At 42.6% G+C, this 243,793-nt stretch overlaps 2 protein-coding genes and 1 pseudogene across 5 annotated transcripts; 1 reads left to right on the top strand and 2 right to left on the bottom strand.

Annotated features, from left to right (window-relative positions):
- Positions 1-3,925: 3,925 nt before the first annotated feature.
- si:ch73-206d17.1 (tyrosine-protein kinase STYK1) lies at positions 3,926-87,432 on the top strand. The gene is made up of 10 exons (XM_063033159.1): positions 3,926-3,976; positions 23,035-23,100; positions 25,039-25,179; positions 30,158-30,391; positions 42,501-42,682; positions 49,237-49,320; positions 56,685-56,902; positions 57,271-57,311; positions 57,802-57,898; positions 86,341-87,432. Exons 2-10 carry the CDS (start codon positions 23,061-23,063, stop codon positions 86,510-86,512), a joined length of 1,209 nt encoding a protein of 402 aa, XP_062889229.1. The 5' UTR covers positions 3,926-3,976; positions 23,035-23,060; the 3' UTR covers positions 86,513-87,432.
- Positions 17,650-18,591, bottom strand: LOC134337853 (sin3 histone deacetylase corepressor complex component SDS3-like; annotated as a pseudogene).
- A 31,836-nt stretch (positions 87,433-119,268) lies between the features above and the next one.
- On the bottom strand, positions 119,269-228,451 carry tmem269 (transmembrane protein 269). Of its 4 annotated transcripts, none has more exons than XM_063033043.1 (8): positions 228,344-228,432; positions 203,910-203,957; positions 187,171-187,285; positions 176,026-176,173; positions 174,857-174,954; positions 165,645-165,788; positions 157,188-157,388; positions 119,269-119,728 (listed from the first exon to the last, which is right to left on the bottom strand). In XM_063033043.1, the coding sequence occupies exons 4-8, from the start codon at positions 176,058-176,060 to the stop codon at positions 119,619-119,621; spliced, it is 588 nt and encodes a 195-aa protein (XP_062889113.1). In that variant the 5' UTR covers positions 176,061-176,173; positions 187,171-187,285; positions 203,910-203,957; positions 228,344-228,432; the 3' UTR covers positions 119,269-119,618. The 4 variants fall into 4 exon arrangements, with proteins under 4 accessions (XP_062889113.1, XP_062889112.1, XP_062889110.1 ...); XM_063033042.1 differs by having other exon boundaries at positions 203,910-203,960; positions 228,344-228,415; XM_063033040.1 differs by lacking the exon at positions 187,171-187,285 and having other exon boundaries at positions 203,910-203,960; positions 228,344-228,451.
- Between the last annotated feature and the right edge of the window lie 15,342 nt (positions 228,452-243,793).

The following is a 243,793-nucleotide window of genomic DNA, read 5'->3' as shown; positions in this document are numbered from 1 at the left end:
TGGTGTGTCTGTCCTGTCTGTCTGTAGTGCCTTGGAATGGTTGATCAAATGCACAAATGGTGTGAAACTTCCTCCCTTTCAAACTGCAGTCATGGGTTCCATTCTATGAGGATCTCTGATTATGACATATTTGCATGCCATCGTAATCAGTTTACCCCAGTATCATTGTTAATAAAACATGCCAATCTCAGATCCCGAGTAGAAGATCTAAAACTGAATTATCTATGGCAATTTTACCCTCATATCCGAATCTTTTTCCAATAACATCTCAGGAGGAGGCAGTTTGGTCATCATATACATACATCACTTCCAACAACGTGAAACCAAGCACCGTGGCTGACAACAAGGCTTCACTCCTAATGAGCTCAATGTTCACTTTGACAGTCAACGCATGAAGGCAGCTTCGCAAATTCCCCCAGTCCCCAGTGACTTGTGATTTCAGTCTCTGAAGCTGATGTGAAAGTATCAGTCAGGCAGATAGCAGGCAGGGATGAGTTGTACTGTAGAACTGGGCCAAAATTGAAAAGGGTGTTAGATACAGGATTGATGGTTTTAAATTTGAATGCACACAGTCTATGGAATAAGGTAGATGATCTTGTAGGGCAGTTAGAGATTGGCAGCAATAACATTTTGGGCATCACTGAGTCATGGATGAAAGGAGATTATAGTTGGGAGTTGAAATTCCAAGAAGACACATTTTATCAAAAGGACAGGTGGTTAGGTGAGGAGTGGTGTGGCTCTGTTGGTTAAAAAAAAATGAAATCAAGTCATTAGAAGGAGGTGACATTGGATCGGATGATGTAGAATCCTTGTGGATAGAATTAAGAAAGTACAAGGGTAAAAAGACCCTGATAGAAATTATATACAGGCCTCCAAAGAGCAGCCAGAATAGGGACTACAAACTACATTTGGAGATGAATAGAAAGGGCTTGTCAAAAGGGCAATATTGCCAAGGCCATGGAGATTTCAATATGCAGGTAGATTGGGAAAATCAGGTTGATGCTGGATCCCAAGGGAGAGAATTTGTAGAATGCCTATGAGTTAGCTTTTTAGGGGTAGCTTGTGTTTGAGCCCACTAGGGGATCAGCTGTTCTGGATTGAGTATTGTGCAATGAACTGGATTTGATTAGGGAGCTTAAGGTAAAAGAGGTCAGGAGACAGTGATCATAATATGATAGACACCCTGCAATTTGAGAGGAAGAAGCTAAAGTATCAGTATTACAGTGGAATAAAGAGAAGTACAAAGACATGAGAGAGGAGCTGGTCAAAGTTGACTGGAAGGGAACATCAGCATGGATGAGCAGAGCAGCAATGGCTGGAGTTTCTGGGAGCAATTTGGAAGGCACAGGGTAGGTACATCCCAAAAAAGCTGTAGTATTCTAAATTCAGGATAACACAATTGTAGCTGACAAGGGAAGTCAAAGCCACCATAAAAACAAAAGAGAGGAGATATAATAGAGCAAAAATTAGTGGGAAGTTACAGAATTAGGAAACTTTTAAAAGCCAACAGGAAGCAACTAAAAAGTCATAAGGGGGGAAAAGATGAAATATAAGGTACACTAGCCAACAATATCAAAGAGGATGCTAAAAGTTTCTTTGCAGATATATAAAGAGAAGTAAGAGTAGATAATGGACCAGTAGAAAGTGACACTGGAGAGGTAGTAATGGGGAACAAGGAAATGGTGGGTGAACATCAGTTTTCACTTTGGAAGACATGAGCAGTTTGCCAGAAGTTCAAGAGTGCTAAGGGGCAGAAGTGAGTGTAGTTGTTATTACTAGGCAGAAGGTGATTTAGAAGCTGAAATGTCTGAAGGTGGATAAGTCACCTGGATAAGCTGGACTACACCCCATGGTTCTGTAAGAGGCAGTTGAAGAGATTGTGGAGGAATTAGTAATGATCTTTCAAGAATCACTTGATTCTGGAATGGTTCTGAAGGACTGGAAATATGCAAATTTCACTCCACTCTTCAAGAAGGGTGGAAGGCAGAAGAAATTAAAGTATAGGCCAGGTAGCCTGACTTTATTGGTTGGGAAGATGTTGTAGTTGATTGTTAACCCTGTTAACACTCAACCCTGGAAAATCTGGACAGCAAAGATGCATACATCAGGATGCTCTTTATTGACTACAGCTCGGCATCGAACCAAGAGCATTTCCTTGTGCAACTGGATCCTCGATTTCATCACTTGCAAACCCTAGTGAGTTTGGATTGGAAACAACATCTCCTCCACAATCATCATCGGCACAGGTGTACCACGAGGCCGTGTGCTTAGTCCACTGCTGTACTTGCCTTATACTCATCTCTGTAAGGCTAAGTACAGCTCTAATACCATATTTAAGTTTGCGTATAATACCACTGTCATTGGCTGAATCAGAGGTGGTGCTGAATCAGCACATAGGAGATTGATTGAAAGTCTTTCACTCAGTGTCAGGAATGCCAATGCCATGATTATTGACTTTAGGAGGAGGAAACTGGAGGTCCATAAGCCAGTCCTAATCGGGCACTGAGGTGGAGAGGGTCAGAAACTTTAAAATTCCCGTGTTATTATTTCAGAGGAGCTGTGCTGGGTCCATGGTTTCTGTGAAGAAAGCACAGCAGTGCTTCTACTTCCCTAGAAGTGTGTGAAGATTCAAACGTGACATCTAAAACTTTGACACACTCCTATGTGATGGAGAGTATATTGACTGGTTTAATCACAGCCTGGTATGGAAACACAAGTGCCCCTGCACAGAAAAGTAGTGGATATGGCCCTGTCCATCATGGTTTAAGCCCTCCCCACCATGGAGCGCTGTCACAGGAAAGCATCATCCATCATCAGAGATCCCCACCATCCAGGCCATACACTTTTCACGCTGCTGCCATCTGGAAAAAGATACAGGAGCCTCAGGACCCACATCACGAGGTTCAGGAACAGTTATTATCCCTTCAACCAACAGGCTCTTGAACCAATGGGGATAACTTCACTCAACTTCACTCACCCCATTACTGAACTGTTCCCACAAACCATGGACTCACTTTCAAAAACTCGTTACCTCATATTATTAGTATTTATTGCTTATTTATTATTAGTATGATTATTTTGTTTCTTTTTATATTTGCACAGTTTGTTGTCTTTTGCACATTGGTTATTTGTCCATTTTGTTGGGTGTGGTCTTTTATTGATTCAATTATGTTTCTTGTATTTACTGTCATTGCCCTGAAGACAATGAATCTCAGCATTGTATATGGTGAAGTATACGTATTTCGATATAAATTTACTTTGAACCAGCTGCCGTCAGGAACAATCCCATTTTCTCACTTTGCCCTCTAATTTCCCAGTGCCCTGCATTCTCTTACTTGTCCACCATCTCCTTTTTGATTTTGCTTTTAGCCATTAACCTACCCTCAGAGGTATTTTACAGTCAACAACTAACCCACTGAATTTAATTACTTATGTGGTACTAACGTTAAACTATGTGGACCATTGAAGACCTTACAGTGGTGAAAGTTGATTGTGGGGAGCGTGGTTAAGTTCCATGCTTCAACCTCTGTCTTGTCACCTCGGCTGTGTGGTTGGAAGAATTTCTGCCGCACCTGTGCTGATTTTATTTTTTCTTGCGACAGTTCAGGAAGGGTTATAAAGATGGTGCAGTTCCAGTAGAGTCAAGAGCAGAGGCATTTCCTGAAATCTGTGACAATTAGTAGCTCGAGCACAAACCGGTGGCTCCGACACGAGTTTCCAGGGTTTCTTTTGTCCCAGAATAAAATCAGATACAGGGTGGGATCTTCTGTAGGAAGCTATTATTTCGGAAGTTCAGGGAATAGACTGATGGAGTTATCTTGCTGGAATCTTGTGTTTTTCTGACAGCTTCACTATATGTCTTTATCAAGAGTGTGATCTTCAAGCAAAGAAGTTAGCTGGTTACTACCTGTATTCCTCTGTCAGCTGATGGATCAGTGTTTCTCCATGGTGAACACCCTGTTTGCGGACTTAAAATGTGAGTTGGTTGAATCCTGGTGGGCAGATTGGATCTACAGCAGATTGTAACACAGGTGGATCGGGTAGTTAAGGAAGCTTATGGGGTGTTAGTATTCATAAGTGGAGGGATTGAGTTCAAGAGTCGCGATGTAATGATGCAGCTCTATAAAACTCTGGTTAGGTCACACTTGGAGTACTGTGTCCAGTTCTGGTCGCCTCACTATAGGAAGGATGTGGAAGCATTGGAAAGGGTACAGAGGAGATTTACCAGGATGCTGCCTGGTTTAGAGAGTATGGATTATGATCAGAGATTAAGAGAGCTAGGTCTTTACTCTTTGGAGAGAAGGAGGATGAGAGGAGACATGATAGTGGTGTACAAGATAATAAGAGGAATAGATAGAGTGGATAGCCAGCACCTCTTCCCCAGGGCACCACTGCTCAGTACAAAAGGACATGGCTTTAAGGTAAGGGGTGGGAAGTTCAAGGGGGATATTAGAGGAAAGTTTTTTACTCAGAGAGTGGTTGGTGCGTGGAATGCACTGCCTGAGTCAGTGGTGGAGGCAGATACGCTCGTGAAGTTTAAGAGACGACTAGACAGGTATATGGAGGAATTTAAGGTGGAGGGTTATATGGGAGCCAGGGTTTAAGAGTCGGCAGAACAATGTGGGCCGAAGGGCTTGTACTGTGCTGTACTATTCTCTGTTCTGTGTAACTGCTTCACAACTGATAAAACTTTCTTACAGAATGTTGGAAAGACCCAGTTTCTCTTTGCACAGATGCTGCCCGAGGGCTTGTTTGCTTCTTGTGTGTTCTGCATTCATTTCAGCTTTCTTGTACCTGTCCATTTTTCAGATTCATGTGTCTACTTGGTCTGATCACCATCAGTTTACCTATAACAGGTGCAACTGGGAGATGTAACTATTGCACAGCGGAGGCAAAACTCTGTCTTCATTCAGAATGCCCTCCGTTATGTTGTGTTTCACCCTCCCCTTGTCTTTCTCCCTCTCTCCCCCCCCCACCTTTTAAATCTACTCCTAATCTTTTTTTCCACATTCCTGCTGAGGAGTCATGACCTGAAACGTTGACTGTACTCTTTTCAACAGAGTCTGCCTGGCCTGCTGTGTTTCTGCAGCATTTTGTGGGTGTTGTTTGGATTTCCAGCATCTGCAGGGTTTCTCTTGTTTGAACTAAATATTAGGCACTAGACTCTAGAATACTACAGCACAGTACAGGCCCTTTGGTCCTCAATGTTGTGCCGACCCATATATTCCGAAAAAAAGTACTAAACCCACATTACCCCATAACCCTCTATTTCTCTTTCATCCATGTACCTGTCCAAGAGACTCTCAAATACCCTAATGTTTTAGCCTCCGCCACCATCCCTGGCAAGTCATTCCAGGCACCCACAACCCTCTGTGTGGAAAAAAAAACAAACAAATAGACAACTTACCCCTGATATCTCCCCTAAACTTCCCTCCCTTAACTTTGTACATATGCCCTCTGGTGTTTGCTGTTCGTGCCCAGGGAAACAGGTACTGGCTATCCACCCTAAGCAAATACTTTGCTTACCACATTTTTTTTCTGGCAAACAATCATTGCAAGTAATAGTCTGTAACTTTGGACTTGGAGGCAACGCGGTGACATTTGTGAGGTAAGGCGAGGTGGCGGGCCCATTGCCAATAGTGTGAAAGGTTGGGCACAGGCCGAACTGAAGCCACAGGGTCCAGACCTCAGAGTGTGTCGATGCTACTGAACACAAAGTTCAGGCAGAGATTTACAGGTCGAATTGAGGTGGCTAAGTTCAGCCCATCCAAGCAGCAGAACCCATTTTTTTCTGGGCAGAGATTTGCAGACCAAATCAAGGCGGTGAAGTCCAGCATTTTGAAATGGCAGAACCCAGTGTTCAGATGGAGATTCAAACACCAGGCCAGATTGAAAAGATCAGGATGTGGAGACGCAAGGTGAGGTACTGGCCAGTTCAGATCGCCACTCGAAGCAGCAGAACCCAGTGTTCAGATGGAGATTCAAGCACCAGGCCAGATTGAAAAGGTCAGGATGTCGAGGCCCAAAGCAAAGTGGGGGCCAATTCACACCGCCGCTCTATGGCATTTACTCGACGCTGTGCTGAACTCTCTTGTGGACTTCAGGCCAGAAACACTGTGTGCTTGCGGTTACAGTTTGCATGATTTTTTTTCTTTGCATATTGGGTGTTCGTTTTTATTGGGTTTTTATTCTGTGCCTTTCACCCACCTTCTTGACACAGGTAAAGAGAGAGATGGAATGTCTGCATTTGCCTGGAATAATGCAGCTTCAGAAACTCTCAAGCAGCTTGGCCCCATCCAGGACAAAGCAGTCTGCTTGCTTTCCACCCGCACTGACCCGCTAAACATTCATTCCCCCTCCACCAGCTCCCAGTAGCTACAGTGTCTATCATCTGCAAAATGCATTGTTACTGCCCAGGTTGCCCCGAACCCATGAGGGTTTGTACAAACACCTCTGCTTACAGGCCCCCCTCTAAACTCTGCAGCATCCTGACTTTCGATACTGCATCATTTTTTATTATCCTTGATTTAAATGTCAGTGCTCCCTATCAGCAGTGAAACATAGAAAACCTGCAGCACAATACAGGCCCTTTGGCCCACAAAGCTGTGCCGAACATGTCCTTACCTTAGAAATTACCCAGGGTTACCCATAGCCCTCATTTTTCTAAGCTCCATGTAGCCATCCAGGAGTCTCTTAAAAGACCCTATCGTTTCTGCCTCCACCGCCGTCACCAGCAGCCCATTCCACGCACTCACCACCTCTCTGCTTAACAAAAATCTTACCCCTGACATCCCCTCCGTACCTACTTCCAAGCACCTTAAAACTGTGCCCTCCCGTGTTAGCCATTTCAGCCCTGGGAAAAAGCCTCTGACTATCCACACAATCAATGCCTCTCATCATCTTGTACACCTCTATCAGGCCACCTCTCATCCTCCGTCGCTCCAAGGAGAAAAGGCTGAGTTCACTCAACCTATTCTCATAAGGCATGTTCCCCAATCCAGGCAACACCCTTGTAAATCTCCCCTGCACCCTTTCTATGGTTTCCACATCCTTCCTGTAGTGAGGCAACCAGAATTAAGTACAGTACTTCAAGTGGGGTCTGACCAGGGTCCTATATAGCTGCAACATCACCTCTCGGCTCCTAAACTCAATCCCACGATTGATGAAGGCCAATACACCGTATGCCTTCTTAACCACAGAATCAACCTGCTTATCAGCTTTGAGCGTCCTATGGACTTGGACTCCAAGATTCCTCTGATCCTCCACACTGCCAAGAGTCTTACCATTAATACTATATTCTGCCATCATATTTTACCTACCAAATTGAACCACCTCACAGTTATCTGGGTTGAACTCCATCTGCCACTTCTCAGCCCAGTTTTGCATCCTATCGATGTCCCGCTGTAAACTCTGACAGCCCTCCACACTATCCACAACACCCCCAACCTTTGTGTCATCAGCAAATTTACTAACCCATCCCTCCACTTCCTCATCCAGGTTATTTATAAAAATCACAAAGAGTAGGGGTTCCAGAACAGATCCCTGAGGCACACCACTGGTCATTTCTTAAATTAAGGTGGGCAATGTGCACTGGCCTGTCAGGAATGCTCAAATCCTGGAAATTAATAAAAAAGAAAATCTATCTCAGTATATGTGGAAGCTTTAGAGAGGGTACAAAGGAGATGCTGCCTGGATTAGAGAACATCTTAGGAGAAAAGGTTGAGTGAACAAGAGACAACTGGATAGAACTATATATATGATTGAGAGGCATAGATAGGGGGTTATAATAAATGTCTTTTCCCCAGAGCAGCAATGATCAATGGGTAATTATTAATATCACATGTACCTAGATACAGTGAAACTCTTGTTTTACATACTGTTTATGCAAATCAGATTATTGAAAATTGCATAAGGTAAAATAATAATGCAGAATAAAGCATAACAGCTATAGAGAAAGGGCAGTGCCGGTAAATAAGAATGTGTGATATGTTTCGTAACTGCAGAAACTAATCAAAAGAAAGGTACACAAACTCGAGATTGTTTGTCTATTTAGTTTTTCTTCAAGTCAGCTGCTCACATATGACGTATGCCATTCATGTACTTTTGCATATAAACTCATAATGAATTATGTAAACATAGAATGCTTAAACAATATATTTGCGATATTACTCAAAGGATACTGAAATAGTTATGCACCACACTCCTCCCTGCTTAGTTTTGTACCCCACCTCAATATAGAAGATATCTCAACTCAAATATGTCTATATATTAGAGGAGATGATAGCTAGGAGCTCCAGGGAGGTGGTCACCTCTAGGTTACAGGAAGCAGGTGAATGGGTGGCAGTCAGAAGAAGAAAGGGAAGTAGGCAGCCAGTACAGAATGTCCCTGTGGCCATTCTCCTTAATAACGAGTATAACATTTTGGGATATTGTTTGGTGGGGATGGGGCAACCTACCAGGGGAAATGCACAGCCTCTGGCACTCTGGAAGAGAAGGGGGACAGAGGAGGAATGCAGTGGTGATAGGAGATTCCATAGTCAGAAGAGCAGATGGGAGAGTCTAGATGGATAGAGAGACGCAGATGGTATGTTGCCTCCCAGCTGCCAGGGTCAGGGACATCTCAGATCCTGTCCACAACTTTCTGAAGGGGAGAGTGAGCAGCTAGAAGGCTTGACACATATTGGTACCAATGACATAGGAAGGAAAAGAGAGGAGTTTCTGTAGAGAGAATTTAGATAGGTAGAAAGCAGAAAAGCAAAACCACCACGGTAGCAAACTGGATTTCTGCCCATGCTATGCGCCACTGAGGGCAATAGGATGATTTGGCAGATGAATTGGTTCAGGGGCCAGGGTTTCAGACTTATGAATCATTGGACCTCTTCTGGGAAAGGAATAACGTATACAAAAGGGACGGGCTACACCTGGACTCAAGGGAGACCAATATCCTTGCGGACAGGTTTGCTAAAGGTATTGGGAAGGGCTTAAACTAATTTGACAGGGGGATGGGAACTGGAGTGATGGGGCTGAGGACAGGGATATTGTTTTACCGGCAGAGGTCATGTATAGTGAGACTGTTAGGAAGGACAGGCAAATGATAGGGCAAAATTGCAGTCAGTGGATGGGCTTCAGTGTAAAAGGGGGACAAATACAGGACTGAAGGTGATATACATGCAGTAGACAAAATACGGTAGATGATCTTGTGGAGCAATTCGAGATTGGCATGTATGACATGGGTATTACGGGGTCACAGTTGAAAAACGATTGTAGTTGAAAGCTTTATATCCAAAGGTACACAATCTTTTGAAGAGGCAGGTAGATTGGGAAAATCAAGTTGATGCTGGATCCCAAGGTATCATTGTGGAATGCCTCTGAGAAAGCTTTTTGGAGCAACTTGTGGTTGAGTCCACTAGGGGATTGGCCATGCTGGCTTGGGTGTTGTGTAATGAACCAGATATTATTAGGAAGCTTAAGGTAAAGGAACTTTTAGGAAACAGTGATCATAATATAATAGAATTCACCCTGCAATTTGAGAGGGAGAAGATAAAGTCGGATGTATTACAGTGGAGTAAAGGGGCATGGGAGAGGAGCCAGCCAAAGTTGTTTGGAAGGAGACACTAGCAGGAATGATGGTAGAGCAGAAATAGCTGGAATTTTCGGGAGCAATTCAGAAGGCACAGGATAGATACATCCCAAAGAAGAGGAAGTATTTTAAAAGCACGATGACGCAACCATGGTTGGCAAGGGAAGTCAAACCTAAGATGACAGAAAAGAGAGGGCATATAATAAAGCAAAAATTAGTGGGAAGTTGGAAGATTTGGAAATTTTGAAAAACCAACAGAGGGCAACTAAAATAACTGGGGGAGGGAATAAAATATGAATGTAGCTAGCCAATAATATCAAAAATGAAAATATTAAATATCAGAAGTTTTTTTCAGATATATAAAGAAGATGTTGGACTTGTGAAAATGATGCTGGAGAAGTAGTCATGGGGACAAGGAAACAGCAGATGAACTGAATAAGTATTTTGCATCTGTCTTCACTGTGGAAGACACTAGTAGTATACTAGAAGTTCGAGACTGACAAGAGTCTGAAATGGGTGCAGTTGCTATTACTAGGGAGATGATGCTTGGGAAACTGAAAGATCTGAAGGTAGGTGTGTCACTAGAACCTGATGGACTACACCCCCCAGGTTTCTAAAAGAGGTAGCTGAAGAGATGTGGAGGGATTATCAATGATCTTTCAAGAATCAGTAAATTTTGGCATGATTCTGGAGGAATGGAAAATTACAAATGTCACTCCACTCTTCAAGAAGGGAAGGAGGCAGAAGAAAGGAAAGTATAGGCCAGTTAGCCTGACCTCAGTAGTTGGGAAGGTGTTGAAATCAATTGTTAAGGATGTAGTTCTGGAGTACTGGGAGGCACATAATAAAAAAGACCGAAGTAGCATGATTTCCTCGAGAAAATCTTGCCTGACAAATCTGTGAAATTCTTTGAAAAAAATAACAAGCAGGAAAGACAAAGGAGAATTGGATCTAAGTTGTGTACTTAGATTTTCAGAAGGCCTTTGACACAGTACCTCATATAAGGCTGCTAAACAAGGTAAGAGCCCAGGGTATTATAGAAAAGATACCAGCATGGATAGAGCATTGGCTAATTGACAGGAGGCAAAGACTGAGAATAAAGGGATCCTTTTCAAATTGGCTGCCGGTGACTAGTGGTGTTCCACAAGGGTCTGATACAAAGATAAGGTGAGGACCAGGTAGTGTTGAGGAAGCAGAGAGGCTGCAGAAGGACTTGGATTAGGGAAAAGGGCAAAGAGGTGGCAGAGTCTGGAAGTGCAAGATCATGTGCTTTGGTAGATGGAATAAAAGCATAGACTAGGTTCTAAATGGGGAGAAAATGCAAAAATCCAAGGTGAAAGGGGATTTGGGAGCCCTAAAGATTAACCTGCAGAGTGAATCATGGTGAAGAAGGCATAAGCAATGTTAGCATTTATTTCAAGAGGATTAGAGTATAAAAGCAAGGACGTAATGCTGAGACTGTATAAGGTACCTCAGAGTATTGTGAGCAGTTTTGGGCCTCTTATTTAAGAAAGGATGATATTGGAGAGGATTCAGAGGAGGTTCACGAGTATGATTCCAGGAATGAAAGAGCTATCATATGAGTAGTGATTAAAGTTCTAGGCCCATACTTGCTGGGAGTTAAAGAATAAGGGGGGATCTCATTGAAATGTATTAAATGTTGGAGGGCCAAGGTAGACTGGATGTGAAGAGGATGTTTCCTTTGGTGGGGGAGTCTAGGACCAGAGAGCACATCCTCATAATAGAGGGATGTCCATTTTGAACAGAAACGAGGAGGAATTTTATTTAGCCAGATGATGCTGAATCTGTGGAATTTGTTGCCACAGACAACTGCAGAGGCCATGTCACTGGTTGTGTTTAAGGTGAACATTGATAGGTTCTCTATTAGTCAGGTTGTGAAAGGTTATGGGGAGAAGGAAGGAGAATGGGATTGAGGGGGAAATGGGTCAGGCATGATGAAGTGGCAGAGCAGACTTAAGGAGAATTAGGCCCAAATAGCCTAACTCTGTTCCTACGTCTTATGATCTTATAGTCTTGTATATAATTGTGTAGAAGAATGGTCCTCTTCTGATCTTAAACTTTCCAAGTGCCCACTTCTGATCACCTCTGTAGTCCCTCACTAGGGCTGCTTGTGCAGAGGTGAAACATCAAACCTTCTTGTTTGAATTGCCTTCAATTTATCTCAGCTGATTATCCTGCATACTCATTCTGACGTAGGGTTTGAAGAGATCCAAGTGTAAACACAAAGGACAATATGCAAACGGCATAGCTGCTGAGCTCTCGGTTGTGGAGTGTGCTGCAATGCGATCTGAGGTGATAAGTTCAAGGGACAGGACAAGTAGCTATGTTTGGCAGGAACTTATAGTAATTGACAAATCCTAAAAAAGATCCACAGCTCTGATGTGTGCTTTGGCCGTGGGGCATCCACCACTGCTTGGAATTAGCACACTTGTGTAAATCTTGTGCATCAATGGTGTGACCACAGTAAGTGATGCTTGGTTTAAAGAATTCACACTTGTTGTGTCGTACTCTGAGTCCACACTATTCTAAGCTTTTTAACACTGTCCTGAGATTTTGGAAATGTTCCATGTCATCCTCATTAATAACAATGATCTCATCCAGGTAGCACTGAGTGCCTGGGCAGCCTTGCAGCTCCTGGTCCATAGATTTCTGCCGGAGTGCAGGTGCAGATGCTACTCCAAAAATATCCCTCTTCTATTGATAAAGCCCTTTGTGAGTGTTTATAGCAAGATACACTTTAGATTCTTCTTCCATCTCCATCTATAGGTAGACCTCAGTTACGTGCACTTTGCTGAAGTGTTCTGCTCTAGAAAGGTTTGTAAAGATATAGAACCATAGAACATTACAGCACAGAAACAGGCCTTTTGGCCCTTCTTGGCTGTGCCGAACCATTTTTCTGCCTAGTCCCACTGACCTGCACCTGGTCCATATCCCTCCATACACCTCCCATCCATGTACCTGTCCAAGTTTTTCTTAAATGTTAAAAGTGAGCCCGCATTTACCACTTCATCTGGCAGCTCATTCCACACTCCCACCACTCTCTGTGTGAAGAAGCCCCCACTAATGTTCCCTTTAAACTTTCCCCCTTCACCCTTAACCCATGTCCTCTGGTTTTTTTCTCCCCTTGCCTCAGTGGAAAAAGCCTGCTTGCATTCACTCTATCTATACTTACCATAATTTTATATACCTCTGTCAAATCTCCCCTCATTCTTCTACGTTCCAGAGAATAAAGTCCTGACCTATTCAACCTTTCTCTGTTTCTCAAGTCCCAGCAACATCCTTGTAAGCCTTCTCTGCACTCTTTCAACCTTATTAATATCCTTCCTGTAATTTAGTGACCAAAACTGTACACAATACTCCAAATTCGGCCTTACCAATGCTTTATACAACCTCACCATAACATTCCAACTCTTCTACTCAATACTTTGATTTATAAAGGTCAATGTACCAAAAGCTCTCTTTGCAACCCTATCTACCTGTGACACCACTTTTAGGGAATTTTGTATCTGTATTCCCTGATCCCTCTGTTCTACTGCACTCCTCAGTATCCTACCATTTACCTTGTATGTTCTACCTTGGATGTTCTACCTTGGTTTGTCCTTCCAAAATGCAATACCTCACACTTGTCTGTAATAAACTCCATCTGCCATTTTTCAGCTCATTTTTCCAGCTGCTCCAAATCGCTCTGCAAGCTTTGAAAACCTTCCTCACTGTCCACTACACCTCCAATCTTTGTATCGTCAGCAAATTTGCTGATCCAATTTACCACATTATCATTCAGATCATTGATATAGATGACAAATAACAATGGACCCAACACTGATCCCTGTGGCACACCACTGGTCACAGGCCTCACTCCCACTAAAATTATCTTATCTTCAGTAGAAGCTCCTGGTTGAATATGTGCAGGCTTCAGTTCAGGATCTCTAAAGTGCCATTCAAGCTTATTTTGTGGAATTACTGAAACAGCTGAGCCACTGTCCAGTGCAATTTTAATGAGTTTGCCACTCAGTTCTGGTGTAAGCCATATTGCTTGTCTCTTGTTAGTTTTCACATTGGCTATTTAGTCTGTGTCATTCTCATCATCAGATTTTTCATCAATAGCATGCAGATTAGTGTTGTCTTTGAAACTGCAACTTGACCTTTACTCTTTACTGTGCAGCCCATTTATATAAGTCTGTCTGACATGCTTTTTGTATGTGTCCTACTTTGTTGCATTTTCTACAAGTTTCCCCTTTAACCCTGCATTGGTCTGGCGTATGTGGTCCCTAGCAAAATGGTAACAGAATTTGTTCAAGTCGGTAGGTTTTTTTTAATATTGTAATTTTATTCATGTTCACTCTCACTCCTAGTTGCAACTCAGTTGCGCCTCTGGCTGCTGTTTCCATTGAAGCAGCGATATTGAACTGCTATTTTAAATGTGAGTTGTTCATAGTTAAGAGCCATTTCTGAATGCTCTCTTGTAAAATTCCACAAACTAAACGATCCATCAATGCATCTTTAAACCCATCACTGAACTAACAATCCTCGGACAGTTTCTTCAGCCTCAAAAGCTGAAATAGACTCTCCTTTTTAATTCCGCTTATGAAACCTGAAGCATTCTGCAGTCAACAGTGGTTTCGGTTCTAAATGCTCGTGCTTATTTTCACAATATCAGCAAAGCTTACTTCAGCTGGTTTGGTTGGAGCAGTCAAACTTTGAAACAGACTGTATGTTTTTCCACCTATTGCACTCAGTAAAACTGGCACTCGTTTCTTTTGGTTATTCTGTTTGCTTTAAAATACTGCTCAATTCATTAAGTGTATATCATCCACTTATCTGCTGTGCGTTTTAATGTGTCTATCTTTCTAAATGTAGACAACCATTTCTGCTTTTTAAAAAATTTATTATCATTATCATCCAGTGTTCCCTGTTTATAAACCCATGCCATTTTGCTTGTTCATTTTGTCAATTTTCTGCCTTTTTAAATTCGAATATCTCTCTCCCCTTAAGAAACAGGTGCTGCACTTCAATAGGTAGGTAGTCATCTCCAGTTCATGTTAAAACGTCACCATCACCGCTATTATGTTTTGTAACTCCAGAAGCTAACTGAAGGAAAAACACAGGAGCCCATGATATTTGGTCGTCTCAGTGTTTCTTTAGTGAGACGCTCGTCTATGACGTAGTGGTGTAATGGTGCATGCTGTTCAGATACTCCTTACAAATTGAATGTATTTACAATATTACTCAAATATGACTAAAATATTAAACTTGCTGCAATGCGCACGTTCATAATGATTATGAGGTCAAGAGTCCATCTTATCATACAACAAACTGATAACGGTGGGATAGTCCTTCAGCCTGTTGGTACGTGCTTTCAGGCTTGTTTTCGGGCTTTTGTATGGGAAAGGGCAGAGAATGTTTAGTGAGTGTGATTTCTGAGTGTGCTAGCTGATTCTTCTAAGGTGAATGAGGGAAGTTTAGGTGAGATGTCAAAGGTAGGGATTTTTACACTGAATTGTTGGTGCCTGAAATGCACTTCTGGGGGTGGTGATAGAGATTGATATGGTGGGGACATTTGAGAGAGTCTTAGCTACACACATGGACGTAAGAAAAAAGGGGAGGATTATGGGCTATGTCGGAGGGAAGGTTCTGCTGTACAGCTGTGTTCTGTGGAGTCTGTGAAATTGAATGAGAGTTTTGGCTCACCCTCTGTCATCCTCTGCACCCTGACCAGGATAAATATGAGGAGAGATCCATTTTCACTGACTACTGTCTTGGCCAACATTATGCCATGGAAGGGAGCAGTAACATCCCATGTGCTGGTGAAGCAGTGACAATTTGCTGGTAGCAGATAAAACTACTAACTACTTTATTAGTCGCACTTTTTATGGAAAATTATCACTGCAGTGAATTGCCTGGAACTTCCCTTTTGGAGTTGAGCTTTTGAACCCCCGGTACAACCTGATATTTTTGCGTTACGAGCTATCGAAGGTGCAGGAGAGCTGCAGTGAAGTCAGGTAGCAGGGCCTGGGCCCGAAAGAGAGGAACAAGCCAAAGTAAGGCCATTGATGGAGCGACAGAGCCAGTTTGAAGCAGCAGAACTGAGTTGAGGTAGTGGGGCCTGGGCCTGAGAGGGGAGGAATAAGCCAATGCTTGACTGATGTAAGCACTGGGCCAAATTGGAAAGACCAGGTATGAGCTGAATTGAAATGGTGGGTCCCAGGCCCAAGAGGCAGGGCCCAGGTCTGAGTGTGAGGAACAACTTGATGTTTGGCAGATTTAAGCACTGGGCCAGAAACAAGAGTGTTTAGTTCACTTCTTAGCAAGGTTTACTCATCTCTGCACTGAATTGAGACTGTTGCCTGCAACTAACAGGACCCTGGATCAGCTGTGACTGGCTTCATGGCTATGAGCTCACTTTCATGAACTTCAGTTCTGAATGTTGTTTGCTTCCTTTTATTATTTGCATAATTTTTTTCTCTACACATTTTCTGTTTGACAGTTTTTAATGAGCCCTATTAGGTTTCTTTGTTCTCTAGCTGTCTGTAAGAAGATTCATCTCAAGGTTGAATAATGTATACATGCTTTGATAACAAGTGTATTTTGAACTTTGTCTTCCTGTTTCTTACTCCCTCTAGTAGTGCTGCACTTTCTCTGAGGTTGCAAGAGAGTTGTGTGTCACCGAAGGTAAAGCGGAGATGATTTGGGTGATGTGGCTACTGGAGATGAACAACAAGCAGATTTTACAATTTCAGATTTCTGATGCAGTAGTTCTGAGTGTGACGTGCTGAAAGGTTATTGGTTTGGACATGGTTGGACATAGTCATTGAGAAGAGTATTAGATTAGATTATTATCTGAGTATTAGATTATGAGGACACTCAGTCCTCGTTTATTGTCATTTAGAAATGCATGTATTAAAAAATGATACAAGATTCCTCTAGAATGATATCACAAGAAAACACAGAACAAACCAAGACTAAAACTGACAAAACCACATAATTGTAACATATAGTTACAATAGTGCAAAGCAATACCATAATTTGATAAAGAGCAGACCATGGGCATGGTAAAAAAAAAAAGTCTCAAAGTCCCGACAGACTCATCATCTCACGCAGGCGGCAGAAGGGAGAAACTCTCCCTGCCATGAACCTCCAAGCACCACCAACTTTTACAGCTTGGGGCGCCAGAGTTTGGAATTCAATTCCAGTGCATTTCTGAGGAGTCTGTATGTCCTACCTGTGGAAATTTGTAGGTTTTAGCCGGGTGCTCCAATTTCCTCCCTGTTGTGTATGTGGCCTGGTTACACAACAACGCTATTAATAAAAGTGCTGGAGACGGGAGCTAAGTTTCATGGTTCTTTACTGGCAGAATCCAAACTTGGCACACATGTACAGATCAATATGCGCCTGATAGCACATGCTGAATATGTGCCTAATAGCGCATTCAACGATGTGTTACTAAAACATAAAGTAAGCCCTTATTATACTGTAGGCTATACGGTACACTTCTCCCCTTTTATTAGTGTACTAACAGTTTTTTTAACTGGGGCACTATGCTAAACAAATATGTTTGCCCTTAACATATAAACACCTACCATTTGTTTACTTAGTAACTTAATAATATCAAATTATGACAAAGTAAAGTAATAATATCAATTTATAATGAGCCTTTTTTTTACTTTTGGTCTAAGACCTGTTTATAACTCAAGTCTCTTGGGAGGGGGGGGGTCTTCTCTAGATTGTCCGGCACTGAAGCAAATAGGTCTTCGCTATATTGACTGGAATAAATTAAACAATCCACAAAATGGCAGGTTCCAGCCATAAAGAGTGGTCACCTCCATCTTGCAAAGATGTCGAAAGCAAAGTGAAATCCGTGAAAAGGTGAATGTTACTCTTAAAAATATGTACAATCATCAAAACTGAGATGGCATTGGAAAGTGTCTTCAAATAGTGTGTTCTTCAGTCTGTCAATAAACTTGTTTGTTTTAATACCGATTTCCATATAAAAGTCATGAAAAGTTGACCTCTGAGCATAGGGAGTTGAGAAGATGTGAGCCTCCAACTTGCTAAGAGTTCGAGGCAGCAGATCGCCTCCATATAATAAAGACTCCTCTATGCAGTTGTCCTAGGTATATATGCATCTTTGTGCTATCACTTGTCTTCCTTACCCATATCTCATCTGTTCCAACTGAGCTAATTACACAGCCAATCTTCGTATTCTCCTTAGATTCCAAATAGATAGCCTGACCTTTATGATACCACCTCTTATCATAATATAATTTTCCTTCTTCTATTCATGCTTCATATCTTTGTGCTGGTGATTCAGCAGGAGTGCTGGGAAGATACTCAGGAGAAGATGGAGATGCTGGTCTTTTTGGAGATTTAAGCTTATTGAGAGTTCATAGATCTTCCATTATCTGTTCATCTTTTACCAAGTAATTTATCTGCGCAGTTGCAGGTTTTTGTCTTTTGTCTGTAATTGGAACAGGGTCATTAGGTCTCCTCCTTAGTTTCCTAGTCATTATTGGCTTTATCTCCATAGAATCTCCTGTGAGTCCCGTTGTTAGCCTCTCATTCTCAATCATCTTTTTCTTTTCTAACTCAATCTTTTTATCTTCAAATTCCTTCACTGCTGCTTTCTTTTCTTTAATATAATTCCTTTCTACTTGTTCTGTCTCCAGTTGCAGAAAAAGCTCTGCATTTAGTATTGTTTTCTTGTATTGTTGATTTACTTTCTTCATCCTTTTCTGATACTCCTGCAAAGTGCCTTCCTGTAACTGCTGTAGCTGTCTTTTGAGAGATGTCAATTTCTCCTGGTACATCTGCTCTTTTACTTCCAGGTAGTCTTCATCATCCTGCTAATTGGCAATATCTGTCTCCCTTGCATCCTCTGTATCTTCATCCAAGTCACAGCCATGGATACTGCATTCGTCCTCATCGTCGACACTATCTAGCTCCTCCTCATCATTGTAATAGTTGACAATAGGTGAGAGGAGAGCTGTGGACATCTACCCTGCCGAGCTGCCCTCCTTTGTTAACGCATTTAGTGCCTTGATAGTGTACCAATCCATCTGGATTTTCCTGAGCCATTCACATCCTAGCAATGGTGGTCCTCCATTTTTCAGTACATAGAGGTTCAGCTGCTGTGTTTTGTCTCTGTAGGTCACTGTCACTTTAATTTTACCTTTGGGACACACTTTCAGTCCTGTGTAAGTCTTTAGCAGTAGTTTAGTTCGTTTCAGAGATATGTGAGAAAACAGTCGTTTGTAGTCATGCACAGAGATCACTGTTAAAGCTGAGCCTGTGTCCAACTCCATTTTCAGTCTGACGCCTGCCACTTGAGTGATCCTTATTACTCTTCGATCATCTGTCTCTTTCACGCTGTGAAGTTGCAGACAAGATAATTCACTTTCGGCTGAGTCATTTTAATCCGAACTGCTTTCTTCCATGTTGTGTACATTGTTGTGTTTTCCTTTCTGGGATTTCTTGTTTCTTTGTATTTTGCCCTTTTTCTGCTGTTGACTAGCTTTGCATACTCTGCCAATGTGGCCCTGTTTGCCACAGTTTCTGCATTCTTTGTCTTTAAACCAACAGTCTTCAGGGTCATGTGACATGTTCCCACAACTCTAACATTTCCTTCCGTCATTTCTGTTCAGTGACATTTTATTTGTGACATATTCCAGAGATTTTTGTTGTATCTCAGAAGCACCCTGTTCTGCTGTTTCCGTTGATATTGTAATGTTCAGCGCCTTCTCTAATGTAAGGTCCCTTTCACACAGGAGCTTCTTCTGTGTGGTTTCACAGTACATGCCACACACTAACCTGTCCCTCAATGCGTCCGATAGACCAGCTCCAAATTGACAACGTTCTGATAATTTGCACAATTCAACATAATATTCAGAAATGCTTTCATTTTTGCTCTGACTCAGTTTATGGAATTTAAATCTTTCAGCAATGACCAGTGGTTTGGGGTTTAAATGCTGTTGGAGAGTGTCTACTATTTGCTTGAACGTTTTGTCAGCTGGCTTTTCAGGGGTTAACAAGCTCCATAGCAGCCTGTGTTTTTTTGCTCCCATAACACTGCGTGAGACGCTGGCTTTCTTTTCATCTTTAACACAGTTAGCATCACAATACAACTCCACTATTTCAATGCAAGTTAGTGCCACTATCAAATGCTGTAATGGTTCCAATCATTGCCATCTTTGTTATGTTAATTAAGCCCTGTTCTCCCCTTATTTTCCTTTTTGACTCACGTGTCCTTTTTACTAGCACCATGAACACACTCCATCTAGATGTGTGTGTCGCTCCTTTTTATCTCCCTTCTGGGGCAGGCAGACCCTCAGTCCCTGGGGGTCAGTGCCGGCTGTGGTCTCAGCTGGACATACTGCGACTCTGACTGTGTCTCTTGGTCTCTCGGCATTTCCGACCCTGGCTGTGCTCCCGTTCCCTTCCAGACTCACAGCCTTGCTCTGCCTCCTCCCCACTCTCCCTGGCTTGTTCCTTGCACTCTTCTTCCGAGTGTCGTTATCAGCTAAGACACGGTGTTCTGATAAGATGTAGGTTCATTAACCTCGTTGCCAATTTGTTGTGTATGTGGCCTGGTTAAACAATAATATTATTAATAAAAATGCTGGAGACGGGAGCTAATGGCTCTTTACTGGCAGAATCTGAACCCGGCACACACGTACAGATCAATACGCACCTAGTAGCACATTCAGTGATGTGGTACTAAAACATAAAGTAGTCTCTATTATACTGGAGGCTATGCAGTACACTCCCACAGTCCAAAGATGTACAGGATAGATGAACTGGTCATTGTGAATTGTCCCATGATTAGGGTAGAGTTAAATTGGGGCTGCTGGGGCAATGCATCCCACAGGCTGGAAGGGCTGTAACTCTAAGTGACTGAATAAAGAGCGATCATACATGGAACGAGCTGCCAGAGGAAGTGGTTGAAGCAGGTACATTTAAAAGGCATTTGGGCAGGTTAATGGATAGGAATGGTTTAGAGCAGGGGTTCCCAACCTGGGATCCACAGATCCCTCGGTTAGTGGTATAAAAATGGTAATAACATTAAAAAAAAAGTTGGGAACCCCTGGTTTAGAAGGATATGGGTCAAACGCAGATGAGAAGGACCAAAGTGCTTGTTTCCGTGCTGCATGACTCTGACTAATTCATTGCTTTGAAATGGGTAAACGGTGCTTCCTACAGCTGGAGCACAAGAAAGAGGCAAAAGGTATTATGCAAATATAGATTACTACTGCTTAACAACACACATAAAATGCCGGGGGAACTCAGCAGGCCAGGCAGCATCTATGGAAAAGAGCAAACAGTGGATATTTCGGGCCAAAACCCTTGAGCATTTTGTGTGTGTTGCTTGGATTTTCTGCATCTGCAGATTTTCTCTTGTTTGTGATTGGATTGCTACTGTTGAATGTTAATTTGCTTTTTGTGTCCACATTTGTGTCAGGCAGCCTTTCAAGACCATGGTGTACAATATTGAAAAACTGAAAAGCTCAGCTGAGCAATGCCCTGAGAAGGAGCCGCAGCCAGTGTTGTAGATGCAACGGAAAGGAACCTTTTGGTCATTGTCTCCACCACTTGCACGAACTAATTCCTTGAAAGTTGTTACTCTGTGTCTTTTAGGCATTTACTTTGGACATTGTCCAAGCCTGCCCTTGTTCAGACTGAACACCTATCAGTAGGTGTGCATGAATTTAAATTATTACATAAGTGAGATTTATTTGTTTTGAGTTACTAATTCTGTACAAATTTTTGCAGTGTCACTTATCTAACAATAGCTCAGGCCCTAAATAAAAATAATCTACAATAGTGTTCAGAGTCCTCGAGTCATGGCTGAATCTCATTGAAACTATTCCTCAGCTTTCAACCAGCACTTTTAATTTAATGGCCGTCTGCCTCTCTTTAAAGTTTATTGGACATCTCTGCTGTATTTTTAATAAAAAGAAAGATTTTGAAAACTTAAGCAATTTTAATATTACAGTGCCAAGGTAAATAACCAAAAGGTTATTTGATATTTCAAAAGTAGTTGATTATTAATGGGTATTTTATTGTATGCACTATTGTTTAAAAACTTCTGAATGTAATTTAACAGTATGACTGAGTCAGTGTATTCAGTTGATCAAAGAGGAGTGGGTTGTTTTTATCACCCAGTATTGTTTCAAACCCCACCCATGAGATTTGTTTTTCAAATCAGATACTAGATTGCTACAGAGTACACACGTCTTGCTGGGTTCTCTTCCGTGATCCAGAGTGTTGGCTGTTGATTACAAAAAAAAAACCATAACCGATATGTTTGTAGTGTTTGCTTGGTCTATATTGTGATTAAACTCTGTCCCTGCCACACCTGTCCTTGGAGAAGAGAGCAGAAAGGAAACTACGACAGGTGTGATGGTCACCTGTATCCTTCACCTCCACCTCTGCAAGCTTGTTTTGACAATCTGCTCCCTCATTAGATGCAAAGTCTGAGCATCTACTCTCCTGTGATGTGGAGACAACCCACCATCCTGTCGTCTTCATGAACACTTTTGTCTTCTTGATGGCCAGTGTCTTTCTGCACTAATCAGCCCATTGGGTCTCCTTGGCCATTTAGGACCGAAATAAGGAGAAATGTCTTTACACAGTATATGGAGAGTAGAATTCTCTGCCTGCAGAGACTTCATAATTTGTCACATCCAAACCTGAAGTCAATAGATTTCTGAATATCAAAGCGAGCCAGGCATTACATGGGCTATTGAGGTCGGTCAACCATGATCCTGTCAAATGTCAAAGCAATCTCTGATCCTGCTCCTACATCTTACCAAACCTTTAAATTCCTCTTCTCTACTGAATTCTTTAATCTTTTTTACTTTTTATTACCTACAGGACCAATCTTTCACTTAACCCCAATGCTTCCTCCCTGCATCTGTCAGTTTGATATTCTTTTGCTTTCATTTCAGAGGTTTTTAAATAGTGGGGCAATTAAACTTGCAGCAGAAGAGGTCATGAAAATAAGGCAGACCGCTAGAAGCTTCTAAATATTTGGATAGTATCCCTGACATAGTAACGATTATATCAGTGATCTCGAGAGGAAGAAGTGAACGATATTAAAAGGAAAGGTAGATGCCAAAGTAGACTGGATGATTGCTCACTCAATTCTGCTCATAGAGAACAAAGGACTGGACATGCAGAGGAATGTCAGTCGCATGAACATGTGAGAACTTAATTTGAAACAACAAAGGAAACTGATTTAAAATTTGGTATGACGTTTCCAAGGGTGTTTGGCACATGTGTGATGCTATGGAGAGGATCAGCAGTGGCAGCCTTGGACATCGGGATGTATAAATGCTATTTTGGATGCCACCATAGAGCTTAACGTTACTTCTCTCTTTGTATAATTTCAGTGGGGAACACTTCTAGAACCACATTTAATGATATTTGCATCTTTTCAGGTTTTGTCATTGTGTGATTCATTCTAATGACCCTCCACTGCAACTTCAGTACCTCAAATCGATGTAGTAAGTACCCTACTTAATTTTGCATTTCCTTTTCTGTAATTGCACACATTCACATGCTGATTCCAGTCTCACCCTAGTGAGGAAACAGTGGGCTGCTGGGCTGTTGGAACTGTCTGCTGGTGAAATGTCCTTGCCTGTAGCTGCAGTAAGATGGAAGAACGCAGCAACTTAAGGAAACAGCAGGTGGGGGCTACTCAGCCCCTCAAGCCTAGCCCACCGTTCAATGTGATCACAGCTGCTCTATCCCAGGCCTCATCTCCTCTTTTTTTCCCCAGTTCCTCTCTTACCTGATCTCACAAAAAGCTGTTTACTTCCTCTTTGAATGTGTGACCCTCTCACCGAGGCTCGTACACTAACTTAGCTTGTTAGCAAACTCTGCTAATAGCCACGAGACTCAGGTGAGAAGGCCACCTTTCATAAACAATGTATGTCCAGGGTCGGTATGATTTGGGGTTCAACCAAACAGGAGCATCATTCCAATTAAAGGAACCTTGATTTGAGCAAGTGCTGTGCAAATACTGTCCATACACAGTTATCAATAGCCCAGAAACGACAGATAATGCACCAGCATAAAATTATAAAGAAACTATATTTACAAAATTTTTAACTTTATCAAACAGTTAGTAGAGAAAGAGAAAAAAAGATGAAAGGGCCCATTCCAGTTAAACCAGTCTAAATGTGCACATAAACATTGGAGCTCGTTTCTGAAGTAGTCAGGATGATTTGCTTTGATTCCTTGCACTGAACCCACGTTCTGCATGAAAATACCAGTCACAGTTCGAACTTCCCTTGAAGTCAGTCTCGAATGAACTGGCAAACACAGGAGTATTGCCGCTCCCTCCTCTGAACCACTCGTCTGCACAGGGCACTTTTTACAATGGGGTCTCTCCTTTGAACAGCTCTTGGCGGCACCTTCTCTTGTGCCGTGCTCCACCGCTCCCGCTGAAAAGACCTCAAACCAGACCAGTGTCCTTCAGAAAACTCTTCCCGGCCAGCTCTCCAGAACTTTCTCTCACATCCCACAACCCTGACTGGCTGACACAACATTCCAAAGTTGGACAAGGTGGCTCCTTATCTTTAGCCATAGCCTACACACTCTTACCAGCAGGACACACTGATTTACAGAAAACTCAAATAAAATATTTCACAGCATAGCAGTATAAATCTTAACCAGGGTATTGCAAATGCTTTACTGACCCAATCTCCAGAATCTTTTAGGATGGGGAGATTTATTATGCTATGTGAGAAGTTTTAAATGAATGATCCTTAATCTTTTAATGATACTTTTCTGTGAACCAGAGGGTTGTGGGATGTAAGAGAAAGTTTCTCCCACTAGTGAAACATCTCATATCCCATATGGACCTTGTGTTTCAAAACTGATGTAAAAGATTATGTGGCACTATTTAAAATATTCCAGTTTCTTTCTCCTACTCTGCCCAATGATTAGCTCTTCTCAAACACCATTATAAACAATTATTCAGTTGTCATATTGTTTCCATGGGAACTTTGCTTTGGAAATTTGTCTTTTACTTACCTTAATATAATGACACTGCCTCATTAGTTGAGAAGTACTGAGTCATAAGATGTTATGGTTGGGAACCACCTTTTTGATTCTGAATTAGCAAGTATTTACAATTCTCACCTCCCGGCAATAACTTTTTTAAGCAGCTTTCACATTGAGAGTTCAGATCTGCAAACTAATTAATAATATTCATGGAAGTGTAAATTCAATTTTGTACTGTTGTTCTCTGGCTCTGTAGCTCAGCGGGTCTCACTGTCTGCAGAGACAAAAGGAGTAATTTGAGATCGTGCATCGGTCAGAGACATCATTCAGGTCTACAAGTTGTTTTCTGTTTGTTTTTATTTTGAATTTCCGGCACTTGTGTTTTTATTCTGATTTCAGACATGCAGTTGACATTTCTTTTATTCCTGTCTCAGATATGAACGGTGTTAACAATGGGGTTATCGTCATCCCAGTGATCCTTGGGATTTCATCTGTGGTTCTGATCTCTGTAATCATATGGAAGACTTGTAAAATGAAGAAGGAGAGGGACCATGCCCCAGTTATCCTTCTGCAAGGTGTGTGTATCTATTACTTTATAGATTAATGATAAATATTCAACCAATGTAGACATCTCCCCTGAGGTTCTGTTGATCTATCAATCTGACCTCAGTGCCATGCAGGTCAGTGGTGGCAAAGGAGAGGAGGAATAAAGTATGACTATGACTCTGAATGATTGCAGGTGTGCAAAGAATTGATGGGCTGGCACATTGGTCCATCAACAAGAGCTGTGGCCTCAGTTTACACATTCTCCCTGTGATTGTGTGGGTTTCCACAGGTTGGTCTGGTTCCCTCCCACATCTAAAGACATGCAGGTTGGTAGGTTTATTGGATGCTATAAATTGTTCCTGGTGTGCAGAATAGTGGTAGAATCTAGAGCGGTTTCTGGGAATGTAGGGAAGATCAGAGATCAGTGTAAGTGGATAGTCAATAGAGTGAACACTGTGGACCATCTGTGCTGTATCACCCTTTGACTGACTCAGTAATGAATGGGAAATTGTATGATTTTGGAATCTTACAATATGAGCTTACAAAGGATCTTCAATCTCACAATAGATATGCCAACGAGTGGAATGGTGCCACAGCAACAACCTGGCACTCAATGTCAGTAAGACGAAAGAGCTGATTGTGGACTTCAAGAAGGGTAAGATGGAGGAACGCATACCAATCCTCGTAGAGGGATCAGAAGTGGAGAGAGTGGGCAGTTTCAAGTTCCTGGGTGTCAAGATCTCTGAGGATCTAACCTGGTCCCAACATATCAATGTAGTGATACAGAAGGCAAGACAGCAGCTATACTTTATTATGAGTTTGAAGAAATTTGGCATGTCAACAAATACACTCAAAAACTTCTACAGTTGTACTGTGGAGAGCATTCTGACAGGCTGCATCACTGTCTGGTATGGAGGGGCTACTGCACTGGACTGAAAGAAGCTGCAGAGGGTTGTAAATCTAGTCAACTCCATCTTGGGCACTAGCCTGCAAAGTACCCAGGACATCTGCAAGGAGCAGTGTCTCAGAAAGGCAGCGTCCATTATTAAGGACCTCCAGCATCCAGGGCATGCCCTTTCCTCACTATTACTATCAGGTTGGAGATACAGAAGCCTGAAGGCACACACTCAGCAATTCAGGAACAGCTTCTTCCCCTCTGCCATACGATTCCCAAATGAACATTGAACCCTTGGACACAACCTCACTTTTTTAATATATAGTATTGTAAAGGTGTGCTACACACCGCGCTAGAATAACCACACGGAGTCGGTGAGTTAGAGTTGCGATGAAAGAGATTTATTCAAACTTTGCGTCCTGCTTTTAAAGCCTTCCCATTCCCGCCCTCCCTGGGGCGGGATTGCTGTGGGGAATGCATATTCCCAGACCCTTTCCGTGCGTGGGATTTTCCCCCTGCTGGTGAAGATGGCCTGGCGCCCTTTCTGGTGCTGGCCCTCTGCCTACGCGCGTTGTTGTGAGCCGGTTCGTGTGCGCTAGAAAGTGGGTCACCACATAACCCCCCCCAGAACCGGCGATACCTCCCCCAATGTCCACAGTCTGGATCGGCCTCTGTTTGGGAGGTCTGCCCCTGCGCCGCGGTGCCTGAGCCTGGACCGGCTGTGCCAAGTCCACATGGGCCGGTTTGAGTCGGTCCACCGTGAAAACCTCCTCTCTCCCCCCAATGTCCAGCACGAACGTGGACCCGTTGTTCCCGATCACCTTAAACGGCCCCTCGTAGGGCCACTGTAGCAGTGCCAGGTGTCCGCTCTGTCGTACAAAAAGAAACTTATAGTTCTGCAGGTTTTTGAGTACGCAGGTCGTAACTCGTTGGAGGTAAAACGCTGATCTCCGCTACGGTGTCGACCAAAAATCGGCGTCCCGACTGCTTGTCCCAGACGTACAGGAGGCTGTCCTGATGGCCAGCCGCCGTAGCTATCGGCAACAGCTGGGCCTTGGCGTTTCCTGGGAATTTGCAGGGTGGTCTACAGCGGTGGGCCTCTGTGCCCCACCGCTGGTGGTAGAAGCACCATTGTTCGTTGGGCTACTCACTCCCGTTGCTGGGTTTTGTAGGCTCTGCTGCCGGGCCTGGTCTGGTCTGCCATTGGGCACGCGGCTTGGTGATCTGTGCGACGGATGCCCCTCTCTCCTTGGCATTCCACAGCACATCTGCCCAGGCCGCCACCTCCCGGGGGTTGCTGAAATCTGCGTTGGACAGCAGCAGGCATATGTCCTCAGGCAGTTGCTCTAGGAACGCCTGCTCAAACATGAGGCAGGGTTTGTGTCCTTCAGCCAGGGCCAGCATCTAGTTCATTAATGCTGACGGCGGCCTGTCTCCCAAACCATCCAGGTGCATTAAGTGGCGTGCTCGTTTGCGCCGTGAGAGTCCAAAAGTCCTTATGAGCAGGGCTTTGAATGCTGTGTATTTACCGTTCTCCGGGGGTGACTGTATAAACTCCTCAACTTGTGCAGCTGTCTCCTGGTCGAGTGAGCTCAGCACGTAGTAGTAGCGAGTGGACTCCGAGGTTATCTGCCGAATGTGGAATTGTGCTTCTGCCTGTTCCAACCACAGACGGAGTTTCCGCGGCCAAAAGCTTGGCAGTTGTAATGAAACTGCGTGAACAGATGCGGCGTCGGTCGTCTCTGGCCCAAATATCGTTTGGGCCGTCGGGGTCACCAAATGTAGCGGTGTGCTACACACAGCGCTAAAATAATCACACCGAGTCGGTGAGTTAGAATTGCGATGAAAGAGATTTATTCAAACTTCGCGGCCTGCTTTTAAAGCCTTCCCATTCCCGCCCTCCCTGGGGCGGGATTGCTGTGGGGAATGCATATTCCCAGACCCTTTCCGCGCGCGGGATTTTCCCCCCACTGGTGAAGATGGCCCGGCGCCCTTTCTGGTGCCGGCCCTCTGCCTACGCGCGCTGTTGTGAGCCGGTTCGTGTGTGCTAGAAAGTGGGTTGCCACAGTATTTCTGTTTTTTGCACTTTTTAAAATCTATTAAATATACGTATACTGTAAATTGATTTACTTATAAATATTTTAAAAAATAATAAATGTTATTATTATTTTTTTCTCTCTGCTAGATTAAGTATTGCATTGAACTGCTGCTGCTAAGTTAACAAATTTCATGTCACATGCTGGTGATAATAAACCTAATTCTGGTTCTGAGATACTGCTTAAATGTGTCTCAGTATCTGCCTCCAACACCCTCCTGTGCAGTGTGATCCAGACTTCAGCTGTTAAATATATGAATAAATTCTTCCTTGGCTCCTCTCTAAACCCCTTACACCTTACCTTAAAGCTAAGCCCCCTAACTTCAGACATGTCTACAACGTGGAAAAGTTTTAAAAAAATCTTTATTCCTTTCATCCTTTCACAATTTTGTGCATCCCTACCAGGTCTTCTCTCAGCCTCCTCTGCTCAAAGGAAAACAAACCTGGTCTCTCATCATAACAAAGTAATTCTATCCCAGGCAATGCCCTGCTCAGTCTCCTCTGCTGCCTCGCCAGTGTAATTTCTATGGTGTGGCAACCAAACTTGCACAAAGTTCTAATCAATAGAACATTGATTAGCCATGTTCTAATCAATATTTCATGAAGTTTTATCAATACCTCCATGTCCTTATACTCAGTATCTTGGCTAATGGAGGCAAACTCTCCATATGCTTTATTCACCACCTTGTTTACCTGAGCTGTCACCTTCAGAGATCTCTGGACTTGTACACCATGGTCTCTTATTGTTTCTGTGTATTCCCCGGGGTCTTGCTGTTCATAGTGCATGTTCTATATTTGATATACCACCACCACCACCAGCACCATCAAACAATATTACCTCAAACTTCCATCTTCCATCGCCTTGTCCAGTTTGCCAGCTGGTCATTATCAATCAGCACCTTATGACTACAGCCGTCACCATCAATGACACTACAATTTTTTGTCAGATCCAGACGTACTTCTGTATTCATTGATGTATGTAACAAACAGCAAGGATCCCAGCACCAATCCCTGTAGTACACCAGAGGTCACAGACTTATCTCTGCTGCCTTTCTTGACTAAAGATAGCACGTTTACTGCCATTCAGCTATCTGGCTCCTTGTCTACGGCCAGTGGAGATTGAAACTTTGTGATTACTGAAGCCAGAGTAACATTGGCTCTCCCCCCGAAGTGTGATATAGAACAGGGGAGTCCAGCCAACCCCTCTCCTCTCTTCTTAACTAACCAGTTAGTAGTTGATGCCACTAAAATCCAAACCCTCTTATCAGTGTGGATAGCATCAATATTACGCTCTAATCTTTGTATGCCTGAAGGTGTTGAAGGTTGTGGTCCTGGTTTTGAAGACATTGAGCTTGCATGGGTATTTGCTATTTCTGCATTGGAAATGTGAGCTGTGGCAGTACCATTCCCCGAGCCAGTTGATAACAGATGAGAGGCATACGCTTTTGCACATGATTCAGGGCACTCCGTGCCTTGAAGGTGTGATCTTTCAGATGTGACTTTAAGCTGAGGCTCCATGAAGGCCCTTGTTCCATGGCACAACGTCACACAAGAGTTGTGATATTCTTTTGGTTTAATGAAAGTTCAGAGCTCCAGCCAGTGTTACCATCCATATGAAGCCTGTATCACATTTGGTGTTACCAGTGGGCAGACCATAAATCAGACGTGAGCACTTGTATGGTAACACTGTCTCCCAGAGAAATGAAAGGGGTTTCATGGTCACAGCTGTTGCAACATGGTATTGGAAATTTACATTTCGGATGCTTTTGATCTTCTCTTCCAAAGCAGGTTGTGAAATCGTTTGTGATCATCATTGGGAGTATTACTCATTGTACATACTGACAAATAACTTGCATTGGTTATTTCATGTCTGCGTTGTTGGTAGTTGAAGCAATCTAAAGTCTTCATCTGTTCCCACGAAGTGTTACTATATAATCCTCATTGTGATATCTGTGTTGTTTCTCTTTTATGATCACAACCTATAAATGTGGATTTTGAACTTGATTTTTTTCTCCAGACAAATCTGAATCTGGATATCAGAAGGAGAATGAAAATGGATTAATATCAAATGCAATCGAACGGATTCTGGCAACCAAGGATCCCTGTCTAAAGCGGTGGGAAATATCACCAGAGCACGTACTTGGCAATTTGGAATATACGCAGAGTGGGAGTTATGGACCAATTTATACAGCCAATATCCGCTCTCCAGATGGAACTGGAGAAGTGAGAGCTGTGTTAAAGTCTCTTCATGGTAAGTAAAAAAAATCTTCCTTCACATTTTGTGTTCCTTCCCCTTTTGTGGTGATTTAATCTTAGTGGTGTTCAAGTGTGAAAATGGCTAGAGAAGTCAACTTTCTACAATTTAAAAATGCTCTCTTTGGAGATCTTAACTGTGTTTTGTTAGTTGAAATAAAGGACCATCGTTATTTTAGCCGTAACTCAACATCTGGCACTCAGTTGGTAACTCACTACCTCTACTGAATATTTGGAAGATTCAGGTTTGGTTCCATACATTCACATTTTCATACTCACATGGTCCATTTCAAGAGATTAACCAACAGTTAGAGGGAAAAGAAAGGACTCACACAACTAAATTACATCTGTTTCAAGTATTAACCCGAAAGGACTGTCCACTAGATGTTATTCAGAGGCCATTCCTTGAGCTTGTTTGGAAAATGTAGTTCTGTAGTTATGCAATTTATCACAATTGTTGGTTTGATCAATTCCTCTTCAATCCTTGTGACTGTAATTTAATTCAAGAGGGCTGGAGTTGGCTTCACAAGACCATAAGATATAGAAGCAGAAGTAGGCCATTCTGCCCATCGAGTCTGCTCTGCCATTCAATCATGGGCTGATTCAATTCTTCCAGTCATCCCCACCCCCCTGCCTTCTCCCCATACCTTCTGATGCCCTGGCTAATCAAGAAGCTCACCAGTGCTTCATAAAGTCTCAGCGTTACATCCTTGCTTTTATATTCTCATCCTCTTGAAATGAATGCTAACATCCCATTTGCCTTCTTCATACTCAACCTGCAAATTACCCTTTAGGGAACCTTGCACAAGGACTCACAAGTCCCTTTGTGCCTTAGTTTTTTTGTATCTTCTTTCCATTTTGAAAATAGTTAACCCTTTATTTTTGTTCTATCAAAACGCATGACTGCACACTTCCAACACTGTATTCCATCTGCTATTTCTTTGCCCCTTCTCCCAATATGTCCAAGTCCTTCTGTAGCCACTCTACTTCCTCAAAACTACCAGCCCCTCTGCTTATATTCATATTGTCTGCAAACTTTGGGATGTATACTATCTGGTTCAGGTGACTTATCCACCTTCAGACCTTTCAGTTTCCCAAGAACCTTTTCTCTACTAATGGTAACTTTACACATGTCATGAGCCCTGACCCTGGAACTTCTACCATATTACTAGTATCTTCCGCAGTGAAGACTGATATAAAATACTTAGTCAGTTCATCTGTTATTTCCTTGTCCCCCGTTACTGCTTCTCCAGCATTGTTTTACAGCAATCCGATATCCACTCTCACCTCTCATTTATACTTTATGTATCTGAAGAAACTTTTGGCATCCTCTTTAATATTGCCAGCTAGCTTACTTTCATATTCCATCTTTATCTTAATGACTATTTAGTTGCCTTCTGCTATTTTTTAAAAGCTTCCCAATCCTCTAACTTCCCACTAATTTTTGCTGTATTATATGCCCTCTCTTTGGCTTTTATGTTGGCTTTGACTTCTCTTGTTAGCCATGGTTGTGTCATCTTGCCTTTAGGATACTTCTTCTTTGGGATGTAAATATCCTATACCTTCTGAATTGCCTCCAGAAACTCCTGCCGTTGCTGCTCTGCTGTCTTCCCTGCCAGTGTTCTTTTCCAATCAAGTTTGGCCAACTCCTCTCTCATGCCTCTGTAATTCCCTTTACTCTGTAATATTGATACATCTGACTTCTATTTCTCTTCCCAACATTCAGCGTGAATTCGATCATATTATGACCACTTTCCTTAAGGGTTGTTTCACCTTAAGTTCTCTAATCAATTCCGGTTCATAGCACAACACCCGATCCAGAATAGCTGAACCACAAGCTGCTCTAAAACACCCTCTCATTGGCACTCTAGAAATTCCCCCTCCTAGAATCCAGCACCAACCTGATTTTCCCAATCTACCTGCATATTGAAATCCCCCATGACTATTGTAACATTGCCCTTTTGACATGCATTTTGTATCTTGTAATTTGTAGACCACATCCTTACTCCTGTTTGGGGGTCTGTATACAACTCCCATCTGGTTAGTTTTACCCTTGTAGTTCCTTAGCTCTACCACAATGATTCAACATCTTCTGACCCTATGTCACCTCTATCTAATGATATGATTTCATTTTTTTTTACCAACAGAGCCATGCCGTCCCCTCTGCCTACAGTACCTGCCTGTCCTTCCAATACAATGTGTGTCCTTGGACATTAAGCTCCTAGCTGTAAACTTCTTTCTGCCATGATTCAGTATTGCCTACAACATCACACTTGTCAATCTGTAACTGTGCTACAGTTCATCTGCCTTATTCCATACTCTGCACATACTCAAATATAACGCCTTCAAGTTCTGAATTCACCCTTTCCGATTTTGTTGGCCTTTTATGTTGCAACTCATCCTGTTGACTGCAACTTTGCCCCATCAACAGCCACTCGTCACTACGCATTGCCTCTGTTTGTAAACCAACTACCTCATCTTCAGCACTATCATCTGCCTTTCCTACGATACTACTTACATTGAAATATACACAGCTGAGGTCACTAGTCACACTATGCTCAACCTTTTGATTCCTAACCACAAAATAATCTGCAGATGCTGGGGTCAAAGCAACTCTGCCCCCTCCCCCAGCTGCCTATCACCTCCCTCATGGTTCAGCTTCCTTCTACTACTTGTGTTTCCCCCTATTCCTCCTTCACCTTTCCTACCTTTCCCTCCCTGCCTCCCCTCCCCCACCCCTTTATCTTTCCCCTTACTGGTTTTTCACCTGGAACCTACCAGCCTTCTCCTTCCCACCCTCCCCCCACCTTCTTTATAGGGCCTCTGCCCCTTCCCTCTTCAGTCCTGACGAAGGGTTCCGGCCCGAAACGTCGACTGATCGTTTCCACGGATGCTGCCCGACCTGCTGAGCTCCTCCAGCGTGTTGTGAGTTTTGATTCCTAACTTTATCTGAGGTCCAACCAACATCTGCCTCCACAACCTCTCCACTAACTGTTCTGGCAATCTGGTTTCCATCCCCCTGCAACTCTAGTTCAAACCTCACCTTCCCCGCAGGATTATTTCCTGCACAATCGTTGATGGTAAAGCTGATCAGTATCTACATGAGGTGATCGGAACCAGATTTGTATTCACTGCTTTTGATCAGATGAAGTCCAATTAATTGCAGTGTGATCTTCACAACATGGAATATTGCAAGAGCCACCAGCACTTCCATTTAGTCGTATATGTAAAATGTTTAGATCTGTTTTAAAGATAGAAACATAGAAAACCTTCAGCACAATACAGACTCTTTGGCCCACAATGCTGTGCTGAACATGTACTTTAGAAATTACCTAGGGTTACCTATAGCCTTCTGTTTTACTAAGCTCCGTGTATCTATCCAGGATATTCATGGAGACAGCAACGGGTTTTCTATTCACACAGCCAAGGCAGTTCTTTCACCTAGGAAAATTGTATCCAAATTGTACTACTTAGGATTTTAGAGGTTTAAGGCATAGAAGGAGGCCATTTGGTCCATCTTGTCATGCTGGCCAAAGTAGACCTGATTATCCAATCTCAACACCTGTGCTGTAGACTACAACTTGTGATGTGCTCACCCAGGTATGTTTTGTGTTCTGAGGGTGCCTGCCTTACTCAACCAGCCTTTCTCAGGCATGGATGCAGGGAAATAGATCCTCTACTCAACTACTCAGCATTGCCCACTACTTGAACGATTCGATTTAAAATCAGATTTTTATTTACAAGCTAAAAAACATTCAATAATGGATATAGGCTGTTTCTTAGTAAATTCTGTCTTACTAATCACAAAATGTTTCTAATGATTGTCAGAGCCTCCCTAAACTTGTAAATCTGTGAATTTCAGTCTGGGATCTATGTGTTCAGAAAAATAAAATCCAATTTGAATCATTTGGCTTCAACATGAAATCAGTCTGTTCTATTTCGAATTCTGAATCTATTGCAAAGGACTTTAGATGGAAATACTGTCTTTCTTTCATTTAAAACGTACTGTAGATGTAAGAAGGATTAAAATTTGAATATTCACTCTTCAATGGTAACACAAGGAAAGGGATTGTTGTCTATGCAAATCATGTCACTAAAGTTTTTGGGTTGTGTAACGTTCAGTTGTATTGGCTTGTATATGTCTAGAGGAAATCCCACCCAGCACCTGCCTCAATGGGGTCGGTTGCCACCCGAATCAATCACAAACATCAATCATCAGCACACCCAGTAAATTTTAACAAATACACTTTATAGATATTACTAATTCTATGACATTAATATCTATAAATTCGATACAGAAAAGGAAGTAATGAAAAAAAAGGCGCCAACACTTACCAAAGTCCAAGTTCTTCGTGCGCAACCGTTGGAGCTCAATTGATTCCTGACGACCACCCGGATCCTGTCGACTCATGGCTCGGGACCACCCGGAGTGATCGACCGGAGCCTCCCCGTCTCTCCTCCGTCCTCCCCGTCTCTCCTCCGTCCTCCCCGTCTCTCCTCCGACTCCCCCCCAAAAACCCCGTCCGCCGTCCTCCCCGTCTCTCCTCGGACTCCCCCCCCCCACAAAAACCCCGTCCACCGTCCTCCCCGTCTCTCCTCTGACTCCCCACCAAAACCCCGTCCACAGTCATATAATACAGCATTGTATCTGAAAACAAAACGATACATGACCACCCATTGGCTAATAGCACCCTGCTATCTCTAATAACCCAAGCAACTGTCTAGTTAGAGACTTTCTCAGCATTCCCCAGTATAACATAACAAAGAAGCCATTTTAAATTTAACAAGAAAGAAGGACCCCGTACACTCTCCCCCCACCAATAAAAGTCATGCCTTCATGACGTTAACAGAGTTCACCAATGCACCTTGTAAAACACAAAACCCAACCCGGGTGCATAAAGCAGTGACATAACTTTCCAGGGCAGTAGAGATCACACCCTGCTCTCCCGGCGCTATATAAGTGAGTCTTTCCGGGGGATGCCTACTCCTCTGAAGTCTCTGGACTTCCTCTGCTGACTCTCCCTGTTCAGACACCCCAGGTGACCCCCCGGGCCTATCTGTCGGACCCTCCCCCTCACTGGGACCCCTCAGCACCTGTGAGCCCTCTGCCTCAGGTTCTAGTTCCACCCTCTCCTCCCCCAGTCCCGGCTGTAATACAGGCGGCTCTGCAACACCCTCCCCCAATTCCGGCTGTAATACAGGCGGCTCTGCAACACCCTCCCCCAATTCCGGCTGTAATACAGGCGGCTCTGCAACACCCTCTCCTCCCCCAATTCTGGCTGTAATACAGGCGGCTCTGCAACACCCTCGGTTCCCCTAACTCAGCGATGGAAGGGCCAGGAGCCTCTTCTCCCATAACACCTTCGCCACTGTAGTCGCTTTCTGATCCTTAGTAGGAAAAGCCTGCGCATATCTAGTGTAGTGATCCGTGATGACCAAGTCATTCGTGGTGTTGCTGGTGTCTGGCTCAATAGACAGGAAATCCATACACACCAGGTCCATGGGTCCCGCACTCTGCAAATGGGATAACGGGGCCGCCTGCACAGGCAAGGTCTCCCTCCTGATGCAACAACTACAGGCCTTCCACCTCCCCCCCCATCCGGGGCCAGTAAAACCGGTCCTTGAGTAATCCATAGGTCTTCTCTAGCCCCTAAGTGCCTGGAATCATCATGTAGAGCCTGGAGCACAGTCTTCCGATACTTCTCAGGCATGACCAGCTGCCAGCGCCGGGGGTGGTCCGGAGGCGACGTGACCCGGTACAGGACGTGGTTCTTCAGCTTCAACCGAGGCCACTCCTTCAGTAGTAGGGGAACGGAGGCATGTTTCGCCTTCTCCACCTGCCCCATATCACCCTGGCTAACCGCGTACCAGACAGTGCCAATGCTCGGGTCATCACGCTGAGCCGCCTCTACTTCCTGGGGGCTCAACTCTGGCAGCTGCCTGTTCCTCAGAGCAGTCACATTACAGTAAACGGTGTAAGCACGTCATTGTCAATTGTCAACCCCCAATTGATCCACTGCCCGATCCGTCCCCATCTTACTTCCCCGTCACTCCCAACTTGACACATGGCCTTCACTCCCTGGGCAGGGACACTCTTCCACTCCTCGACCATGCCCGACGAGACAGGGCATCTGCATCGATGTTCCGACTCCCCGGCCGGTACTTCAGGCTGAACTCATAGGCAGACAAGGCTGCTAACTGCCGGTGCCCAGTAGCGTCCAACTTTGCCGAGGTCAGGATATAAGTGAGGGGGTTGTTGTCAGTTCTCACCTCAAACTGGGCCCCGTATAGATAGTCACTCAACTTGTCCACCACCACTCATTTCAACGCCAAGAACTCCAGCTTGTGAGTGGGATAGTTTCTCTCAGATGGCGACAAGCTCTGGCTGACAAACACCACTGGTCTCAATCCATTGCCCTGTTCCTGTTACAGGACAGCCCCCAGACCCTCATGACTGGCATCAGTGTGCTTCCGGGAATCAGCAAAAGCCAACACCGGAGCCTGTGTCAGCACCCTTTTTAGAGATTGGAACGCCTCTTCACATTGAGCATCCCATCTCGATCCAAAAGGCTCCCCTGAGTTCAAGTATCCTTCTACCTCCGGCCCTCGGTCTCCCTTCCTCTTCCTCCCCACAGGTGGATAGCCACACAGCAGCTGGTTCAATGGGTGACTCATTTTTACATATCCTTTCACGAATCACCGGTAATATCCGCAAAACCCCAAAAACGAGCGTAAGGTGCTCACCTTCTGAGGTCTCGGCCAGGTGGTGACTGCGGCCATCTTACTCGGATCAATGGCCACTCCATTTCGCGAGATTATGTGCCCGACATAACTGACCGACGTTTTACAGAACTGACATTTATCCAGGGAAAGTTTTAATCCTTCCTCCTTCAGCAGACTCAGCACCTTCAGCAGCCGCTCCTCATGTTCCTCCAACGTAGATCCAAACACTATCAGGTCGTCCAGGTACACCAACACCTCCAGCAGGTTCATGTCCCCCACTGTCCTCTCCATGAGCCTCTGGAAGGTGGCTGGGGCCCCTGAGATGCCTTGGGGCATTCGTTCGAACTAGAAAAATCCCAGGGGGCAGATAAAGGCCGTCTTCTCTTTATCGGTCTCACTCATCGGAATCTGGTAATACCTGCTCCGCAAATCCAATACACTAAACCACTGCACCCCACTTAAACAGGCCAATGCGTCTTCCACCCTGGGGACTGTATACTGGTTGGGGACAGTGTGGCGGTTCAGGATCCTGTAGTCCATGCACATGCATACCTTCCCATTTTTCTTCCTTGCCACTACTATGGGGGACGCATAGGGGATCCGGTACTCTGCGATAATCCCTGCGTCTTTCAACTGCCGCACATCTTCCACATCCTCTGGGGCCAGCTGCAGCGACCTTTCTCTAAACGGGGTGTCATTTGTCACCCAGATAGTGTGCCGAATGCTCTTGGAACATCCCACATCAAACTCACCCTGAGAAAAGACATCCCCTTGCTTCAGCGTCTTCTCCACCAGCCTGCTCTTATACTCCAGCAGTACAGGGGAGTCTTCAAAATTAAAGGCCTCCTTGGTCAGCCCCCCCGTTCTCCAATAATTTTCCTCCAGTGGGTCTCACGGGGGCGCTGGACATCACCGCCACCGGGAACAAGTGCGCGAGGGGCATCCCGCGCTTAAAGGTGATCTCCCACTCCGTTATGTTCCTTACCATCACTCCCATCTGCCGTGCCTGTACAGCTGAGGGCCTCTGCAATTCAGGTCTCACCAGCGCCCCAGCCGGGAATCGGGACTCCCCTTCCAGGTCGTCTGGGGCGTCTACTAGCAGGGCCTCGCCCGCCAGTACTCCGGGGAATCTAGGGGTCCCCATCACTAATGCCACCTCCCCTGGCCCTATCACCTTAGGCCTCGCCTGACTGCACCATACCGTCCCTCGTTTACAGTCAGGATCCAGCCCCTGGGGGTCACCCACTCCTTCGTACACCACTGGAAACATTGGGTCACAGGGTCTCCAGAAAGTTCTCCCCCACCTTCTTACAGGCTCCCAGGAGCCGTCGCACCAGAGGGGAGTTAGTCCCCACTAGCAGGGCAGCGCCACCGGTTTCCACCGGTTCCGGACAGACCAACACCAGCGTCTCAAAGGCTTCCGACACTCCCACATCGCCCCCTGAGAATTCCAGTCTCACTGACAAGTACCCATCGTACCAGCACTGATACCCCAAATCTCCAGCGCATTAAACGGGGTTACTGGCAAATGCTTCAGATATTTGTTGTAGAACGACCGGTACAGTAAGGTAACCTGCGACCCAGTGTCAAGGATGGCTTTTGCGAAGATTCCCTCTATCCGTAGGGACACGCTGGAACGGGGTCCCACCAGTCCATCCGGAATAAGGGCTTGTACTTTCTGGGGTTCCATAGCTGTTTTCTGGAAACGTGTTCCTCCCAAGACTCCTGTCCGTTCCCTCACTGAGCCTCTCCTAAGTTTCCCGACACCTCTCCCTTCTTAGCGGCCTGGGGGCCCTCCCCCCTCGGAGCATCTCGTCTCTTACAATCTCCTGCAAGTGACCCGCTTCCCCACAGCTGTAGCACATCCCGGCCACTCACATTCCCGCCGGAAGTGCCCCTCCTTTCCACAGGTATAGCACCTGCTACCCGCCGCCTCTCTCCTCCCGGTACACCCCCCCCCCCCCCGGGGACCCCTTGGATTTCTCTGATCTCACCCCGGCTGCCACCTCCTGAACTGCTGAAGACCATCCCCGGGGGTCCAAGCCCCCTGGTCGGCCCGAAGCACTCTCCTCCGCTCGTACCTCTCTAATCAGCTGCCCGAATGATGGAGGAGGGCGCCTCTTATATGAGTGCCGGATACTCTAAGCCACCCTGTCATCCTCCCGGGAACCGTTACATATCTGGCTCATCCTCCACTTCATCCGCCCTCACTACCCCTTGGCGCCGCAGCCCCGTAAGCTTCCCTTCCAGCCGGAAAATGTATTCTGAGAGCTGTTCCCCTCTTCCCTGCCCCATTTTTTTGAAACTCCACTAAAAGTCGCCAGGGATCTCCTGACAGTCCAAACACTTCCTCCAAAGCATTCAAACACTCCGACAGGGAAGCTGAAGGGCGTTCCGCTGTCAAATCGCGGACCACACGGACCGTCCTGCCCCTTAAGCTTTCCACCAATCGCTGTCTCTTTTCCTCATCCGAAACTGGCCACCCCTCTAACAACTGGGACGTATTCTCAATCCAGGCCTCATATTCATCCTCCCCTTCCGGGGTGGGCCTGGCTCCCGAGAAAATTCTCAGCTTCGGGCGGAGCCCCTCAACCCTACTCACCAGGGAGGTAATGGCAGCCGCTAATTCGGAGGTCTCAGCCCTAACTGGGGGACGGGGCCTGGCCAAGCCTTCCCACTCCACGCCTCCACCCCTGGCTACTGGCACCTCTCCTGGGGCCTCATCTAGCTCCTCCTCCAGCACCTCCTCACTTCCGTCCTCTGGGAGGGTGTGGAGACCCCACGGCCCCGTCTCCCCCTGGACGTGGACTGTCGCTGGTAGTTCCAAAGTCATGACGTTGGCACTCGTCCGCACCAACATCCAGCTGGCCTCCAGTTCTTTCCCACACCTTCTAGCTACAAGTTCTACCTGCCCGATACCTTTAATCAAACTCAACCCTCGCACCAGTACCTCTACTGGAATGCGATAATCGACCCTGCTTACCACACATGCATGATTCACCGGTACATCCTCTAATTCACACCAAGTTACAATCTTATCTCGATCCATCTTCGCACCACTTAACGCGATGACTATACAGCTTTACCAAAAATCCAGATCCGGACAGTAGCCCCCACTTGTAACGTTCAGTTATTTTGGCTCGTATATGGGAAATCCTGCCCAGCACCTGCTTCAACACTCCCCTCAGGGTCAGTCGCAGCCCGAATCAATCACAAACATCAATCATCAGCCAGCACACCCAGTAAATTTTAACAAGTACACTTTATAGATATTACTAATTTCATGATATTAATATAAATTTGTTACAGAGAGGAAAGTAATGAAAAAAAAGGCGCCAACACTTATCAAAGTCCAAGTTCTTCGCGTGCTACCGTTGGAGCTCAATCGATTCCCAACGACCACCCGGATCCTGTCGATTCACTGCTCGGGACCACCTGAAGTGATCGACCAGAGCCTTTCCGCACATCCGCGGTCCTCCACGTCTCTCCTCCGTCCTCCCCGTCTCTCCTCCGTCCTCCCCGTCTCTCCTCCGACTCCCCGTCTCTCCTCCGACTCCCCGTCTCTCCTCCGACTCCCCGTCTCTCCGCCGTCCTCCCCGTCTCTCCTCTGACTCCCCACCAAAACCCTGTCCACCGTCCTCCCCGTCCCCCCTCCGACTCCCCGCCAAAAACCCCGTCCCCCCTCCGACTCCCCGTCTCTCCTCCAACTCCCCCCCCCCAAAAACCCCATCCACCGTCCTCCCCGTCCTCCCTCCGACTCCCCGCCAAAAACCTCGTCTCTCCTCCGTCCTCCCTGTCTCTCCTCCGACTCCCCGCCAAAACCCCGTCCACCATCCTCCCCATCCCCCCTCCGACTCCCCGCCAAACACCCCGTCCCCCCTCCGACTCCCCGTCTCTCCCTCCGACTCCCCACTAAAAACCCCGTCCACCGTCCTCCCCGTCTCTCTTCCGACTCCCCGCCAAAACCCCGTCCACCATCCTCCTCGTCTCTGCTCTGACTCCCCCCAACAACCCCGTCCACCGTTCTCCCCGTCTCTCCTCCAACTCCCCCCAAAAACCCCGTCCACCGTCCTCCCCGTCTCTCCTCCGACTCCCCGCCAAAACCCCGTCCACCATCCTCCCCGTCCCCCCTCCGACTCCCCCCCCAAAAACCCCGTCCACCGTCCTCCCTGTCTCTCCTCCGACTCCCCCCCAAAAACCCCGTCCACCGTCCTCCCTGTCTCTCCTCCGACTCCCCGTCTCCTTTGACTCCCCCCCAAATACCCTGCACGTCCGCCGTCCTACCTGTCTCTCCTCCGACTCCCCGTCTCTGCTCCAACTCCCAGCCAAAACCCCGTCCACAGTCATATGATACAGCACTGTATCCGAAAACAAAACGATACGTGACCACCCATTGGTTATTAGCACCCTGCTATCTCTAACAACCCAAGCAACTGTCTAGTTAGAGACTTTCTCAGCATTCCTCAGTATAACATAACAAAGAAGCCATTTTAGATTTAACAGAAAAAAAAGAGCCCGTACAGTAACGACTGACTAATTTCAGAGGCACGGTTGACCCATTGTTAGTTCCTCAGAGGTATGGTCCAGACATTTTCTAAAGCCTTGGTGAGCAGGTAGCTTGAGAGATATGGTAGAAACAATATCCCCAGTAGAATCCTCATACAGAGACACTGAGCTCAGTTGTCCCATGTGTCTGTGGGATCCCTTTAGTTCCACATTTTGGTTTTCTCTTCCTTGAATGGTTGGTGATGGAGATTAAATCTCTATCAGCCTGTCCTCAATCACTCAGCTGAGTTTTGTCAGTAGAGGGAGCTTTATCCACACTTAATCCACAGAATTTGTTTTCCTGGCTGCTTGGAGAAAGACAGTGGAGCAGTGTAAAATAATTAAACATTTTAGATGGCAGTGAATTTGACCCTTTCCCCATTGCATGAACAGGCTGTACATCTGTCCTAACTGGGTAGGAGTCCTGTGAAGCTTGAATCAGTCACGAAGCCTGATGAAGGTGAGTAGCAGGTGGGAGAATAGTGAATCTCCGTTTAAGCTGGATATCTCCTCTCGATCTCACCTGAAAGTCCACCGGCTCAGACAAGACCCTTCCAGTTGGGGTTATCTGGAAACTAGAGAAACCTGAAAAGCCGGGTATACTTAAATGTCTTTTAGTACTCCAGAGGCACCAGTCCTTAAATTGAGATTTGGAAAGGGCTCCTAACCCAGAAAATTTTACTTCTGACATGGGTAGATAAAGTGAGGACATGATGCTTATAAGGTCTTGGAATTCTGATTAAACTTTTCTACCAGAATTCTAAGTCTTTAAGGCCTTTGACAAAGGTTGTTCAGAGCTGTTTTCTAATGTGCACACTCTGTGCTTTTGATTGCCTCAGATAATGCAGGTGCAAACGAACTGAGTGACTTCCTGGAGCTGGTGAAGTTCCACACAAAGATCTGTCATCATGAGTGCATTGTGAAGCTGCTGGGATGTCAAACTGAGAGAATGCCCCTGTGCTTGTTCCTGGAGTTCATGAGTGGGGGCAATCTATTGCACACCTTGTGGAAACTTCGTGAGGTCTGTAAATAAATTATTTTGTCTTTGATTTTGGGAAGAAGCAAATTTTAAAGGTTCACTTATTGAATGTGTTTCACTTGTCGTGAGAGATCCATTACCATGTATTATTAGGTTGTACTCCAATTGTTGTATAATTCCCAAGAGGAAAGTCACTAAGATCCACCAGTATGAAATACCACTGCCAGAATAGCAGTAACACCACGGCCAGTGGAGCACTCGGTGGGATTTCTCAGGAGTCGATCAGGAGTGACTCCCCAATCTCCCAGCTCTAACATTGCTCACATCAAGTTTGTAGTGGATACTTTTCCATCACCGGATTGGTGCAGCTTCAGCAATGGAGTTCCTTCTGGATAAAACTGCACTCCGTTCACCACCTTACCCACCCCCTTCCTCAGTAAGTGAACAGTGGCTGAAGTCCACAGAACCTGCCACTGTGATTTGCTGCTGTTTCTTCAACAACAGCTCCCAAACCAACAGCTTCCTACCACTGGGCGTTTAAAAAAAGACACTGTGTCCCAGATACACTGTTGATGCTCCATCAGCACTGTCAAATATTGCAAGGCCAATATAGAGTGGATGTGGAGAGGATCTTTTCTATAGTGGGGGAGTCCAGCACCAGAAGGTCCAGCCTCAAAGTAGAAGTATGTTACTTTAGGACAGAAATTAATTGGAATTTCTTTAGCCAGAGGATGGTGAATCTGTGGAATTCATTCCATGGATGGGTGTGGAGACCAAATCACTGAGTATATTTAAAGTGGAGGTTGATAGAAGGAGAATGAGAGGAGACATGATAGAGGTGTACAAGATAATAAGAGGAATAGATAGAGTGGATAGCCAGTGCCTCTTCCCCAGGGCACCACTGCTCAATACAAGAGGACATGGCTTTAAGGTAAGGGGTGGGAAGTTCAAGGGGGATATTAGAGGAAGGTTTTTTACTCAGAGAGTGGTTGGTGCATGGAATGCACTGCCTGAGTCAGTGGTGGAGGCAGATACACTAGTGAAGTTTAAGAGACTACTAGACAGCTATATGGAGGAATCTAAGCTGGGGGCTTATATGGGAGGCAGGCTTTGAGGGTCGGCACAACATTGTGGGCCGAAGGGCCTGTACTGTGCTGTACTATTCTATGTTCTATGATAGGTTCTTGATTAGGCAGGGCATCCAAGGTTACAGGTGGAAGGCAGGAAAATGGGGATAAGAGCAACAATAAATCAGCAATGATAGAGTGACAGAGCAGACTCAATGGGCTGAATGGCCTTATTCTGCTCTTATATTTTATGGTCATATAGTTCCAATTGTCCATGCAAGCAGATGTTTACAATATGGGCAGTGAATTGCAAAGAAGAGATCCAAATCTTCTCATATTAATTTTCATAATTAATGAATAAATCAAATTGTGATAATCGCAAAAAGGTCATAAGACTTTGAGCAGTGCATTTGAATTGGCGAATCAGAGATCGGGAGAGAGAGGATAAGAGAGCTTCAGTGCTTCACAGGAGCTTCAGTATCTGAACAGTGGCCAGTCAGAGAACAGAGAACATTACTGAGTGCAACTTAAAGTTAAGCAGGGGCCAGCGGAACACGGTATGCAATGAATGACAAACGAGGGACAAATGGAGTAGCCGTTCTTGGAGTGCAGGTTTTGAGGTTTAGCTCTTTAAGGCTTCAGCGAGGAGGGGCTTAAGTGAGAGAAGGCAAGAAGCAGCAGGCAGTTTTTCTTTGTTTATTTATTGTTTTCTTCTTTGTAGTTGTACAGTTAGAGCTGTGGGGATGCCAGGCAGGACCCTGGAAAGCTCCTCTTGAGGGATGTGGGAAGGCAGAGAGACCTCCAGTGTCCCTGACGACCTGCAAGCAGTGCATCCGGCGGCAGCTTCTAACATGCAGCATTAAGCAGTTGGAGCTGGAACTGGATGAACTCCAGATCATTTGGGAAGCTGAGGGGCTGATGGACAGGAAAACAGGTATTACACACAAGGTGCAGGACACAGGAAACTGGGTGACAGGAAGGGGAAAGGGGTTAAACAACCAACGCAGACTAACCCTGTGGCCACTCCCCTCAACAACAGTTATAACGCTTGGATACTGTTGGGGAAAATTGACCGAGCAGAAGGAAGTCACAATGGTTGGGTCCCTGGCGCTGCATCTAGCTGTGTAGCTCAGAAGAGAAGGGGAGAGAAGAGGTGAGCTGTGGTGATGGGGGCTTCATTAGTTAAGGGAATGGAAAGGAGGTACTGTGGACAAGAATGAGATTCCTGGATGGGATGTTGTCTCCTGGGTTCCAGGGTTCAGGACATCTTGGAATGAATCCTCAGCCTTCTTAACTGGGATGGTGAGCAGCCTGAGGTCGTGATCCACTTTGGTACCAATGACACAAGGATGAGATTCAACAGGGTGAGTAGAGGGAGTTGGGTGCTAAGTTAAAGAACAGGACATCCAGAGTTTGCCTGACACTGGCCCCTTAGGCCTGAGTCGACGTAGTAGTAGTATATTTAGAGTTGTGATCTCAGGATTGCTACCCGACCCACGTACTAGTGAGGCCAGAAAAAGGAGCATCATACACGGCTAAGGAGTTGATGTAGGAGGAAGGGCTTCGGAATTTTGGATCATTTGGTTGTCTTCCAGGGAAGGTGGGAGCTGTGCAGAAGAGACGGGTTGCACCTAAACTGGAGGGTGACTAATATATTACTGGGAAGGTTTGCTGGTGCTGTGTGGGAGGCTTTAAATTAAAGTTTCAGGGGGATGAAAACCAGAGTGCCAGAACAGATAGAGTGATTGTAGACATGTTGTTAAGAATCATCCAAAGTTAGAAGCAAAAGGTCGAGCAAGGTGGGACTAATGTTCTGAGTTGTGTATATTGCAATGTAAGTATTGTAGGAAAGACAGATGAGCTCAGGACGTGGTTCAACACATGGAATTATGATATTGTAGACTTGCTTGCAGGAGGGGCAGGACTGGTAGCATAAACACTGGGGTTCTGTTGTTTAAGGTCAGCTGGAGTGGAGTGGGAGAGTTTAAAGAGGAAGGGGTGGTGTTACTAGTCGGGAAAATGTTACAGCAATGCTTAGTCAGGATAGACTGGAGAATTTGTCCAGTGAAACTTTATGGGTGGAACTGAGGAATAAAAAAAGGCATAATCACCTTAATAGGATTATATTATAGACCACCCAACAGTCCATGGGAGTTAGAGGAACAAATCTGTAGAGAGATCACAGACTGTTGCAAGAAGCATAAGGTTGTTATGGTTGTGATTTTAACTTTCCACGTATTGTCTGGGACTCCCACACTGTAAAAGGACTAAATGGGATAGAGTTTGTCAAATGTGTTCAGGAAAGTTTCAGACCATAGTTCAGTACATAAAAGTCCCAACGAGAGAGTGTGTAATATTTGATCTTCTCTTAGGGAATATGGCAGGACAGGTGGCAGAAGTTAATGAGGGGAGCGCTTTGCATCTAGTGATCACAATGCTATTAGTTTGAAGGTAATTATGGAAAAGGAGAGGTCCAGTCCACAGGTTGAGATTCTACATTGGAGAAAGGTTAACTTTGATGTTATCAGATGGTAAGTGTGGATTGGGACAGGCTGTTTTCTGACAAAGATGTACTTGGTAAGTGGAAGGCATTCAACAGTGAAATTTTGAGCATACAAAGCTTGTATGTGCCTGCCAGAATAAAAGGTAAAGATAAAAGGTTTAGGGAACCTCGGATTTAGATAGATATTGAGGCTCTGTTTTTTAAAACAGGTTGAGTTGAGAGTTAAAGGGCAAAAGTTTAGGGCTAACATGAGGGGGAACTTCTTTACTCAGAGAGTGGTAGCTGTGTGGAACGAGCTTCCAGCAGAAGTGGTTGAGGCAGGTTCGATGTTGTCGTTTAAAGTTAAACTGGACAGCTATATGGACAGGAAAGGATTGGTGGGTTATGGGCTGAGTGCAGGTCGGTGGGACTAGGTGAGAGTAAGAGTTCGGCATGGACTAGAAGGGCCGAGATGGCCTGTTTCAGTGCTGTAATTGTTATATGGTTATAGGTATAGGTTGGTAGGAACAAATGAGAATACTTGAGAATAAGAAATGTAAGGGAACACAAGGAAGAAATCAGGAGAGCTAAAAGAAGGCATGAGGTTGCTTTAGCAGACAAGGTGAAGGAGAATCCTAGGGGCTTCTACAGATGTGTTAAAAGCAAAAGGTTTGCTAGAGACAGAATTGGTCCTCTGGAAGATCAGAATGGTAATCGATATGTGGAGCCAAAAGAAATGGGGGAGACCTTGAATGGATGTTTTGCATCTGTATTTACTCAGGCAGGACACAGAGTCTATAGAAGTGAGGCAAAGTAGCAGAGACCCTGACAGATTAGAGGCGGCGATGTTTGCTGTCTTGAGGCAAGTCAGGGTGGACAACAGGTCCACAAAGTGTTCTTTGGACCCTGTGGGAGGCAAGTGCAGTAATCACAGGGGCTGTAGCAGAGATATTTAAATCATTATTAGCAACAGGTGAGGTACCCAAGGATTTGAGTCAGTTAATGTTGTTCCATTGTTTAAGAAAGGTTCTAAAAATAAACCAGGAAATTATAGACCAGTGACCGTGACATCAGTCGTGGGGAAGTTTTTGGAAGATATTCTAAGAAACCTGTTATGAGTATTTGGATAGACAAGGGCTGATTAGGGATAGTCAGCATGGCTTTATGCTTAGTAGTTCATAACTAACCAATCTTAGTCTTTCATGGCTGTTACCAGGAAACCCGATGAAGGCAAAGCACTGAATATTGTCTACATAGACTTGCGGGACCTCGTCAAGTGCCTTGCTCTTGGGAGGTTAGTCAGGAAGGTTCAGTTGCTTGGCATTCAAGATGAGGTATCAAATTGGAATAGACGTTGGCTTTGTGGGAGGAGCCAGAGAGTGGTAGTAGATGGTTGTCTCTCTGACTGGAGGCCTGTGACTAGTGGAGTGCCACAGTGATCATTGTTGTATATAATCTATATCAACAATCTGGATGATAATGTGGTTAACTGGATCAACAAATTTGTGAATACTGTACTCCAATATTGAGGGTGTAGCGAACAGCAAGGAAGGCTATCAAAGCTTACAGTGGGATCTGGTCCAGATGGAAAAATGGCAGATGGAGTTTAGTGCAGACCAATGTGAGGTGTTGCAATTTGGGAAGACCACCCATGGTAGGTCTTACACAGTGAGCAGTAGGGCACTAAGGAGTGTGGTAGAACAAAGTGATTTGGAAACACAGGTCCATAATTAATTGAAGATGGTGTCACAGGTAGATAGGCTTGTTAAGATAGCTTTTGGCACATTGGCCTTTGTGTATTGAATACAGGAGTTGGGCTGCTGAAGCTGTAGAAGGCCTAATTTGGTGTATTGTGTGCCATTTAGGACACCTATTACAGAAAAGATGTAAATAACATTGAAAGAGTACAGAGAAAATTTACAAGGATGCTGCTAGGACTGGAGACTTGAGTTGTAAGGAAAGATTAGATTGAGTAGATTAGAACTTTATTCCCTAGAACATTAAAGATTGAGAGGAGATTTGATAGAGGTATACAAAATTATGAGACGTATGGATAGCGTAAATGCAAGCAGGCTTTATTCACTGAGATTAGGTGGGACTACAACATGGGCTAAGGGTGAAAGGTGAAATGTTTTAAGAGCAACATGTGAGTGTGAGAATGTGGAACGAGCTGCCAACACAAGTGGTGGATGTGATTTCGATTTCAATGTTCGAGAGGTTTGGATAGGTACGTGGATGGGATGGGTTTGGAGGGCTATGGTGCAGGTGCAGGTCGATAGGACTAGGTAGTTTAAATGTTTCGTCAAGCACAGGATGGACTGAAGAACCCGTTTCTATCCTGCACTTTTCTATGACTATAATTCACTGACTGCATCCCAGCTAATGTCCAACATGGCTCATTGGATCCTGAAATGCCTGAATAATCTGAGCCATGAATTCACCTTAGAAACTGCTGATGGTATTCCCTGGCCATGCTGTCTCCAGCTATGACTGTGCATGATTTGTTAAGAGAGTTGAGAGCTGGACTGGACATCGTGGCAGAGTGAAGTAGCTACCCGAAGATCACAGATCCACCACCGATGAAATTGGCTTTGATTGAGGTTGGGGTTAGTGCATCGTTTTCCCATGTGACACTGAGATTTCCCATAGGTACCACTGACGGTTTGTTTACAGATCTTTGGGTTATATCAGCAGGAGTGATGGGAGTAAATATGCCTTCTCAATCCTATTTGTCAGAATGCTTTCCATTTGAATCCTGTGGTACGTTTCATCAGAATGGGAAGAATTGGCCACAGGAGTTTGAATAGGTCACAGACTACCCTTCAGTGATGGGCTGTTTACAGGGCACTAAGTAGGGCTGTCTTGTGTTGACTGAGAATGCTAGGATCCTACAATGGTCTGTAAAGTGATCCAGCACAAACTAGGAGATCTTGGTTTGTGCGGAAAGGCTCAGCAAAGTTTTAGAAGTTTGTGGTTTGAGCAGAATTTGTTTGGAGTATAATAGCTATTATTTTAAAATACTGTTTCCTTTCACCCCACAACTGCAGAGTGAAGCTCAAGATGGAGGAAGGGAATTTAACCTCACCAAACGAAGTGCTTATAGCATCGCAGAGCAAGTAGCATGTGGACTGGTAGGTTTAACTTGGCTTCTGACTGCATCACTTCTTCTGTGGATGGTTGCTGCTGAAACAAGCTAAAACTATGCTTAATGGAATATAGAAGAGTATGGTACAGGAACAGGCCATTTGGCCCACAATGTTGTGCCAAACCAGCAAAAAAGCAAATCAAAAACATGCAAACACTAATCCCACTTACTCACACCATGCCCATATCCCTCCACCCTCCTTACATCAATGTGCCTATGCAAACATCTCTTAAAAGCCTCTAATGCACTTGTCTCTACCACTAGACCAGGCAGCACATCCCTGGCATCCACAACTCTCTGAATAAACAAAACGTAACTCTCACATCCTCCTTGAACCTATCCCTCTCACTTTTAATGCATGCTGTCTGGTATTAGACATTACAACCCTGGGAAACAGAGATTCTCTTTTCACTCTATCGATGCCTCTCATAACCTTGTTAACCTCTGTCAGAACTCCTCTCAGCCTCCAATGCTCTAGAGTAAACAACTCAAGTTTATCCAGCCTCTTGTGATAACACCTGCCCTCTAAACGAGGCAGCATCCTGGTAAACCTCTTCTGCACTCTCTTCAAAGCCTCAACATCCATCCTATAGTGGGGCGACCAGAACAGTATGCAGTACTGTGGATGTGGTCTAACCAGAGTTTTACAAAGTTGGAACAATGTCAGTATGAATGATACCTGGACGGCTGGGTGTACTGAAGGGAATCCAACTTGTTAATTGGGAATTGTTAGATCATGTTGTAGTTTTGGTTTTATGGCTTGAGTCAGAATGTAGCCTAAGCTGTGACAAGGTTCGTTCATCTTAAGGATGCAATATACATTGCTTATTAGACCAGTACTTCTAATGCCTATAAAAAGTATTCACCCCCCATGGAAGTTTTCATGTTTATTTGGCTTTTTTAACACTGATTCCAAGAATCAGGTTTGGAAACAGCACCAAATGTTTATCATTGGTAGGCATTTTGCATCGAGTGCCCACGGTATCATAGGAGTTAGTGTAACACTATTACAGTGCCAGGGAGGCAGGTTCAGTTCCTGCTGCCGCCCGTAAGAGTCCATATTTTCTCCCCTTGACTGCATGGGTTTTGTCTGGGTCCGCTGGTTTCCTCCCACAGTCCACAGCTGTACTGCCCAGAGCTTTAATCGGTCACATGGGTGTAAATGGGTGACGCTGGCTTGTTGGACTGGAGTGGCCCGATACTGTGCTTTATTACTAAATAAGAAAATTAAAGAATCAACATAAGAATGAGGCAAGCACATGCTGCATCCATGGTATTCACCTGCAGGTTGAAGGTGTTTGCCCCCTCACAGTACCGGAGATTAGGGTCCCATTAGAACCTTAACTTGGCAATTCAGTGTTGACAGCCAAACATTGTTGAAGTTCTGTGTTTTAATCTCTTGAATATGATAGGGCAATAGTTGATGTGAGCTGATTGTTGGCTAGGCCCAACTCAGCTGCTTTTTAGATGGAAAAGGTTTAATCATAAACTTCCTGAATTAATGAATCCCAGAAGTTATCGGTAGTGGACCACACACACTTGCTCACTTAATGCCTGCAGAAGCAATTTGCGAAGAGAAGCCAGCTTCCATCAAGGCCAGGGCCACCACTGTGCGGTGAGGGGAAGTGCCAGGTATGATCAAAAGGCCATTGACCACCAGCTAAGCTGTGGTTCCACTTGTCAAAAAGCTGGAATTTTCTAATACTTGGAAGAATTTGAAAACTATTCAAGCCATTTTTCTAATAAAAAGAAAGTAAAATTTGAGAAGAAATAATCCTTGCAGCCGTGCAGCAATAAAATGAACGCCTTGTGCTGTGCCTAACTTTTGAGATTGTTCCCTAAGAGTGTCGGGGAATTACAGAGCTCGGTATTTCTTTGTTTGCAGTAACAGGGTGCAGTTGCCAAAGCTGCCACAAGTTGTCAGCACATCTGGGACTTCCTCATGGGCACAGAAATACCTGTTATTTTGAAGTGCTAGATTAATGAATCTGAGGCCAAGCCCTTTGGTTGGATACAGTTTTACAATACTTATACACAAAGTGGCTGACACTTCCCAGATCAGTCAAAGGCATCGTGCTCTCTTGCCATGTTTTAGAAAACGCCTTTTGCTCAGGAGATGATTCAACGGGTCATGGCTTCCTGTGTTAGCTGGTTTCTTGGTCTAAGGGTTGATTCATGAGTTCTCAGCAATACCTATCACTTCCAGTTTATAAGCATTTTACCAGGACTTGGTGGGTTTGAGTTTTAAGAAAGCCTGTGTTGGGTTTCTGTAATTTTCTGATTGTAAAGGTTTTTCTGGGGGTCAATAGTCATAGTCATACTTTATTGATCCTGGGGGAAATTTATGGTACAGTTGCACCATAAATAATTAAATAGTAATAAAACCATAAATAGTTAAATAGTAGTATGTAAATATGTAGATTATGCCAGGAAATAAGTCCATGACCAGCCTCACACATAAAAGTTGCTGGTGAACGCAGCAGGCCAGGCAGCATCTCTAGGAAGAGGTGCAGTCGACGTTTCAGGCCAAGACCCATGACCAGCCTATTGGCTCAGGGTGTCTGACCCTTCAAGGGAGGAGTTGTAAAGTTTGATGGCCACAGGCAGGAATGACTTCCTATGACGCTCTGTGTTGCATCTCGGTGGAATGAGTCTCTGGCTGAATGTACTCCTGTGCCCACACAGTACATTATGTAGTGGATGGGAGACATTGTCCAAGATGTCATGCAACTTAGACAGCATCCTCTTTTCAGACACCGCCATCAGAGAGTCCAGTTCCATCCCCACAACATCACTGGCCTTACGAATGAGTTTGTTGATTCTGTTGGTGTCTGCTACCCTCAGCCTGCTGCCCCAGCACACAACAGCAAACATGATCGCACTGGCCACCACAGACTTGTAGAACATCCTCAGCATTGTCAAGAATGGCAAGGAATTTTAATTCTTAACAATTGCTCATTTTAAAGTTTAAACAAAGATGCAGACATTTGAAACTAAGTGAAGAGCTGAGGTGCAAAGCAGAGATTCAGTGAAATGCAAAGGTGAGGAAGGCAGAGAAGAAATGGTGCCTCTGAAAAATTCATCACTTTCATAATCAAGCTGAGAAATTTCTTGAATAAGAATAAACCGGTCAATGGTTGCACAATTACATCGCATGGTAATGTGCCAATGAAAAGTGAGGAAGATGATATATTGTTTTGTAACGGCTGTACCACTTTCTGCCAGTGAGTGGGGATGAACTACCACATACTGTGAAAAATACATGAGTTTGTTTATTTAAAAAAAGTACAAATTATGATTAGACTATGACTTTAGTCTTACATTAATTCATCTAATATCCTATTTTTAAAGAAAAGTATAAAGAAGACAGTGGATTCCAACAGCTGGGACATTTTCCCTGAAGCGAGGGTGGCTGAGCGGTGACTTTAGGGGTGTATAAGATCATTGGGAAAGAAGTAAGGTGAATGGTGAGTGAAATTACTGGGCTTAGATTTAAGATGAGAAGAGAAAGATTTTAAAGGGACTGGAGGGGCAACTTCTTCCCACAGGGAGTGGTGGGTTAATGGATTGAGCTGGTTGAGAGGGTACAATGAGATATGATACAAACAGGGAAGTGGGGCTTGCTTGGATAGATAACTTTGTTAGCCTGGATGCAGTGGGCTGAAAGGCCTGTTTCTATGTTGTATAAATCTATGACGCTGAGGATGAGACTCAGTGACTGTGTTCACAAGGAAGCCTTGTTTAAATTTTAGTTTTGTTGCTTTCAAATGTAATTAGCTAAAGATACAATAAAATTTTAATACGTGTCAATTTGCAAATAATGAGGATAGAATTGTCTTTAGTGTTAGTGGGAAATCGGTGATAAGTTGTCATAGAATTGCAGTGACTGTACAGAAGTCCTTTGACCTACATAGTTCCTGGCAGAGCAATCTCATCAGTCTCATTCCTCTGCCCATTCCTCTGCCCTCTGGCCTTAGTCCTGCAATTACCATTTGCAATTACCACTCCTACAGGCTGATCCAGATTGTAGTTACACTCCATTTAAACAAAAATCACAGCCTTTATCCAAAACTTTTATTTTTCCTTGGACTATTACTGAATAAGAATAATTCTGGGGAAGTGCTTTCTCTCCGCTGTTTAAAAGGTTCATATCCTCTTTGAGTTTAGGTGGCCAAAATAAGGAAATGTGTAAAGTGATGCACATTGGCAGAAATCATAGAGAAAGGCAACATGGATGGCAGGACCCTAAAAGCTGTGCAAGAGCGGAGGGAGCTGGGCCTATCTCTGAATTTGGGACATCTATTTCTAGCCTCACTAGTGCTTTTTAATGGGCTTAATGCAAGTTCTCCACATTTTCATTATTTGCCTCTATTTGAGTCCCAAACTTCCACCTGACTTACTTATCACATTCCCGATAGGCCCTGATATACTCTAGGATCTGTGCCCAAGTACACCCATCCCCCTTGGTTCTTACAGATGAACGGTTATGCCATTTATGTTGCCCCTTTCTTTGGTAGAAAGCATAGTGTATAACCTCCACACATTTCTTTTAAAAAATTGTCTCTTGCCCATTCAGCCAATTTGTCTGTCTTCCTGAAGGATTTAACGAGTGCAAAACCTTTAGTGCGTGAAGAGGTGTCAATATGTACAGTACCGATTGATTGCATTACCTGTTTAAAGGCACCGCCACATCATCAGTTCAATGTGCATCTTTCAAAATAGGTCTAGATTCAAGATTGTTTAACGTTATTTCCTGTACTCACGTAAAGGAGATTACTCTGGATCCAAAGCAGCACAAAAAAGCATAAAAGAGAAAGAACATAATAACAATAACAACACACAATCAATATAAATACACAAGAGAGCTTATATACATTGATTGTATGTCCATAAACTGACACTAAGTTGTACAGAAGGTGACTGATGGGAAATAATAGAGTAATGGTGGAGTTGGTGGGTGGAAGTGTTGATCAGCCTTGTTGCTTGGGGAAAGTTACTGTTTTTGAGTCTGGTGGTCCTGGCGTGGATGCTACGTAGCCTCCTCCCTGGTGGGAGTGGGACGTGAGCAGGGTGTATGGGATCTTTCATGATGTTACTGGCCCTTCAGCGACACTTTTCTGTATCTATGTCCTTGATGACAGGCTGGTGCTGGTGATGCACTGGACCGTTTCGACTGCCCATTGTAGAGTTTTCCTGTGTACAACAGTGCAGTTTCTGTACCAAGGATACTCTCTACCGTGCACCTGTAGAATGACGTGAGTATCGATGTCCAAATTCCAGCTCTCTTCAGCCTCCTCAGAAAATAGAGTTGAGGCGTTGGTGAGCTTTCTTGACTGAGTAGGGTGTGTTCAGGGTCCATGAGAGATTGTGTGTGATGTGCACTCCCAGGAGTTTGAAACTTCTTGCAATTCCACTGCTGTACCACGAACGTAAAGGGAGGTGTGATCTCTTTCGAAGTCGATAACCATTTCCTTTGTCTTGTTGATTTTAAGGAAGAGGCTACTGGTCTAGCACCAGGCCTCGAGCTCTTACACCTTCTCTCTGTAGGCTGTCTCATCGTTGTTGCTGATGAGCCCTACCACAGTCGTGTCATTGGAGAACTTAATGATGTTCAGTTCACAGGAATCCAGCCTGGAAGTGTTCTCCAGAAGCATCATTTAGCTGTCAGCCATCACTCAGTCAGTGGTAATATTTTTGCCACTCACTCAGAGGGTTCGAGGCTTCAATTCCCACACCAGAGATTTGAGTACACTGTGCACTCTACAGCACCATACTAGTATTGTACAGTCAAATTGCAGATTTCATTAGATGGGTGTTTACTATGCAGAAGGAGGTGCTTTTTTTGGTGAAATGGTCAGCCAGTTCTTTGACCAGTTACCTCACCAATACTTGTGGTTCCCTGCTGGGTGCAAGTGGGCTCCTTTGACATCTCAGGTGACCACCCCTCCAAAATATGCAACAGGTTTTGAGAACTTTTGAATGTCCTTGGAAATGTCAGTGTTAAATGGATGGGTTGATGGGTGGTACAGCTTGTTTGGTCAGAAGGGCCTTTTCCAAGCTGTGTCTCTAAATAAAATAAAATAAATATTCCTTTTCTCACTATGAATGGAAAGGTGAAAATTGAGGGTGTACTCGAGCAGAGTAACAGCAGCAGAGTAAACCAGAGCTTGCATAATGTTCTGGTGAAAGACCTTTGAGCTGTTTCAGTCCGTACTGAAGTTGCCTGACCTGCTCCCTGCCTGGCTCCAGCAGAAAGTCTCATGCTAATTTTTATCTCTTACACTTTGCATCATATGTGAGTGTCAGTGAACTTGATCCAAAGTGTTTGGTGTTAATGTCTTGCAGTGTTTTAAATTAAAAGTGTTATAATTTGAGATTACTATAATTATCTCTACCCATTTTTAATATTTATATACGTATCTTGCTGTGTGATGTCACCCTCTAACCCTTCTTCTAAATGGAACTATATTATCTGTTTTGTCATCAAAATGCAGTGCTTTCTGATCTCCTGAACTGCGTTGTAGGGTTTTTCCATTACCTTCTGTACTAATGTATGCCAAATCCACTACTTGGGCAATTTTATCAATGTAGTTCTTGATTTTCATGAATTTCATGATTCCAAACGTTAGCAGACAATGGTCAGTAGTGCACAGAAAACCATCACAGGAATGCATTGAAAGTTGAAAGTCAATGGAATGTTGTCCTCTTTTTCAAGGTAGTTGAGATATAAAAACAGGGAAGTGTTCTACTGTACTAGGCACAGGCTGTAAAATGTTACAATTAGGTTTCTGAACCCCCACACCGACCGTTTTTCAGGAAGGTTATAATTTATTTGGAGAAAGTTCACTGGATGATCCTGATCTGGAGGGATCATCCTTCCTAGAAAGGTTTGACAAACTGGGATCCTACTCACTGAAGTTTTAAGAACCAGAAGCAATCTTGTTGAAATCTGCATTTGTATAAAGAAAATGTAAATTTTATATGTTGTCTTCTGAAAACATGTATTGTTTGGGCAGGAGTTCTGTTTAAGCTATTGTGACTCAGTGGTGTGCAAGGATTGATGACAGACAATTTTTAAATCACTGGTGGCGCTTAAGCTAGTTTCAGAATTAGCTAGCATGCAAGTTTTTGAGACAAAGCTTTTTTTTATTATCTTTGATGTTGTGATTGCCATTATCTCATAGAAATATTTGGGCTATGAGCTGGTCATTGGCAGAGATGGAATCCACAGATTAAATATTAATCAGGTTCCGAGCAGAATCACAGTTCCAATTTTACTTAAACCCTGTTGAATAAGACCTCAAAATTGCATCTAAAATTGTATTCAGACTGTGTATCCCTTTGGAACAGGAATATCTGAATACAAAGCACCACCTAATCCATGGGGATGTTGCTGCCAGGAACATTTTGATCCACAGCGATCTCACTGTTAAGCTAACTGGCCTGAGCCTGGCCTTTGATGTTTACAAAACTAGAACTCTGTCATCCCACAAAGCAGCCCAGGTTCCCATTAAATGGCTTGCACCGGAGCGAATCATGAAGCTGCCAATCACAGAAAAGAGTGACACGTGAGTAGAAGAATGCTTCTCAGCTGGAATGGAAGAGAGGGTTCAGTGGGTGCAGAACATCCTGTGATGGGTTATGGGTGCACAGTGGGGAAATGGGCACAATAAAGATTCTGAATACAAGTTGGTCATCGTTGTGTATGTTCAAAGAATCATTCCTTTTGGACTTGTCGCCATTGGTAGAATGATTCATGAGCAGGTGCAATGAGGGAGGGAACTGGGCTCGAGATGTACCAGTAGTGTGTCACAGAATGTTATATTAGCTGGTTTAAGTTTCTAATTCTTTCATGTATTAACTAGTTAATTGAAGAAAGTGAACCTGTTTCTATGTGAATGGTGAACAATTGTACTTAGACTTCTTCTTTTTGCAGGTGGTCATTTGGGATTCTTGTCTATGAAATAATCACTCTGGGTATGTTACAGTACAACCTAATTAGCTTCATGTATTCTAAATTCCTTATTCTCCTTTTAATGCTTATTCTGTTTTGTGATTTTTAACCAATGGATCTTAACCCCTTGTTACTATACAGTTTAAAGGACTCCTCCCTCTAAGTACTTGGAAATGTAGCAATTGCAAATGGTGTTCCTGTCTCCATTATTTCTCTGAGATGAAATATCTGTAGAGTTAGAATGCTGGTTTGAGGCTGGCTTCTTACTGCCGGAGAAAAGCAATAGGCAAATGAAAAAGTCGTTATTTTTATATTAATTTTAATCCTATTATCTTTAATCTTTTCAGTTAGAAACATGTAAGGTTGTGTTGACGACAGACTTTTGTCACTGCTTGTTTCAAGTGATACATTGTTGATTCAAAGTGCTGTATCATCACAGAAGTAGATAGTCACACACTATTGACCATCCACCGAATTGTCGGTACCTGATGCTCTGATCATTTTCCTTTTCAGGTTCTCCTCCGTATCCTGAGTTTCAGCCTCTAGAAGTTTTTACAAAACTGCAGAGAAATTACAGAATGCCCAAGCCATCTACCAGCAGCAATGCTCTGTGAGTACATTATCATTTACCAAATGAATCATGAACTTTGAAGTATTTTTATAATGTGTGCTCAGGTCATCTGTGTGGCGAATAGACTGTTTAGGTGTTTGAGCCCTTTCTCAACATTAACGCCTTTAGATTAAAAAGAACTGTTAATCTCACTCAGTTATTTCATTTGAAACCCAGTATTTCACTTTGGACAAGAGAGAATTTCAAATATACTTCTGTACAAAAAAAAATGCTTCTTGATTTGGAACCAAAAAGACCAGCTCTTCTGTTACGATGATGTCCTTTTGTTCTTTGGTGCAGAGCAGAGGAGGTGGTCAGCTCATGGTCTGTGATAGACTGACCACTGAATAACTCTGTCCAATTTCCAGCTGACTGCAGAGCAGAGGCAGGGTCCAGAATGGGTTGCGTGTTTTGGCCAGTAGATAAAATAATGCCTCCCAGTCTCCTGGCAAACTGGTTGAATGGGTTTTGGAGGCAGAGGATGTGAAGGGTCTCTCCAGATACAATGGGACAGATATGCATGAGTGAGCAGTTGCGATGGTGTCCAGCACAGTAGTACTGCAGACTCTCTTAATGGAATTTGGAGCAGGAACTTCTGTTTCCCTGAGCCCCACAATCTAATGATTTTGCAAAACAAAGAGAGATTGTTCAGTTTATCACAGCTCTGCCAGAGAGAACTATTCAATTCATCTCACAGCTTGACTGAGCAGGCTCTCGGAAACTAATTTGCTCTCCATTCAATTAAAACTCCTGCTAGTGACAGAGTGGTACATTGCAAAAATTACACTTGAAGGTTAAGCATGAATCGTTAGCTACAGTCCAAAATGAAACATGTGGTGTAATAAGACATGCATAATTTAGATTTGTTCTCTGATGATAGACTTGGCTGGTGGCTTAGTGGCGTTAGTGCCGGACTTCGGGATGAAAGGTCCCGAGCTCGAATCCAGCCTGCTCCTCTGCACACTTTCCATCCGTGCTGGGTTACGAGCTGGTGATCTCTTTGGAAACTCACCCAGCAGAAGGCAATGGCAAACTACTGCTGTAACTTGCCTTGTATGCGGTTCCCCACTACGTCAGAGAGGCATGGAGGGAAATCGTCCGCTAACCGGTGAAACTCCGGATGTGATGTACCTTTCCTTTTTTTTCTCTGATGGGAATTGCAGGAAGAACTGCTCATCCTAAGGAGATTACAAACCCTTGCTCTGCTGGGATCCTTGCTGCCCCTCGTGGGCGGGCATATGCAGACTATTAACCCACAATAAGGTACAAGTGCTGGGCACCATTCTGCCATCAACAACGGGAATTCTGCGGATGCTGGAACTTCAAGCAACACACATCAAAGCTGCTGGTGAACGCAGCAGGCCAGGCAGCATCTCTGGGAAGAGGTACAGTCGACGTTTCAGGCCGAGACCCTTCATCAGGACTAACTGAAGGAAGAGCTAGTAAGAGATTTGAAAGTGGGAGGGGGAGATCCAAAATGATAGGAGAAGACAGGAAGGGGAGGGATGGAGCCAAGAGCTGGACAGGTGATAGGCAAAAGGGATATGAGACGATCATGGGACAGGAGGTCCGGGAAGAAAGACGGTGGGGGGGACCCAGAGGATGGGCAAGGGGTATATTCAGAGGGACAGTGGGAGAAAAAAGAGAGTGAGAGAAAGAATGTGTGTATAAAAATAAGTAACAGATGCGTTACGAGGGGGAGGTGGGGCATTAGCAGAAGTTAGAGAAGTCGATGTTCATGCCATCAGGTTGGAGGCTACCCAGACGGAATATAAGGTGTTGTTCCTCCAACCTGAGTGTGGCTTCATCTTTACAGTAGAGGAGGCCATGGAGAGACATATGGGAATGGGATGTGGAATTAAAATGTGTAGCCACTGGGAGATCCTGCTTTCTCTGGCAGACAGAGCGTAGGTGTTCAGCAAAGCGATCTCCCAGTCTGCGTCGGGTCTCGCCAATATATAGAAGGCTACGTCGGGAGCACCGGACACAGTATATCACCCCAGCTGACTCACAGGTGAAGTGTCACCTCTCCTGGAAGGACTGTCTGGGGCCCTGAATGGTGGTAAGGGAGGAAGTGTAAGGGCACATGTAGCACTTGTTCCGCTTACAAGGATAAGTGCCAGGAGGGAGATCAGTGGGGAGGGATGGGGGGGACATGAATGGACAAGGGAGTCGCGTAGGGAGCGATCCCTGCGGAAAGCAGAGTTGGGGGGGAGGGAAAGATGTGCTTAGTGGTGGGATCCCGTTGGAGGTGGCGGAAGTTACAGAGAATAATATGTTGGACCCGGAGGCTGGTGGGGTGGTAGGTGAGGACCAGGGGAACCCTATTCCTAGTGGGGTGGCGGGAGGATGGAGTGAGAGCAGATGTACGTGAAATGGGGGAGATGCGTTTGAGACCAGAGTTGATAGTGGAGGAAGGGAAGCCCCTTTCTTTAAAAAAGGAGGACATCTCCCTCGTCCTGGAATGAAAAGCCTCATCCTGAGAGCAGATGCGGCGGAGACTGAGGAATTGCGAGGAGGGGATGGCATTTTTGCAAGAGACGGTGAGAAGAGGAATCGTCCAGATAGCTGTGAGCGTCAGTAGGCTTATAGTAGACATCAGTGGATAAGCTGTCTCCAGAGACAGAGACAGAAAGATCTAGAAAGGGGAAGGAGGTGTCGGAAATGGACCAGGTAAACTTGAGGGCAGGGTGAAAGTTGGAGGCAAAGTTAATAAAGTCAACGAGCTCAGCATGCGTGCAGGAAGCAGCGCCAATGCAGTCGTCGATGTAGCGAAGGAAAAGTGGGGGACAGATACCAGAATAGGCACGGAACATAGATTGTTCCACAAAGCCAACAAAAAGGCAGGCATAGCTAGGACCCATACGGGTGCCCATAGCTACACCTTTAGTTTGGAGGAAGTGGGAGGAGCCAAAGGAGAAATTATTGAGAGTAAGGATTAATTCTGCTAGACGGAGCAGAGTGGTGGTAGAGGGGAACTGATTAGGTCTGGAATCCAAAAGGAAGCGGAGAGCTTTGAGACCTTCCTGATGGGGGATGGAAGTATATAGGGATTGGACATCCATGGTGAAAATAAAGTGGTGGGGGCCAGGGAACTTAAAATCATCGAAAAGTTTAAGAGCGTGAGAAGTGTCACGAACATAGGTAGGAAGGGATTGAACAAGGGGGGATAAAACCGTGTCGAGGTATGCAGAAACCAGTTCGGTGGGGCAGGAGCAAGCTGAGACAATAGGTCTGCCAGGACAGGCAGGTTTGTGGATCTTGGGTAGGAGGTAGAAACGGGAAGTGCGGGGTGTGGGAACTATAAGGTTGGTAGCAGTGGATGGGAGATCCCCTGAGCGGATAAAGTCGGTGATGGTGTGGGAGACAATGGCCTGGTGCTCCTCAGTGGGGTCACGATCGAGGGGTAAATAAAAGGAGGTATCCGCGAGTTGTCATTCTGCCATCCTCCACTTGTGTCATCACATGGAAAGTCTTTAATTTTCTTCTCTGTGTGAGTCTCCCTTTTCAATCAAGCAAGAAGTCATTTTCAGAGATTTTGTGCTTTTGGCTTTTTACTCAGTCCTTCTGTTCTGACTCAGCATCTCCAAGCCACAGTTAGACAAAGTCCTGGAGAAGAATCTTACTAAGTTTTTGCTGTATTAAAATTAAAATAGTTTCTATTTTCTTTTAATTCATCACTTTTAAAGTTTTAATAATGGTTTTTCCTTCTCTCAAATATCTCACTAATGTTGCAGGTTAATCCATTCAGGTGCTAGTTGGCTTCAAGAAGGCCTGGGTGGTGGACCAGTGAGGGGTTTATGGAAATGGACTAGCCAATTTCAGGGGAGCTAGGACTTGAAAATGATGTAGTCTTACCCACAGCCATTCCTCCCTTCCCAAGCAGTTGTAGTGGGAAACTTTCTGCTGATGAATATGTCTGCACTGGTCTGCTGTTACTTGACTCCATTTACCATCGTCCCAGTGACTGATGAAAAAAGACTCTTCTATTTCCTTGTGACTCTGTTTACCTTGTCTGTTGTCATTTTCTTCTGTATGAAGGGAGGGGGCTGCTGTGCTGCTCTGTGGATGGACTGGGAACTATCTTTCTGTCCATTTAGCCAGTTCCATTTGGCATCGTCCTCGCTAATGCAAATTACCCATCAATAGCCAGTGTCCTCTGGCACCTTCTTTGAATGGCCATGTGTCACATGTTTTTTTCCTCCCTCTCTCTCTCCCCCCGAAAAGACACTCTGGATGTCAGAACACCACTTGACAGAAGAGAAAACCTCAGCCAAGAGTACACAGGTCCTTGCTTTCAGAGCAAGGCTTGCATTTATACACCATGTTTCTTGACTTTGAGGTGTCCCAGAGTGCTTTGTACCCAACTAATTACTACTGAAGGACTGTAGAGTGCTAATATAGTTGGGAATTCAGAATTATTCTCCAATGGTAGCAAGAAAAATGCTACAACTGACAATGTCTTCATTTGCTTTTTTTTTGGTGTTGGGTTTTAGCTATTGCAAATAATTTAGTTGCAAACTCTTTAAGAAAAAATGCAATAATAATTAAATTCCATTGAAATAATATGCTTCAATGTTTAGCTTTTCTCTTTTCCATGTCTTGCCACTTTGGCAATCCCTGCAGTTGTGACTCCATCCACTTTCCCCAACAGCTTCCTTTGGTCTCCATCTCCCTGTCAGTTTGGTTACCCTGGCTGTAGGATTAATGACTGTCATGTATTGTGACTTTTCTAAATTGCTACTCATGATACAGCTATATAGCTAGGAAACAAGCCCTTCAGCCTGCTGTAAAGGGAACAGCCAACCTAGCAACTGGCACATCATTTGGAATGGGTTGGAAACACATGCTGTCATGGGGAATAGTCATAGTTATACTTTATTGATCCCGGGGGAAATTGGTTTTCGTTACAGTTGCACCATACATTATTAAATAGTAATATGTAAATTATGCCAGGAAATAAGTCCAGGACCAGCCTATTGGCTCAGGGTGTCTGACCCTCCAAGGGAGGAGTTGTAAAGTTTAATGGCCACAGGCGGGAATGACTTCCTATGACGCTCTGTGTTGCATCTCGGTGGAATGAGTCTCTGGCTGAATGTACTCCTGTGCCCAACCAGTACATTATGTAGTGGACGGGAGACATTGTCCAAGATGGCATGCAACTTGGACAGCATCCTCTTTTCAGACACCACCGTCAGAGAGTCCAGTTCCATCCCCACAACATCACAGGCCTTACAAATGAGTTTGTTGATTCTATTGGTGTCTGCTGCCCCAGCATACAACAGCAAACATGATCGCACTGGCCACCACAGACTCGTAGAACATCCTCAGCATCGTCCGACAGATGTTAAAGGACCTCAGTCTCCTCAGGAAATAGAGACGGCTCTGACCCTTCTTGTAGACAGCCTCAGTGTTCTTTGACCAGTCCAGTTTATTGTCAATTCATATCCCCAGGTATTTGTAATCCTCCTCCATGTCCACACTGACCCCCTGGATGGAAACAGGGGTCACTGGTACCTTAGCTCTCCTCAGGTCTACCACCAGCTCCTTAGTCTTTTTCACATTAAGCTGCAGATAATTCTGCTCACACCATGTGACAAAGTTTCCTACCGTAGCCCTGTACTCAGCCTCATCTCCCTTGCTGATGCATCCAACTATGGCAGAGTCATCAGAAAACTTCTGAAGATGACAAGACTCTGTTTAGTAGTTGAAGTCCGAGGTGTAAATGGTGAAGAGAAAGGGAGACAAGACAGTCCCCTGTGGAGGCCCAGTGCTGCTGATCACTCTGTCGGATACACAGTGTTGCAAGCACACGTACTGTGGTCTGCCAGTCAGGTAATCAAGAATCCATGACACCAGGAAAGCATCCACCTGCATCGCTGTCGGCTTCTCCCCCAGCAGAGCAGGGTGGATGGAGTTGAATGCACTGGAGAAGTCAAAAAACGTGACCCTCACAGTGCTCGCTGGCTTGTCCAGATGGGCGTAGACACAGTTCAGCAGGTAGACGATGGGATCCTCAACTCCTAGTCGGGGCTGGTAGGCGAACTGGAGGAGATCTAAGTGTGGCCTGACCATAGGCTGGAGAAGTTCCAGAACAGGCTTCTCCAGGGTCTTCATGATGTGGGAGGTCAATGCCACCAGTCTGTAGTCATTGAGGCCGCTGGGGTGCGGCGTCTTCGGCAAAGGGACGAGGCAGGACGTCTTCCACAGTACAGGAACCCTCCGGAGCCTCAGGCTCATGTTGAAGACATGGCGAAGTACTCCACATAGCTGAGGGGCACAGGCTTTGAGCACCCTGGTACTGACACCATCCGGTCCTGCAGCCTTGCTTGGGTTGAGACGTTTCAGCTGTCTTCTCACCTGTTCAGCTGTGAAGCCCACCGTGGTGGTTTCGTGTGGGGAAGGGGTATAGTCATGAGAGCAGGGTGGGGGAGTGTGAGGAGGGGTAGGAGGGGAGAGTGGAATATGTGTTGGTTGGGGGCCGACAACAGATAACTCATGTGGGGGATGGGCAGGGGCCACAATGTCAAATCTGTTAAAGAACAAGTTAAGTTCATTGGCCCTGTCCACACTGCCTTTAGCTCCTCTGCTGCTAGTTTGCCGGAACCCAGTGATGGTCCTCATCCCACTCCAGACCTCTTTCATGTTGTTCTGCAGGAGTTTCCACTCAAGCTTCCTCCTGTACCTGTCTTTAGCCTCCCTGATCCTGGCTTTCAGGTCCCTCTGTATTGCCCTCAGCTCCTCCCTATTTCCATCTCTAACCACCCTCTTTTTAGCGTTCAGGATGTCCTTAATGTCCTTTGTCACCCATGGCTTGTTATTTGAATAACAAAGGACAGTTCTTGTCGGAACATTGCAGTCCACACAGAAGTTGATGTAATCAGTGATGCACTCTGTGAGCCCATCAATATCCTCTCCATGTGGCTCACGGAGTGCCTGCCAGTCTGTCACTTCAGAACAACCCTGGAGCGCCTCATAAGCGTCCTCCGACCATTTCCTCACTGTCCTCGAGGTTGCAGGTTTACTCTTCACCAGAGGCACGTAGCAGGGTTTCAGATGCACCAGGTTGTGATCTGACCTGCTCAGTGAGGGGAGGGGAGAGGAGCTGTATGCATCCTTAATGTTAGTGTACATCAAATCCAGAGTCCTCTCCCCTCTGGTTGTATGGCTCACATACTGCGTGAAGTTGGGCAGTGTTCTAGCCATGGAAACATGGTTGAAGTCACCCGAGATGGTAATGAGGGCACTCGGGTGCTGGGTTTGTAATCTGGCTATGACGGTGTAAGTGATGTTACACGCCAACGTCGAGTTGGCAGAGGGAGGGATGTACACAACAACCACAATTGCAACACACATCAATGTTGCTGGTGAACGCAGCAGGCCAGGCAGCATCTCTAGGATGAGGTACAGTCGACGTTTCAGGCTGAGACCCTTCATCGGGACTGAACCACAATTGCATGCGAGATTTCCCTTAGCAAATAATATGGCCGGAGTCCAACAGCAAAAAATTCAATATCCGGGCTACAAACACGTTCCTTGATCATAATATGCCCAGGATTGCACCATCTGTTGTTTACCAGAACCTCAAGCCCCCCTCCTTTACGCTTACTGCTCTCAGTGTAATTCCGGTCAGCTCGAACGGTCTGGAAGCCCTCTATGGAAACGCTTTGATCGGTTCTGTCCTCGTTCAGCCACATTCCAGTAAAGCACATGACACTGCTCTCCCGAAGTGTTCTCTGACTCCTGACAAGCACCGTCAATTCATCCATTTTATTACACATTGCCCATGATGAGAGAGGGGAGACATGGCTTATAACTTCTCTTTTCCATAAGCCTCCGTTATCTCGACCTGGTCCTCTTCCCTCGCCTTTTTGATCCCCCTCTGCACCCTCTGTGTGTTTTCCTCCAGATTTCAGCTGGGGTGTCCGCTGCTCTGTTTGCTAAACCAGCGGGCATGAGCGCAATCAGCTGGTACCTGGAATAAACAATGCGGCCATCCTGCTGCCACGCTAACGAGACGTGTCCGAATGTAACTATTTCCAGCGCTAAAAAAACAAATAAAACTCTCTCCACCAGCATGTTAGAGAGGGTGCAGCTTCAACGTGTTACCGCAAGTTAAAAAGTTTAAAAAATAAGAATCTTGATGGAGCAACTGTAACAGGCTGCATACATGAATGTGCAATCTCCACACAGATGACTGGAGGCCAGGACCGCAGCCAGCTCTCTGGCCTTGAGAGGCACTGCCTTTCCTACACTGCTACACTGTGCTTATCAGGCTTAGTCCCCTGTGGGTCTGATGGTGGAACAAGGTAATGGGATCATGTAAATAAAATGTGGAAAGAGGAATTTCCTTCTTCCAGGTATTGCATTGTAACGCTACATTGGGTTTCAATGCAGAACTGAAGGATCTTACAATCCACACTCATTCATTCATCTTTCATTAACTTCCTCATTCTGTAAAGGTAGTATTCAACTTGCCTTTTACTGCTCTTTTGAGGTATACAATAGCTACCTTCCCTGGATGGGTGTCAGCTAGAGATGAAAGGTACCAGCTTCATGCCTGGATCGTTAACCTCAGCAAACAGTAAGAATATTGCATGCATGTTTAAAGTACTAAATGGTGGAAATACCCAGCAGGCTAGGCAACATCTGCAGGAGAAACATTGACTTAAAACTTTGATCTATTTTCCCTTTCCGCAGATGCTGTCTGACCAGCTGAGTGTTTACAGTATTTGTTTTTAGTTTCGTATTCCAACTCACCAATATTTTTTAGCTTTTGATTTCATTGACTAATGCATAAAATGCCCACACCACTCTGCTGACTCCTGATTTTTGTCTGTATTTGCAGGGAGAGTGTGTGGGTATCACTCTTCTTACCCTAGAGTGTACGCAGAACTTAACATACTAACTGATGTCGATATTGCAATCTGGATACGTCTAAAGAAATATCAGGATTTTACGCCCAGATTTAGTGAGGAAGGCATAACCTATTTAAAAATGAAACATTTCGAAAATGAAGTGCAACAATAAGTGATGTTAACATCACTGCATGCAAACAGCTTGATGCAATACAGACTTGCATTTGACTTCGAATAAGCGAAGTCCTCTCTAAGGAGACTCTGTACACCCTTCTGTAGAATGTGTGAGTTTTCTCCGGGTGCTCCGGATTCCTCCCACAGTCCAAAGACATACCTTCTTTATTGTTCTTTATAACTTGTCCTGTGATTGGATTAGGGCTAAATCAGTGTCGTCAGGAGTTGCTGGGTGAGTCAGAAGAGCCTATTCAGTGCTGTATCTCTAAACGGGGCATGCCTCAGTAACCTTGCAACAATTTCAGAGCTTCAAAGTTCAAAGTAACTTTGATAATAAAGGTACATGTACGTCACTATATACAACTCCGAGATTCATTTCCCTGCGGGCATCCTGAGCAAGTCTATAGAATAGTAACAATAGCAGGATCAATAACAGATCAACCAGAGTGCAGAAGACAACAAACTGAGCAAGTGCAAATATATAAATAGCAATAAATAATGAGAACATGGGATAACAAGATAGAGTCCTTAAAATGAGATCTTTGGTTGTGGGACCATCTCAATGAATGGGCAGAAGAGTGTAGTTATCCCCTTTGTTCAAGAGCCTGATGGTTGTGGGGTAGTAACTGTTCTTAAACCTGGTGATGCAAGTCCTGAGGCCTTCTACCTGATGGCAGGAGCGAGAGGAGAGCGTGACCTGGGTGCTGGGCATCTCTGATGATGGATGCTTCTTTCCTATGACAGTTTTTCATAAAGGTGTGCTCAATAGTTGGGGAGGGCTTTACCCATGATGGACTGGCCGAATCCATGACCTTTTCTGTTCAAAGATGTTGGTGTTTCTATACCAGGCTGAGATGTAACCAGTCAATGAACTCTTCACCTCGCATCTATAGAATACATCTAAGAGAGACATTTAGGGAGCTGGCCGATAAAATTCAGTTATAAAAGCGGCTAATGCTGGATTTACTCAGCAAGTCGAGCAGCATTTGTGGAAGGAGAAGGAGTTCAAGATTCAGGTCAGTGACCCTTTATCAGAATAGAATTATTTTCAAAGGGCATTTTGTGTCAGATTCCCAGCATTTGCAATATGTTACCTTTTATATGGAAAGACAGGCTTAATTTGATGTGCCTCCAGCTACAGATGAAACTCTGCATTGGATAAAGCAGAAAGAGATTTCACAAATGTTTGACACTAATTTAGATCATAAGATATAGGAGTGGAATTAGGCCATTTGGCCCATCGAGTCTACTCTGTCATTCCAGCATGGCTGATTTATTATTCCTCCACTGCCCTCATAGCACGTGTACAAATCTAGGTAGGGAGTTAAACATTTTCTCAAAAATCACCTGAGCTGGAAGCTTACTTCCAGGTATTTAATGAGAAAACTTTGTGAAAATGCGGAAAGTTAAAGTAAAACATGTATGAAATTCAATACAGAATTGTCTCGGGGCTGAATATTCTAGTATTAATTATTCTCATGGTCAAGGTAATAGACACGTAACATTCTGTAGCCGTGCCGCAGGGTAGAGTGAACTTGTGGTGTAGCGATAGCTTAATAGTGTTGAATAATAAACATAACACTTACTTCAAACTACATCTACTAAATGTTTACCGAGATTATGAAAGCTTAAGGCTCACGGATATTGCTGTTTCAAGGGGAAATAGAGTGGATAGAGGTGGATGTCTTTCTACCATGTTTGCTCCAAGTCACAATCCAAATTAACTTGCGATGGAAATGATGTAAAAACAGTTTCAAAATGAACTCCATACACCACAAGCAGCCTCTAGAGGCAGAGTACTCCCTGCCTGACATCATGATGTCATTCTTAATTCTGATCATTTCATCACATCTTTGCAGTAAGACTAGTCTATGAAACTATCCATTATTTTGCCAGAGTCTTTAACCATTCTCGCTTCGAAAATGTTGTCCTTGATGATATTCTTGCTCGTGGTATTGTCTGATGAGCAGATAGTTAAGATGGTGCTCACCCAGAAATACAATTGGGTGAGGTGTCTCTTAAGTGAATTATGCCGCCATGATATATCCTCCAGCTCACTGCAGCCCCTCACAGTCAAGAAAGGGACGGAGTTCACAAAGGTAACTTTGGACTGGGAGAAGTACCTCTTTGTGATGCACTGCAGTTCCTCTGCATTCACTTGTGTTACATACTTCATGGATGTCTTGTGACTGTCTTACGAGGATGATGTAATGGTCTTGCAGAGGTCACATGATGTAATTTTACCACCAGTGAGGTCACATGATGACCTGTTCTCGACAGGTATATAAAAGGGAGACCCCTGGTGACGCAGTTAGGTTTTCAGTTTAGTTTTGTGTTAGATACTCCGTTTTGCTGCGTATTCGGCTGATGACGCAGTTTTGTTTTAAAGTGGAGTTCTACTTTCTATTGTAAGTAGTATTGGAGAGTGAAGACATTACCAAAATACAGGAATTCGCCGAGTTGAGTGAAGCTGATATCATTTGGTGGTTTTGGAGAGGATCAACCTTTATTGAATCTTCGTTCAAGTAAAAGTGACCTGCAACTGAGATATTCCCTGCTAAAGTAGGAAGGATAGTGCAGTGTCTATTTGCCAGAGGAAAAGGTCAGTTCCTTTAAAGCATTTTATTTCCATCCTTGTGAATCCTGTGGACAAGGCAGGTTCCGGCTAAAATCAGCAGTAATGTGACGTTTTCGAGGATTTCTTTACTTCAGGAAAGTGTCTCCTAATTGACTGTGTAAATCTCTTGGACTTTTGAATTTACCACTTTAAGAACTGTTTTCGCATTTACCCTTCTATGAGCTGTTCCAGAGTTGCCATATAGCAGTTAACTTCCGGTTAAATTAGTTGTTTGAATATTTTTTTCGCTATTGTTGATCAGAGTTTAATAAATGTTTGTTCGTTTTTATAAAACCTATATTCATTGTTGCTGGTCACGTGACACTGGTCTCCAAACAAGGAGGATTCTAACCCTTGCCCGGTTCAGCTGCTCTGTGCTGAGAGGTTGCTTAACAATGTGCCAACCAATGCAAAGCTGGTATTTGGCTACTCCTCCAATCTTCACTTTCATATCGAGACTACTCTCACAGGTCTGAAATGACTTGGGCGCCCATTCTACAGGATATCAGTCTAAATGCACTGACAGTGGGCTGATGAGCACTACTGGGGCAGACTTCACCTATTATGACCCAACCCAGGTCCAATCATCGGTTGTAAGGTTCATCGTGTGACCATTTCACTGTTCACATACCTTATGTGCACAGATAGTGTCTCTGCCAAACAATAGCAGAATCTCAGGAGAGTTGAAATTGCGGGGGAGGGGGGGAATCTTGTGAACGATTGTGTGCTGGTTCGGGAGTTGGGATTTCATCCCTGTTGTTGGGAATGTGGTCGCAGTCAATGACAGTTGGCAGAGATAAGTGGACGTCCCTTCCCATTGTCTCCATGACAAATCCACCGGCTCTGCTTCCAGTAACTTCTGATGTTCCAGAACATGTCTATAGAGTGTCTGGGGAAGTAGGCACATCTGGTGGATGCTTAGCTGGTTCCCTGCCATGCTCTGCTGTGGTGTGTTGGAACCAGTAGCCCAAGGTGCTGGCCCTGGATTTACAGCTGTGTCTGGGTCTAATTCTTCTGAAGGGTCAATAGGTTCTTGGCTCACTCTCCTGAAGCCCACTGGTGCTTGCTGTCCATTCATGTTCTGCAATGTCACTACCTCTCCAATTCCCCTTGCTACACTCCCCAGATTCTCCCCCACTCTCCAGATGACTGTCTTGTCCACATTTGGACTGACGGCCTCAGGGCTTCTCTGGCCAGAGTCAGCACCTCACTGGTACTATTGTCCAGTGGTGATTGATCACCACAGCCTGGTGCAGAGAGTGAGGGCTCTGCAATTGGTTCTGCTATAGTTTCTGTTGAAAGGTGAGCCACTGATGCACGTGGTGCACTGCTCAGCCCTGTGTGCTCTTATTAAGTGGTGAACACCCAAGTGTTTCCAAGTTGGGTGACTTCAGGCACTTTTCAATTTGAACCTTAAATGCAGGTGGTGGATGAAGCAGAAGGCAAGTTGTGAGTAACACAGTCGATGGTTCCTGCTTCTCAGGTGCTGACCGGTAGATCCTTTTAATAGGACAATGTTCAGGGTCACCCGTCTTGTAAAGACACTGCATCGGAAGCAAGCAAGGGGAAGCTACTTCTTGTATTTTATCCCTAGTACAACCATGGTCAATACATACACAAATGTAAAAGACAACTGCCTAACTGGCAGCCCACTTCCAAATAGTGCGGACACCTCACTCGGTACAGGATATCATGTAAACAGACAGGTGAGCCCGGATCGTCATACCACTACTGTCTGCAAGAACAAGAGACTGCGAATTGCCACTTAGAATGTTCGAACCCTGCACCAAGCTGGTAAGCTAGAAAACGTAAAATTAGAAATGAAGAGGCTAGAAGTCAGCATCCTAGGCCTAAGTGAAATAAGATGGAAGGGTACTGGAGTACTCTAGTCAGACGACTACAAGATGATATACTGTGGTGGAGATAAACATGAAAAGGGCGTTGCAATCATCTTAGACAAAGAAACATCCAGGAGCCTGCGAGGATACTGGCATACCTCAGACAGAATGATGCTAATCAAGCTAAAAGGAAAACAAAACAACATCTCTATCATCCACAATGGAAAGCTCAGAGGAAGAAACTGATGCCTTCTACCACTCCCAAGACAAAGCACTAGAAGAGTGCAAATCACAAGAAGCCATCATAGTCATGGGCGACTTCAATGCAAAAGTTGGTGAGGGAAGGGAAGACCATATTGTTGGAGACCAGGGATTGGGAGAAAGAAATGAAAGAGGAGAAAAGCTTATATCATGGTGTAAAACAATCAGACAATCACCAACACTTGGTTTAAACAACATCCAAGAAGGAAATGGACATGGAGAAGCCCAGATGGGAACAACAAAAATCAAATCGACTACATAACAATCAATAACAGATTCAAAAACTCGATAACTCAATCTAAAAGCTACCCTGGAGCAGACTGTGGAAGCGACCACATACCAATCATTTGCAAAATGAAAATAAGAATGAGAAAATTAAAGAAACCAAAAAGATTAGAACCACTGGACTATCAACAACTACAAAACAACCCTCATCTGAAAACAGAATACACAATCAAGGTGAAAAACGGTTTTCAATTGCTGCAGGATAAAGGAGGCAAATCTTTCTGGGACATACTGAAGGAATCCATGGTTGTAGCTGCAAAAGAAACCATCCCATGAAAAGAACAGAAAAGTAAGAAGAAATGGATAACTGAAGATATAATACAATTGATGCAACAAAAACAGACCATCAAACTAAGAGACAGCAAAGAATACAAACAACTTGATAAGACAATAAAAAGAAAATGCAGAGAAGCTAAAGACAGATGGCTAAATGAGAAATGTTCAGAAATAGAAAGGCTACAAACTCATAACCCTGGAACAAAGTTGATGCACAATAAGATTAAAGAACTAACGGGGAAATTACCTTGCTCAGCAAGTGGATGCATCAAGGCGAAAGATGGCAGCTTAATTATGAACAAAGAGGAAATCCTAAACAGATGGACAGAATATATAAAAGAACTTTTTGAAGACCAAAGAGGAGAAAAACTGAACATAAAGAAGAATCTTGAAGGACCTAGCATTCTAAAATCAGAAATTCGAGCAGCCATAAATAAAACAAAACATAACAGAGCAACTGGTCCAGACAACATCGCTGTTGAAATGACACTGGCCTTAGAAGATTCTGGAATAGAGAAAATAGCTGAAATAGCAAATGAAATCTGATCGTGGGGAGATACCTGATGATTTAAGTAAATCAGTGTTCATCACACTTCCAAAGAAAGAGGGAGCAACAGAATGTGAGTTACATCTTACAATAAGCCTGATGAGCCACGTGGCAAAAATTATTCTCAGAGTAATCATGATGAGTCAAGACGCTGTATAAAACCAGAAATCAGTAAAGAAAAATGCGGCTTTGTGGAAAACTGAAATGCAATTTTCATGCTACGGATGGTCTGTGAATGAGCCATCCAGGTACAAAAAGACATCTTTCATTGACTATACAAAAGCTTTTGACACTGTCAGACAGCAAGATCTTCTGGAAGTGCTTCAAGATCTTGACATAGATGGGAAAGATATACGTTTCTAAAGAAACTTATACTGGGACTAGACAGCATCCATCAGAATAGAAGGAGAAATGAGTGAGTATGTGAATATCATAAGAGGAGTCAGGCAAGGTTGTGTCTTTTCGCCAGACTTATTCAACCTGTTCAGTGAAAATATCTTGAAAAGTATCAAAGACATCAAAGGATTCACAATTGGAGGCCATAATATAGATAACATCAGATATGCTGATGACATCGTACTAATAGCTGACTCAGAAACAAAACTTCAAGAACTACTCACTATAGTGGCAACAGAAAGTAATCGCAGAGGCCTCTCCATCAACACCAAGAAGACAGAAAGCATGGTCATCTCCAGAAAGACAAACATCCCACAATGTGTGATCAAGATCAGAAATACAAACATCAAACAAGTCAACAAATTCAAATATCTTGGCAGCCTAATATCAAGTAATGGCAGGTGCGACACAGATATCAAATATAGAATAGCAATGGCGAAAGAAGCTTTCCAAAAAATGAAGACCATATTAACAGACAGAAAGATGAGCACGTACACTAAAAACAGAATACTGCAGTGCTACATTTATTCTATCCTGACTTATGGAAGTGAATGCTGGACCATTTCCCCAGCAATGGGAAAAGAGACTAGAAGCAGCTGAATTATGGTTCTACAGGAGAATGTTAAAAATAGCATGGACCACACAGACATCAAATGAAGAAGTTCTCAGAAGAGCCCAAGCAGTTTGATCACTCATACCAACAATAAGAGAAAGACAACATCATGCGGAAAGATGAACTAGAAAGACTCATACTCTCTGGAAAGACTGAGGGGAGTAAACCTAGAGGAAGGCCTTGGCATATGTACATCAAAAGCATAGCCAGGTGGCTACACATCGAGGAAATAGAAGTCATCCAAAAAATGAAGGATAGATCTATATGGCAAAACATGGTCACCAAATTCCGCATCGGATTTGGTACCTAGACAGACATACAGACCTTAAATGAGGGTTTATTTTTCTTTGAATTTGAATCTTGAGGCAAAGGATACAAGTTCAGGAAGAAAACTGGAAAAAAAAATGGAAAAAAAGCTGGTTTTTATCTTTGTCTGCTGTTTGATTTCATCCTCTGTTGAGCAACCATGTTGTATCAGAGGGCTTAAACCAATGGTGTCCTTCCTCCTTCCCTTTCTCCCATGGTCCACTCTCCCACCAGATTCCTTTGTTTTCACCTATCATCTCCCAGCTTCTCACTTCATCCCCATCTCCATCCACCTACCTTCCCCTTACCTGGTGTTACCTATAGCTGTATTCATTCCCTTCCATCCACCACCTTATCCTGACTTCTTCCCTCTTCCTTTCCAGCGCTGATCAAGGGTCTCAGCCCAAAACACTGACTCTTCATTCCTGTCCACAGATACTGCCTGACCTGTTGAGCTCCTCCAGCATTTCGCGTGTGTTACAAAAGATTGCTGTCGTGCAAACTTGAAGGTGTGAATGGCTTCCTATGTTATAAGAGACAATATAAAGTCTCAGGCGGTTAATAAATAATTTTAAGTTCGTGCTTTTCTTGTAAAGTTGTGCTACCAAATACTTCAACATTATTTTTATATGTTTTTGGAGACTATTAATTACTTAACAGTCTGTAAGATTGCAACAATTGCATTGCATTCAGTGAAAATGGTTGTTCTTTAGCTCCTGTTATTTGCTGATGGGTAAAAAATTATAAAAATGTGTAAGAAAAATACTGCTTCTGCCTCCATTGTTACATGTTTTCCCCATAAAGAACAGATCATTCAAGTTATTTGAAGCTGAAATCATTTGAGAAGACCTTGTATGTTACCTTTTGACAGGTGGAATCTTGCCAACTTCGTGTTGTGGAGTGATTATGCTGACTAGGATGACAGGGAATAAATAATGACAAAATTGGCAATGAACAAGATCAGCACTTCAGTTTAACTAAAAACCAAAAATATATTTGTAGAATTCAGTATGCTTTGTCTATTGTGCTTTATTTTCCAAAGATAGGTTATTCTGAATGGTAGGGGCTAAGGACCTTGTTCGGGAGTAGTTTAGCATAGTTACTGAACCCATAAGTGAAAATACATTATTAGAGTGAAGCAGTCACTGGAGCGGCTCATGGCTAATGAGGTCAGTGGATATACAGCTGTCACATTGTTGAGCTCAAGCTCATCTCATAGCCTAATGTGCTTTGTGGCTAACAAAGGATAATCATTGTGCTGTACGATGGCATACTACAGTTGCAAGGGATACTAATATACTCAGAAACTTGGTAATTGTAGTGTTCCTCAGCAACAGCAAAATATAAATATTTACATCAGATTATTATTGGAGCCCTGGAATAGAAATTTTTTCATACTGGTCTTCCTAAATCAAATTATTGAGTACAGCAATTGGGTTATTGTGTTGAAATTGTATAAGACTTAGTTTGAGACCTAATTTGGAGTATTGTGTGCAGTTTTGTTCATGCACCTACAGAAAAGATGTCAATAAGGTTAAAAGAGTACCAAGAAAATTTACAAGGATATTGCCAGGACTTGAGGACCTGAGTTATGGGGAAAGCTTAAATAAGTTTCAACTTATTTGTAATGCAGATAAGATTTGTTATACAGCAGTATTCCAGCAGCCAAGGGCTGACTTCACAAACATAAAAAAATCTGCAGATGCTGGAAATCCAAGGAACACACACAAAATGCTGGAGGAACTCAGCAGGCCAGGCAGCATCTATGGAAAATGGTATAGTCAATGCTTCAGGCCGAGACCCTTCAGCAGGACTTCAATCAGCTCTGCCAGATCACTGCTGGATATGATCCTACTTCATTTCCCCTTCTAGCGTTACATAACAAATCGATTTTGACTGTTGATCAATGCAGTGCATTGCTGGTGAACACATCTTGCATTAAATTACTGATGACTCGAGTTGTTAACATCTGACTGGTCCTATTAATCACATTCTGTATTGTGGGTACAATTTAAAAGTCTTTTTGTCTTGTCACTCTTGTATCTAATAATGAGTCTTGACACTGTTTCCAAACTCCAGCTATTTTAGGATTATACATTTTGACGTACTCTGCGTTCATGAGACCAGCCGTGTTAGATTCTACAGTGACCCGCCACGTTGATGCTCTCATTAAGTCGGGATTCTGGCGTTATTGATTGCTGTGGCCACCCTTTTCCTGAAAATCTTCAAACCAGATCTTTGTGGACTTGACATTGGCTGCAACAGAGGCATGAAGGTGACAGAGATAGCTCCCTGCCCCAGCATCACCCCTACAGTGGATGCTGCAGAGTGGGAGTAACTAAGTATTTGGGATAAAACTTGTCAATAACCGCGAGTAACTTGTTGCCAACATAACTGTACAAAAATGCAAATGCAGACAATCTTCTCTGATCAAAAGTGGAAAATATAATCTCTCTAGCAACACACACAAAATGCTGGTGGAACGCAGCAGGCCAGGCAGCATCTATAGGAAGAAGTACAGTCGACGTTTTGGGTCGAGACCCTTCATCAGGACTAATGGAAAAAAGAGATAGTAAGAGATTTGGGAGGGGGAGACCCGAAATGATAGGAGAAGACAGGAGGGGGAGGGATGAAGCCAAGAGCCTATACTTCTTCCTATAGATGCTGTGTAGTCTGCTGCGTTCCACCAGCATTTTGTGTGTGTTGCTTGAATTTCCAGCATTTGTAGATTTTGTCGTGTTTGCGAATATAATCTCTCTGATGTTGACACCCAAAACAGTTCATATTGCCTTGTGTCATGGAAGAGGCTATTTTACCTCACTGAGTCTCTTCTGGTGCTCAGAGCAATCTCCTCTTCCACTAGTTTTCCCTAAAACTCATTTGAAAGAAAGATTAGCTTTATTTACAGAGAACCTTACCTGGCTTTCATCTCCTAAGTTACAGAGAAAGGTTGAACAAGTTGGGCCTTTATTCTTTGGAGCGTAGAAGGTTGAGGGGGAACTTGATAGAGTTATTTAATATTATGAGGGGGATTGATAGAGTTGACGTGGATAGGCTTTTTCCATTGAGAATGGGGGAGATTCAAACAAGAGGACATGAGTTGAGAGTTAAAGGGCAAAAGTTTAGGGGGCAACATGAGGGGGATCTTCTTTACTCAGAGAGTGGTAGCTGTGTGGAACGAGCTTCCAGCAGAAGTGGTTGAGGCAGGTTCGATGTTGTCATTTAAAGTTAAATTGGACAGGAAAGGAATGGAGGGTTATGGGCTGAGTGCAGGTCGGTGGGACTAGGTGAGAGTAAGAGTTCGGCACGGACTAGAAGGGCCAAGATGGCCTGTTTCCATGCTGTAATTGTTATATGGTTATGGTTATTTCAAAAGTACAAAGTAACTTTATTATCAATATACTTATATCACCATATACTATTTTGAGGTTCATTTTGCAGGCATTCACAATAGAACAGAAAAATACAGTACAGTCAATGAAAAACCACACACAAAGACTGACAAACCAGAAAATAGGCAAAATAAGACAAACTGAAAATATCAAAAAAAACTAAACAAATAATACTGAGAACATAAGTTGAGGAGTACTTGGAAGTAAGTGGAATCAGTTCAGACTAGAGTGAACTTGTTCGTGCTGTTTCACGAGCTGATGGTTGTAGGGTAATCACTGTTCCTGAATGTGGTGATGTGGGACCTACAGCTTCCTTCCCAAAGGCAGCAGCAAGAGGACAGCATGTCCTGATAGTTGGAGCGTTTGATGGATGCTGCTTTCCTGTGGCAGTGTCCTTTATAGATGTACTCAGTGCTGGAGAGGGCTTTGCTTGTGATGGACTGGGCTGTATCTACTTCCTTTTGTAGGCTTTCCCATTGCTTTGGCATTGGCATTTCTGTATAGTGATGCAACCAGTCAACATACTATTCACTATACATCTATGGAAATTGGTCAAAGTTTTAGATGATATGCTGAATCTGTGCAAACTTTGAAGAACGTTGAAGTGGTGTCATGCCTTTTCCATAATGGCACTTATGGTCTAGTCTCAGGACCGATCTTCTGATTCGTAATGACAAGGAATTTAAAGTCAAACAACAGGAATTCTGCAGATGCTGGAAATTCAAGCAACACACATCAAAGTTGCTGGTGAACACAGCAGGCCAGGCAGCATCTGTAGGAAGAGGTGCAGTCGACGTTTTAGGCCGAGACCCTTCGTCAGGACTAACTGAAGGAAGAGTGAGTAAGGGATTTGAAAGTTGGAGGGGGAGGGGGAGATCCAAAATGATAGGAGAAGACAGGAGGGGGAGGGATGGAGCCAAGAGCTGGACAGGTGATTGGCAAAAGGGATATGAGAGGATCATGGGACAGGAGGTCCGGGGAGAAAGACAAGTGGGGAGGGGGAACCCAGAGGATAGGCAAGGGGTATAGTCAGAGGGACAGAGGGAGAAAAAGGAGAGTGAGAGAAAGAATGTGTGTATAAAAATAAATAATGGATGGGGTACGAGGGGGAGGTGGGGCATTAGCAGAAGTTAGAGAAAGAATGTGTTACTTATTTTTATGCACACATTCTTTCTCTCACTCTCCTTTTTCTCCCTCTGTCCCTCTGAATATACCCCTTGCCCATCCTCTTTCTTCCCGGACCTCCTGTCCCATGATCCTCTCATATCCCTTTTGCCTATCACCTGTCCAGCTCTTGGCTCCATTCCTCCCCCTCCTGTCTTCTCCTATCATTTTGGATCTCCCCCTCCCCCTCCCACTTTCAAATCTCTTACTAACTCTTCCTTCAGTTAGTCCTGACGAAGGGTCTCGGTCTGAAACGTCGGCTGTACCTCTTCCTACAGGAATTTAAAGTTGCTGACCCTCTCCACCTTCAATCCCCTAATGAGGACTGGCTCATGGATCTCCATTTTCTTCCTACTGTAGTCAATAATCATCTGTTTGGTGTGCTGACTGAGTGAGAGGTGGTTGTTGTGGCACCATCCAACCAGATTTTCAATCTCCCTCCTCTATGCTGATTCAGCACCATCTCTGATTTGGCCAACAATAGTGCTGTCGTCAGCAACCTTCAACAATAGTGCTGTCGTCAGCAAACTTCAACATGGCGTTGGAGCTGTACTTTGCCTCACAATCGTAGGTACGGTATAATGCGGGTAGAGCAGGGGGTAAGCACACAACCTTCTGGTGCACCTGTGCTGATGGTGATTGTGGAGGAGATACTGCCGGTCCATACTAACTGGGGTCTACAAGTGAAGAAATCAAGGATTCAGTTCAGTTCAAGGAGTTATCAAGGAGTCTTCAGGCTTGGGAATTAGTGTCAAGGGTATGAAAGTGCTGAATGCTGAGCTGTAGTCAATGAAAAACATCCTGATGTATGCATCTTCACTATCCAGATCTTCAGAGCCAAGTGAAAAGCCAATGAAATGGCATCTGCTATTGAACTGTTGTGATGGTATGCAAATTGTAGCAGATCCAAGTCACTCCTTGCGCAGGAGTTGATCTGCTTCAAGTTTAAGTTTGTCATCTGACTGTACATGTATACAAGCAAATGAAACAACATTCCTCTAGACCACCTACAAAGCATATACCACACAGCACAAAAACAAAATATTACCACAGATAAATTAATGAGATATGATTTAAAGTGCATGTAGTGTGCAGTAAACGGCTCGCTGTACTAGTGAGGAAACCTCGTTGGTTGCAGGGTATTCTTCAGTCTCTCAACCTGGAGAAGAAGCTGTTACACAGTCTGACAGTCCTAGGACTGATGTTCCTCTACCACCTCCTTGACAATAGTGGGTGAAAGAGATTGTGGGATGGGTGGTAGGGATCCTCAGCAATGTTTCTGGCCCTTCATCTGCAATGCTCCCAGTAAATGTCACGGGGGGGAAATAGTAATGGGGACAAGCAAATGGCACATTAACTGAATAAGTGCTTTGCATCAGTCTTCACCGGAAAACATTAGCAGTATGGTAGAAATTCTAGAGTGTCAGGGGGCAGAAGTGTTAGAAGTTGCCATTACGAGAGAGAAGGTTCTTGGGAAATAGAAAGGTCTGGAAGCAGATAAGTCAGCTGGACCAGATAGTTGACACCCTAGGGTTCTGAAAGAGGCTAAAGAGATTGTGGAGGCATTAGTAATGATCTTTCAAGAATCAAGGGATTCTGGAGTCTGGAAAATTGCCAATGTAACTCCACTCTTCCAGAAGGGGGAGAGGCAGAAGAAAGGAAATTACATGCTAGTTAGTCTGACCTCAGTGGTTGGGAAGATGTTGGAGTTGATAGTTAAGAATGTGGTTTCGGGGTACTTGAGGTACATGATAAAATAGACCGTAGTCAGTGCGGTTTTCTCAAGGGAAAATCTTGCCTGACAAATCTGTTGGAATATTTTGAAGAAATAACAAGCAGGATGGATAAAGGAGAATTAGTTGATGTTATGTACTTGGGCTTTCAGAAGGCCTTTGACAAGGTGTCACACAGAGGCTGCTTAACACGTTAAGAGCCCATGGCATTACAGGAAAGATACTAGCATGGATAGAGCATTGGCTGATTGGCAGGAGCCAAAGAGTGAGAATAGAGGGAGCCTTATCTAGTTCACTGTCGGTGACTGGTGTGTTCATCAGGGGTCTATATTGGGACTGCTTTTTCTGTTATATATCAATGATTTGGATGATGGAATTGATGACATTGTTGCAAAGTTTGTAGACAATACAAAGTCAGATGGAGGGGCAGGTAGTTTTGAGGAAGTAGAGAGGCTACAGAAGAACTTAAACATTAGGAGAGTAGACAAAGAAGTGAAAGTATATGGTCATGCACTTTGCTAGAAGAAATAAAAGGGTAGTTTATTCTGTAAGTGAAGAGAAAACATTGGTGAGGCCTCACTTGGAGCATTGTAAGCAGTTTTGGGTCCCTTAGAAAGGATGTGCTGACACTGGAGAGGCTTCAAAGGAAATCATGAAAATGATTCCAGGATTGTACAGCTTGTCTAATGATGAGCATGTGATGGCTCTGGGCCTGTATTCACTAGAATTCAGAAGAATAAGGGGTGACCTAATTGAAACCTATTGAACAGTGAAAGGTCTTGATAGAGTGGACGTGGAGAGAATGTTTCCTGTGGTGGGAGAGTCTCAGACCAGAGGACACAGTCTCAGAATAGAGGTTCGTCCTTTTAGAACAGAAATGAGGAAGAATTTCTTCAGCCAGAGAGTAGTGAATCTGTGGCCCCATTCCACAGCCTTCTCCCTGTAACCTTTGATGCTGTTGCAATCAAGAACTTATCAATCTCTGCTTTAAATACACCCAGCGACCTGGCCTCCATAGCTACATGTCGTCCTTGCCAGCTGCTCCTTCCAATTTATTTTGGCCAGCTCCTCTCTCATACCATTGTAATTTCCTTTACTCCACTGAAATATTGCTATGTCATACTTAACTTTCTTTCTATCAAATTTCAAGTTGATCTCAATCATATTGTGATCACTGGTTCCTAAGGGCTCTTAGAGGTTAAATATAACCTCTGAATATTTAAGACAGAGGTTGAGAGATTCTTCATTGGTCAAGGCATGAATAGATACAGGGAGAAGGCAGGAGATTTGGGCTGAAGGGAAAAATGGATCAGCCATGATAAAATGGCAGAGCAAACTCGATGGGTCAAATGGCCTAGTTTTGCTCCTATATCTTGTGGTCTAATCAATGTAGCAGCTCCCCTTCATCTTTGATCTCCACCTCTGTCACATCAGAAGTATTGATACCCTGATATATTGAGTTGCCAATTCTGCCCGTCCCTTAAAATTTTTTTCCACGATTGCTATATTTCAATCGCATGTATCGGTCAATGTCACAAATTCATCTGTTGATAGAGGAACAAGTGCAAAAGCCAGAAAGTAAAACCAAGCTGTATAAAACACTACTGAGCACAGATAATGCATTGGGTATGGTGCCTTGAAAACATACTCAGCCTCCACAACAATGTTCACATGGTACTGTCTCATTTTTTAAATTTAAAATATATATAAGTAGGTTTTCTGAGCTAATCTACAAAACATGACAAATCAAAAGAAAAGTTCCAAAACCCCTCAAGCATTTGCTAAATTAACAGCCAAAATTGTGAAGCTGAAAAAGTATTCATCCCCTTTATAAATACTGCGCTAACTTTCCTCAGCTGCATATTATCTTACCAACTCACCCAGTTTGTTGATGTAGAAAATTGGGGGATAGTCTGTTTTCAATGAATTCATAAGAATAATTGCCCCTTCTCTCTGTAGGCACCAACAATATGGTATATTTTCAACAGACCAAACCAAAATGAAGACAAAAGAGCATTTAAAACAAGTCCAGGAAAGCGTAAATCTGGAGAAGGGTACAAGACAATTTTAAAACCACTGAACATACCTCTGAGTTCAGTGCAGTTCATCATGAAATGCTGGAAAAGAATATGAAACCAGAGCCACACTGTCTTGGTCAGGGTACCAGAGTAGAATGAGGCCACTATGAGAGAGGCTCATAGTAGTAAGAGTGGCTACTATGACACCAGCAGCTACTAAGTGAGCTGCACAAGTCAGTGGCTGCAACTGGACATGTATCATGGCTCCACAATCTCTAAGCCTTGCATAAAAAAGTTATTTCTGGAAGATTGTCAAGGAAGAAGCCCTGGCTTAAAAAAAATCATGTCCTTGCCTGTTAATACTCTGCAAAGCGTCACTTAGGAGATATTGTAAAGGGGTGGATAAAGGTCTTGTGGTCAGATGAGTCTAAAGTGGAACTTTTCTGTAAAGCATGGTGAGGTAGCATCATGCTATGGGGATGCTTTTCAGTCGCAGGGACAGGAAATCTGGTCACGATTAATGGAAAGATGAACGCTGCTAAATACAGAGAGATCCTGGACAAGAACTTACTAGCCTCTGCCAGAAAGCTTAAACTGGGGTGGGAGTTCGTCTTTCAGCAGGACAACAACCCAAAGTACACTGCCAGAGCAACCATGGAATATCTTCAAATGAAGAAAATTAATGTCCCACTTAGAGTCCTGACTTTAAACCGATCGAGCGTTTCTGGTAAGGCTTCAAGATTGCTGTTCACTGCTGCTCCCCCACTAACCTGGCACAGCTTGAGCAATTTTGCAAGGATGAATGGGCAAATCTTGCTCCATCACATTGTGTAAGGTTAATAGAGACTTATCCAAAATGATTACTGACTGTAATAGCTGCGAGAGGTGGTTCAACTAAGTACTGAGCAAAGGGGGTTTAATACCTTTGAACAGCTGACATTTCAGTTTTTGAATTTTTAGTTCTTCAAGCTGTATAATTTTCCCTGTTCTTTGGGCTCTACTGTGAAAAAAAGGAGCATGTGATCCACAAATAAGAATTCTCATGAAATTGATCAAAATCCTTGGTTTAATACTTATTTATGTGACCAAAGGGTTGGTGGCTGAATACTTTTACAAGGCACTGTATAGTTCTGGGCATCGCATTTAAGGAAGGTTATGAAGACTTTGGAGAGAATGCAGAAGGTGATTCTCTGGAGTGGCTAGTCAAAGTGGAAAGGATCACACTGGAGTGGAGATGTGTAAGAAGGAATTAACTTGAACTATTTGAATTCGTATAGCTTGGGAGCACCGGACTCTGGCCAATTTATTGACCTTCTGCTGAGGTATCTGAGTTGTAGAATGTCTCCTGGCAGGAAAGAGAATTGCAGAGGAAGGTCATTGAGAGGATTTATTGGAATCAGTCATAAAGGGGTGAACTTGAGATGGAGGGAGAATAGTTTAGTAGGATTTGGAAAGTGGATTCTTGTTGCTGTGTGTGTTTAGGGAGATGATCATTGTAGGAATGGGAAGGATCATATGCTGGGATTGGAAAGCAGTCCATTGGAGATTTGGTAGGAGAATCACTATGAAGGTTCCAGGTGGGTGTGGAGGGACATAGATGATTGTTAAGAGGTTTCAGAAATGGTTTTGGGGTTGGGAGGGTTAGTTCTTAGAATTGAAGAACATTCAAAGATATGATCATGGAAAAAAGTTTGGTGTAAAGTGGGGAAGTTGCAGGACAGGGAAATGAAGTCATATCTGCAAGCATACAGCACCTATAGAGAGTATTCACACAACCCCCCCCCCACCGCCGAAATTTTCATGGTTAATTGTTTTACAACATTGAATCACAGTGGATTTAATTTGGCTTTTTGTGATGTTGCTCAACAGAAAGACTATTTTGTGTCAAGGTGAAAGCAGATCTTTCATAAAATGACCTAAATTGCTTACAAATATAAAACACAAAATAATTCACCCCCCCCCCTTAATATGACCCACCAAATCATGACTGGTGCAGCCAATTGGTTTTAAAAGTCATATAAATAGTTAAATAGAGATCACTGTGTACAGTCAAGGTGCTTCAATTGATTGTAGTAAAAATACACCTGTATCCGGAAGGTTTAACTGCTGGTGAGTCAGTAATCTGTCAAAAAGTGCACCATGAAGACAAAAGAACACTCCACATGACTCTGCGAAAAGGTTATTGAAAAGCAGAAGCCAGGAGATGGATATAAGAGAATTTCCAAGTCACTAAATATCTCTTGGAGAACTGGGTAGTTAATCATCAAGAAATGAAAAGAATATGGCAAAGCTGTAACTCTGCTGAGAGTAAGCTGTCCTCAAAAACTGAGTGACCGTGCAAGAAGGAGTGAGGGAGGGAAGGTACCAAGAGACCTAAGACAACTCTGGAGCAGATGCAAGCTTCAGTGGCTGAGATAGGAGAGAATGCACATACAACAACTGTTGCCCAGGTGCTTCACCATCACAGCTTTATGGGAGAGTGGCAAAGGGAAAACCATTGTTGGAAAATACTCTCATGAAATCTCAGCTAGAGTTTGCCAGAAGGCATGTGGGAGACTCTGAAGTCTGCTGGAAGAAGGTTCTATGGGTCTAATGAAACCAAAATTGAGCTTTGTGGCTATCAGACTTCATGCTATGTTTAGTGTAAGCCAAACACTGTGAATGATCAAAAACATATATCCTACCGTGAAGCATAGTGGTGGCTGCATCCAGCTGTGGGGATGCTTCACTGCAGCAGGCCCTGTAAGGCTTGTGAAGGTAGGGTGCAAAATGAATGCAGCAAAATACAGGGAAATCCTGAAGGAAAACCTGATGCAGTCTGCAAGAGAACTGCGACTTGGGTTCTGGCAAGACAATGACCCCAAGCATAAAGCCAAAGCTACACAGGAATGGCTTAAAAACAACAAAGTTAATGTCCTGGAGTGGCCAAGTTGGAGTCCAGACCTCGATCCAATTGAGAATTCATGGCTGAACTTGAAAAGGGCTGTTCACTCAGGATCCCCATGCAATCTGTCAGAGCTTAAGCAGTTTTGTAAAGAAGATTGGGGAAAAATTGCAGTGTCCAGATGTGCAAAACTGATAGATGCCTATCCACACAGACTCAAGACTGTAATTGCTGCTAAAGCTACATATACTAAATACTGACTTGAATCACAATCAATGAGTTTGTGTTTTATATTTGGAATTAACTTAGATCAGTTTGTAGAGATCTGTTTTCACTTTGACACAAAAGTGTCTTTTTCTGTTGATCAGTGTCAAAAACAAGGCCAAATTAAATCCAGGGTGATTCAGTGTTGTAAAACAATAAAACAAAAACTTCCAAAGGGGGTGAATACTTTTTATAGGCACTGTATGTACAAGTGCAGTGAAAAAAGCTTACTTGCAGCAGAACATTAGATACAGACCATTGACAAGCAAAGCATAAATTATGGAACATCTTTACTAGAAAGAACACAATTAAAACAAAAATGGAGTCCATCATCGTGCAAAGTGGTCATCGTGTTTGAAAGAGCCAGAACAAATTTGATAGCTGGAATGGCCTCCATTTTCAGTTTTTCAGTTAAACAAAAGCAAAGCAGGAACAATATGCAGACAATTTTGCTCCATTCAGTTGGAATAAGAGAGGAAATAGTACAAATAAATAAGTCTGAAAAGCATCTTAACAAAATGTTCACATCAATCGCTAAGTGATTGGTAGAGGAGTTACTGCACCAGTGCTCAGTTGTAGTGATATGTCTACTCAGAACAAATTTGATGCCACAAGGAGAGGGGAAGATTATTATGATGTTATTATCATAACTTTTGTTTGAAGCAGAAATCTGCAATAGTGGCTTCAATAATGTTTCGCCCCCAGATTTTCTGTTCCTGTTTGCTGCTCCCTCTAGTGTTAGTATCAATTTTAAGGGTATAAATATGATCCTGGAAAATTACAAGTTGTAACTGTTTCTTTCTATTTCCCTTCTAGATATGACTTGATGAAACAATGCTGGCAGTGGAAAGCGTATGATCGTCCAAACTGGTCAGAGCTGATCAATAAACTGAATTCCTTGATGAATACAGCTGATGGAGCTGAATTGCTGCAGGTAGCTGACAGCCTGGACCTGGACGAATACAAACATACTGCTGGGGTTTTCTAATGAGAAGGATGTGCAAATGCAGCTGGACTAGGACCATTTCAGAACTGGAAGTGGTTGGAGCTATGTGCTCATTACAGACCATGAGTGTTAATCTCAGTGGCAGTATACTGTCTGCATGTGGAATTGGGAATTGCACTCTGGAGGCCAGAACCAAAACATGTGAATGGTTTGGATTATGCAATGATTAATCCAATACTGAGTTGTGACTGCAGACTTGGAGGAACTTTCTAAAGATGAGAATACCAAGCAACAAAAGGTTACATTGTTGTCGGTGAAATTCAGTGATTGCTTGAATCTAAATACAAAGCCACTTACAAATCCAGCGCTCTATTCATCTGAGCCTGATTCTTTTTTTCTTGTGATCATTGTCATTTATTAAATCAACCAGCTAGAGCTATACACTAGCAAAATTCACAGAACATGGCAGTATGTACTAATTGTAAAGAAAATGACACCAGTAAAGTTTCATGAGCTATTATGCTAAAGTTATAATAGTTGTGTAAGTTATAATTATTACATCATCAGAGAAATGAACTTTATCCTTTGAAGAAAACAGAATCAAATTCTATGCCAAGATTTGTCTCCAGTTTATTTCACTAGTAATATACCTGCAACTAGTAACTACCTGCAACTAGTTTTTCATTTCAATGATAGGTGTTTGGGCTATCTGTACTAACCTAAAATGTTAACACACATTAGACTCTGATAGAAAATTGGTTACACTTGGAGACAATACAACTCAGGGATAAGATCCTATGCATCGGTGATGAAAACAACCAGGGAGAATGAAGAGTCCTTAAAGTTGAATCTCAGTTGCTATGCCCCAATCTTGTCTTTTGAGTTACTGATTTAAAAAAGATGAAGTGAAACGTGCATATCATATTAGTCAAGTAACACCCTTTGGTCAATGGAGAGTTAAACACCTACAGACTTTCCACAGTGTTGTTTCTACAAAGTGATCTGTTTCTTTTATTTCTTTCAATGAAACTACATGTTAATTAAAAAATAAATCTTCATCTTATTGAGTAAATTCTAGTTCATTATACAGAACATTTAATATACCATTAAAGTACGTTATACAGGCCAACAAGTGAAAAGGATGAATTCTGGGCTATTTCAAAGTGGCTGATGTTAGGTAGGTTGAACCTTGAAGTACTGCTTGGGGCACAGAAAGTCTCCTCCATGGGGTCGTTCTGTTGCATTGCCCATAAACCGATCAGATCAGGCATTTTTATAAAAAGAAAGCAAAGCTTCCAAGGTTAGGGAGAGCTGGGTGCTGGGGTTTGGAAGGTGTCATGAATAAAGGAAGCCAGAACTGATCTCAAAATGCTGCTTCTGCCGTTCCACGTTGATGAGAATGTCCCATTATGATTGTATTAGAGGGCAGACATAAGTTAACCAGATCTAAATTTCTTTTCTGCAAGTTTATTTAGATGTATTTCTTTGTAATATAGGAACTTGTAATCTCCCAAGTGTTTCAGTCAAAGCTGCCCACCACAATCCCACCTCTCTGAAGAAAATTCACCTAGCATTGCAGTGCAAAGTTGAGATGATTGCAGAATTTCTCAAACATTCAGTGAAAGCCTGCATTACAAGTAGAGTGGTTGAAGCAGATAAGAAACTGATCATCCCTATTAGAAACCTACAGCGGACAGTTTCGTGTGCAGGAACAGGTTAATCAGTGCAGTGTATTGTTTAAATATCACTGAAAGTGTAGAGTTAATACCTAAAAGGTAGATGTTACCATGCCTTGCCCTTCAGATATTAACTCTAGCACTTTCAGTGATACTTAAGGCCTGTATTCTGAACTCACTGCTTGTGACAACCACACGTCCCCTTCTAGAATATTCCTCTTGTTAGACATGATGCACATTGTTAATTCCAGCATCCTATATCTCCCTCAAGATACCTGTATGTAAGAGAGCATAATGCTAAAAGTTCACATGACAAACATTGCTGTGATTGACCAGTAAGAGGAAAATGGTTTTTTTACCTACCATAAATAGATACTTTATTGATCCCAAAGGAAATTACAGTGTCACAGTAGCATTACAAGTACACAGATGTACAAATTTACAAATATTAGAAGAGAAGTAAGAAAGAATAAAAAGACAAGTTACCTCAAATAGTCTAACGTGAGGAGGTCATCACTAGCCCGGCTATCGGTTGACTCATTATAGAGCCTAACGGCCAGGGGTAAGAATGACCTCTTTGCAGCAGTGCAGTTCTCTTAGTCTATTACTAAAAGTGCTCCTCTGGTCAGTCAAGGTGGCATGCAGAGATGAGAAACATTGTCCAGAATTGCCAGGGATTTTCCAGAGGGTCTTTGTTCTACCACAGGCTCCAGTGTGTCCAGTTTGACTCCTATGACAGAGCCAGCCTTTCTAATCAGTTTATTAAGCCTATAGGCATCACCCATATTGATGACATTGCCCCAGCACACCACCACATAGAATATTGTACTGGTGACAACAGACTGATAGAATATGTGAAGGAGAGGCCTGTATACTCCAAGGGACCTCAGTCTCCTCAGGAAGTAAAGGCGACTCTGACCCTTCTTGTACACAGCCTCTTTGTTGGTGCTCTGCTCAAGTCTGTTATTTAGGTACACCCCCAGTAACTGTAGGTCTGCACCACATCCACGTCCTCACTATCAATAGTACCAGGGAGCAGTGCACCACTATCTCCTTTGTCTTGCTGATATTGAGCTGCAGATGATTCAGCTTGCACCATTTGACAAAGTCCTCCACCAGGGTCCTGTATTCATCCTCCCTTTATACACCCAACTATTACTGAGTCATCAGAGATTTTCTACAGATGACATGACTCAATGTTGTATCTAAAGTCTGAGATATACAGGGTAAACAGGAAGGGTGCCAATAGAGTGATGTCTACTAGAACACCGATTGCTGAAAATTCACCTTTTACAGACTATTGGAGGCAGAGCGCGCCAAACAGTTGTTCTCCTTGCATGGCTATCTCTCCTGGGAGATCAACATCCTTGTTTTCTTTTTAAAGAATGCAGCAAATGCCTGATCAAGTTCACATAGCACTTGCTAATACAACTGTGAAGGACAATAGGGAGCTTGCTGAAATGGCTGATAGTTTACACTCAGCCAGGCAGCGGGGCATAATTCCTCCACTTTTCCCTGCCTTAATAAGCCTGGTCAGTGAAGCCTCCAACTTAAGCATGCGAAACAGACAACGGCGGGCCTTTGTTTTTACCACACTCGCTTTGGTACGAATGCTAGGAAGTGAAGACCACCTTGCAGTTTCACCAATGCCAGCTCATTGGGACATCAGAGCTCTGTGAATACCATGGGTTCCAGTTGTCAGGGCATCTACCGTTCATTACAAACACCCTTTCAGGGCGATGCTTCCTGTGAGACACGGGTGCTCAACTGAGTGTAGTGACAGCATCGTTTATTGTTGAGAAGGCAAAGAGCGACAAAACCTCACTGGAGGCTGCCAATGGCAGCAGGATCCAGAATTACGGGACTCAACGGGTGACACTCTGCTTCAGTGGGCGACGTTACACATGGGACTTCATCGTGACTGAAGTGGCTAGACCTCTGATCAGTGCTGATTTCATGTGTGCCCAAGGACTGTTGGTTGATCGTAAGAATTGTCGGCTTGTGGATATCAAGGACTTTGAGTCATTACCTGCTCCCCCAGTAAGTTTCCCAAAATGACTTTGTCAAGTTCCAATATCACCATGTGTGAGCTTACTCAACTGCTGGGCAAAGTTCCAACCCTCCAAGCCTACATTCCCTACAACTGTCACAAAACATGGGGTCAAGTACCAATCTCCCACAACTGGCCCACCAGTCCATGCCCGCACGTGTCGACTGGACCCAGAAAAACCGGCAGCTGTAAAGTCTGAGTTTGCCATCATGGAAGGATTTGGCATTGTACAACTGTCAAATAACCCCTCCATATGGTCCCTAAGTCTGATAATGGTTACCGCCCATGTGGCGATTATCAACGTCTGAACGAGGCCACCATCTCTGATCATTACCAGGTCCCACACCTCCAGACTTTTTCGCACCTTTAGCTGGAAAGTTAATATTTTTCAAAGTCAGTCCTGTTAGGGGTTACCATCAGGTGCCTGTGTGCTTGGAGGACATTCCCAAAACGGTTGTGATAATCCTATTTGGCCTCTTTGAGTTTCTGCACATGCCCTTTGGGCTGAAAAATGCAGCACAGAGTTTCAATGACTGATGGACTCTGAATTAAAAAACTTAAGTTTTCTTTTTGTTGACCTGAGTGACATACTTGTTGCCAGTGCATCCAAATCTGAACAATCTTCAAGCGCTTAAGCCATCACAGCTTGATATTAATCCTGCTATATGCCAGTTTGGGTTGTCAACCATTGACTTTCTCGGCCATTGTATCTCCACAGAAGGTGCAAAACCCCTCCCTTCCAAAGTAGCCGCTATTTTGGACTTCCTATTGCCCTGCACTACTAAAAAGCTACAAGAATTTTTAGGTATGGTGAATTTCTATCACTGCTTCATTCCACGAGCTGCTGAACTAATGCTCCCCCTGTATTGTGTGGCTAAAAGCAATACCCCTGATCAAGTGCTTGACTAGTCAGCAGACATGACAGGGGGATTTGATGATACTAAACGAGCTCATTCTAATGTGACCCTACTGCTGCACCCACTCCCAATGTATCTATAGCTATTACTACTGATGCTTCAGACTATGCTGTGGGTGCTGTGCATGAACAGCTGGTTGGAGGCATTTGGTAGCCGGTCGCCTCCTTCAGCCGGCAGCTCCATCCCCTGAAAAGTAGTTCAGGACATTTGACCCTAAGCTTCTTGGTCCCCATCTAGCTACCTTCTGTTTTTTTTTTGTTTTGTTTTGAGAAGGTTGCCATTTCACTGCGTTCGTTTACCACAAACCCTTAGCGCACACTTTGGCCAAAATATCAGATGCTTTGTCTGCATGGCAGTAACGACACCTGGCCTACATATTACAGTTCACAACTGATATACAACATATCAAGGGGAAGAAGAACGCCGTGGCTGATTGCCTCTCACGGCCAGCTGTTGAAGAACGCCGTGGCTGATTGCCTCTCACGGCCAGCTGTTGAAAAACGCCGTGGCTGATTGTCTCTCCGGGCCAGCTGTTGAAGAACGCCGTGGCTGATTGTCTCTCCGGGCCAGCTGTTGAAGAACGCCATGGCTGATTGTCTCTCCGGGCCAGCTGTTGAAGAACGCCGTAGCTGATTGTCTCTCAGGGCCAGCTGTTGAAAAACGCCGTGGCTGATTGCCTCTCACGGCCAGCTGTTGAAGAACGCCGTGGCTGATTGTCTCTCAGGGACAGCTGTTGGAGAACGCCGTGGCTGATTGCCTCTCACGGCCAGCTGTTGAAGAACGCCGTGGCTGATTGTCTCTCAGGGACAGCTGTTGAAGAACGCCGTGGCTGATTGCCTCTCACGGCCAGCTGTTGAAGAACGCCGTGGCTGATTGCCTCTCACGGCCAGCTGTTGAAGAACGCCGTGGCTGATTGTCTCTCAGGGCCACCTGTTGAAGAACGCCGTGGCTGATTGTCTCTCAGGGCCAGCTGTTGAAGAACGCCGTGGCTGATTGTCTCTCAAGGCCAGCTGTTGAAGAACGCCGTGGCTGATTGCCTCTCACGGCCAGCTGTTGAAGAACGCCGTGGCTGATTGTCTCTCAGGGCCAGCTGTTGAAGAACGCCGTGGCTGATTGTCTCTCAGGGCCAGCTGTTGAAGAACGCCGTGGCTGATTGCCTCTCACGGCCAGCTGTTGAAGAACGCCGTGGCTGATTGTCTCTCACGGCCAGCTGTTGAAGAACGCCGTGGCTGATTGTCTCTCCGGGCCAGCTGTTGAAGAACGCCGTGGCTGATTGCCTCTCACGGCCAGCTGTTGAAGAACGCCGTGGCTGATTGCCTCTCACGGCCAGCTGTTGAAGAACGCCGTGGCTGATTGTCTCTCAGGGCCAGCTGTTGAAGAACGCCGTGGCTGATTGTCTCTCAGGGCCAGCTGATGAAGAACGCCGTAGCTGATTGCCTCTCACGGCCAGCTGTTGAAGAACGCCGTGGCTGATTGTCTCTCACGGCCAGCTGTTGAAAAACGCCGTGGCTGATTGTCTCTCACGGCCAGCTGTTGAAGAACGCCGTGGCTGATTGCCTCTCACGGCCAGCTGTTGAAGAACGCCGTGGCTGATTGTCTCTCCGGGCCAGCTGTTGAAGAACGCCGTGGCTGATTGTCTCTCACGGCCAGCTGTTGAAGAACGCCGTGGCTGATTGTCTCTCAGGGCCAGCTGTTGAAGAACGCCGTGGCTGATTGCCTCTCACGGCCAGCTGTTGAAGAACGCCGTGGCTGATTGCCTCTCACGGCCAGCTGTTGAAGAACGCCGTGGCTGATTGTCTCTCAGGGCCAGCTGTTGAAGAACGCCGTGGCTGATTGTCTCTCCGGGCCAGCTGTTGAAGAACGCCGTGGCTGATTGCCTCTCACGGCCAGCTGTTGAAGAACGCCGTGGCTGATTGCCTCTCACGGCCAGCTGTTGAAGAACGCCGTGGCTGATTGTCTCTCAGGGCCAGCTGTTGAAGAACGCCGTGGCTGATTGTCTCTCAGGGCCAGCTGATGAAGAACGCCGTAGCTGATTGCCTCTCACGGCCAGCTGTTGAAGAACGCCGTGGCTGATTGTCTCTCACGGCCAGCTGTTGAAAAACGCCGTGGCTGATTGTCTCTCACGGCCAGCTGTTGAAGAACGCCGTGGCTGATTGCCTCTCACGGCCAGCTGTTGAAGAACGCCGTGGCTGATTGTCTCTCCGGGCCAGCTGTTGAAGAACGCCGTGGCTGATTGTCTCTCACGGCCAGCTGTTGAAGAACGCCGTGGCTGATTGTCTCTCAGGGCCAGCTGTTGAAGAACGTCGTGGCTGATTGTCTCTCAGGGCCAGCTGTTGAAGAACGCCGTGGCTGATTGCCTCTCACGGCCAGCTGTTGAAGAACACCGTGGCTGATTGTTTCTCAGGGTCAGCTGTTGAAGAACGCCGTGGCTGATTGTCTCTCAGGGCCAGCTGTTGAAGAACGCCGTGGCTGATTGCCTCTCACGGCCAGCTGTTGAAGAACGTCGTGGCTGATTGTCTCTCAGGGCCAGCTGTTGAAGAACGCCGTGGCTGATTGCCTCTCACGGCCAGCTGTTGAAGAACGCCGTGACTGATTGCCTCTCACGGCCAGCTGTTGAAGAACGCCGTGGCTGATTGTCTCTCAGGGCCAGCTGTTGAAGAACGCCGTGGCTGATTGTCTCTCCGGGCCAGCTGTTGAAGAACGCCGTGGCTGATTGCCTCTCACGGCCAGCTGTTGAAGAACGCCGTGGCTGATTGCCTCTCACGGCCAGCTGTTGAAGAACGCCGTGGCTGATTGCCTCTCACGGCCAGCTGTTGAAGAACGCCGTGGCTGATTGTCTCTCAGGGCCAGCTGTTGAAGAACGTCGTGGCTGATTGTCTCTCAGGGCCAGCTGTTGAAGAACGCCGTGGCTGATTGCCTCTCACGGCCAGCTGTTGAAGAAGTGCCTCTCACGGCCAGCTGTTGAAGAACGCCGTGGCTGATTGCCTCTCACGGCCAGCTGTTGAAGAACGCCGTGGCTGATTGTCTCTCAGGGCCAGCTGTTGAAGAACGCCGTGGCTGATTGCCTCTCACGGCCAGCTGTTGAAGAACGCCGTGGCTGATTGCCTCTCACGGCCAGCTGTTGAAGAACGCCGTGGCTGATTGCCTCTCACGGCCAGCTGTTGAAGAACGCCGTGGCTGATTGTCTCTCAGGGCCAGCTGTTGAAGAACGTCGTGGCTGATTGTCTCTCAGGGCCAGCTGTTGAAGAACGCCGTGGCTGATTGCCTCTCACGGCCAGCTGTTGAAGAACGCCGTGGCTGATTGCCTCTCACGGCCAGCTGTTGAAGAACGCCGTGGCTGATTGCCTCTCACGGCCAGCTGTTGAAGAACGCCGTGGCTGATTGCCTCTCACGGCCAGCTGTTGAAGAATGTCGTGGCTGATTGCCTCTCACGGCCAGCTGTTGAAGAACGCTGTGGCTGATTGTCTCTCAGGGCCAGCTGTTGAAGCTGAACACATAGGGTTGACCATGCCAGCATGGTAGTCGACCAGGCTACTCACCCAGAGGTCCAGGCTTACTGAACAGCTGTCATGGGCCCGCAGTTGGCTGACATTAAGTTTGGGAAAGTTGTAGCTTCTTTCCTGTGTGATGTCTCAACCGGTTGCCCTTGCCCCCTAGTGCCTGCCCACTGGAGGCGGACTGTTTTTAACTCTATACGTGGCCTCTCATAACTGGGCTGGGAAGCCTCACAGAAATTGGTCTCACTAATGCTTGTGTGGCACGGCCTTAGAAAGGATGTGTGTGATTGGTGTGCAGCCTGTGGTGAGTGCTAATGGGCAAAAATAGACTGTCATATCCAGACCCCATTAGCACCTTCTGAGCTCCCTGAGCGATGGTTTGACAATGTTAACGTGGATCTTGTTGGTTCTCTTCAACCCTCCTGTGGTTTCACGCACCTCCTTGCCATGATGGACTGTACCACCAGGTGTCCAGAGGTCGTCCCTCTGGCATCGACAACAGATGCAGACATGGCTCGGGCGTACATCGGCCCCTGGGTTGCCTGGTTTGGCACCCCATCTGATCACAATCTCTAATCCATATCAGACCTCTGGGCTGCAATGGCCCAGAATCTTGACATTACGACTACATCACACCACGGCATGTCACCCACAGTCCAATGGCCTATGCGAGTGGTTTCACCATTCCTTAAAGATTGCTCTGACAGCTTCATTGACCAATGAGTGTTGAAATGATCATTTCCTGTGGGTCTTGCTGGGCTCAGAACTGCTCCAAAAGAGGACATGCAGTCATTTGCAGCTGAACTGGTATATGGGCAGTTGTTATGCGTGCCAGCTGATTTTATTCCTGACTGCCAGATCAGCCTCTCAACTCTGTTCCACCCTTCTCAGTAAATTCAATTCATTTGCACCTATTCCTACCTCCTACATGACGTACAGCATTCTTGGGTTCCTGTTGACCTACATTCCACCTCATTTGTTTTCATCTGTTAAGATGCACACCGACATCCCCTTATGATGACCCATTCCACGTTTTGGAATGGAGAGAAAAGACTTTTCTCATAGATAAGAGGGGTACACATGAACATATTTTGGTAGTTTGCCTTAAACCAGCTCACCAAGTTTTGGAGGGTTCTGCTACCGGCATGGCACCTGCCATCACGACATGAGCATGAGCATGTCGACACCTTCTGTTCCCCCATCTATGGAATATAGGACCTGAGCCGGGCAGCTCATCCGAGCTCTAGACAGGCTCACAATGCCGGTTTTCATGAATTCTTGGGGGGCCTGAGTAGGGTAATGTAATTGATGGAAACATATAGAATTCACAACCACTGACATTGAGTTGGGGTTCTCTTTAAGAGGCAGATCTAACATGATTATGTAATTATATACTTTATGTGCTTTATGTTCAGTTTTTTGGAGTTCAATAAATGAACCGTTATATTTTTCTTAACCATAAAATGTCTCACATTGGTTTATTGCCAAAACCCATAATAGTTGTCGAGCTCTCCTTCATGTCCTCATATCCCCACAGCTCTTGTGTACCTGATGCCCCTTTGATCACTGTTCCGTCTCTCTCACTGCCTCCACCTAACCACCTACCAACTCAGTCCTTTCTTCTTGCTCATCCAATATCAATCCCACGTACCCTGCTAGTCCTTCTGGAGTTGAATACCCCACGGTTGTATATTCTTCTTACTGACCTCAGTTTTAGCATTTCTAACTACTGCTAAGAAATAACACAAGAAGGAAAATCACTGGTGAGAACAGTCAGTACGTGCCTTATCTATAACTGTGCTGTTCAATAATTTCAAAGTCAATTAAGTAATACAGGGATTGAACTTGGATCTCCAACATTGTGAGGTTGTGGCTGTACTAGCTGTGGAACAGTGCTGCCTAAGTGGAATCTTCCAAAATTTCCGAGATCCTGGAAAAGTCCCAGTAAATTGGAAATTTTGTAAATGTAATGCTGTCAAAGGAAAGGACACTGGAACTAAAGATCAGTCAGCACAACATAAGGGGAAACGGTTAGGATTCATTATTAATGAAGCAGTAATGGGACACTTAAAATACAAATCTGGCAGAATTAATATCGGCTTTATGAATGAAAAATTGTGTTTGAGAAATTTATGAGGTATTTGAGGATGTACAGTAATTAGTTGGGGAATTAACCTAAAGAGAATTTAATGTTACAACATAAACTTTTGCTGCACAAGGACTCTTTGTAGGATTGCTATTAGTTGCATATTGAAAAGGACAATCTATACTACAAAGTAAACTTGGGTATCCAAGATGTATCCTGGATGTCCTATTTGTTTTCTGATCAACCTACAAAGACCAGATCATGGCCAGGAAAATACAATGACCTGGAGGCAAGCAGCTTTGCTGGTTCCCTGATGTCTTCAGTAAGAGAAGTAAAGTTAAATTGAGTGAGAGGAAGAGCAGGGGGTGGAGGGAATGAAGGGATAGAAAGGTTAGGAGGAGACTGAAATGGGTGGAAGGAGTTCTACATTGAACAAGGCATCACATATTTAAATGGGGTACTATATCTCTAGACAACATTAGGATGAGAATCTGAACATGTAGCTCACAAATAGCACCCTTAAGTCACCAAACAATTGCAAGTCTATATTTGCACTTCTTCCTGCACATATGCTAAGCTCATTGACTTCATTAACTTTGCCTCCAACTTTCACCCTGCCCTCAAGTTTACCTCGTCCATTTCTGACACCTCCCTCCCCTTTCTAGATCTTTCTGTCTCTATCTCTGGAGACAGCTTATCTACTGACGTCTACTATAAGCCTACGGACTCTCACAGCTATCTGGACTATTCCTCTTCTCACCCTGTCTCTCGCAAAAATGCCATCCCCTTCTCGCAATTCCTCCATCTCCACCACATCTGCTCTCAGGATGAAGCTTTTCATTCCAGGACGAAGGAGATGTCCTTTTTTAAAGAAAGGGGCTTCCCTTCCTCCACCATCAACTCTGCTCTCAAACGCATCTCCCCCATTTCACACACATCTGCTCTCACTCCATCCTCCCGCCACCCCACTAAGAATAGGGTTCCCCTTGTCCTCACCTACCACCCCACCAGCCTCCGAGTCCAACATATAATTCTCCGTAACTTCCGCCACCTCCAACGGGATCTCACTACTAAGCACATCTTTCCCTCCCCTCTCTCTCTCTGCTTTCCGCAGGGATTGCTCCCTAGGTGACTCCCTTGTCCATTCGTCCCCCCCATCCCTCCCCACCGATCTCCCTCCGGGCACTTATCCTTGTAAGCGGAACAAGTGCTACACATGCCCTTACACTTCCTCCCTTACCACCATTCAGGGCCCCAGACAGTCCTTCCAGATGAGGCGACACTTCACCTGTGAGTTGGCTGGGGTAATATACTGCATCCGGTGCTCCCGATGTGGCCTTCTATATATTGGCGAGACCCGACGCAGACTGGGAGATCGTTTCGCTGAACACCTACGCTCTGTCCACCAGAGAAAGCAGGATCTCCCAGTGGCCACATATTTTAATTCCACATCCCATTCCCATTCTGATATGTCTATCCACGGCCTCCTCTACTGTAAAGATGAAGCCACACTCAGGTTGGAGAACAACACCTTATATTCCATCTGGGTAGCCTCCAACCTGATGGCATGAAAATTGAATTCTCAAACTTCCGCTAATGCCCCACCTCCCCCTCGTACCCCATCCGTTATTTATTTATTTATATACACACATTCTTTCTCTCTCTCTCTCCTTTTTCTCCCTCTGTCCCTCTCACTATACCCCTTGCCCATCCTCTGGGTTTTTTCCGCCCCTCCCCCTTTTCCTTCTCCCTGGGCCTCCTGTCCCATAATCCTCTCATAATCCCTTTTGCCAATCAACTATCCAGCTCTTTGCTCCATCCCTCCCCCTCCTGTCTTCTCCTATCATTTTGGATCTCCCCCTCCCCCTCCCACTTTCAAATCTCTTACTAACTCTTCATTCAGTTAGTCCTGACGAAGAGTCTCAGCCCGAAACGTTGACTGTACCTCTTCCTAGAGATGCTGCCTGGCCTGCTGCATTCACCAGCAACTTTGATGTGTGTTGCAAACAATTGCAAGCACTGCTTGTTTGCCACTGATTATCATCTTAACTAGAATTTATCTCTTGATTGAGCATCTTAACAAGTACTTCCAGTAACCACTGGAATTGTTCATTTGAGACAAACCAAGCCTACTTTTAAGAATTACTTACAACATCCTTTGTTATTGGAAGTATAAAGGTGGCAAAACTATTTTCAGGGTAATATATCACATGAACAGTGAACTGGTTCACAGAGATTGACAGACAAAAGGACAATATGAGGAGTGTAAAGTTTTGGAATTCTCTGGCCTAAAGTGCTATGGGCGATGAGTCATAAATATACAGTATGAGGAGGTACAAACAGATCATTTTCAAGTTTGCAAGTTGAGTGATTTCAGGATCTAGATTGGCGGCCTCACCTATTTAGAGTATATTAATGTCTTAAAACACCAGGACTGAGAGATTTTCGACGGAAGTCTCTATAAAAGAGAGCTACCACTTAGTGGAGCGGTCATCATGGGCGTGATCGTGGTCTGAGGCAGAGTAGGAAGGTTTTGGTTCAAACAAGGCATCGGAGAGAACAGGCAGAGTATAGGTAAGTTCGGTCCTTATTTCTTATTCAACTCCAGAGAGAATAGGGTGTACAGTATGTCTACAGAGCCAGCGTTCTGCTCTGGGTGTCAGGCTTGGGATTTCCAGGAGACTCCCAACCTCCCCGATGGCCACATCTGCACCAGGTGCATCGCGATGCAGCTTAGCGACCATGTGAGGGAACTGGAGCTGCAGCTTGATGACCATTAGATTGTTAAGGAAAGTGAGGCAGTGATAGACAGGAGCTGCAGGGAGGTGGTCACCCCAAGAAACAGATAAATGGGTGACTGTCAGGAGAGGGAAGGGAGAATGTCAGATAGTGGAGAGCACCCCTGTGGCCATCCCCCTCAACAATAAGAACTCCATTTTGAGTACTGTTGGGGGGAAAGACCCTCAGTCTGGCCCTGTGGCTCTGAAGGGGAGGGAACAGACTAGGGGAGGAGCAGTAGTAGGGGACTCTATGGTCAGGGGGACAGATAGGTGATTCTGTGGATGCAAAAAGGAAACACAGATGGTACTTTGCCTCCCAAGTGCCAGGGTCTGAGATGTTTCTGGATGCATCCACAATATCCTGAATAGGGAGGATGAGCAGTCAGAGGTTGTGGTACATATTGGTACCAATGACAAAGGAAGAAAAAGAGAGAAGGTCCTGAAAAAAGAATATATGGAGTTAGGAAGGAAGCTGAGAAGCAGGACCTCAAGGGTAGTAATCTTGGGATTGCTGCCTGTTCGATGTAACAGTAAGGATAGGAATAGAATGAGGTGGCAGATAAATGTGTGGGTGAAGAATTGGAGCAGGGGGCAGGAATTCAGATCTCTTTTACTAATATGGCAGGGGAAGGGGAACCAGTATGACAGAGCTGAGGATGAGCCGGCAGGCTGACAAGTAGGTATAGATGAAACATGAATGTAGGGACAAACCAATGAGGGGGTACAAATGCAGACAGAGAAAATAGTTAAATTGTACCATAGAGGCAAAATTCAAAAGGGCGAAGAATATAGGACTGAAGGTACATTTAAATGCATGTAGCATTCTGAATAAGGTGGGCAAACTCGTGGCACAATTAGAGATTGATCGGTATGACATTGTGGGCATCACTGAGTTGTGGCTGAAAGAAGGTCATAGTTGGGAGTTGGACATCAAAGGATATACTTTGTATCCAAAGTTCAGACAAGGCACAGGTGGTGGTGTGGTTCTGTTGGCAAGAGATGGAATTACATCTTTAGAAAGATATGACGTAGGGTAGAGAATGCTGAATCTTTCTGGGTGAAGTTAAGAAACTGAAAGCGTAAAAAAAACATTATGAGAATCATATACAGGCCTCCAAATAGTAGCCAAGGTGTGGGGTTGAGATTGCAAAAGGAACTGAAAGGGCATGTAATAAGGGTAATGACACAATTGTAATGGGAGGACATCAATATGCAAGGGAATTGGGAAAATCAGGGTGGTGTTGAAACGCAGGGAGTTTGTTGAATGCCTACAAGATGGCTTTTTAGAGCAGCTTGTGCTTGAGCCTACTCTGGAAAAGACTATCTTAGATTGGGTGTTGTGTAATAACCCAGATCTCATTAGAGAGCTTAATGTTAAGGGACCCCTTGGAGACAGTGATCATAATACGATTGAATTCAAACTGCATTCTGAGAGGAAGAAGAAAGTCACATGTATCTGTATCGCAATGGAATAAAGGGAATTACAGAAGCATGAGAGAGGAACTTACCCAGGTAGATTGAGGAGAATACTGGTGGGGATGGCGGCAGAGCAGAGTTGGCTGAAATATCTGGGAGTAGATCACAAGGCGCAGTATAGTTATGTCCCGCAGAGGAAGAAGTTCTCAAATGGCAGGGGTAGGCAACCGTGGCTGACAAAGGAAGTTAAGGGCCTGCATAAAAGCCAAGAAAAGGGCATATAATATAGCAAACTAAGAGGGAGTAGGAAGATTGGAAAGATTTTAAAATCCAACAAAAGGCAACTAAAAAAGCTATTTAAACATGAAATATGAAGGCAGACTAGTCAATAATATAAAGCAGGTTACCAGAAGTTTTTTCCGGATATATAAAGAGTAAAAGCGAGGTGAGAGTTGATATTGGACCACTGGAAAATGATGCTGGTGAGATAGTAATGAGGGACAAAGAAATAGCAGATGAACTTAATGGGTACCTTGCATCAGCCTTCACTGTGGAAAACACTAGCAGCTTGCCAATGGTCGGTGAGTGTCAGGGAGCATTTGAGTGCCATTGCTATTACAAAGGAAAAGGTGCTATGCAAACTCAAAGGTCTTAAGGTGGATAAGTCACCTGGGCCAGATGGACTACATCCCAGAGCTGTGAAGGAGATTGCTGAAGAGATAACGGATGCATTGGTCACTGTCTTTCAAGAGTCACTTGATTCTGGCATGGTCCTGGAAGACTGGAAGATTGCAAAGGTCACTCCACTCTTTAAGAAGGGAGAAGGGCAAAAGAAAGGAAATTATAGGCCAGTTAGTCTAACCTCAGTGGTCAGGAAATTGTTGGAGTCTATTATTAAGGATGAGGTTTAGAGGTACTTGGAGACTAATGATAAAATAGATCAAAGTCAGCATGGTTTCTGTAAAGGGAAATCTTGCCTAACAAATCTGTTAAGAGTTTTTCGAGGAATTAACAAGCAGGGTGGACAAAGGAGAGGCTGTGGATGTCATTTATTTGGATTTTCAGAAGATGTTTGATAAGGTTGCCTAACAAGATAAAGTCCTATGGTATTACAGGAAAGATAATGGCATGGATAGCAGAATGGCTGACAGGCAGGAGGCAGCGAATTGGAATAAAAGGAGCCTTTTCTGGCTGGTTGCCAGTGACTTGTGGTGTTCCTCAGGGGCCAGTATTGGGACTGCTTCTTGATTTAGATAATGGAATTGATGGCTTTGTGGCAAAGTTTGCGGATGATACAAAGATAAGCAGAGGGGTAAATAGTGCTGAGGAAGCAATGCAATGGCAGCAGGACTTAGACAAATTGGAAGAATGGGCAAAGAAGTGGCAGATGGAATACAGTGTTGGGAAACGTATGATAATGCATTTTGGTAAAAGGAACAATGGACTATTATGTAGATGAGGAGAACGTTGAAACACTAGAGGTGCAAAGGGACTTAGGAGACCTCATGCAAGGCTCCCAGAAGGTTAATTTACAGGCTCAGTTTGTGGTAAAGAAGGCAAATGCAATATTGGTATTTATTTCAAGGGGAATAGAATATTAAAGCAAGGAGATAATGCTGAGCCTTTATAAGACACTAGTGAGGCCTCACTTGGAGTATTGTCAACAGTTTTGGGCCCTATATCTCAGAAAGACTGTACTGTATTGTCATTGGAGAGAGTCCGAGGAGGTTCACAATATTGATTCCGAGAATGAATAGTTAACATATGAGGAGCATTTAGTAGCTTTGTGCCTGTACACTGAAATTTAGAAGAATATGGGGCGATCTCATTAAATGCTACTGAATGTTGTAAGGACTAGGTAGGATGGATGTGGAGAAGATGGTGGGCGTATCCCGAACTAGAGGGCACAACTTCAAAATTGAGTAGCGTCCCTTTAAAACAGAGGTAAGCAAGAATTTTTTTTTTTGCCAGAGAGTGGCAAATCTGTGAAATGCTGTGCAGTAGAGGTTAAGTCTGTTTAAAGCGGACGTTGATAGTTTCTTGATTGGTCAGGGCATCAAAGGATATGGCAAGAAGGCAGTTGTATGGTGTTGAGTGAGATTCAGAATCAGCCATGATGGAATGGCAGAGCAGACTTGATGGACTGAGTGGCCTGATTCTGCTCCTATGTCTTAAGCTCTAAATATTTAAATTGTGTCAGGCCATTAAATAATGAGATCTAGGGATGCTGGTTCAAGAAAAAGAGAATTCTAGAACCAGTAAGTTGGAAGGTAATTGGAATGTTGGCCTTTACTACAAATGAGAATGACTGCTAAAGTAGGTAAGTTTTACTACGTTAATAGAGAATTTTGGTAAGACCACACCTGGAGATTTGCATATACTAAAGGAAAATCATGCTTGCTTTCTAGGCAGTGCAGCAAAAATTCATTAGATTAATTCTAGAAATGAAGCATTTATCTTGTCAAATCAAATCAAGTTAATTGTCATTCAAACCATGCTTGGATACAGCTGAATGAGCCAGATGTCCAAGAGGCCAGAGGGCCAAGGTGCAAAAGCATACACACGCATTCAAAATAACAAGACAAGAAAAAAAAATATAGTGACGTAAGAAAACACATTTTCACTCCAATACCCTGAGAAAAAAGTTCTGCAAATTGATGGTTCCCAGCAAACCAGCCTGTAATTCCACCAATCCAAGATTGGAGAGCAGAACTGATGGGACAGGCCACCCTCAACCAAGCCCAGACGCCAACCACAATGCAAGCCTGAAATCATAAGAGTTGTCCAAAACAGTCACTCATGGTTTCTCTACACACCACCTTCGCACAAACTTGAAGGCACCGACTTCAGTGTCTCCAAGTAGCAGGCAGCAGCATGGTCAGTACCTAGGTCAGCTCTTCTGAAGTCAATCCAGCTTCTCATAGAAACATGGAAAACCTACAGCACAATACAGGCCCTTCGGCCCACAAAGCTGTGCCGAACATGTCCTTACCTTAGAACTACCTAGGTATACCCATAGCCCTCTACTTTTCTAAGCTCCATGCACCTGTCCAGGAGTCTCTTAAAAGACCCTATCGTTTCCCCCTCCACCACCGCCGCCAGCAGCCCATTCCACACACTCACTACTCTCTGCGTAAAAAACTTACCCCTGACATCTCCTCTATACCTACTTCCAAGCACCTTAAAACTATGCCCTCTCGTGCTAGCCATTTCAGCCGCGGGATAAAGCCTCTGACTATCCACACGATCAATGCCTCTCATTATCTTATACACCTCTATCAGGTCACCTCTCATCCTCCATCGCTCCAAGGAGAAAAGGCCGAGTTCACTCAACCTATTCTCATAAGGCATGCTCCCCAATCCAGGCAACATCCTTGTAAATCTCCTCTGTACCTTTTCTATGGTTTCCACATCCTTCCTGTAGTGAGGCAACCAGAATTGAGCACAGTACTTCAAGTGGGGTCTGACCAGGGTCCTATATAGCTGCAACATTACCTCTTGGCTCTTAAACTTGATCCCACGATTGAGGAAGGCCAATTCACCTTGTGCCTTCTTAACCACAGAGTCAACCTGCATAGCAGCTTTGAGCGTTCTATGGACTTGGAACCCAAGATCCCTCTGATCCTCCACACTGCAAAGAGTCTTGCCATTAATGCTATATTCTGCAATCATATTTGACCTACCAAAATGAACCACCTCACACTTATCTGGGTTGAGCTCCATTTCTCACTTCTCAAAGTCCCACTGTAACCTTTGACAGCCCTCCACACTACCCACAGCACCTCCAAACTTTGTGTCATCAGCAAATTTACTAACCCATCCCTCCACTTCTTCATCCAGGTCATTTATAAAAATCAGAAAGAGTACGGATCCCAGAACAGATCCCTGAGGCACACCACTGGTCACCAGCCTCCATACAGAATATGACCCGTCTACAACCACTCTTTGCCTTCTGTGGGCAAACCAGTTCTGGATCCACAAAGCAATGTCCCCTTGGATCCCATGCCTTTTTCAATAAGCCTTGCATGGGGTACCTTATCAAATGCCTTGCTAAAATCCATATACACTACATCTACTGCTCTACCTTCATTAACATGCTTAGCCACATCCTCAAAAAATTCAATCATGCTCGTAAGGCACGACCTGCCTTTGAGAAAGCCATGCTGACTATTCCTAATCATATTATGGCTCTCCAAATGTTCATAAATCCTGCCTCTCAGGATCTTCTCCATCAACTTACCAACCACTGAAGTAAGTCTCACTGGCTTATAATTTCCTGGGCTATCTCTACTCCCTTTCTTGAATAAGGGAACAACATCCACTACCCTCCAATCCTCTGGAACCTCTCCCATCCTCGTTGATGATGCAAAGATCATCGCCAGAGACTCAGCAATCTCCTCCCTCGCTTCCCGCAGTAGTCTGGGGTACATCTCGTCCAGTCCCAGTGACTTATCCAGTTTAATGCTTTCCAAAAGCTCCAGCACATCCTCTTCCTTAATATCTACATGGTCAAGCTTTTCAGTCCGCTGTAAGTCATCCCTACAATCGCCAAGATCCTTTTCTATAGTGAATATTGAAGCAAAGTATTCATTAAGTACCTCAGCTATCTCCTCCGGTTCCATACACACTTTTCCACTGCCACACTTGATTGGTCCTGTTCTCTCACTTCTTATCCTCTTGCTCTTATCATTGGAACATATCTACGCAGAACCCCATGCAAATATCCCCTGAACATTTGCCACATTTCTTCCCTACGTTTCCCTGTTTCCAATTTATGCTTCCAAGTTCCTGCCTGACAGCCTCATATTTCCCCTTACTCCAATTAAATGTTTCTCTAACTTGTCTGTTCCTATCCTTCTCCAATGCTATGGTACAGGAGATAGAATTGTGATCACTATCTCCAAAATGCTCCCCCATTGAGAGACCTGACACCTGACCAGGTTCATTTCCCAATACTAGATTAAGTAAAGCCTCTCCTCTTGTAGGCTTATCTACATATTGTGTCAAGAAACCTTCCTGAACACACCTAATAAACTCCACCCCATCTAAACCCCTCACTCTAGGGAGATGCCAATCAATATTTGGGAAATTAAAATCTCCCAGCACAACAACCCTGTTATTATTACACCTTTCCGGAATCTGTCTCCCTATTTATTCCTCAATGTTCTTGTTACTATTGGGTGGTCTATGAAAAACACCCAGTAGAGTTATTGACCCCTTCCTATTCCTAACTTCCACCCACAGAAACTCTGTAGACAACCCCTCCTTGACTTCCTCCTTTTCTGCAGCCGTGAAACTATCTCTGATCAGCAGTGCCACGCCCCCACCTCTTTTGCCTCCCTCCCTGTCCTTTCTGAAACATCTAAAGCCTGGCACTTGAAGTAGCTATTCCTGTCCCTGCACCATCCAAGTCTCTGTAATGGCCACAACATCATAGCTCCAAGTGCTGATCCACACTCTCTCATTTGCTTTATTCATAATACTCCTCGCATTAAAATGGACATATCTCAAACCATCGGTCTGAGCGTGTCTCTTCTCTATCACCTGCCCATCCTCCCTTTCACACTGTCTCCTGCAACCCGATGGCCCGACTCGACTCTCCCAGCCTGACAGTCTAACTGGACTCTCCCGGCCGGACACGATCTCCCTGGCCCAATGGCCTGACTCGAGCTCCCCGGCTCGATGGCCTGTCTTGCCCTCTCTGAACTGCTGGCCGCCTCTTATGACACTCTCTCAGCTACTCTGAACCACGAATAGCTCACAGATGTGATGGATCTGCTGTACACGTAGTTATTGGAGTCAATAATATCTTACTATGTATAAAAACACATTTAACAAAGAAAAGAGCACCTTTGGCTGGCTCCTGAGAGGCCTCTGTGAGTATACATGCCACCATATTACTTAAAATAAAGTTTGAATAAATTGTGCCTATTAAGAGTTTAGAAAAATGAGAGGCAATCAAATTGAAATACATCTCAATAGAAGCTTAAGTGTATAAATAACAGTATGTATTCAAGGATAGGTACATTGAGAACTACTGGGTTAATGACTTAAAACTAAGCTGAAACAATTTCTTTTCTCTGAGAATTCCTGATGTAAAGTTTTGGAATTCTCCAGCCTAATGTGCTGTTGATGATAAGTTGTTAGGGGAACAGACAGATTGTTCTGTGGGCGAGAACAAGACTCCTAGATGGTTTATTGCCTTCCAGAAGCCAGGGTCCGAAATATCTTAGTTCAGGTCCACAGCATTCTTAAGTGGGAGGGTGAACAGCCAGAGGTTGTGGTTAATGTACGTACCAATGACATGAGTAGGTCAAGTGATGAGGTTCTGCATAGGGAGTTCTAACTGTTAAGTTAAAAGGCAGGATGTCCATGGTTGTGAACTCAGGACTGTTACCATGCCACGTACTAGTGAGGCCAGAACTAGGAAGATTATACAGTTTAATATGTGGTTAAGGAGTTGGTGTATGAGGGAGGGCAGAAGGTTTTTGAATCATTGGGCTCTCTTCCAGGGAAGGTGGGACCTGTATAGATGGGACAGTTCGCACCTGAATTGGGGGAGGACTAATATCCTATTGAGAAGGTTTATTAATGCTGCACATTGGGGTTTAAACTAGAGTTGCAAGGGGTTGGTAACCAGAGTGTCAGAACAGCTAGTGGAGAGGTTGTGGAGGCAGATGTTGGTAAGACCTCAAAGTTAGGAAACTAAAGGTTGAGCATGGTGCAGCTAGTGTCCTGAGCTGTGTATAGTTCAGTGTAAGAGGTATGGTAGGAAAGGTGGATGATAGTGCTGAAGATGAGATAGCTGGTTTATAAAAAGATGCAATTTGTCATGAGAAGAAGCTGTTGATAGGGCAAAATTGTAGTCAATGGATGAGTCGCAATGTAAAAGGCAGACAAAACTGAAAAGGGTGAATGCAGGACTTAAGCTGTTATATTTGAATGTGTACAGAATACAGAATAAAGTAGATGAACTTGTTGCAGTTACAGATTGACATACATGGTATTGTAGATGGCACCACTGAATCAAGTCTGAAAGAAGATTATAGCTGGGAGCTTAATATCCAAGGATAGGAATTACATCGAAATGCCAGGCAGGAAGACAAAGGGGGTGATGTTGGTAAAAAAAAATGAAATCAATTCATTAGAAAGAGGTGGGATAGGGTTGGGAGGTGTTGAATCATTGTGGCTAGAGCTAAGGAAATGCAAGGGTAAAAAGATTGATGGGAGTTGTATACTGACCCCACCAAACAGTAGTAAAGATGTGGTCTAAAGATAATGGGATATTGACAATGCATGCCAAAAGGGCAATGTTACAATAGTCATTTGGGATTTCAATATGCAGGTAGATTGTGAAAATCAGGGTGTGCTGAATTCCAGAGGGGGGATTTCTAGAGTGCCTAGAAAATGGCGTTTTAGAGCAGCTTGTGGTTAAGCCCACTAGGGGATTACCTATTCTGTATTTGGTGTTGTACAACGAACCGGAATTGATTAGAGAACTTAAGGTAAGCAAACCCTTAAGGGCGAGTGATCATAATATGACCGAATTTACCCTGAAATATGAGGAGAAGCTGAAGTCAGATGTATTAATATTACAGTGGAGTAAAGGAATTACAGAGGCAAGAGAGAAGAGTTGGCTAGAATTGATCGGAAAAGAAAACTGGGAGGGATGATGGCAGAGCAGCAGTGGCTGGAATTTCTGGAAGCAATTTGGAAGGCACAGGTTATATACATCCCAAAGAGGAAGAAGTATTCGAAAGGCAAGATGACACAGCCGTGGCTAATAAGTGAAGTCAAATACACAAAAGCCAGAGAGGGCATATAATAGAGCAAAAATTAGTGGGAAGTTAGAGGATTGGGAAGCTTTTAAAAACAAACAGAAGGAAACTAAAAAATGTCATTAAGAAAGTAACGATGGAATAGGAAAGTAAGCTAGCTAGTAATATTAAAGATGATACCAAAAGTTTCTTCAGATATGTAAATGTAAAACAGAGGCAAGAGTGGAAAATTATGCTGGAGAGGTAGTAATGGGGGGACAAGGAAATGGCAGACAAACTGAGTAAGTATTTGCTTTTTCCAATATTTTTATTATTAATTTTACATAGAATACAGAATATATCAATACATTATACTAAATCGCATATAAAGACTCCTTACCCTATATTCATACAGATTAATTAATTTGTACTATTGAAATATAGTGATTTTATTATATAAAAAAATCTAACCCACTACCAAGACCAAAGCTGATTCGTAAAGTAAAAAAGGAAAAAAAAAATACTAGTCATCATCTGTGCTTTAACAGCAAATCAAAGGTTTTGAAAATCATTCAAAAAAGGTCCCCACAATCTTTGAAAGTTTTGGTTAGATTCAGAGATTGAACATCGAATCTCTAAATTTAAACATGACATCACATCACATAACCATTGAGCATGAATAGGAGGGGCCGCATCTTTCCATTTAACCAAGAGCGTCTTTCTGGCCGTAAGAGACATAAAAGCCAAAATGTGCAAGTCAGATGACTCCAAAATAATATCCTTTCCTCCAATAATACCAAATAAAGCCGTCAAAGGATTAGGCTTAAAGTTTACTTTGAAAAGTATCGAGAAAGTTTGAAATACTTCTTTCCAATATTTTCCAAGACTCGGGCATGTTCAAAACATATGAATGAGTGAAGCTTCTCCATTATTACATTTATCACAATACGGAGATATATCTAAATAAAAACGAGATAACTCATCCTTGGTCATGTGGGCCCTACGGACCACTTTAAATTGTAGGAGAGAGCGGTGGGCACATAACGATGAAGTGTTAACCAATTTAAAAATTTGATTCCAAGTTTCCTCAGAGATTGAAGTCTGTAAATCTTGTTCCCAAAGATTTTTAATTTTATCTAAAGGAACACTTCTCATTCCCAACAGCATATTATAAATATTAGATATAGATCCATTATAAAAAGGTTTCAAATTAAAAATTACATCTAATAGATTCTTATCAGGACTTTTAGGAAATGTACTTATTTGAGACTGTAAAAAATCTCTTATTTGTAGGTATCGAAAAAAAGAGTTTTGGGTAAACTATATTTAGTTGACAGTTGTTCAAACGAAAAGAGACTTTCCTCTACAAACAAGTCCTGAAAGCATTTAATACCTAATCTATCCCATTCTTTAAAGCCACATCAATAATAGAGGGCTTAAAAAAAAAATTAGAAAAAATGGGACTCGAAAGAGAAAATCTCAAAAAGCCAAAGTATTTTCGGAATTGTATCCAAATTCGCACAGTGTGTTTAACTACCAGATCATCAGTTAACTTACTCAGAGACAAAGGAAATGAGGATCCAAGAAGAGAAATAATAGAAAATTTATTGACAGAGTTAGCTTCTAAAAAACCCACATTGGGCAATCCTCACGATTAATGTAATATAACCAAAATGTAAGATTTCTTATATTAACTGCCCAATAATAAAATCTAAAGTTTGGTAAGCCTAATCCTCCATTCTTTTTATCTTTCTGAAGATGAATTTTATTTAATCTAGAACACTTATTCTTCCATATATAAGAAGATATAATAGAGTCAAGAGAATCAAAGAAAGATTTAGGAATAAAAACAGGCAACCTGAAAAAGAATATATAAATTTAGGTAATATATTCACTTTAATAGAGTTAATTCGGCCAATCAGTGATAACGAAAGAGGCGAACAATTTGTTAGTATCTTTTTTATGTGAGGATAAGAAAACCTTCTCTAAACAGATGTTTATAGTTTTTAGTAATTGTTACACCTAAGTAGGTAAATTGGTTTCTTACAATTTTAAAGGGAAGGTTAGAATTTGATGGTTAAAGAATTAGAAGGTTAAAGGGAAAGTTGACAAGGGTAAAGCGGTGGATGTTGTCTATATGGACTTCAGTAAGGCCTTTGACAAGATTCCACACGGAAGGTTAGTTAGGAAGGTTCAATCGTTAGGCATTAATACCGAAGTAGTAAAATGGATTCAGCAGTGGCTAGCTAGGAGATGCCAGAGAGTAGTGGTGGATAACTGTGTGTCAGATTGGAGGAGCGTATATAGTGGTGTGCCTCAGGGATCTGTATTGGGTCCAATGTTGTTTGTCATATATATTAATGATCTGGATGATGGGGTGGTAAATTGGATTAGTAAGTATGCAGATGATACTAAGATAGGTGGCGTTGTGGATATTGAAGTAGGTTTTCAAAGCTTGCAGAGAGATTTAGGTCAGTTAGTAGAGTGGGCTGAAAGATGGCAGATGGAGTTTAATGCTGATAAATGTGAGGTGCTACATTTTGTAGGACTAATTAAAATAGGACATAAATGGTAAATGGTAAGGCATTGAAGAATGTTGTAGAACAGAGGGATCTAGGAATAATGGTGCATAGTTCCCTGAAGGTGGAATCTCATGTGGATAGGGTGGTGAAGAAAGCTTTTGGTATGCTGGCCTTTATTAATCAGAGTATTGAGTATAGGAGTTGGGATGTAATGTTGAAATTGTATAAGGCATTGGTAAGGCCAGATTTGGAGTATTGTGTACAGTTCTGGTCACCGAATTATAGGAAAGATGTTAATAAAATTGAGAGAGTACAGAGGAGGTTTACTAAAATGTTGCCTGGGTTTCATCTCCTAAGTTACAGAGAAAGGTTGTACAAGTTAGGTCTTTATTCTTTGGAGTGTAGAAGGTTGAGGGGGGACTTGATAGAGGTGTTTAAAATTATGAGGGGGATTGACAGAGTTGACGTGGATAGGCTTTTTCCATTGAGAATGGGAGAGATTCAAACGAGAGGACATGAGTTGAAAGTTAAAGGGCAAAAGTTTAGGGGTAACATGAGGGGGAACTTATTTACTCAGAGAGTGGTAACTGTGTGGAACGAGCTTCCAGTAGAAGTGGCTGAGGCAGGTTTGAAGTTGTCATTTAAGGTTAAATTGGATAGATATATGGACAGGAAAGGAATGGAGGGTTATGGGCTGAGTGCAGGTCGGTGGGACTAGACGAGAGTAAGAGTTCGGCAAGGAGGAGAAGGGCCGAGATGGCCTGTTTCCGTGCTGTAATTGTTATATGGTTATATATGGTTAATTTGTTGGTATCAAATTATCCAAAGAAAAAAGTTCACTTTTATGTAGGTTTAATTTATAACCTGAGAACTGGCTAAAACAGGAGAGTAAAGAAAGTGCATGGGGTAACAAAGTCTCAACATTAGCAATAAATAGCAGCAGATCATCAGCGTACAGCGAGACTTTGTGAATAGTGTCTCTCCTTAAAGTACTAATATCATTAGATTGTCGAAAGGCAATGGCTAAAGATTCTAAGGCCAGATCAAAAAGCAAAGGGCTCAACGGACAGCCTTGTCTAGTGCCACGTTGAAGCTTAAACGGTTTGGAATTATGAGAATTAGTGATAACCCTAGCGGAAGGAGCTAAATAAAGGAATTTAATCCATTGAATGAAAACGGGTCCAAAATTGAATTTTTCTGAAGTTTTAAATAAATAATTCCATTCAACTCTGTCGAAAGCTTTCTCAGCATCTAGGGATACCACACATTCCGATATCATGTTAGAAGGAGAAAAACTAACATTTAATAACCGATGAATATTAAAGTGAGAATATTGATTTTTGATAAATCCAGTTTGGTTATCAGAAATGACAGATGGTAAAATATTTTCAATCCTATGGGTCAAAACTTCAGATAGGATCTTAGTATCAACATTAAGTAAAGAAATTGGTCAATAAGAAGAGCATTCAGTTGGATCCTTATTCTTTTTAAGGATAAGCAAAAAGGAAGCCTCATAAAAAGATTGAGCGGGTCTGCCCGACTTGAATGAATCTGAAAAAACTGAACATAAATGAGGTATAAGCAGTGAGGAAAAGATCTTGTAAAACTCTCCAGAAAATCCATCTGGACCTGGAGCTTTCCTCAAATGTAATGAGCGCACAGCCTCAACAATTTTCTCAAAAGAAATAGGTTGTTCCAACAACTTTGTTGTTGGCAGAAATTGTAGGAATGTTTAGTTGGTCTAAAAAATTGTTCATTACAGTGTTATCCTTAGAAGATTCAGAACTATAGAGTTTAGAATAAAATTCTCTAAAAGTATCATTTATTTCTAAATAATCAGTTGTCCTATCACCATTAGCTTTGCATACTTCTTTAATCTGCTGTTTAGCTATAAAGATTTTAATTTGATCAGCCAATAGTTTACCTGTTTTATCTCCATGAATATAAAATTGACTTTTATCTTTTAGGAGTTGGGTTTCAATTGGATAGGTTAAAAGGATGTCATATTTAGTTTTAGTTTCAACACGTCTTTTATATAAGACAGGTTCTGGAGCCAAGGCACACTCTTGGTCTAATTGTTTCAGCTGATTAGCTAAATCACTTCTCTCTTTATTAACTTTTTTCTTAATACTTGCAGTATAAGAAATAATTTGTCCTCTAATATATGCCTTAAAGGCATCCCATCTGATACGACTATAAGTCTCCTCTAATGTATCCTCTTCCAAAAAAAGTAATTTGTCTCTCCATAGACTTTAAAAAATCTTTATCAGATAACAAAGTTAAATTAAATCGCCAAAACCTATTTGTTTGAAGAAGACCAGGGAGATTTAAAGATAGGAGCACAGGAGCGTGATCTGAGACAGCAACCTCTTTATATTCACAGGATTGAACTGATGGAATCATTTGGCTATCAATAAAAAAAAATAATCAATCCTGGAATATGTATGATGGACATAAGGGAAAAATGAATATTCCTTGTCTACTGGATGAAAAAAACGCCAAGCATCAACGATACCACATTTCATTAAAAAAGATTTAATAAACCAGCTGATTTATTTGGTATCATTAGCTTAGAAGATGAACAATCTAAAGCTGGATCTGAGCAACAATTAAAGTCTCCACCCATCACCAATGAGTACACACTTAGATCTGGAAAAAATGAAAAAAAAAACGCTCAGGGAAACCTGGATCATCTATATTCGGAGCATACACATTGGCAAATACCATTAGCTTGTTACTTAGTTTCCCTGATACTATAACAAAACGCCCATTAGTATCAGAAATTACTTTATGTTGAACAAAGGGAACTTTATTATCTGTAAGAATCAAAACCTCTCTGGCTTTGGCCTGAAACGAGGTATGGAAATTATATTCTCTCCATTGATTAAAAAAGCGTGAATTGTCACACTTATGTACATGGGTTTCTTGAAGAAAAACAATTGGTAGCTTAAGTTTTTTAATATAGGCAAAAATCTTATTTCTTTTCACGGGGTGATTTAGCCCTTTCACGTTAAAACTAAGTAACTTAAGACTTTGATCCTTTTTAAAACTATTTATAAGAAAGGTTAAAGTAGCAATCAGAGAAATGTATATTAAACCCAAATAATATACCTTGAGATATATTAACTAAGCAACAGAATTGACTAGATTCCCAAATCAGCTTCAGGAAAAAAGAACTTCCCATCCCTCTCCCTCCACCCAAAGACAGAAAATCGGTCAAAGAACAACCGCTATCTACCCCCACTGAAAATATCCCCTCCAAAGAATTCAAAGTTATTTACTGTTCCAACCAAGACCAAATAATATACAGTAAAAAACAAGCTTAGACAGGTTTATCAAACAGAAAGAGCAATTATTCATACTGAAAAATATTAGTCATTTTTTAAATATATAGTATATCTGTTTTTGCAAGATTTTTAATCTATTCAATAGTCACTTTTTGAGCCTAAAAATTCTTGCACCTGCTCCTTCGTACAAAACCATTTAAATGATCCATCTTCCATTGTGATTCTCAGTCAAGCCGGAAAATGAAGAGAAGGTTTAAAATTTTGGCTCTATAGCTCTGCCATAACTTCTTTAAACTTAACACGTTCTGCCATAACTTCTGATGAAAAATCTTCAACAATATGAATCATCTGACCTTGCTAGTCAATCATACCTTTTCCACGTGCATCACGAATCAGACGGTCCTTTATTTAAAATTCATGGAAACATATAATGACGGATCTTGGTTTTGATTTTGAAGTCGATCTGTAGATAGGCGATCTGTGAGCACAATCAATCAAAGGCAGAGACTTCATAATATCAGGGAATAATTCCATCAAAAGGTTTGCAAAGAATTCTTTAGGATTATCTCATTCCTTTTGTTCTTTAAGTCCCAAGATTCGTAAGTTGTTTCTCCTACTCCTGTTTTCCAAATCAATTATCTTCTGTCTCAGTATTTCATTGGACTTGGATTGTATTTTATACAGCTTTTGCAAATCATCCATTCTCTCGTCCAGTATAGTAATAACCTCTTCATGTTCCTTTATCTTCTTATCATGCTTGGTTAGAATTGCTTGAATATCGTCTAATTTCGTACCTATTTGTTTAATTTCAGCACTGATTTGTTGCAAATCAGCCAACGCTTCTTTTCTGAACTGCTGAAACTCCTCAGTAAGCTTTCGAATAGCTTCCAAAGTTGCTTTGGTAGTCTTAGTAATATAATAACCCGTCTAACAGTAGTATTTCAAAAGGTTGGAGACAAAAGTAAGTAAGTTAGGAGCACCAGCAGAGAACTGTTACTCCATCAGCAGCCAGCAGGCAAATCCTCCTGAGTAAGTATTTTGCATCAGTCTTCACTGTGGCAGATACTTGGGAGACTGAGAGGTCTAAGGTAGGTAAGTTACCTGAATCAGATAGTGTACACCCCAGGGTTCTGAAAGAGGTGGCTGAAGAGATTGTGGAGGCATTAGTAAGGATTTTTCAATTATCACTAGATTCTGGAATGGTTCCAGAAGACTGAAAAATTGCAAATGTTACTCCACTCTTCAAGAAGGAAGAGAGGCAGAAGAAAGGAAACTATAGGCCAGCTAGTCTGGTGATGTTGGAGTGAATTATGAAGGATGAGGCCTCAGGGTACTTAGAGGCATATGTAGACAGCATGGTTTCCTCAAGGGAAAATATTGTCTGACAAATCTGTTGGAATTCTTTGAAGAAATAACAAGCAGGATAAACAAAGGAGAAGCAGTTGATGTTGTGTACTTGGATTTTCAAGTCTTTGACAAGGTGCCATACTTGAGGCTGCCAAACAAACTACATGTCCATGATATTACAGGTAAAATTTTATCATGGATGAAGCAGTGGGATACTGGCAGCAGTCAAAGAGTAGGAATAAAGGGAGCCTTTTCTGGTTACCTGCTGGTGACTAGTGGTGTGCATGTGTATTGGAACCAATTCTTTTTATGATACATGTCAATGATTTGGATGATGGAATTGATGGCTTTGCTGCAAAATTTGCAGATGATATAAAAATACATGAAGGGGCAGGTGGATTTGAGGAAGTAGGGAGACAACAGAAGGACTTAGATAAGTTAGGAGAATAAGCAAGAAAATGGCAGATGGAATACAGCGTTGGGAGGTGTATGGTCATGCACTTTGCTGGAACAAAATTTAAGGGTTGACTATTTTCTAAATGGAGATAAAATGGAGAGGCACAAAGTGACTTGGGAGTCATTGTGCAGGATTCCCTAAGAGTTAATTTGTAGGTTGAGTCTGTGGTGAGGAAGGCAAATGCAATGTTAGCATTCATTTCAGGAGGACTTGAATGAAGGATGTTGAGACTTTATAAAGCACTGTAGAAGTAGTTTTGGACACCTTATCTTAGAAAGGATGTGCTGAAACTGGACAGATGGCTCTGGGCCTGTATTCATTGGAATTTAGAAGAATGAGGAGTAACCTCATAGAAACCTATCAAATGGTGAAAATGGAGAGGATGTTTCCTTTGATTGGAGAGTCTAAGACCAGAGGACACAGCCTCAGAATAGAAGTCCATCCTTTCAGAATGGTGATGAGGAGGAATTTCTTTAGCCAGAGAGAGGTGAATATGTGGAATTCTTTGCCTCAGGCAGATATGGAGAGCAAGTATTTATGTATGTTTAAGGCAGAGGTTGATAGATTCTTGAATGAGAGCAAAATTGGATCAGCCATGATGAAATGGTACAGCAGACTCAATGGGCCAAATGGACTAATTCTGCTCCTATATCTTATGGTCTTATAAATATAAACAGAATTTCTTCGGAAATTTTTAAAAAGGTAGTCTCACCTAGCCTCAGTGGGAAAAGCCTGCTTTCATTTACCCTATCTATACCCCACATAATTTTGTATACCGCTATCAAATTTCCCCTCATTCTCCTGTGCTCAAGGGAATAACACCCTAATATATTCAACCCTTCTCTATAACTCAGGTCCTCAAGTCCCAGCATCATCCTTGTACATTTTCTCTGTACTCTTTCAATCTTATTGATATCTTTCTTCTAAATAGGTAACCAGACTGCACAGAATACTCCAAATTAGGTCTCACCCACATCTTGTATAACTTCAACGTAACAACCTAACTGCTGTATTCAATACTTCAATTTATTGAGGCCAATGTGCCAAAAGCTCTCTTTGTGACTCTTATCTACCTGTGACAGAACTTTCAAGGAATTATGGATCTATAAATTCGTATTCCCTATGTTCCACTGCACTCCTCAGTACCTTGCCATTCATTGTGTAAGTCTTTCACTAGTTTGTCCTCCCAAAGTACAACACCTCACATTTGTCTGCATTAAATTGAAAATGAAAATCTGTCATTTCAGCATATTTTTCCAGCTGGCCCAGATCCTGCTGCAGTTTTGATAGCCATCTTCACTTGTCCATTATGCCTCCAATCTTGGTGTCATTCACAATTTTTCTGATCAGTTTACAATATTATCATCCAGGTAATTGATATAGATAACGAACAACGACGGATCCAGCACTGATCCCTGTGACACACCACTAGTGACAGGCCTCCAGTCAGAGGGGCAATTAGCTACTACAAATCTTTGGCTTTTCCCACAAAGCCAATGTCCAATCCAATTTACTACCTCAATCTGAATGCCAAGTGACTGAAGCTTCTTAACTGGCCTCCAATGTGGGACCTTGTCAAATGTCTTGCTAAAGTACATGGAATACTGTATATAACATTAGTTTATATATTTTGGGAAGGATTTAAATGCATTTCAAGCACAGAGCATTACTCAACTACTATGTGGAGAAAGTGGGTTACCTTATGAAGAAAGGTTGGACAGGCTGTGTATCAGATCTTGTGTTAACTATCATCTGCTTATGCTGCAGTGGAGCTCCTGTATGACTTTGCCCTGGCTAAAGATTACTTATATCAGTACTTCATGCAGATAAGTACCATAATTAAACTATTCCCTGCAAAATGCTAGCATTTGTGTTGGTGGTTGTGAATGTCTAAAACATTAAGTCATTGATATAGAAGTTTTCTGACCTCTTGATTCATCTCCACTAGGATGTTTATGACATGCTCAAAAACAGTTGTGGTCATTCCTTTCCTCGATTTGTACACTGAGTGAGTTGTTGGGTAATAATGTGGTAATCATAGTTGGCTGAGATACTCCCAATTATAGTGGTAGAGTTTCTAGGTGCAATAAGCAAAAATGATTTAAGTTAGTTGTGTATTAGAATTTCAGTATATGCTTTCCAACACCATTCATTCTTTTTTCTCCCAGAGTTTACCAATCTTCTGGAAGCCCAAAAAGGTGACTTGAAATGGAATTTCTGATGGGAATGAAGGGAATTGTATCATGTGGCTTGTGTTATGAGTATAAAGGAATAGAGAACTCTTGTAACATATCAGTACTCTGGGATCCTTCATTCTTTGATTCACTTAAGGAGTGTGGCAGAGAAATTTAAAAAGTTAGCCAAGGAACAAAGATCATACAGCATAGTGTGGAGTTAAAAATGAGAGAAAGAAAGACTATTAAACACCTCAAAGGTTTTAGTCCATTGGCAAATACATTTTAATACTTATTAGATAAAACTTAGTCCATATCTGACCTGCCCAGAGAAAGATTTAAAAGATGATGATCCACTTAATTAATAACTTGGGCTTATTTGAACTACTAGTTCTCATGGCAAGTAAAACTGAATGACTTGTTCACTTTACTTAAATTAAAATTTTTAAGTGATGAAAATACATTTCTGAATATGTGATTAATGACTTCTTGGGTGCATTAAAATATATAATGTGTGATTTAAATTTAAATACTAAGATTTTTTTCAAGTTCATAATTGAAACTGGGATGTTACATTCTGGCAACACACACGAAATACTGGTGGAATGCAGCAGGCCAGACAGCATCCATAGGAAGAAGCACAGTCAACATTTTGGGCCAAGACCCTTAGTCAGGACTATCTGAAAGAAGAGATAGTACGAGATTTGAAAGTGACTTCAAATCCCACTTTCAAATCTCTTACTATCTCTTCTTTCAGTTAGTCCTGATGGGGTCTCGGTCCGAAACGTTGACTGTGCTTCTTCCTATGGATGTTGTCTGGCATGCTGCGTTCCGCCAGTATCTTGTGTGTGTTGCTTGAATTTCCAGCAGCTGCAGATTTTCTCATGTTTGCGATGTTACATTCTGCTTGTTTTTTGGGGACCTATGAAAAAAATCTGAGATTATGTTTTACTGTAAATGAAATAAATTATAAGTGGGATGCAAAATATAAATACTTCCATATTGTTCAGAAAAATTAAAGAGACATGGAAACTCAGTCTGTCAGCTAGGTTAAAATAGGTCAATCCCTCACATTTCAAGTACAATATTGTCTTTATGTGATTTCATTTAAAAGAACCGATCTTGAATCTGGTTGCTAAACGATAGCACCAAGCCTGTCCATATAAAGAGGGCAGCGCAGAATTAATATTCACAGTTCCACAGAGTACAAGGGAAAAGAGTATAGGAGAAACACCAAATCAGGTAGTACATGCAGGTCAGTTGCAGTGGACAGCAAAACAACATCATCAGACCTAGAAAAGAGAAGAAAAAGTTTTAAATATTTTAACTTGCATTTGTTTCTATGTGCACTTTCCATACTGCAAAGCACTTACTTAAGCCAAATTGATTTTAATTTGACTTTAGGGTCAAATTTGACTGAATTTAACTTCTTTAAGATGGTTAGTTTATTAACACATATGGAATTATATATGGTGACTTAGTGTGTTGCAAAGAACTTACTTCCAGATTCTCAAAGTTTACCTAATCTTCCCACTGTTTACTTTCAGCTTTAACCTATTACCTCGTCTCACCCAGCCTCAATGGGAAAAGCCTGCTTTCATTTACCCTATTTATACACCTCACAATTTTATATACCTCTATCAAAGCAGTAACATGTTTGAAAATTATGTGCTAAATTTCTGGTGTATTACATTATGTGAACATACATGCTATTTGCTAGTTTTCAAATTCTTATGCTTGTAATCACAAAGCCGATAGCCTATGTGAGATACAGTTCACACTGAAGTTATATCAAAGAAATAAAGATACAACTTTAGCAAAGAAATAGCAGATGAACTTAACAAGTACTTTGCTTCAGTCTTTACTGTAGAAAAAAAAAATTGTATGCCAGAGGTCCGTGTCAGGGAGCATGAATGAGTGTCATTCCTATTAGAAAGGAAAATGTGCTAGACATAAGAACATAAGTAACAGACGCAGGCCCATCAAGCCTGCTCTGCCATTCAATAGATCATGGCTGATCTGACCATAACCCTTAATTCTCCTACTATGCAAAAATTTATACAACCTTGTCTTAAATATATTTACTGAGGTAGCCTCCACTGCTTCATTGGGCAGAGAATTCCACAGATTCACCACTCTTTGGGAAAAGCATTTCTTCCTTATCTCCATCCTAAATTTACTCCCCCAAATCATTCAGTTTGTCTCCTAGACAAACTGAAAGGTCTTAATGTGGACAAGTCAACTGGACCAGATGGACTACATTCCAGAGTGCTGAAGATATAATGGATGCATTGGTCATGGCTGGAAAATTACAAATGTCACTCCACTCTTTAAGAAAGGAGGAAGACAAAAGAGAGGAAATTATCGACCAGCCTAACCACAGTGGTCAGGAAGGCTGACAGGCAGGAAGCAGTGAGTGGAAATAAAGGGAGCCTTTTCTGGTTGGCTGCCAGTGACTAGTGGTGTTTCTCAGGGGTAGTATTGGGACCACTAATTTTCACATTATTTGTCACTGACTTAGATAGTGAAATTGATGGCTTTGTGGCAAAGTTTGCTGATGATACAAATATAGGTGCAGCAGGTAGGTAGTGCTGTGGATGTAATGTGATTGCAGCAGGACTTCGACAAATTGGAAGAACAGGCAAAAAAGTGGCAGATGGAATACAGTGTCGGGAAATGTATGCTAATGCATTTTGGTAAAAGGAACAATAGTGCAGACTATTATCTAAATGGGGAGAAAATTCAAACATCAGAGATGCAAAGGGACTTAGGAATCCTTGTGCAAGACTCCCAGAAGGTTAATTCACACGTTGACTCTGTGGTAAAGAAGGCAAATGCAATGTTGGCATTCATTTCAAGGGGAACAGAATATGAAAACAAGGAGATAATGCTGAGGCTTTATAAGACACTGATCAGGTTGCAATTGGAGTATTGTCAAGTTTTGGGCCCCATATCTGAGAAAGGGTGTGTTGTCATTGGAAAGAGTCCAGAGGAGGATCACGATGTTGATTCCGGAAATGAAAGGGTTAACAGATGAGGAGCATTTAGCAGCTTTCGGCCTGTACTCACTGGAATTTAAATGAATGTGTGGAGATTTCATTGAAACCTACCGAATATTGAAAGAACTAGATAAAGTGGATGTGGAGAGGATGTTCCCTCTGGTGGGGGTATCCAGAACTAGTGGGCACAGCCTAAAAATTGAGGGATGACCTTTTAGAACAGAAGAAAGGAGTAACTTTTTTAGTTAAAAATAGGTGAATCTGTGGAAATCTCTGCCACAGACTGCAATGGAGGCCAATTCATGAGTATATTCAAAGTGGAAGTTGATTGTTCCTTGATTAGTTGGGGCATCAAGGGATATGGTGGGAGGGCAGGTGAATGGGTTGAATGAGACCCGGGATCAGCCATGATGAAATGGCAGAGTGGACACGATGGACTGAATGGCCTATTTCTGCTCCTATGTCTTATGGTCTTACATCAAAAAAGTTATAATACACTTTGTAGTTAGTATTTATGATGTACTTTTAAGCTTCTGATTATGAATCTAACTATTAGTGTATTATTTCTGAGGTTCTGTATGACATATTTTTGAATATTTGCCAATCAAATCAGCATTAAGTAATAACTGTCTTTTTTTGGTTTTGAGTAGCAAGGAGGTGACTGTTATAGAACTGTATGTATACATTTTCATATTTTCTTGTGACTTAGAAGTTCATTCAGTTCATTGAGTTCATGCTGACTGACAGACTAATTCTATTCCTTCACTAGTTTTACCTGTGAGCTATTCTCTCCACATTCCCTTCAAATATCTACAGATTTTACTACCAGGAATTGATCATTTGTATTTCCTTGGGATGTGGATGGAAATTGGCACACCCAGTGGAAACCCACGCAGTCACAGGTAGAATTCACAGAGACATTTACATATCATAGATTAAAAACACATACAAACATATTTCATAGAACAATGGAATCAGATCAACAGAGATGATGTAAGAAATAAGAATCATGCATGCTTTTTAGTACTGTTTGTGCAAAATATCCAGAGGTCTGTACTATAGAATATTTCTCTCTAAATCACACCAATTTTTAAGTGTAAACAGTATTTCCATACTTGATACATATAGAACACATTGCACTAGTTTGTTACTTTCTTTGTTCTGACTTTGGGAAACTTGACTGAGCCACTTCAGAATTATTTGCAGAGTTCATTCACTACTTAAGACAATGGGGAGCATTTTTCCTGGTATTTCTCTGCTAAGGCACTCAATCTATCAGATTTGTGCCAGAACTGATAGCAGAACTAAGTTGCAAAGAGCTTTCTCTCAGATTCTCCAGAGGTACCTTAACTTACCTGGTCCTCTCTGATGAACAACGTACTTTCAAGATCAGAATTTACAAGACTGTAATCACCAAGATATTTGACATCCTGTAGGAAAACCTTTAGCCTGCTTTCTCTTGCCTGGATTTCTGTCTAGAGGTTGATAAAGCCAGGCTGAATCTTACCTTGCTTAACATAAAATCATTCTAACCATGGGGGACCTGTCATATCTCTCATGTGGTGTTCATTACTGCACCTGAGCAGTCTTGCACACAATTTAGAAATAAATTACTAGATCTTTTCATTTCAATGGATAACAGGCTGCACCTCAGGTGTTGGGATTTGCTATAATTCCTGGCTTCTCACAACTGGAGGTAGCCATTAACAGCAATCATTTTCCCCATAAGGGATCACACTAAAAAATCAGATCTTTTTCATCAACTGGAATAGTAACTATTGCTTCAATGCAGCCTTTTGTGTACTTAACAGAAAAATTTACTAAAGTGCTTGTGATGTTTTCTGGAAGCAAGTGATTATTTCATACTGAAAGGACAAAACAGCTTAACATCTTTAACAGTTAATACTGCTTAGAAGGACAAATACCAAGAGGGTAGAACCGAAAACATGTGTAGTTAGGATGATGCCAAGAGAAAATTTATACCTGGAGCCAGGGAAAGTGGGAAATAAACGAGTACTTTTCTATTGGTATTCACCAAAATGGACATGCAGGATAGTGAAATTAATCTGGGGTATGTTAACATTCTAAGGCATATGTTATCACGAAGAGGATATATTGTTCTCTTGAAGAACATTAATTTTATTTTATTTAGTAACATTGCATGGAGTAGACCCTTCCAGCCACACCACCCCAAACAACCTCACAACCCTAACTTAATCATGGGGCAATTTACAATGACCAGTTAACCAACTTGGTCCATCTTTAGTCTATGGAAGGAAACCAAAGTACCTGGGGAAAACCAATGCATTCCATGCGGACGACGTACAAAGATTTCTCACAGAATGGCGCCAGCATTGTACTCCAAACTCTGGAATGTCCTCAGTTGCAATAGTGGTGCCCTAAGGCGGGGAAGACTCCAGGTCCTGGTGGGATCTATCCCAAGTCATCAAGAGAGGTAAGAGAAGAGATTGCTGGGGTCTTGACAGACATTTTTATATCTTCTCTAGTCACAGGCAAGATGCCAGAGGATTGGAGAATAGCCAGTTTAAGAAGGCCTCAGAAGTAACAGAGCTTTGACCAATGACCAATCTGGACATTGGAAGTTTGAGAAGGGATTTCACTTAGGTCCATTACCCGAGTAGAAAAAGGGAGCAGCAGATCGCAGCAGTGTACTAGAGCTTTGAACAGCGACCAATCCAGATATCAGAAGTTTGAGAGGAGGGGATCTCACTTGGGTCCACTGCCCAGGTAGAAAAAGGGAGCAGCAGATCGTGGCAGCGTAATTAGAGCTTTGACCATCGATCAATCCGGAAATCGGAAGTTTGAGAGGAGGGGATTTCACTCAGGTCCACTGCCTGAGTAGAAAAAGGGACAAATGGGTCACAAAATAGAGTTTTGACCAGCGTCCAATTTGTGTTTGAGATTGATTAGCAACAGCAAATTAAAGCAAGGCAGGGGGAAGTGCAACAAACATTGTCTGAGTGGACAGAGTCAGACTGGTGATCTTGAGGCTTTCGTTCTTCAAGGTTTCAGTCAGAGAAAGCAAAGAAAAGCTCTAGGTTAAGTTTTTTTTCCTTCCCTTCTTATATCTGTTCAGCTAGGACAGTAGAGATGCCAGGCAGGATAGTGGAAAGCTCCCCTTGAGGGATGTGGGGAGGCAGGGAGACCCCCAGTGTCCTTGACGATTACAACTATGTGAACTGCATCCAGCTGCAGCTTCTAACAATCTGCATTCAGGAGGTGGAGGTGGAACTGGATGAACTCTGGATCATTCAGGAGGTGGAAGGGGTGATAGATAGGACATGTAGAGATGAAGTTACACCAATGGTGCAGGACACAGGAGACTGGGTGACTGTAAGAAGAGCAAAGGGGTTAAGGAGCCAGTGCAGTGTACCCCTGTGGCCACCCCCTCAGCAACAGATGTATCACTTTAGATACTATTGGGGGGGGGGGTCGACCTAACAGAGGAAAGTCACAGTGGTCAGGCCTCTGGCATTGAGTCTGGCTCTGTGACTCAGATGGGAAGGGGGGAGAAGAGGCGTGATGTAGTGATAGGGCCTAGGACATCCGGGATTGAGCCCTCAACATTCCTAATTGGGAAAGTGAACAGCCAGAGGTCATAGTCCATGTAGGTACCACTGACATGGGAAGGACGCGTGATGAGTTTCTGCATAGGGAATTAGGTGCTAAGTTAAAGGGCAGGAGCTCCAGGGTTGTAATCTCAGGAATGCTACTCATGCCAAGTTCTAGTGAGGCCAGAACTAGGAAGATTATACAATTTAATATGTGGCTAAAGAGTTGGTGTAGGAGTGATGGCATAAGATTTTTGGATCATTTGGCTCTTTTCCAGGGAAGGTTGGCCTGAGGTTGGGTGGGACTACAACCAGAGGTCATGGCTAAAGAGAGAAAAATGGAAAATTTAAGGGGAACATGAGGGAAACTTCTTCACTCAGAGGGTTGTGAGAATGTGGAATGAGCTGCCAGCACATGTAGTCCATGCAAGCTCAATTTCAACATTGAAGATAAGTCTAGATAGGTACATGGATAGGAGTGATATGGAGAGCTATGGTCCAGGTGCAAATTGTTGGGAGCAGGCAGCTTAAATGGATTTGGCATGGACTAGATGGGCCAAAGGGCCTGTTTCTCTCCACAACAATAGGGGTGATCAGTCTTATATTACTGTAAGGCAGCTCATTTAGAAATATATGGGCTTATTTGGGATAGTTAGCATGGCTTCAGGCTGGGCAGGTCATGTCTTACGGACTTGATTCAGTTTTTGTGAGGAGGTGACAAAGATGATTGATGAGGGCAGGGAGTAAATATTGTCTACATGAATTTTAATATTCAACAAGATCCTTCATTCAACCAAAATTATCTGATTTCTTTTTCTCTTTCCATGTGTACCGTAATTCAGTAACGGAAAGTTTACCCACAACAGTGAAGCCATTAATTCCTGCAGAAAGGAATTACAACACCCCAATTCCAAGAACCAATCCAGTAATTGGTTTGTTGTATTCACTCTATTGCATGTTTATTCATCCTTAGACGAAGAGGTCTAGTTTCATCAGTGTATTATATACATTTGAAGTCAGAAGTTTACATACACCTCAGCCAAATACATTTAAACTCAGTTTTTCACAATTCGTTCGTCTAGTGATCTCAGTCGCTAGTTCGAGCCTCAGCTGTGGCAGCGTGTTTGTATCCTTGAGCAAGGCACTTAATCACACATTGCTCTAGTGTCTGTGCGAGGAGTGGCGCCCCACACAGACTTCCAATCTGCGCCTTGTAAGGCATGAAAATGCCCGACGCAGGCCTCTCATGGCCTGAGTCGACGTTCCCTCCCTTTTCACAATTCCTGACATTTAATCCTAGAAAACATGCCCTGTCTTAGGTCAGTTAGGATCATTACTTTATTTTAAAAATGTGAAATGCCAGAATAATAGTAGAGAGAATGATTTATTTCAGCTTTTGTTTCTTTCATCACTTTTCCAGTGGGTCAGAAGTTTACATACACTTTGTTAGTATTTGGTAGCATTGCCTTTAAATTGTTTAACTTGGGTCAAACGTTTTGAGTAGTCTTCCACTAGCCTCTCATGGTAAGTTGCTGGAATTTTTTCCATTCCTCCAGACAGAACTGTTGTAACTGAGTCAGGTTTGTAGGCCTCTTTGCTCGCACATGCTTTTCAGTTCTGCCCACAAATTTTCTATCAGATTGAGGTCAGAAAATGATGTCAAGTCTGGTTCATATTTGGGAGTAATTTCCAAACGCCTGAAGGTACCACGTTCATCTGTACAAACAATAGTACGCAAGTATAAACATCCTGGGACCACGCAGCCATCATACCGCTCAGGAAGGAGACGCATTCTGTCTCCGAGAGATGAACGTACTTTGGCGCAAAAAGTGCAAATCAATCCAAGACCAACAGCAAAGGACCTTGTGAAGATGCTGGAGGACACAGGTAGACAAGTATCTATATCCACAGTAAAACGAGTCCTACATCGACATAACCTGAAAGGCTGCTCAGCAAGGAAGAAGCCACTGCTCCAAAACTGCCATGAAAAAGCCAGATTACAGTTTGAAAGTGCACATGGGGACAAAGATCTTACTTTTTGGAGAAATGTCTTCTGGTCTGATGAAACAACAATTGAACTGTTTGGCCATAATGACCATCGTTATGTTTGGAGGAAAAAAGGTGGGGCTTGTAGGCTGAAGAACACCATCCCAACTATGAAGCATAGAGGTGGCAGCATCATGTTGTGGGGGTGCTTTTCTGCAGGAGGGACTGGTGCACTTCACAAAATAGATGGCATCATGAGGAAGGAAAATTATGTGGATATATTGAAGCAACATCTCAAGACATCAGCCAGGAAGTTAAAGCTCGGTCTCAAATGGGTCTTCCAAATGGACACTGACCCCAAGCATACCTCCAAAGTTGTGGCAAAATTGCCTAAGGATAACAAAGTCAAGGTATTGGAGTGGCCATCACAAAGCCCTGACCACAATCCGATAGAAAATTTGTGGGCAGAACTGTAAAAGCATGTGCGAACAAGGAGACCTACAAACCTGGCTCAGTCTGGAAGAATGGAAGAAAATTCCAGCAACTTATTGTGAGAAGCTTGTGGAAGGCTACCTAAAACGTTTGACCCAAGTTAAGCAATTTAAAGGCAATGCTACCAAATACTAACAAAGTGTATGCAAACTTCTGACCCACTGGGAAAGTGATGAAAGAAATAGTCATAGTCGTAGTCATACTTTATTGATCCCAGGGGAAATTGGTTTTCATTACAGTTGCACCATAAATAAATGTAATAAAACCATAAATAGTTAAATAGTAATATGTAAATTATTTATGCAGGAAATAAGTCCAGGACCTGCCTATTGGCTCAGGGTGTCTGACCCTCCAAGGGAGGAGTTGTAAAGTTTGATGGCCACAGGCAGGAATGACTTCCTATGATGCTCTGTGCTGCATCTCGGTGGAATGAGTCTCTGGCTGAATGTACTCCTGTGCCCCCCCAGTACATTATGTAGTGGATGGGAGACATTGTCCAAGATGGCATGCAACTTGGACAGAGTCCTCTTTTCAGACACCACCGTCAGAGAGTCCAGTTCCATCCCTACAACATCACTGGCCTTACGAATGAGTTTGTCGATTCTGTTGCTGTCTGCTACCCTCAGCCTGTTGCCCCAGCACACAACAGCAAACATGATAGCACTGGCCACCACAGACTCGTAGAACATCCTCAGCATCATCCGGCAGATGTTAAAGGACCTCAGTCTCCTCAGGAAATAGAGATGGCTCTGACCCTTCTTGTAGACAGCCTCAGGGTTCTTTGACCAGTCCAGTTTATTGCCAATTCATATCCCCAGGTATTTGTAATCCTCCACCATATCCACACTGACCCCCTGGATGGAAACAGGGGTCATCGCTACCTTAGCTCTCCTCAGGTCTACCACCAGCTCCTTAGTCTTTTTCACATTAAGCTGCAGATAATTCTGCTCACACCATGTGACAAAGTTTCCTACTGTAGCCCTGTACTCAGCCTCATCTCCCTTGCTGATGCACCCAACTATGGCAGAGTCATCAGAAAACTTCTGAAGATGACAAGACTCTGTGCAGTAGTTGAAGTCCGAGGTGTACATGGTGAAGAGAAAGGGAGACAAGACAGTCCCCTGTGGAGCCCCAGTGCTGCTGATCACTCTGTCGGACGCACAGTGTTGCAAGCACACGTACTGTGGTATGCCAGTCAGGTAATTAAGAATCCACGACACCAGGAAAACATCCAACTGCATCACTGTCAGCTTCTCCCCCAGCAGAGCAGGGTGGATGGTGTTGAACGCACTGGAGAAGTCAAAAAAATGACCCTCACAGTGCTCGCTGGCTTGTCCAGGTGGGTGTAGACACGGTTCAGTAGGTAGATGATGGCATCCTCAACTCCTAGTCGGGGTTGGTAGGCGAACTGGAGGGGATCTAAGTGTGGCCTGACCATAGGCCGGAGCAGCTCCAGAACAAGTCTCTCCAGGGTCTTCATGATATGGGAGGTCAATGCCACCGGTTCGGCACAGGGATGAGGCAGGACGTCTTCCACAGCACAGGAACCCTCTGGAGCCTCAGGTTCAGGTTGAAGACATGGCGAAGTATTCCACATACCTGAGGGGCACAGGCTTTGAGCACCCTGGTACTGACACCATCCAGTCCTGCAGCCTTGCTTGGGTTGAGACGTTTCAGCTGTCTTCTCACCTGTTCAGCTGTGAAACCCACTGCGGTGGTTTCATGTGGGGAAGGGGTATAATCATGAGAGCAGGGTGGGGACTGTGAGGAGGGGTAGGAGGGGAGAGTGGAATATGTGTTGGTTGGGGGCCAACAACAGATGAATCATGTGGGGGATGGGCAGGGGCCACAATGTCAAATCTGTTAAAATAAAAGCTGAAATAAATCATTCTCTCTGCTATTATTCTGACATTTCACATTCTTAAAATAGAGATCCTAACTGACCTAAGACAGGGAATATTTTCTCGGATTAAATGTCAGGAATTGTGGAAAACTGAGTTTAAATGTATTTGGCTAAGGTATATGTAAACTTCTGAATTCAACTGTAACTGCAATGCCTTTATTTTCCTACTCAAAACCTCTTGAAATAATGGACAAAACACATGCTTTTTTAATTGCCTGCAAGCTAACTTTCCAGGTCGCTCTGAACATTAAAACCTTTCAACCTCTTAACATTTAAACTTATCTTGCTTTCTATTTTTTCTACCAAAGTGGACAACCTCCCATTTCCCACTCAAGATATTTTACAACAATAAATTTGCATGTGCAGAAATGCAACATTCATTTTATTCATTTGAAGTGCGCATGCGCCGGTCGTGCATGCAGCCTGTTACAGACGTTCCGATCAGTATTCTTACATTTTTCTTCTTATTTTTAACTTACGTTATTTTTTGTTTTTTTTTTCCTTGGTAACACGTTGAAGCTGCACCCTCTCTAAAATGCTCATAGAGAGAGTTTTATTTGGGTTTTTAGTGCTGGAAATAGTTACATTCCAACACGTCTCATTAGCAGGGCAGAAGCATGGTCACATTGTTTATTCCAGGGATCAGCTGCTTGAGCTAATGCCGGCCGGTTTAGCGAGCACAGCAGTAGACACCCCTGCTGAAATCTGGAGGAAAACACACAGAGGATGCAGAGGGGGATCACAAAGTCGAGGAAAGAGGACCGGGTCGAGGCAACAGAGACTTATGGAGAAGAGGAGTTCGGTGGGTAATAAAGTGGATGAGTTCACGGTGCTAGCCAGGCATCAGAGAACATTTTGGGAGAGCAGTGTTATGTGTTTCACTGGAACGGGGCTGCACGAGGACATATCCGATCAAAACTTTTCCATGGATGGCTTCCAGACCATTCGGGCTGACCAGAAGTGCACTGAGAGCGGTAAGCGTAAAGGAGTTGAGTGCTTACTGTTCTGGTTAACAACAGATAGTGCAATCCGGGTCATATTACGATCGAGGAACGTGTTTGTAGACCGGATATTGAACTTTTTACTGTTGGACTTCGGCCATATTCCACTGAGATACAACACTGGGCGTCACGGGAGGTCGTTCCTGCCTGTGGCCATCAAACTTGCAGCTCCTCCCGTAGAGGGTCAGACACCCTGAGCCAATAGACTGGTCTTGGACTTATTTTCTATTTGGCATAGTTTGCATTTTGTTGTTTGATTGTTCGTGGTTTTTGTATTGCTATATTTATGCTCTATTCTTGGTTGGTGCGGCTGTAACGAAACCCAATTTCCCTCGGGATCAATAAAGTATACCTATCTATCTATCTTCATCTCTTCCATATAATCAATACTGTGGATTAGATTTTCTTGATGGGAATTCTTGCCATAATCTCCAAAGTGATGAAATGGAATTACCCAAATATATTTTCTGTTCAAGGTATTAATCCAGAAATTAGATATGGCATACTTAAGAGACTTCTTCAGTGAATTATGAGTTAATAAAGCAGTGCAACGTCTGCCTTCCTACGATACCAATGGAAGTATAATACAAACTGCTGCCCTTGTCCCTCTTGCTGATAGAGGCTTTAGAAGGTATAGTGCATTTTGTAGATGATACAAACTGAAGCTGCGATGTGCTGGCAGTGTTTAGCATGATAGACGAGGTGCCAATCAGGTTAGCTGCCTTGTCCTGAATGATTCTGAGCTTCTTGAGTGCTGTTGCAGCTACACTAATCCAGGCATCAACATTATGTTATTGTACTCTGGAATATTAGATGCTGGAGAGGAAATGAGCTATCAGGAAGTCATCTTGGTGGATATCAGGTTTCTGATTTGGAGCCATATTTATGAAGAAGACATGAGGTTGCCTTGGCAGTCAAAGTGAAGGATAATCCAAAGAGCTTTTACAAGTATATTAAGAGCAAAAGGATTGTAAGGGATAAAATTGGTCCTCTTGAAGATCAGAGTGGTCGGCTTTGTGCGGAACCAAAGGAAATGGGGGAGATCTTAAATAGGTTTTTTGCGTCCGTATTTACTAAGGAAGCTGGCATGAAATCTATGGAATTGAGGGAATCAAGTAGTGAGACCATGGAAACTGTACAGATTAAAAAGGAGGAGGTGCTTGCTGTCTTGAGGAAAATTAAAGTGGCTAAATCCCCGGGACCTGACAGAGTGTTCCCTCGGACCTTGAAGGAGACTAGTGTTGAAATTGCGGGGGCCCTGGCAGAAATATTTAAAATGTCGCTGTCTATGGGTGAAGTGCCGGAGAATTGGAGAGTGGCTCATGTTGTTCCGTTGTTTAAAAAAGGATCAAAAAGTAATCCGGGAAATTATAGGCCGGTAAGTTTAACGTCGGTAGTAGGTAAGTTATTGGAGGGAGTACTAAGAGACAGAATCTACAAGCATTTGGATAGACAGGGGCTTATTAGGGAGAGTCAACATGGCTTTGTGCGTGGTAGGTCATGTTTGACCAATCTGTTGGAGTTTTTCGAGGAGGTTACCAGGAAAGTGGATGAAGGGAAGGCAGTGGATATTGTCTACATGGACTTCAGTAAGGCCTTTGACAAGGTCCCGCATGGGAGGTTAGTTAGGAAAATTCAGTCGCTAGGTATACATGGACAGGTGGTAAATTGGATTAGACATTGGCTCGATGGAAGAAGCCAGAGAGTGGTGGTAGAGAATTGCTTCTCTGAGTGGAGGCCTGTGACTAGTGGTGTGCCACAGGGATCAGTGCTGGGTCCATTGTTATATGTCATCTATATCAATGATCTGGATGATAATGTGGTAAATTGGATCAGCAAGTTTGCTGATGATAAAGATTGGAGGTGTAGTAGACAGTGAGGAAGGTTTTCAGAGCCTGCAGAGGGACTTGGACCATCTAGAAAAATGGGCTGAAAAATGGCAGATGGAGTTTAATACTGACAAGTGTGAGGTATTGCACGTTGGAAGGACAAACCAATGTAGAACATACAGGGTTAATGGTAAGGCACTGAGGAGTGCAGTGGAACAGAGGGATCTGGGAATACAGATACAAAATTCCCTAAAAGTGGCGTCACAGGTAGATAGGGTCGTAAAGAGAGCTTTTGGTACATTGGCCTTTATTAATCAAAGTATTGAGTATAAGAGCTGGAATGTTATGATGAGGTTGTATAAGGCATTGGTGAGGCCGAATCTGGAGTATTGTGTTCAGTTTTGGTCACCAAATTACAGGAAGGATATAAATAAGGTTGAAAGAGTGCAGACAAGGTTTACAAGGATGTTGCCAGGACTTGAGAAACTCAGTTACAGAGAAAGGTTGAATAGGTTAGGACTTTATTCCCTGGAGCATAGAAGAATGAGGGGAGATTTGATAGAGGTATATAAAATTATGATGGGTATAGATAGAGTGAATGCAAGCAGGCTTTTTCCACTGAGGCAAGGGGAGAAAAAAACCAGAGGACATGGGTTAAGGGTGAGGGGGGAAAAGTTTAAAGGGAACATTAGAGGGGGGCTTCTTCACACAGAGAGTGATGGGGGTATGGAATGAGCTGCCAGACGAGGTGGTAAATGCGGGTTCTTTTGTAACATTTAAGAATAAATTGGATAGATATATGGATGGGAGGTGTATGGAGGGATATGGTCCGTGTGCAGGTCATTGGGACTAGGCAGAAAATGGTTCGGCACAGCCAAGAAGGGCCAAAAGGCCTGTTTCTGTGCTGTAGTTTCTATGGTTTCTATGGGTCTATGGGCTGGTCCAGTTTTGGTCAATGGTGACTTCAAGGGTATCAATGGTGAGCCAATATACAATAATAATGCCATGTTAAGAGTAGGTGATTAATCTGCTTCTTATTACTGATGGCCATTGCTGGATATTTGCATGACATAAATGTTACTTGCCACTTATCAGCCTATGCCTGAATGTTGTCTGAGTAATGCCTCACACAGATTTGGTGAGGAACTGAGGAATTCAACACTGTACAATCATTAGTGAACAGCACCACTTAAGCTGCAAGGAGATCATTTATGAAACTGAAGATGATTTGGTTGCTAAAGCTTGAATTATATGAAGCCTGCAGTGATATGCTTGAGTTGGTTTCTTTAATTCTAAAAATCAGCCGCATCTTCCTTTTACAAAGAATTACTCCACGTTAGGAATGACTTTCCCTAGGTGCACATTGATGTTTTTTGCTTGATAAGGCAATGTCTGATCAAGTGCAGTAAGGACAAGGCAGTCATTTTCACAACAGCTCAACCCACCTCTTCTACCCAATCAACACACGTAAAAGTTGCTGCAGGCCAGGCAGCATCTCTAGGAAGGGGTACAGTCGACATTTTGGGCTGAGACCCTTTGGCAGGACTAACTGAAAGAACGGCTAGTAAGAGATTTGAAAGTTGGAGGGGGAGGGGGAGATCCAAAATGATAGGAGAAGACAGGAGGAGGAGGGATGGAGCCAAGAGCTGGACAGGTGATTGGCAAAGGGGATATGAGAGGATCATGGGGCGGGAGGCCCAGGGAGAAAGAAAGGGAGAGGGGGGAAGCCCAGAGGATGGGCAAGGAATATAGTGAGAGGGACAGAAGCAGCAAAAGGAGAGAGAGAAAGAGAGAAAGAATATATATATGTATGTATATGTAAAAAAAATAATAAATAAATAATGGATGGGGTACAAGGGGGAGGTGGGGCATTAACAGAAGTTAGAGAAGTCAGTGTTCATGCCATCAGGTTGGAGGCTACCCAGACGAAATATAAAGTGTTGTTCCTCCAACCTGAGTGTGGCTTCATCTTGATAGTAGAGGAGGCCATGGATAGACATATCAGAATGGGAATGGGATGTGGAATTAAAATTTGTGGCCACTGGGAGATCCTGCTTTCTCTGGTGGACAGACACATCACCTGTGAGTCAGCTGAGGTGATATACTGTGGCCGGTGCTCCCGGTGCAGCCTTCTATATATTGGCGAGACCCGACACGGACTGGGAGACCGTTTCACTGAACACTTGCGCTCTGTCCGCCAGAGAAAGCAGGATCTCCCAGTGACCACACATTTTAATTGCACGTCCCATTCCAATTCTGATATGTCTATCCATGGCCTCCTCTAATATCAGGATGAAGCCATACTCAGGTTGGAGGAACACCTTATATTCCGTCTGGGTAGCCTCCAACCTGATGGCATGAACACTGACTGCTCTGACTTCTGTTAATGCCCCACCTCCCCCTCATACCCCATCCGTTATTTTCTATATATATATATATTTTTTCTATATCTCTCCTTTTTCTCCCTCTGTCCCTCTCACTATACTCCTCGCCCATCCTCTGGGCTTCCCCCCCCTTTCTTTCTCCCTAGGCCTCCCGTCCCATGATCCTCTCATATCCCTTTTGCCAACCAACTGTTCAACTCTTGGCTCCATCCCTCCCCCTCCTGTCTTCTCCTACCATTTTGGATCTTCCCCTCCCACTTTCAAATCCCTTACTAGCTCATCTTTCAGTTAGTCTTGATGAAGGGTCTCGGCCTGAAACGTCGACTGTACCTCTTCCTAGAGATGCTGCCTGGCCTGCCGCATTTACCAGCAACTTTTATGTGTTGCTTGAAATTCCAGCATCTGCAGATTTCCTCGTGTTTGTGTCTTCTACCCAATGTTTGGATTAAGGCTATATATAATGAGTTCTAGAAACGTGATCCTGATGAAATCTAAGTTGAATATAGATAAGCCAGTTATTGGTGACTAAGTATTGTTTGAAAATACTGATGATAGTATTCTTTAACACTGAGATCTTACCAAACAGACTGGATGTTAGTTAGCTAGATTGGATTTGCCTTGTTTTTTTATGGACAGGCATAACTTGGCAATTCTTGCATGGTAGGTTAAATGCCAGCTTTGCAATATTATTAGAAATGTGGTTAGTTCTGGAGTGTATTGTATAATAGCTGTGCTGTTGTCTAGCCCAACAGACCTTTCAATTCCCAGTGCTTCCAGCTACTGCTTGATAGCACGTAGATTTATCAAATGGGCACAAGTCCAGTTTCTAGTGCAGATCTTAAAAGTTGTGATAGATCATTCTGGCCTTCTGGCATTATACAGTTACAAGAGCTTTATATTTACTTTTTTATATTTACATGTTTGGCCCTGCATGATCTTTTCTAATTCACAAGGTGCCAGACACACTCATTTTTTTTGAGCAGCTTTTAAAAAGGTATACGTGAAAGCAATATTTAATGCAGATAACAAAATTTCTGTTGCCTTAACGTCATAGTTAAAGAGAGAAAAAAATTGCCATAGCCATAGAGTTACACAGCACAGGAACAGTTCCTTTGAGCCACCAAGTGGCCATGCCAACCATCAAGTACCTAGTTGTACTAATCTCATTTATCAGTACTTGGTCCATTGCCTACCATGCTTTAGGAAATCAAGTGCTCAGTGAAATGCTTTTAGATGTTATGATTACCTGCTTTCTCCACATTCTTAGGCAATGCTTTCCAGATTGCAATAAACATCTGGGTTAAAAAAATCTTCCTTGTGTACCGCCGGAGTATAAGAGCAGGCTGGTGGAGAAGATGCTGAAGCAAGGGGATGTCTTTTCTCAGGGTGAGTTTGATGTGGGATGTTCCAAGAGCACTCGGCACACTATCCGGGTGACAACTGACACCCCGTTTAGAGAAAGGTCGCGGCAGTTGGCCCCAGCAGATGTGGAAGATGTGCGGCAGTTGAAGGATGCAGGAGTCCCAGAGCCCCTATGCTTCCCCCATAGTGGTGGCAAGGAAGAAAAATGGGAAGGTACGCATGTGCGTGGACTACAGAACCCTGAACCGGTGCACTGTCCCTGACCAGTATACGGTCCCAAGGGTGGAAGGCGCATTGGCCTGTTTAAGTGGGGCGCAGTGGTTTAGTGTATTGGATTTGCGGAGTGGGTATTACCAGATTCCGATGAGTGAGGCCGATAAAAAGAAGATGGCCTTTATCTGCCCCCTGGGATTTTTCCAGTTCGAACGAATGCCCCAAGGCATATCGGGGGCCCCAGCCACCTTCCAGCGGCTCATGGAGAGGACAGTGGGGGATATGAACCTGCTGGTGTACCTGGACGACCTGATAGTGTTTGGATCTTGTCATGTGTGAAGCCAAGCAGAGCTGCAGAACGGATGATGCTAATGACAAAGATAACGAAAGACAATGGAGAAACATTCAAAATGCTAACAAGAGAGAAGAGAGAGATTAACGAGAAAGAGACACAATTCAGATGTTGGCGTCTGCCACAGATCGCTTGCTTTGAACCTGAACTGTTTGAAGTTTGATGGACAGGTGATACCCCATCAGGGGGATAAAAATAGCGGGTTTGCGAAGGCACGATACACACGCCAGAGACCCTGGAAAAAGCAGTGTGCCCCACAAGTTGGTGCGAGTTCGGAGGACCGATTTGCGGGAATCGGTCAGAGGCTCACAGGGTGTAAAGGTACGATCGGTGGGAACCTGGTGTGTGTCCGCCCTTGCCTGGGTGCTGGGTTCACCACGGAAGAACAATCGCATCCGGTACGGAGGGGTCACAGTCGGTGACCCCAGCTGGATCAGAAGGCATTGAAAGGTTTGCCTGAAACCAACTGCATCTCTCACTCTCTCTTCTCCCCCCCCCCAACGGTACAACAACAACGATTACTTCCAACTGCACTAGACTGCTTCACCTTAAGACTGATCATTTTACCCCTAGACTGCCATCGAGCTTGGTTGATTCCTATTACCCTATTTCTGTGTATATGTGTATACTATCATTGCTAACCTGTTACATTTATATCCTTGCAGTTAGTGTACCGTATTACTTATTTCTTTAATAAAACTGTATTAGTTCCTAGTAATCACAGACTCCAACGAGTGTTCCATTTCGGCTGGTTTAGCAACCCAGTTACGGGGTATGTAACATAAGTGGGGGCTCGTCCAGGATTTTAAACGCCAAAATTGGGACTGGGTAAATTGATTGGGTTAAATTCCCAAAGAAAAAAGAAGGGGCAAACAGCAGAAATGGAGGTTGAAGAATTTCTAAAGGCACCAACCTTGGAAGCATTAGAGGATGCCAAGAAATCAGACTTGGCGACTGTTGCAAAACGGTTGAATCTTTTTAAGGGGAAGCAGACAATGAGGAGAGCGGTGATGCACAGAGCTATCATTGAGCATTATGCATCTAAAGGTGTGTTTCCCCACAGGGAGCTGGAGGTGGTGTCTATGAGCAAACCTGGTGGGGAGGTGGTGCAGCTGCAGATGGAAAAAATAAGGCTTGAGCATGAGTTCCGAGTGAAGCAGTTAGAACGAGAAGAGAAGCAGCTAGAATGGGGAGAGAGAGAGAAGCAGAAGGAAAGGGAGTTTGAGCTGGAGAGGTTAAGGATAGCGCTCGAGAGGGGCCAAATGCCAGACCAAGGTGGAGGGTTCAGGGCGACCCAGGAGGTTAGGTTGGTTCCCCCATTTGAGGATGCCAATGTTGATCGGTACTTTCTACATTTCGAAAAAGTCGCTGCAAGTCAGGACTGGCTGAGGGATAAGTGGGCTGTTTTACTTCAGAGTGTGCTTAAGGGGAAGGCTCAGCAAGCTTACTCAGCATTGTCAGCAGAAGATGCCCAGAGGTATGATGTGGTGAAAGAGGCTATACTCAGGATTTATGAGTTGGTCCTGGAGGCATACCGGCAAAGGTTCTGGAATGTGAGGAAGCACGTATTTAGAGTTTGCCCGTGAGATGCAGATGTATTGTAAGCGTTGGTGCGCCTCGAAAGGGGTCACTGGAGATTATGAGAAACTGCTACAGCTAATACTGATTGAGCAATTTAAGGATTGTGTCCCTGAAGGTATGAGGCGCTATCTAGATGAGAAAGAGGCAGAAACCTTAGCCACAACTGCTAAGTTAGCGGATGAGTACGCGTTAACACACAAAGCAAAGTTTACCCTGAGTAAGAGCTACCAGAAGGGTAGCCGAGAGGGCAGAGAAAGTCCGCCGGCAAAGCCAGAGAGTAAGCTGGGGACTAGTGAGAAGGATAAGCAAGACGGGAAGCAGTTTGGTAGGAAGTCTCCTGGGGTCGTATGCTATAATTGTGGGACAGCCGGTCACATTGCGTCCAAGTGTTTTGCCCCAAAGAAGGAGACGGGGAAAGGAAAAACGATGACTCCGACTGGCTGTATTGAGCCGGCAAACAAACCGCTAGGGGAGAAGAGGTCTGATAGAGTTCAGGAAGGGCGCGAGAAGTTTACTTCGGCCGGATTGGTGTCGGTGAGGAGGGGTCAACCCCAGTTCCAGTAGGGATCTGGAGAGACACTGGGGCTTGTCAGTCATTGATCTTAAGGAGGGTGTTAGAATTTAGTGCAGAGACCGAGACTGGGGAGGTCAGTGTGATAAAAGGCATTGGGAAAGGGACTGAAGCAGTACCTTTGCACCAGATATACCTGAAAAGTGACTTGGTCTCTGGACCGGTCACGATAGGGGTGAAGCCCGAATTACAGATGGAAGACGTGGAGGTCTTACTCGGTAATGACCTTGCAGGTGGAGATGTGTACCGAGCAGTAAAGCTGATGAGCAAGCCTCCCAGGACTGAGGACCTGCCCATGGACTCACAGGTTTATCCCGTTTGCGCAGTAACTCGACACATGTCCAGAAAGGCTGCCGAAGCGAATGTGGATTTAGCTGAGACGTTTTTGCCAGCCTTGTACCAGGAGGGGTTAGAAAGTGAGAAGAAGGAGCATAGTAGAGCGGAAGGAAGTGAGGGAGTTGAGGTAGATTTATCATTACCGAGGAAGGAATTTATACAGGCACAGGAATGAGACGAGGAGCTGATGGTTTTGATGGAGACAGCTCTCTCTGAAGCAGAAATAAAAAGGGAACCAGTGGGCTATTATGTGAAGGAGGGAGTACTGATGAGGAAGTGGAGACCAAGTACCGTGCCCCGACAACAAGTGTTTCAAGAGGGCGATAGGGTCTTAGTTCTGTTTCCAGTGGTAACCAACCCCCTCCAAGTGAGATTCCACGGTCCGTACAAAGTGATTATAAAGATAGACTCTTTGAATTATGTTACTGAAACGCCGGACAGACGTAAGCCGACACAATTAGTGCATATTAATATGTTAAAAGCTTACCACCATAAGAGAGCAGATCTAGTCGGTGTTATCACAAAAATAAATGAGGCTGGGGTGCCAAATAATAAGGGGAAAACCCATCTTGAAAAGATAAATATGGTGCCGACCAGATTGGAGAACTCTATTGTTTTGGCCAACTTTGCTAACAAGGTCTCTCACTTAACCCCTGAACAGAGCAAGCTGCTGATAAAGCTAATTAACCGGCATGCAGATGTATGTCTGGATGTCCCGAGGTGATGCAAGGGGACAGTACATGTTGTTATTGTTACATCAGATCAGCATATTAAGCAACACCCCTATAGGATGAACTTGGAGAAGGGCAAGCTAGTGGAGAAAGAAATTGAACACATGCTAGCCACAGGTATTATTAGGCCATCCAAATTGGAACTGGCCTCTCCCTGTGTGGTTGTCCCGAAACCCGATGGGAGCATACGATTCTGTACAGATTACAGAAAGGTGAACGCCATCACAAAAACTGATGCTTATCCCATCCCAGAGGTAGACGATTGCATCGATAAAGTGGGGAGAGCTATGTACATCATAAAGATCGATTTGCTGAAAGGGTACTGGTGTGTTCCTTTAACCGACCGGGCTAGAGAAATCTCAGCATTTGTCACTCCATCCGGGTTATACGAGTATAATGTTTTACTTTTGGCATGAAGGTCCCCAGAGACCTTCCAAGGGATGATTAATTCAGTGATAAAAGGGTTAAAGAACGCAGAAGCGTATATTGACAATTTAGTGGTCTGGAGTGACATGTGGGAGGAGCACATTGTGGCAGTAGAGGAACTGTTTAAACAGCTGTCTGAAGCCAACCTGACAGTGAACCTTACGAAAAGTGAGTTCGGCCACGCTAAGATCACATACCTGGGGTATGTGGTAGGACAGGGGCAGCTGGCACCGATGCAGGCTAAGGTGCAGGCTATCTCTGAAGTTCCCATCCCGATGGACAAGAGGGCCCTGAGAAGGTTTTTGGGGATGGTGGGGTACTGTCGGAAGTTTTGCAAAAACTTTGCGGATATTACCCTCCCTCTTACTAAGCTCTTGCCGAAGAATGAGAAGTTTGAGTGGAACGACCTTTGTCAACAAGCCTTAGAGAGTCTGAAGGCGATTCTGTGTCACCACCCTGTATTGAATTTGCCTGACTTTTCAAAACGATTCTCCCTAGCAACAGATGCTAGCAACGAAGCGGCAGGGACAGTGCTGTTGCAGACAGACAAGGAAGGAATTGAACACCCGATGGCTTATCTTTCTAAGAAGTTTAATGTCCATCAGAGAAATTATTCCACTGTGGAGAAGGAATTACTGGCAATCATTCTGGCATTACAATATTTTGAGGTTTATATTTGTCTGGTACGGAAACCACTGATAGTTTACACTGATCACAATCCATTAGTGCTTTTGGCCACAATGAAGGATAAAAACAAACGCTTGTTAAGTTGGAGCCTGGTATTACAGGAATTTGATATAAAGATAAAACATATAAAAGGAACCGACAATGTGATTGCTGATTGTCTGTCCAGGTGTTAAAACTTAAAGTTCTCTGTATTAGCCGAATTGCTGATGACTACCGGTATATTAGTGTGTATCGTATAATGTGCATTCATACCCAAAATTTTTGCCTCGGTAAAAATCCTTTTAAGGGTGGAGGTGTCACGTGCAAAGCCAAGCAGAGCTGCAGAACGGATGATGCTAATGAGAGGATAACAAAACACAATGGAGAAACATTCAAAGTGCTAATAAGAGAGAAGAGAGAGATTAACGAGAAAGAGACACAATTCAGATGTTGGCGTCTGCCACAGACCGTTTGCTTTGAACCTGAACTGTTTGAAGTTTGATGGACAGGTGATACCCTATCAGGGGGATAAAAATAGTGGGTTTGCTAAGGCACGACACACACGCCACGAGACCCTGGAATGAGCAGTGTGCCCCACAAGTTGGTGGGAGTTTGGAGGACTGGTTCGCGGGAATCGGTCAGAGGCTCACAGGGTGTAAGGGTACGATCGGTGGGAACCTGGTGTGTGTCCGCCCTTGCCTGGGTGCCGGGTTCACCACGGAAGAACGATCGCATCCAGAATGGAGGGGTCACAGTCGGTGTCCCCAGCTGGATCAGAAGGCATCGAAAGCTTTGCCTGAAACCAACTGTATCTCTCATTCTCCTCCCAACGGTACAACAACAGCGATTACTTCCAACTGCACTAGATTGAACTGAACTCTGCTTCACCTTAAGACTGATCATTTTACCCCTAGACTGCCATCAAGCTTGGTTGATTCCTATTACCCTATTTCTGTGTATATGTGTATACTATCATTGCTAACCTGTTACATTTATATCCTTGCGGTTAGTGTACTGTATTACTTATTTCTTTAAAAAAACTTCATTAGTTCCTAGTAATCACAGACTCCAACGAGTGTTCCATTTCTGCTGGTTTGGCAACCCAATTACAGGGTACGTAACAATCTACGTTGGAGGAGCATGAGGAGCAGCTGCTGAAGGTGCTGAGTCTGCTGAAGGAGGAAGGGTTAAAACTTTCCCTGGATAAATGTCAGTTCTGTAAGACGTCGGTCAGCTATGTCAGGCACATAATCTCGCAAAATGGAGTGGGCACTGATCCGGCTAAGATAGCCGCAGTAACCACCTGGCCGAGACCCCAGAAGGTGAGCGCCTTATGCTCGTTTTTGGGGTTTTGTGGGTATTACTGGCGATTCGTGAAAGGATACGCGAAAATGAGTCACTCATTGAACCAGCTGTTGTGTGGTTATCCACCTGTGGGGGAGAAAAGGAAAGGAGACCGAGGGCCGGAGGTAGGATACTTGAATCCGGGGGAGCCTTTTGGATCGAGATGGGATGCTCAATGTGAAGAGGCGTTTCAATCTCTAAAAAGGGTGCTGACACAGGCTCCGGTGTTGGATTTGCTGATTCCCGGAAGCACACTGATGCCAGTCATGAGGGTCTGGGGGCTGTCCTGTAACAGGAACAGGGCAACAGATTGAGACCAGTGGTGTTTGTCAGCCAGAGCTTGTCGCCATCTGAGAGAAACTATCCCACTCACAAGCTGGAGTTCTTGGCGTTGAAATGAGTGGTGGTGGACAAGTTGAGTGACTATCTATACGGGGCCCAGTTTGAGGTGAGAACTGACAACAACCCCCTCACTTATATCCTGACCTCGGCAAAGTTGGACGCTACTGGGCACCGGCAGTTAGCAGCCTTGTCTGCCTATGAGTTCAGCCTGAAGTACCGGCCGGGGAGTCGGAGGAGAGACGGGAGGACAGCGGACATGCGAAAGGCTCTGGTCGATCACTCCGGGTGGTCCTGAGCCGTGAGTCGACAGGATCCTGGTGGTCATCAGGAATTTATTGAGCTCCAACGGTTGCGCACGAAGATCTTGGACTCTGATAAGCCTGGCGCTTTTTTTTCCATTACCTCCTTTTCTGTATCGAATTTATATTAATTTCATAGACTTAGTAATACCTATAAAGTGTACTTGGTAAAACGTACTGGGTGTGCTGGCTGATGATTGATGTTTGGGATTGATTCGGGCGGCAGTGGTGCAGCAACCGACTCAGTGGAAAGCGTTCAGGCAGGTGCTGAGCGGGATTTCCCCTAGACATATATGAGCCAATATAACTGAGCGTTACACTTGGATACCCTTTAAAACTCTTTGCCTTCAGTATAAATCTATGCCCTCTAGACCTAGACCTCTCTACCACAGGTATTATCAACCTTGCCTATAACTCTTATAATTTTGATACTTCTATAATTATCCTCAGCTTGAAGGAAACAAACCCAGCCTATTCAGTCTCTCCTCATAATTGAAACATTCCATTGCATTTAAGATCTTGGTGAATCCCCTCTGCACTGCCTGCAATGCATTCACACCAGAACTGTACTCTCCATGTTCTTATACTTGTTGGATTAGGGTCTAAAGAGCCATTTAAAATTTAAAATGTTATTTTCACAGCAGTTTAACTTTCTTGATGCCTGCTTATATGTTTTTATAACCAGCAGTTAGACTTCCAGTAATTTGTAACATGTCATTTCTTTGTCTATAAGAATGAAATGACATGGTAGTGTAAATCAAATAGTACTTGTTCGCACACTGCCCTTATCTAACTGGTTTAAAACTGTAAAGGTGAAGAGAAATTATTAACGGTAGTGCTCTGAGGTGTGAATGCTAGGGTCCTGAGGTGTGCAGTAGAACAAAGGGACTTGGATCCATAATATACAACCATCATTCCCTGAAAGTAACATCACAGGTAGATAGAGTCACAGTAGGTCAATAGTGTTCATAATCAGGGCAATGAATACAGGAATTGGGATGTTATGTTGAAGTTGGTGGTGAGGCCAAATTTGATGTATTGTGTACAGTTCTGGCCATTACTTACAAAAACGGTATCAGTATGATGGAAAGAGTGTGGAGAACATTTACAAGGAGTTGAGGGTCTGATTTAAAGGGAAAGGTCGAATAGGTTAAGACTTTATTCCTTGGAGTGAGGAAGATGAGGGGAGATCTTAAGAGATTCAAGATTCAGGATTACTTAATATCATTCCCAGTATACAAGTGTAAAGAAGAACGAAATAATTGTTACACTGGATCTGATGAAACACAAAAAAAAACACAAGGTAAGGAACACAATAATAAAAAATACAATATAAATACATAAGATAGTTTATATACATTGATTTATGTCCATAAGATAACAATAGGCACAGGAACGTGCACATGAGGTGATTCTGACAGGAAATAATAAAGTAGTGGTGGTGGGCGTGTGGAGGTGTTGATCAGCTTTACCAATTGGAGAAAGTAACAGTTTTTGAGTCTGGTGGTCCAGGTGTGGATGGTACGTAGCCTCCTCCCTGATGGGAGTGGGACGAACAGTCCATGAGCAGAGTGGGTGGGATCCTTCATGATGCTGTGGCCCTTTTCCGGCACCTTTCTGTATGTATTATGAGCATAGATAGAGTTAATGCATGCGGGGTTTTTCCCCCTTCAGGTTGGATAAGAATAGAACTAGGGTGAAAGGTGAAATATTCCAAGGGGAATCTGAGGAGGACTTCTCTCAGAGGGTGGTCTGAGTGTTGTATGAGCTGCAGTGGAAGTGGTAGAGGTACAGTAAGTTCAAATGTAACACGTAAGAGGGTAGGTATATTGTAGGGAAGTGTTCAGAGGGATATGATCCAGATGCAGGTAGATAGGATTAGGCAGGAATCAGGATGGACTAAATGGGCCAAGGGGCTTGTTTCTGTGCTGTAATATTCTATGACTTGAGTATATATCACCTACTTCCTTTTCTCTTTCATAACCTTCCACTGCAATCATACATACTGTAATTTTAGTTTTAGCAGTTTTCCAATTCCACTATTCTCACTTTGCACAGGCCATCAAATTAGGTCCAGACAATAAATTTATTATTTGGATCTATAATATTAATTATTTCTTCTTTTACAGATGCTGCTCATTATTCCAAAGATTTTCTGTGTTTACTTAGAAACATAGAAAATAGGTGCAGGAGTAGGCCATTCGGCCCTTTGAGCCTGCACCGCCATTCAGTATGATCATGGCTGATCATCCAACTCAGAACACTGTACCTGCCTTCTCTCCATATCCCCTGATCCCTTTAGCCACAAGGGCCACATCTAACTCGCTCTTAAATATAGCCAATGAACTGGCCTCAACTGTTTCCTGTGGCAGAGAATTCCACAGATTCACCACTCTCTGTGTGAAGAAGTTTTTCCTCATCTCGGTCCTAAAAGGCTTCCCCTGTACCCTCAAACTGTGACCCCTCGTTCTGGACTTCCCCAACATTGGGAACAATCTTCCTGCATCTAGCCTGTCCAATCCCTTTAGGATTTTATACGTTTCAATAAGATCCCCCCTCAATCTTCTAAATTCCAATGAGTATAAGCTTAGTTCATCCAGTCTTTCATCATATGAAAGTTCTGCCATCCCAGGAATCAATCTGGTGAACCTTCTTGGTAAGAATGTCTTTCCTCAGATTAGGGGACCAAAACTGCACACAATACTCCAGGTGTGGTCTCACCAAGGCCTTGTACAACTGCAGTAGTACCTCCCTGTTCCTGTACTCGAATCCTCTTGCTATAAATGCCAGCATACCATTCGCCTTTTTCACCGCCTGCTGTACCTGCATGCCCACTTTCAATGACTGGTGTATAATGACACCCAGGTCTCGTTGCACCTCCCCTTTTCCTAATCGGCCACCATTCAGATAATAATCTGTTTTCCTGTTTTTGCCACCAAAGTGGATAACCTCACATTTATCCACATTAAATTGTATCTGCCATGAATTTGCCCACTCACCTAACCTATCTAAGTCACCCTGCATCCTCTTAGCATCCTCCTCACAGCTAACACTGCCGCCCAGCTTTGTGTCATCCGCAAACTTGGAGATGCTGCATTTAATTCCCTCATCCAAGTCATTAATATATATTGTAAACAACTGGGGTCCCAGCACTGAGCCTCGCGGTACCCCACTAGTCACTGCCTGCCATTCTGAAAAGGTCCTGTTTATTCCCACTCTTTGCTTCCTGTCTGCTAACCAATTCTCTATCCACATCAATACTTTACCCCCAATACCGTGTGCTTTAAGTTTGCACAGTAATCTCCTATGTGGGACCTTGTCAAAAGCCTTTTGAAAATCCAAATATACCACATCCACTATCCACTCTATCACACTCCCCTATCCACTCTTCTAGATACATCCTCAAAAGATTCTATGAGATTCGTCAGACATGATTTTCCTTTCACAAATCCATGCAGACTTTGTCCGATGATTTTACCACTTTCCAAATGTGCTGTTATCACACCTTTGATAACTGACTCTAGCATTGTCCCCACAACCGATGTTAGGCTAACCGGTCTATAATTCCCCAGTTTCTCTCTCCCTCCTTTTTTAAAAAGCGGGGTTACATTAGCTACCCTCCAATCCTCAGGAACTAGTCCAGAATCTAAAGAGTTTTGAAAAATTATCACTAATGCATCCACTATTTCTTGGGCTACTTCCTTAAGCACTGTGGGATGCAGACCATCTGGCCCTGGGGATTTACCTGCCTTTACTCCCTTCAATTTACCTAACACCACTTCCCTACTAACATGTATTTCCCTCAGTTCCTCCATCTCACTGGACCCTCTGTCCCCTACTATTTCCGGAAGATTATTTATGTCCTTAGTGAAGACAGAATCAAAGTAGTTATTCAATTGGTCTGCCATGTCCTTGTTCCCCATAATCAATTCATCTGTTTCTGTCTGTAGGGGACCTACATTTGTCTTAACCAATCTTTTTCTTTTCACATACATTTTCACATATTTCACATACATACAACCAGCAAACTGAATACCAGCCTCAACATTTCCTGAACTAACAATAACTAATTCTTACACGATCTGAGTTTGTATGTATTTAATAACAAGTCTCAGTTTGTCCTGTAAGCAAACCATTATTCATTTAAAGAATGTAAAGACGGGTAAAGAATAGCCTGGAGTGATGCCAGAGCTCATAACCATTCTTTGGAAATTTTTGGCAGCTGGCAAAGCCTCACCTCCATCTACAAAATGCTAAACAGTTACTCACCTGGGCTACACTAATAGTACCTCTCAAATGTGACAAGTGCTAGCCAAGGGAAAGGTCAATGGGACCCTACAAGAAGGTGTTCCACTCAAATTACACATCTGATTTGGAAATACCCTGCATGTCCGTGCTTACTGCTGGATCTAGATCTAGACATTTTCTAGCCAACAGCACTAGCCCTACCAGTGTATCTGCATGAAAAGAAAGGGTTAGATCCTATTTCAAAGATTAAGTCTTGCTCCTCCATGATTTAAAAGGCTCAGTCCTACCTCCTGCTGCTGCTAGGTAATCTGGCAGCGAAGGTAGATTGATCTTCCTTTTATTATTTTCAGGGGCTCCTGGGGGCTCCAACCCCAAGTATCCAATGTTAGAATGGCCTGCAGTGCTGTTTGTACACAATGGATTATATGGGCACAATAATTTGCATGTCATGCACATCACAATATTGTTCCACTGAGACCTTATACTAAATAGTGCAAATGCTGCTTTTTTTTCCATTCATGAAGTCATTGACTGAACATGAAAATGCTAAATGTAATATTTTTATTTCCTTTTATTCTCAATCGAATTTTATTCAGTCCATAAAGTAGTGAGGGAAGAAGGCCCACAAAGGAGTGGTGGCTGTGCATAAATTGAGCAGAAAGTTGCAAGGAATTGAGAGGTGACTGCAATGGTGAGAGGAGGAACTACCCGCAAAAGCACATCACCTCTCCAAAACCAGCAGAATTGCAGTTGACATCATAAATCAAAAAGTGATGGAAAGCAGGGTAGGTGGCTGACTGGTAAGTAGGCCATATGAGGATTTCCATTACATTTATAGGGAGGGGAAAGGGGCTTGTATGCTATTTTTGTTGTTGCTTATTTCCTGTTTTTGTTGTTTCCTGTCAGATGTGAGATTTCAGGATACCTGATGACACAATCTATGGGAAGTGCACTGAACTTCAGCACCTGACTGACCGGGTCAAGGAGTTAGCGGTACTCAGCATCATTTGAGAGGCTGAAAATATTATTGACAAGATTTTTGAAGAGGTGGTCAACATCCAGGTCCTTGAAGCAGAGTTTTAAATTGGAGTTGAGCAAATTATGAGGGTATTGGGCAGGAACTAGGAATCATTAATTGGGAACCCCTTTTCTCTGACAAGTCCACATCAGACATATGGAGAGTGTTTAAAATCCACTGCACAGGGTACAGGAAAGGAATGTTCCTGTTAGAAGGGATAGAAAGATGAGAAAACCTTGGATGTCCAGAGAAGTGATAAATTTAGTCAAGAAGAAAAAGGGAAAGTATGTATTCAGAAGTTAGGATTAAACAAAGCGTATAGACAGTATAAAGAAGCTAGAAAATAACTAAAGAAGGAAATTACGGAAGCCAGGAGGGGCCATGAAAAGCCCTTGGCAAGTAGGATTAAGGTGAATCCCAAGGCATTCTATACGTACATCAAGAGTAAGAGGGTAACTAGGGAGATGGGGGATCTACTCAAGGATAAATGAGGGAATATTTGTTTGGATGCGGAGAAGGTGAGCGAAGTATTGTAGAGGAATATCTGGAGAAAAATCTTAGAGATAGGATATATCAGTATTTGGAAACCTATGGTCTAATTAGGCAGAGCCAGTATGGCTTTGTGCAGGCCAGATTGTGCTTTACCAGCTTGATTGAAATTATTGACAAAGTGATGAGAGGGATCGAAGAGGGTAGGGCAGTGGATGTTGTCTTCAGGGATTTTAATGAGGCATTTGACAAGTCCCTCATGAGAGGCTAATCCAGAAGATTAAGAAGCACGGGGTCTGCGGTGAATTGGCTGTTCAGATTCAGAACTGGCTTGTGCATAGAAGACAGAGGATAGTGGCTGAAGGGACTTACTTGAGTTGGAGGTCTGTAATTAGTGGAGTTCCGTAGGATCTGTGCTGGGACCTCTGTTGTTTGCGATGTTTGTTGTTGTTTGTATGTAAATGACCTGGATGAAAATGCAGATGTTAGTAAATTTGGGGATGATACCAAGATTGCTGGAGTTGTGGATAGTGAAGAAGACTGGCAAAGGATACAGCACGATATAGATCAGTTACAGATATAGGCAGATGGAGTTCAATCCAGATAAATGCAAGGTGTTGCACCTCGGTAGGGCAAATGCAAGGAGATAGTACATTGTTAAGGACAATTCCTTTAACAGTGTTGCTGCGCAGAGAGATCTTGGGGTCCAAGTTCATAGCTCCTTGAAAAGGCTACACAGGCCAAAAAGGTGGTTAAAGCGGCTTATGGAGTGCTTGCTTTTAGTAGTTGAGGCATTGAGCTCAGAAGTCAGGAGGTTATGTTACAACTTTATAAAAACTCTGGTTAGGCCACATTTGGAGTATTACATACAATTCTGGTCCCCTCCCCTCGCCCCACTACAGGAAGGATGCTGATGCTTTGGAGGTTTATAAGGATGCTGCCTGGTTTAGAAGACATGTGCTATCATGAGAGGCTGGATAAACTTGGGTTGTTTTCTTTGGTGCATTGCAGCTGAGGGGAAATCTGATAGAGGTGTTCAAGATTATGAGAAGCATAGATAGAGTGGACAGAGAGTATCTGTTTCCCAGGGGTGAAATGTCAAAGGATATGTGTTGAAGGTGAGAGGGGATAGGTTCATGGGGGGTGTGAGGCCTAGGTTTTTTTTTTACTCAGAGAGTCACTTATGGCTGGAATGCACTGCCTGGTATGGTGGTAGAGATAAAAACATTAAAGGCTTTTAAGAAATATTTGTATAGGCACGTGAATGTAAGGAAGATGAAGGGATAGGGACATGGTATAGGTAGGAGAGGTCATTCTTCGGGTGTTTTTTGACTTTCTTTTTAGCTGGTTTGTCACAGCACTGTGGGCAAAATGGTTTGTTCCTCTGCTGTACTGTTTTATGTTTTGTTTTTGTTGTTGCCCTGTTTGCTGTTGTTGTTCTGCTATATATTGTGGGTATGCTATGTAAGCGCCGGATTGTGCAGCAACACTTGCAGCACATCTTTGAGTGTGTTGGTTGTTAACACAAATGACATATTTTACTGTATATGTATATTTATTTATTTAGCAATACAGTGCAGAGTAGACCCTTCTGGCCCTTCGAGATGTGCTACCTGGCAACCCCCCCCACCCCCAACAAACCTGACTAACCCTAACCTAATCACGGGACAATTTACAATGACCAATTAACTTACCCGGTATGTCTTTGGACTCTGGGGGACAACTGGAGGACCCAGGACATTCTACAGGAAGGAAATACAGAGATTCCTTACAGAACAATGCTGGAATTGAACTCTGAAGTCCAGAATGGCATGAGCTGTAATAGCATCACACAAGCCACTACCCTACCATGTCACAAATAAATCTGAATCTGAAATAGTAACACAATAGTGAGTGGAATAGACAGACACTACTGCAGGTGATATGAATTCAGGATTGTATGTAGTCTTTCTGGATCAAGGATGTCACAGAACAGCTGCAGATCATTGTAAAGCAGTGAGAAGTCATGGTTTATACAGGGTACTAAGAATGTAGTTAAGGTTAGTGTACCGTATAGCCTACATTATAATAAGGGACTACTTTATGTTTTAGTAACACATCGCTGTATGCGCTATTAGGCGCGTATTGATCTGTTGTGTGCGTCAAGTTTGGACTCTACCAGTAAAGAACCATGAAAATTTGTTCCCATCTCCAGCGTTTTTATTAATAACATAGTTGTGTAAACTGGCTACATACACAACAGTTAGGGATAAGGTCCCAAAAGCTGAATTTCGCAAGCTAGGCACAGGATGCTTAAAGTTGTAATTTCTGAGTCCAAGCTTGAACCCGCTAGAAGTTGAAGGATTCAGAAGATGGCCTGCCCTAGAGTTAGAGGACCGTGTCTGTGGGGGGGGGGGGAGGAGGAATGGGGCTTGTTTTGCTGTTGTTGATTTATGTGTTCTGTGTTGTTCTGCTGAGCATTGTGGGCATGCTATGCTGGCGCTGAAATGTGTGGCGATACTTGCAGGCTGCCTCCAGCACAACCTCAGGTGCGTTGTTTGTTCATGCAAATGTTGCATTTCACTGTATGTTTCAATGTACTTATGCTTAATAAACTTGATTCTTGAATGCATGGCTGAAGATATTTTGGAGGAGGGAGGGTTTTAGATTTCTGCATCACTGGAGTTATTTCTTGGATAAATTTGATGTATTCCACCTGAACTGGAATGGGTCCAATGTCCTCATGGGGTTATATGCTAGAATTGATGGGAAGGGCTTAGACTAATTTTACTGGGAAATGGGATACCAAGTAGGCATACAAATGTGGGTAGTGGAGTCCAAAATTTTCAATATTTATGGGCAAGTCTCTAGGTACAGGAGAAAAATGCAAAGCTGATGAACTGAGGCATATGATATTGTTGCTATGTTGACAAAATAATTGAATGATCAGTAAGACTGAAAATTTAACACTTCAGTGCATTTACTCTACAAACAAGGCAGAGGATAATGTGAAAAAGAAGTGGCACTATAATATCAATCAAGCAGTTTACTGCTGCTTTAAGTAGGAAAGATAAATAAAGCTTCTTTGATAAAGGCTACATGGATGGAACTAAGAAACAAAAGTGCGAGCAGTTAATGACTGGAGTTTTACTAACAGTCAACAAGAACTAGAGGGGCAGATAGAAGAAACTCACAGACAAGTGTAAAAATATGAGGTAATAACAGAGGATTTTCAATTTCTCCAATATTAACTGAGATCACTTTAGAGTGAAATCCTCAGAAGGGGAGGAATTTTTAAAGCACATTTCGAGATTTTTCTACCCAGAAACTAGTTGGAAAAAGAATGGTTCTCTATATGGTGTTTGTAACTAAGCAAATGAAGGGCATATCAGTGGGAAATCAACATGCAGATAGTGACACTACTCAGCATGTTTCAAAATTCTGATGGACAAGGATAAGAATAGATTGGACGCTTAGTTCCTAAAGGCTACTTCAGTACAATTAGAGACAATCTGGCAAAAGTGGACACAGCAGCTACTTGCAGTTAAGGCTACAGGAATCAGTGGGAGGCTTACAAACATGAAATAGCAGCAGTTGAGATCCAATACACACGCAAAATGGTAAAAGTATGCGCAACAAGTGTAATGAACCTGGATGCCAAGGGACATTGAGGTTGGATTTTTTAAAAATTATATATGGTAGATTTAGAGAACTGTTGAAGCATAGAACCATAGAATGCAAAGAAGCAATTAGAAGTGCTCAGAATCCCAAGTGAAGGAATTTGTGGAATGTCTACATGATGGCTTTTTAGAGCAGCTTATGGGTGAGCTCACTAGGAAAAAGGCAATTCTGCATTGGCTGTTATGTAATGAACCAGATTTAATTAGGCAGCCTAAGGTAAAGGAACCCTTAGAAGGCAGTGCTCAGAATATTACAGAGTTCACCCTGCAGTTTGAGAGGGAGAAACTAAATTAGATGTATCAATATTACAGTGGAGTAAAGCAAAGTGGTTGTTGTGATGCATCTAGACTGGTAGTATAGTGGGTAGTGCTTGTCGCTCTCAATTTCAGTTCCCATTATTGGCTAGCAGTTCTGTGAAAAGGAGAGCTGAACGTGTAAGTCTGTCCCTGCCAGTACATAGCTTCTCCAAGAACAAGTCTTGTGTAGAACCTCCTCACTAGTGACACACAGAAGCTGAACTTCTTTCGGACTCGGGCTGAACTACAGAGGATGGGAAGGAGGCCTGGCCCCTGCACATGTTGCATGCAGATCCACTGGTATGTGGACACGCCCTGGTGCTCATGAATCAGATCGCCAGCTATGGGTAAATAGCCCCACTGTTTTGCGGGCAGCCTCGGGAGAGTCGAAGTCTACAGACGTAAACCCAGACAGCAAATCCAGAGTGGAGCCCCTAAGGCAGCTGGACGTCATTGAACGCCCTTCCAGCAGCTCCTGCTGGCAAGCTGGTGCCACACATATTGCTTCATAATCTTTCCTTTGGACTACACTGGTGAGGCCGAGAGGAGGTTCTTGATGACTGGATAGCTCAGGATCTCCATACTTTCCGCCCAGGCTTGTGATGATGGTCATCAACACCCATTGTTCTTCGAGACAGATGGATGCCAACCAACCAAAGGGAACTTCAGAGGAATGAAAGAGAAGCTGGCCAACTCTGATTGGAAGAGGATGCTAACAGAAATGACAGCAGAATAGCAATGGCTGGAGTTTCTGAGAGTAATTTGAAAGGCGTGGGATCAGTTCATCCCAAAGAAGAAGATGCATTCCAAAGAGAGGATGAGGCAACTGTAACTTCCCTTAAGTCAAAGTTAGCAGAAAAGCAAAAAAGAGAGGGCATATAATAGATCAAAAATTAGCAGGCAGCTAGAGGATTGGAAAACTTTTAAAAACCAACAGAAGACAACTAACAAAGCAATAAGGAGAGAGAAGATAAAATGTGAAGGTAAGCTAGGCAATAATACAGAACAGGATACCAAATGTTACTTTTTTTCTGATATATAAAGATTTAAACAGAGACAAAGTGGATACTGGATCACTGCAACATGATGCTGGACAGGAAATAATGGGAGGACAAGGAAATGATAGATGAACTGAGTATTTTGCATCAGTCTTCACTGTGGATGACCATCAGCAGTATGCCAGAAATTCTACAGTGTCAGGGGGAAGAAGTGAGGGCAGTCACTATTGCTAAAGGGAAGCTGAAAGGTCTGATGATAGATAAGTCACCTGGGTCTGATGGACTACACCCCAGGATTCTGAAAGAGGTAGCTGAAAGAAATTGTGGAGGCATTTGTACAGATTGTTCAAGAATCATTAGATTCTGGATTGGTTCTGGAGGACTTGAAGATAACAAATGTCATGCCACTCTTTAAGGAGGGAAGGAGGGAGAGAGGTAAAAGACAGGAAATTATAGGCCCTTCGGGTAGACGTCAGTGATTGGCATGATGATAAGAGTCCATTATTAAGAATGTAGTTTTATTGTACCTGGAGGCACATGATAAAATAAGCCGAAGCCAGTGTGGTTTTCTGAAGGGGAAACATTGCTTGACAAATCTATTGGGAGCTTGTTGAGGAAATAATAGGCAGAACAGTCACAAGAGTGACCATGGATGTTGCTAACTTAGATTTTCAGGCGGCCTTTGATAAGCTGCCGCACATAAAGCTATTAAACAAGAGCCCATGGTATTACAGGAAAGATACTAGCATGTGTAGAAGATTGGCTGATTGGCAGGAGGCAGAGCGGGAATAAAGAGGACTTTTTCTGGTTGGCTGCCGGTGACTATTGGTGTTCCTCAGGGGCTAATATTGAAACCACTTCTTTTTACATTATACACCAATGATTTGGATGATGGAACTAATGGTTTTGTGACCAAGTGTGGACAATACAAAGATAGGTGGAGAGACAATGCAGTGTTGAGGAAGCAGGAAGTTTGCAGAAGGACTTGGACAGATTAGGAGAACGGGCTAAGAACTGACAAATAGAATGCAGTGTAGGGAAGTGTATGGTCTTGTAATTTGATAGAAGGAATGAACGTGTAGACTATTTTCTAAATGAAGAGCAAATTCAGAAACTGGGGGTACCAAAGGTCTTTGGAACGCTAGAGCAGGACTTCCTAAAACTTAATTTGCAGGTTGAGTTGTAGTAAGTAAAGCCAATGCAATGTGAGCATTCATTTCATGAGGACTAGAAAATAAAAGCAAGGATGTAACAGAGGCTTTATAAAGAATTTATAAAGTCTGCATTTAGAATATTGTTAGCAGATTTGGGCCCCTTATCTAAGAAAGGATGTTGCTAGCATTGGAAAGGGGACAGAGGAAGTTCACAAAAATGGTCCTAGGAATGAAAAGGTTAACCAGATGTACAGCGTTTGATGGCTCTGGGCCCATACTTGCTGAATGGAGAGTGTGGGGGTGAATCTCATTGAAACCTATAGAATATTAGAAGGCCTAAATAGAGTGGACATGGAGAGGACATTTCCAGCAGTGGAAGAGTCTAGAATCAGAAGGCACAACCTCAGAATACAAGTATGTCCCTTTAGAACAGGGATGAGGAGGAATTTCTTTAGCAGATCTTTGGAATTCATTGCCACAGACAGCTGTGGAGGCCAAGTTATTGGGTATATTTAAAATGGGCGTTGATAGGTTCTTGATTAGGAAGGCTTCAATGTTTATGGGGAGAAGGCAAGAGAATTCGATAAAGGGGTAATAAACCAGCCATGATCAAGTGGTGGAGTAGACTGGATGGGTCAAATAGCTTAAGTCTGCTCTGATGTCTTATTGGTAAAGGGGATAAAATACCACTGGCAGCCAAGACTAAGGAAAATCCCCAAAGCTTTTATTTGTCTGAGGGCATAAGAGAAACCAGGGAAAGAGTACTGCTCACTGTGAACTAATGTAGCAGTCTGTGCATGGAGATTAAGCATGTAAATGAGGTCTTAAATGAATAGTGACACTAGTCATTGCAGCGGAGAATACACGGAACTCCAGAACAAATATCCTGGAAAAGGAGGTATTTTATGTTCCAGTAGGTTTAAAGATGGGCAATATTTCACTTAACCCATGCCATCTTTCTACCTCTACACCTCTATCTTAGAGGTCTGATGTGTAAACATCCACCATATCTTCAAAAGGCGGGAGGAGAAGATGGCGGCGCGCCTGCATGTGCGCAGCCTTCCGGTGAAAAATGATATCGTATCTGTTAAATAAGGGCCGTGGACAATTCTGATTTGATGGAGAATGGACGTGAAAGCTTAGAGGAACATCTGGAGAAATTTCTGAAACGCCCATTCACTGCTGTCGTTACTGTGTGGTTGGGAATCTTTTGGAGGGTAGGCCTCAAGATCCCCAGCCTTGCCTGCTTTTGGCGACCGAGAAGGAGGTCCAATCGTTCGGACAGAGATGCCGCTCAGTACTTGGTGTCGGAGAGCTGATCAGAGCACGAAGTTTTCGGATGATTCAGAGTCGGATTGTGGTCCGCATGGCAGGGAGAGTTTTTCTTCCTTCTCCTGTCTGCGTGAGATGTGGGACATTTGAGAAACTTTGAACTTTACTGTGCTCATGGACTTCTTCATCAAGTTATGGTATTGTTGCACTGTTGTAACTATATGTTATAATTATGTGGTTTTGTCATTTTTTTCAGTCTTGGTCTGTCCTGTGTTTTGTGATATCACACCGGAGGAAATAATGTATCATTTCTTAATAAAAGAGGACTACGTGTCTTCATAATCTAAAAAAATATCAAGTTCCACGGTGAACCAAGAGCTCAACCCCATTACGGCATCAGTCTGTGCCATCAAAACGCTTGGTGATCAAGCGATTTCTAAATTTTCCTTTAACCACTGGGAAGGTCAAAGCCTTGAAATCTAAGCCTAACTTTACAAGTGAATGGGGATATCTAAGGTGCTAGTATACATTAAACATTCGTTATTGAAACATAGTTTAAGCCTGTTAGTAAAAATCAGAGAACAGCACTGAGAAGTTGGGTCACTGGAGCATCACAATGGGCCCCAGCTGGAGGAACCCAAGAGATTAGATCATTAATAGGGAAAGCATGAGGTACTGGAATGGGATGGGGCATGGTTTAGTGAAGAACATCTGCATTGGAATATCAGGGAACATGAGTCAATGATAACAGTGGATAGGGTGGGAGGGGAGGATCTGTAAGAAATTATGGAACAGAACAAATTATAAAAATATACATGGACAGCTTGGGAATGTGCTTTAGGTGAAATATGCCAGTGGGGATAGACCTCTGGAAGCCAAGGCCAGAAGTCAGGAAAGTCTGCAATTATGGGTCAGGAGGAATAGTGATTCAATAGTATGATGTGAAATTGATGGTGGCAGTAGAGAGATATCCTGTTCATGCACTGCAAGAAACTTTTCACCGGTAGCTGGCCAGCTTGCTCCTCTGGGGCTGCCTTAAAATTACAACATGGGCTGACATGTAAAATTTATGATAATGGAGGCTACTTCTCTGACAATAACATTATAAATCTCTTCATATTGCAAAATTACTTAAATGCTGGGCAGTTTTACAAAAAATTATAACATACAAGTAAAAATCTATACTCACACCTTGAATAAAGCCTCACAGTTAAGAGTTTTACACACCTCCAATGTAAACCACCTTTTTCCAAAGCTGTGTTTCTAAGATCTTGTCATGGGGATAATTGCCTTGGTCAGTCATGAAGAGGATCATCACCACTGCAGCAACGTAGAGGAAGAAGCAATTCCCTTTGGTCAAGACAAATGTGGAGGATAGGATAGCTGAAGCATAGGGACATGGTAAGCCACGATAGACAAATGGAATTCCTAAAAGGCAAAATTAGCAAGATGTTAATATAATTTTGGAATTCACATCTGAAGGGTAGTATCATTAGAGATATATAAAATAATGAGGTACATAGATTGGGTGAATGCGTTTTCTTTGCTTTTGGTTAGGGAAATCAAAAACTAGACAGCAGAGGTTTAAGGTAAGAGATTGGATTAGGGTTTAAGTGTCGTTTTCTTGTTGCTTAACTTTCTTAATGCTTTCTTTTCTGTTTGTATAATCCCTATTTGTCTGTAGGTAATTAGTGGATTTCCAGTAATGTGTAGCATTGTTAGTTTTGTAGTTCTATAGTTTACTTGTAAGCCAGAGTTATCATGGTTACACACAGTAAAGTCATGGTCCAGCATGTAAATACCATTATGAAAAAAGCACAGCAGTCCCTCTACTTCCTTAGAAGTTTGTGAAGATTTGCCCTGACATTTAAAACTTTGACAAACCTCTATCGATGTGTGGTGGAGAATATACTGATTGGTTGTATCATGGCATGGTATGGAAACACCAATGCCCTTGAATGGAAAATCCTACAAAAAGTAGTGGATTTGGTCCACTCCATCATGGGTAAAGCCCTCCCCACAATTGAGCACATCTACATGAGGCCCTGTTGCAGCAAAGCAACAATCATCATTAAGGACCCCACTATCCAGGCCATGCTCTCTTCTTGCTGTTGCCATCAGGAAGGTACAGGAGCCTCAGAGCCCACATCACCAGGTTCAGGAACAGTTATTTACCTCTCAACCACCAGGCTCTTGAACCAGTGTGGATAATTTCACTGGCCCCATCACTGAACTGTTCCCACAAATTATGGACTCATTTTCAGGGACTCTTCATCTCATGTTCTCGATATTTATTGCTTATTTATTTACTTACTTATTTATTCTTTTGTATTGCACAGTTTATTGTCTTTTGCTCACTGGTTGTTTGTTCGTCCTGTTGGGTGCAGTCTTTAATTGATTCTATTAAGTTTCTTGGATTTCCTGTGTATGCCCGCTAGAAAATGAATCTCAAGGTTGTATATGGTAACATATATGTAATTTTGATAATACATTTGCTTTATCAAGACTGTCTTTGTTGTCTCACAAGGTGTTCTTATAGTGAAGATTCACTTATCTATTCAACTTGAACCAGCTTTCAGCACAAAGAAAGACTATGAGGTGTTAGAATGAGTTAGTTACAGTTAGAGTTCATTACCTTAAACACAGTAATTCTGAAGATGCTGAAAATCCAGAGTAATACACACAAAATGCTTGAAGAACTGGTCCTGATGAAGGGTCTCAGCCTGAAACATTAACTCTTTATTCCTTTCTAAAGTTCCTCCAGCATCTTGAGAGAGCTACATATTTTCTGTTGTGCTTTACAGTTATTTCTTCGTTAAGAAAATCTAATCAAACAGCTGTAACAGCTATGCCTCATTTTTGACTTCCAAAGAACCTTCTAGATAATATCTCCAGATCTAACCAAACGTGAAAGATTGAGTAAGAACCTGAGAATAACTTTTTCACCAAGAGGTTCACATAGATAGGAAAGGCTTAGAGCAGTGGTACGCCATAGACCAATACTATTATGCAAGGGGTCTGTGGTCCCCAGGTTGGGAACCCCTGGCTTAAAGAAATATGGACCAAACATGGGCAAATAAGATTAGCAAGGAATCTTGGCTGGTGCAGACCAGATGGCCCCTTACCAAGATCACTCTGATGGCTTCTAATGTGATGGGTATGCACTTTGCAAGTCGGGCTGGTGGGGGTGGGGGGGGGTTGGAGCTTTTTTGTCAAGCTCAGTCTTCTAACACAGCAGGTGTCTCTTCCTGGCGTCAGAGTAGTGTTTTTCAGTAAGTTAAACTTTCAACCAGTATTCCTTGCTCAGTGTCCTGTTATAAACAAGTGAACCTTATTTGCCCATTATTTAATCAAGAGAAAATAATGGGGTCTGCTTCGGCTTAATTAAACAATGTATTTACCTGGCCTGATGAATGTAACTGAAAAACATCACATGTGGGTGAGGTCATCAAGCAGTAAAAACAATAAAAACATAGAGAGCAGTCAGGCCTGTTAGGAATGGTCCAGGACTAACACGAAGGATGACAGAAAGATGAAGTGACTGGAATCCATTCCTTTACCTTCAATTTCTGCGGCGGATGGCTCGTTTGTCTGCAACTCGTTGGTGTGTCTTTTTAGCTAATAGGAATTGTACCTGTGTTTTGGAAATCCTTTGTATTTTAGAAATTCTTTGTAATTTGGTAATCTTTTTTAAGAAAGAAATCCTTTGAGTGTTAAATGCATTTTAAGAATTGTACCTAAATTTAAATGTGTTTCACTAAGTATAAATAAACTGTGTTTAAACTACTTTGTTAACTAGAAGTATCTTCTCCTTGGCAGGGAGAGGGGACCCACCACTCAAACAGTGGGTATTTTTTAACCTTGCCTTGGAGGATAAACAGGGAAGTGATCTAGCCTTCAATGAGTAGGTAGATACAGTATACCATCCCTTTTGTAAGAGTACCCGTAGATATCTATATCAGATAGGGCTTAAGATCAAACCCAATAACAAACCCAATACCGTCACATTAAGAATTCATACTATAAAAAGGTCTTTTTCATGGTTTTTAAATGACTATGGTGATCATAAATAATTCATAAGAATTGTAGAAGTTATGACTCTATATATCTAAGTTAATAAAATTAATCAAATATATTAATATTGATTAACATTGACAAAGAACAGTACAGCACAGAAACAGGCCTTTTGGCTTTAGGTTTGATTTGACAGCATACTCGGCAAGGAGACATCTGCCTCACAAGATTCATATCCCGATAGTCCTTGCATGTTCAAGTACCTACAGTGGCATGCAAAAGTTTGGGCACGCCTGGTCAAAATTTCTGTTACTGTGAATAGCTAAGCTAGTAAAAGATGACCTGATTTCCAAAAGGCATAAGGTTAAAGATGACACATTTCTTTAATATTTTAAGCAAGATTACTTTTGTTTTTCCATCTTTTACAGTTTCAAAATAACAAAAAAGGAAAAGGGCTCGAAGCAAAAGTTTGGACACCCTGCATGGTCAGTACTTAGTAACACCCCCTTTGGCAAATATCACAGCTTGTAAACGCTTTCTGTAGCCAGCTAAGAGTCTTTCAATTCTTGTTTGGGGGAGTTTCGTCCATTCTTCCTTGAAAAAGGCTTCTAGTTCTGTGAGATTCTTGGGCCGTCTTCCATGCACTGCTCTTTTGAGGTCTATCCACAGATTCTCAATGATGTTTAGGTTGGGGGACTGTGAGGGCCATGGCAACACCTTCAGCTTGCGCCTCTTGAGGTAGTCCATTGTGGATTTTGAGGTGTGTTTAGGATCATTATCCTGTTGTAGAAGCCATCCTCTTTTCATCTTCAGCTTTTTTTTTACAGATGGTGTGATGTTTGCTTCCAGAATTTGCTGGTATTTAATTGAATTCATTCTTCCCTCTACCAGTCAAATGTTCCCTGTGCCACTGGCTACAACACAAGCCTAAAGCATGATCGATCCACCCCCATGCTTGACAGTTGGAGAGGGGTTCTTTTCATAAAATTCTGCACCCTTTTTTCTCCAAACATACCTTTGCTCATTGCAGCCAAAAAGTTCTATTTTAACTTCATCAGTCCACAGGAATTTTGTTTCCAAAATGCACCAGGCTTGTTTAGATGTTCCTTTGCAAACTTCTGATGCTGAATTTTGTGGTGAGGATGCAGGAAAGATTTTCTTCTGATGACTTTTCCATGAAGGTCATATTTGTGCAGGTGTGGCTGCACAGTAGAACAGTGCACCACCACTCCAGAGTCTGCTAAATCTTCCTGAGGGTCTTTTGCAGTCAAAAACGGAGGTTTTGATTTGCCTTTCTAGCAATCCTACTAGCAGTTCTCTCGGAAAGTTTTCTTGGTCTTCCAGACCTCAACTTGACCTCCACCGTTCCCGTTAACTGCCATTTCTTAATTACATTACGAACTGAGGAAACAGCTACCTGAAAACGCTTTGCTATCTTCTTCTAGCCTTCTCCTGCTTTGTGGGCATCATTTAAATTTTCAGAGTGCTGGGCAGTTGCTTAGAGAAGCCCATGGCTGCTGATTGTTGGGACAAGGTTTGAGGAGTCAGGGTATTTATAAAGCTTTGACATTTGCATCACCTGGCCTTTCCTATTGATGATTGTGAACAAGCCATAGTCCTAACAATTTAATTAAAGTCTGAGACTTTGGTAAAAGTTATCTGAGAGCTCAAATCTCTTGGGGTGCCAAAACATCTACATGGTGCTCCTTTCCTTTTATCCTTTTTTTCGGGAGAGTTTCAACTAATTTGCAAGGGGGAAGGGACCCAAAGCGATACAGCAGTGAAAGAAGTGCATGGAGTAAAGCCAGATCTAACATACAGAGAGGCTTTGAGGAAAGAGAAGCAGAATAAAGAGTGTAAAGGTAGTAAGGTAGAAGGGCTGAAGTGTGTGTACCTCAATGCAAGAAGCATCAGGAACAAAGGTGATGAACTGAGAGCTTGGATACATGCATGGAATTATGATGTAGTGGCCATTACAGAGACTTGGCTGGCACCAGGGCAGGAATGGATTCTCAATATTCCTGGATTTCAGTGCTTTAAAAGGGATAGAGATGGGGGAAAAAGGGGAGGAGGGGTGGCATTACTGGTCAGGGATACTATTACAGCTACAGAAAGGGTGGGTAATGTAGCAGGACCTCTTTTGAGTCAGTATGGGTGGAAGTCAGGAACAGGAAGGGAGCAGTTACTCTACTGGGGGTATTCTGTAGGCCCCCGGTAGCAGCAGAGATACAGAGGAGCAGATTGGGAGGCAGATTTTGGAAAGGTGCAAAAATAACAGGGTTGTTATCATGGGTGACTTTTACTTCCCTAATATTGATTGGCACCTGATTAGTTCCAAAGGTTTAGATGGGGGAGAGTTTGTTAAGTGTGTCCAGGATGGATTCCTGTCACAGTATGTGGACAGGCTGACTAGGGGGAATGCCATACTAGATCTAGTACTAGGTAATGAACCGGGTCAGGTCACAGATCTCTCAGTGGGTGAGCATCTGGGGGACTGTGACCACCAGTCTCTGGCCTTTAGCATTATCATGGAAAAGGATAGAATTAGAGAGGACAGAAAATTTTTAATTGGGGAAGGTCAAATTATGAGGCTATAAGGCTAGAACTTGTAAGTGTGAATTGGGATGATGTTTTTGCAGGGGAATGTACGATGCACATGTGGTCAATGTTTAGAGATCTCTTTATCTCTTAGGGATAAATTTGTCCCGGTGACAAAGATAAAGAATGGTAGGGTGAAGGAACCATGGGTGACAAGTGAGGTGGAAAATCTAGTCAGGTGGAAGAAGGCAGCATACATGAGGTTTAGGAAGCAAAGGTCAGATGGGTCTATTGAGGAATATAGGGAAGCAAGAAAGGAGCTTAAGAAGGGGCTGAGAAGAGCAAGAAGGGGGCATGAGAAGGCCTTGGCAAGTCAGATAAAGGAAAACCCTAAGGCATTCTTCAATTATGTGAAGAACAAAAGGATGACAGGAGTGAAGATAGGACCGATTAAAGATAAAGGTGGGAAGATGTGCCTGGAAGCTGTGGAAGTGAGCAAGGTCCTCAATGAATACTTCTCTTCGGTATTCACCGATGAGAGGGAACTTGATGATGGTGAGGACAATATGAGTGGGATTGATGTTCTGGAGTATGTTGATATTAAGGGAGAGGAGGTGTTGGAGTAGTTAAAATACATTAGAATGGATAAGTCCCTGGGGCCTGATGAAATATTCCCCAGGCTGTTCCATGAGGTGAGGGAAGAGATTGCTGAGCCTCTGGCTAGGATCTTTATGCCCTCATTGTCCACTGGAATGGTACCGGAGGATTGGAGGGAGGCGAATGTTGTCCCCTTGTTCAAAAAAGGTAGTAAGGACAGTCCGGGTAATTATAGACCAGTGAGCCTTACGTCTGTGGTGGGAAAGCTGTTGGAAAAGATTCTTAGAGATAGGATCTATAGGTATTTAGAGAATCATGGTCTGATCAGGGACAGTCAGCATGGCTTTGTGAAGGGCAGATCGTGTCTAACAAGCCTGATAGAGATCTTTGAGAAGGTGACCAGGCATATAGATGAGGGTAGTGCAGTGGATGTGATCTATATGGATTTTAGTAAGGCATTTGACAAGGTTCCACATGGTAGGCTTATTCAGAAAGTTAGAAGGCATGGGATCCAGGGAAGTTTGGCCAGGTGGTTTCAGAATTGGCTTGCTTGCAAAAGGCAGAGGGTGGTGATGGAGGGAGTACATTCACATTGGAGGATTGTGACTAGTAGTGTTCCACAAGGATCTGTTCTGGGACCTCTACTTTTCGTGATTTTTATTAATGACCTGGATGTGGAGGTAGAAGGGTGGGTTGGCAAGTTTGCAGATGACACAAAGGTTGGTGGTGTTGTAGATAGAGTAGAGGATTGTCGAAGATTGCAGAGAGACATTGATAGGATGCAGAAGTGGTCTAAGAAGTGGCGGATGGAGTTCAACCCGGAGAAATGTGAGGTGGTACACTTTGGAAAGACAAACTCCAAGGTAGAGTACAAAGTAAATAGCAGGATACTTGGTAGTGTGGAGGAGCAGAGGGATCTGGGGGTTCATGTCCACAGATCCCTGAAAGTTGCCTCACAGGTAGATAGGGTAGTTAAGAAAGCTTATGGGGTGTTAGCTTTCATAAGTCGAGGGATAGAGTTTAAGAGTTGCGATGTAATGATGCAGCTCTATAAAACTCTGGTTAGGCCACACTTGGAGTACTGTGTCCAGTTATGTCACCTCACTATAGGAAGGATGTGGAAGCATTGGAAAGGGTACAGAGGAGAATTACCAGGATGCTGCCCGATTTACAGAGTTTGCATTATGATCAGAGATTAAGGGAGCTAGGGCTTTACTCTTTGGAAAGAAGGAGGGGGTGAGAGGAGACATGATAGAGGTGTACAAGATAATAAGAGGAATAGATAGAGTGGATAGCCAGCCCCTCTTCCCCAGGGCACCACTGCTCAATACAAGAGAACATGGCTTTAAGGTAAGGGGTGGGAAGTTCAAGGGGGATATTAGAGGAAGGTTTTTTACTCAGAGTGGTTGGTGCGTGGAATGCACTGCCTGAGTCAGTGGTGAAGGCAGATACACTCGTGAAGTTTAAGAGACTACTAGACAGGTATATGGAGGAATTTAAGGTGGGGGGTTATATGGGAGGCAGGGTTTGAGGGTCGGCACAACTTTGTGGGCCGAAGGGCCTGTAATGCACTGTACTATTCTATGTTCTATGTTCACTCTAAAATTGTACAAAACAAAAATAATACACTAATCTTGCTTAAAATGTTGAAAAGAATGTTTCTTCTTTAACTTTATGACTTTTGAAGCTCAGTTCATCTTCTACTCACTTAACTATTCACAGTCACCGAAATTTTCACCAGAGGTGCCCAAACTTTTGCATGCCACTGTATCTAATAGTCTCAAACAGTACTATTATGCCTGCTTTCACTGCCATCCCTGATGGGACATACCACCAATCAATCTGTGTAATAAAAACTTACCTTTAAATATTTCCCCCTCTCACCTTAAAGCTGTGTCCTCTAGTATTTGTCATTTCTATCCAGGAAAAAGATTTTTTTTCCGCTATCTATGCCACTCATTATTTAATAAACCTCAATCAGGTTTCTTCTCAGCTTCAGATGCTCTAGAGAAAACAATCTAAGTTTGTCCAACTTCCACTCATAGCTAATACCCTCTAATTTAGACAGAATTCTAGTGAAGATCCTTTGCATCCTTTCCAAAGCCTCCACATCCTTTCTGTAATGGTGTGATCAGAACTGTCCACAATATTCTAAATATGCACTAACCAGAGTTCTATACGGCACAGCATGACTTTGTGACTCAATGTGTCAACCAATGATAGCAAGCATGCCACATGCCTTCTTTATTAAGTTAAGATAATAAGTTGCTTAGATTTGGTGAAGGTTGATGATCCCATTCAAATGAGTAAGACCATGATAGATCTGCCTACTGTGCCCGACACGAAGCTGGCTAGATTCCATGTCAATATGATCCCTGTGCTCAAGATATCATAAAACTTTCTTGGACTCAATAACATGTTCATAAATGGAGCAAAGGGTTTAATGAACCACATTTGACCCCCAGCATCCTCTGCTTGTTCATGCTCCAACAATAATCCGCTGAGATTCACAGCAGAAATAAAGTGAATTCTTACCACTAGAAAAGAAACAGAGACGTGCAAATACAGCCATCACATAGCAGATGATGAAAATATTGCTCAGTAAGCCATGGGTCTGCAGTAATAGTGAAGTTGCAATCCCGAATGTTGTAAAATCTGCAAAGTCATCCATTTTGGCTCCTGTAATCAAATTAAATCGGAAATGTTAATTTATATTTGAAATTAACTATGTTTGATGTGACAGTTTCATTATGCAGTTTATCTCAGTCACACTGAAGGCATTAAATGTAACAGTTGAACTTGTAACAATTTTTCCTGGTAAACAATGGAGTACTGTACCCAATACCCTTAAAACCTAATAGTATATCAAAGAAATCTTTAGACTGTTGTCAGTTGGCATCCATTTATTTCCTCTAGTTGCTCAAAAATCCTATTTCATACTGCTTGAATACAGAACTTAAGAGCCTTGATCAGATTTTCAGATTTAAGTGCTGGATAAGATAACGATATCAATATCTCTTAAAGAAGCATGCTCAGCAGTACAGAAATTATTGCTGCTTTTGGAAACTGTTGAATATAAATAAAGGAATCAAACTGTGCTACAACTAATGAAAGTGCAAAAAAATACTGATGCTGGATCACTGAAATTTAAAGAAAAACAGAAAATGCTGGTAGTGCTCACCAGGTTAGGAAGCATGTGTTAGAGAGGGACTCAAAGTTAATACTTCAGTTCACTGAAATATTAACCAGGAAAAGTTTAAAATTAAGGAAGCATGGAGTTGTGTGTGAAGAGCACAGAGCTTTCAGATTTCCAACATCTGGTGGTCATCTAGTTACCAAATTCAGTTTAGAGTCATAAAAAAGTACAGCACAGAAACAGGCCCTTTGGCCCATCTAGTCCACACTGTACCATTTAAACTGCCCACTCCCATTGACCTGCACCGAGACCATAGCTCTCCATACCCTTGCCATCCATGTACTTATCCAAAGTTCTCCTAAACGTTGAAATTGAGCTTGCATGCACCACTTGCGCTGGCAGCTCATTCCACACTCTTGTGATCCTCTGAGTGAAGAGGTTTCTCCTCATGTTCCCTTTAAACTATTCACCTTTCACCCTTATCCATGACTTCTAGTTATAGTCGCACCCAACCTCAGTGGAAAAAGCCTGCTTGAATTATCCATCTCTACCCCTCATGATTTTATATAACTCTATCAAATCTCTTCTCAACCTTCATTTCAAGGAATAAAGTCCAAACCTATTCAATCTTTCCTTACAACTCAGGTCCTCCAGAATCAGCAACATCCTTATGAAATTTTCTCTGTACTCTTTCAACCTTATCTACACCTTTCCTGTAGGTAGGTGACCAAACTGCACACAATACTCCAAAATACTCACCAATGTCTTATAAAACTTCAACATAAGATCCGATCTCCTATACTCAATACTGATTTATGAAGGCCAATGTGCCAAAAGTTTCCTTCATGACTCTATCAACTTATGATGCCACTTCCAATGAATTATGGACATGTATTCTCAGATCCTTTTGTTCTACCACACTCCTCAGTGTCCTACCATTTACTGTGTAAGACCTACCCTGGTTGGTCCTACCGAAGTGCAACATCTTACACTTGTCTGCATTAAATTGCATCTGCTTATTTTCAGCCCATTTTTTCCAGCTGGTGCAGATCCCTCAGCAAAGGCATGGTAGTCTTCTTCACTGTCAACTACACCCCCCCCCCCCATATCTTGGTGTTATCCACAAATATCATAATTCCAGGTGTTGATCCATGCCCTAAGCTCATTTGCCTTTCCTACGATACGTCTTGCATTGAAATATATATAGCTCAGGACATTAGTTGCACGATGTTCAACCTTTTGATTCCTGACTTTGAGATCTGAACACGTCTCCACAACCACTCCACCAACTGTTCGGGCACTCTGGTTCCAATACCCTGCAACTCTAGTTTTTTACCACCGCAACCCCACCCCCCATCTTCCCTTGCAGCACTACAAACCTTCCCACTAGGATATTAGTCCTCTTCCAGTATACGTGCCAACCTTCTCTTCTGTACAGGTCCCACTTTCCCTGGAAGAGAGCCCAATGATCCAAAAATCTGATGCTCTCCCTCCTACATCAACTCCTTAGCCACATATGTTAAACTGTCACCCTGCCACTTAGGAATGCTGAGTACTTGATCCAAGATATCCCAGACCCTGGCCATCTGGGAATCTCATTCTCATCCACAGAACCCCCTTTCTGTTCTCCCTGCCTTCCCACATCCCGCAAAAGAAGTATTCCACTATCCTGCCTGGCACCTCTGCTATCCTTTCCTTATCACGGGCACACTGCGCCCCACACCCACCAAGATCATTTACAGACTTGTAGGCATTGCTCCCCAGAGATCCGAAGACACACTACAACAGAAATTGAAAAAGGTAAACAGAACTCGGATCCACGGCACCCACATCATCATGTGCCAGTTTCCAACCGCTTAAAATCGAGGAGGAACATCCTCCCAAACATACAGGATTGACTTCTGGCAACAAACAGAAGCCAGAACCCCAACCAAACAATACAGTGCAAGACGCTACAGAAATGTTGCCAGACCCTACAGAAATGTTGCCAGACAGGGTACTGCTTGACAGACGGAAGTGGTGCACTCTCAATAGGGCGAGAGCGGGAGTTTGCAGGATGGGAGACAATATAGTGAAGTGGGGTTTAAAGACCAGCAAATCCTGTGAGTGTGGCGAAAGGGTGCAGAACATTGAATACGTTCTGCGCAACTACCCACTCTCACCTGATTTTGCTGACACTGACCTGCTCTGGTGTGACAAGCTGTGATGATCTCTGCTATTACTAACTGAGCCGCTATAAAGAAAAAAACAATAGTCTGTGGGGGAGATTAAAACAAAAAAAAAGAGGCTTTTCAGAGGCTTTTTTTTTGCTGAAAATCTCTGAAACAGATATATTACAAGCAAAATGATAGCAAGGGACAAAACTGAGGATCAATATGGTCATCTATGCATAGAATCAAACAGGATGCAGAGATTTTAAGTGGATATTTTGCATCTGAGAAATGGAGAGAGTCTATATAACTGAGAAAAAAACAACAGTAAGCCATGGACTATATACAGATTACAGAAATAGAAGTGATTGCTGTCAAGGCAAATTAGGGTGGTTAAGTCCCCCGGGCTTCACAAGGTGCTCCCTCAGACCTTGTGGGAGGCTTGTTCAGAAATTGCATGAGCCCCAGTAGAAGTATGTAAAACATCCTTAATCAGGGTGAAGTGTCAGAGAACTGGAGAATAGCTAATGTTGTTCCGTTACTTAAGAAATGCATCAAGACTAGCCCAGAGAATTATAGCCTGGTGAGTCTGATATCAGTAGTGGGTAATTTATTGGAAGGTACTCTACAGGGCCTGATTAGGGGTGATCAGCACAGCTTTGTGCATTGTACATCTTGTCTAATCTACTTCATAGAGTTTTTATGAGATTACTAGGAAAGATGATGAAGGCATTAGGTGTTGTCTACATGCACTTCAACGAGGCCTTTGACAAAATCAGGCTTGGAAGGCTGCTCAAGAAGGTTCAGTTTCTTGGCTTTCAGGATGATGTAGTAAATTAGGTTCAACACTGGGTGTGTGGGAGAAGTCAGAGATTTGTAGTAGATGACTGTTTCTCTGACTAGAAGCCTGTGAATAAGCAGGGACTGGTGCTGGGTCTGTTGCTGTTTATCATCTATATCAACCATTTAGATGATAACTGGATCTACATATTTGTGGATGACACTAAGACAGGGGGTGTAATGGACAATGAGGAAGACTATTATGACTTGCAGTGGGATCTGGACCAGCTGGAATAAATTTGGCTGAAAATTGGGAAATGAAACTTAATGCAGAAAAGTACTAAGTGTTGGACTGACAGTGAATGGTGGGGCACTGAGAAATGCAGTAGAGAAGAGGGATCTAGGAGTACAGATCCACAATTCCATGAAATTGGCATAACAGGTAGATAGGTTCGTAAAGATGGCACATTGGTCTTCATAGGGTGATTAATTTCAAAGCTAAACAAGATATTCTACAAGAAGATTTAACTATGCTTGGAAACTGTACGGGTAGATGAACAAATGAACAACAATTGAGAGAAATAAAAATTCCTACATAGGTCAATGCACTTGTTATCCCAAACACAAGAAAATTTGCAGATACTGGAAATCTAAACAATACAGACAAAATTCTGGAGGAACTCAGCAGGTCAGGCAGCATCTGTGAAAAAGAGGAAACAGTCGACATTTCGAGCTGAAACCCTTCTCATCAAGACTGGAAAAAAAAAGAGAAATGAGAGTAAGAAGGTGGTGGGGAGGGGAGAACATAAGAACATAAAAAAATAGGAGCAGAAGTAGGCTATCCAGCCCATCGAGCCTGCCCCACCATTCAATAAGATCATGACTGATCTGTCCGTAAACTCAGCTCCATCTACCTGCCTTTTCCCCATAACCCTTAATTCCCCTACTATGTAAAAATCTGTCTAACTGCACCTTACATATATTCAGTGAAGAAGCCTCAACTGCCTTCCCTGGGCAGAGAATTCCACAGATTCACCACTCTCTGGGAAAGACAGTTTCTCTTCATCTCTGTCCTAAATCTTCTCCCCTGAATCTTGAGGCAATGTCCCCTAGTTCTAGTCTCACCTATCAATGGAAACAACTTTCCTACTTCTATCTTATCTATCCCTTTCAAAAATTTGATTGTTTCTATAAGATCTCCTCTCATTCTTCTGAATTCCAGAGAGTATAGTCCCAGGCGACTCAATCACTCCTCATAGGTTAACCCCTTCATCTCTGGAATCAACCTAGTGAACCTCCTCTGCACTGCCTCCAAAGCCAGTATATCCTTCCTCAAGTATGGAGACCAGAACTGCACACGGTACTCCAGGTGCGACCTCACTAGTACTCTGTATAGTTGCAGCATGACCTCCCTGCTCTTGAATTCAGTCCCTTTAGCAACGAAGGCCAACATTCTGTTTGCCTTCTTAATAACCTGTTGTACCTGCAAGCCAACTTTTTGTGATTCACTCCCAAGTCCCTCTGCACAACAGCATGCTGCAATCTTTCACCACTTAAATAATCTGCTCTTCTATTATTCCTTCTGAAGTGGATGATCTCGCACTTACCAACGTTGTATTCCATCTGCCAGACCTTGGCACACTCACTTAACCTATCTATATCCCTCTGCAGACTCTCCACATCCTCTGTACAATTTGCTTTTCCACTCAGTTTAGTGTCATCAGCAAATTCTGCTATGCTACACTCAGACCCCTCTTCCAAATCATCAATGTAAATGGTAAACAGCTGCGGGCCCAGCACCGACCCCTGTGGCACCCCACTCACCTCTGATTGCCAACCGGAGAAACATGCATTTATACCAACTCTCTGCTTTTTGTTGGCTAACCAATCCGCTATCCATGGCAATACACTTTCTCCGACTCCATGCATCCGTATCTTATTTATAAATCTCTTGTGCGGCATCTAATCAAATGCCTTCTGGAAATCCAAGTATACGACATCCACCTGCTTCCCTCTACCTACTGCACTCGTTATGTCCTCGAAGAACTCCAGTAAGTTTGCCAAACAGGACCTGCCCTTTCTGAATCCATGTTGCGTCTGTCTAATGGAACCACTCCTTTCTAAATGTTCCATTATTTCTTCCTTAATGACAGCTTCAAGCCTTTTCTTGACTGCAGATGTTAAGCTAACTGGCCTATAGTTGCCTGTCATATGCCTACATCCTTTTTTAAAAAGTGGTGTGACATTTGCTGTCTTTCAATCCGCCTGGACCTGCCCAGAGTCTAGAGAATTTTGGTAAGTGATTACCAACGCGTCTACTATAACCTCCGCCAATTCCCTCAGCACCCTGGGATGCATCCCATCAGGACCAGAGGACTTCTCTACCTTCAGGCCCTCTAGTTTGCTCATCACTATCTCTTTAGTGACAGTGATTTTATTGAGGTGTTCACCTCCCATTTCATCCATAACATCATTCTTTGGCGTATTAGATGTGTCCTCCACCGTGAAGACTGACACAAAATAGTCGTTCGATGCCTCAGCCATTTCCTTATCACCCAATATCAATTTCCCCTTCTCGTCTTCCAAAGGACCTATGTGGCATTAGGGAAATTTAGTCAACTTAGGGTCGCTATCCTTCATCAGGACAGCAAGGATATTTTAGCTATTGAAAAGAATACAGAGGACAACTAGAACGACTCAAGCAATAAAAAAAGCATTGATTTACAAGCAATAAACTTACATGGGGTATATTCTTATGGAAAATGTAGCTGTGCATAATTACTCTTCTTGGACTTCTGAGCCAGGAAAGCCAAGGATGTGAATGGCCTGATAAAGTTAACAGCATAGCCTTGTTCTCATTGTCGGCCATCCACTACCCTCCAAATAACTACTGCACTGCCTGGATAGGTAGCAAAAGGCATCATGACCAACATTAGCCTGCAGCAAGTGATCCATGCGGAGTGAACTTCCGCTGTGGTTAATAATTGTGAAAACTGTGGGGGATAGGGCTAAGGAAACTTGAGGTAGATTGTGAGGTCAAGAATCCATATTATTGTTCAAAAGATTTGTTCAATAGTCTTATAACAGTGGGATAGAATCATAGAAGCTGCCCTTGAGACTTGTGTGGGCATGGGTTGCATACAAAATATTTCTGATAATGGCAGTCATGTGGACTAGTCTGACAAGTTGCGGTGTTGCAAAGATTTGGCGTAACTTTTGAGCTGCCTTAGTTTTTATCTCTAAGCAATGTGATGCAGTGTTTCATTGCAGAGAGAAAACAGATTAGTCACATATCCAATGGACACACTGATTGCATGCTCTGTTCAAGACTGTGTTCCCTTGTAGTTTCTGAAAGCACAATTATTATATGAAAATAAACTGGATGTTACACATGTGAAATGAATGATATTTGGGAAATATCCACAGTTGTAGAAAACTCGAGAAACCTGTTCTCGCACTTCGCTTCGCACTGATAGAATTGTTTATACCACAAATGCATCGTGTCATTTAATTGTTCTTTTTCATTCCAACAATGAGAGTAGGAAAGGCTGGTGCACTGATTAAGTTGGTTGCGCATTCTGCTGAAGCCTCATTCTGCTGAAAGAAAATTCTACTTATTTTTATCATACAGTATCTGTAGAACAGCTGAGATAATTTGATTAAATGATTATACATCACAGTGATCATAGCTAAATATGAGGGCTTAAAATTCCGAATTTAGTTGATATAGCATAATCAGGTAATTTGTCAAGTATCAGCCCAAATAATCAATAGCTCTGTCAATAGCCCTAAGAAGATCTTGGTTAGCTGAGTAAATGAGCTGAAGAATGGCAAAATGAGATTAATTGGGGTAAAAGTGAGGGGTTGCATTTTGTAAAATTAAATCCAGGCAGAACTTTCACAGTAAACTGCAAGGCCCTGGAGAGAGGTGAGGAACAGAGAATCCTTGGAGTATAAGTGGAGTCACAGGTAGACATGGTGGTGAAGAAGGCTTTTGGCTTGCTGGCATCCATAAATCAGGGTAATGAATATAAAAATTAGGAAGTCATGGTGCAGTTCCACAAGATGTTGGTGAGGCCACACTTAGTTGCGTTCAGCTGGTTACCCTGCTGTAGGAAAGGTGTTGCTAGTACTTGAGGGAGTGCGTTATAGGGAGAAGTTGAACATACAAGGACTTTATTCCATAGAGAGCAGGAAACTAAGAGGTGAACTTATAGAAGTGTATAAAATCATGAAGGGCACAGATAGGGCGAATACACTCGGCTTTCTTTCCCACAAGGACTGGGAAATTAAAGGGTTCTATCTGCAACAGCACTCAAAACTGAGGTTTTTCACAGCGATGAGTTCCTGTTCTTGGAGCTCACTGACCAGCTGTTTGCCAACATTTTCTAGGTGTGGCATGGAAGATGCTGGGTTCGGCTCTGCGATGCCCGTGGATGACCAATTCCAGGCTGGTGCTGCCAACTGAGGTGTCGCGGGAGAAGGAAAATCAGGACTTCACGGCAGTGGATGCTGCAGGCAGACGTCTCTGTAGTCGAGCAACTGCTCTCTCTCTCTCTCTTTCTCTCTCTCGATGGGGAAAGTTTGCTGCCAATTCTTGAGTCGGAGAATCTCGGAATAAAAAGTGATGCAGCAGACTATAAGATTGTAACAACGTCTGTTAATCACACCTTTTGGTGTGAAATGGGTGACATCTCTCTGTCGTGAGTGTGAGAGTGTGAGAGAGAGTGTGAGAGAGAGAGAGTGTGAGAGAGAGAGTGTGAAAGTGAGTGTGCGAGAGTGAGTGTGTGAGAGAGATTTTATTGAATGCAGATCATAGTCTCTGGGCGTTTTGCTATTGTTTGGTGGGTGGTGGGCACTGAAGCTTTTTGCTGAAACAGATGGGGGAGGGGGAGGTTGATGCATGGGGGAGGGAGGAGAGGGGGCTTTGGGGTTCTAATGGTTTTCTGTCATTCATTCTTTTGAGGTTCTTCTGTTTTTCATGGATGTCTACAAAGACTAAGTATTTCAGGTTGTATACTGTATACATTCTCTGATAATAAATGGAGCCGTTTGAACTAGAGGGCATATGTTTAAGGCAGGAGGAGAAAGGTCTATTAGGAACTTGAGGGGCAAACTTATTTTTATTAAAATGGGTGGTATGTATGTGGAATGAACTGCGTGTGGAAGTGGTTGAGGCAAGCATAATAACAACTTCTAAAAGCCACTTGTACAGGTAAACTGAATTGGAAAGATTTAGAAGGTTATGGGCCAAAATGTGGCAAATTGGACTAGCTTGGATGGAGCACTTGGTTGGCATGGACCGGTTAGGCTGAAGGCCTGCTTCCATACTGTATAGCTCTATGACTGTTATTAATTTTATTAATTAATTCCCTCTGTTTTCATTGCACTTGATATGTTGTGATGTAAAGTTGCAGGATTCTGTCCTTCACAGACTATAAAAAATATCAGTAGAAACTCAAGAGTCTTTATCTGTAATTCCACCTGATCCAGGCAGTTTACCATGAAAGTTACAACAGTAACCTATGTGGACTGCTGATTAAACAGAAACAAATACAACTATATTCTTGTATCTTTCTTAAAGAACTACGAGTCAAATACTGTCCCAATAAACATTTATTTAGTATCATAGGAGTGGTTGTAACTGAAAGGTCTAATTGCTTGTTGAAATCTGAACTTACCAAGAGCAGAACAAGCATTAAGTTGTCTAGCAACAGCTCCATCAGCCAGATCAAGAAGAAATCCAAAAAGGAGAAACCAACAAGCATAGAAGTGTTGCCTGCAGAATAATATTTTAAAATTAAATGCTCATCAGTGAATTAGCATCATTAACAGCAAAACACTGATATTTAAGATCCGAAAAATTTAAGTTTTCATTGTTGTGCTATTACAATAATTTGTACTGTCACCACTGTATTTCACATCCTTTCATTACCAATAGCAACAGTATTTCAGGAACAAATGCATTTTCATACAGCAATTGGTTTGGCTATGACATGATGGCAACATATGACTGTCTGAAAATGAAAGAATCATACAGTCTCCAGTTAAAAAAACAGAAAAAGTAAATCAGACAGCATCTATGGAAAGAGAAACAAAGTTAACATTTTGTGTCAGAGACCTCTTGTCAGTTCTCACGAAGACTGGGGCCTGACTAGTTGCATGTTTTCAGCATTTTCATGTTTCAGTTCAAACTTTCCACACCTGAGATGTTTAAAAAATTCATGAAAACTCTCCAAGTACATAGTATTTATAATCATGTTTTGTGCCTGTATATCTTTTCACAAGAATATAAGAAAAATGACAGCAGGAAGAGGGACATCGCTCCTGATGCCCATCCTGTTATTCAATTCTATCATGGCTGACCTGCCTAGGCCATTACTCTTCTTCTGTGCATGTTCCCATGGCCCTCAAAGCCTGAATATTTAAAAATTTAAAAATATCCAGTGCAGAGAATTCCAAAACATTGCCACCTGTAAGAAAATATTTGTACACACCTCAATTTCAAATAACTATCTTGTGAGAATGTATTGTTACTACAAATCACATTTTTTTCCCTTATTCCTGAAAATACAACTCTCTATTTCTGTAAATCTTTGACACATTTTCATTTTTTGCCTTCATCTTCACATTTCTACATTTCTCCAGGGCAAGCTTTATCCTCCCATTATAATATTCTCTAACTTATTGTGAAGTCTCCTACATTTGATATTTGCAACTACGTTTATTTTGAGCATAGTTTATTTAAAGAAGTCTTTCAGAAAATAGCTTAAAATGTATGTAATTAAATATAATCAACATAATTATCTACAGGGAACTTACAATCAAAAAGCAGATCTTTAATACTTACCCATTTAAGATGCATAAGATTGAAGACAGCCCCATTACAAGATTTGAGAGAGAAAGTGCATTAGCAGCATTCTTGCGTACAAACTCTTGAACCTGGATTCGGCCTGCCTGCTCACTAAGAAACAACTTCTTAGCATGCTGAAAAATACCTAAAAGCAAAAATGCAATCAATCAGGTAACTACAATATTAATTCTAAGAATGATTTCTAGAGTAGTTATAAGGGATAAATAGGTTTGGTAATGAGGAAATAAACAAAGCATAATATTGCTAGCATTATACAGTATGTTCCTTAATTTAATAAATGGAAGTCAAAGTCTGCTCGGATGTAATGCATCTTGGTCTACCTGTAAGACTGTGGACACGCAATACATTTCTGAATTTCAGATCAATGTAGACTTGTCTCCCCCATCAACATAAAGGCTCAAAATAACTAGCTGAAGCCAACTGTTAAGTCCATTAACATCAATGACAAAGTTCATGAATTTGGAAGGACTAGTTAGCTAACATCTGAGATAAACAAATAAACAAAGCTAGTGTGTAGACACGAAGCCCATGGGGAACTTCATAGAAGGGCCGTTGTATCAGCAGACATATATTGGCTGTGAAATAAAGGCAGACATAAATTTTGCTCAAAAGGGCCTCCTACTTTGCATGGGATGACAAATGGGGATGTGATTAAACAATCCTATAAGGATGTCATGATATGATTTAATGTTCTGATATTCAGTAGTTTTGCATCCATAATCAGAAAGTAATAATAACTTACTGTCAATGGGATTCAGAACATTCTTGTCATAAATGTTACCTCTGATAAACAAAAGCCTTATGGCCAACTTAATCTTTTATTGATGCATCACTGTTATCTTTGGGTTTTGTGCTGAATTTTGAACATACTGGAAAGAGCAACAAAGATGTATATACATATAGATATCAGTATATGTAAATTTCAAGACATCCCTATCTTACAAGCTTTTCCAATACAATCACAATATTGCAAAAATTAGCAGAACATTTTTGAAAGTGCATCTGTTGCAGGAAATCCTGGGTCAAAAACCTTAAATTCTTATGGTAGCTATGGGAAATTTTTGGTGGATCCAGCCTGTCAGTAATATGTATCTATATTAAAACAATAAACTTCGATTAACGGGAGCTAAATAGCAATTATATAAAGCAGGTCAATAAAACAAATGGAGATTTGGTGCTCATACATTCCACACAGAACAACTGAAATTTCAAATTTTGGTGATAACTAATTAGCAATCATTGGAATTAATTTTTAGTTAAGTTCAATTCAAATGTTTAACCTTCTTCCATTCAAAAAATAAATAATCCAAAAAATGCGGACCATAGTTAAGAAATAACACTTGTACACTCAATGTTAAGTGACAAGAATAACTAATAATTCTCATTTTTATTGCTCAGTAACAGTTGTATGTAACCTACTAGTTGATATAACTTAGAGGGAAAACTCCTGGCTCCCAATAACTTGTGCTTTATGTTATTTTTATTTTCTCCAAAATCTGGTTCCTAGGACAACTAATTTAGATCATTCTAACTAAGCAGTAAATTATGTCAAACTGGATGGCTCACCTCTCGTTGCAATCTCCATCAATTGCTGGATAATTTAAAGCCTTTTGGAAGCATGTGTTGCCAGTGGTTACATGAAATCAAGGAAACTACACTATAACTGGAAACATTTACAAATTGTTAAATAGGCTCCTCTGCTTTAGCTAAACAAATTAATAAACACTAATGCTTTATCATATGTCACCAAGCTCAGATAATTATTATAAGATAACTATTTCAAGCTTGTTACTACGGAAGTAAAATTCAAGGAAGTACACTATGGAACAACACAGTTGGTATAATATGGAATTCCCATTTTTCAAGAAATCCATAAAAATCTGAGCTGATGAATGCATCTAGCTGCTAAAAATGCTAAAGCAGTCCTTCAATTTTAAATAGTTTAAATAATGGAAGGATAATTGAAATAGTAAATTTAGGTTATTTACTTTCACTACCTCATTCTGGTAAATTTATGCAATCAATGGGATTTTAAAAACACAAAGCATCTAAACTATTATGTACTTCAGCAAAGCTGTGTAGTAAATTAGCTTGGTGGGAGTAAAAACATTACTGCAGTCTCAAAAGGAAAGGAAATTGGATGCAGAAGATGAGAGTTTACTAAATTCTGGAAGACTATACTTAATTACATATACTTCAATGCAAGGAATTTCACGGAAAAGGTGATACGTTTAGGCCAAAAATGAACTTATGCAAGTATATTCTGACCATTACTAAATATGGCTTAAAGAGGACTTTTAGGTGAGACAGAGATGGTGGTAAAAAAAAAAGTAGATATAAGAAACATTGGTTTAAGAAAACTAATGTAGGTAGAGACAGAAACATCAGGGACTTCTGAAATAGAGGGATAGCTCAAGCGAAGCGGCCAGTGCGTAAGTGGGCCAGTGAAGGAGTGGAGCTTTGAGGCTTTGACTTGAGAGGCTTCGACGAGAAGAGGCGGAGGACAAGCTAGCTCACAGTTAGTTTTTACAATATCTCCTGAGACGGTGATGTGCCTCTCATGTGAGATGTGGCAGTCTTGGGGGAACTCCCCTCTCCTGCAGAGTTACATCTGCCAGAAGTGCATATGGCTGGGCGATCTGGAAGACCGTGTAAGGAATCTGGAGCAACAGCTGGGTGACCTTCGACTCATAAGGGAGAATGAGGCAGTCATAGATGAGAGCTACAGGGAGGTAGTCACACCTAGACTGCCGGAAGCAGGTCATTGGGTGACAGTCAGAGGGGGGAAACGAAGGTGAGCAGACAGGTAGTGCAGAGCACCCCTGTAGCCATTCCCCTGAATAATAAGTTTACCATCCTGGATACTGTTGGCGGGGACGACCGACCAGGTGTGAGCCACGGTGGCAGGGCCTCTGGCACTGAGTCTGACCCTGTGGTGCAGAAGGGTGGGACGGAGAAGAAGAGAACTGTCGTCACTGGAGACTCTATAGTCAGGGGAGCAGACAGGAGATTTTTTGGACGTGAGAAAGACACCCGCATGGTTTGTTGCCTCCCGGGTGCCAGGGTCCGGGATGTCTCTGACCGGGTGCACGACATCTGGGTACGAGAGGGAAAGCAACCAGAAGTCGTGATACATGTTGGGATCAACGACATAGGCAGGAAGAGGGATGAGGTCCTGAAGTGTGAGTTTCGGGAATTAGGCAGAAGGCTGAAGAACAGGACCTCAAGGCTGGCGTTCTCAGGATTGCTGCCAGTGCTACATGACAGTGATGGTAAGAATTGGAGGAGATGGCAGTTGAATGCGTGGCTGAGGAGTTGGTGCAGGGAGCAGGGTTTTAGATTTTTAGGTCATTGGGATCTCTTCTGGGGAAGGTGAGACCTGTACAGATTGGATGGGTTGCACCTGAACTCAAGGGGGAGCAATATCCTTGCAGGTAGGTTTGCTAGCATAGTTCGGGAGGGTTTAAACTAATTTGCAAGGGGGATGGGACCCAGAGCGATACAGCAGTGAAAGAAGTGCATGGAGTAAAGCCAGATCTAACATACAGAGAGGCTTTGAGGAAAGAGAAGCAGAATAAACGGTGTAAAGACAGTAAGGTAGAAGGGCTGAAATGTGTGTACCTCAATGCAAGAAGCATCAGGAACAAAGGTGATGAACTGAGAGCTTGGACACATACATGGAATTATGATGTAGTGGCCATTACAGAGACTTGGCTGGCACCAGGGCAGGAATGGATTCTCAATATTCCTGGATTTCAGTGCTTTAAAAGGGATAGAGACGGTGGAAAGAGGGGAGGAGGGGTGGCATTACTGGTCCGGGATACTATTACAGCTACAGAAAGGGTGGGTAACGTAGCAGGATCCTCTTTTGAGTCAGTATGGGTGGAAGTCAGGAACAGGAAGGGAGCAGTTACTCTATTTGGGGGTATTCTATAGGCCCCCTGGTAGCAGCAGAGATACAGAGGAGCAGATTGGGAGGCAGATTTTGGAAAGGTGCAAAAATAACAGGGTTGTTATCATGGGTGACTTTAACTTCCCTAATATTGATTGGCACCTGATTAGTTCCAAGGGTTTAGATGGGGCAGAGTTTGTTAAGTGTGTCCAGGACGGATTCCTGTCACAATATGAGGACAGGCCGACCAGGGAAAATGCCATACTAGATCTAGTACTAGGTAATGAACCGGGTCAGGTCACAGATCTCTCAGTGGGTGAGCATCTGGGGGACAGTGACCACCGCTCCCTGGCCTTCAGCATTATCATGGAAAAGGATAGAATCAGAGAGGGCAGGAAAATTTTTAATTGGGGAAGGGCAAATTATGAGGCTATAAGGCTAGAACTTGCGGGTGTGAATTGGGATGATGTTTTTGCAGGGAAATGTACTATGGACATGTGGTCGATGTTTAGAGATCTCTTGCAGGATGTTAGGGATAAATTTGCTCCGGTGAGGAAGATAAAGAATGGTAGGGTGAAGGAACCATGGGTGACAAGTGAGGTGGAAAATCTAGTCAGGTGGAAGAAGGCAGCATACATGAGGTTTAGGAAGCAAGGGTCAGATGGGTCTATTGCGGAATATAGGGAAGCAAGAAAGGAGCTTAAGAAGGGGCTGAGAAGAGCAAGAAGGGGGCATGAGAAGGCCTTGGCAAGTCAGGTAAAGGAAAACCCTAAGGCATTCTTCAATTATGTGAAGAAAAAAAATGACATGAGTGAAGGTAGGACCGATTAGAGATAAAGGTGGGAAGATGTGCCTGGAGGCTGTGGAAGTGAGCGAGGTCCTCAATGAATACGTCTCTTCGGTATTCACCAATGAGAGGGAACTTGATGATGGTGAGGACAATATGAGTGAGGTTGATGTTCTGGAGTATGTTGATATTAAGGGAGAGGAGGTGTTGGAGTTGTTAAAATACATTAGGACAGATAAATCCCCGGGGCCTGACAGAATATTCCCCAGGCTGCTCCACGAGGCGAGAGAAGAGATTGCTGCGCCTCTGGCTAGGATCTTTATGCCCTCGTTGTCCACTGGAATGGTACCGGAGGATTAGAGGGAGGCGAATGTTGTCCCCTTGTTCAAAAAAGGTAGTAAGGACAGTCCGGGTAATTATAGATCAGTGAGCCTTACGCCTGTGGTGGGAAAGCTGTTGGAAAAGATTCTTAGAGATAGGATCTATAGGTATTTAGAGAATCATGGTCTGATCAGGGACAGTCAGCATGGCTTTGTGAAGGGCAGATCGTGTCTAACAAGCCTGATAGAGATCTTTGAGGAGGTGACCAGGCATATAGATGAGGGTAGTGTAGTGGATGTGATCTGTATGGATTTTAGTAAGGCATTTGACAAGGTTCCACATGGTAGGCTTATTCAGAAAGTTAGAAGGCATGAGATCCAGGGAAGTTTGGCCAGGTGGTTTCAGAATTGGCTTGCCTGCAGAAGGCAGAGGGTGGTGGTGGAAGGAGTACATTCACATTGGAGGATTGTGACTAGTAGTGTTCCACAAGGATCTGTTCTGGGACCTCTACTTTTCGTGATTTTTATTAATGACCTGGATGTGGAGGTAGAAGGGTGGGTTGGCAAGTTTGCAGATGACACAAAGGTTGGTGGTGTTGTAGATAGTGTAGAGGATTGTCGAAGATTGCAGAGAGACATTGATAGGATGCAGGTGTGGGCTGAGAAGTGGCAGATGGAGTTCAACCCGGAGAAGTGTGAGGTGGTACACTTTGGAAGGACAAACTCCAAGGCAGAGTACAAAGTAAATGGCAGGATACTTGGTAGTGTGGAGGAGCAGAGGGATCTCGAGGTACATGTCCACAGATCCCTGAAAGTTGCCTCACAGGTGGATAGGGTAGTTAAGAAAGCTTATGGGGTGTTAGCTTTCATAAATCGAGGGATAGAGTTTAAGAGTCGCGATGCAGCTCTATAAAACTCTGGTTAGGCCACACTTGGAGTACTGTGTCCAGTTCTGGTCACCCCACTATAGGAAGGAAGTGGAAGCATTGGAAAGGGTACAGAGGAGATTTACCAGGATGCTGCCTGGTTTAGAAAGTATGCATTATGATCAGAGATTAAGGGAGCGAGGGCTTTACTCTTTGGAGAGGAGGAGGATGAGAGGAGACATGATAGAGGTGTAGAAGATAATAAGAGGAATAGATAGAGTGGATAGCCAGCGCCTCTTCCCCAGGGCACCACTGTTCAATACAAGAGGGCATGGCTTTAAGGTAAGGGGTGGGAAGCTCAAGGGGGATATTAGAGGAAGGTTTTTTTTTACTCAGAGAGTGGTTGGTGCGTGGAATGCACTGCCTGAGTCAGGGTGGAGGCAGATACACTGGTGAAATTTAAGAGACTACTAGGCAGGTATATGGAGGAATTTAAGGTGGGGGCTTATATGGGAGGCAGGGTATGAGGGCCAGCACAACATTGTGGGCCGAAGGGCCTGTACTGTGCTGTACTATTCTATGTTCTATGAGACATTTAGATAGGCACATGTGAGGTATGTGGGGAAAATGGAAGGATAAACATTGTGGACTGAAGGGCTTGTTCCTGCGCTCTACTGTTCAATGTTCTATGACCTCAGTGGTTGGGAAGACATTAGAGTCAATTGTTAAGGATGAAGTCATGGAGTACTTGGTGACACCGGACAAGATAGGACAAAGTTAGCATGGTTTCCTTAGGGAAAATCTTGTCTGACAAACCTGTTGGAATTCTTCGAGGGGATTACAAGTAGGATAGGGAAAAGGGATGCAGTGGATATTGTATATTTGGGCTTTCAGAAAGCCTTGAACAAGGTGCCCTACGTGAGGCTGCTTACCAAGTTAAGAGCCAATGGTTTTACAGGAAAATTACTGGCAAGGTCAGAGCATTAGCGGATCGGTAGGAGGCAGCGAGTGGTAATAAAAGGATCCTTTTGTGGTTGGTGTTCCGCAGGGGCCGGTGTTAGGATCACTTCTTTTTGTTCTGTATATCACTGATTTAGATGATGGAATAGATGGCTTTGTTGTCAAGTTTGCAGATGATATGGTGGAGGGGCAGGTAGTGTTTAGGAAACAGGTAGAATGCAGAAGGACTTTGACAGATTAGGAGAATCGGCAAGAGGGTGGCAAATGAAATACAATGTTGGAAAATGCATGTTCATGCACTTTGGTAGTAGAACTAAATGTGCAGAATATTTTCTAAACGGGGAGAAAATCCAAAAATCTGAGATGCAAAGGGACTTGGGAGTCCTTGTGCAGAATATGCTAAAGGTCGACTTGCAAGTAGAGATAGTGGTGAAGAAGGCAAATGCCATGTCAGCATTCATTTCAAGAGGCCTAGAATACATGAGCACGGATGTGATGCTGAGGCTTTATAAGGCACTGGTGAGGCTTCACCTTGAGTACTGTTAACTGTTAACAGGTTTGGGCTTCTCATCTGAGAAAAGATGTGCTGGCATTGGAGAGAGTTCAGAGGAGGTTCACAAGGATGATCCCAGGAAAGACAGGATTATCATACGAGGAACGTTTGATAGCTCTGTATCTGTGCTGGCTGGAATTTAGGAGAATGAAGTGGGGGGGGGTGGGGAGATCTCATTGAAACCTTTTGAATGTTGAAAGGCCTAGACAGAGTAGATGTGGAAAAGGATGTTTCCCATGATGGGGTCTATGACAAGAGGGCACAGCCTCAGGATAGAGGGGCGTCCATTTAAAACAGATGCAGAGAAATTTCTTTATCCAGAGGGTGGTGAATTTGTCGAATTTATTACCACAAGCAGCTGTGTAGACCAGGTCGTTGGGTGTATTTAAGGCAGAGATTCATAGGTTCTTGATTGGACACAGCATCAAAGGTTACAGGAGATGGCCAGGAGTGGGGCTGTTGATGGGAAAAAAGGATCAGCTATGATTGAATGGTAGAGCAGACTCGAGGGCCAAATGGCCTAATTCTGCTCCTATGTCTGATGGAAACAATAATAACTGCAAGGAAGCAGAACATATTAAAAGAAAAAAATCAACAAATCAGCTGACTTCAGATGAAAAGAGGTAATAATCCAGTTTCATTAATAGCACTATACTATAGGCCCTCAAAGAGTCAAAGGTGGATGGGAAAAATGATTATATAAAAAATACAAAGACGTGAAAAATAACAAGGCAGAAACGGTGGACATTAGATTTGCACTGACATCCTTAGCAGAGATGTGTAGGTATAGAATTTCTGAAATGCACTTCAGCTAACTTTAATCAAAATGTAGAAAGCCCAACAAGGGAATGGTACTCAGTTTTGGGGGATGAATCTAAGGAGTTTAGACCTAGAAAGGATTGCTAAGGAAAAGTAGTTTGGTAACAGTAATCATGATTTATTAGAGTTATGGAAAAAGACAAAGGAAGACCAGGAATAAAATTTTCATGTCAGGTCAAGGCTAACTCTACCAAATATGATTTGGCAGAAATGAACTGCAGATTCTACTTCATTTAGAATACCTACAATGGAAGTACACATTTAGAACAAATATGCTCTCAACAAAAAATGGCTTAACTCCCAAATCTACGATAGATAGCGCGATAAATAGCTGGTAGAATAAGACAAAAATGGAGAGCTATGAGAAATATGGAGGGTAGAATTTGGCAGGCTTGAGATGCATAAATGTGGATACATCCTTGGGGCCAGATCACGTGTATTTCAAGCAAAGGAAGAAATTTCTAGAATCCTGGCAGAGGTTCTTGCATCTTCTTTAGCTATAGGTAAAGCACCAGAAAACCGGAAAGTGGCTAAGACAGGGAACTTGGGTAACCTCAAGCCAGTGAGCCTTACATTAGTGATGGGCAAGTTACTGGAGAAGATTCTGGAAAAAAGGATAAATCCATATCTACATTTGGAAAGGCAAGGACTGATTAGGGATAGTCTTCATGGATCAGTGCATGGAAAATCAAGTCTCATGAATTTAACTAAGTTTTTTTAAGTAGGTAACCACAAAGACTAACGAATGGACAGACATATGAGCTTCAGCAAGGTCACATGTGGTAGACTGGTCTGGAAGGTGAGATCACATGGGATCCAAGCTAAGGTAGCTAACTGGATATAAAATTGGCTTGTTGGAAGTAGTGAGAGACTGGTATTGGAGGATTGACCAGTAACATGCTAGAAGAATCAGTGCTGGGTCTTCTGTTGCTCATCATCTATATTAACATTTTGGTAGAGAACGTAAGTTTGTGGATGACACCAATATTGGTGGTGTGGTGAACATTGAAGAAGGATCTAAATTGACTGGGAAAGTGAGTGAAGGAATGGCAGGCAGAATTTAACTCAATTGAGAAATGTTGAATTTTGGGAAATTAACCTAGAGCAGGACTTGCACAGTGAATGAGAGCACAGGGGGCTGTTGCAGAACAGAGAGTCATTGGTGTAAAAAGTACATAGTTCCCCAAATGTGGTGACACAGGTGATTAAGGTGTATGGCTTCCTTTCCTTCACTGTATGGGGCACTGGGGACAAAAGTAAGTTACAGGTTTAAAATATATACAGTCTGCATCTGGAAATATTGTGTGCTGTCTGGTCACCATACTATAAAAAGAATAAGATTAAATAGGAGAGGGCATAGAAAACCGCCATAGTGCCTTCCTGTTCGCCGCAGAGATGTTTCTGTACCATGCATGTTCGGACACCCTCTACTGCACACTTACAGAAGGTTGTGAATATTGATGTGCATAGTCCAGCTCTCTTCAGCCTCCTCAGATACTGGAGGCATTGGTAAGCTTTCTTGATTGTTTAATGTGTGTTCTGAACCATGAGAAGTTGTGCAAGATGTGCACTCTCAGGAGTTTGAAACTGCTCGCAGTTTCCACTGCCGTGCTGCCAATGTAAAGAGGGGCGTGAGTGGTGCGAGTTCTCCATCAGTCGATTACCATTTCCTTTGTCTTGTTGACAATGAGGAAGAGGTTATGTGCCTGGCATCAGCCTTCAAGCTCTTCCACCTCCTATCTGTAGGCCTTCTCATCATTGCTGGTGATGAACCCCACCAATGTCATGTTACTGGTGAACTTGACAATGTAACTACTTGGTTGTTTGGCCATGCAGTCATGTGTGAGCAGTGCATAGCAGTGGGGTCAGCACACCCTGAGGGCACCCGTTTTGAGAATGATGGAGAGGGAGGAGCAGTTGTGCATGCAGACTATGAAATCTGGTCCAACACCCTAACAGTGTGAACAGTGGTGTATTTAGACCACTTTATGACTAAGGTTGTGACAACACAAATTTGGGTGCAAAGGAGGGTTATGAGATGTTGAAAAGACTAGGAAAATTATGGTTATGAGGAGAGACTGGCTAGAGAAACTAATGGTGATTTAACTCAAGTATTCAAAATAACTAAAAAGGATGAATATGACCTATTTTTCTTGGCAGGAAGGCACTAGGAAGTACAATTTAAAAATAATTTATGGAAGATTAGAGGAAAAGCTGCTTTAATCCTAAGAGAGGATCTAGAACTCATTGTCCAAACGTGAGATGAAAGCAAAGGGCCTTGTCATAATTAAAAGGTACCTGAATGAACATAAAACAGAAGCCTGAAGGCTATGGATGAAGAGTCAGAAAGTGGGAGCAATCTGAGCGGTTTCATTTTTAGCAAGCAAGGTTATCATGAGCAAAATGGTCACCACCATTGTTTGAAATTTATGTGATCCTCTGGTGTTTGATGATCTTTTCATGGCTAAAAATATGAAGACTTAAAATTAGTGATGGGAAGAAGATAGTGTAAGTTTGCTTATAATTATTTGGGAGCCTGGTGTTTCCTTCTAGTATTGGTCATATTAATTCTTCCAATTCTAATTTTCATTCAATTAATGCTGTAAACACATAGTGAGCATTATTTTTAGACCCATGAACAGAACATGAACTATACTTCTGAACCATTTTCACTTTTAGGAATGAATGGAAAAATAGTTAAACTATTCAGCTTTTAAATAAAATAGGTTAGTCTTTTACAAATCAGATGACTACTTTGAAATTTCCGTCAATTTCAGTTGTAGCTTTTCCCATCCTACTAAGCACATTGCAAATAAAACAATTAGACTTCTCTCTATCCCTCTCCCACTGCCCACTCCCACCACTAGACATCATGCTGCTTTACCACATTTCCCAACTTTCAAATGTGCGTGCTTTTTAAATACCTAAATCCTAAGCTTTACGTGGGAGAAAGGTTTAAGCTTCAAGTCCTACTATTGTGTTTTGCACCCTGCACTTCACGTGTTTTCCAAAGCCAGCCAAGTTCAAGTCTTTCTCGATCTGAAAGAAAACAGCAGATCAGAGCAACACAGAAGGCAAGACTACATTTTAAAATGTTTGCTAAACCCATACTGGAGAGACCAGAAATATCTTCATATAAATGGCATGTTGAAAACACACTTCCCCTATATTTCCTTATTCTTTGTGTTTAACTGAATAAATGAAGAATAGTTAACTCTAATATTGATCCAGTGGAAAAAAGCTCATTGCACTAAAGGCCATTGATTAATTTGAGAAGTATGGATACCACTTTAACTACTGGCATTTATTGTCCATCCTTAATTGCCTCTTAGTTGCATAAGCAGTTAAAAATTAACTACATCAAGCAATAGTTATGTAACATACTGCTTTATTATAAGTATGCCAAATTATTTAATAAGTTAGTATTTGAACGGTTGCAATAGTCTTGACATTTTTTGTGATCCAATCCCCCATACAAATGAAGTGTCTGATATCTAAAAAATGTGGTTGAGATATTAGACAAATAGCAGCTAAGTGTGTAAATATTCCTCACAGCCGCCACTAATTATTTCAGTTTCACCCAAGATCTTTTGAAGCAGGGATAATACATTACTACAGATGAAATAATTGTTGCACACACCATCAACAATCAAAATCCTTTTTCCCTGAGAATTAACTAAGAAACACAACAGCCTTGAATATAATTCATGTCACGGTGAGAGATCTCTATCAGATGACCACTTAAAAATGTAAGTGACTACAATATCGTGACAAATATTGAGAGTGCGGCAGTGCCAAATGAAAATTACTTGAAGTACTTCATTGAACTTGTCACTTATTCTGTATACTGCAAAGTTGTATAATTTTTTAAAATATCACAAATCAGTTTGAAACACACCCACAGCACAAATAGAATTCATTTGCATTAACTTATCTCATTATAACTTTTGAAAATGTTTCATAACTCATCTGTAATATAAAATTATTTTGTTTTTTACTGAACTTTTGAAATCATATTTTGTACTTTTGGATTTCATGTAAAGTACAGCAACGTTTAAAATCGGGCAGCGGTTGATATAGGATTATTGATTTCAATTTTTGTTGTGCTAAACCACCACTGTGTTTTGTACCAACATAACTCTTAATAACTCTTTATTAAACAATGTGCATTGTTGCACATAGGCTTAAAATTAATACGCAACAATGTCAACATGGCATCCCAAAAATGTGTTAATATACATTCAGTAATCACTATATTAGGTACTTTTTGCTCCTTATAAAGTGGTCACTGAGTGATTATCTATGGTCTTCTGCTGCTGTAGCCCTTCCACTTCAAGATTCAACATATCGTGTACTCAGAGATGCTCTGTTGCATGCCACTGGTTATCCGAGTTACTGTCACCTTGAACAAGTCTGGACATTCTCCTCTGACCTCTCTCATTAACAAGGCATTTTGAGAGCTTTACATGAGTACAACACAGAAACAGGCCCTTTGGCCCATCTAGCCCATGCTGAACCATTTAAACAGCTTAGTCCCCGCACATAGACCATAGCCCTCCATTACCTTCCAATCCATGTATCTATCCAAACTTCCCTTAAATGTTCAAAGTGAGCTTGCATGCACCACTTGCATTGGCAGCTTGTTCTACACTCTGAAGATCCTCCGAATGAAGAAGTTTCCCCTCATGTTCCTTTTAAACATCTCACCTTTAACCCATGACCTCTAGTTACAGTCCCACCCTACCTCAGTGGAAAATGCCTGCTTGCATTTACCCTATCTACACCCTCATAATTTTTGTATACCTCTATCAAATCTTCCCTCAATCTTCTATGTTTCAAGGAATAAAATCCTAACCTATTCAATCTTTCCTCATTACTCAGGTCCTCCAGTCCCAACAACATCCTTGCAAATTTTCTTCATACTCTTTCAACTTTATTTACATATTTTCTGTAGATAGGTGACCACAACTGCACAAAATACTCCAAATTCAGCCTAATATCTTATACAACTTCAACATAACATCCTATCTCCTGCATTGAATTATTTGATTTATGAAGGCCAACGTGTCAAAAGCCTTCTTTATGATGCTATCTACGGTGCCACCATTTTCAATGAATTATGGACCTGTATTACCAGATATCTTTGTTCTGATGCACTCCTCAGTGCCCTACTGAAGTACAACACCCACACTGGTCTGCACCAAATTCCATCTATCATTTTTCAGCCCATTTTTCCGGCTGGTCCAGATCCCAGTGCCATCCGCAAATTTGCTGATCCAGTTAACTACACTATCATCTAGATAATTGATACAGATGACAAACAATAACGGACCGAGCACCGATCCCTACACCACTCCACTAGTCACAGGCCTCTAGTCAGAGAGGCAACCATCTACTCTCCAACTTCTCCCATAAAGCTAATGTTTAATTGAATTTACTACCTCATCTTGAATATCAAGCAACTGGACTTTCTTATCTAATCTCCCATGCGGGACCATGTCAAATGCCTTGGCTCCAGCAACTTGCCTGATAACTTCTTCAAAAAAATACACGACCTACCATGAACAAAGCCACACAAACAATCCTGAATCAGTCCATCTCCATCCAAATACTCATATCTGGTCCCTTAGAATACTTTGCAATAACTTGCCCACTACTGATGTCAGTCTCACTGACTTACAATTTCCTGGTATATCATTAGAGCCTTTCTTAAACAGCAGAACAACATTAGCCATCCTCCAATCCTCTTGTAACTTAGCTGTCGCTAAGGATGATATAAATATCTCTGTTAGGGCACCTGCAATTTCTGCTTGGATCCCAAAGGATCCAAGGGACACCTTGTCAGGGCCGGGGATTTATGCACCCCAATTAACCTCAAGACAATAAACACCTCTTCCTCTGTCACCTGTGACATGACCTCGCTGCTGATTTGCCTCACTTCCATAGACCATGTCCATCTCCTGAGTAAATACAGATACAAAAACATCTATTTAAGATCTCCCCAATCTCTTTTGGCTCCACGCATAATTATTATTCTGGCAAGTGTGGACTGGGACAGGCTGTCTTCTAGCAAAGGAGTACTTGGTAAGTGGGAAGCCTTCAAAAGAGGAATTTTGAGAGTACAAAGCTTGTACGTGCCTGTCAGAATAAATGGTAAAGATAACAAATGTAGGGAACCTTGGTTTTCAAAAGATATTGAGGCTCCAGTTAAGAAAATAAAAAGGAAGTGCATTGCAGGTATGAACAAATGGGATGCTTACGGAGTACAAGAAATGCAAGAGAACACTTAAGAAAGATAGCAGGAGGGCTAAAAGGCGGCATGAGGTTGCTTTAGCAGACAAGGTGAAAGAAAATCCTAAGAGATTCTACTGATATGTTAAGAGCAAAAGGATTGCAAAGGACAAAATTGGTCCTCTGGAAGACTAGAATGGTAAACCATGTGTGGAGCCAAAAGAGAAGGGGGGAGATTTTAAATGATTTTTCTGCATCTGTATTTACTCAGGAGATGGACACAGAGTCTACAGAAGTGAGGAAAAATGGCATCAACCTGATGGAACCATTCCAGAATTTTATTATTTCTTTAAGGACCATTACTAATGCCTCCACTATCTCTTCAGCCACCTTCTTTAGAACTTTTGAGTGTAGACCATCTAGTCCAGGTGATTTATCTACCTTCCCAAGCACCTTCTCCTTATTAATAGCAACTGCACTCATTTTTGCCTGACACTCTCGAAATTCTGGCGTACTGCTAGAATCTTTCACAGTGAAAACTAACACAAAATACTTACTAGGCTCATCTGTCATTTCTTTGTTTCCCCATTACTACCTAGCCAACATATTTTCCAGAATTCCAAGATCATTACCAATGCCTCCAAAATCTCTTCAGCTATCTTTTTTAGAACTTTGGGTCATCAGTCCATCTGGTCTTGATGACTTGGCTACCTTCAGACCTTTCAGCTTCCCAAGCACCTAGTAATAACAACTGCACTCACTTCTGCTCCTTGACATTCTCCAACTTCCTGCATACTGTCTTCCACAGTGAAGGCTGATGCAAAATAATTATTCAGTCCATTTCTCATTACCTTGTCTTCCATTGCTACCTCTCCAGCATTATTTTTCAGCAGTCCAATATTCACTCTTGCCTCTCTTTTACTCTTTATACATCTGGAAAATTTTTTGGTATCCTCGTTGATACTATTGGGTAGCTTACCTTTATACTTCATCTTTTCTCTCCTTATGACATTTTAGTTGCCTTCTATTTGTTTTTAAAAGCTTCCCAATCTTGTAACTTTGCACTTATTTTTCTTTATTATATGACCTCTCTTTAGCTTTTAAGTAGTCTTTGACTTTCCTTGTTAGCGATGGTTGTGTCATCCCGCGTTTAGAATACTACTACTTCTTTGGGATGCACCTATCTTGTGCCTTCTGAACTGCTCCCAGAAACTCCAGCCATTACTATTCTGCCATCATTTCTGCTAGTATCCCTCGCTAATCAACTTTGGCCAGCTCCTCTCTCATGCCTAGGTAATTCCCTTTACTCCACTGTAATACTGACACATTTGACTTTAACTTCTCACTCTCAGATTGCAGGGTGAATTCTAGCATATTATAACTGCCTCCTGCAGATTCCTTTAAGCTCCCTAATCAAATCTGGCTCATTATACAATGCCTAATCCAGAATATTCTTTCTCTTTGTAAGCCCAACCCATAAGCTTGCTCTAAAAAGCTATCTCACTGGCATTCTATATATTCCCTCTCTTTGGATTCAGCGCCCACCTAATTTTTCCAATAAGCAGCATATTGAAATCCCCCATAAGACTTGGGAGGAAAATTGGGCCATTCAGCCCATTGAGTCCGCTCCACCATTTCATTATGCCTGACTGCAGATCCCATTCAAACTCATACACCTGCCCTCTCACCATATCCCATGACACCCCAATCAATCTCTCAACTTCCACTTTGAATATATCCATGGACTTGGCCTCCACCGCAGTCTGTGGCACAGCATTCCACAGACTCGCCACTCTTTGGCTAAAAAAAAAATCCTCCTTACTTCTGATCTAAAAGGTCACCCTCAATTTTGAGGCTGTTACTGCCCTCTAGTTCTGGACACACCCACCATAGGAAACATCCTCTCCACATCCACCTTATCTAATCCTTTCAATATTCAGTAGGTTTCAATGAGACTCCCCCACATTCTCCTAAATTCCAGTGAGCACAGGTCCAAAGCTGCCAAACACTCCTCATAATATAACCCCTTTATTCCTGGAATAATCCTCATGAACCTCCTCTGGACTCTCTCCAATGACAATACATTCATTCTGAGATAAGGGCCCAAAACCGTTAACAATACTCCAAGTGCAGCCTGACTAGTGTCTCCTAAAGACTCAGCATTATCTCCTTGTTTTTAATATTCTATTCCCCTTGAAATAAATGCTAACACTGTATTTGCCTTCCTTACCACAGACTCAACATGTGAATTAACCTTCTGGGAGCCTTGCACGAGGACTCCTCAGTCCCTTTGCACCTCTGATGTATGAATTTTCTCCCCATTTAGATAAGTCCGCACTATTGTTCCTTTTACCAAAGTGCATTATCATACATTTCCTAACACTGTATTCTATCTGCCACTTTTTGCCCGTTCTTCCAAGTTGTCTAAGTCCTGCTGCAATCGCACTGCATCCTTAGCACTACCTACCCATCCACCTGTCTTCCTATCATCCACAAACTTTGCCACAGAGCCATCAAATTCGCTATCTAAATCATTGACAATGTGAAAAGTAGCGATCCCAATACTGACCCCTGAGGAATACCATTTGTCACTGGCAACCAACCAGAAAAGGCCCCCTTTATTCCCACTCGCTACCTGCTGCCTGTCAGTCATTTCTCTATCTATTCCAGTATATTTCCTATAACACCATAGAATTTTACCTTGTTAAGCAACCTCATATGAGGCATCTTATCAAATGCCTTCTGAAAATCTAAGTAAATGTCATCCACTACCTCGCCTTTGTCCACCCTGCTTGTTACTTCCTCGAAGAATTCCAACAGATTTGTCAGGCAAGATTTCCCTTTACAGAAACCATGCTGAGTTTGACTTATTTTATTATTAGTCTCCAAGCATCTCAAAACATCGTTCATCGACTCCAACACTTTCCCAACCACTGAGAGAAATCCTAAGTGATTCTACAGACACGTTAATAGCAAAAGGATTGCAAGGGACAAAATTGGTCCTCTTGAACATCAGAATGGTATTCCATGTGTGGAGCCAAAAGAGCTGGGGGGAGATCGTAAACATTTTTTTTGCATCTGTATTTACTCAGGAGATTGACAGAGTCCAAAGGGACATTTTCCTTTAGAAATGCCTTTCTTAATCTCTCATTGTAATTTGTAACCCACATCCTGTTTACGGTTTAGAGGCCTCTATATAACTCCCATCAGCGTCTTTTTAACCTTGTAGTTTCTTATCTCTACCCACAAGGATTTTACATGTCCAATCCTATGTCTTTCTAAGGGTTTGATTTCATTTTTTACCAGCAGAGCCACCCCTACCTGCCTGTCCTTTCGATACAATGTGTATCCATGGATGTTAAACTCCCAACTATAATCTCTTTGAACCCTTACTCAGTGATGTCCACAATGTCATAACTGCCAATCTCTAAATGCGCTACAAGATCATTGACATTATTGCGTGTACTGGTTGCATTGAAATATAATCTTCAGTGCGGTATTAGTTACCCTTTTCGATTTTGCCCCCATGTTACTCTGCGGCTCATCCCATTGACTACAATTCTGCCCTATCATCTGCCTGACCTGGTTGTACCTGCATTCTTGAGAGTCTAGTTCACCGAATATTCCAAGGTACCACAAAAATGCCAGGTCATACAGAAAGTTCAAAAGCACACCTTCCCAATGGGAAATTACAGTCTGCGGATTGTAGTGATCATAATTCAAGTAAGTACATTCGGTAGAATTGTTAGTAGTTTTGTCTGCTGCCTGCAGAGTATCACCATGCACCATCTTCACAAGATTTCTTAGTTAAGAAGGGCTGCAAGGATAAAGTTAGGTAACTACAAGCTACTCAGCTTTATTCTCTTTATTCATTCAAGGGATGTGGGCTTCACTGGGTAAGCCAGTTATTATATTGTCCATCCCTAATTGCCCTTGAGGTGGTGGTGATAAGCTGTCGTATTCACCCATTGCGGTCCACGTGGTGTGGGTATATGAGGAGGGAGTTCTAGAAATCTGTTCTAGCAGCAGAATGGCAATATATCATAGTCAAACTTTATTGATCCCGGGGGAAACTGGTTTTCGTTACAGTTGCACCATAAATAATAAATAGTAATAGAACCATAAATAGTTAAATAGTAATATGTAAATTATGCCAGTAAATTATGAAATAAGTCCAGGACCAGCCTATCGGCTCAGGGCGTCTGACCCTCCAGGGGAGGAGTTGTAAAGTTTGATGACCACAGGCAGGAATGAGTCTCTGGCTGCATCTCGGAGGAATGAGTCTCTGGCTGAACGTACTCCTGTGCCCACCCAGTACATTATGTAGTGGATGGGAGACATTGACCAAGATGGCATGCAACTTAGACAGCATCCTCTTTTCAGACACCACCATCAGAGAGTCCAGTTCCATCCCCACAACATCACTGGCCTTACGAATGAGTTTGTTGATTCTGTTGGTGTCTGCTACCCCAGCACACAACAGCAAACATGATAACACTGGCCACCACAGACTCGTAGAACATCCTCAGCATCGTCCAGCAGATGTTCAAGGACCTCAGTCTCCTCAGGAAATAGAGACGGCTCTGACCCTTCTTGTAGACAGCCTCAGTGTTCTTTGACCAGTCCAGTTTATTGTCAATTCATATCCCCAGGTATTTGTAATCCTCCACCATGTCCACACTGACCCCCTGAATGGAAACAGGGGTCACCGGTACCTTAGCTCTCCTCAGGTCTACCACCAGCTCCTTAGTCTTTTTCACATTAAGCTGCAGATAATTCTGCTCACACCATGTGACAAAGTTTCTTACCGTAGACCTGTAATCAACCTCATCTCCCTTGCTGATGCATCCAACTATGGCAGTCATCCGAAAACTTCTGAAGATGACAATATGGTGCGTGGTTTGGAGGGCAACTTCCAGATGGTGATACTCCCATGTTTTTGTTGCCTTTGTTGTTCTAGCTGGTGGGACCCGTGAGTTAGGAAGGTGCTAAGAAGTCTTGATAAACTGTTGCAATGCATCCTGCAGGTGATACGAACTGCAGCAACTGTTCATTGGTGATAAGAGTGAGTGAATTGTTGTAGCTGGAGTGCCCCTATCAAATGGAGAACTTGCTGTCTGATGTGATACTTTTTGGAAGTTGTTTTATATCTGGGAGGGTGGAGAATCACACTCCTGACTTGAGCCATGTGGATGGAGGACAAGCTTTGAAGAATTAGGAGAGGGGATCCTAGCTTCTGACTTTCTAATATGTGTATTGTGATTATGTAGCTACTTCAGTTCAGTTTGATAGTGGGAGATTTGTGAATGGTAATGTCAGGATGATGGCTGGATTTTCTCTTGTCAGTATTTGTGTGGTATGAATGTTATTTGTCACTTTTCAGCCTAGACTTGAATACTCTCAGGTCTTGTTGCATTTAGTCGTATATTATTATACTATTATTTGAGGAGTCGTGAATGGTGCAGAACCTTGTAAAATCAATCATCAGTGAAAATCATTGCTTTTGGCCTTATAACTTTGGGAAGATCATTGAAGCAGCTGAAGTGATATATATACTACCCTGGGGAACTTCTGCAGGGGTGTCCTGTGGCTGAGGTGATTACCTTCAAATACTCTTCATTACGGCTGGAACTGAAGAGGGCAGAACCCAGAATAAATGGGTAAGGGACGGAGAGGAGCACAAGCTACCAGGTAATAGGCAAATCCAGGTAGGAATGGAAGGTAGGTGGGTGGGGGAGGGGGGATGAAAGGGAATGTCAGAATCTGGAAAGTGATGCCACATTTGTGGGGTGGGGAGGGGTAAAGAAGGGGTGAAATGATAGGATTTCTGTTCATTTGGAAAGGCATGACTTTGTGCAGGGAAAATTTTTGTTTCACTGATTTGATTGAGTTTGAGGAGGTAACTAAGGTAATTGATGAAGGCAGGGTGGTAGACACCATCTGTATGGTATTAACATGGCTGACTATCCAGAACATTAAGGCATATAGGATCTCAGGCAAGCTGGCTAATTAGATCCAAAACGAGCTTGAATCCAATGCAAAATGACCTCCTTCCCACCCAGCAGAAAATAAATGTAACTCTGCACCAGCCAGCAAATCTATCCCCATCCATTACATCTGTTTTCCAAATACTTATTTGTATGTACAGACTGTATGTGCATTTGTGACCTGCAGTAAGAAATGATTGTCTAAGGCTTTGGCAGGATACAGATTAAATAGAAAATCAGGCATAATGTTAGCAAATGGAATTTAATCCTGACAAGTGTGAGCCCTGAATTTTGAGATGTGAAATAGGGCCACCTAATTAGAATATAATAATATACAGGATATAAAAGAATATCGGTGAACAGTAGGGCTTAGGATTCATTTGCCATGCTCCTCCAGAAGATTGAAAAGAAGATGAAGGTGGCACAATGCATGCTTACTTGCATAGTTAGGGCACAGAATAAAATTGGAATGTTATGTTGAAAAATTACAAAACACAGAGTGTACTCGGAGTATTTTGTGCAGTTTGGGTTGTTACACTCGAGGAAGGGTCCAGAAGGCAGGATAGAGTGTAGAGATATACCAGGATGTTGCCTGAATTGGAGAACTTTAGTGATGGAGAGAGATTGGATAAGCTGTATTAGTTTTCCCTCCTTTCCCAGCAGCAAAGGAGTGATCAAACTTATAAGTAATCTGTTACAGAGCTACCTGTGGACATCACGGTAGCGCAGTAGTCAGTGTGAAGCTATTACAGCTCAAGACATTCCTGAGTTCAGAGTTCAATTCTGGCACAGTTTCCACAGTCCAAAGACATAGCAGGTAGATTAATATGTCATTAGTAAATTGTCCCATGATTAGGTTAGGGTTGTGGGGTTGCTGAGGCAGCATGGCTTAAAGGGCTGGAAAGGCCTTGTATAACTAAATAAATAAAATAAAATACAGACACTACAGATTGCCAGAATATTTTTTTCCATGGTAGCAGTATAAAAGGCAAGAGGGCATTGGTTAAAGGTGAGAGAAGGAGCTTTAAGGGGCTCTTTGGGGGCGGGGGAATTTTTCTAATACAGAAAAAAATGATTGAAATCTGGAACTCACTGCCAGTGATGGTGGTGAACAGAAACAAATACATTCTCCAGACATGTGGACAAACAATTGAATAGGCATGGCACAGAAGAAAGTAAGACCTAATGCAGAAAAATGTGTTTAGTACAGATGGGTCAAATGGCCCTATTCTATACCGTACAGATGAAGTACAGCAGGTGATGAAAGGTGTGAAACCATAGAAACTACAGCACAGAAACAGGCCTTTTGGCCCTTCTTAGCTGTGCTGAACCATTTTCTGCCTAGTCCCACTGTCCTGCACACGGACCATATCCCTCCATGCACCTCCCATCCATGTATCTGTCCAATTTATTCTTAAATGTTAGAATTGTGGTTAGAATTTAGGAACTAACTGAAGGAAACTGCACATCAAAACTGAGTCCACAGAAGTAATGGCATACAGGGAGGGAAAAACATCTTATTATTTCATCATCATTATGCACAAATGCATTAGTCCATGACAATATTAATATAGATGCCCACTTCATGACCTCAGTTGAGCCTAAGTTCAATCTTCACACTGATAGGACTTTGACTGGAGCTGTAAGCACTGATATTCCTAGTTGCTACCAGGTTCATAAGGCGCTATTTTCAGTGCTTGCTTAGGAAACACTGAAATTACAAGTAACTGTGTAATTGCAAAACACATATAAAAGATACTAGAAAGATGCATTTAAGTAGAAAATGGCACATGGCCTTATTATGAGAATACCCAATAGCAACTGCTTTTGTTTTTCTAGTTGTTTTAGTTTGTCCATTTTATAATAGAGAAGAAACTTTCCTAAGTCACTTACATAACCTTTACAATGTTGGAGTGTAATAATTTTCACAATTCAAGATCCAAACTTACTTATTGCCTGTACATTGAAACATACGTCATTTGTGCTAACCACCACTTCCTCATGCACCTCTGCCTGCACAGATACTTGCTTCATTGTTAGCCACTGGTGAAGTTCCAAAAGACTGGAAAGTGGCTAATATTGCTCTATTGTTTAAGAACAGTACTAAAGACAAGCTGATCAGCCTGACATCAGAAGTGGAGAAAGTTACTGCAAGAAATAATAAGGGATAGGATGTGCCAACATTTGGATAGACGGTCTGATTAGGAATCAGCTTGCCTTTGTGTGTGGGAGTCATGCTTGACAAACTTTTTACAGTTTTTTGAAGCAGTAACCAAAAAGGTATATGATGGATGTTGTCTATCTTAACTTTAGCAAGGCCTTTGACAAGCACCAGCCTGGTAGGCTGTTTGAAAGGTTTGGTCCTATGGAACCCAGGGAGAACTAGTTAGAGGGATTCAAAATTGGCTCAGAGGTAGGAGGCAAAGGATGGGTTGTTTCTCATATTGGATGCCAGTGACTAGTGGTGTCCTGCGAGGGTCATTGTTGTGACCTTCCTATTCATTACTTATATAGTTTGGATGCAAATGCACAAGGCTTGATCAGTAAATCTGCAGATCATACAAAATTAAGAGGTATCAACAAAGAAGGTTATCATAGATTATAAGGTGATTGTGATCAGTTGGGGAAGAGGCCAATGGATTTCAATTGATATAAAAATGTGAAGTAATGCATTTGTGCAAGTTATTTGTGAGACCACAGTTGGAGTACCGTGTACAGTTTTGGACATCTCTTTACAGGAAATACTGGATAGAGTACACAAAAATTTTAATAGGATATTGGCAGGACTAAAGGGCCTAAGCTATTGGGAGAGGCTGGAAAGGTGGGGTCTTTATTCTTTGAAATGTAGAAGAACAGGGGTGACCTTATAATGCCTTATAATCATGAAGAGCATAGAGAAGATGGATGGTAGTAGTATTTTCCCCAGGGTAGAAGAAGCCACATCTAAGAAAAATAGATTTAAGGTGGGGGAGGGTGTGAGGATATAGAACAAGCCGCCATAAGAAGTGGTTATCATTTAAGCAGCACTTGGATAGGTACATGAAGGGTAGGGCTGAGAGGGATATGGGCTGAAACTAGCTAGATGGGCCTGTAGGTTAGCATAATGGGTTGTAGCCCTGCTGTATTGTCCATAACTCTGTGAAGGACAAAGCCTCAGAGGAACACGATTTCAATTACAAGCACACTCTCCAGCATGATCAGAAACATGAAGTACTCTCTCAGGTGAAGATATAAGATCTTGTAAAGTACTTAAAGAAACAACAGAGATATTATCCCATGTTATCATCAATAATTATCAATAAAAAATAAGGTCACTGGTCAATATTACTACGGGTATCTGGGAGCTTATTGTCCACAAATTGGATGCTCTGCTTCAAGAAATGGAACAACAAGAGAGAGGAATGTTCAAAGCGATTAAGTAGTTTTCATTTGACCTCAAGGCTGTAAATAGCATTAATGCAAAAGCTGTTTCTACTCACTCTTATGAAACTGTACCTGAGAAAAACCTAATCAAAAACAAATGGGGACCAGTATGCACCTACACAATAAAAAAAACCTCCAGTTTGTTGCAATGGGATTCAAAATCATATCACAATTTCTTTTAGAGCAAGTCCTTAAACCAATTTGTTGAAAAATCATAGCTTCCATTTTTTTGTTTGACTGTCTTTGTATTGGATGCAAGATATATATGAAAGAAACATTTTAAGAGCTCTTTTATGTATATTCTTGAAGATAATTTTTTCTGGCGCAATTTTATTTTTCTGCATATACCCAGCAGGCAATATGGATGAATATTTTATTTATTTATATATTTTTTAAGTGATATAACAGCAGCACAGCCACAGGCACTTCCAGCCCAAAAGGCACATGCCGCCCAATTACACCCACATGATCAATTAATCAAGTAACCCATACCTTTTTTTAAAAATTTGACCCCACTGTTTATTCACATTTCCTCTAATTGTGGATCCATGCACTAGATTATAAAAGTATACTTCTGGTTATGATGAAAATTAAGCAAAATAAAAATTGAATTATGGAGACAAGTGACTGCAAATGTTGGTATCTGGGGAACACAAAAATGCTGGAAGAACTCAGTGGGATAGGTAGTATCTATGAAAGATAATAAATAAACAATGTTTTGAGTTCTAGACCCTTCATTTGGATTGAATCATTGAAAAACTGAATCATTACCATTATTATAATGGTGAAGATTCAGAAGGTTCTTGGCCCAAAATATTAACTGTTTATTCATTTCCATAGATACTGCCTGACCTGCTGAGTTCCTCCAGCATTTTGTGTGTGTTGCTCTGGATTTCCAGCAACTGCAGAATCTCTTGTATTACCACTATAGCCCCTTCTGCTAAAAACAAATGTTTACCCAACAACGTTCTTCCCACTACTTCATCCATCAAAACTTTCTCAAAAAATACCAAGAAGCTAAGAAATGCCTCTGGCACATTACTGAGTCAATGATTGTAAGAATACAGGCATCAATAATGTAGGTTATCAGCCCTGCATCCTGCCCCACCAAACTCGTTTCTGCCCTGCCCCACCGAACTCGTTTCTGCACCTGCCCCACCGAACTCGTTTCTGCACCTGCCCCACCGAACTCGTTTCTGCAGCGTTCACCAGCAACTTTGATGTGTGTTGCCTGCATTTATTCCATTTAACATGTTAGTGCCTCTTATTTGCTTGCAATCTTCATTGAATGCTAATGTTACTCCATTCACTGTTTGAAGTAAACTTACAACCTGAAACAGAAAAAGATCACTATCTAACAACTCAAACAATTTCTCTGATAATTGACTTATAATAGCCAAACATGCTTTGGAATAGTTAAACTAAGATTATACTTAAGAATGTTTACAAAATTTTTGTTAATTTTGACATTAGCTTGTAGAAACTATATTATACAACTTGTACTCTGTACCCAAAATGTACAAAGCATATATTTGAAAATGGGACATACATTAATACACAATTAACATTCAAAAATAAAAATCCATTTATTGTACCTTGGATCCAAAATCTATCACTTTAAATCCAAGTCTCAATCTTACATCTGATTCCTAATCATCCAATTATCCACTTCTGCTTCTTTGGAAGTCAGACAGCTTAGGGGAAAATATTAGCATAGCACAGCTCATTCCCATGTTTGAACAGTATTTTATAATTCATAAGAAATATTTCATTGTAGTAAGATCTTAAGGCAAGGCTAAGATTTTAGAAATTCACCCCATCCCATATTTCTTTTCCTTACTAAGAACTAAAACAGCAGCTACTCACATCAGTATACCTCAAGATTTTCTGCACAGTTCTTTGTTAATTTATGTTGGTGCAGCCAACATATCCGCACTGCTATTGATTTCTCTGGAAATTCAAAAATATGCTTTACAGCAGATATTCAAAGTTATAGCTCTGAATATAATTCTCTTCCACTAATAGAATACAACACATTAAACCAGTACAACTCCCTATCTGATATAGAACCTCAACCTCAAATATGGCAGATGTTAATACATCATTTCATTTATAATATGCGTGGTATTTTTCCAAATGCACCCAGTTCTTGTGTAACTTCCAGAGCAGCTGAGAACTGAGCAACGTAAAGAACAGGTCCTTTTTACTGCTGTGGTGCCAAACTCTAATGCCTTTAGAACTTCAGTGCAAATGATTCTACTTAACAAGTGAGCAATGGACAAACAGACATCTTCACGTAGGAACAATAAAATAAAACAGGATCTGAAAAACAATGTGTGTTCCGGTGCTAGAAGTCTAAAACAAAGCTCAAAATTCTATAAATGCTTCAAGTATGAAAGTGTCCTGCTACCTGAAAAATGGTGCCTCCCTCTGGCACTACTTTTTCTAATATCTTATGGTCAGGAATCATCCGTGGAATGAATTGACATTTCAGATCATAGACCACTTGCCTAACCTAACAAATAGAATCTGCTGGCTATTTGATCTTGAGGCCTGACATTGAACTCCACAGAAAATACAAGAACACTCTAGCGAAAAAAAGCATTCCTTTTTTAAAAAAAACTAACTGTACAGACAGGGAAACATTTCCAGTTACCCCTGCTCATGATTTTCTCCTATGCCACCTTTAAGAATCTCAGATGAAGCTATTTCACATCAGCTGTCAGAATCCCTTAAGCTCACAAATGACAATCTCAATCAGAAATAAAATTTGTGAGGAACACTGGAATGGGATAATAATTCACAATGGCTGTATGCAACAAGCTCTTGAAAACAGTTATTTGGAAGTATAGTTTCTGCCAGCCTTAGAACCTGGTTGGGCTCTGAATTCTTGACCCAAGATTAGCTGGGACTCAGAATCTGGCAACATGTGGCCCCAAAACATGGCAATGCCCTTCAAAATTTGGACTGTATCCCTTGGAGTTTAGAAGAATGAGGGGAGACCTCCTAGAAACATTTCGAATGTTGAAAGGCATGGACAGAGTGGATGTGGCAAAGTTGTTTCCCATGATGGGGGAGTCTAGTATGAGAGGGCATGACTTCAGGATTGAAGGGCGCCATTCAGAACAGAAATGCGAAGAAATTTTTTTAATCAGAGGGTGGTGAATCTATAGAATTTGTTACCACGGCCAGCAGTTGAGGCCAAGTCATTGGGTGTATTTAAGGCAGAGATTGATAGGTATCTGAATAGCCAGGGCATCAAAGGTTATGGTGAGAAGGCGGGGGAGTGGGCCTAAATAGGAGAATGGATCAGCTCATGATAAAATGGCGGAGCAGACTCGATGGGATGAATGGCCTACTTCTGCTCCTTTGTCTTATGGTCTAAAATTAAGAGGGTAATCTGGTTAATAATATCATGGGTTACTTCCCTTACGGAGTTATGGCAACCCTGGGGATTCTTGTCCCTGCACGCCCAACACGCACTCCCCAGATATTCCTTTCCTTTTAGATTTTCACTCATCCCAAGTGACTCTTGCATTTGATACTAAACAAACTTTTAATAGTGCCTTTTGATTTTGGCTCCACTATTTTATTCAGAAGGCGCTATTAAGGACAGAATCTTAACCATGGCAATGTTTGGTTAAACCAATCATGTCTGGGTCCAGATTTTGACCGTTATTCTGTTCTTGTACTTGCATCCTTCAGGAAACTATGTATAACATTTTGATGATTCCACCCTGCAGTGAATAAAAAAGATAATCATGTTGTGTATTATTACACTCAATGAATTACCATGTTTCTCTTTCCTTCTGTACTCCACCAATGCAGCAAATTAGGTCTTAATAGATGTTCTAAAACCAGGAAACAATATTTACTATTCAAAACAGAACAAATTTCTCCAAAATAAAAACATTAGACAGCTGAAATGAAAATGATTTAAAAAATTAGATTTTTAATAAAATTGAGGACGTGGTTCCAGGAGGAAAAGTGAAAGACTTTAGTGACTGGTAAGATGTACTTACTGGAAGGAGGGTTCAATATAAACATCTTGATTTAACTTGGGAAATCTTCTGCTGAAATATAATAAGACAATTGATATTAGGATTGACAGTAGCATTCAATTCCTTAGTCTTTTGAGTATGCTACCAACATCATCAGTCACAATATCACAAAAAAAAGCCAAAGCATCTCTTGCAAGGAAAGATTAATTTGTCTACTGCTTGGGAAGGAAGTAGTCTGAGTATGTTTTCCCTAATGGCAGGTTGAAGAGCAAAGGGGGAGCAGCAGTGACAGCTTAAAAAGTGGGGTCCAGGTAAGAGATTAATTTTCCCCCTACTGGCAATAAAAGGAGAGCAACATCTTGTGGGAGTAACCATTTTAAGAGGGACTGTGAGGTCAAAATTCTGCTATTGGGATTAAATGGCAGCTTTGGTGAATGTTTGACTTCAGTAATGGTGAGAAGCAGCATTAACATGTTTTCTCTTCTAGTCCAACAGTTACCAGAGTAGTAGTAATGGCATATAGTCACGTGGAATGTTCTTTCAATAGACAATAGGTGCAGGAGTAGGCCATTCGGCCCTTCGAGCCAGCACCGCCATTCACTATGATCATGGCTGATCATCCACAATCAGTATCCAGTTCCTTCCTTATCCCCATAATCTTTGATTCCGCTATCTTTAAGAGCTCTATCCACCTCTTTCTTGAAAGCATCCAGAGACTTGGCCTCCACTGCCTTCTGGGGCAGAGCATTCCACATATCCACCACTCTCTGGGTGAAAAAGTTTTTCCTCAACTCCATTCTAAATGGCCTACCCCTTATTTTTAAACTGTGGTCTTTGGTTCTGGACTCACCCATCAGCAGGAACATGCTTCCTGCCTCCAGCGTGTCCAATCCCTTAATAATCTTATATGTTTCAATCAGATCCCCTTTCATCCTTCTAAATTCCTGTGTATACAAGCCCAGTCGCTCCAATCTTTCAACATATGACAGTCCCGCCATCCCAGGAATTAACCTTGTGAACCTATGCTGTACTCCCTCAATAGCAAGAATGTCCTTCCTCAAATTTGGAGACCAAAACTGCACACAATACTCCAGGTGTGGTCTCACCAGGGCCTTGTACAGCTGCAGAAGGACCTCTTTGCTCTTATACTCAATTCCCCTTGTTATGAAGGCCAGCATGCCATTAGCTTTCTTCACTGCCTGCTGTACCTACATGCTTGCTTTCAGTGACGGATGTACAACAACACCTAGATCTCGTTGCACTTCCCCTTTTCCTAACTTGACTCCATTTAGATAATAATCTGCCTTCCTGTTTCTATGAAATGCGGGCAAAATCAAGTGCCTCTGCCGACCATGCCTGCACAGCAGCACCTCTACTCAGGGCGGGTGGATTGGCTGGAGCAGCAATTGTATCAACTGAGTAGTATACAAGCTGTACAAAGTGTTATGGTTGGGAACTTCAAGAATGTGATCATAAAAAGGTTCAGTAGATGGGTGACTGTGAGGAGGTAAAAGAAGATCATGCTGGAGCCCCCTGCGGCTATTCCCCTCTCTAATAATATACAGTTTTGGGTATTGTAAGTGGAGAATGGCCTCTCAGGGAAAAGCAACCGCAGCAGCCACACCAGACTGGTTCTGTTGTACATCTGGGAGGGATGAAGTGCATCACACTCTGCACTGACAGGGGTCTTCTAAAGTCAGGGACACAGATGGCTGTTCCTGTGTCTGTGATCAAAATTCCAGGACAACGTTTTGCCTCCCTGGTGCTGAGATCAAGGATATTTTGGCCCACTATTCTGAAAGGAGAGGGTGAGCAACTAGAAGTCACAGTTTCTATTGGTACTAACAACACGGGCTGGAAGAAGGATGAGATCTTGCAAAGGAAATTTAGGAAGTAAAGTTACAAAGCAGGATCTCTAGGTTTGTACCCCCTATACAATGTGCTAGTGAGGCAAGGTATAGAAGATAGTACTTATTGAATGCATGGCAAAAGAGCTGTTTATAGGATGAGAGGCTTCAGATTCCTTCAGGTTCTCTTGCAGATTTTAGTATATTAGTTACAAAAACAGGGCGGACAAACTTGAATTGTGTTCAATGGAGGTGAACCGATACAAGCATATAAGATTATGAGAGGCATAGATTGGACAGATAGAGTCATTATTCCAAGGTGGAAGTGTCAAACAGTAGAAGACTAAGGTTAAGATGAAAAGAAAAAAGCTTAAAGGAAAGGTGAAAGGCAACTTTTCTCTTTTTTTTTTAAAAACAGAGTGGTGGCTGCCTAGAAAATATGTACTACAATAGGAGCTATAGAAGAAGATATAGCAATGCTTAAAATACATTTAAATAGACACATGATTGGCAGGGAATAGAGGGATATGGACTACGTGCAGGTAGGCAGGATTGGTTAAACTGACATCATGGGTGGCAAAGACATGGTGTGCTCTCAGGCTTGCTCCTGTGGTGTACTGTTCTACAGAGAATAGTACAACTCTATGTTCTCCATTCAACATGGTAGGCTTCCAGATGTGCTATATAGAATTGATTACGCAAGACCATAAGTTATAGGAGCAGAATCAGGCCATTCAGCCTATCAAGTTTGCTCTGCCGTTCCATTATGGCTGATATATTATCCCTCTCAACCCCATTCTCTTGACTTCTTTCCTGCCTTTGATGCCCTGACCAACAACCTCCACTTTAAATATACTCAATGACTTGACCTCCACAGAAATCCACGGCAATGAATTCCATAGATTCACCATCCTCTGGTTAAAGAAATTCCTTTTCATCTCTGTTTTAAATGGACATCCCTCTATTTTGAAGCTTTGCCCTTGGGTCCTAGACTCACCCACTATAGGGAACATTGTCTCCACACCCACTCTATCTAGGCCTTTCAATATTAAATAGGTTTCAATGAAATCCTCCTTCATTCTTCTCAACTCCGGTGATTACAGGCCCAGAGCCTTTTAACCTTTAGGTAATTTTGTACAAGGACTCCCTGGGACTGAGGGGGGGAAAAATGATCAGCCATGGTCGAATGGCGGAGCAGACTCAATGGGCCAAATGGCCTAATTCTGCTCCCATGTCTTATGGTCTTATAGTCCCTTTGTAACTCTGATTTTTGAATTTTCTCCCCATTTAGAAAACGGTCTATGCCTTTATTCCTGCCACCAAAGTGCTGGATCATACACTACCCTACATTATATTCCACCTATTTCTTTTCCCATTCTCCCAATCTGTCTAAGTCCTTCTGCAGACTCCCTGTTTCTTTAGCACTTCCTGCTCCTCCATCTATCTTTGTATTGTCTTCAAACTTGGCCCAAACCATCAATTCTGTCATCCAAATCATTAACATATAACATGAAAAGAAGCGGTACCAACCCCCGTGGAACACCACCTGTCACTGACAGCCAACCAGAAAAGGCAACTATTATTCCTACACTTTGCTTCTTGTCAGTCAGCCAACATTCTATCCATGCTAGTATCTTTTCTGTAATACCATGAGGTTTTATCTTGTTAAGCAGTATCAGGTGTGACACCTTGTCAAAGGCCTTCTGAAAATTCAATATCCATTGACTTTACTTTGCCTATCCTACCTGTTATTTTCTCAAATAATTACAACAGGTTTGTCAGGCAAGACTTCCATTTAAGGAAACCATGCTGACTTTGGCCTATTTATCACATATCTCCAAGTACCCCACAACCTCATTCTTAACAATGGACTCCAACATTTTTCCAACCACTGAAGTCAGGCTAACTGGCCTATATTTTCCTTTCTTCTGTCTCCCTCCCTTCCAGAAGAGTGGAGTGACATTTGCAATTTTCCAGTCCTCCAGTGATTCTTGAAGGATCATTACTAATGCTTCCACAATCTCCTCAGCACCTCTTTCAGAACCCTGTGGTGTAGACTATCTGGTCCAGATGACTTATCTACCTTCAGACCTTCTAGCTTCCCAAGCACCTTTTCCTTATTAATAGCAACTACACTCATTTCTGCCCCGACGCTCTCGAACTTCGGGCATATTGTTAGTACCTTCCACAGTGAAGACTAACATAAACTACTTAAATTTGTCTGCCTATTGCTATCTTACCGATGCATTTTTCAGGAGTCCAGCATCCACTTTCAACTCTCTTTTACTCTTTATATCTGAAAAAACTTTTAACACAGATTTTTATGTTATTGGCTAGCTTACCTTCATACTTCACCTTTTCTCTCCTGATGGCTTTTTTAATTGTCTTTTTCTGGTTTTTAAAAGCTTCTCAATCCTCTCGGTTCCCACAAATTTTAGCTATGTTATATGCTCTCATTTTTGCTTTTGTGCTGTCTTTGATTTCCCTTGTCAACCACAGTTGCTTCATCTTTGGAATGTATCTATTCTGCATTTTCCAAATTGCTCCTAGAAACTCCAGCCATTGCTGTCTTCTGTCATCTCTGCTACTGTCCCCTTCCAATCAACTTTGCCAGCTCCTCTCTCACGACTCTGTAATTCCATTTATTCTATTATAATACTGATACATCTGACTTATCTTCTCCCACTCAAACTGCAGATCCAATTCTATCACATTTGGATCACTGCATCACATTCCTTTACTTTAAATTCCTTAATCAAATCTGGTTCATTACACAACACCCAATCCAAAATTGCTTTCTCCTAGTGAGCTCAACCACAAGCTGCCACTGCTACTGTGTGGTAACCGGAATCTCTGGAGCAGAAGGCCCCGAATCCTCAGCTTTGCTTGTTTCAGCGGCCGGGGCGAGGTCGAAGGCGCTTGGCAGAGGATGGCGCTCGGGGCTGGTTGGAGGCTCGAAGTTTTCAGACGGATGGACTCAGTGTCGGCTGTGGTCGGCTGCTTCCAAGGCATCGGCAAGTTGACGGTGCCTGGAGGTTTATGACAGGGAGTTTCTCCCTTTTGCCGCCTGCTATCGGGGACTCGGGAGTCGATCGACTCGGGAACTTTTGAGACTTTTTTTATTACCGTGCCCATGGTTTGTTCTTCATCAAATTATGGCATTGGTTTGCACTGCTGTAACTATATGTTATAATTATGTGATTCTGTCAGCGTTAGTCTTTGGTCTTAATAAGCGGGGCACCAGCATTCTGGCAGGCAGGTTTTCCTCTGCAACACAGGTGTGTTTAAACTAAGTAGTGGGGGGGAGGGGACGAACTGGAAACATAAGGATGGAGATAAAGGGAAAGTGAGAATAAGTTAAGAATGACAGCAGAAAGCTCAATAAAGGATCGTACAGTATGGCCAAGTGATATAGGAATTGACATGGGAGGTCAGGGGCTCAATAAAGGATCGTACAGTATGGTCAAGTGATATAGGAATTGATATGGGAGTTCAGGGGCTCAATAAAGGATCGTACAGTATGGCCAAGTGATATAGGAATTGATATGGGAGTTCAGGGGCTCAATAAAGGATCGTACAGTATGGTCAAGTGATATAGGAATGGATATGGGAGGTCAGGGGCTCAATAAAGGATCGTACAGTATGGCCAAGTGATATAGGAATTGATACGGGAGTTCAGGGGCTCAATAAAGGATCGTACAGTATGGTCAAGTGATATAGGAATTGATATGGGAGGTCAGGGGCTCAATAAAGGATCGTACAGTATGGTTAAGTGAAATAGGAATTGATATGGGGGGTCAGGGGCTCAATAAAGGATCGTACAATATGGTTAAGTGAAATAGGAATTGATATGGGAGGTCAGGGGCTCAATAAAGGATCGTACAGTATGGTCAAGTGAAATAGGAATTGATATGGGAGGTCAGGGGCAGTAATGAATTAAAAGTATTGTATATGAATGCACGGAGTATAAGAAATAAAGTGGATGAGCTTGAGGCTCAGTTGGAAATTGGTAAGTTTGATGTTGTGGGAATAACAGAGACAGGGCTGCAAGTGGACAGGGCCTGGGAAATGAATATTCAAGGTATACAGCCTATTGAAAGGACAGACTGATGGGCAGAGGGGGTGGGGTGGCTCTGTTGCTGAGGAATGATATTCAGTCCCTTGCGAGGGGGGACATAGAATCAGGAGACGTAGAGTCAGTATAGATAGAACTGAGAAATTCGAAGGGTAGAAAGACCCTAATGGGAGTTATCTACAGGCCCCCAAACAGTAGTCTGGATGTAGGGTGTAGGTTGAATTAAGAGTTAAAATTGGCATGTCGCAAAGGTAATGCTACAGTTGTTATGGGGGACTTCAACATGCACTTAGACTGGAGGAATCAGGTTGGTACTGGACCCCAAGAAAGGGAGTTTGTCCGAGATGGATTCTTAGAACAGCTTGTACTGGAGCCTACCAGAGAGAACGCAATTCTAGATTTAGTGTTGTGCAATGAACTGGATTTGATCAGGGACCTCGATGTAAAGGAGCCATTAGGAGGTAGTGACCATAATATGATAAGTTTTCATCTACAATTTGAGAAGGAGAAGGGAAACTCAGAAGTGTCAGTATTACAGTTGAACAAAGGGAACTATGGTGCTATGAGGGAGGAGCTGGCCAAAGTTCAATGGAACAATACCCTAGCAGGGATGACAGCGGAACAGCAATGGCAAGTGTTTCTGGAAATAATGCGGAAGCTGCAGGATCAGTTCATTCCAAAGAGGAAGAAAGATCCTAAGGGCAGCCCGTGGTTGACAAGGAAAGTAATGGACAGTATAAAAATCAAAGAGAAGAAGTATAACATAGCAAAGACGAGTGGGAAGACGGAGGATTGGGAAACTTTTAAAGAGCAACAGAAGGTAACTAAGAAGGCAATACGTGGAGAAAAAATGAGGTACGAAGGTAAACTAGCCAAGAATATAAAGGAGGATAGTAAAAGCTTCTTTAGGTATGTGAAAAGAAAAAAAATAGTTAAGACCAAAATTGGGCCCTTGAAGACAGAAGCGGGTGAATTTATTATGGGGAACAAGGAAATGGCAGACGAATTGAACGGGTACTTTGGATCTGTCTTCGCTAGGGAAGACACAAACAATCTCCCAGATGTAATAGTGGCCAAAGGTAATGGATGAATTGAAGGAAATTTATATTAGGCAGGATATGGTGTTGGATGGGCTGTTGGGTCTGAAGGCTGATAAGTCCCCAGGACCTGATGGTCTGCATCCCAGGGTACTTAAGGAGGTGGCTTTAGAAATCGTGGACGCATTGGTAATCATTTTCCAATGTTCTATAGATTCAGGATCAGTTCCTGTGGATTGGAGGGTGGCTAATGTTGTCCCTCTCTTCAAGAAGGGAGGAACAGAGAAAACAGGGAATTATACACCAGTTAGCCTGACGTCGGTGGTGGGAAAGTTGCTGGAGTCAATTATAAAAGATGAAATTACGACACATCTGGATAGTAGTAACAGGATTGGTCCGAGTCAGCATGGATTTATGAAGGGGAAATCGTGCTTGACTAATCTTCTGGAATTTTTTGAGGATATAACTATGAAAATGGACAAGGGAGAGCCAGTGGATGTAGTGTACCTGGACTTTCAGAAAGCCTTTGATAAAGTCCCACATAGGAGATGAGTGGGCAAAATTAGGGCACATGGTATTGGGGGAAGAGTACTGACATGGATTGAAAATTGGCTGGCTGACAGAAGACAAAGAGTAGCGATTAACGGGTCCCTTTCGGAATGGCAGGCGGTGACCAGTGGGGTACCGCAGGGTTCAGTGCTGGGACCGCAGCTGTTTACAATATATATTAATGATTTAGATGAGGGAATTAGAAGTAACATTCAAATTTGCTGATGACACAAAGCTGGGAGGCAGTGTGCAATGTGAAGAGGATGTTATGAGAATGCAGGGTGACTTGGACAGGCTGGGTGAGTGGGCAGATGCAGTTTAATGTGGATAAATGTGAGGTTATCCACTTTGGTGGTAAGAACCGGAAGGCAGATTATTACCTAAATGGAGTCAAGTTAGGAAAAGGGGAAGTACAACGAGATCTAGGTGTTCTTGTACATCAGTCACTGAAAGCAAGCATGCAAGTACAGCAAGCAGTGAAAAAAGCTAATGGCATGCTGGCCTTCATAACAAGGGGAATTGAATATAAGAGCAAAGAGGTCCTTCTGCAGCTGTACAGGGCCCTGGTGAGACCACACCTGGAGTACTGTGTGCAGTTTTGGTCTCCAAATTTGAGGAAGGACATTCTTGCTACTGAGGGAGTGCAGCGTAGGTTCATAAGGTTAATTCCCGAGATGGCGGGACTGTCATATGTCGAAAGATTGGAGTGACTGGGCTTGTATACTCTGGAATTTAGAAGGCTGAGAACGGATCTTATTGAAACATGTAAGATTATTAAGGGATTGGACACGCTGCAGGCAGAAAGCATGTTCCTGCTGATGGGTGAGTCCAGAACCAGAGGCCACAGTTTTAAGAATTAGGGGTAGGCCATTTAGCACGAAGTTGAGGAAAAACTTTTTCACCCAGAGAGTGGTGGATATATGGAATGCTCTGCCCCAGAAGGCTGTGGAAGGCCAAGTCTCTGGATGCTTTCAAAAATGAGATGGATAGAGCTCTTAAAGATAGTGGAATCAAAGGTTATGGGGATAAGGCAGGAACTGGATACTGGTAGTGGATGATCAGCCATGATCACAGTGAATGGCGGCGCTGGCTCGAAGGGCCGAATGGCCTACTCCTGCACCTATTGTCTATTGGTTTGTCCTGTTTTCTGTGATATCACCCCGGAGAAACATTGTATCATTTTTTAATGCATTTATGCATTTCTAAATGACAATAAAAGAGGACTGAGTGTTCTCATAATCTAAGTCATCTCGTAGACATTCTACAAATTCTCTCTTGGAATCCAGCACCTACCTGATTTTCCAAATCTACCTGCATATTGAAATCCCCCATGACTATTATAACATTGCCCTTTTGGCATGCCTTTTCTATTTCCCATTGTAATTTATATCCCACTTCCTGGCTATTGAAAGCCTACGTACAATACCCATCAGGATATTTTACCCATGCAGTTTCTTGACTCTACCCAGAAGGATTCTATATCCTCCTATCCTATGAAATCAAATTCTTAGAAATTTTCAAATAATTTGATTTCATTTTTTACCAACAGAGCCACCCACCCTGTCTTTTTCAAAACAATGGATGTTAAGCTCTCAACTATAATCTTCTTTCAGCCACAACAGTGATGCCCACAACATCATACCTGCCAACATCTAACTGTGCAACAAGATCATCCAATACCTTATTCCACATACTACATGAATTCAAATGTAACACCTTCAGCCCTGTATTCATCACACTTTTCAATTTTGTTCGCATATTAAACTTCAATTCATGCCACTGACTGCCTATCCTTCCTCAGTCTCACTACACTGCATCTACATGTGCACCGAATGTCACAAGCCAGATCCTCAGCCCTATCATTCTGGTTCCTATCCCCCCGCCAAAAAATTCGCCTAAATCCTCTGCAGCATTTAAACAATCTTGAAGTTACCCAATATGAGGAGCTTCAGATATTTGTAGACAACTGGATCAGATCACATTAGTTGACAGTAGACTCTCATGTACACCTTCACCTTACATGATTTCATTGTACATTTTGTCTGCCAGTCACTTCATTACGACTCTTCTCAATAGGCAATTGAACACATTTCAAATAGCTTGTTAAATCCTCCAAAATCTGCCAATCATACAGGCTGAGCCAATGTCAGCAGCTCCAGAATGAAAGAAGAAGATGAAAATGGGGGACTTTTTGACTATGCTAATAGTGAAACAACCACCTCTCACTCAATGTCAGCAAAAACCAATTATTGACTACAGAAGAAAGAAGACAATCCTTCATGAGCCAATCCTCATTAGGGGATTGGTGGTGGAGAGGGTAACTTTAAATTCCTTTGTTTCATCTTATCAGAGGATCAGCACATTACAAAGAAGGCATCACAGTGCCTCTACTTTCTTAGAAGTTTTGTAGATGGGGCATGTCATCTAAAACTTTGACAAACTTCTATAAATGCACCGTGAAGAGTACCCTAACTGGTTACATCACAGCCTAGTATGGAAGCACCAATATCCAGGAACGAAAGTGTCTGCAGAAAGTGGCGGATACAGCCCAGTCCATCACAGGAATAGCCCTCTCCATCACTGAGCGCATTTACTTAGAGCACTGACACAGGAAAGCAGCAGCCATCATCAAGGAACCCTAACATCCAGGCCAAGCTCTTCTTTCACTACTATCATTGAACAGAAGGTACAGGAGCTTTTGGACCCACACCAGGAACAATTATTACCCTACAATCATCAGACTCCCGAACTTCACTCATGACAACTCCATACTCACGTTCTCAGTATTATTTATATTTATTTGCAACATTTGTCTTCTTTTGCACATTGTTGTTTGTCAGTCTCTAAGTGTAATTTTTCATAAATTCTGTAGTTATTTCTTTATTTCTGTAAATACCTACAATAAAATGAAGCTCAAGGAAACATATGCCAACATATACGTACTTTGACAATAATTTAACTTCAATGCTATGGGGAAGAAATAGATTGATTTACAGGTTTCAATGATGGGAAGTTTGAAGAAGATTGCCACTGCTCAAACAATGATTGTAACACTTAGATAATGCTTGCTTTGGGAGATAAAATAACAAGTAACATTAGTTCCGCAGAAACATAATATCAATAATCATTTACAGTGAAAATTCTGGCCATCTTCCCCTCAAATTCAATAACCTTACAATTACCAAAATCCTAACTATCGACATCAAGGAAATAAGCAGAGACTTGAAACTTGACTTGATCAGCTACATAATTAATCTGGTTGCAAGAATATGTCAGAGTCTGCAGCAAAGGATGCTCTCCAAAACCTTTTCACTTTATATAATGGCACAAGTCAGGAGTCTGATAGACTTTACACTAATTGCCAGGATGAGTACTTGTGCACACATGGAAAAGAGACACAATTTAGGCCAAAGCAATTCACGAGTCTGACACACCAATTCACACCAAGAGCATTTTGTGCCTTTAGAACCAATGCTGTATTTATGAAGTGTGTATCTATCTGCAAGATAGATGGATGCAACTCTCCTAATCCTCTGGCAAATAAATGTCATAGAATAAAAAGTGAACAGTTCTTTTTTTTTGCTCTGTACCTCTAGTTCTGCTCATACAGAATTCCTCAGAAATCTTGGTTAACTAGAAACAGTTATATTTTTTAAGTTGCACACATTACAACAACCATCAAATCATCAGCACTTATATGTTTAACATAAACAGTCTAATCATGCTTACAGTGGCATAGGAAAAAAAATGAATTTGTGGCTTGTGGTGCTGGAAAAAAATGGTTCTTAAGTATGGAAACCAGAAGTCTGTTCAAAGTTGTCGATTTTTAGGGAGGATCAGGAGGAAAGAAACCAAAAGTGGAAGAGCAATGGTACATGAAGCAGAGCTCTACAAGATGAAACTTTCACAGTTTGTTACACACCTTCAAATGGTAGAGCAAAGGAGCAGTTGCAAAGGGACAGTTACAAAGGTTAGACAAGGAACTTGAAGGGCATGGAGGAGATTTTGGCTGATGAAAAAAGGTAACAAGATTCTTAAACAGGCATTGGTGGTGCAGGGTCCACATAGGTCAATTAGTAGGACGGCATCACACTCCTGACATGAGAATTTTTGTCATCAAGTGGTGAATTACCAACCACAGGAAACCCAGCATCTGAACTACCCTTGTAGCTTCAATAGTTACCAGTTTGAGAACAAAATGTTGATGGCATTCATTGAATATCAAGAGTAAGTGTCTAGACTCTCTTGTGTTTAGATGTGGTCTTTGCTTAGGATTTTTTTTTCATTACGGATTGCAGCATTTCCTTATTACTGACATCAAGTCAACAGGTTGACAGTTCCCTTCACTCGGTCACTCCTTTCTTGAACAGCAGCATGTTTGCTACCCTCAAACCTGTAGTAAATGTAGAAAATGCTAGTTACACTTAGCACCTATGGAAAGGGAAACAGGGCTAATACATGCAAAAAGATAGATGAATTGACAGCACAAACAGAAGTAAATGGGTATGATCCAAATGCCATAGAGAAACATGACCATAGGATAACTAAAGGTGGGATTTGAAAGTAAATGTAAAACTCATTGTTTAGGAAGAACAGGAAAAAAGAAAAAGATGAGATATCGTATAAGGAATGTGAGATGTACAGTAGCAAGATCATTATGTAAAGTTAGAATATTAATGGTTAGTCCTGACGAAGGGTCTCGGCCTGAAACGTCGACTGCGCCTCTTCCTATAGATGCTGCTTGGCCTGCTGCGTTCACCAGCAACTTTGATGTGTGTTGCTAGAATATTAAAATTGGTTTGGGTAAAGCAAGACTCAGCAAATGTAGAAGACATGTTGGGGAGTTACTTACAGGCCATCAAATCAGAACATTTTGAAGAATCTTCAACAGTGGATTTAAATTGTTGAGGCTGTGATTATTTTAAAGGAAAACCACACAAGTATTTGATACAAGGATATTGACAGAATGGATTGAATAAGCTTTAAGAACAAAATGCTGCAATCTTTTATAAATTCCTTTGTTAAGTGGTGTGTTTGCCCAATCACACAACAATCTCATGACTGATATTCTCTCAGCACTATTTTCCTGCCATGTTCCTATATCCATTGATCCCTGATATTTAAAACTCTACTGATCTTACAGCTGAATGAAATCAATGACTGAGCCTACAGAATGATGCCAGGATAGAGAATTCCAAAAGATCATTTACTAACATTTAAGTCCTAATTGGCCTATCCCTTATTTTGACACCTTCATTTTAGAATCCTTGGCTGATTGGGGTAAGTTCCAGAAGTTGAGTGAAGAAGGGTTGACAAAGATTGATATTTCCGGAAATGTAGATGAATTAAACAGTCAGGTGACTTCAGCAATTATCATGGCAGCAGAAGGATCTAGATCTAGGAGTAAAAATAGGATGAATAGAAAACTGGTACCATGGGGGACAGAGGAATGTTGTCAGGCTGTAAAAAACAGAAATAGAGCATTCAGGCTAGTTAAAAGAACCCATAATATGCAGCATTTGGTTCAATATAAGAAAGCACAGGCAGTGGTGAGAAGAACTATACGTCAAGCTAAAAGGGCAAGTTGGAGGAGTTTTTGCGACAAGGTAGGAAGAATAACACCTGTGAGAGAGATATGGGGAATGATTAAGAGGATGGGAGGAGATAGAAGGGAATGGGAATATCCAGTAATGATATCTGAGGAGGAAACTGCAGTCTCCAGTAAGGATAAGGCTGAGGTCATGGCCAAGTCATTTGTACTGATACACAGTTCAGAAAATTTGTCTGAAGAAGGGAGAAGAAGAAGGGAAAGAATAATGAGCCAACACCCAGGTGTGTTAAGCAGGAGGGAAGGAACAGATGATATAATTGATGATCCATTTACATTAGCAGAAATGGTGAGAGCAATAAAGAGATCGAGACCAACCTCCCCAAGGAAAGATCTGATATGCTCTGTGATGCTAAAAAATCTAGGAGAAGGAGCGCTCTTGAAGTTGCTGCATTTTTATAACAGAGTGTGGGAGGAGGGAAGATTACCAAGTGCATGGAAAGAAGCGGTAGTAATTCCAATAAGGAAGCCTGGCAAGGATCTGTCAAAACCCACTAGCTACAGACCAATTGCATTAACATCAAGTATATGTAAGATAATGGAAAGGATGATAACAGAAAGGTTATCATATGAGCTTGAGAAAAGGGGAATGCTGGCAAGTTATCAGAGTGGTTTTAGAAAGGGAAGGAATTCCATGGACTCAGTGATTATGTTAGAGACTGAAATAAGGAAGGCCCAGGCAAATAGAGAGTCAGTAGTGGCAGTGTTCTTTGACATTGAAAAAGCCTATGATATGATGTGGAAGGAAGGATTATTAATTAAACTGCACAAGATGGGGGTTGGTGGGAGAGTTTTTAATTGGATTAAAGATTTTTTGTTTGGTAGAAAAATTCAAGTTCGGATTGGATCAGAATTATCAAAACAGTACATAGTGGAAAATGGCACACCTCAAGGTAGTGCGATTAGCCCGTTACTTTTCATCATTATGATCAATGATGTCTTCACAAAGGTACCAGTGGATATAGGTAGGTCACTGTTTGCGGATGATGGGGCCTTGTGGAAAAGAGGCAGGAACATGGACCATATAATCAGGAAACTACAAGAAACAATTGATGAAGTGGTGGAGTGGGGTTATGATTGGGGATGTAGATCTTCAGTAGACAAAACTCAAACTGTACTTTTTTACCAGGAAAAGGGTTGAGGTAGGGAAGAAGTTAAGGATGTACGGGGTTGAATTAGAAAGGGTTGCATCATTTAAATTTCTGGGAGTTATATTTGATTCACGATTAACATGGGCAGACCACATCAGGAAAGTTGAGGAGAAATGCAAAGAAGTAATAAATGTGATGAGATGTTTGACTGGTAGGGAATGGGGAGCAAGTTGTTCAGCTTTGAAGAGAATGTATGTGGCTTTAGTAAGATCTGTATTGGATTATGGAAATATAGTATACGGATCAGCAGCTAGGTCTCTTATAAGGAAACTGGATGTGATTCAGGCTCAGGCCTTGAGAGTGTACAGTGGGGCTTTTAAAACATCACCAGTGTCAGCCCTACAGGTAGAAATGGGAATAATGCCTTTGGAACTAAGAAGGATGCAACTGATGGCAAACTACTGGGCTAACTTGCAGGGGCACAATGATTCTCACCCTACTAAAGGAGTGTTGCAGGAGTGCTGGGAAAATGGGAGGTTTCAAAGGGATACCTTTAGTCGGGTAGGGAAAGATATCGCGAAAGAATGTGGAGTATTTGATCTGAGGATAAGTCCTTCAGTAGCTTATCCGGTTGTAGCTCCATGGAAGCTTGTATGGCCTGACATAGACTGGCATTTATTAGAGGTAAAAAGGAAAGAAAGATATAAAACAGATTTGGTAAATGCATTTAACTGTCATGTGATGGAAAAGTATAGTGATTATACTCACATTTATATGGATGGTGCGAAGGAACCTGAAACAGGAGTGACAGGGTTTGGGGTGGTAATACCAGCAAAAGAAATTGGAATCAGTAGAAGAACATCTGACAAGTTAGGGGTGTTTACAGTGGAGATGCTGGCAGTGTTGGTTGCGTTGCAATGGGTGCAGAAAGCCAGACAAGCCAAAGCATTGATATGTTCAGATTCATCCTCAGTTCTAGCAAGCTTAAGGTCTTTTCACACAAGCAGTCGGCAAGATGTACTTTATGAAGTCCTTCAGTTAGTTACAAGAATTGCAAATCAGGGAGGTCAGGTAAAATTTCTATGGCTTCCAGCACATGTAGGGGTGAAGGGGAATGAGAGGGTGGATGAGTTGGCAAAGAGGGCGTTAAAGAAAGAAAATGTGGAAATGCACATTAGTATCAGTAAAGCAGAGGTTAAGTGTGTAATCTGGGGAAAAAGTCAACCAAATGTGGCAAGAAAGATGGGACAGGGAGGGGAAAGGGAGGCATTTATATCAAATACAAAAGATTGTTGCAGTTACTAGGGTAGGCAATGGAAACAGAAGAGAGGAAATTGTGTGGACTAGGTTAAGGCTGGGGCATTGTGCATTAAACAAAACATTGAAAATGATAGGGAAACACCAGACAGGATTGTATGAGGAATGTCAGGAAGAGGAGTCAGTAGAACATGTAGTTTTGTGTTGCAGGAAGTATGGGATACAGAGAGAGATGATGAGTAATAAATTAAGCGAGTTGGGGATGCAGGAATTCACATTAAAAGGGTTGCTGGGCATGGGTGAGAGAGCACAAGTCCGGGTATTTTTAGCGTTTTTAAGGGGTACAGGGGTTTTTTATAGAATATGACGAATAAACAGGAATAGGATACTAGGATGGTCAAAGATGGGAGGGTGAAGTGTGTGTGTGTGTGTGTGTGTGTGCGCGCGCGCGATTGGGATGTATGATTGGAAGGGATTTAGAATGTATGTCTAGTGCACATTCTGGAGCAGAGGGTGGCGGTAATGCACCATTAAGCTGGATGCCAACCGCCGTAAAACAAGATACAGACAGACAGAATCCTTGGCTTGAAAGAGCTAGAATTGATCGTGATGCTGCCTGTGACAGAGAGGCGTCGGTGCACAAAGGCGGTGTGTAGACAAACAGTGAGTGATCGTCTCAGTCGATTTTCTTGGGATCGCAAGACCCTTTGGACATTGTTAATGTGGAACGCTGCAAGTCTGATTTAATGACTTATTGGCAGGGTAGCTGCATAGTTTGGTCGAAGGGAGGACTAGGCTTCAAGCCGTGGTGTCATCTGTTTATAGCTGCCCTAGAGAGGCGTCACAGTTGGTGTGTTCCACCGTAGACAGTGTGGAGTGGTGTCCAAGCTGGAGTCAGTGCTGCCCCCTCAGTGTTCACTCAGCAGAAGACAAACTATATTGTGTTCAACTCCTGACTGCTGCAACATTCATGGACTCAGGGTCTTCGACTATTTTTTTTGTGTAACTGTATTTTACTGATAACTTATATGTGCTACGTGTGCCTTGTGCTGTGTGTGTGTCTGTTAGTACACTGTTTTGCACCCTGGCCCCGGAGTAATGCTGTTTCGTTTGGCTGTAATCGGTGTTCATGTAGGGTTGACTGACAATTAAACTTGAACTTGAAACATCTTCCCCTTATCACCCTTGTTGATGCCTCGAAGAATTTTGAAGGTTTCAATGAGGTCACCTTGCGTTCTTCTAAACTCTAAAGAATAGGAGCACAAGCTGCTCAATCTTTCATGTGACCGATCTGCCTGACTGGTGAATCTCACTACTGCATTCCATCCAGAAAATATGAACAACTTCTAAATATCTTTGATTCTCTTTTTTTTTTGTAGGTACAAAAGAAAATGATAGAGCATGTTTTCAATTCACTCTCCAAATCATTTATAATATAAAGGTCAATCTAAAACACAATCAAGCCCACTTGACTTGGATAATCGGGTACACCCCAGTGTGCTTTGTTGACATCAATCCACATGAAGATCACAGCAGAAAACACCCTACATCAATGCTATTTAGAGAATCATCAATTACTTGCAGGTTTGTAGGGATTGACTTGTACAAGAATTAATTCCTCAGACTTGAAGCTGTTGGATGGAATCTTTGTGAATGTGAGATTACAGAAGGCTTTTATATCATTAATTATAAGTGGGTTAGTTTGGTCCCACTCAGCATAGAGAAGCAGAAGAGGAGCTAAGTGGCTCTTGACTTCTCCTCCAGAAACTGAAGGAAGAGGGTCTTCTGAAATACAAGCTCCTACAACCAGTGTAACCAAAGTTTAGGTTGTCCAAAGAAAGGCCAGTGCACAGCAGTACCTGTGCTCCTTTGCCTTTAGAAGTAAAACCCACTGGCTTCTTAAATATACCCCTTCTAGAAAGTGTCATCTGCTTTATGCCATATTTCACAATAAAATAAGATACATTATTGGCATTCTCTACTCTGGATGAGGGAAATTCATTTTGTTTTCATAGCTTGAAACCAGATATTATAAGGTTGCAGATTTGCCAGGATTCTGGGCATCCAGTAAATTCTGAGAAACAGACCATCCTAATGCAATCTATGGAGCCTCCCCAAACTACAAAGACTGAGACACCTTGAATACATTAAATTGTCTCTGTCCAAGAGGAAGCTGATGTAACACATTCACTTTGAGCAATGCACAAGTTACCCTCTATGACCCTCGAAAACTGAACCTGTACCTTCCGAGATTTATCAGTCCTTTACAGCTTCCTTCTACAGATGAGTGGTAAATATGGAAGGTACAAATTACCCTCTCTATCACAGGTCCCTCACTCAAATCTGAGCTCCTGGTTCTGGGGATGAAAAACACAGTTATAATCACAACAATAGGTCACAAGGAACTTGGTAGAGAATGCAACCAAGGTGATGAAGAGAAGAATCAGTACTCCTAATCACTCCTGGAGCATCCTATAGTACTGCCTAGAGAAGACTTTGTACTTCACCTTTGCCAATTAAAATACGAACAAAGCTTTACCTGCTGCAAGACAATAGTAAGGGAGAGTCACTTTTGGGACTCTGACTGGAAGGCAGTAGCTAGCTAAAAAAGAGAGGCAGTCGTTGTACAAAGGTTCACTTGAAACCTTATTAGCCTGAGGCATTATGAGCCAGTTTATAGCCAAATCAAGCAAGACTTGCCACTAATTAGACTTGGAATACTGTTGCAATTCACCATCTTTCCAAATCAAAATCTGGTAATGAAGTGCAATGAAGTCATTTCCACAATACTGTAAGTGGCATTATCATTGCCCAATTCTGAACAAACATGCTGATATCACCAGTGATAACTGACATGTTTAAAACAGACATTTAATTACTGTTGCTATTCATTTTCTGACTATTGTCTGTCATCACACAAAACCTATATCTCATGGATCCACCACCACTTTCAGAATGTGGAGCATTAATTGCTCTTGTAATGTGCTGGCGTGCCCTCACAAACTTGGAAGCTTCTGCCAGTAATGGATTTTCTAACCATGCAGCAATGATTTAACTGACAGCAAGCTAGCCTTCCACTGTAACACTTGTGCATTGTACGGGCTCTGCTTGCACTGCAGTGAAAGCTGCAATGTTTGCTGTCAAATCCTGCCCAAGTCCACAACTAGCCAAAACATTCAAAATGGAAACATACACAGACCCACACAAAAGTTCAGCCTTCATCTGTGAGCAACTGCAACACAATCCTTATTTAGGCAATCTGGTGTAACTTCAGTATGCTGTACAGCTTCAGTATGAAAGGCAACATTAGCACTTATTTTTCTGCTGCAATGGATGAGTCCAGATGGTCTTGACCCAAAACAAAGACTGCCCATTTTCTTCTTTCGATGATTCCCAACCCAATAAATTCCTCTAGCTTTTTATATGATATTCCATATTTTAGCACCTGCAGTCTCTTGTGCCTCCATACTCAGTGATTAACCTTCTGCAGCCAGCTGAGTAGAATTCTTAAGCCTCAGTATCCTTTTGGGTGCAGAAGTGCCTTCTCAATTTTCTTCAGTGGCTAACCCCTTATTTTTATGTGATTCCTAATTCTAGACACCCTGGCCAGGGGAAATAATAATTGTGTATCTACTCTGGCAAACTACTTAAAAAATTCACACTTTTCAACATGAACACTAGTTTTTCTAACAACACAGCAGTGACCCAGTCTGCTATTCTTTCTCTTTTATGCAGCTTCTCTATATCTCTGCATCTTCCTCATGAATCACAATGTCATCTAGCTAGCGTCATCAAACCTACTGGTATTTCACAATCCCCTCATTTTATTATTGATGTAATGTGAATACCTAATCAGGCAATCATGTGGCAGCAACTCAAATGCATAAAAGCATGCAGACACGGTCAAGAGGTTCAGTTGTTGCTCAGACTAGACATCAGAATGGGAAAAATTGTAATCTAAGTATCTAATCAGAAACTGCTGATCGCCTGGGATTTTCACACCACAGTCTGAGAGGAGGGATTACCAACCTTTTTCATGCCATGGATCTTTACTATTTATTCAGGGATCCATGGACCCCAGGTTCGGAACACCTGGTCTAGAGTTTGGAGAGAACAGTGTGAAAAACAAAAATATCCAGTGAACAGTAGTTCTGTAAGTGAAAATGCCTTGTTTAATGAGAAGAGGTCAGAGGAGAATGGCCAGACTTGTTCAAACTCACAGGAAGGCAACTTGAATAACCATACATTACAACAGTGGTGTGCAGCAGGGCATCTCGGAATACACAACATGCCAAACATCTAAGTGGATGGGCTACAACAGCAGAAGACCACAAACATACAATCAGTGGCCACTTTATTCGGTACAGGATGTACTTCTTCTCAACAGTATATACCTTATCAATTTTCACTAGTTAAAATTTCAAACAAATCCATTTAAGGATGTCACAGCTGCAGAGTCACTACCTCACAATATCAGCAATTCAAATTCAATCCTGACCTGGAGACTGCATGTTCTCCTTGTGACCTGACAGCTCTCATCGAGTTGATGTGGTTTCTGCACTTTCCAACAATGGGTTGAAGGGTTAATTGGTCACGTAAATTGCCCTGAATATGCAGGCTAGTGGTGGAAACATTGGGGAAGTGATAGGAATGGTGGGAAAAGCTAATGAGATTAGTGTAGAATTGGTGCAGAATCATGAGGTTGAAGGACCCATTTTTGTGCTGTATGATTACATAAATCTGATACGTAAAAAACAATTTGCCTTTCATAAATCCCAGTTTACTGTCTACCCTCTATTATTTTTCAAGCACTTCCTTAATAATTCCAGAAGTTCTCCTCCTCATGGTCAGAAAATAGAACATAGAATAGTACAGCACAGTACAGGCCCTTCAGCCCACAATGTTGTGCCGACCCTTAAATCCTACTTCCCATATAACCCCCAACTTAAATTCCTCCATATACCTGTCTAGCAGTCTCTTAAACTTCACTAGTGTATCTGCCTCCACCACTGACACAGGCAGTGTATTCCACGCACCAACCACTCTCTGAGTGAAAAACCTTCCTCTACTATCCCCCTTGAACTTCCCACCCTTACCTTAAAGCCATGTCCTCTTGTACTGAGCAGTGGTGCCCTGGGGAAGAGGCGCTGGCTGTCCACTCTATCTATTCTTCTTAATATCTTGTGTACCTCTATCATGTCTCCTCTCATCCTCCTCCTCTCCAAAGAGTAAAGCCCTAGCTCCCTTAATCTTTGATCATAATGCAGACTCTCTAAACCAGGCAGCATCCTGGTAAATCTCCTCTGTATCCTTTCCAATGCTTCCACATCCTTCCTATAGTGAAGCAACCAGAACTGGACACAATACTCCAAGTGTGGCCTAACCAGAGTTTTACAGAGCTGCATCATTACCCTGCGACTCTTAAACTCTACCCCTGAACTTATGAAAGCTAACACCCCATAAACTTTCTTAACTACCCTATCTACCTGTGAGGCAACTTTTAGGGATCTATGGACATGTACCCCCAGATCCCTCTGCTCCTCCACACTACCAAGTATCCTGCCATTTACTTTGTACTCTGCCTTGGAGTTTGTCCTGCCAAAGTGTACCACCTCACACTTCTCCGGTAATAGCATTATGAGATTTCTTTCTAAGTTCATGCCATCGGAGAGACAAGCCTTAGAACTTTAGCTTCTGAAACACAATGCTACGGAAACATAATGCATTCAGTATTCCCTGATAAGTACACTGGAACTGGAGTATCATGTTCCGTGCGTATGAATCTGCAACCTTACTAGGAGACACTGCTTAAATACTGACTTTAAAAGTGAGATTCTGCTGTTATTTTTAAGAAATCCCATGAAGCACTCATTTATACTAATTCTCACCTAACCCACCTTATTCTCCTAACATTTCCATCAACCTTTCCTCAGATTTTACCACTTATCTACATACTATGGACAATACACTGGGTATTTAAGCTACTGATTTGCAGCCTTTTGGAATGTGGGAGGAAACCAAAGCACCTAGAGGAATTCCACATAGCCACAGGAAGAATGTTCAGACTCCCACAGCCTTTGGATATTAGGATTGAAACTATGTTGTATTTCAGATATGAATACCACATAAGAATAGCACCAGAAGTAAAGCAAACAGTACTATCTTGTAATATTATATGATTTAAATGCTTTCTGGGCATGGGATCATAGTCTGGAAACAGAACCACCATATTCACACTGATCAGTGGGCACCCATCCATATCAATCCCCTGTCAGCACTTGGCAGATAGGCTTCCATGTCTGGTCAATTCAAGTGCTCTTAAATGCTGTCAATATGTGTTTCCACTAGGTTCTCAGGCAGTGTATTCCAGGACTCACCATTCTCTGGGTAAAATAAACTCCTCAGTTCTCCACTAAACCTCTTATTCCTACCCTCAATATATATTCTCTAGTTTTATCTATCTCTAATAAGGGGAAATTATACCTGCAGTCTACCCATCTATTCCTCAAAATTTTATGCTCATAGCTCCTCTTAACTTCCTGCACTCCAGGGAAAAGAAATTCAGCCTCTCCAGTCTCTCTCTATAACTGAAACACTCCATCCCAGGCAACATCCTGGTGAATCTTCTCTGCACCCTTTCCAGCTATCACACCTTGACTAGAATTGTATGCCATACTGCAGCAGACATCCAACTGATGTTTTATGAAATTTAAGCATCTTGCTCTTGTATTAAAGGCTTCAACAATTTTTCATTGTTGCTATTATGGTTATTAAACTATTAACACATTTATTGAGTATGCTCACAAGAAGATAAATCTCTGGGTTGTATGTGGTGATATATATGTACTTTGATAAGAAATTTACTTTGAACTTTGAACAAATGAATGTTAAGAGTCCCTTCTGCCTTCCAAACCATCTACATGGCCATTTTCAAGGTTATTTGGACATACACCAATGTCACTCCCCTTCACTAGTATTCCCAAAATATGTTAGCTCACATTCAATAACTCTGTCATTTTTCAGCCCATTTCACTAACATACCATATTACCCTATAGGTTACGACTACCCTTTACTACCAACCTTTATGTTATTCACAAACTTATGTCTTGCATGTACACATCACAAGGGTCACACCACTGGCATCCAATCAAAAAAAAAACAACCATTACCTTCTGATCCTACTTCCAAGCCAACTTCAGATCCCACTTACCTTGGATCCCATGGCCCCTAAACATATGGACTATCTTTCATGTGGGACTTTGTGAAGACCTTACTGAAGTCCATGTAAACCTCATCTACTGCACTGTCCTCATAAATACATTTGTTACCTCTTCAAAATATTCAATCAGATTGGTCAGATAAGATATGCCATTGACAAAGCAATGCTAGCTGTCCCTGCCTTTCCAAGTGATCATTAATCCAGTCCCTCAGTTTTTCCGTTAACTTCTGATGTTCAACTTACAGGACTGTAATTGCCAAGTTTTCCCATGTTGCAGTTTTTGAAAAAAAGAACTGCATTTGCAGTCCTCCAGTCATGTTAACTCACTTGCAGCCAGCAAAGATTTTAAAATTCTTGAGCCAGAGCCCCAGCTATCTTTTTCCTTGCTACCAACAGCAGCCTAGGCAAAATCTCACCTGGCCTTGAGATTTATCCACCTTTAAGCCCATACTAAAATTTCATGATGAACTCTCCATTTATAAAGTCAATTTGCTTTGTAAATACTGAAGAAACACTTTCATTTAGGATCTCACCTGTCTTCTAGTTATATGTTGATTGGCTTTCTCACTATTACCCCAACTTTCTCTGATTATCCTTTTCCCTTTAACATTAGTGATTTCAGTTTTATCTTAATCATGTCTATCAGTTGTATTTCATGATAGCTCTTTGCCTTTCTGACTTGCCTCTTAATAGCCTGCTTAATAAACTCCTTATGCACTTGATGGGCTTTCTGGTCTTTAAGTTCTTCCTGTCAGTTATGCTTCCTCCACCCCGCTCTGTTTAACCTTAATTATCCAGGATTCCCTTCAATTTCATCCTTATCCGAACCTGCTGATCCCCAGCTCTTGATAGTTCTCCTTTTTTATGTTTCCCACCTGGAAAATAGATGTTTGTCATCTACCAGGTCCTCTTATTTTAATGAAATAAGCCTTCCCCAATTTAATATATTAAATCCTGATCTATCCCCATCTTTTTCCATTAAGAACTTATGATCTTATATGCAATTATGATCAAGAATTTCAAGCTTACATTGGATTTATTATCGATTCTAACTGATCACGAAATGTATAGGGCCAGTCAAAAGCAAATATCTGCCCGAGACAGATCGAATGCAAATGCTTTACCACTGTTGCGGTTTTAATTTGTCGAAGGAGAGAGAGGTCCCCTTGATTCCGCAAGTGAAGACGATGCACTCAGAGCTCAGCTATTCCCCGTTCCAGCCACACAACCCGAAGAACACAGAAATCCATTCAGAGGTGCCGTTACCACCGCAAGCACAGATACATCTGTGAGTGAAGACAAATAACCCCGCACTTCAGTGTAAACAGCGCCCGATCAAAACACGGCTGGGCGATGGGGGTTACTCGGAACGAAGAGATGGGGAGGGAGTAAGGAGGAAAACCAGACGGTAACAGATACTGGCGGTGGGACGGGGTTTAGGCGACTGAGGCGGATGCGGGAGGTGATGCTGAGGGGAGAAGAATGGAATGAGTCCGGCATATAAGGTGCACGGGGAGGGGGGGAGGGATGCGCTAGGCGGCTGTGACAATGGTCAGAATAAGACGATACACAGCGGCGGCCGCAGGTTCCGTAACAGACCGCATCCCCTGAACCGGAGGACCTGTTCGGGGGTTGCCCACCACCTCGGGCCGATCGAAGGAACATCACGCGTCACAAAACGGGACCCATCGGCATAGACTCTGCCGTCCTGTAATGACCCGGCTCCACACCACCCATTGTTCGCTAATGGTGGGTGGGGGGGGCGACTAACCTCCGAGAAACACCGGAGCAGCCTCTCGTCTGAGGAACGAAGAGCAGTCGCACTGACAGCAGCCCCGCCAGCGCCAGCGCGAGCGCGAGCTGTCCGCACGTGTCCAGACGCTTCCCGCGAGGGGCGTGGCCAGCGCGTGAGTGGCGGGAAGCGAAGGCCGTCCGTTCCTCCGCTGAGGAGTTGTCGCCGTTCCCGGTTTCCACGACCCGCTACTACACCGGACGGGATGTTAGAGGGTCAGCAAAATGTTCTCGACAGAAGGCAGTGGGGGAATTAGTTGTGAATGACTGAGATACTCGTCGATGAAAGTGGGAATGGGATGAGGCGACATACGAAGTTCAGTGACCATTCATGCTTCATCAGTTGAGGCAAATGGAACTTTAAAAGTCTCACCTTATCTGCTTCACCACTTGCCTCAGATCTCCATCCATTCTCTCAGATGAGTAATTATATCTCACAATCGTATGCTCCACTGTTCCACCACACTTGTCACTTATAGATGTTGCACAGCCATATCTCACAACCAATACAAGAATATTGCCCAGTGCTCATTAACACACTTACTTTGGAGCATAAGGCAATGAATATCAATAGGAAACAGCAGGTGGAGTTCTCAGGGAGGGGATTACTTTTAATATGTAGAACATAGAACACTACAATGCAGTTAGTTTTTTGCCCATTATGTTGTACCAACCTTTAAACTACTCTAAAATCAAGCTAAGACTTCACTCCTGCATAGCCCTCCACTTATTTCTCTCATCTGTGTGCCTATCCAAGCGTTTCTCAAATGCATCAAATGAATCTATCTCTACCACCACCACTGATAGGGCATTCCACACATTCACTCCTCTGTGTAAAAACACAATACTTCCCTCCGATCACTTAAAAATATGCACCCTATTATTTGCTATTTCCACTTTCCACTTGACTCATATCATCTTGTACACCTCTATCAAGTAACCTCTCACCTTCCTTCGCTTCAAAGAGCCTTAGCTCATTCAATCTATCCCCTTAAACCATGATCCCTAAACCAAGCAGCATCCTGGTAAATCTCCTCTTCATCCTCTCTAAAGCTTCTGCTACATCCTTTCTATAATAGGGGCAAGAAATGAACACAATATTCCAGGATTTTATAGAAGTGCAACATTAACACACAGGTCATGAACTTAAACCCCTGACTAATGAAAGCCTCATAATATACACCTTCATAACCACCTTATCAACTTGCATGGCAACTTTGAGGGATCTATGGACCACAGGATCCCTCTGTTCTTCCACATTAATTGTCATGCTATTAACCCTGTATTCTGCTTTCAAGATTAATCTTCGAAAGTGGAGTTGCAGTCGCTGTCTCTGAAATGATCTGACACCTGATCTGGTTTATTGCCTAGCACTAGACTTGTACTATTCTAGTAGGTTTGTCCACATACTTCCAGGACACACCTAACAAATTTCGCTCCACCTGCTAAGGGGTAGGCACTAAGGTGGTGCCAATCCACATTAGAGAAGGTGAAATCACCCATGACAACAACCCATGCTTACACCTTTCTAAAATCTACCTCATGATCTGTTCCTTTGCTATCGGGAGATCTATAAAATACTCCCAACTGGGTGATTGATCCCTTTCTGTTTCTAACTTCAAGCCACACCAACTCAGTGGACAATTCCTCCACAATATCTTCCCTTTCTGCAGCTATGACATTATCTCTGTTTAGCAATGCCACTCCCCCAGCTCTTTTACCTGTGTCCCTTTCAAAATATCTAAATCCTGGGAACATCCAGCAGACATTCTTGGCCTTGTGACTGCCAAGTCTCTGTGATGCCATATATTGTGTTGCTGTTCTTCTTTACATTGTACCTAATATTGGCTGATGCTAAATTAATGTTATATTCATGTGGTATATTTTGGTTGAATTGCTCATAGACAGTCTGGGCAGAAAGAAATGTCTGCGTTGTCTGCCTTTTTAACTTCATTTCCTCCTGTCTCTCATTCTTGTATTTTGTTGTTCTTTTCTGTACAAATTGTGAAAAATGTGGATTGTGATTATTCAGTTCTCTGTGAATTCTTGAGGAGTTATCCAGCAAAGACCAGAGAGTTTAATTATTAGTCCAGTCTACCAACAACCTGCTCTCCGACGGGATTTCCTTTATAGAATGTATGCTACCCATATTGGGAACATTAGGCTTCTGAGTCACGAGTCATGTCATGAATGGGGCAATCTTTTCATGTATTCATGTATTTGAGCATAGTGGCATGCCATTGCAGAATGAAGGAATAATGTTGCTTCTTGGACATCAGTGTTTGACCTTCATGTAACAGTGGTTATGTTCAAATGACAATTTATGATTAAATGAGCAGAATCCTTTTTAGGTAAAGTTTAGCTCAGGGTTTACCTAAAAATAGAACTAAACGTTACATAACATGCAAATGTGTTGGTGTTCCTCTTAGAAAATTGTCAAATTCGCCAAAAATCCTTGAAAAAAATTTTAGCATTCTTTTTCCAGAATTATGCATTTGGGAGGATTTAAGCTAGTTTTGCAGAGGTCTGGAAACCAGAGCACCGGGTCAGTACATGAAGGATTGGACAGGAAAGTAGATGTCAAGAAAAGTATTGATAGGCAAAATCAAATTAATAGGTAGTTAGAAATGTGTATATTTTAATGATAGGAGTATTATGGAGAGGTGATGATTACCATGGATCAGTAAATGGAACTGCGATGTTTTGGCCATTCTTTGACTTGGTTGAGAGAGGGGTAGGAATGCATGGTTAATGTACCAAAAAAGATAAAGGATGATAATATCAAGGACAATATCACAGTTGCACTCAGGGGAGACATATGGAGGGGTCAGACACTGAGTCCATTTGGATGGAACTCAAAAATAGGAAGGGTGCAACCACACAGATGAGATTGTACTACAGACACCCGCCTCCTGCCCCCCCCCCCCCCCACAGCCACCAGCACAGTGAGGAACAGGTATATAAACAGATTATGGAAATGTGTAAAATTAATGGGGTTGTCATGGGAGATTTCAACTTCCCTAATCCAAGCTGGGACCTCATTAGTACAAGGGGTTTAAATGGGGCCAAATTTGTTAAGGGTCTCCAGGAGGGTTTGTTAAATCAGTATATAGATGGTCCAACAAGACAAGGGACTGTACTGGACCTGGTAATGGGTAATGAGCCTGGCCAGGTGACTGACCTTATTGTAGGTGACCAGTTAAGGAACAGTGAACACAACTCCTTAATTTTCAGGATAGCTATCGATGAGGATAGGTATGATCCTTGAAGGAGAGTCCTAAATTGGAGAAAATTACAGGGGCATTAGGCAGGACTAAGGAGTGTTAATTGGGAATAACTTTTCTCTGGCAAGTCTACATCAGACATGTGGAGGGTGTTTAAAGATCAATTGCACAGAGTACAGTAAAATTATGTTCCTGTGAGAAGGAAGGACAGGGATAGAACGGCAAGAGAACCTTGGGATGTCTAGAAAGATGATAAATTTAGTCAAAAAGAATAAGGAAAGGTACGTAAAGCTTTGGAAGTTAGGATCAAATGAAACACATGAAGATTATAAAGGGGCCAGAAAAGAACTAAAGAAGGAAATTAGGAAAGCCAGGAGGGGCCATGAAAAGCCTTGGCAAGTGGGATTAAGGTGAAACCCAAGACATTCTGTATATACATTAAGAGCAAGAGGCTAACTAGGGAGAGGCAGGACCACTCAAGGGTAAAAGGGAAACATTTGCTTGGATGTGGAGAATGTGAATGAGGTCCTTAATGAGTATTTTAGCTTAGTATTTACCAAGGGAAAGGACAGGGAGGACCAGGAGATCAATACTGAGTGCATAAGTACGTTAGGGCATTTAGAAATCAAGGAGGAGGAAATGTTGGGTCTCCTAATGAGTATTAAGGTGGATAAGTCCCCAGAGCCCGATGGGACTTACGCCAGGTTATTGAAGAAGACGAGATGAAATTGCTGGGGCATTGACCAGTGTCTTTGTGTCCTCTTGAAGGAAAAGTGAGGACCCACAGGTGGGTGGCTAATGATGTACCCCATTTCAGAAGAGAACACAGGACAAAATCCTGGAAACTATAGACCCGTGGCTCCTCACATTAGTTGTAGGGTAATTGCTGAAGAAATTTCTTAGGGATAGGATATATGAGCATTTGCAAATCCATGGCCTAATTAGGGAGAGCCAGCATGGTTTTGTGCAGGCCAAGTCATGTCTTACCAACTTGATTGTTTTTTTGACAAAGTGACAAGAGATTTTGATGAAAGTAGACCAGTAGATGTTGTCTACATGTATTTTAATAAGTTGTGGGCAAAAGACCTGTTTCTGTACTGTACTATTATATGTACATATGGCCTGTGTTATTCTTGCTCTCTGACTTTATACCCATCCACACTGAAGATCTACCAATGGCAGAGCAAAGTCAAAAAAAAACAACATGCCTTGTAATGCTTCCTTCCACATTATCTCTTACTCCACACTCCTGCACAGCTCCTCAGCCTCATCTTTCCATCTGATATTATTCCACCCACATTATAGAGGTCAAATCATTATCCTTTATCTCCTCCATTCAGGCTAAAGTTGCCAGTAGCAGAAAGGAGGTCATCTGTACCACTTTTGAGGTGAGTATGTCACTGAGAAGGAGGTGACACACTTACTAATTAGAGGGACTTACTAATGAAGAGACCTCAGATAGTCAGGATACACTACCCTTCCACTCTCCCCATCATCCTCAACATGGGTGCCTCCCAGGGATGTGTGCTCAGCCCATTGCTGTACAGTCTGCACACACATGACTGCACAGCACAGCCAGAAACCTGAGCAATCACATTGTCTAGTTCGCAGATGACATTACAGTGGTGGAGCTCTTCACCAGCAATGATGAGATGGTCTAAAGAGAGGAAGTGGAAGAATCTGAGGCCTGTTGCCAGGCTAATAACCTCTTTCGTAATGTCACAAAAGAAAGGAGATGGTTATCAACTTCAGGAGAACTCACACTCTCCACCCTTTTCATTGGTGGTACAGCAGTGGAAACTGCAAGCAGTTTCAGACTTCTGGTAGTACATATCACACATGGTCCCAGAACATACCCTGAACAGTCAAGAAAGCTCATGAGCATCTTTTCTTCCTGTGGAGGCTGAAGAGAGCTGGACTTTGCACATCCATACTCATGTCATTCTACAGATGCGCAGTAGAGAGTATCCTAACAAGCTACATCACTGCTTGATATGGAAGCTGCACTGTGGTGGACAGGAAGGGTCAAAACTGCCCACCCCTTCACTGGCAGCAAACTATTCACCATCAAGGACATACCTGTACATTCAGAAGGGTGCCAGAAAAGGTCCAGTAACATCACGAACGAGCGCACGCACCCTTCTTGTGGACCGTTTGTCCCATTCCTATCAGGGATGAGACTACATAGTGTCCATTGCCAGGACCAGCATACTCAAAAACAATTACTTTCCCCAAGCAATAAGGCTGATCAACACTTCCACTCATTAACTCCACCACCGTTTCCTGTCAGCCTAGCTTCACTTTATGAACATACAATCATTTTATGTTTATAAGCTATCATATATATTTATATTTATTGTGTTTTTCATTATTATTGCATTCTTTATTTTTTGTGTGGAGGGTCTCCTGGTCTAGGCTAGTCTTTATACAGGCTGGTTAGGAAACACATCTCATCAGAAGAGTGTATTTTTTTGCACTTGCAGTTTTGGGCTTTTTCCTCTGCTCACTGGGAGATGATGCGCTGGGTGTCATCAGACATGTCTTCAGATTCATCCTTCTCTGCCAGCAGAGTTGCTGCTTCATCTTCCTTTGCCATTACTGTAGTTCTTGCTTGCATTTTTTCAGATTATGCAGCATACAGTACAAAAATCTTTGCACCTGTTTGGAATAGACTGTCAGGGACACTGTAATTACATTTTCTGGTCTAGTGTGCCATTGCTCAGCACAATTCTGGTGTTTACTAGACAGCCCATATGGCTGTCCCTTGCACCCGTGCCATATGATCACACAGGTTAGAGGAATAGAGAGCCCTTATCTCCCAACATTAAATTATTTGAGCATGGTAGTTATTTATCTCCCAAGGGTGAATGTGTTGCAGCAAAGTTAGCTGGTTGACTTCTCTGGTCTGGCGATGTGCAGCAAATTGCACGACATGGCAGAGATCTGCTACCTGTACTTGGAATGATCCTATGGTGCAGCTGTTCAGTCAGTGTGACATCGATTTTAATAGAAACACAGAAACGTAGAAAACCTGCAGCACAATACAGGCCCTTCAGCTCACAAAGCTGTGCCAAACATGTCCTTACCTGAGAAATTACCTAAGGTTACCCATAGCCCTCTATTTTTCTGAGGTCCAATATACCTGTCCAGGGGTCTCTTAAAAGACGCTATCGTTTCCGCCTCCACCACTGTCGCCGGCAGCCCATTCCAAGCACTCGCCTCTCTCTGCGTAAAAAAACTTGCCCCTGATGTCTCCTCTATACCTACTTCCAAGCACCTTAAAACTGTGCCCTCTCCTGCTAGCCATTTCAGCCCTGGGAAAAAGCTTCTGACTATCCACACGATTAATGCCTCTCATCATCTTATACACCTCTATCAGGTCACCTCTCATCCTCCATCGCTCCAAGGAAAAAAAGGCCAACTTCACTCAACCTATTCTCATAAAGCAGGCTTCCCAATCCAGGCAACGTCCTTGTAAATCTCCTCTGCACCCTTTCTATGATTTCCACATCCTTCCTATAGTGAGGCAACCAGAACTGAGCACAGTATTCCAAGTGAGGTCTGACCAGGGTTCTATATAGCTGCAATATTACCTCTTGGCTCCTAAACTCACTACATTAATCATCCTTTGGAAAGTATCTGGTGCATTCTTCATCCCAAATGGAAGAACATTATATTCATATAACCCAGATGGGGTTACAAATGCAGAAATCTCTCTACCTCTATCTGTCAATGGAACACACCAATAAGCTTTTAAATAGTGTTGAAGCTGAACAGCAAATCCAAGGTTATCTTTGTCAAGGAGAGTTTTATTGTGTTTTTAATTACACATAAAATGTTTTCAAATTTAAATTCGTAACATAGCTGCAGGAAAGAATCCTTGAACTCTGTGGGATCAAATAAATGAATGATACATGATGGCTAGAAAATTGACCATTGTTGGCATTTGACTGATCCATTTGAAGTCCAGAAATCATTTGAAGATAGAACATAGAAATCTACAGCAGGTTAGAGGCCCTACAGCCCATAATGTTGTGCTGACCATGTAACCTACTCTAGAAACTGCCTAGAATTTCCCAGGCGCATACTCCTCTAGTTTTCTAAGCTCCATGTACCTATCTAAGAGGCTCTTAAAAGATCCTATTGTATCCGCTTCCACCACTGCTGCCGGCAGTGCATTCCAAACATCCACCACTCACTGTGTGAAAAACCTACCCCTGACGTCCCCTTGGTACCCATTTCTAAGCACATTAAAACTATGCCTCCTCATGTTGACTTAGTGTAATAAAGTATACCTGTGAGACTCTCCTAAAATTTCACACAAAGAGGCTGTCTGGCTTACCTGATAATGTCAGTTACAAAACCACAGAGAATTAGGTGTACATTTGGATGGTGTTGGGTGAGCATAGAGAAGCCCTGTATATGTGATGGAAGGATTGGAGCACTTCAAACTGCTCAGCCACCTAACCCTGTATGTACTTCCTGGTAGATTTGCAGATGAGTCTGTGGTTGCCACATTGGAACCCACAATCCCAAATTAAATCATCATTTATTTTGAGAGATTGTATTTAAGAAAACAATATAAGGATCATTTGCTTAGCCAGATTATCTTGGTAACTTCCCTTTGCATGCACTGCAATAAAAAAGTAATTGAAGGAGAATGAATAGAGTGGTGATGTTGAATGATGTGGAGGACAACATCTGTTCTATATGTTCTATGTTCTATGACATGTAATGTGAAAGATTAGTTTACTTGACAGCCGAAAGTCATAGTCATAGTCATAGTCATACTTTATTAATCCCGGGGGAAATTGGTTTTCATTACAGTTGCACCATAAATAATAAATAGTAATAGAACCATAAATAGTTAAATAGTAATATGTAAATTATGTCAGTAAATTATGAAATAAGTCCAGGACCAGCCTATTGGCTCAGGTTGTCTGACTCTCCAAGGGAGGAGTTGTAAAGTTTGATGGCCACAGGCAGGAATGATTTCTTATGACGGTCTGTGTTGCATCTCAGTGGAATGAGTCTCTGGCTGAATGTACTCCTGTGCCCACCCAGTACATTATGTAGTGGATGGGAGACATTGACCAAGATGGCATCCAACTTAGACAGCATCCTCTTTTCAGACACCACCGTCAGAGAGTCCAGTTCCATCCCCACAACATCACTGGCCTTCCAAATGAGTTTGTTGATTCTGTTGGTGTCTGCTACCCTCAGCCTGCTGCCCCAGCACACAACAGTAAACATGATAGCACTGGCCACCACAGACTCGTAGAACATCCTCAGCATCGTCCGGTAGATGTTAAAGGACCTCAGTCTCCTCAGGAAATAGAGAGGGCTCTGTCCCTTCTTGTAGACAGCCTCAGTGTTCTTTGACCAGTCCAGTTTATTGTCAATTCGTATCCCCAGGTATTTGTAATCATCTACCATGTCCACACTGACCCCCTGGATGGAAACAGGGGTCACCGGTACCTTAGCTCTCCTCAGGTCTACCACCAGCTCCTTAGTCTTTTTCACATTAAGCTGCAGATAATTCTGCTCACACCATGTGACAAAGTCTCCTACCGTAGCCTTGTACTCAGCCTCATCTCCCTTGCTGATGCATCCAACTATGGTAGAGTCATCCGAAAACTTTTGAAGATGACAAGACTCTGTGCAGTAGTTGAAGTCCAATGTGTAAATGGTGAAGAGAAAGGGAGACAAGACAGTCCCCTGTGGAGCCCCAGTGCTGTTGATCACTCTGTCGGACACACAAAGCACACGTACTGTGGTCTGCCAGTCAGGTAATCAAGAATCCATGACACCAGGGAAGCATCCACCTGCATCGCTGTCAGCTTCTCCCCCAGCAGAGCAGGGTGGATGGTGTTGAATGTACTGGAGAAGTCAAAAAACATGACCCTCACAGTGCTCGCTGGCTTGTCCAGGTGGGTGTAGACACGGTTTAGCAGGTAGACGATGGCATCCTCAACTCCTAGTCGGGGCTGGTAGGCGAACTGGAGGGGATCTAAGTGGTTCTGTTTTGCCATTCATTGATTCGCCCATTGAAAGGATGCAGCAGCTCTTTCCCATTGGTTAAAATCTGTGCCATGGCACCAGTATCATAGTCAGAGGAACAGAGACAAGATTCTGTGCGTGAAAGTGAGACACTGGGATGGCATATTGCCTCCCAGGTGCCAGGGTCAGGGATGTCTCGGATCGGGTCCATGGCATTCTAAAGGGTGAGGGTGAGCAGCCAGAAGTCTTGGTACATATTGGCACCAATGACATAAGTAGATAAGGTGAGGAGGTCCTGAAGAGAGGTATTAGGGAGCTAGGTAGAAAGCTGAATAAAGGGGCAGCCAGGGTTGAAATCTCTAGATTGCTGCCTGTGCCAGGTGCCAGTGAGGGTAAGGGTAGGATGATTTGGCAGGTGAATGCATGCTGAGGAACTGGTTCAGCAGGATGGGAACTGGAGTGATAGTGCTGAGGATGAGATAGTTGGTTTACAAAAAGAGACCATATGTAATGAGACTCCTGACATTGTCTGCAATGATGGGACAAAATTGCAGTCAACAGGATGAGTTGCAATGTAAAAGGCAGACAAAATCAAAAAGGGTGAATACAGGATTGGAGGTGTTATATTTGAATGCGCGCAGAAAATGGAATAATGTAGATTAACATAGCACAGTTACAGATTGGCACATATGACATTGTAGACATCACTAAATCATGACTAAAAAAAGATTATAGCTGTGAGCTTAATGTCCAAGGATAGAAATGTATCAAAATTGCAGACAGGAGCTAGAGGGAGTGGTGTGCTCTATTGGTTAAAAAATCAAATCAAATCATTAGAAAGAGGTGAAATAGGAGCGCAAGATGTTGAATCATTGTAGATAGAGCTAAGGAACTACAAAAGTAAAAGCACCCTGGTAGGAGTTGTATACAGACTCACTAATTAGTAGTAAGAATGTGATCTGCAAATTACAATGGGAGATAGAAAATGCATGCCAAAAGGGCAATGTTACAATAGTCATGGGGGATTTCAATATACAGGTAGATTGGAAAAGTCAGGTTGGTGCTGGATCCCAAGAGGTGGAATTTCTAGAATACCCACTAGATGGCTGTTTAGAGCAGCTCATGGTTGAGCCCACTAGGGAATCAGCAACTCTGGATTGGGTGTTGTGCAATGAACCAGATTTGATAAAAGAACCCTTAGGGGAAAGTGATCATAATTGATTGAATTCACCATGAAATTTGAGGAAAAGCTGAAGTCAAATGTATCAGTATTGCAGTGGAGTAAAGGGATTACAGAGGCAGAGAGAGGAGTTGGTCAGAATTGATTGGAAAAGAACTGTGGCAGGGATGATGGTAGAGAAGCAATGGTGACAGGTACGAAGACACCGAGAAACGTGCATTGGATTGTTTTGGTTTCTCCAACCATATTTTTTGAGCATTCAGAATCAGAAAGTCTAAGCCACATATTCAAAGAAATTGGAACACAGAATAAAGCCTTTTCATATAGTATACAAAACCTACATTTAGATTTCTGCAGCCCGTAGAAGTAATTGTTTACTAGGTATTCTCTCAAGACTTTCAAACTTTTGGGTATTTTTGTGAGAGCATGATGCTATTTCCTGATACATGTAATATATGCATGGAAATAGTAAAATCAATTTGGTAAGCAAAATTAGATTTAAAAAATACCATCTTGTACTAATAATATTCTGCTCCTATGCCTTATGGTCTTATGGTATGTTTTGTTATACTTCAGCAACCATGTGGACAGCTGAGGGGGTATACAAATTATGTACATGTTCGAATGCAGAAAATTGCAACACTGTAAGGCTAGAATTGCAATTATGAGAAAATGTGATAATATTTATATAAGGAATGTAATTATAATGAAAACAGTTTCCATAATTAGAACATAAATGAGGTTAAATTCATTTCCGATCTTCAGAACCTTAATATATGTTCTGATACTGAAGTAATTATACATTACATCATGGAGGAGGTACAGGAGCCTGAAGACACTTACAATGTTTTAGGAACAGCTTCTTCCCCTCTGCCATCAGATTTCTGAATGGTCCATGAACTCCTGAATACTACCTCACTATTTTGTCCTCTTTTTGCATTACTTAATTTTTGATATATTCTTATTGCAGTTTACAATATTTTTATGTATTGCACTGTACTGCTGCTGCAAAACAACAAATGTTATGATGTATGTCAGTGTTTTTAAACATGATTATACTCTAATAGAAATTAATCTTAGTGGTGTATATTTAATGTATTAGTAATATTTGAGTAATTTTGTAAATATATTGATTAAGCATTCTTTTTTGTTTAATTAGTTTATTATGGTTATACAGTAGATGCAAAGACCAAAGTCCAACTGGATGAATGGAAGAGACTAGGAGAGAGGAGATTAGTTCACAAATAGAGAAAGCTAGTAGACAGTGTGTGAGGAAGGATAGGCAAGGGACAGAGATCAGGAGCACTCAGACCAAAGATGTAGGGGACAAGGAAGAAAAAGGCAACAAAGTTGTTTGCTCCATTAAGGATAAATAGAGAGTAAGAGGTGGAGAGTTTCTTAAATGCATCTATTTTAATGCTAGGAGCATTGTGAGAAAGGTGGATGAGCTTAGAGCATGGATTGATACCTGGAAATATGATGTTGTAGCTATTAGTGAAATGTGGTTGCAGGAGAGGTGTGATTGGCAACTAAATATTCCAAGATTTTGTTGCTTCAGGTGTGATAGAATAGGAGGGGCAAGAGGGGGAGGTGTTGCATTGCTTGTCAAGGTGCTCTGGCAGGATAGATTAGTGGACTCGTCTAGGGAGGCTATTTGGATGGAATTGAGGAGTAGGAAAGGTGTAGTGATGCTTATAGGGGTGTATTATAGACCACCAAATGGGGACCAAGAATTGGAGGAGCAAATTTGTAAGGAGATAGCAGATATTTGTAGTAAGCACAAGGTTGTGATTATGGGAGATTTTAATTTTCCACACATAGACTGGGAAGCCCATTCTGTAAAAGGGCTGGATGGTTTGGAGTTTGTCAAATGTGTGCAAGATAGTTTTTTGCAGCAATACATAGAGGTACCAACTAGAGAAGGGGCAGTGTTGGATCTCTTGTTAGGGAATGAGATAGGGCAGGTGACGGAGGTATGTGTTGGGGAGCATTTCGGGTCCAGTGATCACAATACCATTAGTTTCAATATAATTATGGAGAAGGATAGGACTGGACCCAGGGTTGAGATTTTTGATTGGAGAACGGCTAACTTTGAGGAGATACGAAAGGATTTAGAAGGAGTGGATTGGGACAATTTGTTTTATGGGAAGGATGTAATAGAGAAATGGCGGCCATTTAAAGGTGAAATTTTGAGGGTACAGGATCTTTATGTTCCTGTTAGGTTGAAAGGAAAGGTTAAAAGTTTGAGAGAGCCATGGTTTTCAAGGGATATAGGAAACTTGGTTTGGAAAAAGAAAGGGATCTACAATAAATATAGGCAGCTTGGACTTAATGAGGTGCTCGAGGAATATAAAGAATGTAAAAAGAATCTTAAGAAAGAAATTAGAAAAGCTAAAAGAAGATACGAGGCTGCTTTGGCAAGTAAGGTGAAAATAAATCCAAAGGGTTTCTACAGCAGTTAATAGCAAAAGGATAGTGAAGGATAAAATTGGTCCCTTAGAGAATCAGAGTGGATGGCTATGTGCAGAGCCAAAAGAGATGGGGGCAGATTTTGATCAATCTCTTTTCTTCGGTATTCACTAAGGAGAAGGATATTGAATTGTGTAAGGTAAAGGAAACAAGAAGGGTAGTTCTGGAAAGTATGACGATTAAAGAAGAGGAAGTACTGGCGCTTTTAAGGAATATAAAATTGGATAAGTCTCTGGGTCCAGACAAGATATTCCCTAGGATGTTGGGGGAATTTAGTGTGGAAATAGCAGGGGCTCTGACAGAAATATTTCAAATGTCATTAGAAACGGGGATGGTGCCGGAGGATTGGCGTATTGCTCATGTGGTTCCATTGTTTAAAAAGGGTTCTAAGTGTAAACCTAGCAATTATCGGCCTGTGAGTTTGACGTCAGTGGTGGATAAATTGATGGAAAGTATTCTTAGAGATGATAGGTAATTACCTGGATAGACAGGGTCTGATTAGGAACAGTCAACATAGATTTGTGTATGGAAGGTCATGTTTGACAAATCTTATTGAATTTTTTGGTGAGGTTGCTAGGAAAGTTGACGAGGGTAAAGCGATGGATGTTGTCTATATGGACTTCAGTAAGGCCTTTGACAAAGTTCCATATGGAAGGTTAGTTAGGAAGGTTCAATCGTTAGGCATTAATATCGAAGTAGTAAAATGGATTCAGCAGTGGCCGGATGGGAGATGCCAGAGAGTAGTGGTGGATAACTGTTTGTCAGATTGGAGGCCGGTGACTAGTGGTGTGCCTCAGGGATCTGTACTGGGTCCAATGTTGTTTGTCATATATATTAATGATCTGGATAATGGGGTGGTAAATTGGATTAGTAAGTATGCAGATGATACTAAGATCGGTGGCGTTGTGGATAATGAAATAGGTTTTCAAAGATTGCAGAGAGATTTAGGCCAGTTAGAAGAGTGGGCTGAAAGATGGCAGATGGAGTTTAATGCTGAAAAATGTGAGGTGCTACATTTTGGTAGGACTAATCAAAATAGAACATACATGGTACATGGTAGGGTATTGAAGAATGCTGCAGAACAGAGGGATCTAGGAATAATGGTGCATAGTTCCCTGAAGGTGGAATCTCATGTGGATAGGGTGGTGAAGAAAACTTTTGGTATGCTGGCTTTTATTAATCAGAGCATTGAGTATAGGAGTTGGGATGTAATGTTGAAATTGTATAAGGTATTGGTAAGGCCAAATTTGGAGTATTGTGTACAGTTCTGGTCACCGAATTATAGGAAAGATGTCAATAAAATTGAGAGAGTACAGAGGAGGTTTACTAAAATGTTGCCTGGGTTTCATCTCAGTATTGGTCATTTATACCAGCAAACCAGATTCTTGCTATCGGGAAAGAGCCTGCACATCTGCTCATACATTTTATATTGCCAATTGCTTCACCTTTAATATAGAAATGAACAGAGATCTCAGCTTTTAAAAAGATTAGGTTTTTAAAACTCAGCTTCACGCTCCATTTATATCAAAGAGAGGTGAGGTCTTCATATCTGGGTGAACAGTCAAGTCAAGTCAAGGCAAATCACTTTTTATTGTCATTTCAACCATAACTGCTGGTACAGTACACAGTAAGAATGAGACAACGTTTTTCAGGAACATGGTGCTACATGAAACAATACAAACACTACACTGAACTACGTAAAACAACACAAAAACTACACTAGACTACAGATCTACCCAGGACTGCATAAAGTGCACAAAACAGTGCAGGCATTACAATAAATAATAAACAAGTTAATAGGCACAGTAGAGGGCAGTAGGCTGAGTGTCAGTCCGGGCTCTGGGTATTGAGGAGTCTGATGGCTTGGGGGAAGATACTGTTACATAGTCTGGTTGTGAGAGCTCAAATGCTTCGATGCCTTTTGCCAGATGGCAGGAAGGAGAAGAGTTTGTATAAGGGGTGTGTAGGGTCCTTCATAATGCTGTTTGCTTTACGGATGCAGCGTGTGGTGTAAATGTCTGTAATGGCAGGAAGAGAGACCCTGACGATCTTCTCAGCTGACCTCACTATCTGCTGCAGGGTCTTGCGATCCAAGATGGTGCAATTTCCGAACCAGGCGGTGATGCAGCTGCTCAGGATGAGGTGAGGATGGGGGGGTGGGAAATGGACTTTTCTCAGAAAGTAGAGACGTTGCTGGGCTTTCTTTGCTATTGAACTGGTGTTGAGGGACCAGGTGAGATTCTCCGCCAGGTGAACACCAAGCAATTTGATGCTTTTAATGATCTCTACGGAGGAGGTGTTGATGTTCTGCAGAGAGTGGTCGCTCCGTGTCCTCCTGAAGTCAACAACCATCTCTTTTGTTCACATTCACAGACAGGTTGTTGGTTCTGCACCAGTCTGTTAGCCGCTGCACTTCCTGTCTGTATGCTGACTCATGGTTCTTGCCGATGAGACCCACCACGGTAGTCTCATTGGCGAACTTGATGATATGGTTCGAGCTGTGTGTTGCAGCACAGTCGTGAGTCAGCAGAGTGAACAGCAGTGGACTAAGCACACA

The sequence above is a fragment of the Mobula hypostoma genome, chromosome 25 (assembly GCF_963921235.1).
Source record: "Mobula hypostoma chromosome 25, sMobHyp1.1, whole genome shotgun sequence".
Lineage (NCBI taxonomy): Eukaryota > Metazoa > Chordata > Chondrichthyes > Myliobatiformes > Myliobatidae > Mobula > Mobula hypostoma.
The sequence above is the reverse complement of the archived record's forward strand: the minus strand, read 5'-3'. Positions and strand labels throughout refer to the sequence as shown.

Coding starts and splice junctions, on each gene's coding strand:
- si:ch73-206d17.1 (XM_063033159.1), top strand. CDS start 23,061: ATGACCCTCCACTGCAACTTCAGTACCTCAAATCGATGTA. Junction 42,683..49,236: donor CCTTGTGGAAACTTCGTGAG/GTCTGTAAATAA, acceptor CCACAACTGCAG/AGTGAAGCTCAAGATGGAGG. Junction 56,903..57,270: donor ATCACAGAAAAGAGTGACAC/GTGAGTAGAAGA, acceptor TTCTTTTTGCAG/GTGGTCATTTGGGATTCTTG.
- tmem269 (XM_063033040.1), bottom strand. CDS start 203,934: ATGTTTATATTGAACCCTCCTTCCA. Junction 165,789..174,856: donor TAATGCTTGTTCTGCTCTTG/GTAAGTTCAGAT, acceptor ATTTGATTACAG/GAGCCAAAATGGATGACTTT. Junction 119,729..157,187: donor AAAGGTGGTTTACATTGGAG/GTGTGTAAAACT, acceptor TCTCTTTTCTAG/GTCTGATGATGTTGTTTTGC.